Below are 239,290 nucleotides of genomic sequence, written 5' to 3'. Positions count from 1 at the left end.
GTAATTAGATAAGAAGAGACTGAAGAGAAAGAATTGCCAAGGATATGGGAAAGAACAGTTTACAAATAAAGGGTTAGACTTGACAAGAAGTACCACTCCTTCCTTGGGAGACTAGAATAAAAAGAAAGATGTCAAAGAATTTTAGCTATAGAATAGAGAAAGAAGAGGTTTTAGGGGATGGTCTCAATTTTGATTTGTTTCTTTGTTCTTGTGAAGTGAGAGACTAAGTTCTCTACTCAGAGACTATACAGTATTATCAATACACATATGACTGCTAAATGTATGTTCTAGCCTCAGGTGAGCAGAATGAAATCCATCAGATCTGCTTCCACAATATCTATAGCATCTGGCATCTGCCTTCACCTTACATAGCTATAACCTTAATTTATGTCCTTATCACCTTTTACTTGTACTACTGTAGGGTATTCATCTCTGAATTAATCTCCTTATTTAGGATTATCCCCTCTCTAATATATCTTATTCCCAGTTTCCAAAATAATCTTCCTAAGGCAAAGCATGACCATGTTACTTTCCTGTTCAAAAAGCTTTTATGGCTCCTCATTACCAAGAAGGTAAGACAATATTCTTGACTTGGCACTTAATGCCTTTCCACAAGCAGTCTGGTTTACCTGGAATGTAGAGTGTATAAGAGTAATGTGAAAACAGTAAGAAAAGCTGAAGCCACATTGTGAAGGGCTTTCAGCAGCCCAAAAGGATTTTATATTTTATCCTAGACACAATAGGGAGTCACTGAAGCTTTCAGAGCAGGAGAGTGACATGATCAGAGCTATGTTTTTAGGAATATTCATTTGGCAGCTGTATAGAGGATAGATTGGAGAGGGGAGAGAGGGGAAATCTTGGAGACAAGGAGGAGGCTATTGTTATAATCCAGGTGAGAAATTAAGAGGATCTTTACAAAGGGAAATGTGGTATGAGCCAAGATATGTTATGAAGGTAGAATTGACAAGATTTGTCAACTAAGTATTTGGTAGAGATGGGAAGAATGAAGAGTTGAGGAAGGTCCTTTGTTTCTGGAAAGGTGATTAGTCTTTGAAATCCAACTCCTAGAAAGGGCCATCTTCTTTGCTTCAGTTTCCTCATCTGCTACTCACTTCTGAAATCCTTTTCAATTTAAACCTCATCACTCAACTGAAACTGCTTTCTCCAAGGTTAACAAGGATCTTTGCTGCTCAAGATCATGATCATGGCTTTTTCTCAATCCTTATCTTAATTAGGCTCTCTGCACCCTAGAGGTACACCTATGTTTAAGGGTCAAGTGATGGATAATGAACTAGGAAGAAAGACTGAAAAAGAGTGGTCAAAAAGGAGGTGAATTGATAGTGAGCAGAATCATGGGATAGAACCTAAGGGGAGAGAATATCCAGGAAGTAGTTTGAGAGTAGAACTTAGGAAAACATAACAGTACCAATTCACTTAAATAGTTTCTCTCTGCCCTTATGTTGACCACATTGTTACATTAGACAAACTTGAAGGAAAAAAGCTCCCTCTTAGGCTTGCTTTTGGATCTAGGCCACCAGCAAACTATGTTATTAGTCCCCTGAGCCAATTAACTGTGGAAGACAATTTTAATGATGTTTAAAGAAAACTTGCCTGGTAAATATAACAGATAATTGTCTCTACCACAACTCTTAATCATGGTGCCTCCTCAAGTAGCTGGATTCATTGCTTCTTCCATGTTTAAGTTGTCTGTCATACTAGTAATACCTATTCCTTTTCTATTTAATTCCTCTCCATCCTTCTACATCTTGCTTTCTATATATGAAAACTTTTCTTAAACTATCAGCTAGAAGCGATCTTTACTTCCTGTTGATTCACACTTCATGGTTAGTTATTGGCTTGCATGTGAATATTATGTAACACCAACTAAATGGAAGCTCTCTGAAGGCAGAAACAATTTCTTATATTTGCCATAATACTGAATACAATAGGGTGAAAGAACCAATGATTTCTTCAATATGGAGAAATCCCAGTGTAGAAAATCATTTTGCCATGCAGCAACTTATCTAAGAATTTATAGCCTTAGAAAGGCAAATTGACTATGGTCAAGCTAATAACTATATTTCAGAGAGGTATTTAGTAAAAGCTGAGGTTACTTCAATGGGTCTCAATTAAAGACCCAGAAAACAAAGTCCTTTGTGCTATTAAATGATTCATTACCAGAAACTGATATGCTTTTATTAGTAAGTACTAAGAGAAGTTAAGAACTGTTTGGAGATTTTCCCTCTGCCTTGCCAGTTTAGTGACTTGTTATTTAAACACTCATTTCTTATTATTCCCTCCCATCACGCTCCCTTATTGGGGCATGATTTATTGGTGAAATTGGGGAACAAATTTTCTCTTCTCAGACCTCCAGATGGTTTTTTTTGTGCTGCTCTCACAGCCCTCCCGTATTCCCTCTGAAATCTGGGAGAAAATAAGATTCCTCTGTTTGGGCCACTCCAGCCTTAGTCAGGATTGAGAAATTTCTTAAGCATAAACTTCTAGCTAAAGAGTTAAGAGATTTGGAGCCACTTAACTGCAGTCTTATCTTGATCTGCAGTCCCAAAAAGCAGGGCCACGTCCTGGGAAATCCCAGACCAGTGGTCTATTTTTCAAAGGAACTAGACTCAGTTTCCCTGGAATGGCTCTTCTGCCTTATAGAAGAAGCCCCAAAACTCTTAATCTTGCCACTTTGCTCTCTGAAAATAGTCAGGAAATGTTATTTATAATCGTGTGGAAGCTTTAGATTCTATCTGCTACAGCCGACCTAACTTAAAAGACATTCTTTTGACAACCCAGATGGTGAATGGTTTACAAATGGGTTGAGCTTTCTTGAAAATGGAGAAAGAAAGGCAGGTTATTCTGTATGACCCTTAATAGCACCCCGGAGGTTAAGCCACTGTCTCCTAAGACCTCTGCCAAGAAAGCCAAACTCATTGCCCTAACCAGAGCTTTGGAACTGGGGAAGGGAATGAGAGTGAACATCTATTCAGATTCCAGATCTGCTTTTCATATTTTGCATGCTCATGGGGTTTTATAGTAAGAAAGGAGCTTTTGACAGCAAAGTATTCTCCTGTTAAATATGCAGGAGAAACTCTACAGGTACTACAGACTGTCCATAAACCCAGAGACGTTTCAGTCATACTTTATAAAGGACACCAGAAGGAAGATTCATTTCAAGCCAAAAGAAATAGGGTTGCAGATCTAGTTGCTGGAATAACTGCCCATTCATTCCTGGCTTTGATCCTCCAGCTCCCTGATTCTTACACCCCTTCTTATAGCCCACCAGAACAAACACCCTTAAGCCAACTTTTAGCTATTAAACCTCCCCCTTTCCTGAAGCCTATTCAGAGTAGGGCATTTAAGTAGGGGAGATTGGTTTCAAGTTGCTTCTGGTTTTTGTTGACACCTTTATTAACTGGGGAGAAGCTTTTCCCTGCAGGGCGGAGAAAGCTCAGGAGGTATTATGGCGATTGCTAAAAGAGATCATACCTTACGTAAGCCTGCTTGGCTTCTTGCAAAGCAACAAATAGTCCAGCTTTTACCTCTCAGATATTTCAGAATACTCCTGTGAAAACTCTGGAGAAAGAAGGGTGAAATTGTCTCGGTCATTCTTTCTCTCACTATCACTATAATCTCCTTCCTTCCTTTCTCACCATGAGAAGTTTGCTCCTAGCATTTTCTCTATAGCTTTTGTTAATGTCATTCTATGGTCCCTGCCAGTAGTTAACTCCTTCTTAGCCTTTTAGCTAGGGAGCTCCATGGGCATTGGGGACATTCAGGATTGTTGGGTAGGCCATCAGCATCCTTAAGGCAGTTCATAGATGGGATCTGATGTATCATTTGCAAAGGCCCCATTCCCAAACATCACCATCTCCACCCTGGATGCCATCCCACTTTTAATCTGCTTCTGAGATTTGTTTCCTCCAGGCTCCAAGTGAACTTCTAACTACTCCCTCAGCCTGAAAATCTCTTACCCTCAATTCTCCCATCTCCCATAATGCCTGTAGTATTTACTTCACAAGGTTGTTACAAAGATCAAATGAGATAATGTATGTAATATCCTTAGAAAATGAAAGTACTGTTTAAAAATGTCAGTTCTATCATTGCCTTTGATGAGGTATAACCAAATGATGAGGTCTAGCCAAATGATATCTAAATAAAATTAGGATTAATTGAGGTCTAGTGGCAGGTTTGCAGTACAGGGAGTCAAATGGAGCTCCCCTGCAACCCCTTTGGATTCGGTGCAAGGATACAAAGTTAAATGAGGTCTAGCAGCCGCAAGAGTCCCCTGTAAAGTAACCTACAGGCTTGTAGGATTTGGAAGTAAGGTTGAAGGTAGAAAGACGCCATGTAAGGGAGGAATCCTTACATGGCCGGAAGGATACCATGTTTGGGGGGAAGGGCTCCTGCAAAGAGAAACCTCCAGCTTGGCTCTTTTATACCTAAAAGGGGCTTGTGGGCGGTGCCAAGTTCTTGGTGGGCTTTTCAGATAAGGAAGAAACTGTTTGTGGGGGGTTGGAGAAACCTGAGCAGATAGTCGGGGCTGAGAAAACCCAAGCCAGATCTGGTGGGGGATGGGCCCAGATATTCAAAAGGGTGACCAGGATTTGTGAATCAAAGGTCAGTCATGGGGGTTGGGGATCAGAAAAGGAATCTTAAAGGGGATACTGCCCCCATCATCTTGTATTATATATATTTCTGTTTGTGCTTTATTAGATTTTAAGCTTCTAACACAAGGACTGTGTCTTTTTTCTTCTTTTTAACTTTGGCTGTAACAGGAGCTTCTTGTAAACTGTCTTATCTCTTAATTGGCTCTTAATAAGTATTCTTTCAACTGAATTGAGTTGGATGCCTAATCATGATAGAATCATATTACTTCAGAGATCACCTAATCCAATGTCCCCAACAAATGGTAATTAGGCAACTTGTTCTGGTTTGGGAAAGCTGGTCCTTTATAATGAACTAAAATTGCCAGCTCTGTCAACTAGAACAAATCAAATCCCTTCAAACACTAGATGATGACTATTATGCTCACTCTCCCCTCCTCAGCCTTTTCCCTAGACAGTCCCAATGCATAATATCTCTGGAAGGTAAGTGCTATTCATAGTTTTATAAAAAAGGAAGCTGAGATATAGATTGAGTGGCTTACCTAGAGCTATATAATCACCTAACCAGTAGCATCTGAGACAAAATTTGAATCCAGATCTTGATTCTTAAATCTTAAGCTTTGTCCTGCTTCCTCTAGCAGGGGCACTTAACCTGAGGTTTGTAAGCTTATTTTTATCATTATTTTGAAATGTGCATTTCCTAGTAGAACTCATATTCTTTGTAGTCCTTTATCTTTTACTTTATACATTTAAAAACATGATTTGGAGAAGGTATCCCTAAACTTCACCAGAATGGCCAAAAAAAGTCAAGAATCTCTTCCTGCTGTAATATGAGGTAGCTGTGGTCCAGGAGAAAAAAACAATGAAGCAAAAGACCAGGGTTATAAAACAGCTCTGACACTTTCTAAGCTTTTGGAAGATCCATCTAATCTCTTTCTGCCTTTGTCTGATCCTATAAAACTTATGAGGCTAATTAATGGCAGTCAGAAAGTTGTTAAAATTCCCATTTAGTCGGGGCAGGTTCTTTGTGAAGGAATTCACGAACCCGAAATATTAATTGGCAAAAATATAAGTTTATTGTTGGATAGGAAGCCAGTTTTGCTAAGAGACTGACTTCTTTAGTGGCAAAGATCCTATTAGGGAAATAGAGGAATGCCTTCACAGCTGGCAGGGTCCAGCTTTGGACCTTTTGCAAAGAAATGAGTAAAAGGAAATCTATTTTATGTGTGGCTCTTGGTGGGGGGCTGGGACAGCCTGAGCTGATCAGATCAGGATTTTTCAATTGAATGAGAATTTTAATTTCTTGAATAAGGATGTGACTTTTCCAAAAGATCAATGGGAGTTGATTTGCCCTTGAATAGTGTTGCTTCTCTCATCCTGAGCAGATGGGCCTTCTCTCTAGACTCCTTGGAGTGTGGGGAAACACTGATCTCTTCTTCAAAGGGCACAGTTTCAGGGAACACAGTTTCAGAGTGATAATTTTACGAGAACACAGTTTCACTTCCCCTTCAGAATTATGTTACCATTATCAATCCATGGAGTTGTCGTACAGCTCAAATAAGATACTGCATGCAGAGCAGCATCTCAATATATAAAATAAGGAGATTTGGACAGATATATCTGACACATCTCTCTCTCTTCAGGAAATCAGTGAGTAAACAAGCATTTATTAAGTGCTTTCTATATGTCAGGCACTATGCTAAGTTCTAGGGATGCAAAGAAAGACAAAAATGAGCTCAAATTCTAATGGATGAAAACATTCAAACAATTGTAATTCATACAAGACATAAATGTATAAATGGAAGGTAATTTCCAAAGGAAGGTATTGGGGAGAGAGGGTAGGGAAGAAAGGACTAGGAAAGACCTCGTATGGAAAATTGTATTTAACCTGAATCTTCAAGAAATCCAGGAACATCAAGAGTCAGACATGAAAGGTCAGAACATTCCAGACATTCAGTATAGCCATCTGAAAGATCTTATGTGTATTATATGTGAAGAACAAATAAATCAGTGTTACTGGAATATGAAAAGAGGATGATATGCATTGTAGAAAAATCATTTTTGCATTTGAATGGAGGAGATTGGAATCTGGAGAGACTCGAAGTAGGATGGCTGTAGAAGGTTGTTTATTGCAGTGATCTATTAATGTGATAACTATGTGAATGGGGAAAAGAGGGAAGTACAAAATGAATGTGAAGGTAGAAATGATGAAGGTCTTATAAAAGACTAAGTACAAGTGATACGAATTATCTTCTCGAGTCAGGAAGAAGACCAAATCCTATTTGTATAGAATAATGTGAAGACAGTCTATTGTTAATTCAACCATTCAGTCTCCAATAGAGTTAGCATCTTTATAGCCATTCACATCAAGCTTAAAAATATTGATTAGCAAATATTTAGGCAGGTTTGGGACCTGATCTGCCAGGTGCATTTTATCTAGCTCTCTGAACCCTTCCTCTTGAGTTTGAGCCTTTGTACCTGAGAAACCTTAAGGTTAGATATTTCCCCTATAATAGACATGCTTATGATGAAGTTCTTTGCTCTGTTCCTTCCAGGATTAAACCCACTAAGAGTTACTCTCCCACCCCCACCCCCATCACACCCAACCCCCTCCCTCCCTTTCATAGTGCCTTTCCTCTAATGGTACCTTTCTCCTTACTCTAGCTAACTCTGGTTAGTCTGCTAAATTTCTCTATGGATCTAACCTTCTAGTCAATGGCATATTTAGGTCTCATGGCATATTTCTTGAATGGATTCTTCCAAATTCCTTTCTAACTATATGCTCTCCCAATTCTATTTCAAATTTGCCACCCTGGTGTCTATTTTATCACTATTTTGTCTGTAAACTCTTCTCCTAAATAACCTTCCTTTTGACAAGAGAATGGCCATTGTGAATTTGTCATATGTTTATTTCTTTGAGGTATTGCTACCTCAATCTCATCACAGTAAAGTCAAGAATGACACCAAGGTGTTGAGCCTGAGTGACTGGAAGGATGACAGTTGGTGCCCTGGATAGTAATAGGAAAGCTGAGAAGAGAGGAAAGATTATGAGTTCTATTTTGGACATGTTAAATTTGAGATGACAAAGGAAAAACTAGTTTGAAATGTGATACAGGACTAGATTAGACATGGACGTCATCGATGAGAAATAAGAATCGATCAAATATATAGGACCTGGTGAAAATAATATAGAGAAGAGGGTCTTGGAAGATAAGATGGTAGGAGATTCAAATCAGAGAACACAAAGTTTAAAAAACAAAAAGAAATATGATTGGAAAAGGGCCATTGAATCTTTCTACCCCACCAGTCATTTTTTCCAACAGTTTCAGCTTTTAAAATACAAAAACAAACAAACAAAACAAACCTAGTTCCTGCCAATTGTCTTGAGTCCCAGTCTACCAGTTTTCCTTTAATATGGCACTTGAACAAGCACTTTGCTGCCCCTATGTGGCTCTTTGTGGAAAAGACACGTCTCTGTTTTGCTCTCTAGGCTAGGTCTAGAACCAAACCTAGAAATCAGAAGTGGGAATCATAGTACTTAGACTGTGACAGATTCTTATAAATCAGCTATTCCATTTTAATTCATTTTACAGATGAGGAAATTGAGGTGAAATGACTTGACTAAAATGTCACACATAGGGGAGCTTGGATTTGAATCCGAGACCTTTGGTGCCAAATCAACTGCTCTTTTCTGGATTTTTGTTTGTTTGTTATTTGTTTTTTTATTAAAGCTTTTTATTTTCAAAATGTCTTCATTTTGAAATGTTTTTAAAAATTTTCAAAATGTATGTTTTTAAAACATATGCATGGATAAATTTTCAACATTGCCCTATTTCCCTAAGAGGAAACAATTGTTCCAATTTCCTCCCTTTTCCTTCCCTCATCTCCTTCCTTAGATGGCAAGTAATCCAAAATATGTTAATTCTTTTAAAATATATGTTAAATCCAATGTATGTATGCATATTTATACAATAATCTTGCTGCACAAGAAAAATCAGATCAAAAAGGAAAAAAAAATGAGAAAGAAAACAAAATGCAAGCAAACAACAAAAAGAGTGAAAATGCTATATTGTGATCCACACTTAGTTCCCATTATCCTTTCTCTGAGTGTAGATGGCTCTCTTCATCACAAGACCATTGGAACTAGCCTCAATTATCTCATTGTTTGAAAGAGTCACATCCATCAGAATTGATCATTGAACACAACAAGATTATATACTGGTTCTGCTCATTTCACTTAGCATCAATTCATGTAAATCTTTCCAAGCCTCTCTAAAATCATCCTGTTGATCATTTCTTTTTTTCACTCAACCTTACTGATGAGGTTTGGCTCAGGGCAAGGAGTTGTGGGAACCCACTTTTCGTTGGTGCAGGTCCTTTGTAAATTAATTTACAAATCCAAAAAGTTAAACTAGCAAAAGAAGGGGTTTTTTTGTTTGTTTGTTTTGTTTTTATTAGAACTGAGAAGTCAGCTTTTGCTAGGAAGACTGATTTCCTTAGTGACAGGTCCTGACAGAGAAGTAAAGATCTAGCAAAGAAATCCTCTACCAGAGAAATCTCAACAGAGAGATGACTAGAGTCCTGTTAGGGAAATGGGTGAGAGAGATAAAGAGGGAGTAACATTGAAAAGAGAATGTCTTTTCAGCAGGCAGAGAGTCACAGCTATGTCAAGGAGAGAGAGGGAGGTTCTTTGGCATGGCATTTCAGGTCCTCTGCAAAGGATTGAGCTGAAGGAAGCTTGTTTTATGGGCAGCTAGCTCTTGGTGGGGACTGGGAGCAGTTTGAGCTGGAATCAGAATAGAGAATCTTGGAATTGAACGAGTGTCCCTGGACTAATCTCCAGCTTAGTCTAAATAGGAGTGGTCCTGGACTCAACTAGTCCCACCCAGATAACAGAATGAAACCACTTTATCTTGATTCCCTGAGGTAGATCTCTCAGGGGAAAGCTTCTCTGAGAGTTTCCCAAGCTTTCCCTCCAAAGTTCGAAAGAGAGAGTGAGAGAGTTTCAGGGCTCCCCCCATCATTACTATTTTTACTAGATTCTAGAGCTGAGCAGTCACTTAAAGGTGATCTAGGGTTGAGCCAGGGCAAAAAATTTTTTGTGGATACTTTAGTTTGTTAGTGGTTATTGCCCTATTGTTTTAGCCTAATCAAAGAGGACAAAGTGAAAGCCTGAGGCATACTGGGCAAGTCAATTCTTTGGGAAGGGGCAGTTGTTCCCACACTCAAAAGAAATTGAAATGCTAATAGTCTTTAGGTGATAGTTATTTATTCAAGTAATAACCCTTTAACCTTTGGAGGGGGCCTTGAAACTTTGAGGGGGAATTCCTGAGTCTCAAATTCTCGGAGCCTCTAGGGAGGGATCCTACCCTTCAGTCCATAAGGGACACTCCCAAGATAAGTAATCTCTTTTCAATTGGAAATCTCAGCTCTGGGGCATAGTCAACCTAGAGCCAAACTCCCAGTTAAGTAATCTCATTCAATTTTCAATTGAATTGAAGCCCCAAGCCTCAGATGGCTAATAAAAGACAACTTTGAATCTCCAATGAAGATATTTTCTTCTCAGTGTAACCCACCTTTGCTATATTCCTTGCCCACTAAGAAGGCTGACTTCCTAGCAAGCTGGCTTCTTAGTGCAATTAAACCCATTCTTTGCTACAAACTTCGTGCCTGTATTTATTGGGGTTTGAGAATTCTTTTACAAAGCCTGCCACTGGCCAAGGGGATCCCTTGCTATTAGGGGGTCTCTTTCCCTCAATTCTTGCACCTCATCATTTGCATTTCATCAAAGGGAGGTAATAGAAGGAAGATTCTGGACTGGCAACCAAGTGGACTAAGATAAGTCCCCTAGGCTGGACTTATCTACATAGAATGTTACTCTCAAGATTGGCCTAAGAGTGTGCTACCGTCATGAAGACTCTGTTACATGAAATTTGGCAGGAAGGGAGGGAAAGTAGGGTTAAGACTACATTACCAAGATTGTAGCCACAAGACAAAGCAGCTGTCCTGAGTAGGGAAGAGGGGTGATGGTAGCAAATAAAGAGCTTATGGATCCCCATGCAGAAGTAAACATATTTTTCTTTATATTTAGTGCATTTTTTTTTTTCTGGAGAAGTGGTATGCTATATTAGAGAGCTCTGTACTTAGAAGACCTGGAAGGAACACTAGATTTGGAGCCAAGAGAATCTGTTGGAAATCCCAGCTCTCTTACCTGTGTAACTTTCAGCTAGTTATTTCATCTCTGATTCTCAGTTTCCTCAAATATAAAATAAGGAGAGTTGGACAGATTATTTGTAGGATTCCTTCTTCCTCCTAAATCTTATGGTCCAATAATTCCTAGTTCTAGAGACGTTAATTGAGTGACCTAACTTCTTTGAATCTCAGTTTTCTCATCTCATGGCCTTATTGTACCAAAAACCTTTGTAAACCCTACAGTGAGTTTCAGATGGTCTCCATACCTTCTATTTCTGTAGGATGAACTACTGCCTTAAGGTACTTCTATTAATGAAGTAGCCCTTTCCTAGTACTCAAATGTAAACATTTTCTTTTTATTTTCTTTTATTGTTTTATTTTTTTCTGGTTATACATGTATATCAACTTTTAAAATACACATTTCTTTATGAATCAGATTGGAGAGAAAAATCAGAAAAAAAGAAAAAGAAAAAAGCGATCATAGCATGTATTGATTTACATTCACTCTCTGTAAACTCCCACTGAGGGATTACCGTTTCCAGTCACACCTCGCTCTCAGGCCTTCAGAAAAATCTCTAGCCACTGTCTTGAGCAGTGGTTCTTTACCAATCTTACCTCAAACAGAGGTCTTCAGAGATCTCTGGCCTCCACCTCACCAAGCAGTGGTTCTAATATTCAGCAGAGCACCTGACAGCTGCATGCAAGATTAAGATCTTTATTCCATGTGTTCACATCCTGCCCTAGCTGACCTCCTGCTCACTTCTCATGAACTCCCTGGTAAGATTCCTAGTAAACTCTACCTACTTCCTGATCCCCACAGCTTATATAGGGTCTATGAGGTCACATGTACAGCCAATAAGAGAAAGAGACGCCTCCCGTAGAAGATGCAGATATCAATGCAACCAGAGCTTCCACCCATGAGCTGGTCCACACTGTTCACAGAGGCCACATCTAGGGATCTTAGGCTTCAAGGCCTTTGTACTTCCATATTGCACTATGGGAGTTTCTTCTTTGGACCCTTACAATTCCCCTCTCTTATAAAGCAGGGACCACTTCACATCAAGCTAACTTTAACATCAACAATAGCTCACTTGATCAATGAGATTACAGAGTGTATATAACAGAACAAAGGCAAACAAAAGTAAAACAAGTAAGAACTAGGCCCAATAGGGGCTAAAACCAAGCAAGGATAATGTAGTGTTTAACCTACTTAAGAAAGTCATGTTCAAGGAGGTAGGATGTCATAAGTCTGTGGTTTCAATTACATACACCTTTTGGTATCTAATGAAGAAAGGCACAGAGGAGGGGTGTATACAAGAAAAGTCATTCCTGTAGCACTGCCTCACTAACTTTGGCAGGTGGGTGTGTTGGTTTTTCACCCACTAATTTAGAGGCATTGCTTACAAATGGAAAACAGGGCAAAGCCTCTCCCTAGGCCACCATATGAATCAGGTAACCATGGGAGAAGCGTACAAGCCCTTTGTCCAATACTGTCAGTCTCTAGGTGCTGTGCATCAATCAGGACAGTCCAATTCAGCTGCTACACTGGTGCTGTGTCTGCTGTCTTTGGTGTCACAGTCAGGAGAGACATGGCTGCTGTCAGCATCTGAAGGGCTGGTGACATCTGGCTCATCCTGCTGGGCCGGCATTGTCAGCGACGCCTTTGTCATCTGGTCCTTTTCTTCTTGATTCTCCACGTCACAGATGTTTCTGGTTGGGATCCACTCCTCTGCTGTTGGGTTTGCATTTGGAATGACCTAATCCAGGCCCTTCCAAATGCCATCTGAGCCCTTTCACATCACTGTGGAGAGAAGGTTCTTGTCCTTGTTGGCTAGTCTGTTAATTAGCCACACTTTCTATGTATGCCAGAAGCTGGGGTAAAGTCCAAGGAATATGAAAATTGGAGGCAATTACATGTATGTATCACCACATCTTGTGCAAATCCCAACATTCCCTTGTCTTATATAGACTGCAACATCTTGGGGGTATATACAGTCTGTCCAATAATGGCTTGGCCAGTAGGATTATATGGGATGCTAATGGAATGGGCAATGCCAAATTCAATGCAAAAGGACCTAAAGACAGAAGATGTATAAGGTGGCCCATTATCTGTCTTAAGTGCACATAGGACTCCCACAATGGAAAAACAATGATAAAGATAGTTGATCACATGCCTAACTGCTTCCCCAAATTGGAGTGAAGCCATGAGGAATTGAGAATGCGTATCCATGGTTACATGGATGCTCTGCCTCTTAACATAAGTGATGTCCATTTGCCATAAAGCATTAGGTCTCAAACCACGAAGGTTCTTCCCTGAAGAGAGCATAAGAGTGTGGAAAGGAAGGCAAGCTGTACAGGCTTTCATTATGCTCCTAGCTTCCTCTTTTGTTATCCCAAATTGCAAATGTAAAGCTCTAGCAGCCTAATGATAAAAGGTAGGATTTGAAAGTCGACTATGAAAATGGACATGCAAAATATAATACTTACCTCAATGCCTTCTCACTTGCTCTCATAGTTCTTTAAAGAGCTGATATATATTAGAAATTACAAATTTTATTTGGTCTGTGACAAATCTTTATACCACACCTACTGAATGAGCCGAATCAAAAATTATATTTATATCATAGCCAGGTTATCTTTAATGCAAGGTTTGAAGATGTGGCCAATAAATTTTTTCCACACTGGGATGGTTTGACAACACACATCAATTTGTGCATTGATACAAAAGGTGTATATCTTGTCAGGTCTTATCCCAAATAATTGTATTACTCTCTCAATGGCTTTTAATGAAATTCTAGCCACAAGCACTGGGTAAGGAATAAGGCTTTATTCTGGTTGTGCTGGGAGGTTCATCTTCTCCACCCCACTGTTTCCTTGATGGGCTGCTGTGAGTGCCTCTTTTGGAGCAAAAACTGATATTTCCAATACTTTTTGAGTGACTCTTTCAACTATATTGGATAAAGCCAATTCAATCTCTCCTAGAGCCTCTTGAACTTCTTTCATAAGGTGGCGTGGTGAGTATAAAGCACTGTCTTCCCTTAAAATGGCATATAATGGTGCTAATATTATGTTGGTGATAACAACATAATTTTTGGAAATGCTTTTCTTACAGGAGTAAGAGCAGCAGATATATGCATTTGACACATAGTAGGGCTATTCTTCAATCCTTGAGGCAAAACTGTCCATTCAAATCTTTTATAAGGCTCAGCTAAATTAATGCAGGGCACTGAAAAGACAAATCCCTTCATATCCTCCTTTTCCAGAGGGATAGAATAGATACAATCCTTAATCCAAAAAGACCATTCCCTAGGCAATTGAGGAAATGGAAGCCCAAGCTGAAGAGTTCCCATTGTCTCCATCTGTCCATTTGCTTTTCTCAAATCATCCTCCATTTTCCAAATTTCTTTTTTATAGCAAATAAAAAGGAATTCCAAAGACTTAGAGAAGCTTGTAAATGTCCTTAGTCAAGCTGATTCTGTCCTATATCTAAGAAAGCCTGAATTTTTTTAATTTGTAAGATGTCTCTTCCCCACAGATTGATGGAGATTTTTTCAACTGTAAAAGAAATAAAAATTCCCGTTTTATCTTCAAATTCCCATCCTAAAGAGGTAGCACTAATTCTAGCTACTATTGATCCTTTTATGCCAGACATATAGGTGTTTGTTGTAATCTCTGGCCAATGCTAGGGCAACTGGAAGCTCTAATAGCTGTACAATCTACACCTGTGTCTACCAACTTTTTCAATGGTATGCCATTCATATAGATAATAAGCAAAGGACATTTAGCTGTACCAGTTGCAGTCTATAATAATCCTGGATTCTGTTGCTGGGAGTCAAAGTTTGAATAAATATCACCAAATTGCATTTCAGGAGTGTGAATCAGTAAAACTGATGCTACTCCTCCTGGGTCATATATTAATGACTGGAACAATAGCTACACATTCCTCAGTTTCCCAAATCAGTATATGGATAAACATGAAGTTTTGAATGTGAAAGGGACCAAACCCCATTAAAAGATAAAAGTTAACTCTTTTCTCTGTTAAATGACTACTCTGTAGATCTAGAGCAGCAGCAGGCAAAGTAAATCAGTAAAATGCTAAAAAAGGATTTCCCTGGCTAATTCCCAGGTGCTATGCCTTCTGGGGCTCCAGTCACCAACTCTCTGTTTGCTTTTTTCTTGAATTTTCCTGGTTTGGCTGTTCAAGTTAAAAATCTTCCCTAGTTTATGTGTGTATGACTTAACTTTTTGCCTTTTCTCTAATTCAACCTGTAACTCTTGTATTTTTTGCTCTATACGCTCAATCATCTCTATTATCTCTTATTTTTTTCTTGCTGAGCTGTATTTAATGGGCATGGGAGTAAAGGCCTCGGAGCTTGGGAGCAAGTTCCCTGCCCCTCTTCAGAAATGATCTCTGTTAGAGAATCATACATTTGGCTCTTTAACTTATTTACTTGAGCTGCATATACAACTGTATTCTCAGGCTTGGTCATAGGTAGATTGATACCTAGACCCATAATGCTTCTCTGTCTTCCCTTCCAGATCAGGGCTGCTGAACCTTTCCAATTACGAGGTCTGATAACTTACAGTGCTGCCTCCATGTTTGGGCTGCCACCTGTAGACTCCCACTCAGAGGTAACTTTACCAGTCATGCCTGATTCCTAGGCCTTCAGAAAAATTTCTGGCCACTGTCTTGCACAGTGGTTCTTTACCAATCTTACCTCAATCAGAGGTCTTCATCTATCTGCCAAAGGAAAGTCAGGAACTATATGGACAAAACTACAAACATTTTCCATACAAATAAAGTCAGAACTAAACAATTAGAAAAATAGTAAGTGCTCTTGGATAGGCTGAGCGAATATCATAAAGATGACAATACTATCTAAACTAATCTATTTATTTACTGCTATACCAATCAGATTCCTAAGAAACTATTTTAATGATCTAGAAAAAATAACAATTCATATGGAAGAACAAAAGGTCAAAAATTTCAAGGGAACTAATGAAAAAAAAAAATCAAATGAAGGCAGCCTAGTTATACCTGATTTAAAACTATATTATAAAGCAGCGGCCACCAAAAGCATTTGGTGTTGGCTAAGAAGTAGACTAGTTGATCAGTGAAATAGATTGGGTTCCCAGGACAAAATAGTCAATAACTATAGCAATCTAGTGTTTGACAAACCCAAAGATCCCAACTTTTGGGGTAAGAATGTCACCACAAAAAGAGCTACTACAAACATTTTTGTACATGTGGGTCCTTTTCCCTCCTTTAAGATTTCCTTGGGATCCTGTAATGGCACTGCTGGGTCAAAGAGTATGCACAGTTTTATAGCCCTTTGGGCATAATTACATAATTATTGCTCTCCAGAATGGTTGGATCATTTCACAACTCCACCAACAATGTATCAGTGTCTCAGTTTTCCCCACATCCCCTCCAATATTTATCATTACCTTTTCCTGTCATTTTAGCCAATCTGAGAGGTGTGAGGCATCTCTTTCCTTGTCTTTTCTTCTACCAGTTGAGTGTCCCTTTGATCTGTAATTTGCTGGGACCCAGGGCCATTGTTATCTCTCTTGGAGAAGACAGATAAGTGGCTTTTACTCACTATTAAACCTTAATTTCCTTTTTTAAAAAAACTTAAATTCTTGTGGTCACAACTGCATAGGCCATCATAATCAGAGGACCAATCTTTCATGGTCCTGGGTCTTATTATACAGTCTTGATTTAGCCCTCCTATCCATTCCTGTTACTTCGGCCCTGAAAAAGGAGCACCATTCAAATACTCCAAGGATGCTTATCACAAAATTAGCACTAATTCAGGCAGGGAAATAGACATACTTATATGTCAGTCACAGTTACCACTATTTCTCTCAATTACTCTTTCAAAATTTCTGTGCACACTACTTTCCATTCATATGGCATCTACAAGTCTGCCCATCCAGTCCAAACTGCCTGACTCTGCCTGTGACTCTCCTCAGCTAGGAAGTATATCCAAATCTTTTCCATATTTAGATAGTACGACAGAGTCACTTTCTTTACAATAACCCACTAAAACAGGTATTACTATTTTGCAGATTAAGAAAGTAATGTAATGAGACTAAATTACCCATGGTCATAATATATCAAGATATTGAGACACTACTTTCTAGAGCTAAGGCTCAGCCAGTAGCTGTGCCCTGAGCATGGCATGTATGTCGTCAATCCTTTGTACTCACTCTTTGGATGGTTTCATCCTCTGGCAAAATCACATTACTTTTGTGCTGCTTTGACTAGCACCAAGTGTTATCAGACAAACACTGGATAAGCTCAGACAAATCATGTTAATAAAGCTCTGCTATGAATCAAACTTGTCATATTGTTGTTGTCCCTCATTGCCAGGGTTCCAGCTCACTGCACAACTGTTAGTATAAGTGTTGAACTCTCCCTGCGCTACCTTAGATCTAATCTATCTCCTTGATTCCAAGCTGTTTCCCTCACTTTGAAATTAAACTTCTACTTGATTCCTGACTCTCCTATCTTTAGCTTGCTCTATTTGGTCCCAGCCACCTGTAGGTTAGAGGCCAGTTTGATCCAGTTGACATTATTTGGTGTCAGAAGTGGGATTTGAACATGGAACTGGGCCATTGGGCTCTCTGGTATCAGAGGGAAGGGACTAGACAATATCAAACATTTATTTCTCCAGAGTCTGAACCCTTCCTAACCTTGTCTGGTGCATCTGCTCTACTCCCTGCTTCAATCCCAAACTCCCATCTTGATTGAACTTGTCATTCTTTGTGAGAAAAACTCCAGAGCCCCTCTAATGATCCAGTTCATCTGAATCACTCTAGTAAAGATATCCTTCCCTCTCCTCCTCCAAGTTTTTAATAGTATTTTAAGGTTATGCTTTCTTAAACTGCCTCTGTTAATTGGTCCTCCTGCATGCCTCTGTTACTGTTTTTTAACTACATATCTTTATAAAATTGTAACTGCATAGAAACTGGAAACTGAGTGGCTGCCCATCAGTTGGAGAATGGTTGAATAAGTTATGGCATATGAATATTATGAAACAGTATTGCTCTATAAGAAACGATCAGCAGGATGATTTCAAATGAGCAGAACCAGGAGATCATTATACATAGCAACAGCAAGATTATATGTTGATCAGTTCTGATGGATGTGGCTCTTCTCAACGAATGAAACGATTCAGGCCAGTTCCAATGAGCTTGTGAAGATGAGAGCCATCTACATCTAGAGAGAAGATTGTGGAAACCGAGTGTGGATCATAATCGTGTTTTCACTTCTTTTGTTGTATGCTTGAATTTTATTTTCTTTTTCATTTTTTTTCCTTTTTGATCTAATTTTTCTTGTGCAGCAAAATAATTGTATAAATATGTATGCCTATATTGGATTTACATATATATTTACCATGTTTAACATATATTGGATTACTTGCCATCTAGGGGAGAAGGAGGGGGGAAAGGGGAGAAATTGGAACACAAGGTTTTGCAAGGGTCAATGGTGAAAAATTATCCTTGCATATATTTTGAAAATAAAAAGCTTCAATAATTTTTTTTTTTTTAATTGTAACTGCATGACTGGTATTTCTTGTCTCTTTAAATGCCTCTGTTTTTTTTTTTTTAAACTGCACAACTCTATAAAGTTGAAACTACACAACTAATTGTGTGTCTAAAATTAGGATTGTAACTTCATGCTTTGTTAAAAACTTTGTATCTGTCTTATTGTTTTCTGTGCTTGTGTCTCTGTAAAATGTCAAATGTCAAATATAAATGTCATGTTTGGGTTGTTTGTAGATTTAAAATGCAGACAGTCAAAAAAGCTTATAAGAGCTGTAGTCAAAGAGTTTAGAACACTGGGAAAGATTAATGATTTTCATATTTGAAGCAATTGTCCCAGTAAAGTTATAAGAAAAAAAATCTTGAAGACACCTTTTTCCTGTTATTTCAGCTTTAGTTATTTTGAAATTACAAAAAAAAAAAAAAAGTCAAATAATCAGAATTTGTGGAAATACTGAAAAAGATCTAGGTAGATTAAGGAGTTTGAAGATTAGTAATTTAAAAATTATAGGGAAGGACTCCTGAGACTTTGGAGTGATTCCAGGAACTCACTCCCTTCTGAAATATCTTAATAAGTTTTGGGGTACAATCTGCAGAATGTTTTAAGAAAAAATAAGAATTAAATTTTATAAAAATTAAAAGTATACTCTATTTACTTTCAAAGATTGATAACTTCATTGATCTAAGGCAATGAAGGAAGGTAGCTAATTTGGAAGTAAACCATAAATTGAAGAAAGAAAAAATTAGGTAAAAAGTTTGTACTTCTTGCTAATCCTTCCTTGATCATTTCAGATCAGTTTCTGAAATAAAGATGTTAGAACAAAAATGCTGGAAACTTGAATTACATTCTGGTTGCAGAAATTTATTAGCTGTGTAATCTTAGGCAAGTTATCTTATTTCTGTTTGCCCCAGTTTCATGATCTATAAAGAGAAAAAGGATAATGATATCCACCTCCTAGGGCTAATGTGAGGATCAAAATAATATAATGATTGTACCATGCTTAACACAGTGACTGGCATATGCTGGACACTGTATTATGATTTTTTTTCTTTAACTGAATGTAATTGTTCCATGCCTGATAATTTTAAAGTGGCTTTAAAAATCCCAAAGATAATAAGATTAATGATTTTTATATGAAGTAATTTGAAAATACAACTGATGTAATCTGAAATTTATTATTTGTGTTTATGTTTCTAAATTCTCTTATACTATGAATTTGAAATTGCTATTAGAAAAAACAACTTTTTAATCTGAATGCTCAATAATAATCAAGAATAATCAATAAGTTTTATAAGTACAATACTAAATCTATAAATACTAGATTGATACTGAAACATCTCTGAGCTACTGTAATAGGATACAAGTATGAACATCTTACAATTTTAAAGTGTATTTGTGCTTAAATTGTAATATAAGGATGATATCCTCCTAAAGGAGAAATGATTACACAAAGTAATAAGACAAAGCTATAATGTAAAATGCTGACTCAGATCTAAAGATTGTTTCAAGGAATTTTCTCACAATTGTGCATCTCTAGAACCCATATGTAATGTCTGAAAACTGGCCTTACATTGTCAACCAATCATTGTTTCTTAGGATTCCTATCAGGTCCTTCTGCCTACTTCTACAGCTGCCAAATTTGTGGTCTATCTGAGCAGATTAGAATGGGGTCTGTAAAACCCTGGCCAGCTCAGATAGCCCAAACTAGTTTGACCAGATCTTGTATCAAAGGTCCAAGTCCCAAAGGAAGTTGTAGATCAAACAAGGAATATCAAGGGGCTACTACGCTCAACAATGATACCTGGGGATACACTTCATCAATATGTACCCTCAAGGAATTAGCTCCTGGTCTAACTGGCTTCTTGTGGTATCCTGGTTTATACCTGCCTCTCCTTATTGGTCAGAAAGGTAAGGGTTCTTCCAAATCCCCTTCCTTTGCCCAAAAGGGAAAATTGTCAAGATATTAAAGAGATATCCTGTTTTCCAGAGCTAAAGCCCAGCAAGCAAGCTGTGCCCAGAGCTTGACATAACAGCAGTCCTTGTGCTCATTCTCTGGATGATCTCACCCTCTGGCAAAATCATATAATTATTGTACTTTGGACAGCACCAGGAGTTCTCTGAGTTCAGACAAATGCTAATCATAAAGCCCTATTATGAATCAAACTTGTCACATTATTGTTGTTATCTCTCATTGTCAGGGCTCCAGCTCACTGCACAACCATTGGTATGTATTGAGATTTCTCCACACTGTCTCTACTAGGGAAGGGCCCCAGAATATGTGTCTAATCTGCCTCTTACTTGCAAGCTGTTTCTCTCACTTTGAAATTAAACTTCTGTTTGATTCCTGACTCTCCTGTCTCTACTCTGTTCTGTTTGGTTCTAGACTTCCACAAGTGAGAGTCTGGTTCTGTCTAGCTGACACATACCTAATAAGGGAAAAACCAGAACTTGACCACCAATGAAGTTTGGAGCACTTTCCATCCTTGCCACTCTTGTAATTGAATAAGATGTCAGCATGATTGCACAACACTAATCCTATGCATTGGCACTGGCTGTGACAGGCTATTTGGTTACACTAGCAACATTGGAGTCTAAACTGCAAATGGGTTTGTCAGAACCATGGTAAGTAAGGTGACAAATATTGGGTGACAAAGATTCCTTAAGATAATACTGGAAAGGTAAGTATGAATGAATGTTTGATGATGTTAAGAACAGGAATAGGGAAAGCTGAGAAGACTGGATGAAGGGAACCTCTTAGATACATCACTAAGAAATAGAGAGAGGGGGAGAAAAAGTTGGAATAAACAAATAAGGAATAAAAAAGGGAAGGAAAAGGGTGATGAGATCAGCATTTATTTGCACTTAATTTGATTCAATAAGCTTTTTTAAAATCAGTTTTATTTGTATCTTTTGTTTTTACTGCACAAACAATTCTGGAAATATTCCTCCCTCTTTATCCCCTCCAGATTGAGCCCTCTCTTGTAACAATGGAAAACATTCAAAAACATCCATCCCAGTGATCAGGTTTGATGAGGTATACAACACATACAAAATAATTCACAATTCCCCCAAAGATGATCCTTTCCTCCCTATGCCCCATTTTTCGCTCCCTTTTCCCAAAAGAAGAATCCTTCTCCCTTCATTTCCTGAGTTCATAATTGTGGAGTCATCCTCAACTCGTCACTCTCACCCTTCTTGTATTTGAGCAACTGCCAAATTTTGTCAATTCTACCCCACAGTTTTTCTCAAATCCAAACCCTCCTTTCTATTCACACAGCTACCATCTTAATTCAGACCCCTATTTCCTCTGGCCTGAATTACTTCACTAATTTTTTTTTAATTATAGCTTTTTATTTACAAGATATATGCATGGGTAATTTTTCAGCATTGACAATTGCAAAACCTTTTGTTCCAATTTTTCCCCTCCTTCCCTTCACCCCCTCTGGGGTTAACCAATACATATTAAATATGTTAAAGTATAAGTTAAATACAATATATGTATATATGTCCGTCAGTTATTTTGCTGTACAAAAAGAACTTTGAAATAGTGTACCATTAACCTGTGAAGGAAATCAAAAATTCAGGTGGACAAAAATAGAGGGATTGGGAATTCTATGTAGTGTTTTATAATCATCTCCCAGAGTTCTTTCCCTGGGTGTAGTTGGTTGCATTCATTACTGCTGTATTGGAACTGATTTGGTTCATCTCATTGTTGAAGAGGGTCACATCCAACAGAATTGATCATCACATAGTATTGTTGTTGAAGTATATAATGATCTCCTGGTCCTGCTCATTTCACTCAGCATCAGTTCATGTAAGTCTCTCCAGGCCTTTCTGAAATCCTCCTATTGGTCATTTCTTACAGAACAATAATATTCCATGACATTCATATACCACAATTTATTCAGCCATTCTCCAATTGATGGGTATCCACTCAGTTTCCAGTTTCTGACCACCACAAAGAGGGCTGCCACAAACATTCTTGTACATACAGGTCCGCTTACCCTTCTTTAAGATCACTTTGGGATACAAACCCAGTAGTAACACTGCTGGGTCAAAGGGTATGCACAATTTGATAACTTTTTGAGCATAGTTCCAAATCATTCTCCAGAATGGCTGTATGTATTCACAATTCCACCAGCAATGTATCAGTGTCCCAGTTTTCCCACATCCCCTCCAACATTCTGCATTATCTTTCCCTGTCATTCTAGCCAATCTGACAGGTGAGTAGTGGTATCTCAGAGTTGTCTTAATTTGCATTTCTCTGATTAATAATGACTTGGAGCATCTTTTCATATGGCTAGAAATAGTTTCAATTTCTTTATCTGAGAATTGTCTGTTCATATTCTTTAACCATTTATCAATTGGAGAATTGTTTGATTTCTTATAAATTAGAGGCAATTCTCTATATATTTTGGAAATGAGGCCTTTATCAGAACCTTTGACTGTAAAAATGTTTTCCCAGTTTATCACTTCCCTTCTACTCTTGTCTGCATTAGTTTTGTTTGTACAAAACCTTTTCAATTTGATATAATCAAAATTTTCTATTTTGTGATCAATAATGATCTCTAGTTCTTCTTTGGTCATAAATTCCTTCCTCTTCCACAGGTCTGAGAGGTAAACTATCCTATGTTCTTCTAATTTATTTATAACCTCATTCTTTATGCCTAGGTCATAAACCCATTTTGACCTTATTTTGGTGTATGGAGCAGTGGTCCTCAAACTTTTTAAATAGGGGGCCAGTTCACTGTCCCTCAGACTGTTGGAGGGCCGGACTATAGTAAAAACAAAAGCTCACACTCTGTCTCCGCCCCTCAGCCCATTTGCCATAACCCAGTGACTGCATAAATGTCCTCAGCAGGCCACATCTGGCCCAAGGGCCCTAGTTTGAGAACCCCTGTAAGTGTGGCTCAATGCCTAGTTTCTGCCATACTAATTTCCAATTTTCCCAGCAGTTTTTGTCAAACAGGACTTCATAATTTCTTAATTGGCCTTTCTACTTTTAGAAATACTGCCACTTGGGGCAGGTAGATGGCACAATGAATAGAGCACCAGCCCTGAAGTCAGGAAGACCTGAATTCAAATCTAATCTCAAATGCCTCAGCAAAAAAAAAAAAAAAAAAAGAAAAGAAAAGAAAAGAAAAGAAAAGAAAAGAAAAAGAAAGAAAAAAAGAAATATGCCATTTCCCTACACAAGCCATCCTCCACAGACATCTCTGTACAAGGAACTGTAGTGCCTACCTCTTACCCTCTGTCATAAACCTTTGTTTCCCCCAGGCTAATTACACACTGTCCTCCTAAATGCATTTTATACTACAGTCAAAGATATCCCTTTAATATCTCTTAATCCCCACCCTCCTGCATATTAAAATTCCATCTTTGTATAGATTGAATCCACATACCTCTCTGCCAAACAGAATGCCTAGCTTTATTAAAAACTCAGTTTTGTCCCAAGAAACTATTTTACTGACCTAGAAAAAATAACAAAATTCATCTGGAAGAACAACAGGTCAAGAATTTCAAGGGAATTAATGAAAAAAAAAAAAAAAAAAAACAAAAAAAAAAACAAATGAAGGTGGCCTAGCTGTACCAGATCTAAAACTATATTATAAAGCAGCAGTCACCAAAGCCATTTGATCAAAACCAGAGAGAGAGCAGTTGATCAGTGGAATAGGTTAGGTTCACAGAACAAAACAGTCAATGACTAAACAAGCTAGTATTTGACAAACCCAAAGACCCCCGCTTTGGGGATAAGAATTCACTGTTTGACAAAAACTGCTGGGAAAACTGGAAACTAGTGTGTTAGAAACTAGGCATACACCTACACCTAACACCATAGAGCAAGATAAGGTTGAAATGGGTTCATGCATACATAAAGAATGATATTATAAACAAATTAGAAGAATATAGGATGTTTGCCTCTCAAGTCTGTGGAGGAAGAAGGAATTTGTGACCAAAGAAGAACTAAAGATCATTATTGATCACAAAACAGATAATTTTGATTATATTAAATTAAAAAGTTTTTATACAAATAAAACTAATGCAGACAAGATTAGAAGCAATTAACTGGGAAAACATTTTTACATAAAAGGCCTCATTTCTAAAATATATAGAGAATTGACTCAAATTTATAATAATTCAAGCCATTCTCCAATTGATAAATGATCAAAGGATATGAACAGACAATTTTCAGATGAAGAAATTGTAGTCATATGAATATTCTAAATTACTATTGATTAGAGAAATGCAAATCAAGACAACTCTGAGATACCACTACATCATACCTGTCAGATTGGCTAAGATGATAGGAAACGATAATGACTAATGTTGTAAGGGATGTGGGAAAACTGGGACACTGATACATTGTTGGTGGAATTGTGAGAGCAGTTTGGAGCTAAGCTCAAAAATTTATTAAATTGTGCATATCCTTTGATCCAGCAGTGTTACTACTGGGATTATATCTCAAGAGATTTTAAAGAAGATAAAGAGATCCACATGTGCCAAAATGTTTGTGGCAGCCCTTTTTGTAGTGGCAAGAAACTGGAAACTGAGTAGATGCCCATCAATTGGAGAATGGTTGGGTAAATTATGGTATATGAATGTTATGGAATATTATTGTTCTGTAAGAAATGACCAGCAGGATGATTTCAGAGAGTCCTGGAGAGACTTACATGAACTGATGCTAAGTGAAATGAGCAGAACCAGGAGATCATTATACACAGCAACAACAAGACTATAGGATGATCATTTCTGATGGACGTGGCGCTCTTCAACAATGAGATGATTCAAATCAATGCTACTTGTTCAATGATGAAGAGAGACATTTACACCCAGAGAGAGGACAGTGGGAACTGAATGTGGTTCACAACATAGCATTTTCATTCTTTTTGTTGTTGCTTGCATTTTATTTTGCTTTTTTTTTTTTTACTGGTTTGATTTTTCTTGTGCAGAGCAATAATTATATAAATATGTATGCATATATTAGATTTAACACATATTTCTACCATGTTCAACATATATTGGACTACTTATCATCTAGGGGAAGATGTGAAGGAAGGAAGGGAAAATTCCAATTTTTGCAAGGTTTTGCAAGGGCTAATGTTGGAAGAACTGTCCATGCTTATGTTTTGAAAAATAAAAGTCTTTCATTTTAATAAAAAAAATCTGTTTTGTTATTGTTCCGTCATAGTCTACTTTTCATAACATTATTTTGGGCAGAGATACTGGAGTAGCTTGCCCTTTTCTTCTCTGATTCATTTTATAGATGAAGAAACTGAGACAAAACTTAAGTGACTTATCCAGGTCATACTACTACTGTCTGAGGCTGAATTTAAACTTTTTTTTTTTTTTTTTTTTTGAGGCTGGGGTTAAGTGACTTGCCCAGGGTCACACAGCTAGGAAGTGTTAAGTGTCTGAGACCAGATTTGAAATAGGGTCCTCCTGAATTCAAGGCTAGTGCTCTATCCACTGCGCCACCTAGCTGCCTCCGAATTTAAACTCTTGACTTCAGGTCTGGCACTCTATCCACTGCCCCAAACACAGTTTAATACCATTTCTACATAAATCCTATCCTGATCTTCCCATTTCCTAGCACTCCAGAGTGTATATATTTTGTATTTACTTTTTCACATACATATTGTTTCTTCTCCTAAATAGAATATAAGTTTGTTGAGATCAGGGACTGGTTCCTTTTTTTTTTTTTTTTTTTTTTTTTTAATATATCAGCATTTAAAATGACTGGCACATTAGCCAGTTTGTTTGAGTGAGTAAACATTTTGCTCTTTATAGTTGCATGCCTCCTTGCCAAGAACACCATTATTTTTTCACTCAGAATTTTACTCAGAATTCAGCCTCTTTATGTATATATATATATATATATTTTTTTTTTTTTTTTTTTTTGCATTTTGATCAGCATTTATTAAACACTTACTCTACATACTGTCCTGCAATATATTGGAAAGACTCAAAGGCAAAGAGGTTTCTAGAAGAAATTACAAATAGGGTAGGATGTGTATGTATTTGTTTACAGAGCATTGTAACCACACATTTTATTTGTCTGAGAGGCATTTTCAGGAAAAAGGTAGGTAGGAGGAACCCTGAGAATTGGCACAATGTATTTATTGTGAAAAGCCCAGATTTGGAATGAGAAGAGTTAGGTTTTATGTTTCTTTTCTGGATCTGTTTCACTTCCCTTCCAGATCTAAATTATATGAACTCATGAATCCATGGGGATACTTTATTTTAATTTATTTTTATTTTTATTTTTTTGCTGAGGCAATTGGGGTTAAGTGACTTGCCCAGGGTCACACAGCTGGGAAGTATTAAGTGTCTGAGATCACATTTGAAGTCAGGTCCTCCTGGCTTCAGGGCTATCCATTGGGTCACCTAGCTGCCCACCATGGGGATACTTTAAATAAAAAATATTATAAAATATACATAGTTACATGCAAACCAAGACTACAATGCTAGAGGTATGAAGAGGGTAGTATTGATCAAAGTAAGTGGGGCTGGGCTTACTCATGGATTATATGGAGGAGTTTGACCTAGATTTTGAAGGGTGTAAGGGCAGAAAGATAAGAGAGATTGAAAACCAGAAAAATGAAGTTGCTTCTAGGAAACCTTCCTAGATTTGCTTCCTTATTGCTGCAGATACCCCTTCCCTGACACAATCCCATTTGGACTTGGAAGTCCTACAGCTATACCGTTGCATACCTCTTGCTCTCCATCCTAATGATGTATTCACCCTTAGCTTATGTCTCATTATACTTCATCTGATATGAATTTGCTATTGATATTTCAATTTTTATTTATATATTGGTGGCCACAACTTTTTTTTCAAATGTTTGAGTTTATCTTTTTTAAAAATAAATATTTACGAAAGAACTTTACTCAGAAATATACCATGAAGGTACTATGCTTTTTTCTCCTTATGTAATTGCCCACACCTTAGGTTCTATAATCAGTTATAATAAAAGTGTGAATTCTCAGAAGATAGAAATATCACTTGGGCAATTCTCTTCAGACAATTTCTAGCCCATGCTCTAGTAAATCTCTTCTAAGTTGTATGTATAGAGTATAAAGGCTTTATATTGTTTATGGGGCAGTCATAATAGCCATAGCCTTTGTTTTTAAAATTAATTGGGGGAAATGTGGGCATCAGTGAAGAAATGAAGAAAATAACAGAAAACTATTTTATTCATTAAGTGTACACAAGAATAGGTTTGAGGAGATTAGCAGATCAAAGTGGATCAAAGTGGCGGAGTTTGGAGAAGGAAGAGGCATCTCTCTGACATCGTCCAATATCTGTATCTGTGTTCCTTTCTTAGCTCAGATTTCAGACACTGATTCAGTTGGCTCCTCATGAATGAGTTCATTGTCTCTGTCAACGGTGGATTTTCTTTTTAAAATGGTTGGTGATCTGAAAAAGTAAATACAGCTTCCACAAAGGCTGTGGAGAGGTCCCCTCAAGGAGAGCATGGTGTGCTTTAAAAAATAAAAAGAGGTCCCTCTTGCCCACTTGACCCCTTCTGACCAGCCTCCCTGGGAGTCAGCTTCTCAGGGCAATCCCATTTGGCCTGGACATGAAAGAAACCTTGTCTGCATTCCTGCCAAATGCCTTGAGTGCAGCTTTTCTATCTTGACACCAGTCTCCTATAGTTACTCTGCTGACCAGTGACTCCCTAAGAATCAAAAGTAGTTGGGGAGCCTGAAGAAAAGGAGTGTGGCAAAGAGATCTGATAAATGAAAGAGGAAGAAGTAGAGAGGAAGTAGAAAAAACAATAGATGCTCTTCTATTTGATTTTACCTTCTCTCTCTTGTTTATTCATTTACCTACTCTCTTTTCCATACTTCTCATCCAGTTTCTTACCTACTAGAATTTTTCTAATCTATAGATTTGTGTGTTAAGTGACTATTTATGTACAAAACCATATATAAACCCGTCTCTTATTTATGTTTCCAAATGTGTTACACTTACCCCTGTCTATGGCTCTGTCCAAGTGCTTGTGTCAGCAGAACAAAGAATAAAGCATAACCTGACATAATTGAGGAGTACCAAAAGTTTCCCCTACACTAAAAGACCTTCACGACTTTAGCTCTGCCTGTCATTCTCTCATTACACTCCTTTGACCAGAAGCATTCCTTCCCTGTAAAATTACAACTGCTACATGGGAACAACATTAACTTAGTTGCTCTCATTGACTTGGATTAGTTTATCAAATTAATTGAGAATCCAGTATAGGGTTGGACCTGAGGAAATGAGGCACAGGACAGGTTTGGATGAGGAAGTTGGGTTAGTTTACTGCCCCCTTCCCTCTAAAGGGTTGACCAGGTAGAACAGAAACCAAGTATTTTAGTGTGAGTAAGGAGGTAGTGAAGAAGGGTTTTTGAGCAGTTAAAGATGTAGCTCTTGAGAGTGGACAAAGAGAGACAAAACCAGGAGGGAAGTACCACTTATTACACATTTTTTAAAAGAATGGCCAAATGAAGATGTTATATATATGTATCCAAGATCACTGATTTCTAACAAATGAAATTGGGACTAAAATGCAAATTTTATGGCTTAACAGATTGGAGCTCTCAAAAAAAGTGATAAACAGTTGGGATTGAAAGACGACTCGTTTTTCCATTGGGAAAACCAAATTATTTCAAAGAATTTAGACTAGGGAGAAGCCATTGGCCAGCTTAAACCCTACTCTCTTGGTATTTCCCAGCAGTTCTTCTAGAAGAAGCAAGGAAACTGAAGCACTAGAGGCTTATCCTTCAGATGGACTGATTGGTTTATAACTTCACTAGGGTGTCTGGAAAAGCAATCTGACAGAGAGATGGTCAGCCTGAGAATTAGATATACCAGTGTTCATATCCTGTTTCTAACATACACTAGCTATGTAATCCTAAGCAAGTCCCTTAATCTCTAACCACCCAAAACAAACCTCTTAAGACATTAAAGGATAGAGAAGTTGCCAATGTGCTCCTCTGGAGGCAGTTTCCACATCATGGTGAGATCACAAGTCCAAACTGAGTTTAGAGCTCTATCACTCTCCTTTACCCAACACATCCTTCCTCTTCATCTAAGCTCACTCTTCTCAGGTATGAGTAAGGAAATATGAAGAGTTAAAAATATATATTGTGAATTACATAAATGCTGAAAACCAAAAGTTATATTCTAAAGATCTAAAATATGCTCAAAGACTATTATTTTACATTCAAATGAATAAATGTTGACAAATGGAAACCAATGTCAATTTAAATGAATGAGTTATGAAAGGTTTAAAGAAAGAAAGAAAACTACTTTGGCTTTTTTTTTAGATGGAATTGCTGTATTCTGCCTCTTCTTGCCCTTGGTTAAAGCTGACCACTTCTAGCCCTCACCTTGTTCTTAGGAATTCCAAGCATTTGTGGCAGGGGGAATGGATATCTAATTCCACCATCCGAGGAAAATCTGGGTACCCACCAATCTGGGACCATATAACACTTGCAGGAGTCTTCTTTTGTACTGGATAACTGGAGGTAGACAGATCCGTCTTCCAGATAGACTCTATCTCAATCCCTCTTTGTCTAAAGAGAATAAGAAAGATGAAGTTAGAATACTCTCTTCTACCCTGGGTCCTATTTTTCTCCTAACGAAGGAGAGTCAGCTTCACTTGCCCCTTCTCAATGTCTATCTTTTCCCAGCTCTCCATCTATGATTGGAGAGGAAGAGATGCACTCACTTTTCCCCAGGGTGGGTCTTCCTTAGTTTTCTGGGAAGGTTCAAGAACAGGGACTAAATAGGAGGAAGGATGTGAACCTGGATACAGTGTTTCTGACCACATTGGAGCTGAGAGACACATAATGGCCAAACACTGCCTGCCAGGGGACCAGTTTTGTCTATAGGTTTTGCTTACTTATAAAAACTTCTTTTGATATGTCTGCTTCCTAAGTGGGAAGAATTGGATTATTTACATAAGTGAATGAAAGGTGGGTGCTAGGTGTTTGGATTGAAAAGTTTGCAAATATGTCAAATCGGTAAATATGTTGATGCTAAAATGGAATAAAACCTGACATCCAAAGCATTTCTCTTTTACTCTGATAACTTGAAATGTAATCACATCTCGGATCAGAGGACATAGCCATCTATAATCCCTTCTCAGCCCTGATAGCAATTTGGGACCATTTTTAGCAACAGAGGTAAGGACAAACCATTCACATATCAATGAGAGTTGTCTCCTTCTGCATGGCTATTTGGGGCCAGAGAAAAACTTTGTTTGTTCCCAAGGCTTATTTTGTCCTAGTTTCTCCATCCTCCAGTCAGATTATCCAATAGTGGTTCTGCCTACCGAGCAATCTTCAGAAATTCAAGACATTCCTGATGCTTAGCCACTGGGGACTGTTTGGGATGTGTTCCGCCAGCTCTGATGAAATGGGTGTGTTTCTTTGGTACTGTTATTGTTGCTGTTTTTTTCTGCTTCTCTAAAGTAGTTATGAGAATTGGAGCACTCAGGTTCAGATCCCATTCCTCTCGGAGCTGAAGGAACCAAGAAAAGACAGGCTTTCAGGAAAAGAGAAGGGCTGAAAAGATAGCAGGTTTCTCCTCAAAGGTGTTGATATTACTTGGGATCTAGACATAAAAAATGTTATTATGGAAATAAGCTCTAAGTGCAGGCATAGACAGGGAAGCATAAGAATTAATAAATAATTGACAAGTATTGAGGGCTTGCAATATGCCCAGCACTGAGCTAGACTTGTGGATATAGAGTAGGATGTTATGCTTCTATATCACAATGTAATGTTATGATGTTAGCACTTCTAAGAAAGAAGGTTAAATTACTCAGAATTCAATTCATTAAATACCTCTTTAAGTGCTGATACTATGTGATCAGTACTGAGTTAGGTGCTATGAGAGACAATAGTATTGAGTAATAGAATGAGCAAAAAATCTTGGGTTTGAGTCCTTCTGTCATTAGCTGGGAGAACTTGAGCAAATCTGTCTTTTTGAATCTCAAGTTTCATGAGTTATAAAAAAGGAATGATAAGCTTTGTCCTTCCTCCCTCACAAGATGGTTGGAAGAATCAAACAAATTAACTGATGTAACTTCTTTGTTTCCACAAAGAAGTATATAAATATAATAGAATTATGCTACCTGTGCTCAAGGAAGGTCCCATGATATACTGAGGAGAATAAGCCAGAAAATCCATGTTTGAGTCCTGACTTTTTACCACTTGAATCACATGTATGACTTTAGGCAAATAACTTGACATTTTTGGTCATCAGTTTCTCCAGCTGTGAAATAGGAATATTGGACTTGACAACTTTAGAGTATCTTAAGAGTTCTAACATTCTTAGTCTGACAAATAACATTAAAATCTGATTGGGAGTTTAAAACAAACAACAAAGAAAAAATAAAACAGAGAACTGGAAGGAACTGTAGAACTCATTTCTTCTAACTCTTCTGTTTTACCTATGGAAAAACTGAAATAACACTTTATTTGATGTTGTTCACTTGCATTTTATTTTCTTACTCATTTTCTTTCCTTTTTGATCTGATTTTTCTTGTGCAGCAAGAGAATTGTATAAATATTTTTACACATATTGGATTTAACATATATTTTAACATGCATAACATATATTGGATTGCTTGACATCTGGGGAGGGAGTGAGGGGGAAAAAGGGGAAATATTAATATGAAACATAAGGCTATGTTTTCAGTGTTGAAACATTATCTGTACGTATATTTTGAAAATAAAAAGCTTTTAAAAAATTAAGATAAAGTGATTTTCCCAAAGTTCCATAGATAGAAGATAAGGGTCTCCAATATTTCAACCCAGTTTCTCAGACCCACAATCCATACTGCATCATACCAGAGGAATGAGCCAAGACAGGGGAGAGAAGACAAGAAGTTGCCTGAGCTCTCCCCACTTTCTCTTAGAAACAATACTAAAGACTCTAAACAGATTCTCTAAACAGAACCCAAAAAATTTGGAGTGAAACAATTTTTCAGCTTAAGATAACTTGGAAAGACTTCAAAAAAGGTCTGTCTCACTTAGGCAAAAGGGGAATGGGGTCCAGCATAAGCTTAGTATTGAGAATCTAGGCAAGAAGCTCTCAGCCAAAGTTTAGACCACTAGTAACAGAAGCCTTTCTGTCCTGGCTCAGCAGACCTGATGTGAGATCTCCAACCCAAAGACAGAAAACAAATTGTAAGCCCCTGAACCACAACACAAGGGCTAATTAGTGGTCAGGCCAACCCAGTATAGTGGAAAAACCAGTGGCACTACCAGCTCCAATGCAGAAAGCCAATTGAAGAAGTCCTGTCCCCCATCAAAAGAAGCTTGGGACAGTTTCTCCTATGCCCTAGGAGCAGAGGTCAATTTTTTAAAATGAGCAAAACAAAAACAAAAACATAGAATGCTACTATGGAGCTAGGGAAGATCAGAACACACATCCAGAAAAAGACAGCAGTGACAAAATGGCTAGAAGCCAAGCCTCAAAGGGGAAGATGAGTTAGTCTCAAGCTCAAAAGGATCTCTTGAAAGAGCTCAAAAAGGATTTTAAAAATCAAGTAAGAGAGGTGGAAGAAAAATCGGGAAAAGAAATGAGAGCTATGCAGAAGAATTGGGAAAGAAAAGTCAAAAGCTTGGGGCAAAAGGCCAACAGCTTAGAAAAGGACTAAAGAAAGCAACTCCTTAAAAATAGACTTGGTGAATGGGCTTTATTCTCACTCACCAGGGTGTCATGAAAGATAGTAGAGGACACAGAGCAACTCCTTCTCTATCAAAATATTTAAATTCTTTACCTTATTGATGGGGAATATCAATTTAAGAAACTAGCATATTATTGTTAAAAACTCATACATGTAACTTCACATGGACTTTCTAAATGGGGACTGGGAGTGGGGATAAGGGAGAAAATCTAAAACTCAAAAATTTTAAAAACAAATGTAAAAATTGTTTTAAATATAACTGGGCAAAATATTAAATAATTTTTAAAATTCATGCAAAAAATAGACTTGGTGAAATGGAAAAAAAGTAAATAAGCTAATTGAAGAAAATAAATCATTAAAAATTAGAACTGGACCAATGAAAGCAAATGACTTGATGAGACATTAAGAATCAAACAAAATTTTAAAAGTGAAAAAATAGAAGAAAATGGAAAAACAACTGACTTGAAAAATTAATTCTTAAATTATTGTACTACCTGAAAGCCATAAAAAAAGGAGGCTAGACAACATCTTTCAAGAAATCCTTAAGGAAAACTGCCCCAATATCCATTGCATCATACCACATTTCAATACAATACATTATACTTATGTATATATAAGAATATTTATGAGTAAGTGACAAAATATGCTCTAGGAGGTCAGAATTTGAAGAGATCGTTGCTCAAAAAGCCTCTACATGACTTTGGTAGCACAGATCCAATACTGAGATCACACATCATCCTCATTATCATAACTACCATTTATTTATTTATTTATATAGTAAGTTAAGGTTCACACAGCACATGCCACCTCTTCTAAAACTTGAGACTATCCTAGCATAGAAAATAACAGACTATGCCTTTGCTGGAAAGTTAGAGAAATGAAATCTCACAACATTAACTCATTCAAACAGTCATTCAAAAAAATATATTGATCTATAAGTTCAGTCCCCAAAGTCAAACTATCAACCCTGAGGACATTTGTCCCTACTAACCTACTCCTAATTCATATATTCAAAAATGCTTGGGTCTGGTACATTTGTAAAAACAAAACAAAAAATTACAGGCTATTAAAATGTCTCCTCAATATAAAACCTCACAGTTCACCCCTAGGTTATTTTTAATTGATTTGAAGTTTCTAGACCAAGAAGATTTCCTTGTAGGTGAACCTGAATAAAACCCAATAATGATGGTGAGATGGAAGCTCAAGTCTCCTTGACTCTTCTTTTTTTTTTTTTTCCTAGTTCAATATTCCATTGGTGGGCAGAGGATAGAGTGCCAAGCCAGAGTCAGGAAGACCTGAGTTCAAATTCAGCTTCTGGACAAATCACTTAACCCTGTTTGCCTCTATCCTCAACTGTAAAACAAGTTGGAGAAGGAAATGGCAAAGCCCTCCAGCATTTTGCCAAGAAAACTCCATATGGAGTAATACAGACACTGTTAAAATGACTCAACAACAAAAATAACATTCCATTGGTGTTTTAATGCTATTAATAAACCTTATATTTTAGATTAGAGGAAGGTAATTTTCTGTTTCTTGAAATCCAGAACAAGGATCCAATTCAATAATGCACGTAACTCTTGGTTGTTGATGGTCCTGGGCTTTATTTTTCTTAACACTGTCCCACTCTAGGAGTTTGGAGACAGAGAGATAGAAAATAAAGTCTCCCTAGTGCTTTTGATCCTCCTGTGGTTTTTTGACCCTAGGCTTAATATAAGCTACCTTGTGACCTGTAATGTTAGCATGATCCTAGCAAGTGAAAAAGTATAAATGGAAGTTCCAAAGGCTTCATTAAAAGGAAAAAGACCATTGGTGAAGGCTAGAGGTAGCTGTTCTCAGTAGTTAAAGCTGTAAACAAATAGCAGTTTTGTGATGCTTTGAAAGATATTGGAGCCTTGTAAAACAATTCACTTTAGTCTAACAAATATTTATCAAAAACCTTCTTTGTGCAACTTTGTTAATTGTGGATGGTGGGGATACAAAAGCAAAGTGAAGTAATCTCTGTCCTTATGAAGTTCACAATCTAATTGGAAGCAGAAATCCAATGTCTAGGACTTCCCAAGATTCCAGGCTCAGTAGACCAGATGTTAACCTCCAAAATTAAGTTTCTTCTTTTAGTTTGTTGCCCCCACTTATGGGGAAATCTCTAAATAATAGCTCATGTCTAAGATTTCATAAATTGTGGTTTATAGGTGTCCTCACTTTCCATAAAACCACCTGAGGTAGTCAATTCATGAATACCTGAGCAGACTTATATGAGCTGATACAGAAATCAGGAAAACATTGCACATGGCATGTACAATAATAAATGGTGAAAGACTTAGCTGTTGTGATGAGAACAATAATCCATGACAAGTCCAAAGGACTCATGATAAAAAAAAAAAAAAAATCCATCTACCTCCAGAGAGCAAACTGTTGAACTAAATGCAGATTGAAGCATATTTTTCTCATTTTTATTATTTTTCTTGCTCCCTCCCACACACAACATGGCTTGTGTGGAAATGTTTTGCATAATTTCATATGTATTAATATTTTTAAATTTTTTTTTAGTATTTATTCCTTCGCAGTGTATGAGAGAGGAGTGAAGGGAGAGAGGGAAAATGCAGAACTGAAAATAATTTTTAAAAAATTTTAAATGCAGTTGCGTATAGGATTGGTTGCCTTTATTTCAGCTCATAGAATCTGCAAATAAGTCCCAGAAGCTAAATCAGATAGAGAGTACATAAGACAATCATTCTAGTTGTTCCCCTTGGAAGTGACCAAAATTGAGGTTGTTTATGGAAGGTCTTGCACATTCTGGTGAGTTACTATTTTTTTTCACATAATCTTACTATGATCCTCTAAGATCTATGTCACCTTGTGGTTTGGATTTTGGGGCTATGGAACAAGCAATAACTACATTCCCAAGAACTTCATACAGAAATTTGACCAAATGTTACTACTTTGAAGGAAAACAGAAGGAAAACACTTTGTGGAGGTGCTAAATGTCAACTTCCTTGCTTAAATTGCACTGCCTGAATAAGTCAGTCTGATATTGGAAAGTGGCTGTAACTTTAAGTACTCCTCTAAATTCAGAGGCCCCTTGAATAGTGTTCTTCTTTTAAAGAGATGCTACAAGTGTTACTACTGGGCTTATATCCCAAAGAGATCTTAAAGAAGGGAAAGGGACCTGTATGTGCAAAAATGTTTGTAGCAGCCCTCTTTGTAGTTGCCAGAAACTGAAAACGGAGTGGATGCCCATCAATTGGAGAATGGCTGAATAAATTGTGATATAAGAATGTTGTGGAATATTATTGTTCTGTAAGAAATGACCAGCAGGATGATTTCAGAAAGGCCTGGAGAGACTTACATGAATTGATGCTGAGTGAAATGAGCAGAACCAGGAGATCATTATATACTTCAACAGCAATACTATATGATGATCAATTCTGATGGACATGGCCCTTTTCAACAATGAGATGAACCAAATCAGTTCCAATAGAACAGTCATGAATTGAACCAGCTACACCCAGCGAAAGAACTCTGGGAAATGAGTGTGAACTACTACATAGAATTCCCAATCCCTCTATTTTTGTCCACCTGGATTTTTGATTTCCTTCACAGGTTAATTGTACACTATTTCAAAGTCCGATTCTTCTTGTGCATCAAAATAATTGTATGGACATGTATACATATATTGTATTTAACATATACTTTAACATATTTAACATGTATTGGTCTACTTGCCATCTGGGGGGAGGGTGGGGGAAGGAGGGGAAAAATTGGAACAAAAGGTTTTGCAATTGTCAATGCTAAAAAATTACCCATACATATATTTTGTAAATAAAAAGCTATAATAATAAAAAAAGAAAGAGATGCTACCCTGGATCTCTACTTTTATCTTTAAACTATAAAACTGGGGTTATTCACAAAATAACATCCAAAGTTTCCATGTGCAATAAGTCTCCCTTTCCTGTTTAGAAGGTTAGCTTGTGGGACTCTCAAATGTAGTTTTGCCTTCAAGACAATCTTCAGACCTGGCCTTTGAGGGAAACAATTGGATAAATATCTTGAAAGTTTCTCTGATAAAGGTATCATTTTAAAAAATTTTTTAATTAATTTTATAATTATAACATTTTTTGACAGTATATATGCATAGGTAATTTTTTACAACATTATCCCTTGTACTCCCTTCTGTTCCGAATTTTCCCCTCCTTCCCTCCACCCCCTCCCCTAGATGGCAGGCATTCCCATACATATTAAATATGTTATAGTATATCCTAGATACAATTTTTGTGTGCAGAACCTAATTTTTATTGTTGTTGTTGCTGTTGCAAAGGAAGAATTGGATTCAGAAGGTAAAAATAACCAGGGAAGAAAAACAAAAAATGCAAACAGTTTACACTCATTTCTCAGTGTTTCTTCTCTGGGTGTAGTTGTCCATCATTGATCAATTGGAACTGGATTAGATCTTCTCTATGTTGAAGATATCCACTTCCATCAGAATACATCCTCATATAATATTGTTGTTGAAGTGGATAATGATCTCCTAGTTCTGCTCATTTCACTCAGCATCAGTTCATGTAAGTCTCCCCAAGCCTCTCTGTATTCACCCTGCTGGTCATTTCTTACAGAACAATAATATTCCATAACATTCAGATACTATAATTTACCCAACCATTCTCCAATTGATGGGCAGCCATTTATTTTCCAGTTTCTAGCCACTACAAAAAGGGCTGCCACCAACATTTTGGCACATACAGGTCCCTTTCCCTTCTTTAGTATTTCCTTGGGATATAAGCCCAGTAGTAGCACTGTTGGATCAAAGGATAGGCACAGTTTGATAACTTTTTGGGCATAGTTCCAAATCATTCTCCAGAATGGCTGGATGTATTCACAATTCCACCAGCAATGCATCAGTGTCCCAGTTTTCCCACATCCCCTCCAACATTCATCATTATTTGTTCCTGTCATCTTAGCCAATCTGATAGGTGTATAGTGGTATCTTAGAGTTGTCTTAATTTGCATTTCTCTGATCAATAGTGATTTGGAACACTCTTTCATATGAGTGGAAATAGTTTCAATTTCATCATCTGAAAATTGTCTGTTCATATCCTTTGACCATTTATCAATTGGAGAATGGCTTGATTTCTTATAGAGTCAATTCTCTGTATATTTTTGAGATGAGGCCTTTATCAGAACCTTTAACTGTAAAAATGTTTTCCCTTCTAATCTTGTTTGCATTAGTTTTGTTTGTACAAAAGCTTTTTAATTTGATGTAATCAAAATTTTCTATTTTGTGATCAATAATGATCTCTAGTTCTCCTTTGGTCATAAATTCCTTCCTCTTCCACAAGTCTGAGAGGTAAACTATCCTATGTTCCTCTAATTTATTTATGATCTCGTTCTTTATGCCTAAATCATGGACCCATTTTGATCTTATCTTAGTATGTGGTGTTAAGTGAAGGCATCATTTTAAGATACACAAGGAGATGATTCAAATTTATGACAAGATTTGCTTCCCCAAAAGAGAGATGAGCAAAAGATATGTGTAGGCAGTTGGCAAAGGAAAAAATTCAGGCTATCAACAACCATATAAAAATGCTCTAATAATTTTAGAACCACAAATTTAACCAACTCTGAGGGTCTACCTCATACTTATCATATTAGCAAAAATGATTAAAATGGAAAGTGGCAAATGTTGGAAGGTCTATGAGGAAACAAAACAGCTTCACTATTGGTAAAGCTAATAATTTGTCCAGTTACTCTAAAAAAAACTATATATATATATATATATATATACATATATACATATATACATATAAATATTTGTAGCAGGTTTTTTGTGGTGACAAACTAAGAGTTCTCATAAGTTGGGGAATCAGTGAACAGATTATGGTATGTAAATGCAATTGAATATTACTATCCTATAAAAAATTACAAAGGTAACTATTTCAGAGGAACCTTGGAAGATATGTATGGAGGATGTAGACTGAAATGAGAAGAATCAGGAAAGAAAAATATACAATAACAACATTATAAACACAAATGGCTTTGAGAGATTTGAGAATTCTAATCAGAGTATTGCTAATAAAGCATGCCATTCTCCTGACAGAGAAGTAAGTGACTCAAGATACAAAATGAGACACATTTTTGGACATGCCCAACATGGGATTTTGTTTTGCTTGACTGTTTCAAGGGTTTTTCTTTTCTTTTTTCTTTCTTTCTTTCTTCTTCTTCTTCTTCTTCTTTTTTTTTTTTTAAATATAGGTAGGGTAGTGGGAAGGAAAGGAAAAGGATTCCCTCCACTATTTCCAAAATGGGAAGAGAACAAAAGGAAACATAGACAAGACAGTTTGAAAGTTATATATTGAATTTATTATGTGCTTAAAAAGAAAATCAATGAGTACAAATCATTCCCCAATTGATAAGTGGTTAGAGGATATGAACAGGAGTTTTGAGATGAGATGATGAAATCAAAACTATCTATAGTAATATAAAGAAATGTTCTAAATCCCTATTGGTTAAACAAGTACAAATTAAAACAATGATGTACCATCTCACATATATCAAATAAACTAATATGACAGAAAAGGAAAATGATAAAATTTTGGAGGGGATGTAGAAAAATTGGGACACTATTATACTATTGGTGGAGAGCAATTTCTAGCTATGTCCAAAAAGCTATAAAACTATGGATACCCTTTGATCTAGCAATACTAATACTAAGTCTGTATCCTAAAGAGATCACAGAAAAAAGGAAAACACATATTGATACAAAAAGTATTTATAGCAGTGGTGGCATAGAACTAAAAATTGAAGGGACGCCCATTAATTGGGGAATGGTTAAACATGTTTTGGCATGCAATTGTGATGGAATACTATTATGCTATAAGAATTGACAAATTAGATGATTTCAGAAAATCTGAGAAGACTTTAATCAACTGATGCAAAGTGAAATGAGCAGAACCAAGAGAACATTGTACACAGAAACAGCAATATTATATGATGATTAACTGTGAATGACTTAGCTATTCTCAGCAATATAATGACCTAAGACAATTCTGAAGAACTAATGATGAAAAATGCTATCCCTAAACAAAGAAAGAACTGATAGTGTGAATTGAATCATGCCTTTTTTTTAAACTTTACTTTTCTTGCTTTGTTTTGTTCTCTTTTCTTTTGCAACATGGATGACACAGAAATATTTTGCATGACTTTATATGTGTTATCTATATAAAATTGCTTGCCTTCTCAAGGAGGAGGTAAAAGGCATAATAGTGAAAGAATTTGAAACTCAAAAAATTAATTTATTTTTAATTAAAATAATTTAATTTAATTTAATGAATATTTACATGTAATTAAGAAATATTTAATGAAATTTTTTAAAAGTGTTGGGGGTGGGGAAAGCAACTTCTAAGAGCCAAGTAAGCTAGGAAATCACCTAAACTTTTCCAAATTCACCCCAAACAACTTTAAAATACTGCTTCAAAATAAATTCTGGAATAGCAAAGCCAACAAAATGATAGAATGGAACAATTTTCCAGCCCAAGACAACTTGGAAAGTGGACAGGAATAACCTATCACATTCAGGTAAAACAGAAGTGCAGTCCAGAATAGGCAGTGTCCAGGCAAGCCAGCAGCCAAGTTATGCCCCAGTATATCAATGGGAAGCCCTGAGCCCCTACACAAGTCAATGACTGAGGACCCATGGTCCCAAGGCAGCAACAGTCTAGTGATCAGACAATAAGTAGCACCAGATGAGCAGTCAGATTCTATGAAGACCCAGTGTAATACCAGACCCACTGTAGATCCTGACACAAGTGAATGACCAGACTCCACTGAGAGCTCCAGAGTATCACCATGAGAACCATCAGATCTCCTGTGGCCTACCACAGCACCAGATCCCCATGGGTCCTAGAGCAGCATCAAGTTAGTGACCAGATATCCTTTGGCACCTGCAAACACCAGACAAGCAGCCAAGGCTTATAGCGTCTGGCACAAGAAGTTTGGGATCATGCCCCCCACCCCAGGATCAGAGCTCAACTTTTAAAGTAGTGAAATAGACTAGGAAAAAAAGAAGGAAAAAACCGAATCTGATCATAGAAGTTATTATGGTGACAGAATAGATCAAAACACAAACTCAGAATAAAACATCAAAATGCCTATATGCAAAGACTCAAAGAAAAATGAGAATTGGTCTCAGAACCAAAAAGAATTCCTGGAAGAACTCAAAAAAGGAGTTTAAAAATCAAATAAGAGGGGTAGAAGGAAAATGGGTGGGGGAATAAGAGATTCAAGAGAATCGTGAAAAAAAAAAAAGAATCAACAACTTGATAAAGAATAGAAAATGGAGATTTATAAAAATTTACTGAAGAAAACAATTCCTAAAAAAGTAGAATTGGTCAAATGGAAAGGGAGGTTTAAAAAATGGTAACTGAAGGGGAAAAAAACGACTTAAAAATTAGAATCAGATAAGTGGAAGCTAATGACTCCATGTGATAGAAAAGTCAATTAAACAAAATCAAAAGAATTTAAAAATTGAAGAAAATGCAAAAATTTTTTTGAAAAACAACTGATGTGGAAAACAGATACAAGAGAGATAATTTAGGAATTATCAGACTACCTGAAAGTCATGATCAAAAAAAAAAAAAAAAATCTGAACATTCAAGAAATTATCAAGATAAAAATAGCTTTGATACATCCTAGATCTAGAGAGCAAAATAGATGGAAATAATTTAAATAATCCATTGATACCCTTCTGAAAGAGATCCCAAAATGGAAAATTCCAGTAACATTATATCCAAATTTCAGAATTTCAAAATATTGCCAAGTAGCCAGAAAGAAACAGTTCAAATATCATGGAGCCACAGTCAGTATTACACAAAATTTAGCAACTTCTACATTAAAGGATCAGAGAGCATGGAATATGATATTACAAAAGGTAGAGGACCTAGTATTACCATCAAAATTATCTACCCAGTGAAACAGAGTATATAATACATTATAGGGAAAAATGATTATTCAATGAAATAGAGTACTTTCATGCATTCCTGATGAAAAGACCAAAACTGAAAAGGTTGAGATTTGAGAGAAGCACAAAAAGACAAAAAGGAAAGAGAAAATATAAGGGATTCAATAAGGCTAAATTATTTACATCCCTATGAGATAATACTTTTAAGTCTTAAGAACTATATCACTATTAGTATAGTTAGAAAGAGTATATATCAAAGGGTGCAAGTATAAGACAACATATGAAAAAAAAATAAGGGGTGAGAAAGAACATTACTCTGAGAGTGTAAGGAAGGGAGGGATAGAATGAAGTAAATTATCTCACATGAAGAGGCATTAAAGACCTACCACAGTGAAGGGGAAGATGGGGGTGGGACATTACTTGAACCTTTCATTGGAATGACTCAAAGAGAGAATAACATACACAATCAGTTGGGTATAGAAATCTTACCCTAAAGGGAAGTAGTAGGGGAAGGCCAACAAAAAAGAGGGCAGACTGGGGGAGACAGTGGTCAGAAGCAAAATACTAGTGAGAAGAAAAATAGAGAGAATGATAAGAGGGAGGAAACATATGATGGAGGGGAATACACAGTTATTAATCATAACTGTGAATGTTATGAACTCACCCATAAAACTGTAGCAGATAGAATGAACTTTAAAAAATAGAATTCTGGGGCAGCTAGGTGGTTCAGGGGCCCTGCACCCAGAGCACCGGCCCTGAAGTCAGGAGGATCTGAATACAAATTTGGTCTCAAACACATTTAACACTTTATTGGCTGAGTGACCCTGGGCAAGTCACTTAACCCCAATTGCCTCAGGGGAAAAAAGACTAGAATTCTACAATATGTTATCTATAAGAAAAATACTTGAAGCAAAGAGATATCTATGATCTATTATGCTTAAGATAAGGTTTAAAAAAGCAGGGTTAGCAATCATGAACTCAGACAAAGCAAAAGCAAGAATAGATCTAAATTAAAAAGATAAGGAAGGAAACTATATCTTGCTAAAAGGTACCATAGCCAATCATGCAATATCAATAGTAAAAAATATGCTTTAAGTGGTATAGCATCCAAATTCTTAAAATAGAAATTTTGTGTCACAGGAGAAAAATAAAGCAAAACTATACTAGAGAGGGACTTTAACTTTCCCTTCTCAGAACTAGACAAATCTAATCACAAAATAAAGAAAGAAATTAAGATGAATAAAGTTTTAGAAAAATTAAGACATGATAGATCTCTGGAGAAAATTGGTTGAAAATAGAAAAGAACAGAACTTTTTCTTAGCAATATATGGCACCTACATAAAAGTTGACCATTTGTTAGGGCATATAATCAAATGTAGAAAGGCAAAATAGTAAATGTGTCCTCTTTAGATCACAATGGAATAAAAATTACATTTGATAAAGGGCAGTGGAAAGATATTTAAAATTAATTGGAAACTGATCTAATCCTAAAAAAAAGTTGATCAAAGAACAAATCATAGAAACAATTAATAATTTTATGAAAGAGAATGACAATGAGATAGCATACCAAAATTTATAGGATGTAGCCAAAATAATACTTAGGGGAAATGTTATATTTCTATTGATAAAAAAGAGAAAAATAATACTTAGGGGAAATGTCATATTTCTATTGATAAAAAAAAGAAAGTTCAGAACAATGAATTGGGCATACGACTAAAAGAAAAAAACTAGAAAAAGAACAAATAAAAAATCTACAATTACACACCAAAATGGAAATCCTGAAAGCCAAAGGTGAGATTAATAAAATTGAAAGAAAACTATTGAGCAACTAGGAGTTAGTTTTATGAAAAAAAACAAAAAAAACAAAAAAAAAAAATACAAAACAAAACCCAACAAGGTTTATAAACTATTGGTTTATCCAAAAAAAGAAAGAAAAAAAAAAAACAACCAAATTACCAGTATCAAAAATTTTCATTTTTTCAGGATGAATTGACCACCAATGAAGAGGAAATTAAAATAATTATTAGGAACTATTTTGCCCAACTATATGCCAATAAATCTGATAAACTATGCAAAATCAATGAATATTTATGAAAATATAAATTGTCCAGATTAACAGAAGAGAAAATAGAATACTTAAATAACCCCATCTTAGAAAAAAAATTAAACTTGCCATCAATGAACTCCCTTAGAAAAAATCCCAGGTCAGATGTATTCATAAGTGAATTCTGCCAAATATGTAAAGAACTAGTAATTCTAATACTTAATAAACTATTTGGAAAAATAGGTAAAGAAGGAGTCCTACCAAATTCTTCATGACACAATTATGGTGCTTATTCTTAATCCGAGAAGAGCTAAAACCAAGAAAGGAAACTACATTCTAATTTCCCTAATGCACACTGTCAGAAAAGTTTAAATAAAATATTATGAAGGAGATTACCATAATACATCACATGGTTCACACACTAGGAGCATGTGGGCTCCTATGAATGAGAATTCAGGACTGGTTCAATATTAGGAAAACTATCTGCATAATTGATCATGTCAATAATAAAATCAGAAATCACCTAATTATCTCAACAGATGCAGAAAAAGTTTCTGACAAAGTACAATACCCATTCCTATTAAAGGCACTAGAGAACATAGGAATAAATGAATAAATTTAAATAGTAATATTTATCTAAACCATCAGCAAGTAGTATGTGTAATGGGGATAATCTATAAGCCTTCCAATATAATTAGGGGTGAAACAAGGATGCCCATTATCACTTCTGTTATTTAATATTGACCTAAAAATGTTAACATAGTAATAAGAGAAGAATATAAAATACAAGAATACAAATTTAAAGGAATTAGAATAGGCAATGAGGTAACAAAGTTATTATTCTTTACAGATGATTTGATGTTACACTTAGAAAATTCCAAAGAAGTGACTAAAAAATTACTTGAAATTATAACAACTTTAGAAAAGTTGCAGGATACACAATAAACACACATTAATCAGCATTTTTATATATTACCAACAAGACCCAGCAGCAAGAGATAGAAATAGAAATTCCATTTAAAATAATTGTAGACACTATAAAATACTTGGGAATCTACCTGCCAAAACATACCCAAGAACTATATGAATACAACTATAGAACTTTTTACACCAGTTCTAAATAATTGAAAAATATTAATTGCTCATAGACTGAGCCAATATAATAAAATAACAATTATATCTAAATTAATCTATTTATTCAGTGCCATACCATTGTGAACACACACATATACTGTCTACCCTAAGTAAGGAAAAGAATAAGCATTTATTAGGTACCTACTATGTGCCAGGTACTATGCTAATTGTTTTAAAATATTATTTTATATTGCTGTATTTGGTCCTTTGGAGGTAAGTGTTGTTACCTAAGAGAAAATTGATTCTATTCTGTAATTGATTTCATTTTGTATTGATACTCACATTTTGTATAACTACCTGTTACATTTCTCTAATTTAGAAGTTCAATTTACCTGATAATTACTGTTCTGTTCTTGTGTCAAGGAAAGCTGCTATCCTGAAAGGATAGCATGCAAGCAAATCTGGTTTGTTATCTCTGCAACACTAATTATTCTTCAAGAAAGTCTCATATAATTTCTGTGACACTAACTAGCTGTGCAGATTGGCACTATCAATGAGCTTTCTATAGTAACAAGATGAAAGATGTATTCCAAATTTCCAGGCAATCAATCATATTGTCCCTCACATCTATGATGCTGCCTTCTAGTTTTTGGATACTCCTCCTTTTTTCATAAAAATAATCTTTAACCCCTCATTTGGGTTTTTTTTGGCTTGCTGAGGAGCTAAAGGTCCCTTTTACTAGTAACTGGTAGCCTTACTAATCGAATAGCCTAAAAACTTTGGTGCTTCAGTTTGTCTTAATTTTTATCACAACAGAATTTTGGGATTTTCTTCCTGCTCTGGTATGAGAGAATCCAATTCCAATGTCAAGGAATCTTTAACTCTGGGTATATATTGTGATTCTTTTAGTTATAATACTTAGAATATAATTATACTACAAGCCCTCTGTAACAACATCAACTGAGGAGAGGAGAGAATGGAGAAGAACCACATCTCTCCCCCACTTCCCTTTTGATTGACTATCATAATAGTCCAAGGTGACAGCCTTCCCAATTGGATGTGTGGAGTAAGGGGTCAGGGATAATGCCAAGGTAAGAAACCTATGAGGCTGTGAAGCCCTTGACAGAAATAGGGAAGTTTGGAAGTGGGGTGGATTCTGGGAAGATGATGAGTTTTATAATTGGACATAAGAAAATATTGGTCTCGCCCTTCTTTGTATCCCCAGGTGTTAGCACAAGTGCTTGATAAATGCTAGTTTACAGACTTGATATGTTGAAATTGAAATACCCATGATACAGTTTGAAATATTCAATGGACAGCTGGCGATGAGGGACTAGAGCTCATGAAAAAGGTTAGAACTGGAAATATAGATGTGGGATTTATCTGTATAATTAATATAGGATCCATTTGCATAGTTTAACCTGTGGGAAATGAGGAGGTTACCAAGTCAGAGAATATAGAGAAAGGAAGGCTGTCCAGGACAAGAGTTTAGTCTACCTTCACTTATCAAGCATGACATGGATGATGAATGAGTAAAGGATGCTGAGACAAAGTGAACAGACAAGTGAGAGGAGATCCAGGAGAGAAAAGGGTCATAAAAACCCAGAGAAGACAGAACATCCATGAAGAGGTGTTCAACAGTGTTAAATCCTTGAGAAGGGTCATGAAGGATAAACATCAAAAGGCTGATCAGATTTGACAATTAAGAAATCAATGGTAACTTTGGAGAGAACAATTTCTGTTCAGTAATGACAGTAGAAGCCAAATTGTGAAGGATTAAAAGTGAGAAGATGAGAGAGTTATTCAAATGTCCTTCTGAAGTCTGGGCAAACTATATCCACAGCATTCTCCTTCTATTATTTTAATAATGCCCTCTAAAAAGGAAATGGAATTAGTCTGGCATTATCTGTTATTGATGAAACCATGCCAGCTTCTAAAATTATTCTTTCTTTTTCTAAAAGTTTTCTAGCCAACTCCTTAGTGAGACATTATAGAATTTTGTTTGGAATAGTTAATTAAACTCACTAGCCTAACATTTGTGACGTCAGAGGCTGCTAGGTGGCACACTGGATAGCACACCAGTCAGGAAACTGGTGCTGAAGTTAGGAGAACCTGAGTTCAAATCTGATCTCAGACACTTAACACTTTCTGGTTGTGTGGCTCTGGGTAAGTCACTTAACCCCAATTCCTCAGGCAAAAAAAAAAAAAAAAAAAAAAAATGTGACTTCAACTTTGTGTAACCATTTTTTGTTTAGTTTTGTTTTGCTTTGCTTGATCCTATAGTTAATGGATGGTTCCATTTAGTTCCATTTAGACCAGTTCTTAACAGGCTTGGGTTTCAGTCCAACTCTTCAGTTCACCTCTTCAGAATATGATGCAATTTGTCAATTCACCTGTAACTCTCTTCTGGATCAGGTGGCTCTAACCCTTCTCCTTATCCATCAGATTTAGTCACACCTCATTTTTCCAGGTGAGTATTTTCATAGCTTCTGCATGACTTAGCTTATTTTGGTCCTGAAGCTCATCGGAGGTAATAGGAAATCAGAACGCACCTGGGAGAATAAAGATATCATTTGCTCCAGACAATCTCCTCTATCCTGCTCCAGAACTCTCTGCTTTTCTGTCCAGGTCTGCAGCCTGCGGCTCTCACACTTGTCAATTTTTTCCAGAAAGATGTAAAAGTTTTGTGCATCATCGACATTTCCAGTTATTTGTCTGGCTTCTATATGGCTGCTTACTTCCTGCCTGGAAAGAGAAAACAGGAAGGAATTCTTTGGATAGAGATGTTTCTACAGATTTCTAAGTTTCAACTCAAAAGCCACCTTCTGTAACTAGAGTCCCCTGGTTTGTGGAATGGGAGAAGAGAAATGGAATAAAAGAGAAAAAGGAAGTAGGAAAAGTAGTGGTTGGGACAGTTTCCTGGGTTTTTGTTTGTTTTTTAAAGAAAAGGGTGGGGGGAAGAGATATTACTAAAAGAACCACTCCAGAATCACTCCCATTCTCATTCCTATCCCCAGTCCAAATGCAAAGTTTCCCTGGCAGAGTTCTGGGAAAGATCTGATTAAATCCCTTAAGACTATAACTTGGTTGGCCAAGATAGGAATCTAGAGTAAAAAGGGCCTGCTATAAAATCTACTTAGATGTTTTACATGGCTTCACATGTACAATTGATAATTATATTGCTTGACTTCTCAATGGATAGGAAAGGGGCTGGAGGACAGGAGAGAATTTTAAAATTAAAATTTCAAAATAATAAATGCTAATAAAGAAGTAAGTGAATGATGGAAGTCTACTTGGGCATTCTCAGATCCTTTCTCTAGGTCACACTCCTGCCTTTCTCAAAGAGACTTTTCACAAAGCTCTAAGCTTCTTCCTCTCCAAAATGTCTATCAAACTGGCCCATTCCCCTGACATCCTTTTCTCTCCTTTTTTCTGCAGAGTCCTCTCCCCAGCTAAAGTCAAGGAGCTGAGACACCTACCTTAAACATTGGAACATTCTATAGGTGCTATATTTCTGGATCATGTACCAGAACCTGGCAATATTAGTATAGAGTGTTTCTATGATCAGCTTCCTGGCCAGACTGTGCAGGTGAACAGGAAGGCCCATGCTCTCAGCAGCCTCATTCAAGAGAAACAAGTTCTTTCTCTGAGCCAGAACATCCAAATAGTACTTCTTCTCCTTTGGTAGGGAGATCAGTCTTTCAAAAGTGCTGGATTTACTGGGAAAGGGACAGGGAAAAGATTTGAAAGACATTCCAATGCAGGAAAAGGGGTCTAATTTCATGGATCCTTGGTGAGCCCCCTGACATCCAAAGGTGCTGACTGAGGGCAGCTGGGATTCATAGATCATAGATGTTTGGAATTTTTCCCTTGCTAATTGAGTCTGGTAAACCCTTTTCACCTCCATCTCCCTCCTTGTAGTTGGTGACAAGGACATATAAGGCTCCTTCTGCTCCAGTTTCTGCTCATCTAGCTCCCTTCTCTGCTTCATTAACAAGTTATAGTCAATATACTCTTGCATCTTCTTGTATAGCTCTTCTTCCTGCAGCTTCCACTGCTTCTGTTTCTCTTTGTGCTCCCTTTCTAGTTGTTTCCACTTTTTTTGTTGCTCTTGCCACTTCTTCTCTTCTGCCTGCCATGCCTTCCTTCTTTTTTGCCAATGTCTCTCTTCCTTTGCTTGCTCTTCTTCATTGATCCAGACTGCCCTTTTAGCTACCTCTTCTCTTTCTTCAGAATATATGTAATTTGTGCCTCTGTAGCCTGTAGGTTTCAAAGCAATGACCTTGTACTTGGAATCTATGGCATTTTCAGCATGGACGCCTAAGTCTTCAGAGTGTTCAGGGTTCATTTTTGGAAGTAGCTGCTTCAAGAAAGGTGTGAAGTCATCCTCCATACCAGCATTCATATCCTTTGTCTGGGTGTTTGAAAAGAACTGAGCTGCTTCCTCCTTTTCCTCTCTTTCTTTTTCTTCCTTCTTTTCCTCCTCCTCTTCTTCTTCCAGGGATGATTGTCCTACCATTTCCTCAGGCTTCTCTTCCATTTCTCTCTCTAGTCCTTCTTCAGTTGTGGGGAGGCTCATATTTTGAGAGGTCTGAGATTTTAGGGGACTAGAAACATATCCAGTGAAGTCTCTTCTGTCCCTGTCACCTCCCCCCATTTGCAACTGGTATCTCATGATTGTGTCTTCCTGGAGTTGTTGATATTTCTGCTCTGATGCTTGGACCTGCATCTCTAGAGAATTCTTTATGTCCTCAAGGACTTGGAGCTCCTTCTGAAAGAGGAGCTTTTGCTTGTTTATCTCTTTTGACATCTCTACTTCTAGGACTCTGTACTGGGTTTTCATCTTGTGGTTTTCTTGAAACTGAAGGATCAAGGCCTGATTAAGATTTTCTACCATAGTAGATATATACTTGATGGCTTTGATTTCTCCCTTATTGAATATGGCAAAGTCCAAGAGCTCCTGAAGCATGGCCCGGACCTCAGCTATCTTTGCATTTGTGGTATTTTCATCTTGAAGCATCTGCTCTGGGCTCAGAGGCTGAAGGGGGATGGAAGATTTATGTAGAATCTTTTCCCTCCAGGCTTTCCAAAAATTTCCCTTGGGCTCTAAGGATAAAAGAAAAAAAAAAAAAAAAGTTCTTGCCATGACCTAGAGATGGCGTAATTCTCTAGTATTTGTTTGGACCTAATTCCCATCTAATGCTGTTGGGATTTTAGAATAAATGAGTTGGGGAAAGATGGGAACCACTGGAGACTGTCAGGTAGAAAACTCTGTTATTCCTGGAATCTTACTCCAGGGAAAGCCCTTCAGATTCCATAGGCATGTAATGTATAATCACTCCCTCCTACTTCTCTCTCTTCTACCCATTGAGAAAGCAAGAAAAGGGGCAGTGGCCCTGAAATCAGGAGGACCTGAATTCAAATTTGACTCCAGATACTTAACACTTCCCAGCTGTGTGACCCTGAGAAGTCACTTAACTCCAACTGCCTTGCTTTAAAAAAAAAAAAAGAAAAGAAAAGAAAAGAAAAGAAAAATCAAGGGAAAAATGCAAACATTATTAACCCATCTTTCTTTTCCTTGCTTCTCTTTTCCCAGCTCTCTCTAGGATTACAACTGCATTTCCCAGAGGTAGCCCCCTCTTCTCCATCTCTGTTAGCTCTCTATACCTTAGAAAGAATTCCAGCTGAGCATACATGATCCTTTGGCCTGTCATTTCCCACCAATTAAAACCAAACCAGGGAATCTTTAGCTTCCCTCAATGCCTTCTACCCTTCCCCTCTCTATCTCCCCCACCTCATCCCACCCCATCCCAGTGCACATAGGACCCACTTATCGTTCTTTTCTTTTGGTCTTCAATCAGATTAGAACAAAGAGAAATCAAAGACTCGATGCCGCCCTCTGTGGCAATGAGAGAAAGTGGCAGTACCCTCTCCATGACTTCCACCCATTCATCTTGTTTGTCACATTCCTTAGGTTTGGTTTCATAAGACAAACTGTCACCTAAAGAAGAGGCAAAGGATTAGGAACCTCAGGATTCAGAATGCTGTAAGTGGACACTGGCAGCATCAGTCCTGTCCATTGTTGGCAGTGAGCCTGCCAGATCCAAGAAGTCCAAAATTCTATAGGATTTGAGTCCTTGGGGGAGAAAGCAAAGGGGAATACCAGACAGCAGTAAGTAGGTGAGAACTCTCTTGGGACACTAGCTTAATGGGATTGTATCCTATATGGAGATAATGGGGATTTCATCCTTAAGACTCTAGATCTTAATCTAAATTAAGATTAAATCATAACCTTACCCCAATCACTCATCCAGTTGAGGATTTCATAAAGATTCTTCTCTTTCGTCTCAGCAGCCTTTGAGAAGGAGGCTATTTTCTCCAGCAAGATGAACCTCTTCTTGCCTTTCTCTCGTTCCCCTCGATTTTTTTTGCTTTCTTTCAGATCTGATCCTAAATCTTCTTGGAAGCGTTTGATGACACCATTGACATTGCCCAAGATGTCAGAAAGCTGGATAGAAATGTCCTATAGGCCAGGGCAGGAAGGAAGAAGATTCACACTGGGACTTACAACAACCAATTCTTCAGTACTTGGGGTTGGTGTGAGGCTCTGGATGCCTCTCCTCCCAGGATCTCTGAGGGAATGAATAATTAGAAACTCATTTCCCTTTGAGGAAAATGAGCCCTAGGAACATTCCTACCCATATTCTGACCAAATCTGTCTTGAAAGATCACAGAGGCTTGGTCTACAAGTTTATGTTTTAATCTGATCTGAATCAGCTTAGGGAATCCTATGCAGGAAACTAAAATAGAACATATCAGAATTCTATGTCCTTTCTGCCCTCCATGAAAATCTTCTTGAAAATAATTTTGTAGTCCTGGATCTTTTTCTCAGCACCTCAGCATTTGATTCCCACTTCTCATTCTCTTCCTAATAATTCCTCAGACCTCTTGTCCTATTCATCTGCTCCTTCTGTCTCAGAGAATCAATTTGGTTTCACTTCATCCTCTGTGAGACAAATCTGGGAAAGACATTTACTTTGGCTGGACCTTTTTATGTCTTACTTAAGTGTTAGGTATTTAGATCGTGCTCAAAATTATCTGAAAGTTTAGATGTAGGATCTCTGGAACCACCCCAGCAAGCAGTTCCCATCCTACCTACCATTCAGACCCTGGAGTCACTACCAACCTATCATATGATAGAATCAATGCCTTCTTTCCATCTTCTTACTTCATTCCACTCACCTCTTGAGCTCGCTTCAGCTGGGCTGTTTCAATCTTTGAGATGACTGCCTTTACAGCTGAGGGAGTCACCAGTGGCTGACATCTAGTACGGTCTCTCCCAAAGGGATCCCTTATGGCCCTACCTTCTGTCATGGTGAGGACTTAAATCTCAGGGAGGAAGAACTGGGCCACCTTACTTATGTAAATGAATCACACACAAAAAAATAAAAATACTACCGGTGGCAGATTTTGTAGGAATATTTATAAAAATGCTTCTTGTTCTACTGCAGTTTTTCCTGTAACTGCCAGACATAGGGTTCCATTAATGTCAGGATTCTCAGAACTGCTCCTTAGATGCAGTGACATCATCACTTTTGTAGGATGCTGACTCTAATTATTTCTCTGATATTCTAGCTATTTCTCTGATACCCATTCTGCATTTTGAGAAACACAGAATAAGTGCTCTACTTATTAATTGAACTAGAGAAGGGGCTAGAATTTCCTTAGCTCACAAAGTCACAGCCAAATCTGTTCTGTCTCTAATACCCCTTCACTTAATCAGTCAACCAATGTTATTAAAATTAATTTAGTATTAACACAATGTCTGCACTGTGTTAATGCTGGGGATACAAAAAGGAAGACAGTCCATACCCTCAAATATCTCACAGTTTAATTGGGGAAGACAAAAGATAAAAGCTGAAAGGAAGGCTGGGGGGAAGGCCCACTCAAAGAGGCATAAATGGAGTCTAAAGAATATGACTAGCCTGGAAGTACTCTTGAAATTGAGACTTTGGAAAGGATTCTTATAGAAGATAAGATTTTAGCTAAGACTTGAAGGAAGGCAGGAAACAGAGATAAAGAAGGAAGAGAATTCAAGACATGCAAGATAGCAAGTGAAAACAGATTCAGGAGATGGAGTATCTTGTGCAAAGAACAGAACATAGGCCAGTGTCACTAGAGTAGGTGGGGGGAAATAAGGTATAAGAAATCTGAGAAGACAGAAAGGGACCACAATATGAAGGGCTTTAAAAGAAAAACAGAATCCTGACCCTGGAGGTGATAAAGGATTACTAGAGTTTATTGAATAAAGAGATGATATAGTCAGACCTGGCCTTTGGGAAGATAAGTTTGACAGATGAATGGAAGAAGGATGGGAATGGGGAGATGTGGCAGCTGAAAGATGAAATGACTGAGGAAATAAAGGAGTGAAATTCCAAATATATCAATTTATTAAGCAATGGATGCTAATTGCTCAACAAATCAAGACCAGTTGCCTTTCTCAGTATGATACTGTCTCAGGATACAGGAGGAGACAGACTTTTTATACATTAAAAAAAAATCATTCAAGATTGATTACTTAAAAGAAAAATGAGGATAGTAAATAGGAAATAATCCAATTTCTTGGAAAGGCAAAAGGAGTTTTCTCACAATTATACATCTCAAAACACCCATATGTCTTTTCTGAAAATTGACCCCATACTGGTCAATCAGTTATTGTTTCAATGTTCCTTTGTTTACAGAGAAGTAGGGTCTCTCTTCTGATTTCAGAAAATTGTACTTTTTCACTCGTCTCTTAAAGTCCCTAATTTTTCTGCCAATTAGAAATCAGATTATTTAATTTTGTATCCCAGTTAACGGTTTTCTTTTAATTAATTGGTTTTGTTTGATTGTTTTTTTTTTCTAATGTATTTAAGTCTAACTCCTTCTATAATAGGGATCCAGTGCCAAAGCTGAGGAAGATCCTGATTTATTGGGCAATTGGAATGCATTGCTTAATAAATCAATATGCTCAGAACCTCAAACCTTTGTTTTTTTGGTCATTTTATTCACTTCCCATAGTGAGACTTGAGACAGGGAGACTGACCAGCAAGCTATTATAATAGTCCAGATGTGAAGTGATGAGGCCCCATACTGGAAAGGTGGCAGTGTCAGAGGAGACAAAAGAGCACATAGGAAGGTATTAGAATCAATAGGAGACAGCAAATGATTGAATATAGGGGGTGAGAGAAAATGAGGAATCTTAGATGATAGGTTTCAATGACAATAGCAGTTGAGAGGATGACTGGGAGGATATTAGACAGTGGCTTCAATAGTAAAAAAAAAAAAATATGATCTTAACTGTGGTAGCTTAATTCTTGGATTCTTTGTTTATGATTGCTTGCAGTGTTGTTCTTGTTGTTTTAATTTGAATTGGAAGCTCTGGATTTTGGCTATAACATTTCCTGGGAAATTTTTCCTTTTTTGGGTTTTTGTTTTTGTTTTTGTTTTTGTTTTTTTCAGGAGATGACTAAAAGACTCCTATTTTTACTTTGTTCTCTGGTTCTGGTAAATCTGAACAATTTCTTAAGTATGGCATGCAAGTTTTTCCTTTTTTGGTCATGGTTTTCATCTAGAGGAGACATGTCTAGACAGCATTTCATCTGATAAAACAGAGAAGTTTTACTTTTCTGCAAACTAAATATGAGTCAACAGCATGACATAGCTATCCTCCCAAAAGTGAATATGGTCTTAGGTCACATTAGGATAATAATAACTAGCCTTTACATAGCACTTCTGATATTCTTCAATGAGCACAATAATAACAATTGTTATTGTTAATTATAATAACATTTTAAATAATAAAAACTAATATAGATTCAACACTTTTTATGTATCAAGCACTGTGCTTGGCTAAGTGCTTTACAACTATTACCTGTTTTGATTCTAACACAAAGAGCTGTGTGCTATTACTTTCTCCGTTTTATAGATGGGATAAAACTGAGATTTAAGTACTTTGCTTATAGTCAAATTTAATCTGAAACTGGATTTGAACAGAAGTCTTCAGTCAGTTCATCTGCCATGCCATTTAGCTGCAATCAGGAGACAAATAACTAGGAATTTTTAGTAGTTCTGACGTCTATTGTACTCTGCCCTGGTTAGAGTTCATTTGGAATATTATGTTTAGTTTTGCATGCAATATTTTTCTTAGGGAACCTTTCTGGTCCATTTTCCATTATCCATGGAGCTAGGGCACCAACATATAAAATTTTCTATACCATTTATTCCCATCCACTTGAGAAGAGGCCCAGGAGAAAGGGGCAGTCACTCCTGTCTACATGGCTTCTTGCAAACAGCTCTAAGGAAATGCAGGCTTGGGAGAAAAAGGGGGGAATAATGTTTGGTGAGAAAGATGGACTACTTATAGATTTTCATTATTCAGAGACCTCATACCAGGCTGCCAACATGAGGACTCCCTGGGAAATAAACACAGATAAGCTTTATTATCGCTGATATTTCTATGGTCAACATCCATGCAGTAATTTGAAAGTGAATTGGATCTAAGGGGGGAGAAAGTCACTGTGCTCACTTTCTCCTTCGGAACCATCTTGACAGGACAATTGGAGGTAGCCCTAGACGCCCGTGCTATATGAGAATCCATTGAAGGAACTAAAAATTTTAGTCGGATATAAATTTTCTGTCTCCCACAGACTTTATCACAGGCGCTGCACGGAATAGGAACTTAAATGCTTGTGGAGTGGCATTTAAAATGTTCCTGGAGCAACACTTGGCTTCTAGAACAGCTATTTTTAGTCTCTTGACTGCTCTTGTTACCTGGGCCTAATTTACCTACTGCTCTCCAGGGGAAAGTGGATTCCTAATCCTGGGCCACTTTATAGTAAAACATATTTCTAAGAGGAGGAAGTTCTGCCAGTGTAAATAGATTGATTCCCATTCCCTTCACCTTAAACCAGAGGGTAAAATTGTGAGTGCTTAACTAACACTCTCCGGGGGGAAAGTGAATCTTCCTAATCCTGGGCAATTTATTCAAAAATATTTCTAAAATGTGGAAGTGTTGCCAAGCTAAATAGATTAAACTGGGACATGTGACTCCTTTTGCTCCGATCCTCGGGTCGCTAATGAACGTTGTGATTCCACAGGTCTTGAGTGGGTAGCCATCAAGAAAAGGGGATTCTGGCCGAATGATTTAGATGGCATTTATCTCTGTCAAGTTTCTGCCATGCATTTCTTCGTGTGGAAGTGTGTCAACAAGCTTTTGAAAGCAGGAGGCTCCGAACAGGAATAAAGAAAGCACCAAGAGAGCTTGAGAAACGGATGAGATTTTGCAAACGTGTATATATATGCTCAGGCCATCTATTTTCTTTCCCACTTGTTGATTGTCTTTCCTTCGGGAACATTTGCTAGGCTTAAATCCTTCGTATTTGAACCGACAGTCTACCTTCCCCGAGAGCACTTGGTAGGGCTATTTATGGTGTGGAAGGCCGGCACCTTGAAGGTGGAACTGAGGCCGATGCCAGAGCACCGAGGTGGCTGCCGGGTAGAAACAAGACCAACGCAGTGAGGGGACAAGTGAGATCAGCCACAGAAGCGGAAGGGGGCGGGGCTTGGCGGGCAGCGGCGGGGAAATGCCAGCTGCTGGGGAGATTGGATTAGAACGCGGAGGGTAGTCTAGGGAGCGCCCCGGGGTGGCTCCCCTCTCATTCCACACCCTGCCAACTGTTCTCGGCTTTTCGAGGATTCCAACAACTTCTTCTCTAGTCCTTTCCCCTTTATTTCCAGAAGTGACCGGGTTGATTAGGAGGATTTAGGGTGGGGCTGGGGGGAAGCAACGGGGTTATTTAGCCCAGCGATAGCCCCAGTCTGTACTTTACTTTCTCCTGTATAAAATAAGGTCAGACAATATGATCTCTGTGGTCTTTCCTTCAGTCCAAGAAAAGGGGGGGAGGGGACACGATCCCAAGATTTGAGTTTTTCTTCATATGTTGGAAGAGTTGTTCTTCTGGAAAGAAGAGGTCCCATCATTTAACCTTTACATTTTCGATCACAACAATTAATAGCATGAATTATTGGAATTATAACTAACATTTCTATAGTGCTCCCGGCGTTCCAGCTTTAGTTATGGCTTATTTAATTCCTACAAACAGTCCAGCGAGATGGGTGCTCTTAATATCCCCATTTTACGGATGAGAAGGCAGAGGCTCTCCCCAAGGCCACGCAGAATCAGAATTCTAATTTAGGACCTCAGAGGTATCCCGGGATAGGGGGAAGAAAGAAGCTCCGCCCTTCCAATGCATCCGGCCGAATTAAGGTTGTCACCAATGGAAATGAGGTCTCCGCCGCTGAAGGGCTTCCTAATTTAGGCTGGAGGCCTAGGAAGGAAAGTTCGACTTCCGTCCTGGGGCCGCAGAAGGGGAAGGAGGGAGGGAGGATTAAGAGGTAGGAGGGAGGAGGGAGGAGCCCACGCCCCGGGCCAGCCCGGAGGGCCGCCCGGGCGACTGCGCGGCCGGAGGCGGTGGGCGTGGCCTCGGGAGGGCGGTCCGTCCTTCTTTTGGGAGCTCGGTTCGCGCGCTTCCCGCACGAGCCTGTATCCTGGGCGGGAGCGGGGGCGGGGCTGGAAAGGAGGGAGGGGGAGGAGTGGAGGCGTGACTCGGTGAAGCTGCCTCTGCTCCGGCACTGAAAAGGTGCTCTCCCCGCCGGTCCCACCCTCCTGCCCGCGGCCCGGCCAATCCGAGAAGCTTTTACTGGCGGGTGGGCCGGGCCGGCCCAGCTGCTCGGAGGCTCTGGCATGGTAACGTCCCCGTGCGGGGGTGGGGGTGGGGGGGCTGGACCGGTCCCACAGCGCCCCCTGCGGCCCGGGTCGGCGGCGGGGGCTGGGGGAGAGGGACGGGGGGCGGCCAAGTCTCGGCGGACTACCTGAGGGGAGAGGCTGGGCCGAGGACGAGGAAGCATCGGGGTGGGACGGGGGAGGGGCGACCAGTGGAGCTCAGGGGAGAGAGTCAGGAGAGAGACAGAAGGGCTGGGGGCGACTTGGGTGGGGGGAGAGAAAGAGGGCTCAACAAAAGGGGGCTAGAGACTGGGAAAGTCGGAGTGGGGATGCTTGAGGCAGAAATAGAGAAGGATGTACGGGGAGACACAGATTATCCCTCCTCCCTTCCCCCATTCTTCTTACCCCCTTCTTCCTTTTCTTCCTCCCTCATCCCCCCTTTCCTTCTCCTCTTCCTCCCCATGCCCTTTCAGAGTAGCCCCTTCAGGGAGTCCCCTGGGATCTCCCTCCCAAGTCAGTGCCTGTTTGATTCCACTTCCATAAAAGGGGGGGGCTGATAGGGGTGTCCCTGAACTGGAGGTGAAAAGTCAAAGAAATAGGATCCAGCAAAGACAGGGAAGACAAGGAGAAGGGGACCAAAAACCAGAGAAAGTGATGAGGATGCAGAGGCCTTTAGACTGAGCCCCCAAAAGTCCCTGGGGGCCCCGGAAGGAGCTGGAGAAAAGGCTGCCTAGATGGGGGGGTGGGGCATTAGGCCAACGAAGGTGTTTCCAGGAATGGAGAGGGAGGGTTGAGATAAAGATGGAGAGGGAAGGAACTGTCTCCATCCCCCACCCTTCTGTTAGGAAAGAGCAATTGTAGTGGCCAGATTTCTAGGCAGAAATGGATGGCATGAGTTTCAGGAGTCAGTCAACAAGCATTTATGAAGGGCCTACTCAGGGATGGTGCTCAGCTCTGGGGGTACAAAGAAAGGTAAAAAATAGTCACTCATCTCCGGGAGCTCCCAAACTAATGGGACAAGTAACTATGGGCAAACAAAATAGTTATCTATCAGATCTGGAAAAGCTTCTTACCGGAGGTAGTATTTTATCAGGGACTTGAAGAAAAACCAGGAGGCAGAGAAGAGGGAAAGAATTCCAGGCATGAGGCTCAATTTCTGAAGTGATGGAAGAGGGGCCAAGTGTTGCTGGATTACAGACTTACATGGTGTGTGAAATACTGGAAAAATAGGAAGTCCTGGTTATGAAGAGCTTTAAAAGTCAAACAAGATTTTCTCTTTCACTCTGGGGCTAACAGGGAGCAGTGGAGTTTACTAAATTGAGGGGATGTGATGAAATTTGGGTTTTTGGAAGATCACTTTGATAGCAGAGTGGAGAACCAGCCTAAAATGGGAAGACTTGGAAAGCCATGGTGCAGTTAACTTGGAACCTGCAGCCTTCACTTTGAAGCCTCAATTTGAAGCAGCTATTCATTTGTGAGACTTGCAACCTTTCAAATCTCCATTTTCTATGGTCAATGCAGGAAGATGGCAGAGTAGGTTAAAGGGACCCGGAGTCTTAGTCTGGCTCTTATTATCCTGAATAAGACTCTTGAGTTCTTCTTAGATCCTAGATCCTGACTTTTCCTCAGGGTCATAGGAGTAAGATGGGGGAGATGGGCAGGTATGAGGGAATGTCTTATTGCAAGAAATACCATCTGTGACAAGATTGTTGGATTTTCCTCCATCAAAATATATATATATATATATATATATATATGTACCTTCTTACTTCTATGGAAAATGGATGGGAATAAATGGAATTGAAATTGTTATATGTTAGTTGCCCTCTTTCCATGGATAATGGAAAATGGGTCTTGATCACTCTAGGTTTTCTATCAAAGACAAGATTGTTCAGGTCTTAGGGGAATTTGCTATCCAGCAGAAGTGGAGTGACAAAATTTAAGGACTTATTTATCTATATCTATAGAGCATTATAGTAGACCCTATTTGTGGGATTAAAAAGAATCTAAACGTTTGTACTTCTAGAAATTGGAACAGACATACATGTGAAGTAACTAGGGATCAATTAGAAACCAACATATAAAGTACGAAAACAACTACAATATAGTGTGTACAAAGTAAATGTGTGAATGGCATAATAAAGAAATTATAGAAATGGGGATAAAATGAAATTAATGAGGAAAAAAAGCTTTGGAAGAGATGTTATAAAGGAAGTGATAGAACTGTAAAGAACAATGATATAGAGTTGATATAGTAGGAATAAATACCTTTTCCTTTCTATTCCTTCATTTTTCAGAGTCTCCAAAATGGGGGTTGTGATAAATTTGTTCTGTAAATTACTGGAGATGTCCAATTGTCCTTTCTCCTCTCTTCCTATCCAAGATCTATTTCATGGAAACCCCAGACTGCCACTCATAAATACATCTTCTACATTGCTTAGAAGTTAGAAAGTTGAAGGGACATGTGAAAGATGTATAGGAGACAGAGAACTCTGAACGTTTTGCTGACATTAAAAATACATACTCTTCTACACCACATTGAAGGAGGTGTCCAAAACAAATCTTAGCCAATGTCAATCTCTAGCACTTAGTAGGTGCCTCATAAATGCTTGTTGAACCTATGCAGAGGTTTTTATCTTGATTACCTGAGATTGTCATATTTGATCTCAAAATAACTTTTCCCAACTAACCATGTATTTTACTGTTACTATCTTCTACTAGTCATTGTACAAAATTAACTTGAACAAAATACAAATATGTGTTTTACATATTTTTGAAAAGCGTATCTAAGAAAACTTTTGAAAGTTTAAATTTATGAAACAGCTAAATTAGGGTTTTTTCTTCACCTTAAAGAATCCACTTAGATAACGACTTTTCCTGATACATTTAAAGGTATGCCTTGATTTTTTTTTTAAATTGTGGTTTCAAAAAGTATCCTTTGTGTAAAGTGAAGGCATATATATGTATGTATATATACATATATGTAGATATCCTTTGTATAAGATGAGACTGTTGGTGTTTATGAACACATTATTAAAGATTAATTTTTATGTTCTGACACCCCAACCCAGACTATATCCCTTCCCATTCCAATCCCATTAATTAATGGGATTCATTAATTAAAGTGTTTCAGTACTTTGAGTTATAGCTGCTTAGATACCTCCAGATCGGCACTGCTGTTACTAAATATCCTAGTCCATGAAAAATAATTAGGAAAGCAGAGTTGCCACATGATATGTATGTTTATTTTATGTGTGTGTATGTATATATACACATTGATGTAGGGAGATTTTGGTGAGAAAGTGCCTTTAGTAAAGTAAATTAGCACCTCTTTATCTTATGAGTTATCTGGGACACAAAATTAAGTGACTAGTCCAAGTTCATGCAGCTAGTAGTTAATCAGAGGCAGTGCTCCAACACTGGATCTTCCTGACTCGGAGGTCCAGTTACTAACTATAGCCTTCTGTCTCTTATGGAAGGCATTAACTAGCCACTGTAATTCTTAAACAGGAAAGTTATTGAAAGTAGTAAATTTCCTATCACTGAATATCTTCAAGTATAGATTAAATAACCCATTGTTAGAAAAGATTCCTGTTGGAATTTTCTACCAATTTATATCTATATATCCCACACTGTACTTCTTAGACAAATGCCAAGACTTATAATTTCTTTTGTTTAATCTGTGCCTCTGCTGTCTCCATTAGTCCAGAGAATTGGGATATTAACAATGTATATATCGGTGCTAATAAGGCTTATTTGTGTTTATTTCCCAGGGAGTCCTCATTTTGGCAGCCTGATATGAGGTCTCTGGATAATGAAAATCTATAAGTAATCCATCTTTCTCACCAAACATGTTGTTTCCCCCTTTTTCTCCATGCCTGCATTTCCTTAGAGCTGTTTGCAAGAAGCCATGTAGACAAGAATGACTGGCCCTTTCTCGTGGCTCTCTTCTCAAGGATGAGGGAAGAATGGAAAATGGCATAGAAAATTTTATATGTTGGTGCCCTAGCCTCATGGATTTTCCATTGAAAATAGGACCAGATTGTCCTAGGTGCTCCATCTGCCAGGATTGTTCAGGCCGTGGGGAAACTTGCTATCCAAGAGAGATGGGGCAGAAATTAAGTATTTATTGAGTACCTATAGGGGATTGTAGCAGGCTCTCTAGAAATTAGAACAGACACAAGTGAAGTAACAATCAATTTTATGACATACAAAAACAATACAACATAGTGTGTACTAAGTAAATATGTGCTATATTCAGCACATAATAAATTATGGGAATGGGGATGAAATGGAATTAATGAGAAAAAAAGCTTTGGAGGAGATATTTTTAATTTGGGTTTCAAAGGAAGTGATGGAGCTGGAAGGAACAGAGTTTTAAGAGTTGATGTGGTAGGGATAAATATGTGTATACATGTAGTTATCAAATATAAATAGTAAGTATATTCATATACATATCTGATCCCATTGATGTAGGGAGATTTTGGTGGGAAAGTGCCTCTACTAAAGTAAATTAGCACCTCTTTATCTTATTCTAGAGAGTTATCTGGGACACAAAATTAAGTGACTAGTCCAAGTTCATGCAGCCAGTAGTTAATCAGAGGCAGTGCTCCAACATTGCATCTTCCTGACTCGGAGGTCCAGTTACTAACTATAGTCCTCTGGCTCTTATGGAAGATATTAAGTAGCCACTGTAATTCTTAGGCAGGAAAGTTATTGATAGTAGTGAATTTCCTATCATTATATAGGTTAAATAACCCATTGTTAGAAAAGATTCCTGTTGGAATTTTCTACCAATTCCATTGGTAGAAAAGATTCCTATTCTGTTAATAGATGATCTCTGTGATTCTGTTGTACTAAGGACAGATAGCTCTTCTATCTGCAGCCTCCAACTCTGTGCTTGTGCAACCTTGGCCCTGCTATCTTCTATTTTGTACTATCTTCCAGTAGTCCATAGGAAGCTATGACACCATCCTGCCCCTTAGAAACAGGAAGGGTACTCATACACCATAGATATGGTACATAGATATGGTGTATTCATAGAGAGTCCCTACTCTCTATGGGATGGAACTGGTAGTGACTTGCCCAGGGTCACACAGTTAGGAAGTGTTAAGTGTCTGAGACAAGATTTGAACTTGGGTCTTCCTGAATTCAAGGCTGGTGCTCTATCCACTGCACCACCTAGCTGCCCCAATTTTCACTTTTCCACTGGTGCTTTCAGAGGAAGAGAGGAAAATTAGGATTTCCTAATCCTAATTCTAAATTAGATATAAAAATAAAAAAGGGTACAAGATTAGGGCATGGAGATGAGAAGAAACAAGGACATACCAAACAAAAATAGCTAAGCTTTCCTTTTCTAGTCTTTTTTCCCAACTTTAGATTTTAGGGAGAAGACTGGCATAACATCTGAATTAGTTGGGAATAGATCAGATGGCATGCTAGAGTGAAAAATAGAGTACTATTTTCCCATTGTTTGGCTTCTTAGAGGAGAAAGTATTGAATACTTGTCTCAAAAAAGACATCTGAATGACTTTTCACTAGGGATGCCCTAATATCCTCTTAAATTATGGGGGGGGTCTGCCAAGATTTCCTAAGAATTAACTTGGGTTAAAGTGAAGGACCTGGGTGAATTCAGAAGAGATCCCACAAGCAGTGTAACAAGAAAATCTAAATATATGATGGGAGAATCTTCAGGTCTCTCCACAATTTGGTAAGTCCTTGCCTGAGTCTGAGTCCAAGCATAGTGAGGAATCTTGAAAAATGGAAAACGGGATTTTTAGACCAAAGAATGATGAAGGATCATTTGCACAGGAAAGTAGTAGTTAGTGGGAGGGTCTATAATTAATGATCAGGAAACACTTTCTGATACTAAGGGGTGAGACTATGGAAATGGGAACTTGGGTCCATTATCTTGATATGGGTTTAGGGGTTGCTTAGACCCTCCAGTTCTGCCCTGGATCCAAATCAGCCCCTGTAAACAGGCAACAATGTTCCCTCAGTTTATTTGTGTTTTTTAACATGGTTCTAACTCTTGGTTTGAAAGTGGCTTTGGAATAGCACTTTCAACATTGTTCTAGGAAAAGTAAGGCCAATTTGAGGGGAAAGTATTACCAGAAATCAGCTTGGGATAGAGAAGGATGTGTGACTTAGAGTCCATCCTCCCTTCTTCACCTTCATCCTCTCTATGCCTTGTTGATAAACCCTATCTTTACCTGTCCTTAGATCCTATGACCATTTTTTTCTCCCTCAACAGTCGGTTCCTGATTCTGGCCCCAGGCCCTTGGCAACACCTGCCCCTTTTCCACCGGGGCCCCCCATGATGCCTCCTCCCTTCGTAAGTTTAATGTCTTTTCCCTGTGGATGGCCCTTTTAGTCAACTCTGAAACTGTTCCTTTGGCCATTACTCCCTCTAGGGCATGGTCTTCCTATAGCATCATTCTGCCCCTTGGTCCAGAGACAAGATGGGGAAAGTCCTAGTGTATTTATGGGAGATGGAGCTAGTGACGACAAATTCTGTGTCTAAAATAAGTGATTTTTTTCCCCCTCTTCTAAGTGAGGCATTGGGGGACAGGGTAGGGGTAGGGGAAAGGTTTTCCTTATTCTAAACTTATATGGTGATATGTTGGGGTTTCAGGGCATTCAGGGAAAAAAGGGGAGCGGAGATTTCTATACTCTCAGTTTCTAAATATTTATAAATATATTTTGGCATAATGTCTGAATCAGATCTGAGGGGATGGGAGATTGTTAGATGATTAGGGGAAGCTGGGTTCCAGTTCTTACTTCATTTCTCAGGGAGACTGTTTGGATCTTAGAGGATCTCATCCCATGCATCCTGAGAGGCTGTATGTTTTATTAGATGAGAGTTTTGGAATTCTAGGCTTGTCTTACAATTCCATGTCCTAGGCATGACTTTTATTCCAGGGAGAGCTCATGTTAATCCCATAATCCCTTATGGGTCACACTGATAAATGGTAACCTTCCAAGCCAGGAGGTGCTATCCAGTATGTATTCTGAGTTTGGGGGTGGTATGCAGTCTCCTACCAGCCTCACCTAACTCTAGAAGTGGGAACAGGTGGTCATGTACCTCCTTTTACTCACTGTCCCTTCCCCTCATTTCCAGATGCCCCCTCCAGGGATTCCTCCACCTTTCCCCCCAATGGGGCTGCCTCCCATGAACCAGAGACCACCTGCCATCCCTCCCATCCCCCCAGGCATGATGCCCCCAATGCTCCCACCAATGGGGGGGCCACCACCAATTACACAGGTAATACTTATATCTCTTTTCATCCTAGGGAGCTATAGATAGGTCTTAAGCCTATTAGTTTACCTGAAGATGGGGAAGAGAATGTGAATGAGAAGGATAGAAGGAGCCTTAATTGATATTAGTAGATCTGGCCTGGAAGCGAGTGCAATGGAAATTAAACATACCCAGGACTCTTGAAACTTTCTACATGGGAATTTTAGGAGGCTGTTTCTGGGGATGGACCTCAGAGAACACATGTTCTCTAGGGAATACTGGAAGACAAAAGGATCTTGGAAATTGGGAGGAGGAAGGGCACACCTGTGCAGTTTTTACTGCTAAGTGATTGATTATAACCTTGGACTCAAAGACCAAGACTTCTAGTGCCAAATGTTCTAAGTGATGTCTCCCTACCTCCCCCCCCCACCTTATTTTGAACCCAGTCCATGTCCTCCCTGACATTTGTGGCTGGTTCTTCCCTTGTTTGTGCTCAGATACCAGGGATGGTACCACCCATGATGCCAGGGATGCTGATGCCCGCGGTGCCTGTCACTGCAGCGGTAAGCGTTGGGGGTCCCCCTAGATATCTGAGCTTTGTCCTGCAGCCTTGTGGGTCTGACTCAAAGCAAGGGGTAATTCCCCTCACCCTCTCTTTACCTCTCTTCCCTTTTCTATTCATATCCTAATCCATCACTTTTCCTCTAATCACCTCATATATGTTTCCTAGCTGCAAATTTAGTTCCATGAATTCCCCATCACACCCTGAAATCACATAGATTTTCTTCTGCTTTCTCATTTCACTAAGATATGCGTACACACATTGCTTTTCATATTCACAAACACCCACTTGGATATATGCTAATGCTGGAGGTGGCATTATCTAGTTGCATCTTACTCATTCTTTGGTGCCTACTGGAAGTTAAGCTTCCAGGGTTGGATGTAGGGTTTGTGTCTGCCACTGAGGGAAAAGAGACATGGGATTTGACAACATTCAAAAGCATTTCCATCCAAGGAAAGAGAAGAAAGAAGCATCTAGGGGATTGCCCCCTGGTGTCCCAAGGTTCCAGCTGTGGAGGGTTGGGGGGGAACAGGTTAAGAAGTACAAACACTTAAAAGCCAAGACACTTGGCCCGGCCTGCTTCCCCTTCCCCCAGGACCTAGGGTCCTGGGGACCACTGGGCTTGGCCCCGACCCTTCCCCCTCTTTCTTCGGCAGACGGCCCCAGGTGTGGACACCGCCAGCTGTGAGTCTTCTGGGGGCTTGGCCCCCCCAGGCTCGGAGGTTGGGGACATAGGGGGAGGGGGACGGTGGTCTGGAACCTGCCGTGGATCATGCCTGTTGGGGTGCCAGGGAATTTGGGGTGTTGATTGGGCCAGGGTGGTCATTGGTAGGGGTGGGATGATGGGGGACTAGGTATCTGGGGGGTATTGGGCCAGAGTTGGAACTTGGCCTTAGATATTTTTTTCAATTTCTTTTCCAGCTGTTGTGGCTGCAGCAGACCCTATGGTGAGTGCACCAGAACTATTGAAGGTCTGAGGGCAAAGGGGGAAAAAGGTGGAAAGAGTTGGGCATTGGGAAGTAGAGCCTAAAAAATGTTCTCTGCTTCCTAGAGGGTTTTGTGGAGTGAGCATGTGGCTCCTGATGGGCGAATCTACTACTACAATGCAGATGACAAGCAGTCTGTATGGGAGAAGCCCAGCATCCTCAAGTCCAAAGCTGAGGTGAAGGACCTGGAATCCTTGGCACCTAACCCCTTTGCGCCTCTGATCTTCACGCTTCCTTCCGTGTGTGTGTGTGTGTGTGTGTGTGTGTGTGTGTGTGTGTGTGTGTGTATGGGTGTGGGGGGAACAATGACACTCCTTTATGACTTTTCTGAACATGCATATTATAGATCCAAGTCTTCTGTGTAGCCAATAATTGGGTAGGGAATGTGCTCTTCAATCCTGGCTCACTTTCTGATAATCACTTTGTGTTTCCACTCTGATGATTCTGTAAAGCATCCTTTAAAGAGCACCATTCTAGTTGTCAGTCCCTTAATTCCTACCATACTCCTACAGTTGCTGTTGTCTCAGTGCCCCTGGAAAGAATACAAGTCAGACACTGGCAAACCCTACTACTACAACAACCAGAGTAAGGAGTCCCGGTGGACCCGGCCTAAGGACCTGGATGAACTGGAGGGTGAGGGGTCTGAGGGCAGGGTGGGGGCTGGGTTGGGGGCTCTGGTGTAGGGAGCCCCTCCCGTTGCTGTGCTCTGATCCACAAACTCTCTTCCCTAATTGCAGCTTTGGTCAAACAGGAGGCTGCAGGGTGAGTGAGGCCACCTATCTTCAGGGCCAGTGGGCTTGGTGGGAGCCTTGGGTGTGAAATACTGAATGAGCCCCGACTTTTTACCTTTCATGAAGATCCCTGTATCACCTCAGGACAGTCCATTTCCAGCCCTTGGTCTTACCCATAGTAGTAGGACCACCCCAACCCAACTTCATGCCTATCATACCCCTGCTCTACTGTTTGCTGGGATCATTGCAGGAAGCAGCAGCCACAGCCGCAGCCCGAGCCACCTCCTGCTACTCCTGGACCAGCCCCAGCCCCCACAGGCCTTATTGAACCTGAACCTGGTGGGCCTGAAGACTGTGAACTGTCAGAACCTACCCACCCTCTAGATCAGGGGCTTCTACATCCTGAGGAGAGCACCAGCAGGTAAAAGTTGCAGCACATGTGCATGTAGGTCAGCTATTTCTGGTTCCCACCCCGCCAGCCCCAGGCATTTCTCCCATCTTCTTTCTTCTGTGTGTCCAGCATCCACCTTGGTGCCTCTGCTGGGGATCTAGAGCACAGTACCTGGATCCCAGGGTATGCCCTGGAGGGGAGCAGGACACCCAGAGGCTGGAGGGTAGGGGTGTGATGAGGGCACTTGGGCTGAATCCTATCTGGCTCCCAGTGCGGCCAGGCGGCAGGAGGAGGAAGAGCCAAAGCTCGAGCCAGAGAGGTCAAGCTTCAGCTGGAGCAACCGAGAAAAGGCAAAGCAGGCATTCAAGGAATTGCTAAGGGACAAGGTGCTGCAACTCTTTGGAGGGCGATTTCTCAGCCAAGGGCTAGGGGGGCTTTGTGCAAGTGAGCAATCTTTAGATAATCCACCTATTCAATTCCAGGCTGTCCCCTCCAATGCTTCATGGGAACAAGCCATGAAGATGGTGGTCACTGACCCCCGCTACAGGTAGGGAGGAGTTTTTGGGAAAGGGGAGACCAGACATCCCTTAAACCTTATTTATAGGAAAAACAGGGCTGGGAAAATTTGGAATGATCCTAGGCTCCTCCAGGGATTGGGATAGTAACCTGGAAGGGGTGGGAGGGATGTCCTGAGGCACCGAGGAGATGACAGTGAGCAGGGAAATATTGAGAAGTAGGAGGTGGGATTATAGGATCATGAGGGGGTTTGAACCTTATCAGGTTTACCAGATAAACCTTTATCAAGGTTTATCCCTATGCTTGGTACCCAGTCCTTTCCAAGCCCTTTATGGCCCCTGCTGTGTCCATTACTGGGTTGCATGTTAGGGGTTGATTGCCAGTGATTCCTGAGTTGTGAGATGTAACACAGATGGTTTGTACTGACTGACCTCAACCCTGTCTCCTCCAGTGCTCTGCCAAAACTAAGCGAGAAAAAGCAGGCCTTCAATGCTTACAAAGCACAGCGGGAGAAAGAAGAAAAGGAAGAGGCCCGTTTGAGGGCCAAAGAGGCCAAGCAGACCCTTCAGCACTTTCTGGAACAGCATGACCGTATGACCTCTACCACCCGATACCGGTGAGGATGCAGGAGTGGAGTGTTCGGGTGTCCTTAGGGAATGGACTGTATCTAGAATCTAGTGTTTTAGGCACTGTCAGTGCCTTCTCTCATCTTACTGAGATTCTACCTGTATAACCCTAGGAGAGCAGAGCAAACATTTGGGGAGCTGGAAGTTTGGGCTGTAGTACCTGAGAGAGACCGTAAAGAAATATATGATGATGTCCTCTTCTTCCTCGCTAAGAAGGAGAAGGTAACATTTATTAGCCAAGATTCTTCCAACACTTTCTCCTTGTTCAGTTCTCTAGTTCTTAACTACTAGTCTGTTCTCATGTTTGACTTGAGTAGTGCCTGCTCATTTGTATTACATTTTGCATAGTCCCCAAGTGTGTTTTGGAGAGCCTCCAGCCCTTGTTTGTTTCATCATTTCCTTTTTTAGTGTTCCTTTCTGATTCCAAGCAGGGCCTGCTTGGGACCAAATAGAGGGATTCCCCTCAACCTGGGGAAAATACATTTTGCTCTGTATCCTGATGTCTCTCGGCCCTTGACCTCTCATCTCTCCATCTAGGGCTCCTCTCTCTCCTGGACACATTTCCTTAACTGTTCCCTCCTCTTTGACCATCACAGGAACAGGCTAAGCAACTACGTCGCCGCAATATCCAGGCTCTAAAGAGCATCCTGGATGGAATGAGCAGTGTCAGCTACCAAACTACTTGGTCCCAAGCTCAACAGCACCTCATGGACAACCCCAGCTTTGCCCAGGACCACCAGCTGCAGAGTGAGCCCAGGGCCTCAACACCCCTACATACCCTTCCCTTCCCCAAAGACCTCCTGGGACCCCTGGAACCCACCTAGCCCTCTTCCCCTTGAACCTCTTATATTTATTTTGGACTTCTCAGGAGCCCCTAATGTCGAACTTCCTGGGACTCCCAGCACCTTCCATATCCCTGAGATTGCCCTGTATTTGCCTGGACTTTAGAGCTTCCAGGTTCTTTTCAAGACATCCCCCTCCATTTCCACCAAGATCCACTGTGACCCTGGAGGCAATGTGGCCTAGTAAAGCCTTAGGTGGGACATTCAAGAAGACTTGAATGATAATTCTTGTAATACAGAGGAATTTAATCCTAACTTGGCATAACAATATGGCCACACCTAACACAAATGGCCCTTGACCCTGCTCCTAATGATATGAGAAATATTGTGATCTGGAGTGGCAAAGCCTTATTAAAACCAATTCCATAAAAAAAGCCTCTTCAGTCACTGGTATTGTTTTGCTCTAACCCTCTTATAGGGTCAAATGCCTGGACTTTTTTTTCACATATTGACAGTTCCTTCCCAAATCCTCCATCCCAATGGCCTTTCCCACCAGACCTTTCCTTGATGTCACTGCCATCTTCTGGGGCCTCACTTCCTCACCCTGGGGGCTCTTGGGAGACAGTGGGAAAAGCATCCTTGTAGTGCTGGGGGTGCAGGGTTCTAAGAGGGTGCCCTCTACCTCCCTGCAATGTCTGCTGAGCCTGCTCCCTGCGGGCAGACATGGACAAGGAGGATGCACTGATCTGCTTTGAGGAGCACATCCGAGCATTGGAGCGAGAGGAAGAGGAAGAGCGTGAGCGGGCACGACTTCGGGAGAGGCGCCAGCATCGCAAGAATCGAGAAGCCTTCCAGGTAGCCCTCACAATCTCTTGATGGGCATGGATCTGACCCCTAGGCACCCTCTTGCTCCTGCTTTGCTTTCTGCTCTGCTCCCTCTTCTGCTCTTTGGGGCCCACTGTATCCCCAACTTTGCTCTTGCTGTCTCAGCTTCTCTAGAAGCACCAAAGGCCACATGCTTGGTACAAGGGGAACATCTTAAAGGCAATAGGCATTTTTAATGAATCTCTGGGGTGGCAAGATGAGGGACGTGTTTATAGGGAACTGGGGGGGGGGGGGATGTGAGGTTCAGACAGGCTTCTGTGTCTTTGTTCCCTCATCTGTTTCAAATTTTCCTCTCTCTAATCTTTCTACCTCTGCATTTCACCATCTAAGTATCCTGTTTTCCCATCTTTCTCCCCTTATCTTTATTTCCATTTCTCTCAATCTCATCTCTTTCTGTCCCTGTCCCCATAACTGGCCTTTCCCCGCTCAGACCTTCCTGGACGAGCTGCACGAGACAGGGCAGCTGCACTCCATGTCTACCTGGATGGAGCTGTACCCAGCGGTCAGCACCGATGCCCGCTTTGCCAACATGCTGGGCCAGCCGGGTAAGGCAGCCGGGCTTTCCCTCCCCGGCTCCCTGCCCCTGACCGGTTCTCTGCACCACCTCTCCCTTGCCCTGTCCTTAATTTCATTCCCTAGACCTCAGGAAGATGCCACCAGCCAGGCCCCCTCCCCCCTCCCTGCCTCCTCTGCAGGCTCCACCCCTCTGGATCTCTTCAAGTTTTATGTAGAGGATCTGAAGGCCAGATTCCATGATGAGAAAAAGATCATTAAGGACATCCTGAAGGTAAGAAGTGAGCTGAGCCAACTTATGAAGTAAATTGTAGATTAATAATGCTTTAAAGGGATCTTTGGGGCATTTTTTTTTTTTTAAAGCAGAACCTTAAGACAAAGGAATAAAGCTCCCAATTGTGGAATTTCAGGAATTGGGCAGAGGAGGTATTGGGAGAGGGGCCTTCTCAGCAGTCTTTGGCTAGCCTTGGACTAACATTTCAGAAAGCCTTATTTTTAATATGACCTTTGTCTCCTTAATCCATAGGATCGGGGTTTCAGTGTGGAAGTGAATACAGCCTTTGAAGACTTTGCACATGTTATCAGCTTTGACAAGAGAGCTGCTGCACTGGATGCTGGCAATATCAAGCTGACCTTCAACAGCGTGAGGGGGCAGGGTTGGGTAGGGGCAGAATGGGGGTCAAGGAAAGGACAATTGAAGGATGTTAGGATGTGAAAGATGCAATAAGAATTGTTTTCTCAGGGCAAAGTTGGGGCACAATTATCAGATACTTTCTAGTCCTCTTCCTACTGCCTATTCTCATGTTTGAGGCAGCTGCATTTCAGGGCTTGTTACCACAAGCTACCAGTAGCTTGAGTGGAAAGAACCCAGATTTCCAGAGCCCAGTCCCCTCAGGTACCCCTCCTGAGTTGTGATATATGGGAAAGACTACCCTGCCTTATGCCCATTTTTCTCACACCCTACATCATTGCCCCTCCTGTTTCTCTATCCAGGTGATACTTCTGCCTGCCCCTCCAGGCTTTTCCTGGCTGAGAATCTTAAGTGATCTTACTTGGACTCTTTTATACCTTCAGTTACTAGAGAAGGCAGAGGCACGAGAGCGGGAGAGGGAAAAAGAGGAAGCACGGAGGCTTCGACGTAGGGAGGCTGCCTTTCGGAGCATGCTGAGGCAAGCTGCCCCTGCCCTAGAGCCTGGCACTTGCTGGGAGGAGGTGAGGAAACCAACTGGACACCAGATTTTCCATGAGGTTCCATAACTTCCAATTTTGCTTCTTGCTCCAAAGATAGCCTAATTTGACCCCCAGATCCCTTATTTTTTAAAAAGTTCCTGCCTCCACCCAGCTTTGTTGATCGTGAATTTCTGACTCTTATTCACATGCTTGGCTCTGTTTTTCCCAACTAGGTCCGAGAGCGCTTTGTGTGTGACTCTGCCTTTGAACAGATCACATTGGAGTCGGAGCGAATACGCCTCTTCCGAGAGTTTTTGCAGGTGCGGGAGGTGAAAAGCATTACCATTCTGTTCTTTCTCTGGTTCCTTGGCTCTATCCCATTCTCAGCTTGGCTAAGGCTAACCTGAGTGACTTATCTTTGTTTAAATCCTTTTGGGGAACTAAGGGGACAAGGAAGTAGGTGGGTGGGTGCTAGAAGTGAATGAGAGAATATGTCCTAAGGTCAAAAGGCACAGGAGTGGTATTTCTGGAGCTTCTCTCTTCTTCCTGTTTCCCATCAGAGTGAGTGTCAGCATTTTCACATCAAGGGCAAAAAACATGGCAAAAAGGGCAAGAAACATCATCGAAAGCGATCCCATTCACCCTCGGTGAGTTATATGTATTGCAATGAGGCAAAAAAGTTCTTGCTGGTGAGATAAGGATCATTTGGACAGATGTTATTTTTCTACCATTCTTTCCTGCTTCAGGCTTTTTGAGAATCTTTTCCTTTCCTTAAATCTCTCCAGGGCTCTGAATCAGAGGAGGATGAGCAACCACCCCTTCTTCGGCCCACCAAACGAAGAAAATGGAATCCTTCAGAATCAGGCTCTGAACCTTCATCTTCACTCGATTCAGCTGAGAGTGGGGGTGGCCCTCTTGGGGGCAGGGGCTCTCCCTCCAGCCGCCCCCCTCTTGGAGCAGGCAAAGTCACTTAATGAATAGAGTATTGTGGGGGAGTAGAAAATCCTAGGAATAGCTGTATGAAATAAAAGGGGGAATAAAAAAGATGTTTGTCAGCAGAAGAGAAAGCTGAAGGAAGGAATCAATGACAGGGTTCCATGTTGTGAATTCATTCAAGGGAGAAGACTCATGGTTATTTTTTTGTTTTGTTTTGTTTGTTTTTTTAAGATCCCTTGGGGGTAGAGCACTTTGTAAACCGTAAAACACTACATAAATGTGAGTTTGTTATTATTGAGAGTTGAAAAAGGAAGATGGGCCAAAACTGCATAGGAAAATCTGAGGCTAGAAAGCAGAAAGACCTTTACTTCTATAATGTGGGTGAAGTGAAACAAATGGAAAAATGGGAGTGTGAGAGGCTGAAGGCTCAAAAGAAGTTTTAGAATTAGAAGGACCCATCTTTTTGGAATGGCTGTAGGACATTCATTCTTCTTGGAGGCCAGAAGAAGGATGAGATGGCCTGGGGCTAGACTGTTTAAGTGTCTAGACTTCCTCTTTCCCAAGAGAGGTTGAGGATACTGAGCCGCCCTCTTCCAAATCTAGATCATGGCTTTCGGAAGTCTAAGAAGCCGAAGAAGAAAGGCAAGAAGAAGAGGCACAAGTCGGTAAATGGGGAAATGGTACTATAGGCTTAGGGGCAATGGTTCTTAGTTCATTTTACAAGAGAGCAGCATCAATTCCTTTGTGCCTCTGGCTCCTCCCCCTTGAACCACACTACTTTTCCTGCTCTAGATTTAGTTTCTGTGTCTTTTCTTTGGGCCTCTGGCTTCCCTTCATTCCCGTCCTTCACTAGGAACTGAGCAGTTATGTGGTGTGGTCTTACAGAACAGTCCTGAGAGTGAAATAGAACGAGAGAAAGAGAAAGGAAGCAAGGAAGTGGAAGAGAAAGAACAAGAACGGGACAAAGAGAGGGAGGCCCGGAGGCAAGAGCCCCGAAATCGGTCCCCTGGCCTTGGACTTAAGAAAGAGAAGGTGAGGGGGGACAGGGATACCTATCAGGACTACCTCTGTTTTTGCTGTCAAACCATGCAGTGCTTTTCTCTGCTTGTGGTCAGCTTTGCCCTAACAGCTTAGGGTCACTAGTCAGTCAGTGCCTTTACCCTTACAGACAGGCTGGGACACATCAGAAAGTGAGCTGAGTGAAGGGGAACTCGAACGGCGCCGCCGGACACTTCTGCAGCAGCTGGATGATCAGCAGTGACCTTGATACTCACTCTCCCCTTGTGGGACGGTGTAAAGCTGTGTTCTTAGCACCATCCTTGTTAGCCAAGCTCCCCAGCCCAGTACTACTTCCTCAGTCCTATCAAATGTCCATTATCCCTAAAGCATCCTGTTCCTATTTGGCAAAACCCCTCCAAAGGCCAGCATCAGCACTATAAGATGGTCCCAGCTGCTCTTCAGAGGTGCCCTCCCCCCACTCATCATCTTGGACGTCCAACATGATCCCTAGCATCACCCGAGCTCCTTTGACCAGGCCTAATGGGGTTAGGTGGTACCAACAGAATGAGGAGGTATGGCAGGGGAAGTTATGCCAATTCCTACTTGTCATTTACCTCTTTCCCTAGGAAGGGCCATTGTATGAGAAAGCTGCAGTCTGCCAATGGGCACTGAGCCAGCTGGGAAAGAGGTGGGGAGAGGCATTCTAGGCCATTCAAAGTAGCTCTCTGCCCCTTATCCCTCCTACCTTGGCCCAATGGCGCTACCTCTTCCTCTCTCCAACCTGGGAACTCAGTGTTTTTTTTTTTTTTTTTAAATGATTAATAATGATAATATTTATAACATGGCTACAGACTCCTGTCTTTAAATGGTTAAGGCGGGGTGGCAGGGGAGAGGAAGAGAAGGTTTGGTCAATAAGTCTAGAATGAAACCTATAGACTCAATGGTCTATACCCTCTAAAGCCAGCAGGGGGGAGAATTGTATCATGGATCAACCTAACTCTTGGGCTACTTTGCATTTCAACTCTACGGGGTCAGCAGAAGGCACCAGCTGGAGTCTACTATCCATAGCCAGTTTCTTGTTAACCGGCTCATGCTTGTTACCACTTATGTCGTGTTCAACAGAGAAGCTTGTGGTCCAAGGAATCTAGGAATACTACTGCCCCATGGGTCAACCCATGATCCTGAGAGGAAAGAATTCAGACATACAGTGCTGCTCTAAGCATTTGTTGGCATTTGGGAAGCAAAAAAAGATAGATATATACACATAGACTCTTTAAGACAAGTAGGGATGAGATGCTTTCCATATGCAAAACAGGATGGATAATGTACATTCTCAGAGATACTTGGCTCAAACAGAAAGCCCTACCCTAGCAAAGCTGTGCATGGGCTTTTCTGTTTTGTTTTTGGTTTTGTTTTTTTCCCTTGATACTTGCTTCCGGAGGCAGTATAGCAAGTCCTTTGTCTGACTTTACTAGGCTGTGTGACTTCTTAGGGCATCGGGCCACTCACAAGACTTTTTAAGTTGCAGAACAGGTACCGACTTGAATTAGCACTAGAAAATCACAAGTCTGGTCCATTTTAATGCTTAGCCTGCTGTTGTAGATGCCCCCGTCCCCCCTTTTACCTTCAACAGGTCAGGCAATTCCAATTATTTTCTCCTTCCCCAGCTCTGCCCTTGGTCTCCACTCAAAAGACCAGATTTGGACAAGCTAGAAAAGTCTTCCTCCATCATCAATACTGATGAGCCCAGAAATTGGCCTAACAACCCCCCCTGAAGTAGGATAGGGCTCCAGTTGCTGGAGGAATAAGGAATGTTATTCTCAGCCCCAGTGCTCTGGCAGCCATCTACATCCAAGGGTCTAGAAGAAAATAACTCCTCTAGGACTTTTCTCCTTATTAGCGCATACTTTGGGTCTTGCCTCTGCTCTTCCTACAATCAGAATCTAGTTGCTACCCTTGTTCCTTTTTCAGGTTCTTTAGGTTGAGGTCTAAGGCCCTGGGGCCTGAGCTCTCAGGAAGTGCTAAAGCTGACATCTCCACCCCGATCCTGCTAGAGGTTGTGTCCACTCCTAACAGGGCTGAGCTGCCTTGAAGGGATTAAGAGCGTCCTAACAGGGCAGGTGGTGAGAGGCCTTAAGAACAAAGTGCAGTAAAAGACAACACATGGGTGCTGGGTGAGTTCTCAGCCTGGGGAATCTGATTCCCACAGGGAGGATGACCCTTCTGAACCAGAAGCTGATAGGAAGCCAGTCTCAAGGCCTGGGATGGGAACAGGAAGTGAGGGGATAAATGTGGCAGTCCCAGACTGGGAGCCACTGCCAGTTCCAAGGCTCCAGATCAAACCCCTTCAACTTGTAGAGACGAGCATGAGGGCCTGAAGTGCTTCCTTCTCCATGGTTAGTGCCTCAGTGGAGACCTGGGGCTCGGGCCAGGACATAGCTCCAGGCCCAGTTGTGCAGGCCTGTGGATGGAGAAAAGAATTTTACAAAGCAAGTCGTCACAAAAGCATACATTTGGTCCCCTACTCCCCTGAAAACAAGTCACCTTACTAGGTGGGTCAGGATAGATCATGGTTAAGAGGAAAGAAGTAGCATTAGAAGTACCAAAAAGGCTAGTGAGCAATTTTTATGGTTAAATAGTGGAACCAGGGAGATTGAGTAATTAAGAGATGACAAATTCAGCAAGGAAATCCCAGGCACAGAATAGACATCAGAGAACAAATTCAGCAAGGAAATCCCAGGCACAGAATAGACATCAGAGAACATAGTGGAACCAGGGAGATTGAGTAATTAAGAGATGACAAATTCAGCAAGGAAATCCCAGGCACAGAATAGACATCAGAGAACAAGGGGACACTCTTCAGCACTGTAGCCACCAGGAAAGAGAGACACTGGTCAGACTCCACATGAAGGAGAATGTGGGCGATGGGCACAGGAAGGACTGCACTTCGGACAACCCAGCATAGCATAGTACATTTTGGTGCTAGCTCGTGTAGTTATGGGCTCTCTGTAGAGCCCAGGGCAGGAGACCTACAACAGAAAGGCATCTCACCTGTGATGATATCCTCTATCGTGCCATCCTTGCCCTCATAGACAGGCCGGTGCTCCTTGGCTTGGCGCCGCCGAAGCTCTGCGATCAGTTCTTGTTGCTGCCACTTGTTCCGCTGAGAGGGAGTCTGAGAGAAGAAATGTAAGGAAACACATTATAATCATCACCTTGATCTGGCCTGGGACCCCAAGAAGTAGCCAAACTCTCTTTTGTCATAAGACTCTTTGCTCATGTATCCACTGCAAGGCTCAGGAACCCACTTGGCCCTTGGTCCCTGCATGTGTATTACTTAACCCAGTTCATTTTCCTCCCTCTTCCCTCTGATTCCTCTTCCCCTTCTGAGCTTTTATTCCCCAATCCCCAGCTTCTTGGTTTACGATTCCATCTGGGATCTCATAGCTGAATGCAGGGATAGAAAAATTATGATTTATTATCAAATCAAATATTGATTTATTATTATTATAGGAGTTATATACCTATTGTATATACCTATGTATCCAGAATCACATAAAAATTTCTTGGGCAAAAAGAGGTTGAGAAGGGAAGAGGTTTAATAAGTCCTGACCTAGATTACTTGAGGGCTCACTCTATTCTTCTTGTCTTAGCCAAACAACTTTATTTTCCTTGCCTCCTGGCTTTCTAAACCACACTGCTTCTGATCCCTCACATCCTCCCTTAAACAACAAACACCCCCTACACACACACACACACACACACACACACACACACACACACACACACACACACACACACTCTCTCTCTCTCTCTCTCTCTCTCTCTCTCTCTCTCTCTCTCTCTGCTCTGTCCCACCCACCTTGGCATCCAGTTTCTTAGCCTCCTGAGCCAGCAGCTTCTCCCGCATTACCTCTTCCTGCTTTTTTCGTGCTTCATTTTCCTGCTCTGCTTCCTGGGAACCAATAGGATTGAGGTATAGGGGTGAGGGGAGCTGAAATGGGGAAGGCTGGGGTGGAGGCTGCTGGGGATGACGGCTGGACCACATTAACCCCAGGTGGCCACCCACTAAGGGGTATTTCCTGCCCCAAACAATTACAGGAAGGGCTTGGGTCCCGGCCCTGCCCACCACTCCCTAAGCCAAGGGGCCTTTCCACAGTATGGAACTTCCATCTCTACTCCACTGATGAAGCAAGAGCTAGAGCTGAAACAGCATTCCTGTTTCTTACACTAGGACTTCCCCTTCACTAGTCCACCTTTTTCCTCCATACCTTGTAAGAGCGGATAAACCGAACAAATACTGGAAAGAATACAGAAGGAGGAGTTGTCTTGGGGCTTTCACCAAAGTAACGTACAACTGTATTGTAAGCCTCCTGAATAAAGGAAGACAAAAAGGGGTTAGCACAGAGTGGATGGCAAGGAGGCCAACTCAAATACAGGAGATCAAGACATGGACAGCAATATACTCTAACCCACAATGAGTTACAATGGAATAGAGGAATGCTGTTAGGGCAGCTAGGTGGCAAAGTGCAGAGAGCACTGGGCTGCAAATCAGAATCTGACCCAAGCTCAAATCTGGCATCAGACACTAGCTTGGGTGACTCTCTGGGCAACTTATTTATTTGCTTTATTTGTTTCCTCATCTGCAAAATGGAGATAAATAGGACTTCCCTCCAAGGACTGTTATGAATATAAGATAATAAGCGCTTAGTATAGTGCCTGGAATATACTAAGTGCTATATAAATGTTAATTATTATTATCCTTTGTATTTTTGTGTCTGCCCTTCAAGAACAGGTCCTGGATAGCATACTTTATAGAATTATACCCTGGACCGCCATCAGCCCCACCACCACCAAAATAAAAGGAAAAAAAGTTCACAAATGTTTGTTAAATGCTTTTTGATGAGGATGATGATAATGAAATTCATCAGGAGCTAAATTGAGAAATAAACACTTCTCCCCTCCACCATCTTTGTTTTCCCTGTCCAGGGCCCCACCTCTGCTGTCTTGGCATCTCGCTGAAGCTTGTCCAACTTGCCCTCATTAGCACTGAGGAAGTTGCGGAGAACACTGTTGTCATGAAGGCTACATTCTCGCCGGATTAGCTCCATTCCTCGGCCCAGCTCCTTTACATCCAGCAACACATTCTCCAAGGACACTATGGACACCAGAGCTCAAGTTGAGGACATATATCAGATCCAGCATTTCTACCCCCTTTGCCCAGCCCATTTCACCTAAGGGAAAAAGCTATCTTTAAACAAAATTTGTTCTGCCTTCTTTCACTTTCACCTTACTTGCCAAACTAAATGGCCTTTTCTCAGTTTACACCCTTCCTAACCTCTCTTCAACCCTGTATATTGCTCCTTCCTCCATACTCTCTCTCTTTTCTGAGTTTTTATGACACTGCTCTTTCTAGATTCTCCTCCTATTTGTCCAATCATTCCCCTGAGGTTCCTTTGCTGATTCGTCACCTGTATCTCCTGTATGTCCTGTCCCCTCTCTCTCTATGCTCTCCACTCATTGACTTCAACAGCTTCCCTGGATTTAAACATCTACATGCAGTCTCCCTCCTGATTTCTAGCTTCTAACTCTTTCTCCTAAACTATCCCAGTAGCCTTCTATGCTGTGCATTTACCTGCCCCAATTCATCTTTCACACTGCCTGCAAAAAGATTTTTCTTGAGCATAGATCTGATCATGTGATTCATTTTAGAAGCTCCCTATTGTCTTACAGAATCAAATATAAAACATCTGGCATTTCAAGGCCTTCACAACCTGGCCCAAAGCCTCCAACGTCTTATCACATATCAGCCCCAGGCCCATCTCCATCCTCAATGCAGCCCAATTCTCCTCCTTGCTGTTCCTTCCACATACCTTTATTGGGGGAGCCCAAAGTCTAGAATACCTCCTTTCCTTCGCCTACTTAATCCCTAAAGCAGAGGTTCTCAAACTATGGCCGAGGGCCCCATGGGGCCCGCTGAGGACGTTTATGCAGTCTGGGTTATGGCAAATGGGCTGAGGGGCGGAGACAGAGTGTGAGTTTTTGTTTTTATTATAGTCCGGCCCTCCAACAGTCTGAGGGACAGTGAACTGGCCCCCTATTTAAAAAGTTTGAGGACCACTGCCCTAAAGAATCCCTCACCTCTCCCTACTACAGGATTCTTCCCAGGCCCAAACTACTGCCCAAAATTTATTTATATTATTTATTTGGTATATATGCTGTATATATTTCTCTCTCATATACACATACACACAGTGTACCAATAGAATGTAAGCTTCTGTGGACAGGAACTTCATTTCTAGGTCTGTAATCCCCAGTAGATTGCTAGATAAATGCTTTCAGATTAATACTATTCTTTTTTTTTTTTTTTTCCCCTGAGGCTGGGGTGAAGTGGCTTGCCCAGGGTCACACAGCTAGATTAATACTATTCTTGCAATTAGATGGAGAGATATAGGCTAAAGGAAAGAATACATTGGTAGATTCAGAACTGATTCCAAAAGCAACATTTTAAATAATATTTTGAGTAAAGACAAAGATGGCATTGCTTATCTGCCGACGAAACTGAGTTAGGAAGGACAAGTAATATGAGATAAAGTCAGGACCCAAAAAGAGCTCAGTGGCCTAGAACACTAGACCAAAACAAATAAGGTAAAATGTAATAGTCATAAATTATGGATTTAATTGGTTTGGATTTTTTTTTTTAAATCAAGTTTAAAAAACGAGGAGAAATCTTTAAATGCATTGGCCACAAAACTCAAAAATGAATCAACTGAGATAAAATAGCCCTGAAAAAGTCCCAGTATTCAGGCTACATTAAAAGAAGAGTGTCCAGAAGAGATCAGTCTGCACCTCGAAAACATGTGGAGTGGGGGCAGCTAGGTGGCGCAGTGGATAGAGCACCAGCCTTGAATTCAGGAGGACCAGAGTTCAAATCTGGTCTCAGACACTTAACACTTCCTAGCTGTGTGACCCTGGGCAAGTCACTTAACCCCAGCCTCAGAAAAAGAAAAAAAAAAAAAAGAAAACATATGGAGTGTCTGGGGAACTCTATTTTATTTAAGAACACCAACAGCAAATTAGAGAGCATCCAGAAGTATCTAATTAGCTTGATGATGGGACATGAGAAAATGCCATATAAAAGAGCTATTGATCTAAAGATCAATAACTACATCTGTCTGTCTTTCTCACACACACGCATAATGTGTGTGAGATATGCAAGTGTTGTTTCCTCAACAAACTGTAAACTTTTGAGGACAAGTAATGTTTCATTTATTTTATCTTTGTCCCAACTTCTAGTAGAGGATCTGGCATTTGAGAAATGTTTTGTCTGACTAACCGAAGAATTCAAGTCAGAGGAAGTGGTGAGATGTCAATCCTGGGCTTCTCAAGCTTCCATTCATCCCAGACATGGCTTCTGCAGCCAAACCTGGGAGCCACCATTCACTGGTCATTCAGAGAGCAAGCTACCAGGCTCTAACTGGGGACAAGTCTATCTATTAAGCAAGAAATGATATGGGCAGTGACCTTATGTCTATTCTACATTCTGAAAGAAGACTGCTTCTGAGGAAGGAACAGGGTCATAAGCTCAAAGATTTAGGTCTATTTTCCAAGAGTCAAGAGGTTAAATTAAATTCGATTCAGGGTCACCCAGATGAAACTGAAAAAGTAGGCTTGCAGACTCTAACCCTCAGACTCCCAAAGTCCAAGTCCATGTGAATATCAGGCAAGGAAAGACAGTTTTTTAAAATACCTTCCATTTAGAACACTACTTCTCTAAAGCATTTTCACATGCATCATTAGAAAAACAAACTCTCAATCTATAAACTAAGCCCAAAGGAGCAAGGAATAAAAGGGCAGCTCTTTTCTCTGCCCCCCATTCCACAAAGCTAGGAAGGGCTAGGCCAGGGGCCCTGTTCCTGGAAGACGGTCCCCCCTCACCAGTTCCAGCCATGGCCCCTCTCAGAAAACTTTGAAGTAGTCAAAAGGAAAAGAAAATAGAACAAAGGACCTACAAATGCCCCTGCTGTCTTTGCTTCCTGGGATTGTCCTGGGGCTGAGACAGTAGGGAAGGTGTCACAGAGCTTGGGGAGCCTTGGACCTTACCTGCTGCAGCCTTCTCCACAAAGTGCAGCTCATGCCAGAAGCCAGCCAATTCTGGGTACTTCTCTTTCACAGTCAATGCAATGAAGTGTAGCAAGGTCAGCTTCCGGTCAGTAGATTTGGTGTCCAATAGCTATAGGTGGAGATGACACAGGGTCGAGCATGACTTGCTGAGCACAGACAGGGACATAGATTTCTTCTGCATGTTGGCTAATCACAAAACCCCCAACCTTCCTATCACGTAAACCCTGGAGCATCCACCCACACTAGCCCCATCTTTACCAGGTCCAGGCTCTGCAGCTTGAAGCCATACACTGCGCCCCTCTTGCTGCTGTTCATGTAGTTCCCCAGAGCAAGGATTATCTGCCAAGAAGTCACAGAGAGGAGATGGGAAAGCCCTGCTCAAGCAAGTCTCCTTCTCCTTGACCTAGAGCCCCCCCTTGCCTCTCAGTCTGCAGGCCTCAGCCTACCTCAAGCATCTGCTTCAGCCTCTGAGAAGACTTGACAGAGGCAGATGCTGCGATGATGGCATTGAGTTGCTGGAAGGAAGGACAAAGAAGCTGAGTTAATTACAAGGCTGGAAGAAGGGGGCTGGATGGAATGACTAAGTGAACAGGCAGCTCAGGGCACTCTAGGATGATGAGTGGGGGTGAGAGCTGAGGGAGGAGGTGGGTACCGGAGTGAGCATCTGTAGGTTGTCCTGGAAGTTGCCTAGGAAGGCCATGCCAGCCATGCGCTGAGTCAGTCGCTCCACCTTGCTGAAGAGTAGCATGAAACGGTCCTCTGCTGCCAGCTCCTCTAGGGGCTGCCGCTCGCGCTCATACTGCCGCAAGAGCTTTACCTCGGCCTCAGTCGGCAGGAAACGCATAAGACACTCCACAAAGTCCACCGGCAGTGTCTGCAGGTCAAACCTGATGCCACAGAAGAGGAGTCAGTCTTAGGTCCCTTGGATCTGTCCACCATTTTTCTCCACCTTCTCCTGTAGAACTTCTATCTGCCCCACCCCTTATTCCCACCACTTTTTCCTAATCCTCAGGGAGAAGACAGTGAACCACAGCTCTGGGAGGACAAGGCCCATGTAGGCCCTGCTGGGATATGGACAAGCCACAGTTCTGAGATCATTAAAGACCAAGGGCTGCTGTTGCTAAAGCAGCCTCTCTGAGAGGCAGTGAAAATGCCCACAGAGCAAGCAGAGGGTGGGTTTCCTGACATCCTGGGCTTGCTCTGACCTGCCCTAACTTAGATGGGATGTGGAGGATGTGGCAAGTCCCAAGTCCCCAGAGAGAAAGAAAAGAGAAGAAACAAGGCAGCATGGTGGCCTACATATTGATTGCCCGACAGATTTCCTCAGCTGAGCGACCAGCCTTTCGCAGAGTTATTGCCAGGTTCTTGGCTCGGTTGGCCTCCAGCAAGGTAACCTTGCTAGCTGCCTTTTGTGATGTTTTATTCTTGGAGCAGACAAGATCAAGAGCAGGACCCTGTGCCTTCGTCTTGAACAGTTCCTCAAACTTATCCAGATCCAGATCCTGATGGGAACAAGGGAGATGCTATTTCCCCAAGCTGTCTGGCTATCCTGGCCCCACCACTGCCCTCCCAGTTTTAACACAGCATTGGGCCTTCAGGAACCAGTTCTGGTTAACTCCCAGACTGATGAGCCAGATGGATGAAGGGGATTAGCTGAGGTAAAGTTAGTGTTTGGGTCCCTGAAGCCAAGCTCCCTCTCACTTCTAGGATCTTCTCATCATCAAGTTCACTGAAGACAGTGCCACTGATCTGGTTGGGCTTCAATGCTGTCCAATTAAACACAGGCAGACGGAACTTGGTCTTGATTGGTTTCTTGATACGGATAGCTAGAATGGATGAGAAGCAGTGAAAATCAGTGGAGAAATTTAGAGGTATGATTAGGGACAACAGCTAAATGGCTCAGTAGTCAAAGTATTGCGCCTGGAGTCAGGAAATGCTGAGTCCAAAAATGGACTCAGACACTGATTAGTTGGGTGATCTTAGACCAGTCATTTAATCTATATTTGCCTTAAGCCCCCCTAGGATCTTGGTCAAGAAAAGACTGGTCCAAGGGGGTCAGAGAGTACTGGACACACCCTTTTGCTGTTGCCGTCCAATTCAAGCCAATGAAGCCTCTCTGTTCACCTGACTCCCCACCTCAGTCTTGATGGTTCTTTTACCTGACAGGCCCACAGTCAGGACCACGGAGGGAGCAGCTCCAGGGAGAGGCGGGGCAGGAGGACATTTTTCTAAAGGAAGAAAGAAGGACAGTACAATGGGGAAATGTCTTTATGTCCTTCCTAGCTCTTGACTAAGCCTATGAGGGCTCGTAACTATTTTTTTAAGATTTCTACATAAAGATTAATATTCTACTGATTTGCACTGAGAAAACGTGGACCTTTTTCCTTGTCTCAAGTTTAAATTCTCTCTTCCCTCTTTTTCTGCCCATGAAGACAAGAATGTGTGTAACAGTTTGACCTTGAAGACCACTGCATTAATCCCCTCTTCTTCACCATTTACTCAAAGCTCTATTCTCTAACCCATTCACCATTTTGTTTTCTCATCCCTGACTCTACCTTAGGTACCCTTCTAAACTATGGCACTCACTGCATTTCAAGAACATGGTTACCTGGCAGGGGGGGTGCTGGAGGTGGAAGGGGCGGAGCTGGTGGTGGAGCCAGGGGCAGTGTCTCTTCCGGGAGTGAGGGTGGGGCTACTAGGTCAAGGTCTGATGGGAACACTCTGTCACTGAGTTCAGTAGGGCCCACTCTGGTGAAATCACCCATCGATTCCAAGGCCTGAGAATGTGGATCCAGGTGGCACCTATGCTGAAAGGCTTCCTCCTTCTCCTTGATAAGCCTCCTAAGCGTGTGTACCTGATGATTTGTGTTTTCATAGGTCTCCTGCACAGTTAAGGAAGTGGGAAAAGTAGAGCACAGAGTAGGTACAATTTGCCTCTGGGACCTGCATTAGGGCAAGGGATATCCCAGTTCAGGGATTTTCTACCTCAGAGGTTCTTAGTCTCTATCAAAGTCCTCAAAGGAGTAAAACTTCTGAAATGGGAACAGAAAAGGTCTATAGCAGAGTAAAGGAGGCAAAGAATAAACATTACATGCTAAAAGAGTGGAGTTGATTTTAAACTGAATAACAAGGCAGTAGAACAAAAGAGATTCTTTTTTAAAAATGGAATGGCAAGGCCATCTCCATCTACAACACCAGGACTCTGTGGCATCTATTACCCCCAGCTCAAACAGCTTTTGGTAGATTAGGGAATATAGTGTGATCCTAGGTTGGGATCAGACAACTTGGTAATTAGATTTTAACCCTACTTCTACCCCTGACTCATCATGGGACAGAGTTACATAGTAATCCACCCTGGGCCTTGACTTCCAATAGGAGAGTGGTTTTCTCTCCCTAGGGGAAAAAAAGAAACAAAAGGATTCAAAAGCTCTTTAGAAGCATTACCAATATGCAAAAGGATTCCTGGGGTCCTTCTGATAATCTTCTACATTAACCCCCAATACCTTGATGTTCTCTAGCTCCTTCTCCCGCTGTAGCAGCTGCTTTTCTAGCTCTGCCACACGCATCATGTTTTCATTTTCAAGATCTAGCAACTTTTCTGATAACTAAAGGAGAAAAAAAAAAAAATTAAATCTGTCATTCAGTGCCAAGGGCTGTTCATTCCTCCAAAACACAAGCATGGGAGAAGTCTCCACAGAACTTCAGTCCTTGGGCCAACAGTCCTGACCCAACTGTGCGTGATCTTGACCTGGTGAGAAGTGAGCAGCCTCACAGGCCCAAGGGCTAATTCATTTCCAAAGCCAAAATCATTTGTTGTGTCTAACAACAACTCCAGGAGGTGAAGCTCAATCTCAGTTTTTTCTAATGTAGAGGACAGAGACCAGGCTATTCCTGGAGCTACCCCCAGGACTTTGGTTTCATTCAATGATGATTGTGTTTTCACTCCAAAACTACCAACATCCAATTACTCCACTTAGTCTCAAGCAGCCAAAGGAGCCGGAACCTACTTGGGAAATGTGCTCTTCCAGCTCTTCCACCTTCTCCAGCGCCACATTCTTGGTTTCTGCATCCTCGAGCAGTCCACCAACATCAAATACATTATCTAGGTATGCCTGAATCTGCACTTGCAACTTCTCACTCTCTGTATGCCTTGACTTCTGGGGAAAAAAAACAGGAAATATGAAAGATAGAGTTAGACCCAGAGTTGAAGTGTGACAATAAAATCCTGAAGCTGTCCTAAATGGAATAATAGATATTTGGAATAGAGGGAAGAGGGGGAAAGGACTACTAGTCCTGGCTGGATGTCAAGGAATCCTCCTCATCAAGAAGGATCAGGATTTAGAAAAGGCCATAAAGGTATATGAAGGTTATGGAATATTATTGCTCTATAAGAAATGACCAGCAGGAGGAATACAGAGAGGCTTGGAGAGACTTACATCAACTGTTGCTGAGTGAAATGAGCAGAACTAGGAGATCACTATACACTTCAACAATGATACTGTATGAGGATATATTCTGATGGAAGTGGAAATCTTCAACATAAAGAAGATCCAACTCACTTCCAGATGATCAATGATGGACAGAAATAACTACACCCAGAGAAGGAACACTGGGAAGTGAATGTAAATTGTTAGCAGTACTGTCTATGTACCCAGGTTACTTATACCTTCGGAAGCTAATACTTAATGTGCAACAAGAAAATGATATTTACACACATATATTGTATCTAGGTTATATTGTAACACATGTAAAATGTATGGGATTGCCTGTCATCGGGGGGAGGGAGTGGAGGGAGGGAGGGGATAATTTGGAAAAATGAATAAAAAATAAAATAAAATAAAATAAAAAAAATAGAAAAGGCCATAAAGCTTGGCAATTAAGAGGTTAACACTTGGTAACTTTAGAAAGTTTCAGTTAAGGGTTGAAGTTGGAAGCCAAATCTCAGATTATTTAGAAGAAAGTGAGAGAAAAGGAAAGGGAAGCAATGAGAGTAGACACTCTTTTCAAAGAGGTGGAGTGAGAAAAGAGGAACTACAGGGACAACAGTTTATGGAGATAGTGTTTTTAAGAATGGGGGAGCCTAGCTTTGGCAATAAGAGTGGAGAAAGAGATTAAAGGAATTAGAATAGGTAATGAGGAAACCAAATTATCACTCTTTGCTGATGATATGATGGTATACATAGAGAACCCTAAAGATTCAACTAAAAAGCTATTAGAAATAATCCACATCTTTAGCAAAGTTGCAGGATGACAAAATAAATCCATATAAATCATCAGCATTCTTATATGTCACTAACAAAATCCAACAGTTAGAGTTACAGAGAGAAATTTCATTTGAAGTAACTACCGATAGTATAAAATATTTAGGAATCTATCTGCCAAGGGAAAATCAGAAACTATATGAGCAAAACTACAAACACACTTTCCACACAAATTAAGTCTGATCTAACCAATTGGAAAAATATTAAATGCTCTTGGATAGGACCAAGCAAATATAATAAAGATGACAATACTACCTAGAACTAATCTATTTATTTAGCGCTATACCTATCAGACTCCCAAAAAACTATTTTAATGACCTAGAAAAAATAACAGACAAAGTTCATATGGAAAAACAAAAGGTCAAGAATTTCAAGGGTATTAATGAAAAAAAGAAAAAATCAAATGAAGGTGGACCCTAGCTATACCAGATCTAAAATTATATTATAAAGCAGCGGTTACCAAATCCATTTGGTATTGGCCAAGAAATAGACTAGTTGATCAGTGGAATAGGTTAGGTCCAAAGGACAAAATAATCAATAACTCTAATAACCTAGTGTTTGACAAACCCAAAGACCCAAGCCTTTGGGATAACAACTCAATGTTTGAAAAAAATTGCTGGGAAAATTGGAAATTAATATGGCAGAAATTAGGCATTGATCCACACTTAACACTGTACACCAAGATTAGGTCAAAATGGGTTCATGATCTAGGAACAAAGAATGAGATTATAAATAAATTAGAGGAACATAGGATAGTTTACCTCTCAGATCTGTGGAAGAGGAATGAATTTATGTCCAAAGAAGAACTAGAGATTATTATTGATCACAAAGTAGAAAACTTTGATTATATCAAATTGAAGTTTTGTACAAACAAAATCAATGCAGATAAGATTAGAAGGGAAACAATAAACTAGGAAAACATTTTTACAGTTAAAGGTTCAGATAGAGGCCTCATTTCCAAAATATATAGAGAATTGACTCTAATATATAAGAAATCAAGCCAATCTCCAATTGATAAATGGTCAAAGGATATGAACAGACAATTCTCAGATAAAGAAATTGAAACTATTTCTAGTCATATGAAAAGATGCTCCAAGTCATTATTAATCAGAGAAATGCGAATTAAGACAACTCTGAGATACCACTACTCACCTGTCAGATTGGCTAGAGTGACAGGGAAAGGTAATGCAGAGTGTTGGAAAACAGGTACACTGATACATTGTTGGTGGAATTGTGAATACATCCAGACATTCTGGAGATCAATTTGGAATTATGCTCAAAAAGTTATCAAACTGTGCATACCCTTTGACTCAACAGTGTTACTACTAGGTTTGTATCCCAAAGAGATCTTAAAGAAGGTTAAGGGACCTGTATGTGCAAGAATGTTTGTGGCAGCCCTCTTTGTGGTGGCCAGAAACTGGAAACTACATGGATGCCCTTCAATTGGAGATTGGCTGAATAAATAGTGGTATATGACTAGTATAGAATATTACTGTTCTGTAAGAAATGACCAACAGGATGATTTCAGAAAGTCCTGGAGAGATTTACAAGAATTGATGCTGAGTGAAATGAGCAGGACCATTATATACTTCAACAACAATACTGTGTGATGATCAATTCTGATGGACGTGGCGCTCTCCAACAATGAGATGAACCAAATCAGTTCCAATAGAGCAGTAATGAACTGAACTAGCTACATCCAGAGAAAGAACTCTGGGAGATGACTATGAACCACTACATAGAATTTCCAATCCCTCTAATTTTGTCCACCTGCATTTTTGATTTCCTTCACAGGCTAATTGTACACTATTTCAAAGTCCAATTCTTTTTGTTCAGCAAAACAACTGTTTGGTCATGTATACATATATTGTATTTAATTTATATTCTAACATATTTAACATGTATTGGTCAACCTGCCATTGGAGGGGGAGGAGGGAAGGAAGGGAAAAATTGGGGAAAAAAAAGTTTTGGCAATTGTCAATGTTGTAAAATTACCCATGCAAATATCTGGTAAATAAAAATTATTATTATTTAAAAAAAAAAAAAGTGGGGGAGCCTTGGATATATTTGTAGACAGCAAGGAAGAAACTAGTCAATAGGGAGAAACTCAACATTATAGAAAGGGGGATGGTTGTGGAGGCTATCTTCTGGAAAAGACTTGAAGGGGCAGAATCAAAGGCAGGTGCAGAAGGGTTTATCTTGTTGAGAAGTTCTACCTGTTAATCAGAAACTAGAGTAAAGGAAATAGTACAGGTGGATGGCAAGGTATTTTGAGGTGAGTATATGGCAAATGGCTCCAAATTTTTTCTACAAATTATGAGGCAAGATCATTACTTGACAAGAATTGGAAAGGGGGGAGGTGTGAGAAGTTTATTCCTTGAATCTGAAATTCCCTGTTGGAAACCCTGTTGGGAACCTGTTGGTTAGCTACCCTTCATTCCTGGAAGACTCTGCCCCATGAACTACACCTCTAAGTGTCTGTGGCTTCTTTCTAGACTTGGCTCCAATACTACTTCTTCAGACTCTTACCAGTCTCCCCAGATTCTCTCTGATTACCTCCTTTCTATGCTGAGGATCTCTAGTTCATACCTCTTTATTTTCATGCTGTCTCCCTCCTCAGGACATTTTTTGTAGCACATAAGTAGAAGTAAAAGAAGGTGTGGTAAAATATAAGATTCAATAGAAAAATGGAGCAACAGATTTGAAAGGACAGTAGAAAAATTAGCTGAATGGGGACAAGAGTTTGTGCAAGAACACAGATGGCCTGGAAAAATCCATAAGTTCAAGAAAGGGTGAAGAGATCAGAGGTCACCATGGTAAATAGGATTAGGCAGAGAAAGGTCTAGGCAGAAAAGGAATAAGAAATGAAAAAAAAAAAAAAAAAAAAAAAAAGGGAGCTGGTAGGTAACAGCCACCGGGATCTTTAGTGGGTAATTAATTTGGATAAGGTTAACTTCAAAGGAGGAGCAGTTGTTGAATGATGGCAGTAGAAAAGCAACAGGGAACAAGAAATTTCATAATTCTTCCTCTGGGGACCATGTTAGGGACTATAAGAAGAAGCTGTAATCAGTACTTGAAAAAATGGCCACTTAGGCCATGGTGGGGAGGGGGTAGAGGAGGGGATAATCAGGTTTCTGTGAGTGATGGAAGATAGGAGGAGCATAAGCAGAAGAGAAGAAAGAAGAATCTGTTAATTAGGAAAGGCCTCATAAAATCTGGTTATCAAGCACTCACTTCTCAGGGATTGTGGTGAACATTAAAAGAGATGATAATTGTAAAGCACTTAGCTCAGTACCCTGTACACAGCAGAGTTAAATGCTCATTTCCTTCCTTCCCCATCCCTAAAAAGATCAGACTGAAGAACTATTTGAGTGAAGAGTGAAGAACCTTTTATAACAAATTAATGCAAAGCCTCAAGCTATAATAAGAGTTAATCAAAGATGATGAAATTGAAACTATTTCCACTCATATGAAAAAGTGTTCCAAATCACTACTGATCAGGGAGATGCAAATTAAGACAACTCTGAGATACCACTACACACCTGTCAGATTGGCTAAGATGACAGGAACAAATGATGATGAATGTTGGAGGGATGTGGGAAAACTGGGACACTAATACATTGTTGGTGGAGTTGTGAAAGAATCCAGCCATTCTGGAGAGCAATTTGGAACTATGCCCAAAAAGTTGTCAAACTGTGCATACCCTTTGGCCCAGCATTGCTGTTATTGGGATTATATCCCAAAGAAATACTAAAGAGTGGAAAGGGACCTGTATGTGCCAAAATGTTTGTGGCAGCTCTTTTTGTTGTAGCTAGAAACTGGAAGATGAATGGATGCCCATCAATTGGAGAATGGTTGGGTAAATTATGGTATATGAAGGTTATGGAATATTATTGCTCTGTAAGAAATGACCAGCAGGAGGAATACAGAGAGGCTTGGAGAGACTTACATCAACTGAGGCTGAGTGAAATGAGCAGAACCAGAAGATCACTATACACTTCAACAACAATACTGTATGAGGATGTATTCTGATGGAAGTGGAAATCTTCAACATAAAGAAGATCCAACTCACTTCCAGTTGATCAATGATGGACAGAAATAACTATACCCAGAGAAGGAACACTGGGAAGTGAATGTAAATTGTTAGCACTACTGTCTATCTACCCAGGTTACTTATACCTTCGGAAGCTAATAATTAATATGCAACAAGAAAAAGGTATTTACACACATGTATTGTATCTAGGTTATATTGTAACACATGTAAAATGTATGGGATTGCCTGCCATCAGGGGGAGGGAGTGGAGGGAGGGAGGGGATAATTTGGAAAAATGAATAAAAAAAAAAAAAAAAGAGTTAATCAAAGAAGTGGAATGGACCTTGAAAACCAAGTATCTCGTGAGAGAAGCAATGGGAAGAAGACTGGCTGGGAAGGATGTTTTAGAGTCGGGTTAGGCTCACCTGCAGGAACTCCTCCAGCCCAAGTTTGGTGAATTCATATTGAAGGTGGACTCGGAAATTCATATCTTCCACTGAATGTACCACAATGTTGATGAACTGCATGCAGGCCACCTGGAGAAGGGGGAAAAGAAACCAAGCAAGGAAAAAACTCAGAGAAACAAAACAGTGAAGAGAGAATCCAAGAAGCAGAGGAGGCAACATATAATTATTTTTATCATTCATGTTAATTTAGTTTTAACATGTTCTAATCACAGAGGCCATTTTTCCTCCTTTGTGTAAATAAGGGCACTTTTCTCCCAGGGTTGTGAGAACCAAGGAGATAAAGTTTACAAAGCACTTTACAAAGTTTAGAAAACCAAATAAATGCCAGCTGTCATTATCACCATCAGAAGGGAAATTCCCTAGTCATGTGACAGGTATCTACTGAGAGCTACTGTACTGCTTTCTTCAGGGAGGAATGTAATGTGGCCAAGTCCAGTCTCTCCTCAATCTTTTTTATCAAGGGAAGCTTCCCGAAGACAAGACATGCAGAAAGGGAGACTCAAGGGGTTATAGAGCAGAAGAGATTCGTTAAAGTTAAGTAAAAGCAAATCTAGTTTTGAGAAATAGAAGACAGGAACATTGGTGGGATTAGTAGGCTTAAAGAATGAAAGAAGGGATGTGAGGAGAATAGAAGGTGAAAACTGTAGAGAAGAAGGTAACTGCACCAATGACAGTCAATTTCGAAGGAGGAGCAATTGGTGAGTATTGACAGCAGAAAAACAACAGGGAACAAGAAGTTTCACAATTGTTCCTCTGGGGACCATTGAGTTTGGAACTATGAGAGAAGATGTAACCAGTACTGGAAAAAATGGCTAGGTAGGCCATGGGGCCTTGAAATGGGGCCCAAATACCCTCAACTGTTCATATTATAGGAATCTGGGTCAGTGAATATAAATGAGTGAGAAAGACAGAATCTAACTCTGATGAGATCAGTATCACAGAGGACAAGGTTGCAAAAATCAGGAAGAGACAAAGTTGGGAGAGTTTAGCCATGTTATCCTCAGGATTTTGAAAGTATAATGGAGTAGGCAATCTGCAAGTACCCACTGAAGTCAAACTGTGTTGAGGGCTAATGTAAGGAATTTATGAAATTGAAGAATTTATGAAAATGTTAGTCTCACCCTTTCCAAATGTTTATGTACCTATAGGAATATGCTATGTACACATCTCCCTAAAAAACCTGGCTCTGCCTTACCCAAATTCAGGTCCTCACCATAAAGTCTATATTGCTGTCCTCATTCCGGAAGTATTCCATCAACTTCTCAAATCGGTAGAGCTCTTTGCATACCTGCGTGGAACAAACACAGCTTCATCACGCAAATGCACCCACTGGTCACCCATGCACTAGTTACCTGCTTAAGGGAAACTGGCCCCAGAAACATTGACTGAAAGGGATTCTCTCTGAAATGGACAATTTTGAGAGGAAAGAGTTTAGGTGACATAAAAGAAAATTGGATCAGGAAATCTGAAGTCAAAATATTGGCTCTCTTACTTCATCTTCCCTGGACATACATGCTTTGATCTAGCTGTTCCAGGGCAGCTCAGGTCATCTGGTCATGAGCTTTTCTGGCAAGGCCTTTCTTCCCTCTCTTCCCTACTCAAGGATAAATTCCATTTTTGAAGTGGCAGCAGACGCTTATACAAAAACTCAAAAAAGTAAAAAAAAAAAAAAAAAAAAAAAAAGTAAAATTAACCCTAGACTATAAAGGGTAATGCTCAGCTAGTCTCTCACTTCCATCATCCCAGTTACTATTCCCTCTCCCACAGGCAGAAGCTGACCTCTTTGAAGTTGTCAAAGGCAGCAAGGATGATTTCATGACCTCCCCTCACCAAGCATACAGCGGCTAGCAGCTCCAAAACAAGGGCTTTGGTCCTGGGGACAAGAAAAAGACATACACAGGTCCTAACTACTCTATCTCTGGACTTCCCTATCAACGGCACATTTTAACCACTGACCATTCAGAACAGAGGAACCCAGAAATAATGGAAAGCAGCAGGCCAGGAGGGCCAGCTTTCTCACACTAAACTACTGTAACTTAAGGGAAAATAGACATTCCATTTTCCCAAGCAAGGGAAAAATTGGTCTTTGGTGAGGTCTTTTATAGCCACAGAGCAGAGCTCCTTGTTAGGGACAGACTTGTTAGGGACACGTCTCTACAAGTTGGGGTTTGGCAAGAGCCCTCACCTGGGGTTCTTGTTGTTGAGACTGAGGGCAATCTCATTGACAGCATGAGGATGGGACATAACCAGGTTGAATCCATACTGTAGGAAAAAAGAATAGAAAGATGAACAGACCACAAAGGGAATGCTCAGCCAGCAGCAAGGGAGAAAATGATCTTTGCTATTTTCCCTCAATTCTACATGAGGAAGGATATAAAGCTACGGCCAAATATAATGTTTTATTGGGTAGGACAGGGCTGGTTCACTGAGGGTATTCACAGAGTTTTGGGTAGATGATACATCTTGATACCAATACAGGCCCCTTCCAAATGTCTAAGGAAAGGGGATTCAAAGAAGAATTTCAGTTTGATAAATGCTCCTCCATTAAGGTAAAGCTGGCTTGTGGCCACACAGGGGACTACAAGGTCAAGTAGGTCAGAGCTGTCCTTTTTTGTACCTGGTAGTTCATAATAGCCCTGAGGCAGAGGATACAGACGTGGACATCATCCTTCTGGCTTACAAGGCGGGAGTTCTTCAGGGCCCTTCTCCCAGGAAGTGTGCTGTACCTGGGGAGGAGAGGAGGCTTTACAAAATAACAAAATTTAAAAGTTGGAGGGGACCTCAGTAACTCTACAGCAGTTCAACTCACACATAAAAGGAAACTTCACTATAAAATATACCTGATCAAAAAGTGTCAGAAGATCACAAAAGATACGCAGGACACTCCTCCTGCCCCCTCCCCATGTATAAAGGTACTCAATTCCACTTTATAGCTTTTATAGGAAGAAGTACTTCCTGTCATCAAGTCCATTTTTGTTCCTTTGCAATTTATACCTGGTGCCCCTGGTTGTACCCTCTGGAGTCAAGTGGAGTAAGACTAATCTTTAAACATTTAATGTTGAAGCTAACATTACTAGCAGATGACGCTCCAGGAACCTCAAACTACATCTATCACAACAGGCTAATCTTCTAGAATATTTGTGAGTGAGATTCTGAAGTAACTAACTTCTCTTTGCTTTCTAATTTCTCCCTAACAGCTCTAATTCTAATTTCTAAACCTGGAGTCTAGGCCCAGCTAGACTATCAGCTACCAGTTCATGGGCCATCTTAAAGTGCTGGAATTCCAAGCCAACAAGGAATAATCCTATTTCTCAATTTACTGCCTTCTCACTCCCAATGACCAATTTGTTTAATCTAGTGAGATTAGCTTCTCAAGGAACTCACCATTACCACACATTCTATACAGCTTTAAGGTTTGAATCTCATGTTTACCATCCCATGTCTGATATCCCATGAAAAGGAGAGTTAAGCCCCAACTCGAGGTATCATCCCAGTGATTACACATCTGGCCTGTATTTTCTAGATGTCTATACCTCCTTATTAAGTCTTCAGCCTCAGGGCCAGAAACTCAATATCTTACAAGTCTTTCAGGGAAAGATTCAGGAAGCCCGAGGATATAGATGGAACAATAAGATATGGAGAGCATTCCCTCCCAAAAAACATAGGTGAGTGATATGGACTTGAAATGAGCAGAGTCCAAAGAAAGGAGAAACAAGAAACCAAGAAAAGGAATCACTGGGCTAAAAGAGATTGAGTTGTTATGCCATTTAGTCTTTAGATATGATGGTCCTTTAAAACATCCCAGACATACAAATATACATATGAATATATGTGTGTGTCTCCTTAGCAACAAGGAGCAAAGGTCAGGACAGCAGAGACCAGCATGTAGGCTGAAGGGAGCAAAGATAAATGTACTTTGTTCTCCCAAACCCCCCCCCCAAAGAGGGAGGAAAAATGAAAGGGAAGGGGAGAAGTTAAAAGAAGGCTGTTTGGACTCAAAGAAGCTTATGGAAAATAAAAACATCCAGAAGTCAAAACAGAGAACAGAAAGAAGAACATGTGCTAGCTAGCAGAAGAAAAACACTAGATAGAAAAAGGGCCCTGAACTCCCAAATACATGTGGAAAAGAACTAGCAGAAAAAATTACTTTCTCTCAGGATAAGAGGGGTTATAAAAGGATTTTTAAAAACAGTTTAAGGAAAGAAATTTTCCAGGGATGAAGTGAGAGGGGGGACTTCCTGAAGAAGGAGGGGCACAGTCATAGGAACAAGTACTTACCCAAGACAAAACTGCTAGGCAGAGCCAGGGGGACAGAGAGAGCACAAATCAGAGGACAGACTGTCAGGCAGAGGGAAAGAGAGCCGAGCCCTGGAAGCAGAAAGACGGAGAGAGAAAGGGGAAGGCCATGAGTGCTCATTGCCATCACCTTGGCTGGCTCACAGGGGAGAGGAGCAGGAGCAGGAGGAAGAAAGCAGTCTGGCGCACACAGCAAGACCAATACATACCGTAGCACAGACTGGCGGGCAGAGCGAACAAGGCTACTGGCAAAGGGAGCGGACAGGGCACTGGGCTGCTGCTGCAGATCCTCGATGGATCTGCTCCAAGATCGCAGCTTCTCAAAAGCTCCTTCATCACTGCTTTCCAGACCCTCAAAATCAAACCTGGAGCATGGAAAGACACAACAGATACACATATGCATGCACATAGAGAAGAGGCTCAGATAAGGCTCCTGCAGACAGCTTCAATGATTTGCATCTTTTTAGCAACAAGGAGCAAAGGCCAGGACAGCAGAGAGCAGCATACAGACTGAGGAGAGCAAAGATAATTAGGACAAGGAGACAGCATTAAGGGGTACAAACAGCAGAGGTCAAATGTTGGCTCTGCTCCTCATATCCCATGGAACCTTAGGCATGTCATCCTACCTTTCTGAGCAAATAAGAGGGGTCCATTTCTATTCTTAATCAAAAGCTATGACCCTTAGTGGGGAGTGGGAGCACCAGGGCTGACCCTGAGCCCATTCTTCTGGAAGATCTGGGAATCCACCTCTTCTGGCTGCTTCTGGCCACAGGGCAGCTACTTGTCCACAGGACCAGTTCAGAGCTGCTACTCACACTTCTAAGGGTTAGAAATCCTCCAGGTAATCACAACTAATGGCTGAACCTGCTTCTATGTGGGAAAGAGGACTTGGCTGTCAACATGGTCATCATGAAATGGTGCAGCGGATAGAGTGCCAGCCAGGGGACAGGAAGACCTGAGGTCAGACAGGTCTGATATTTTCTAGATGTGTGACCTTATCTGCCTCAGTTTTTTTATCTGTAAAATGAGCTGAAGGACATGGCAAACCACACCGGTGTCTCTGCCAAGAAAACCTAAATGGGGTCATTAAGAGTCAGATACGACCCAAAAATGACTAAATAACAACAACAAATGATCACAATCTGGCCAACTTCCTCCCAACATGTGTGATGACTGCATTAGCCGGAGTCAGGATAAGCAAAAGTCCTTGGTCTTTAGCAGAAGTGAAGAGAATGGAAGAGTAGGATCTCTTCGACTTCACCTCCTCTTCTCCAGCCCAGAAGTGACTCTGGCTAGTCTCACTCTACCCCCTTGTCCCTCCCACAATTCTCTGTATACACCGAATGACTGGGCCAGCACAGGATAGTAGGAAGGGCCATTTTCCAAGCATATTCTTAATAAAGTATTGTCCAATCGGTAATTAGCCTTAAGAGCTCAATTGTCCAACCTCAGTCCATTGACTCCTTTACAAACATGGAACTCAGAATCTAACTAGGCAATGCTAATGTTAAACAAAAATTAGAGACTTCAGGGACTGAACATAGCAGTCTTCTAGAGACTGACAATCCGGCAGATTAGGTCTAGGTTTCTCCAAATATTGACCATGTCTACAGGGGTAAAGGACAACCACTAGCCTGAGAATTGCTGACAAGTGTTTTGTTTTGTTTTGTTTTTAAAGAGTGAGGTTGAAGGAATGACATAAGAAAAATGTTGGAATATATACTCCTCCCATTGATCAGACTTTGGGGGGTAGATTGCATACAAAATAAAGGATTCTGTGAAAAGTAAAAGCCCAGGATTAAGTTGGCAAATGAAAAACTTTAAAGGTCACAACATCTCTCAGTCTCAGTTTCCTCATTAGTAATCCCACCTTGTAGGATTAAATGAGATAATACATATAGCACTTTGCAAACTAAAAAGTACTATGAAAAATCCAGATCATCATCTCATCAGTTTTATTAGTGTTACCAGGTACATTTTCACTTCTTGGATGGGGTGGTCAATGTATATTCAATACTGTCTTTCATTCAGACGATCGGATTCAGACTCTTCTCTATCTGAACTATCTCTAAAAAGAATCTAGGGAGGAGGGAAAACCAAAAACTCTTCTTCTGACACAAAGTCTCCAGGCAGCTTCCAAGGAAAAATTCCTAATTATAAGCTTCATTTTCATCTCAAACAGAGGTATTTCTAATCCCTTCTAAAGACTGTTCCAATGACCTCTGAAGTCAAATGGTACACTCAATCACTTCAAGAGAAGCAAAGATTGCTTACCTGTATATATGTTTACTTCTCCAAATGTATATTCTATATTCTAATTTCCACAAGAAGTTTTAGGATCTCTGAATGGCTAGGAAAGAGTTTTTCCAGTAATAGCATTTCTCCTCCCACTAAAACCCCCCCAAATTTAACCACAAAAACATTTCTCCACTCTAGGCCCAGAAGTTATCTCCTTGTTTAAGTCAAAGAAGGAAAGTGAGGGGCAGGTGGCAATGGCTTTACTTTCTTATTTTGTTTCCTCAACCCTAACTTTCATGCTGTACTCACATGACAGAACACTGTGCAAAAGACAGGTAATCGACCAGCACATCCAGCCCTTTGTTCTCATCACTCAGAAATTCTCGGACCCACCTGCAGACAGGAAATGCAGACAACTCAGCATTGTTCTTCATAAAGCTAGTGCACTGTGAGGGTGGAGTAGGGAACATCAGTTGATGGGGGAACCCCGAAAATGTCCTCTGACTTTGGGGAGAAGGAACTCTCCTTGAATTCATCAGAAACTCTACTCTAAGAAAGACTCAACTCAGGGAATCAAGATAAAGTGGTTTCATTCTGTTATCTTGGTGGGACTAGCTGTACCCACTATTGAGCTTAAAATTAGTCCAAGACCATTCCTATTTAACTTGAACTTAAGTGATCTCATTCTACTGGAAATCTAGGCCTGGGGGCAGTAATTTCATTCAGTTGAAACTTAAATCTCAGATTTCCTATAAAAGAACACAATTTTAAACTCATAATTTGCACATGTGCCTACCAAGACCCCTGTACACTGTGAAGAGATACTCTTTTCTCAGTGTTAACACATCTGCTTATCTCTCTGTCAGGATCTTGTCACTGAGGAAGTCAGTCTCCTAGCAAAGCTGACTTCTGCAGTGCCAATAAAGTTCCTTTTTGCCAGTCTAATATTTCGGGTTTGTGAATTCTTTCATGTTGAACCTGCACCGACCAAAAGGGGATTCTCACATCTCAACTCTCTGCACTGCCACTAACCACATCACAGTGACAACAGTCAAGACCCTCTCAACCCTGGAAACACTGGTCTAAAAGATTGACCTTGAAACCAGTGAAGGAATCAGCCCCTTTCCCAGAAGTCCTCACACCAGGCATGTCAAATTCAAAAAAGAAACAGAGGCCACTAAAAGGATCCCTGCTAGCTGCATACCCACTTAGAAAACCACATATTTGCATTACCTATGTTCTATTATGTTTTTATTTATTTTGTTAAATATTTACCAATTAAATTTTAATTTGGTTCAGGCCATACTCAGGTTGGGAAACCTAGACTGCTGTTTTTTCCTGGCCGGGGGGGAACAAAAATAGAAAACTGAATTAAGGAATTAATTGCTATTAATCATAGCAATACAGAGTGATCTGTCAGGAAGAAGGGGTTTTTAATAGCCTAAAGCCTTAAAAGACAACCATCTTACTAGACAACTATTTTACTAGTCCTAAGTCCTACTTAATATCCTAAAAATGGGAGAATATGTTCTTCCCATCTCTGAACTCAGGACATAATATGTTAAAAGTCTAATTATGGCCACAAACTAACAACTTCCCATCCTACTTTTTTCAATCCTAAAATATGGCATTAAGAGACATTACCTTGAAAGCTAAGAGCCTTGGTCACACCTAAGCTGTGTGATAGAATCACTCCTACATAGAGGACACATAAAGCTCCCTCATCTCTGGAGTTTTCTGTTAAATCAGGATGCATGTAACTTTCCGGCACCTCTGGCAGGACAATCCCTACCAAACTTCCTCTGCGGTGGAAAGGCTGGGGTGGGAGAGATAGGCTGGACACCAGGTACCATGACGGCAAGCCACACCCTTCACACTGGCTCAGAAAGCCAGTCTTGGTGGAGATTTGGCAGTAGGCTCAGGCTGAAGCTGACACTGGAGCTGCCTCAAGTTAGCTTCCTCTCCCGGGGCTGACAGGCCTCCCATTTCCTGTCTGTCTGCTCTCCAGCTCCCCACCCCCATCTCATTTCCTGTCTGAATCCACATTGCTATTTTCAGGCCCTTAAAATGTTGAGGAAAGGTTAAAGGGCACCTAAGCAAGGGAGAAAAACCAGTGCACACAATAAGCAAGGAACCAAGTAAAAGCAGCTCAGAAATGTCATTTTCTGTCCCTTGTGGTATTCTCCTCAAGGCCTGAAGTGCTCTCTTGCAGCCCAACTCAGATGCTCCTCCTGCCACACTTAAATTCACTGGGTACTGACAATCAGCATTCTTTTCTTCCCATCTCTGAGCTTTGTTCTCTTGTCCAAGTTACTCCCAGATCAACCTCACACTTTCTTAACTTAAGAGATGCAAAGAAGATAAGATTGAGTCACAGGTCAGACTTCTGAAATATTAAGTCAGGGGGAGAAAAGTGTGAATTTAGACACTTCTCTGACTATAAGCCATCCCAGGTCCTGTTCTTCCTAGGGACCTTCCATGGTATCTATGGTAAGATTTTGGATTTGAAGTCCAAAGTTTTAGTTTGCATATAACTGAGTAATCAGTTCCTTCAACTGCTTTAATTCTAATCCTAAAATATTCTAATGCTTGCTTGAAATTCATTTTGCCAAGTTTTTCTTAACTTCTTAGAATATTTCTTGGATTTCATCTTGGAAAATGGTTACTAAAAAGACCAATAATTTGACATGGTATCATTAAAGAATCATGTTAGGGGACTTCAACATATATACTGACTCTTCCTCAAATACTCAGCTCCGCTATTCACTTTCCATGACCTGCTCTTCCTCTTTAGCTATATACAAAGATGATCATATCATTGATCATCACCCATAAGTCTACCACCTCCAAGTAACCTCTCCCTCTGCCTTCCTTTACATAGCCTACATTCTTTGTCTACCCTGGGATTTCCAATCCCTTGATCCCTCAATTCTCTCCCAGCCCATCTCCTCTGCATTAGCCACTTTCTATTCCTTTTCCCCATCTTGACCTCTTGGTGAATTCTATGCTGTTCTCCTCTTTTGAATTCCTTGCCCCCCTATAATTTCACTGATTATACCCAGAGACAGCTCAGCCCTGGATTACTCCCACTACTTGTTACCTTGGCTCCTACATGAGCTACTAAATGTAGGTTAAAAAAAAAAAAAATCACATAACTATTCTGATTGGGTCCACTACAAATTTATCTTATATATCTTATATATCAACTGGGCCCTCACTGATGCTAATAGAGTGTGTGTGTGTGTGTGTGTGTGTGTGTATTATATAGTAATATAGTATATAGTAATTCTATCTCCCTTATCAACTCAATATCCCACTCTTACTTTGCCACTACTCTACTACAGGCCCTCGATCACCTCATTCTATAATAGACTATTGCAATAACCATCTGATGGATTGGTTTGCCTCAAGTCTTTTCCCACTCCAAACCAACCTCCATTCAGCTGCTAAAGTGATTGTCCTAAAAACAGAGGTCTAATCATGTCCTTACTAATCTCCTACTCAATAAGCTCTAGTGGCTACCTATCACCTTCAGGATCAAATATAAAATCCTTTGCTTAGCATTCAAAGCACTCCATAATTTAGCTCCTTTCTACCTTTCCCAGTCTTTTTATATCTTACTCTCCACCAAATACTATTCTATTCAGTGACCTTGGCCTCCTGGATGTTCTATGAAGATGATACTCCCATCTCTTAGCATTTTTTCAAAAGCTCTCTCTCCTCCACTCTTGACTACTGATTTCCCTAGCTTCCTAAAATCTCATTTTCTATAGGAAGCCTTCCCCAACTCCTCTTTACTCTAATGTCTTTCCTCTGTTAATTATTTATAGCTTGCTTTGTATTTAATTGCATTTGTCTCCCACATTAGATCATAAACTCCTTGAAGGTAGGGATAATCTTTTATTGGTTTTAGAACCTCAGTCCTTTGCACAGTGGCACATCATAAGCACTTAATAAATGTTTGCAGATTGACTAATTAATCTATCATAAGAAGAATCTTTTACATTTTGAGGCTGTTTCTTTTTAATTTTAATTCCTTCCTTCAGTTCTGTGAATCATCCCTTGGCAGGAGGAGGATTTGCATATCAAGTGTCTATCCTCAGCCTCTTGCTTAGAGGCTTCTCTGGACAGAAAAGTCTTTCCTTCTCCCTCTCTTCCCCATCTTTCTCTTTTTCCCTCTCCTGCCTTATCCCATCCCAAGGCTATAAAAATAACCATCAGCATAGAGCTGATAGTTAAATCCATGTGAGTGAATGAAGTCATAAAGAGAAAGAAGAGGGGCAAGACCTGAGCACTGGGGGACACTTACAGTTAGGGGGCATGTTGTGGATGATGATCCAGTAAAAAAGACTGAAAAGGAACAGTCAGAACAGGTAGGAAGGAAATCAAGAGAGAGAGCAGTATCCTGAAAAGGAGAAACACTTACTATGTGCTGGATACTCTACTAAATACTGAGAATACCAAAAGAAGCGAGCCAATCCTGGACAATCCTACTTGCGTATTTATATTCTTAAAGGAAAAGATAATATATCAAGGAGAACCAGAGTTAGAAAGGGGAAAGGAGTTCAAAGAATATACACACAGCTACATGATTTAGAAATGTCTGAGAATTGGGGTGACCATCTGGTTTGGGGCTAACATAAGACAAAATTTAACTTACAGGAGTTCAGAGTCCTAAAAGCAGAGGGTCATGGTTAGGAAAAAGGAGATGGCTCTAACATCAGCGCCCAGTGTCTCTGAGGCTATAAGCCTATGGATCCTATGGTCCCTTCTACCCATTACCGACAAATCCTAAGTACAGAAGACATGCAGAGGATTCACATAGGGTCAAAAGCCATTCTGCTATAGCTATAACTATAGCTTTCTAGTTAGAAAGGTTATTAGAAAGAAGAAATGGGGGTGGGATGAAGGGCCATAGGGCCACTTACTACTCTATGGCCTTTCCTTCTTGAGCATTTGACTGCAACAAGAATTTCATAAGAACTACAGGAAGCCCCAGGACCAGGAAGAACCTTTATATTATTCCAGGGTTCTTCCTGATCCTGGGGCTTCCTGTAGTTCTTATGTCAAATAATATAAGCAGTGTTAAGCTACTTAATTCTCTGTGCATTTGACAGGATGAGCACGGGGTGGGGGGGAGGGAGGGAAAGGGGCTGAAATCTGTGAAAGTATCTGCATAGGTTCCAATGATTAGCTCTAAGCAGGTACATCAACATCAAAACCTTTTCTTTTCATTGCTTGGGTTCTTCTTCCTACCTGACATTATAAAATTTGCCAAATTAAGATCACCCATTTCCTAAAAGCTGTTTTCAGTATTTGATTTGATTTCCCATTACTGCTGTAGCTCTCCAGGTGTCCTGCCTGCTTCCCACCTTCCCTTGCCAAGAACTGTGGGCAAAGTCAGCCCAGACATATATGTAGTGTGGATAAATGAGTGGGTGGCTATCTGCCAACATTCAGCTTGGATAAAAGACAAATAAGTGTCTGACATCACTGGGCTTTGTTCTCTACTCTTTCCATTGCTACTCACAGGAAGTCAGGGAATACAGAACTGGCAATAGTCCTACTCTCGTCTCCCCTTGGGCCCCAAGTGTGCTGCTTCTCCCCACATATCTAAGGCTTGTTACAAATGCTAAGGATAATGAAATGGTTTTGTTGAAGGGCAAAGAAAATGAGCATTCAAAGAGGGAATGGGATGACTGTTCAGATAGGATGGTAATAATGTATAAAAGTGACAAGCAAGAAAATTTCCAAAGGAGGTGATCAGGATGATGGAGGGTCTCATATGTAAGGATCTCAAGAAAAAAGTGGGGATGATTAAGCCCAGGAAAAATACGGTCTGGTATTTGTGGAACATTTTACCTGTCTGTCTATAGCATTTTAAGAGCTATCATACAAAAAAGAGGATTAGACTTGTTCAACTTATCCCCAGAAGGAAGAACTAGCAGCTGTAATAGACAGAAGTTGCAGAGGCACAAATTTCAGCTTCATATAACAGAAAACTTCCTAACAATTAAGAATTGTCCCAAATTAGAACCTTGGAAAATAGAGAGCTCTCCCTTACTGAAGTTCATCAAGCAGGAGGTCCAACATCCTTTAAGTAAGGATGTTACAGAGGGATTCTACTCAGGTCAATGATCCCAGACCAAATGACATTTCTAGTGTAAGTCTGTTACCTAAATGAGACTAAGAGTTTGTCCTTGGTCTCTTTTTTATCTATCTTCAGCTCTACCTGTTAATTGGATATACATCTTTCCCAATCTAGCCTTTCCTTAGTTCTGACACAGTAAAGCTGTGCACTTTTCTACTTCACTCTCACCTGACACAATCACTCTATGCATTCTCATTATTCTCTGGCTCCCTCATCTATCTTCTCATGGACTTAAGAAGACCAAACTTAGCTCAGTGCCCCATTTCAGAGAGCTAGCAGAACAGAGTTTGGAAACCAGAACCTATCCTCACTCTATATGAAAAGTCTTTCTGGACCTGAAACTTAACCTCTCTTTAGGGGTCAAATGGGGAATCTACTTTCTCAGAATCCTCCTGGAGCACTTCCTTAGGTTGCTAGTCCCTGAACAGCAAAGAACTAAGCCACAGCTTCTAGTCCAAGAGAAATGAACTTCTTCTGAAGCTTCTCTGAATTTCCTTTGATTCAAGCCTTCCACCCCACAAGCTGTTGCTGTGGGAATATTTTTAAAACACAAACCTATAGAATGAAGACTCCAGGAAAGGCTTCAGCTTACCAATATTATCTAGTCATCAGCTGGCAGAGCTAATGGGGAAAGAAGCCAGAAAAATGAACAGCCTGTAACCCTTAAGAAGTCCACAGCAAAAACCATGCAAAGGTCAAAGGAGTTCTAAATGACAATGATAATTATGCAACAGTCAATGTGCTTAGATCTGTCCAACTTACCCAATGTAATTAGTCCGAAGAGAGATCTCTAGCTCCCTCAGCACTTTGGTCGATTCTTGGACTCTCCTCCTGAACTTCTACAAACATCAAATTCTCAGTCATTCCCAAAGGACCCCACCCTAATTTTGTAGAACAAAAGCAGTGTAGGAAGCACAGCATTCTAGGACCACAGCTTAAAATGACTCTTAAAGTATCATGGCATATCAATTCTTCTCCCTTAGAAGCAGCTCAATACCCACAATCCTACCCCATTTCCAAATGAAAATATTTTTTAACTGCACAAAATCACTAGGATCACAAAAAATTCTGCATAAAAGATACATCACCTTTCGGGTCACACTGGGGTCCAGGAAGCTCTGTAGTTTCTGGATATAAGTGTGGGGAGGATTCTTCACCTGAAATCGCTCCTGCAGGGGCAGCACATAACAGAGATAGAATGCTCAGAAGAGACAAGTCAGTCTTCACTGTGGGAATCAGTCCTCCCAACAATTAGGATAATCTAACAGCTCACTTTATGTAGAACTTCAAAGCTTAGAAAGTACTTTCCATACCACATCCCTGTTCAGTAGGGTACCCACTTTTTATAAGTCATTTACAAATCATTTGTTCCAAGTCACCTACAAGTAGTAAATACCAGAGTCAGAATTTGGATCCACGTCTCCTGATTCTAAGTGTTGTGCTCTTAACACAATGCTTCCTCATATATGTGGAAAAGAAAATCCCAAATGACCAGGGAGAAATAACACCTCCTAGAAAGCAATTATAAAATCATCTTCTCACACTATTTGGTGCTACTCAAATTCTTAACAATCTTGGATAAATTTGTATTCCCTCACTATGAAATATGAAGATCTGGGAAAGAACAATGAAGATAATTAGCATTAGAAAAAAAATCTATGAGAAACATGTAAAAGAACTGAACTTATACCATTATATAACACTGGAGAACAGCCATCTTTAGGAATGACAGGAATCATGATCAAATATCCATATTTTCTCAGAGCTGAGCAGAAGCAATGGATTTTTAACCAAAGAAAAGTATTAGATGTCACAAAGAATTTCTGGACCTGGAAAATGCTAAGGGGCAAGAGACTGACAGGGAATAAAGAATATTCCCTATATTGGAGAGGTAAATAAGACCTCCTACTACAGGTTATGAATAATATTGCCTGGAGGCAGAGTAAAGGACAAAATTATTACTTGGAAGTCCTGTCACTTTTAAAGAAGAATCAGTTATTAAACTAACACTATTCCCCTAGCTGGGGAAAGAAAGATTCAGGAGTTGGCTCTGATCCAGGAATTCCCTGTGCTATAGACCTGAGTGCTGTGTTATTTTAGATGAAAAAGTCCCATCTGTCTAGAATTGACTATAGTCCCTGCCTCCAATAAACTACTAGGGCATTGCTTTTCTGGAGAAAAAATAACAGAAATTGCTGTGGAAACTGAAAAGCAAATTTGGCATTTGATTAGATCCCCATCATAAGTGATTACCTGGAACATGAATGATAAGCTCCAGAAGGTGGGTCAAGTAATGTCTGATGTACCAGGAATGGATTCCTAGAGGGACTGGAGGAAGCAGCAGACCTTGCCTGGCTGGCATATGGGACACCCCACCCCACCTTCCTTCTGTTTCCTGTTCTTTTGCTGAGCCTAGTACCTGATCACAGATGAGATCCCACTTTTTCTCATTGTCATATTGTCGTAAGAGGCGGGCCTTGTCTGGAGGCAGATTCATGGAGCTCTGGGGGAAAAAAAAGAAAGAAAAAAAGAAAGAAATGAGTCTATGATTGTTAGGGGACAGCGATTAGATGGAAAACACCACCTCTTTTCTGTTCCTGGGCCTTTGCCTCGGTATACTTTGGAGGACTGGAATGGGGCAAAAAGGGCCATGAACCTGCCCTTTATCACTTGGTACAGGGAACTGATTGAGAGGAACCTATCCTCCCCCCCAAATCAATGCAGCCTAACAACTCTTCTCCAAGTCTAAGTCTTGGACAAACAGGATGCACGGCTGTTACCACCACTTCCACATTCCCCCTTTTCAGTCAGGTCTTGGTAGGCTTGAGGGAGGGGGGAGAGAGAGAGAAACAGGGAGTAAAAACCATTTGGCAGGCTATGCCCTGCATACTTCAGAGATCATACTAGAACTAAGGACTTCTGTAACTAATCTCTCTACCATCCCTTTACTAATTGTCTGTCCTCCACTTTGGGGCATCTCAATTTCAGACCAGAGACCCTCTGCTTGGAAGTCTTGTATGGCACTAGAATCACTCCTACACCTTATTGCCTTAAGGTGCCCTAACAGTTCTATTTCCTTCAGCCAACCAGAAACTCCTAATTGCCATTTTCCTCAAGTAGTGATTCCCTATATCAATGAAATCATGGGTTTGGTCTCTATCACTATAATGATTGCTAACAAAAAGAATGTATGTGTGCTTTAAATTTAGAACCTAGCACCAACATTATCCCTTTTATTTGACCAAAGTTTTGTTGTCTTTATGTTACGGTCATCATTATTCTTTTAGCTCACCTATATTCATCCCCTTCAACTTCTTCAACAAGTCTGCCCATGTTTCTCTAAATAAATTCTTTAAATTAATGATTCCTTACAGACTATTCCAATCATACAATACAGTTTGTTCAGTCTTTCCCTAATTGTTGAACACACATTGTTACCACAAATAATACTCTCCACATTCTTCTACATATTTGTTTTTTATCCTGTCAGTGACCTCCTTCAGGCTATAACTTTATTTTCCCTATGTATTTATTTTTAAGCAGTCCTCAATTTTTCAGCCATTCCCACTACTACCAATCAGCCTCTAAATTAGTTCTTGCTTAGCTCATCAATCACATTCTATTGATGGATTAACTTTTGTAAAGTAAAGCTCCAATTATGTCACCCTAATATTTAAAGACCTTAGAACATAGAATACCGCAAATGCACACACACACACACACCCACACACACACACACACACCATAGTCATAACTGTTGATGTGAAAATTTTATCTGTAGGCCAACTGTTTGAAATGTAGAAAACATAGGAACAGTATTATAAGTGATGGTTAAGTATCAAAACAACTCATGAAATTCTACTATTATAACCCATACTATATTGGTGCATAATTTTAGAGCTTTTTTAATTCAACGGATAGCATTACAAAAAAATTTTCTCCAGCTTAACCTTTCCCAGCCTTTTCCTTTTTGGGGAAAAAAAAAAGAATAGAAGGTCAAGACCAATGGTCAAATCAAAACAAAATTAATGCCTCCAGAAAATAAATTAAAGGCAATAAAATGTAGAATAAAAAAGTACTTTTTGTCTTGCAGCCTTCTCTAAGTCCTTAGAATTCCCCAGTATTTGTGGTAAAAAAAGAAATCTGGAAACTCTTCAGCCTGGACTTCCATCTCCTACTCAGTTGCCAAGAGAATGGCCTCTTTGGATTATAGACATTAAGGACTGTTTCTATTCTATCCCTCTAGATAAGGAGGATATGAAAAGATTTGCTTTTTCAGTGCCCAATGTTAATTTGGCTGAGCCTTTTAGAAGATATGAATGGACAATTTTGCCACAGGGAATGAAAAACAGCCCTACTATGTGCCAAATGTATGTTGCCGCTGCTCTTGCTCCAGTAAGAAAAGCATTTCCAAAAGTAATATTGTTACATTATATGGATGATATTTTGGGATGTGCACCTGAGGAACAAATGTTAGAAGCATGTCTACAAAAGACCATGGAAACACTAAAGAACTACAAATTGCATATAGCTACAGAAAAAATTCAAAGACATGCTCCTTTTCAATATTTAAGATATGAAGTATATCCTAAGACACTCACAGTACAAAAGCTTTCTTTAAGAAGAGAGAAGTTAGACACCTTAAATGATTTCCAAAAATTAATAGGAGATATCCAATGGATGCATCCAGTGTTAGGCTTAACTACCAATCAACTGCAACCTCTATATGACATTTTAAGGGGAGACAGTGCTTTAAATTTACCACGCCAGCTTAAAAAAGAAGTTCAAGAGGCTTTGAGAGAAGTTGAACTGGCTTTATCCAATGTAGTTGAAAAAGTCAATCAAAAACACTTGGAAATATCAGTTTTTGCTACAAAAGAGCCACCCACAGCAGTCCATCAAGGAGACAGTGTGATTGAGTGGGTGAACCTCCCAGAACAACCAGAACAAAGCCTTACTCCTTACTCAGAGCTTGTGGCTAGAATTTTATTAAAGGCCATTAAGAGAGTAGTACAATTATCTGTGACAATTGAGAGACGACAGAACTTTACAATTTGGAGCCCACAACGTGGGGCAAAGACTTTTGCTTATCCTGGCTAGGACTTATTCTGAGCCCTTCAGAGGAGCTAGCCCGGACTTGACAATTTGGCGCCCGAACAGGGACAGACAAGATCCTGATTTCAGTGGAAAAGCCTCTGATCCAGATCTCAGTGGAAAAGTCTCTCTGACCCAGAAATAAGCGAGAGTAACGAGAAAACTTTGTTAAAGAGCTAAAGTAGAATTTCAGTGAAATGGGGCAAATGTTTAGAAAACAGCCTTGTGTTTCTGTTCAAGGAAAATGTTTAGAGAGCATTATCAAGGTTATGAAAAGCCAAGGATTGATTATAATTTTGGAAGAGATCACTGAACTTTTAAAAACTGTGCAGGTCATATGTCCTTATTTTTCTCTGGAAAAAGAATTGGATCTAAAGGAATGGAAATTAGTAAGAGAGGAATTTTGTCAATACTATAACAAAAATGGACCTAACTCAATTTCCAAAAACACACTTCAAATATACAATAAAATTCAAGTGGCTTTAAGAAATTATATAAGTTATAGAATAAGGAAAAAGAAGAAGAAGCAAAATGGGGAGGTGCCAACTAAACTAGGTGAGAAGGATGAATCAGATAACAATGGAATTAAGTACAATTCTGAGCAACAGGAGCATTTCCCATCTCCTCCCCCAATTAACCCTTCAGGGGTAGAGGAAGAAGGAGGAGGGGAAGAGGCAGTGATACAAACAGAATCACCTATGACAAGATTAGAAAAAGCATTGGTTAAAGCTAAGAGAGAAGGATAGGATATAAGTGATTTTATACATGCATATCCTGTAAATGAAGAGATTGACTCTGTAGGTCAAAAAAGGAGAAGATATACACCTTTAGATTTGAATAAAATTAAAGATTTGAAAAAAGGTTGTACTCTTTATGGGGCTACATCAGCTTATGTTACTAGATGGTTTGTCTTATGAAGTCCTAACCCCAAATGATTGGAAATGCATAGCAAGGACATGCCTAAAACCTGGACAAAATTTGTTGTGGCTTGCGGAGTTTCATGAATTATGTAAGATCCAAGTCAGATGCAAAATAGAAACAGGAGTTAGCACACAATTCACTTTTGAGCACTTAGCTGGTGAAGGTCAGTATGGAGAGAATTCAGAACAGATTAATTATACCTTGACAGTGTATGAGCAAATTGCTAAGGCTGCAATAAAAGCTTGGGGTTCCCTCCCTGGACAGAAAGATTGGGAGGAGGCTTTCACTAAAATACAGCAAGGTCCCAATGAACCTTTTGAGGATTTTGTGAGACGTTTGCAAACTGCTGTCAAAAGAACTATTGGAGAAAATGCAGCTACAGAAATAATGACCAGACATCTGGCTAAGGAAAATGCCAATGAGATTTGCAAAAGAATTATATGGGGACTAGACAAAGATGCTCCTTTAGAGGAGATCATAAGACACTGTGCTACAGTGCAAACAAATACTTTTTACACCCAGACTATGATACATATGAAAAGACAGGGTTCCTCCTAGCAAGGGACTTCTAGAGAAACTCAGAGATGTTTTCAATGTGGAAAAGTTGGACATCTAAGAACTCAATGTAGATATGGAGATAGCGTGAGAAAACCTAAAACCCCATGTCCAAAATGTCACTAGGGCTTCCACTGGGCCTCAGAATGCAGATTGATCCAAGGAAATGAGAGGCGGAGCCGAGCTCCAAGATATCAATCAAAAGATAGGTGGGGCATGATGGCAGCTGAGATTATACCCAAAGAGCCTTTAGAAGGTCAGGACTCTGATGTGATCTATCAGCCGAAAAGTAATCACATGGAAGAAAGGGATTACCTGATCAGTCAGCCAAAAAGCAATCAGATAACAGAAATGGATTACACTTGGGGAGAATACAGGCCTTTTAAACCAACAGGGCAGTGTCCAGTGTAAACAGATCCAATGTAATTGATAGTTGATGAGAAGAGATTTAGAAAGTGGTAAATAGAAGGGAATTAGATAGGTTAACTGCCTGGGAGAGAGGGTTTGCTTGTATTTTAACAGATAGAAGGAAACAGATGGAGAAGGAAACAGATGGGTGGCAACAAGCACTTGGAGACAAAAAAAAAAAAAAAGAGAAAAACCTCAAAACAAAGGAGAAGATCAAAGAAACATCTGACAATGAAAGAGCATAGCTGATAAGGAGACTGTTAAAGAACATTAAAACCAGCAGGAATCATTGGATTTCCTAACACAAGATGAGACTTTAAAACTTGTAGGAATTATTGGATTTGTGGCACATGAACTAATGGACAATGGACTTATGGACATGTATAAATTCTCAATTTATGATTATTTGATCATGTTATTTGTTACATCACTACTAGCATGTGTTATGTTACTATGTATTTATGTAATTATGTGTAATATCTCCCATATTGATGGATTTATGTTTCAAGGTTATGACCACCCTATGTTCTAAATCAAAAGAAAGGGGGAGATTGTTAGGTTCTTACTAAGTGATAAGTCGGTACTTGGCAATTCTCTAGCTCAGAATTCACACCTTTAGTTCACATCTTTAAAAGGAGTTTACACCTTTAAAGGACTTTACACCTTTGGAATACCCACAAGCCCATTCTCTGGGAGGATATAAGGAGCCACCAAGGCTGCCTCCCGGGACATTGAGTTTGAATGGCAGTCTGAAAGGAGACAGTCTGGATTGGAAGAAGGACAAGACTTCCTAAGAGAACTTCAGGGAAACTTCAGGGAAGCTGGAGGAGATTCAGGGCCAGGATTCAGGAAGAAGAGGAATCAAGATTCTACCTTTGCTCTGGCTGGAAGTTCCAGAAGCCTCCCAAGAAACCTGCTCACAGAGGAAAAGATTATACAGAAAAGAAACCTTCTCCCAGAGAAGGATTACAATTGAGAGGCAACAAGACATTACAGTTTGCAAAAGGAAAAACTTTCCTATCTTTCCCTCTTCTCATTCTAGGATAAAGAAGATTGAAGTAAATTATACCTCATCATTTGAAACCACGAAATTAAAGTCCTTCAAATATTAAATTTCTAATCCAATAAAAGTAGCAACTTGTTTGTTGCCAATGAAACTAAACTGAAAAGACCTAGATGGAGAAAGAGGAAGTTTTTCCTCTCCCAAAAACATTATCAAAGCAAGAGAAAGTTGCTCCTGCTCTGTAGCTGACAGAGAGGCAGAGCAGAATGAGAAAAAATTAAAAACATTTTATTGAAATTATTTTACTAAAGTGTTAAGTATACAAATACAAAAGAGAGTCTTTGCCCTCAAAGAAAAAATGTTCTAATGGGGAACACAACCCACAGGGAATACCAGTCAGGGAAAGACATTTTGATCAAGAAAGTTACAGGGACAATGACCAGAATGGGGGGACAGAACGACATAATTCACCCAGGAAAAATGGCAGAATTAATCCGATCATGGTTTGTTGCTTCAGATATAGAGTAACCTGAGAAGGGAAGGGAAAGGCTTCCTGTAGAAGGTAAGACTTAAATGAAACCTGAAGGAAGCATGGAAGAAGCAATACAAACAAGGGCTGGACAGGAGAGAGTGAAGCATGATAGGTTCATTTATTAAGCACTTAATATGTGGGAAGGCATATTTGGTTCTGGCCCTCAAGAATTTCACATTCTAAGAGAGGAGGCAACATACAAGCAAGCAGGCTCACACAAGATATCTTTGTATCTTGTGGATACAAGATAGAGAAGACAGAAGGTAATAATACACCAGCAGTCGGAAGTTGGGAAAGCTTCTATAGAAGGTAGAACATGAACTGATCTGCAAACAAAATCAGAGAAAGCAGGAGGCAGAGGGAAGAAAGAACACTCTAGGCATAAGGAACAACCAGAAACAGACATTGTGTGTGTGTGTGTGTGTGTGGTGTGTGTATGTGTGTATATACACGTGTGAATTGCTGTGATTTGTCCTTCCTTCTTGAAGAGGACCATGGCGTCAGGGAAGGGATGTCATGACATGCCAGTGAGCTGGGTCACCTGCCTCACTTTCCCTTCCAGAGCCATCGAGGTCCAGGGACCAGCTGTAGGTGGTCTCCTACTGGAGATGGCCCAGAATGTAGAAGAAGATCAAACATCCTTATGCTCCACCCACCCACCCAAGAACTCTGTGATCCAATAGCCTTCTTGCTGCTTCTTGCATAAAAATTACATCTTCCACTTTTTTATTTCCATGGGCTGTCTGTCCCCCGTGCTTGGAACACTCCCTCTTCTCTTCCTCATGGCTTCCTAGGCTTCCTTCATATCCCAGCTAAAATCTCACCTTCTACAGGAAGCCTTTCCCCACTCTTCTTAATTCTAGTGCCACGTTTTAGATGAAGGGAAGGAACTCCGGTTGAATGATTTTTATTGGGAAAAAAAAAAAAAGTATTTTTAAAAAATTGATAAGGAGTAAGTAAGGCAGAAGCCTATCTGAGAAAATAAGTGGAGGAGGAGGTATTGAGATGTCAATCAGTGACATTTATTAGCCATCTACTATGTGCCAGGCACTGGGTCAAATGGGGGTGATACAAAGAGTGATAAAAAGTAGTTCCAGCTCTCAAGGTGCTCACAGTCTAATGGGGGAGGCAATGTGCAAACTATAAATAGCATTAACTGGAAATCATCTTAGACGAGTCTGTGCATGGAAGGAATAAAGTACAAAAAGGCTGGAAAGACAGGAAGGGGTCAAGTTATAAGGACTTTTTCAGAACATTTTCTATTTCATCCTGAATCAAAGTGGAAGTTGGGGGGGGGGGGCTGGGGAGAGATGGGGTCAGACCTGAGCTTCAGGAAAATCACTTTGGCAACTAAGGGCAGGATGGAGAGAAGTGGAAAAACTTGAGGAGACACCAAGCTGAAGGCTATTACAATAGTAGAAGAGTGGTAGCTGCTGGAAGCAGAGAGAAGAAATACATGAAAGATGCTATGAAACTGGAAATGACAAGATACAAAAGATTAAAATGCTGGGATGAGTCTGAATGAATAATCAAGGATGACATTGAGCATGCAAGAATGGATAACTGATTGGGACAAAACAGTTCCCTTAAAGTAATAGTGAAATTTTGGAAAGGGGAATGTCTGGGGGAAAGATAATCAATTCTGAATGTGGATGTGTTGAGTACAAGATGTTGACACCTCTGGAAAAAAGCAAGTTGCATTCTAAGCTTGGGGAAATTATACTGTTCACAGTTTAGTGGTGAGGTGGGGCGTATCCCTTTGAAGGAAGAATATCTTTAAGTCAAAGGGAGGGAATGTTAGCACTATAATTAGAGAAATTCCATGGAAACATAGGGACCAAATAGAATATATTATGAACAACTAGGCCTGGTGGCATGCAGATGCAGTATTAACTGAGCAGAAGGGTGTGGGGGGCTACTGCTGCCAGTAAATAGTCTAGTTTAGGATTGCTTTTAGATGGATTTAATAGTAAACTATATTTAATAGCAAATTGCTTCTTAGTTTCACCTTTTGCCCTATTCCAAATTCATTTGCATGCTAAATCAGGGAAACATCTTTAGAATGTCTAACCCTGATAAGGAATGAGAAAGGGTTAAAAAAAAAAAAAAAAAAAAAGGAAAAAGCAACCCATTTAGATTTTGTTAGCTGGGTGTAACCAAACAGCTTTTAATTTACTTTTATTGGAAAGAAGTGTTATCCATTATACCTTGGGAGACTAGACCAGAAATAGCCAAGTGGTCCTAAAGCTGAAAGAAGGAACAACCCCCAACAGAAATAATACAGCCATTTATACAGATAATTATGACATACACTAGAAATGCATGCTAATAACATTGATAGATGATTATAATATGGCTTTATATATACATATACATATATATGCAAATATACATAAATTAAATCATATATGGTATCTATAATATACCATATGTGTGTATAAACATACAAACATATGAATATGTATGTGCACTGGTATTGTCCAGTCATTTTTTCAATTACATTCAACTCTCCAAGAACACATCTGAGGTTTTTTTGGCAAAATGGTTTGCCATTTCCTTCTCCATCTCATTTTACAAATGAGAAAACTAAGCCAAACAGTGTTAAGTGACTTGCCCAGAGCCACACTGCTGTATGTAGAGGCCAAATATGAACTCAAGAAGAAAAGGCTTGTTTGGATCTAGCCACTGTGCCACTTACCTGTCTGTCTCTCTGTCTCTCTGTCTCTCTGTCTCTCTCTCTCTCTCTCTGTCTCTCTCTCTCTCCATATATAGATATAGATATAGATATAGATATAGATATAGATATAGATATAGATAGATAGATATAGATAGATATACGTATATCTATCTATCTATATGTCTTATATATAAAAATATACATTCACAAGAGCAATACATGCATAATATTGCATATTGGCATAGTAAGTAGTGAGTTCAACACAGAAACAAGTATGCTGTACAACAAACATAAGCTGCACATAGCTAAATAGCAGAAAGTTCTATAAAAAAAAATGATGTATAGGCTGATTTCAGAAAGGCTTAGAAAGATTTACATGAATTGGTGCTAAATGAAACAAGCAAAACCAGGAAAATATTTTACAAAACCACAGTAAGACTGTGTGATGATCAACTGTGACAGACTTGGTTCTTCTCAATGGTTCAGTGATCCAAGGAAATATCAAACTTTGGATGGAAAATGCCAGCTATATCCAGAGAAAGAACTATGGAGACTAAATGTAAATCAACATATGCTATATTCATTTTTTTTTCATTTTTCTTCTGGTTTTTTTTTTTCCTCTCATGGTTGTTCCCTTTTTTTTTTTCTCTCCCAATATGATTCATATTAAAAAACGAATGTACATGTATAACAAAAAAAAAAAAAGTTTTTACATGTAACTGAGGAAAATTTATTTTAAAATGTTTTTTTAAAGACTGCAGGTTTCTACAAGGATTTAGTCTCTGCTTTAATTCTATCCACTCCCCTGAGCTAGAACAAGAAAAAATAGAAACAAGAATTTGTTTTTTTTAAGGGCTTCTGGTTTAGGTTTATACCAATCATAGTAATCCCAAGAATGGAGGTAAAAATGGCAATGCTTTTAAAAGGAGGAAAGGAGGAAAATGTTCAAAAACTTTCCCAGTGTTTTGGAAGCTTTGAGAAAAGACCAGGAAGTAGGCTTATTTTGAGTAGATCATATGATCATATATTTAGCAGATATTGACTAATCCACCCTCTTTATTTTAGAGATGAAAGAACTAGGCCCTAGAAAAAGGAAATGATTTACCAAAGTTAAATGTAAGACAGTAAGTGGCAGAGCCAGGATTCAAAAAGCCACGTGCTCTGTCCCCAAATCCAGAACCTTGAGATCAATCTTAAGATAAAAGACTTGAATAGAAAATGCTATAGGGCTGTAAGTAACCACTTCTTTAGCTCTTTCCCCATCCTTCCAAATATTCATGTCTTTTGAAATTTCCCAGCATTATTGCTGAAGTCCTCCATAAGAAAATTCCCCTGCAGTCTGTTTCAGCCTTCTATCCAAGGGAATCAAGCTTAGAATTCCCCATGAGATGAAACAGTACCTTGTTCTGAGCGCCGTATGTTTTTATTAATGCTATAGAGCTGTTGGTGAAATGCCACTACAATATAAATAAGCCATATCTTCTGTGACCAAACAGAACTGGACACATGCTTGGTATAACCAGGCAAAACTTATATCAGTCCAATGGGCTGGCTGGAACCACCAAAAGGGTATTCCCAAACATCAGCGTCTATGCTCGAATTTCAATGGAATAGGTAGGAAAGTCTCAACTACCTCAATGTGTCTCTACTTATAGTATCGCCATCTGGCCATTGTTCTCAATGAGTGAAGTCCCTCCCTGAACCAACCTAGAGATGGCAGGATGCTCAATTCATGTTATCCTGCTTCCCCTCTAAGGCTACAGCCAGTCCTAATGCAGTAGCAGCTCCCAGACAATAAGGGTTATTTTCAGCCAGTGACTTTAACACAAGCCAGCTGGCTTGTATGCTGGGCAGGAGTTCTCCTCCACCCAGCCCTCCCAGAGGGCTCACAGCCCACATTGTTTCACTGCCTTCACTGTTTATCTTGTTATTTCTGCTTTGCTCCTCATTCCTAAATAAAATGCAATTCTGTATAATTAAGCAGTTTGATCAAAGGTAGAGAGCCAAAATTTTATGCCAAAACATAAAGGGCATGTTTTCCCCCCAACATTTTTCTCCAGCCCATTGACAGTGACTGCGATAGTAGGAGTGTTGGGAAGACTGAGTTTACTGACTGCGTAATCTCCAGACAGCCTGGCTGTGGTCAACCATGACGACAAAGCACACCAAAGCTACTTTTTCTGCCTTTCTCCCTACTACCCAACCCCCACTTCTGGAGCTTGAGTTTAGAGAAGACAATCTGAGACAGATAGTCCTGGAATGAGACTGAGTTAATTACTAAAAGCCTTTGGGAAAACTATATCCTGTGGCAGAAAGGAAATAGCAGGAACAGCTAATGACACTTGGCCAGAGGTAGATCTAGCCCCTGGTTTACTGCAGGAGGATGGAAGCAGGGCACTGTGACTCTCATCAACCAGCTTTCCCCAGACTAAAACACTTTGGAAATTGAATTAAAGTAGCCAGAAGCAGTTTCCAAAAGGATCTGACATTCAAGACACTCATTATGGCTGTGCTGAGCTGCCACCAATTCCACGGCTACATAACTCATCCCTATGCTCAGAACATTCACATTCTCTAAAGGTTTCTAAAGAAGTAGCCAACTTTGTGGAAGGATAGGTATAGATCACAGTTTCTCTGTCAGCAGTTCTTCCAAACTTACAGGAAAATACCTAAGGTAATTAAGGTATTAAGGGAAAATGGATTACTCCTTGACATTGACAGGGTTGACAACACAACCCTGATCACGGTTTCCTGATGTGACTTCAGTATGTGAGTCCTAAATGTGAACAACAGCTGCCTCCAGTGGGATCAAAGCCTATATCAATACGGTCACTATTGGGTTTGTGACTCATGGAGAAGTTATTGCTTAAGTCATCAAGAAATCTGGGAGGAAAAAAGTGAATCCATTTGGATGACTGCTCTGTTATCAGGATCTCTCATTAGAATCCGGAGGAGGGGGAAGGGAAACCAAAATGCACTTTATAGGAAAAAGTATTAGACTAGAAGGCCCAAGACTTTCCCAGAAAAATGGGTTTTTGTAGGACCATAGACAAATAACCATAGGCAACTCTGAGCCTTAAGAGTCTTTATTCTTGCTATGGTCTCTCAGCCTTAAGATTCAATAGATCTGTGATTTCTACTGCATTCTTCAAATAAAGCTGAGCTTCCTTTGCCCAGTTCAGGAACCCTAAGCAGGAAAAGAAAGGGGGACAAGAACAAACCAACTGCCGCTTTTGGACAACACAAAGGAACACAGCATGAGGAAATGGCCTTGGCCAGTGCTACAGATTCAGAGGAGACACAAAGCAAAAAACCAAGAGAGAACACTTGTTTTTGTAACACTTGATATTCACAAAGTCCTTTCAGCTACTTTCTGAACATCAAGTCCAACTTCAGATGAATGATGTCTAAGTGCTGACTTATTATCTGCATGAAATCCTGATCTTTCCTCCATACACTTTGAGAACAGCCAGAAGTATCAAGCTGTTTGTGCCTTCAACAACTAAGAATCTCAGTTATGGAAAAAGTTCGTTATATCTCCCAAACTCGCAATGCTCAGCAGATCAGCCATTGAAGGAACGTGGTCTGCTTGCTGGCTTTTCAACCCAGTGATGCCTCAGACTGGTGGTTAACCAGCACGCTCCTAGTTACTCATAATGGAAACAAATTATTTGAGGAGAAATAAATTCTCAAAGTCTTTGTGGCAAGGCATTTTAAAAAATGTGTTGATCCATGGAACTATGTTTAACATGATTGCATATAAACTATATCAGATTGCTTGCTGTCTTGGGGACAGAAAAACAAAAGAAAAGAAAGAGGAAGAAAAACTTGGAACTCAAAATCTTATTTTTAAAAATGAATGTTAGGGCAGCTAGGTGGTACAGTGGATAGAACACCAGCCCTGAAGTCAGGAAGATTTGAGCTCAAATCTGTTCTCAGACACTTAATACTTCCTAGTTGTCTGACCCTGGGCAAGTCACTTAACCCCAATTGCTTCAGGAAAAAAAAAAAAAAAAAAAAAATTGAAAACTATATGACTGGAAAAAATTAAATTTTTAAAAACGCATTGATTCATTCTGTTTTAACATGATACTACAAAGGAAACCTCTATAAATGAGGCAAGAACAATTAAGTAAAACTGTCTAATGTAACAGTCTAATGTTGATACTAGAAATTTATATCATCCATCAATTTTTTAGTTTACAAAATAGTCAAGAAAAAGGAAGGTCATGTGCTTTAAATCTGAAAGAATGGTCAGACATTATCTGCTGTTGCCTCTTAGTGGTGACTTTATTTACCTTGTAATAAGAGCATAGAGTTCTTTAGACTCTATGCTCAAGATTCCATGTCATTTCATTTTAAAGTTTTCTCATATATCTAAGGATAGCTTCAGATCTGCCATTCCCTAATATAGTAGTTTTCCATTACATTGATATACCAGTTTATTTGGCCATTCCCTATGAATCACTAGCCAGCCATTGTTCTCTCCTCCAGTGAGGAGATGCAATAGCATTGTATGGGGGACCCTAACAAGGAAGTGCATCTCACTTAGAGGATGCACTGATTCTGGTGTTCAATTCATTCTTTTCATTCATTTATTTATTCAATTTTTCGTTCATTTAATACAGTATTGATATGTGATTTTATCTATACTGGCTCTTTCTCCACAATCACAGAGAGCAATTCCTCTATGTCTTATTAGATGGTCTTTGGGAGATGCCAAGGCTAAAAAAATTTGTAATTCCACTGCCAATCTAGTGAGGCCTAATTGTTCTAAAATGCTACTGCCAGGATCAACTCCTTTTCTTTTTCTTTTTTTTTTTTTTTAATTCATTTTTCCAAATTATCCCCTCCCTCCCTCCACTCCCTCCCCCCGATGACAGGTAATCCCATACATTTTACATGTGTTACAATATAACTTAGATACAATATATGTGTGTAAATACCTTTTTCTTGTTGCACATTAATTATTAGCTTCCGAAGGTATAAGTAACCTAGGTAGATAGACAGTAGTGCTAACAATTTACATTCGCTTCCCAGTGTTCCTTCTCTGGGTGTAGTTGTTTCTGTCCATCATTGATCAACTGGAAGTGTCAACTCCTTTTCTTAAAACCTTCCCAGTAATGCATACTTCTCTTTCTGAGCTTCAAATGTAATCTTTATTCATTTCATAAATCCATGTCTCTTTTGTTTCATGTAAAGTCTCTTGCCTACTCACTGCACTTTTTTTTAAAGTTTTATTTAAGCTTTTAACTTTATACCTTTCATTTCTGGATGTCATAACTGTATTCTCAATGACAATTTTTTTTTAAAAATCTGAAACAGTGACCATAGCTGATAACATATGCAACATTCTGCTCATGTAATCCCCTACTTCATCAAGAAGAGAATCATATTTCTTCATCATTTCTCTTGAGTACTTATTGGATTTTCAATTTAAGACTTCCTTTTAGTGAGTTTTTCAATTGCATTGCGCATTCTTCTGGTTCTGCTTATTTCACTTTGTATCAGATCATACAAATTTGCCCTTGTTTCCCTAAATTCCTCAAATTTCTCATTTCTTACTGTACAATCAATATTCCATCACATGCATATCATGACTTGTTCAAATATTCTATAATTTACTTTCTAGTTCACAAAAACTGATGCCATGGCAGACTGGAAACTTGTTCCTGTCTTTGACCTCCTTAGAATGTATGCCTTATAGTGGGTTCCCAGGTCATGTTACCATGATACTTGCTGCAGGTTACTTGTACCCAACATAATTCTCTCCACTGATTTCTGGGTCTCCTACAACTTTGTTTCTTTAGACTTCTGAGCGATTTTTCAGAATGCATTCTGAGATTTGCAATTGTACAGCAAACCCAGAGACACTGTGCCAGGAAGAACACTGGAATTTTGCACAATTTTACAAGAGAAATTTATACTGCTCCGTTCCTTCTATTTCATCCTGGGTCCACCAGATGATTGCCTACTCCAGATACGTATAAAACAGTAGATTATCCACCCAACTGAATTCCACAGTAGAATATGGTATTAAGAGAAAAAACAATTATTAAAGTGAGTTATTTTTTTAATAATAGCTTTACATTTTTCAAAATACATGCAAAGATAGTTTTCAGCATTCATTCTTGCAAAACTTTGTGATCCAAGTTTTTCTCCCTCCTTCCACTTCTCCCCTTCCCCTAGACAGCAAGTAATAATATAACATGTGCAATGTTAAACATGTGCAGTTCTCCTAATCATATGTCCTCATTCTTCATGCTGTACAAGAAAAATCAGATCAAAAAGGGGAAAAAAATAAGAAAGAAAAAAGCAAGCAAGCAAACAACAAAACGTGAAAACACTATGCTGTGATCTGCACTCAGTCCCCACAATCCTCTTTCTAGATGCAGATGGTTGTCTCCATCCCAAGTCTATTGGAATTGGCATGAATCATCTCATTGTTGAAAATATCCATCACAGTTGATCATCACATAATCTTGTTGTTGCCATATACAATGTTCTTTTAGTTCTGCTCACTTCACTTAGCATCAGTTCATGTAAGTCTCTTCAGATGCCTCTGAAATCATTCTGCTAATCATTTCTTATAAAACAATAATTATATTCCATAACATTCATATATTATAATGTATTCAGCTATTCTCCAATTGATGGGTATGCACTCAGTTTCCAGTTCCTTGCCACTACAAAAAGGGGCTGCTACAAACATTTTTGTACATGTAGGTCCTTTCCCCTTTTTTATGATTTCTTTGGGATACAGACCGCCAGTAGGGACACTGCTGGATCAAAGGATGGACCCTACATAGGACATCTTCCACAACAGTAATAAACATTTTTTTCAAGTATGTTATCTCCCCAGTTTATGTGGCTTAACTTTCATTAATAATCAAGGATGACTAAAGGTCAAAATTATTTCTGTGGTTTTATTTATCAAGCTATCTTATATCACATCAGTACCTACATGACTCTGATGGAAGAGAAGAATTGAAGCTGGCTGCATTTTGCTTCAAACAAGGTTCAGAATAAGTTTTTGTGATCTTTGAACTTTCTAGTCAGGTGAACAATCATACAAACTACTAAAAATTGCTCTAAATCACAAGTCAAAAACAGCTCTGAGGTTTTACCTCATATCCAGCAAACTGGGGAAAATGATGGAAAAGAAGGAAACGAACGCTTTTGAACTTTTGCAGTATATCAATCAGTGTACTGATTTTTTTTTCCTCTCTAAAAAATACTACTTATCATATGGGATGGCCCTCTGAGAGCAGAAGAGATGCTTGGGATAATGAAGGTGATGGGACAAACAGAAAATATCAATAAAAACTTATTTTAAAAAAAATTAGAATAGCTGCAAAAAGATACACTGCTGGTAGAGATGTGAAATAATCTATCTGGAAATCTATTTGTAATGATGCTAAGAAAGTGAATAAAATATTCATAAACCTAGAGAACCCTTTATAAGGCATATAAAAAGACCAAATATAGATGGGGGGGGAGGGAAGAGAGTAGATCCTAAAAACACCAAATTATTCATAGCATTATTTGTGAAAGGAAAAAATTAAAAACAAAAAATTGGCTAAATGAAACAGGGCATATGAAGTAATAGATACTACTGCACTATAAGATAAATATAGAAAGACTCATATGAACTACTACAGAGTGCAAAACATGCAGACAAAACAACATACATGACTTGTTGTTCAGCTGTTTCAGTTGTATCCAATTGTATGACCCCCATTTGGTACTTTCTTGGCAAAAATATTGGAGTAGTTTGCTGTTTCCTTCTCCTGATTATTTTACAAATGAGGAAACTAAAATAAACAGGATTAAGTGACTTGTTCAGGGTCATATAGCTATTAAGTGTCTTATGTCAGATTTGAATTCAGGAGGACAAGTTTTCCTGACTCTGGGCCTGGCATTCTATCTTATGTACTTTTTTTTTTTTTTAATTTCTTATAGCTTTTTTATTTACAAAACATATGCATGGGCAATCTTTCAACACTGACCCTTGTGAAACCTTCTGTTCCAAATTTTCTCCTCCTTCCCTCTACCTCCTTCCCTAGATGGCAGGTAGTCCAATATATGTTTAATATGTTAAAATATATGTTAAATCCAATATATGCTGTATTGTATACACTGACAGATATAGTTGATGTGTTGGTTAGTTTTACTGAAATGGTCTTTCTATATCTCTCTCTTTGGATTTTTGTTATAAGGAGAAGATAGAAATCAGATATATTCATAAATGAATGTCATCTAAAAATATCTACATCTATAACAATAAGGTTTAAAAAATCTGTCTCATTTTTGACACTTTGTAGAAGAAAAATCACATCTAGAAAGAAAAAAACTGAAAAGGAAAACAAAAATGCAAGCAAACAACAACAAAAAAGAGTGAAATTGCTAATGTTGTGAACCACATTCAGTTCCCACTGTCCTCTATCTGGGTGAAGATGGCTCTCTTCATCACTGAACAATTGAAACTGGTTTGAATCATCTCATTGTTGAAGAGAGCCACATCCATCAGACTTGATCATGGTATAGTCTTATTGTTGCCATGTATAATGATCTCCTGGTTCTGCTCATTTCACTCAGCATCAATTCATATAAGTCTCTTCAGGCCTCTCTGAAATCATTCTATTGGTCATTTCTTAACATTCATTTAACATAACATTCATATACCATAATTTATTCAGCCATTCTCCAACTGATGGGTGGATCTATTTAGTTTCCAGTTTCTAGCCACTACAAAAAGGGCTGCCACAAACATTTTGGCACATGTGGGTCCCTTTCCCTCCTCTAAGATCTCTTTGGGATATAAGCCCAGTAGTAATATTGCTGGATCAAAGTATCCACTGGCCAATATCCATGATTACAACAATGTAAATTGAAAGACCATAGGACAAACACTATTGAAAGCTACATAATAATAATAATAATAATGACTAAGCTACATAATAATGATTAAGATTAGAAGAGTTGAGAAACTAAAACTCCCTTCTTTTATTGCGAGATCCGACATGATGGATACATAATATTGTATATATCTACAGAGATATAGCTGATGTGTTAGTTAGTTTTACTGAAATGCTCTTTCTGTATCTATCTCTTTGGATTTTTGTTATAAGGAGAAAGTTTTAGAAATCAGACATATTCATAAACGAATGTCATCTAAAAATATGTACATCTATAAAAATAAATTTTTTTTTCGGTTTAAAAAACCTGTCTCATTTGACCCATATTAAAAACCAGTTGAAAATAGTAAAAAGCAATTATTTTTAGAGTCTTTTCCAGGCCTTTTCCTCTTTGTGTAGACTCAAACTCATTCCTTAGGAAAGTATAAAGATCAAGAAAAAAAGAGCTAAAAACCAAGGAATATAGATTAAGTGTGGTAACCAAACTCAGGAAAAGAAATACCCCCAAATCATAGGCTTTTTCATCCCTTACAGCAGCAGAAGCAGAGCTAGTAACCATATCTTAACATTCCCTTAACATAATTTAGAAAATTCACATATTAATATTATGGTCTATTACATACTTATTTTGTTAAATATTTCCCAATTATATTTTACTTGGGTTCAGGCTATACTAAGTAGAGTGTTGTGACATGATATCTCTATACTAAAGGAATTAGAATTATAAACCAAGTATGGACAAGTATCTTTTTTAATTTCCATTCTGATAAGATTAGGATAATGATTGTAGGAAGAAGATTAGAACCCTAAAGAAGAAAGGTCAAAGGAAGAAATAAATGGTTTTAATAAGATTAAACATTCTAATCCATTAGATGAAGTATAATGTTAACACAAAACTGTTGTATTTTAACAAATTGTTCAAGATTTGTTTCCTCAAATTGACTCTTGGTATAGAGATGTCAGAGGGGAAAAAACAAACAAACAAAAAATGCCCTCCAGGGACTTTTTTTTTTTTGGCTGAGGCAATTGGGGTTAAGTGACTTGCCCAAGGTCATACAGCTAAGAAGTGTTAAGTGTGAGGTCAAATTTGAACTCAGATCCTCTTGACTTCAGCACTGGTGCTCAATCTACTGCGCCACCTAGCTGCCAAGGGACTTATTTCTAATAAGCACAAACTGCTGAAAAATTGGGTGGGGGAAGAAAAAAGAGAAGGTCCCAACATAAGAGGAATGGGGAGAAAGTCAGTAAATCTAAGATAAATTCTGGGAAAGCATTCTTGGAGAACAAAGTCAATTTCTGAGACTTGACGGAAGAGAGGGGGCTAAGGGATGAAGACAGATGGCAATGAAAATGATGAGTCAGAAGATGAAGTGTTCTGTACCAGGAATAGCAAGAGACCCAGAATATATGTTAGAAGATAAAAAGACCCCAAAGTTTAGAGAGAGCCTGATAATGGAAGGGGTCAAAAAAGCCAGCCAAAAGAGGATTTAATGTTTGATCCAGGAGTCAATAAGGTGGCAAAGTTGAACCTATGCTTTAAGAAGATCAATTTGCAGAATATACCACCAGTTTCTGTTTCTGGCTTCAACAGTATTTGGACAGAACAGAGGCAGGGCACCCAGTGTTCCTCATTACTGGCCTTCATTTTTCCTTGGTCAGCTGCCTCCTTCCTTTGTCACCAGTACCCTGCTTCTGAGATTAGTCTTTGCTGCAAATCTTCTGCTTCCTGGGTCACAAGCTACCCAGCCAATTTCCACCTGTCCCAAATGTCCCTCAGTTTTGCTTTTTTTTTTTTGGTTTTGTTTTGTTTCTTCCCAGTTCGGATGTTCTACTGAAGATGCATGCCCTAGGCCCTAGCTAAGGAGACCCATATCTCTCCAGCTTCCTAGAGAGTGACTACTTGGGGGAAGAGATGCTGCTACTGAAGCATCTGGGTGACCACCTGCAAGTGGGTCCCAGGCTGGGCTGAGTGACTATCTGTTCTGAGAGGCTAAGCCTAAAAATGACTACAGGGAAGCTGGGCCTTGCTGCCTGCCTGACATAGGCTCATCCTGATCCTCAGGCCCACTCCAATCCTGAAACTAAGCACCAACAATAAAACTTTCTTGCCACACAGCTACAAAAAGTCAGTCTGACAGCCAAGTGAAGGAGGGATGTGGGATGTCACCGAGGCAGAAATAACAGGACAGATTAAACAGGAGCTACAAGCCTGGCTCATCAGGTAGGCAGTGGCCCCCATGACAGTAATAGGAAACACTGGGAGAGAAAGGGTTTGCTCCAGTGCTGGTGGCAACATCATCACTGTCATACTGTGATGTCATTTGGGGTGTTCCTGGCAGAGATGCTGGAACAGTTGGCCACTTCCTTCTCCAGCTCCTGTTGCAGACAAGGAAATTGGCTTGTCCAGGGTCACACAACTAGGAAGACCAGATTGGAAGATAAAGCTTCCTAATTTCAGGCCTAGGACTTCATCCACTGCAGCGTCATTTCGCTGCCTCAAAGGGTTTCTGGGGAAACATAATGAGTTCAGTTCTGGACATAATGAGTTTAAGATGTCTATAAGACATACAGTATAAAACATCCAATATCATGGAAAAGCTCATCTGAAAGTTTATTAGAGAAAGAAATTATTAGAAATTAGAAATATAAAGATCAGGAATATTAGAGAAAGAGACCCAAGGATCATCTGCATGAAAATGACAGTTGAATCTGTAGGAGCTAATGAAATCACCAAGAAAAAAAAAGTATAAAGGGAGGAGAAAAGAAACACAAGAAAGAACCTTGGATACACTCCTGAAGCAGGTGTAACCCCATAATATGAAGGATACAGCAAAGGAGACTGAGGAATGGTCAAAAAGATAGAAAGAGGCCCAGGAGAGACAGCTATCATGAAACCCTGACTCTGTGGCTTATCTGAAAGTACTATATTAACTTATATTTTAAGCCAGTTTGTTCTTCAATCTTTCATTGTTGTTACAAAATCACTCAACCTATAGTCTGAAAATAGCATACACATCTATTATTTCCGATATATACAACAGTTCCTAGAGTCCTTTATGTCTTATGATCTAACAATTACTTAGACTAGAGAAACTATGTTTGGTATTGGTAAAACCAGTATTAAGTGCTTCAGGAACTTTACTGTCTCCATGCCACCTGACATACCTTTACCCTTAAAGTCCCTGCTGCCTAGTCACATGAGTATCTCAGTATGTTAAAACCTCCCATCTTTGTTCAGGGTCTAAAGACAAAGATTCTGTTTATCCATCACCTGAGAGTCTTCCCTATTTTTTTTTAAAAAAGAAAAGTTTTCCAGGACAGCATAATTTGTATGAAACCAAGTGAAATTTCATAAAGTCAGGTAAAAGGATAGCCCCTAGAATAATGTGTGGTATATGGTAACAACAATAGATATTTGCTGGATTTAACTGAGTATGTTAGAGGCTTGAAATAGCTTAGGCTTGAATCAGGAAACACTGTGTACTAGATAATGATTGACTATATTAGACTTAGCTCTCCTCAGCAATACAGTGAATTCAAGACAATTCCAAAACACTTGGGATGGAAAATGTCATCCACATCCAGGGAAAGAACTATGGAGATTGATTGAGGATCAAAGCATACTATTTTTACCTTTTTAAAAATTTGCTTTTCCCCTTTTGTTCTGATTGTTCTTTTATGACATGACTAATTTGGAAATGTTTAAAATGACTGTACACATTAATCTATATCAGATTGTTTGCTGCCTTGGGGAAGGGGGAGGAAGGGAAGGAAGAAAAAAAAATTGGAAGTCCAAATCTTTAAAAAAAAATGTTGAAAACTATCTTTTTGTGGAAACATAAAATACTACTGAGGAAGGAAAAAATGTCATGGGCTTCCATCTTAAAATAAGAAGCCAAAACCCTAAGCAGATCAAACAGGGCAATCACTCCCTTACAATAACAATTAATACTTTATATTTGTATAGTACTTTAAACCCTTCAAAGAGTATCAACTATTTTATTTGAAAAGTAAAATGGTCTGCCTAAGATTATTCACAACAGGTTAATCAAAGACCTAGAACTAGTATGCCAGGAAGTATCCTGGCAACTAATTTTGAATCTGCAATCAAAAGAAGTGGATTCTAGATCTAATTCTGCTCCCTGAGTAGCCATTATAAAATGAAGGGGTTCAACTAAAGCAGCTTTAAGATTTTAACTCAATCTGTAAGAAATGACCAACAGGAGGAATACAGAGAGGCTTGGAGAGACTTACATCAACTGATGCTGAGTGAAATGATCAGAACTAGGGGATCATTATACACTTCAACAATGATACTGTATGAGGATGTATTCTGATGGAAGTGGATGAGCACTTGAAACCGTCATAGACAGTATGACTTTCACTAAGTTTATGGGCAGTATCACTTCCCAATTCTCTTTTATTCTCTATGTCCCCATGGACAATGCTGTTTCTGTACTTAGCAAAGAAGCTTTCTTTTCACTTATTCATCCATATTCAAGGTTAGTGTTAACACTGGCTCTTCTACTCCCTATAGTATAGGGACAGAACTAGAAGACAGAAACATTCTTTACAAAGGTTAGCTTATGTATACTTTTTAATACTGTGAAGAGCTATAAAATGTGAAATGTAAAGAAAGAAAGGAAAGTAAGAAGGAAGAAGAGAAAAAGAAAGAGAAAGAAGGAAAAAGAAGAAATCCTTAGCATTCATTATTATACCAAATGTTAGTAAAATAATTGATCAAACAGTGCAGAATGTTAATTTTTTAAAAATAATAAAAAATACCTTTGGTTTAAAAAAAAAAAAAAAAAAAGATTTTAACTCAAAAACTTTTAGTCCAGGCTCTTTCCATTAGACCAAGATCCTTTGTGTTAGGAAAGTAAAGCCTAATTATTAATCTTGGAGGCTGAAAATTTAAGCTCTGAGTTCTATAACTGATGTGTAACAATGTTCCAGATCACATACTATTTTCCTTTGGGAAGAGTTTCTACTGCCTCTGATCAAATGACCAGAAAAGCCATGGTCTTTTCCAGAACGATTTGTCACAATTGCAGAGATGCTAATGTTCTGGCCTCAAACCTCACTACTTACCCTGCCGAAAAGAACAGGTATTGGTTTTGCATTTCCAAAGACTTTCTTCAAAGATCACATTTTCCTTTTCTTTCTCTTGGTCTCCAAATTTCAGTACTTTTCCAAAATGATGAAACTCCCTTTTCTCTGGAAATAAGTTTCAGATCACTTTCACCATCTTTTCCTCCCTTGCCTCCAAAATATGCACAAGCAGCTTATACTGGTTTAATAATTTTATGGCACTTGGTATTTCTCAAATATCTCTAGCCAACTTGCACTAGATGGTTTTCTTTTTGAACCGGAAGGAAAATCTACTGAGAAAAACATGCTATCAAATACTCCTTCATCTCGTGCCTCTCAATTCCTGAGAATGGGTTGACAATTCTTAAAAGAAAATCTGGAGAAATTATATCTAAATGCTTTGGTATTCTACCAGAATCTATTATTCTGTGATACATGAGAGATGGTAATTCTTTAGTTATAATGACAATAATAATTAGCCAAACACATATTGAATAGTCAGCAATGATAATCACCTGGCCAAGTACCAGATGTATCAGAAAATCAATATACAAACCTGAGCACTTCAAAAGGAAACAGGATTGTCAGACTAGTTAAGATGACAGGAAAAAATAATGATGAATGTTGGAGGGAATGCCAGAAAACTGAAACAATTATGCATTGTTAGTGGAGTTGTGAACCATTCTGGAGAGCAATTTGGAATTATGCCCAAAAAGTTATCAAACTGTGCAAACCCTTTGATCCAGCAGTGTTTCTACTGGGCTTATATCCCAAAGAGATCTTAAAGAAGGGAAAGGGACGTATATGTGCCAAAATGTTTGTGGCAGCCCTTTTTGTAGAGGCTAGAAACTGGAAAATGAATGGATGCCCATCTATTGGAGAATGGTTGGGTAAATTGTGGTATATGAATGTTATGGAATATTATTGTTCTGTAAGAAATGACCAACAGGATGAATACAGAGAGGCTTGGAGAGACTTACACAAACTGATGCTAAGTGAAATGAGCATAAACAGGAGATCATTATGTACTTCAACAATGATACTGTATGAAGATGTATTCTGATGGAAGTGGATATCTTCAACAAAGAGAGGATCTAATTCAGTTCCAATTGATCAATGATGGACAGAAACAGCTACACCCAGAGAAGGAACACTGGGAAATGAGTATAAACTGTTTGCATTCTTGTTTTTCTTTCCAGGTTATTTTTACCTTCTGAATCCAATTCTTCCTGTGCAACATGAGAACTGTTTGGTTCTGCACACATATATTGTATCTAGGATTTACTATAATATATTTAACATGTATAAGACTGTCTGCCATCTAGGGAGGGGGTGGAGGGAGGGAAGGAATAAATCTGAACAGAAGTGAGTGCAAGGGATAATGTTTAAAAAAAAATTATCCATGCACATGTACTTGTCAATAAAAAGTTATTTAAAAAAATTTAAAAAAAAAAAAAAAAAAAGGGAAACAGGATTTCATCCAATGCTCAGCCTTATAAGGACAAACACAGTGTTTATAAGGATGTTGATTTTTCTAAACATTAATTAAAACTCCTGAAACCTCTGAAGAATAAAAAATTAAGAACCCAGACATACTATGGCCACTCTAGGTACAAAGAAAGGTTCTCTTTCTTCATTACTCATCACTTTCTTCCAAAATGAAAGTTGATTGATGATAGTATCACACTGAGATAAAATTACACAGGCCAACAATATTCTTGTCTCCTTTCACTCTCATGACTCAGAATCCCCAGGTCAATGTAAAGCCCAATGTAAACCACTAAAGGTAGTTATTTTGTTCAGAAGACTTAGACAAGATTACAATGTGATTTCAATGATTGTAACAGAATGTCAGCCATCCTATGGAAAAATTAGCATATACCCAGAATTAAACCAGTTTCAAATCCTATGCCAGTGTAGACATAAATCTTTCAGATATACAAGAAATAGTATCAAGTTCAGGAGAGGGAGAACAAGTCAAACACCATTTGAGCATCCATTCTGATGTTTTTACCACCACATTGGCTTTCAGAAAAATTCACATTATCTGAACTCTGCTCTGCCCTTGTTGAGCTAATGGAATTTCTGGTTTATCCGATATTCTCCAATCTCACTGTTGATCTATTCCTGGACTCCCAATTCTTTTGGATTCCTCTCCTGACAGAAAATAAGCTGAGTGACTTCAGGAAACCTTGAGATAATTAGCAGATTGAAATGACAACATGAAAGATGATAGAAGCCTAGCACTATATAAAGACACCCCAAAGTCTACAGGTGCTAATTGAGAAGTCCCAGAAGGAAAGCCAATGTGAACCCAGGTAAAAAGGCAGAAACTTGCGATTATTTTTAACAGAGGATGTTCCAAAAGGCCCTGAAACCTGCAGTACTGTGCCTGGAAATGTTCTGGAGAACTGGAAGTCCACAGCACTTCAAAAAAGAATTCCCTAGGAGACCAAAAGCCCAGTCCTGACTAGAGATATCTAAAGTGAGTCTGAAGCTTAGGGCTCTCCCAGACATGCCATGGGAAGTGGAAGCCAGAACGGGAAACGCTAGAAATCAAACAAGATCTAAAAGGATTTGAGTGTAGACCTGGCACAACTGGACAAGAGTCAGAAATTCTTGGGTAAAAGTCACCCAAAAGGTAAATTCAGAAGAATTCCTCTTCTTCAACTATAACCAGATCCTCTAAGAAAAAAAAAGGGGGGGGGTGGGGAGGAAGAGAAGGATTTACTAGAGTACCTGGAAGAAAAGATGCAAGTAAAAAAAAAAAAAAAAGAGAGAGAGAGAGAGAAAACTTAGAAAAATAAATAGAATTAAAAGTAGATAACTTGCCCATTAAGGTACTCCCTGCAAAACATAATGGAGAAGCAAAATAGTGATGGGTAACAAGATGGCTTATATAGAGAGAATGCAAGACCTAGAATTAGGAAGCCTCATCTTCCTGAGCTCAAATATGTCCTCAGACACTTAGTAGCTATGTGGTGACTCTCAGCAAGTCACTTAATCTTGTTTACCTCAGTTTCCTTGTCTGTAAAATGAGATAAAGAAGGAAATGGCAAACTATTTCTGCTTCTTTGCAAAAAAACCCCAAATGGATCAAAAAGTTTCAGACAGAACTGAAAAAAAATTAAAAAACAACAAATAGCTTTTATGAAGTAAGAAAACTATTAATAAAATGAAAAAATTAAAAAATAAATTAGAAAGAATACACCAGTCACCTCTAGGAAGGTGACTAAACTAAAAATGTTTAAGAATGTCAGTCAAAATCCAGAGCTTCCAAGACAAAGAAATACTACTATAAGAAGTCAGAAAATCCAAGTACCAAGAAACCATAGTTAACATTATACATGCTGAAACTACCATAGAGGAAAAAAATTCTAGGAATTCAAAAGGCAAAAAACAAAGACTTACTACTAAGAGTAAGTAACTTGTCCTGCAAGTCCTGAATATAATTCTACAGAGGGAGAAAAGAACTTTCAAAAAGAATAGATTAGGACTTTCAAACTTTTCTAATGAAAACATTAATTGGCCAGAAATGCTGAAATGTAAACTCGGAAGACGAGAGGAAATCTAGAAAAGTAAATATAGTTTAGCAACTAGAAGTGACTAAATGTTATTACTTTAATAGAGAAGAGACAAGTATCTTTTAAGAACCTCACCATCTTCAAAGATTACAGAGGGAGTTAATAATCAAAGTTGTAGAGTAATGGATGAACCAAAGGGTTGAAGTGAAGAAAATTAAGTTCAGCTTAGCTGAATGAGCCTAGGCAAGTCACTTAACTCATCTCCATTTCTTCATATTGTAGTAATTGTAGCAATCACCTGCCTTCCAGGATGTTTTAAGGATCAAGTGAAAAAATTATGTAAAGTGCTTTACAAACTTGAAAGTATATAAATATGCTATTGTTATTGATATTATTATTATTTAAAAAAACAAGCATAAAGTCTAGGAATGATTTTGTTCTATTTTGATGGTTTTAGGGAGGAAAACAAATGGCATACATTGAGGAAGAGATGAGGAAGAAGAGAAAACTTACTATTTTTCATAATTGAGACACACAAGGAATACATACACAAACATGGAAAATGGCACACAGAAAGTGCAAGCACCTCTAAACCATAAAGAAGAATTCATGATTATTATTGGTACGTGATGCTTGTGAGTACATGTTCACACATGCACATATGTGAACATGAGTTTGGTATAGAAAGACAATGATCTTGGGAGCATTCTGGGAAGATTGTGGAGTGGGTCAGTCCATTTCAAGATCCTCAGATTTCCCCCACAAATCGAACAATCTGCGCTTCAGAGCGACACAGACTTAGAGCAGAACAGGGTACAATCCAAGAAGATCAGAAGAAAGACCCCTACCCAGGGGGATTAATCAGTGTGGAGTGCAAACACTTGAGGAGTCCTGGGCTGGCTGAGTTTGGCTGGAGCCCTTAGAAGGAGCCACAGAATTACTGGGTCTGTAGTCTGGGGTCTGAGTTCAAGAAGACTGAGGAACTTTAGCTGATCAGGGACTCCAGGCCCAGCTGTGCTGTTGAGTCATGGCCTTGGGTGAGAAGAAGGCAGCACACCTAGTGAGAGCAAAAGCAGTGGGATAGGGACACGGCTGGCTGAGGGCATTTGCAGGAGGATGGAGCTCTTGGTTTGGGGTTCCAGGTCAGAGGGGAGAGCTGAAGTGAAGCTACCATTCTCCCACCCCATCCATGATTAGAGGTGCTCACATTAATACCTCTTATTTAAAAAGAAAAAAGTACCAACAAAGAACGAACCTCATCACTGAAACATTATGGGAACAGGAAAAACTGGGGTTCAACTTCAGAGGGCAATGAAATAAAAAAAGCTTCTTGCTACTCCAAGAGTAATGTTTAAAAGCTCTATGCGGCAGCTAGGTGGCGAAGTGGATAGAGCACCAGCCCTGAAGTCAGTAGAACCTGAGTTCAAATTTGATACTTAACACTTACTTACTGTGTGACCCTGGGCAAGTCACTTAAACCCAATTGTCTCAGAAAAATAAGTAAATAAATAAAAGCTCTGTGCTCAGAGAGAATTTATAGAAAAACTCGAAAATTAATTTTGAAATCAAATGAGAGATATTGTGGAAAAACTAAAAATTAAAAAAAAAAAATCCAAGAAAAACAAGATGGGGGAGGGATGGAGTTAACCAACTAGAAAAGGAGATAAAAGAATTTTAAAGATGAAAATAACTCTTTGAAATTAGAGAATTTATAAGAAACCAAGAAATAATATAAAGAATATAAAGAATGAAAAATTAGTACAAAATGTGAAACATAAGAAAAAAAACAGACCTGGAGAATAGATCAAGAGAAAATATAAAAATAATTAGACTACCTGAAAGCTGTGATATTAAAAAAAAAAAAAAAAAAAAAAAAAAAAAAAAAAAAAGGACCATGACACAATAATGCAAGAAATATTCAAGAAAGAATCCAGGAAAATTGTCCTTGACTGACAAAAAATGAGGGGAAAGTAGAAACAAAAAATGCACTAATCACCACCTCAAGGAATATTATTGCCCCAGATCAAAGAGAAAATTTTATAGGATTTAGCAGCAGTCATAATAAAAGATCACAGATCCTGGAATCATTTATACCTGGCAATCAAAAGAACTAGGCCTATAGCCAAAAATTATCCATAATATTGAATGGAAAAAAAATTGAATTCAACCGACTTAAAGATTTCAGGACTTTTTTTCAACTAAACCCATACTCAATAGAAAATCTAACATATAAGATCCAGTATCAAAGATCAATTTAAAGGAGCTTAACATGAACAAATTGGTTTTTTTACATGAAAACATATATCATACAGTTAAGATTGACATCAGCAATTGGGTAACTCAAAAGAAACATTGGGGCAGAATTAAGGTCAAAATAATAATGTTATACAAATGAGATGCCGAGGAAGAAAAGACATATAAGCATTAGAGGGCAGAGAAGGCTCAAAGTTCTGAAAATCTCCTCACATCAGGAATGGGTTAAATAGACAATACTACATATATGTCATAAAGTGTATAGCACCCATCAAAATCCATAAAGAAATAAGGAAAAAGGGATAGGCAAGGGGGGAAGCAAAGGGTGGGGACAAAAGAGAAAGGAGGGATCCATGGATGGGGAGAGGTTAAGTAAGTTGAAAATTAAGGAGCAGAATTAAAAGAGTTAGTGAGATAGGAAAGATGTATATGTATATGTGTATGTGTATGTGTATGTGCATGTGCATGGCGGGTGGGGGGGGAGGTGTATATATTTCTACACATAATATATCCTTGCTTAACTACAGCCTGCTTAGAGAAGGTGGAAGGGGGAGGGGGAAATAAAGTTTAAAAAGTATACAGAAGAGAGCCAAATAACCTACAAGAAAGTAAAGAAAAGATGGACATTCATGAATATAATTTCTTCTCCTAATATGTATTCCTTCTTGAACTGGTAATTTGTTATATATTTTTAATCCTCTCTGATGTTGGGCACATGACAATGTTCAGTTTTATTTTGTTTTGTTTTTCTTTTCTGTTTTTCTTTTAATAAAATAAAAACATAAAAAAAGGACACTAAGCTCAATAGTAAAATAGATGGGAAGAAAGAGTGAGGCTAAGGTTTAGATAGAGTCAAAAATAGAATCGAAGAGGAAACCGATACAAGGCCAATCAACTTTTAACTCTGAAGAGTAAGTTGTAATGGGAGGAAGGGAATAAAAGGAAAGAAAACTATGTACCAATAGACTTAATGAATATCAATATTAAAATACTGAATAAAATATTAGCAAAGAAACATGTTAAAAGGATTATTCACAATGATCAAGTTGGATTTACATCAGGAATCCAGAAGTTGGCTCTAATATCAACAATCACAATGGACCGTGTTAATAAAAACAGTAAAAAAAAAAAAAAAAAACCATCAACATAACAAACAAAATAGATCACCCATTTATAAAAAACATTTGTAAGCACAGCAATAAATGGGCCTATCCTTATTGTAAGCTAATCTAAAACAGAGCTAACATTATCAGATTATGGACAAAACTAAGCAAACTTTTCCAATAAAATCAAAGATAAAGCAGTGAAGTACACTGATTTCCACTATTTTTTTTTTAATATAGTTCCAGAAAGACAAGAAAAAGAAATCAAGGGGGAAAATATAGGCAAAGAAGTAATCAAATTATTGCTTTCTGCAGATGTTAGTTTATTTAAAAAATTATATCATTCAAATAAAAATTAACTGAAACATTAACTTTAGCAAAAGACCAACAAAAATATTCAGCCATACTGTATAATACTAGCAAAACCCAGCAAAAAGCAATGGAAAAAGAAATTTCATTCAGAACAACTAAAAAATATGTAGAGCATCTGGGGATTTATTTAGACAAAAAAGTTATCTGAACACAACAACAAAATACTCTTTTACAGAAGTAAAATAAGATTTCTGAAGAGTAGTGGGACAATATGATAAAAATTATAATTACCAAAGGATTACTTTACAGCACTAGAAAAAAAAATTCATCCAAAGAAATAAAAGGTCAAGAATTCCATGAGAACTATTAACAATAGTAGGAAGAAAGTGGACCTACCAGTACCAGATCTCAAACTACACTGTATAAAGCAGAAATCATCAAAGGTATTTGTTACTGGTTAAAAAACAAGAAAGTTGTTCAGTGGAACAGATTAGGTACACAACATCCAAGTAAAAGAAAATGAGTTGGCTTAAACCTGACTACTGGATTAGAGACTTTTTTCAAATGAGATCATCAAATGAGAATAATACAGATAAAATGCTCAGCACAGTGCTTGGCACTTCCCTTTTTCCTTTTTCCCCTGATGGGAAAATTAGAAAGCAATCTGGTAGAAATAACATTTAAATTAGACAAACATTTCATCCCACATGCCACAAAAAAAGCTCCTAATTGATACATAATCTAGATATATAAAGGGTTATGTCATAAACAAATGAGGTGCAGAAGAGAAACTTTTCCCAATATTGATCAAAGAAAGTGATGAGGAGGGTTATATAAGTTATTATAGAAATTATATCTCAAAAGTCATTAAATTATGCAACTCCTTTGATCCAGCAATATAACTACCAGGTATTTTACCCCCAAAGGATCTTTTTTTTTTTTTTTTCTTAAAGAGTGAAATGACTGTATGAAAAATGTTTATAGCAGTTTTTTTGTCGTTGTTGCAATAACAAAGTGAAAATAAAATGGGTGTTTTATCTACATATCTTGAGTGAACAAACTATGGCATATTGATGTAATAGAAATTTCCATGCTATAAGAAATGACAAAAGGGTTCAAAAAAAATCTAGGAACACTATGAACTGATGCAAAGTAAATAAGCAAAATCAAGAGAACAATCTAAACAATGACTATAACACTGACCAAAAAATCCAATTTTGAAATATTTAAGAATGTTAATTAGAATATGCTCATTAAAGCTTCTTTTACTTGTGTGAAAAACAGCTTAATGTTACAAAATATCTTATATTTATTAAAAACTAGAGAAATATGAATGTAAAAAACAAACATTTTTGAGAGACTATCTAAAGAAATGCTTCTGTGGAGAAGGCATCCTCGAAGGGTATGTACCTTATCTGATTTGTTTGCAACTCTTCTATGAGTAATAAAGTGTAAAACTTATGAATGCAGACATCAAAATAAGCATTTAGAGATTGATGTATAATTGAAAAGACTGTCAATTAACTAAAAGAAATTTAGGGAATTGTGACTTGTTAAATTAATGGTGAGTTGCTAAGTAATAGGCAGGAATCTTATGAAGTCATTGAACTAAAACTACCATAGCAAAAAGAGTGTCAGAAATTAATGCAGCCAAGGGGCTTGAGAATTAGCATGGTAACCACAGGAAGTATTTTGCCCTCAAAAGGCTAACAACTAAGAAGTACTGTAAATGTAACCATGTTGTGGTAGTCTCTCTAGGATCTTAAAAGATGCCAGTATGAGACTAAGTTGGAAGCCCTGAGCCCAAATCCAGAGAGCTGTTTCACATGCCAGGGTGAGCCCTCAGGACCAACACATAATGGATATTGATCATAGCCCACATTACAGCACCTCATTTGCCTCATTACCTTTTTGGGGTATTGGAAGAGACCACAGATTGTCCCATTATTGTTGTTACTTTACAAATGAAATTATCAACTATGACTAGTAGATGAAGCATGCTTCTCATCTCATTACAGAGAAGTGATGGTCTAGTCTTGAGATACAAATATATCATAAATTTTCGAACATGGCCAAAGTCCAAATGTCTTCCTTAATTATGCTTATTTGTTACAACATAGGGTTTGGGAGTTTTTTGGTGGGGGGAGGAATAAAAGTATTAGTAATAGTGATACTATTAGTAATAGTAAGTATTCAAAGAGTATTAATTTTTTTTTTAATTCAAAGAAAAGGAAGTTCAGAGTAGAGAAGAGACATAGGATAATCTTAAACCTAATGTACTGAATTTGTTAGAAACTTTTTAAAAGAATCAGTAGTAGAGATTCATAATTTCACAGTTTCTATTTTTTTAAATATGAAAAATTTTTGTATATTGACTTTTTTTTTTTTTTTTTGAGGCTGGGGTTAAGTGACTTGCCACACAGCTAGAAGTGTTAAGTGTCTGAGACCAGATTTGAACTCGGGTCCTCCTGAATTCAAGGCTGGTGCTCTATCCACTACGCCACCTAGCTGCCCCCTAATATATTGACTTAAAAAAAAATAGAATTAGTATACTCAGTACCCAGTTCTGAAGGACTGCCATATTAAGTAAGCTCTTTCAAACTATTTGACCCATTTGGTAATTGGGAACACAAAACACTCCCTAGTACTTCTCCTTTTTCCTTTTCTCATCTTGATCATCAAAGCTCCCAGGAAAATTTACCACTTGGGCTCCTCAACTTGGAGGCCAAACGGGATGTAAGCTGAGGACATCAAGCTCTTTCTATGAAACCCACTCTACCCTAACTATGCAAGTCTGGTAATTTTCCCAAAATCTCTCTCCTGCCTGCTTTAATCTTTTCTTCTGACAATCCCACAGGTGTTGGCTCTCCCCAGAACCCTAACCAGGTATGAGAAAGAAAACAGAAACAGTTGCTCTGCCTAGTGAAAAGACACGTTTTCTATCCAGTTAAATACAGTCCTGAAGTTGTGCAAATTAAAAGCTCCCTCTCAGCTCAACCCACTCTACTTTAGTTACAGGTTACATTTTTTATTTTTGTAACCAGCCAAACCACAAAATTATAGGTTAAGGCTGGAGAGCCAGAATGGCAAATGAAATGGCCAAGATGGTTTTTGCTCTACTCTTTGAGCAGGAACAGGAACAGTGCAGCACAAAGCTGAACCTGTTGAGACACAGGAAGCAGTTAGCCAAAATTGGGTCCATTGAGAACCAGAGTAAGACCTCAAAAGCACTGAGCAAGGGAAGGCAATCATTCTGAGACTATTTGAAAACCTTCAACTGGAATATCTTATGGATTTTCCATGTGAAAGGCAATATATAGTAAGATGGAAAAAGTAATGGATATGGCAAGACTCCAAGTCCCAACTCTGAAAGGAGCAGTATTACCTTGAGTAATTTACAGTTTCCTTATCTGTAAAATGGAAATAATAATGTTTGTACTGCTCATTTCACAGTATTATTTTAAGGAAGTACTTTGTAAACATAAAGCATTATATAAATACGAACTATTACTTATGTTTTAGCTATTTCATCATATGTGAAACGAAGGTAATAACATCTACTTATCTACCTCCCAGATTTTTGTGATGATCTAATAATGTAAATATAAACATTCTCCAAAGTATAAAGTTCTATGGGACAGCTAAATGGTGCTGAGTTCAAATTCAGCATCAGATACTTCCTAGCTATGTGACCCTGAGCAAGTCACTTAACCTAACTGCCTTGTAAAGCAAATAAACAAACAAAAAAAAGTATAAAATTCTATATAATATGTTTTCTTTGTGGCATAAGAGGAAAGTTTAAAATTGCTTTTATTCTCTTAGTCATAGGACCTAATCATAGCACTACATCTAATTTCAGCAATTTTTGCCAACCAAATCCTATGTCCTTGAAAAATTTGGACAGAGATTATTGTTTAAGTACTTTGCTGTAACTACCTGCTGCCACTATTTGGGTCAAGCTTGGTAAACCACTATATTCTTCATATCTGGCCAGCCTCATTTCACTAAAGCACTGATGCTCCAACTACACCAGAATTCTGTCCCCTTCACATATCTTGTTTATTCCCACCATGACTTTGCACATCTCAAGCTAGAAGGGCTGACCATTCCCTCCTCTGTGACAATCCATGTCTTTTAAAAAGTCTTCCCTGACAAATTCCTACCTTTATTTTGTATTTCCTCTGCACATGTACAATATCATGCAGTGCTTTTAGTTCTCTAATTACATATAATGTACATTCTAGATTTGAATCCAATTAGATATGAAGTTCCTTCAGCCCAGAAATCAGATCTCCTTACATGCTGGAATAGTACACAGGACACACTCATCATATATTGAAGGAATGGAGTCAAATTGATAATAGTAAGACTTGGAAAATATCTTTCTCCAAGTTCTCTACTGACATATCCTTTTCTGCTTTGTGACATAAATCTGTTCCTTCCTATTCCAACTATTTGGTTCCAAGCCAAAAGGCAAAGACAGTAAAAAGGACTAAATAACTGGACACTATTCTACTCCCTGATCTACACGAGAAAAAGAATATTAAGCCATATATAAAATTACATTTTAATTTAATTATTTAAGTTTAGGTACTTTGCCTGCAAAATTAAGACTAATTTTTAGATGCATTGTTTCTAGACCAAGAAATTTTCCAAACAATCTTTGCAGAACTATAACAAGTCAAAATCAGCAAAAGAAAGATAATATGTGTCTCAACTATGCTTCTCCATTAAGTATGTTCAAAATTAACCAGACCCTCTCTGGTGAGGACAGATTTCTCTGGACTGCTATCTTCCAACGAGTACTGAAAAACACATTATATCTTTTTCGGTTTTCTGCATCCCTATCTCTGATTTTGAGGGGAGGCAAGAAGTCATTCTAGGCCATAAAGGGGCAGATCAATAGCTATTTCTTTCCCCTTAAAAGGAAAAGTTACCATATGAACTGGTCCTGGAATGAACAGGACCAGAACAAATGACAGACATAATACTGTTCAAAAAAAATTTTTTTGGAAAGACTTCAAAAATCTGATCAACAATGACCAATAACTATTCTAAAATACCAATGATGAAGTATGGTACTCACCTCCCAATGTGGAAATGAGGTACTCTACATATAGGCTAAGAGAAGAAATGCATTTTTAGACATGGCCAATGCGCTAATCTATTTTGCTTGACTTTGCTTATTATAAGAGTTTCATTTTTTTCCCTCCTTACCTTACCCCCACCCTCCACCAGGAAGAAGGAAAATAAATATTTATTAATTTTTTTAAGAATTTAAAAAAAGTGGTTTTGGAGAGCCTGTCAAGGTTCTCAACTACTTGGAGCTATGGCATTCCTTCCCAAAAGAGTTGAAATCTGAGAATTTCACTCAGCAAGAGGTGAAATTGTTCTGAAGCATATAAACATGGGATTCATATAAGAGAGGCCCACAGAGAAACCACTTCACAGTCATTTTCAGGATAAGTAAGGTAGAAGTGAATTTTTTAAGATAAAAAACATGGGTGCAATGACTAGAACGACTTATTTTGTACCTTCTATGAGAATTAAACAAGGTTTTTCTTAAGGCCTCTATAATTCCTATAGGAAATACTTATTGTGGCAGGCCAGAAATTGGGTCAGGTCACTACAGAAACACAACTCAAGTTAATAACCAACTCTTCAGGTAGATGCCCCAGGACACAGGTGTGGCTATGGCAAGCATGTACCTTAATAGGGAGAGGCTCCTCCATGAGCCTTTAAGGACTACCCTACGGACTGCTGGCAGTAAAGGGCAAAAAACCCTCTTGAATAGGTGTGGTCTGTCCTGTCTTTGTGAATGGAAGATTATTAGTAGGAAAGAAGGCCAAGGGAAATTGTACTCTATATCCTCCTTGTAAGTACAAATATATCTATGGCCAAAAAAAGAGATGATTTTCCAAAATGAAACTCCCTTTCACAGCAGATTATCATCACTGAGAAGGCCCTGGTATAATGGCCTCATGGTTCTAGAGAGGAAGCAACAGGAATGGACACCTTCAAGCACAGAGATAGCAAATAATCTGACATTATCTCTGCTATCCAGGTGCCCAAAAATTATTAATGTTTTAAGTTCTTAAAAAGTGAGGGTAGAAACAAGAAGTATTCAACTTGTGATCAACTGTGATGGATTGGGCTCACCTCTCAATGAGGTGATTTAAGGCAATTCCAATAGAGTTGTGATGGAAAGAGCAATCAACACCCAGAAAGGACAATGGACACTGAATGTGGATTTCAACATAATAATAACATAATAACTGCTGGAACTCTGTCTTCCCAGAAATCAGCCAGAGTCAGGATAATCAAGTCTTTATTCTTGGTCTTTTTCGGTTGCGGTCAGAGGATTAGATCTAGCAATCTCCACACCTCCTTCCTCTCTCTCCACCGACAGGAGAATGCCTCAATTTCCTCCTCCTACTCTACTCACTCATGTCACTTCCCCTCCTTTGTCCACACCCACTGATCCAGCCAGCACTAAATAGTTGGGGAGGGTCATCCTTCAAACATGTTAATAGAGAATTGTCCAATTGGCAATTAGTCTAATGTGCTCAATCCAAGTGCATTTGCTCAGTTCTAGCCCTTTATAAATAACCTTTGAAGTTTTGTTTGCATGTTTTTGTTTTGCTTGTTTTTCCCATTTCCACCCCTTTTGATCTGATTTATTTGGGGGTGGCATGACAAATCTGTTTAGAAGAATTGCATGTTTAACTTATACTGCCACCGAGAGGGGATGGGAGAGAGGAAAGGAGAAAAATATGGAATACAAGGTTTTGCAAGGATGGATGCTGAAAAGTATCTTGGCATGTGTTTTGAAAAATAAAAAGCACATTATAAAAAAAAAAAAAAAGGGGGGGGGGGAGTCGGGGTACAGAGGCTAGCATGGGTTTCAATTACTTGGAACTGTGACATTACTTCTCAAAAGAGATGAAATCTAAGAATTTCACTCAATATGAGGTAAAATTATTCTGAAGCATACAAATATAGGCCCACAGAGAAACCACCATTTCAGGATAAGTTAAGTAGGAATGGACCATAAGGGGTAAATCTCAAGAATGAAACTAAGAAGCAAGCCTCATCAAGTCTAAAAGCCTAGAAGGAAAGGCCAATGGAGATGAGTTCCACCAACTTTGTCTCCATACTTAGGGACAGAACTATTCACTATACCACCTATTAGCCTCTAATGGGGGAGACAAGAAGAAAGCAAATAGGTACAAACAAGCTGAATAAATAAGTAAATAAGAGAGGAAAGGTATTTCCATAGACTTAAGAGGGGTTAGAAAAACTTTCCTACAGAAAATGCAATTTTAGTTAGGATTTAAAGGAAACAGTGATAAAGAAGTGATGAGGAAGAATAGTATTCCAAGTATGTAGAAGAGCCAAATAAAATGCCAAGAGATAGAGTGTTTTATTTGTAGGACAGCAAGGAGGTCATTGTCACTAGATGGAAGAGTATGAAGAAGGGAATAAACTGTAAGAAAACTGGAAGGGCATGAAAGGGCTAGATTGTAAAGGGCTTTGCCACTAGCACCAAACCAACTGCAAAGTAAATTCCAACAGGAACCAGCAAAGATTTTCTATTGATTCTAACTGAGCAACAAATAATACAAAAGCCATGTTAAATCAGAGAACTTAAAGACTTGCATATGCTAACAACCTTTGGTGTCTCTTCAAATTTAGTAAACTAAATTAATATCATCTCAGGAATCAAATCAGTCAATAAACATTCATTTAGTGCTCACTAAGTGTCAGGCTAAGAAATCAGGGTACAAAGAAAGGTAAAAGTCAGTCTCTATCTGGAGGGGTGCCAATCAAATGGGAAAGACAACATGGAAACAATTATATACAAAACAAATATATACAGAATGAATAGGAAATCCACTAAAAAAAGGAAAGCAGTAGAATTAGGAGGGATTAGGAAAGGCTTCCTGTAAAAGATGGGATTAAAAAAGCCAATAGTCAGAATAGAGGAGGGGGAGCATTCCAGGCCTGGGGAAAGAGAAAATGCCAAGAGATGTGAGATGAAACTTTGTGGAACAGCAAAGATAACAATATACAAACAAGCTATATTCATCCTGCCCTTGTTCCAATATGAAGAAGGATCATTAAGAATTCAATGGCTTACAAAAGGAGATTTTTCTTCCTAGAATTAAACAAGTGAACTGACCCCTTAAAGAAAGCAGCTTTTTTTTGGAAATTAGAATAGTGGGGCTAGATCTATGAAAACTCCCAGATATAATGCAAGATCTTCTCAAGACTTCTACCTACCTAAGGCTTCATTTGTTTCTTAATGGACACCCCTGGGAACAGGACATAGTGCCATAAAAGACAGCACATCATGATGGTAAAGGTAATCTGGGAAAGGAAAACTCCAAGGCAAACTCCTAATAGTACAATAAAAGAAAAAAAGGTGTTGCCTCAAGAAGAGCAATGAAGGAGGTACAAAAACCCCATTCCCACAGATACCTAGAACTAAAAAGCTACAGAGCAGAAGCTGGTACTTTTGGCCACAGCATGCTAGAAATCAGGAAGCTTTACCCTAAAGGGAATCTAGGGATCCACAGACAAGATGAATGACAAAGGAGATGGAAGGGCAGAAGGATAAATGGCAGTGTGCCCTGATTACTGGCTCTGAGACTAACAATTATAATTATCTAGGAGAACCTCATATAACTAGAAAGGAGAGATTGTGCAATCATTAGCCCTATGAACTGCCTCAAAAAATGTTTCTAGGAGGAGAAGTGGATAAGAGATCCTTAGCAGACACTTTACCTCATGGACTACCCCAACTATTTTTCATCCCCAGGCCAGCCAGCATTGGCTGAACCTAACTTGAGAACAGTCCTTCCCACTGATCCAAACCTTAGGGCTCAATTCTCTTTCCACTCATACGACCAACCCAACCTTGATTTGGACAAATCCTGTCTGGCTCTGCAAAGCATGGCTGACAAAATCCTTGACTTTCCAAGAGAAAGTAACAAAGTTCTATTACTTTAGTTAGGCAAGAAAAAATATATGAAGGAAAAGGAGGAAAGGACAGCCCAACTACTGGCTCTCCTTATCCTCCAATATGTGTGACTAGATAAGAGGAATATTAGGAAGATTCCAGGAAGTAAGTCTGAATCAATGGACCCTGGGAGACAATCTATAAGTTCAGGAAACACTGAGTGGATAGCCTTGAAAGTGCATCCTAAATGCTAACCAGTTCTCTAGAACTGGGCATTTTATATAGAGATCTCAAGCAGGATCAACCCCATAACTGATATTTCCAGTGGTCACATCTAAGCCAACCAATGACTTCATGGTCTATTAATTTGTATTTTGACATATTTTGGCATTATATATGTTCACATATAGTGCAAATGGGATTTAACAATATTAAACAATTCCTGAAACCCTATCAATATTTGTCAAAATCTGGGAATTGGTCTGGGCTACAATCAGATAGATTTGTAAGCTTAATAAAGAAACTCACCTCAAGGAGATTCCCCAGGCAAGCAAGCACCCATAGGGAGAAGGCCTGCCAGACCAGTATGTACCATAACAATACCTTACCCACACAACTTTGAAAGCTGTTCTAGGTATCCTAAGGTGAAATTTGTGATTGAGCATCTGATCACTGTACCAGAGAATATCGGCTGAAATTTCTACTTATAATACCTGCCCATCAGTGAAGAACTTTGCCCTTCCAAAAAAGGGAATCACAGCAAGTTCTTGTACCACTTAGATAGAGGTAGCATTTAAAATGCCTAGTTAATCAATGTTAAATCATAATGTTCAAAAGATATGAACTCACACCATCACATTGGCAAAGATAATTTAAAAAAAAAAAAATAACAATTATTGGAACCTGTGTGAATACAGGCACTGAAGTGCACCGTGGGCATACCAAACATAAAGTGGTTCAAACATCCTTGCTAAGCAATCTGGAACTATGTCCCAAAAATCAGTATATACCCCAAAAAGATCAAAAGAACAGTAAAAGGAGGTAGCTAGGTGGTACAGTGGATAGAGCACCAGCCCTGAAGTCAAGAGGATCTGAGTTCAAATCTGGGCTCAGATACTTAACACTTCCTAGTTATGTGACCCTGGGCAAGTCACTTAAACCCCAACTGCCTCAGCAAAAATTATAGAAGAAGAAAGTAAAAGGATACACAAACATATTTATAGAATCTTTTTGTGTTGTTGCAGCAAAGGATTGGGAAACTAAAGGAAATGGAAACTTTGCCATCAGTTGGGTAATGGATGAACAAATGATTGTAATGGCATATTACTGCATTATGAAAAAATAACAAAGGGGATGGATTCAGAGAAACATGGGAAGACATGAATTGATTCATAGTGAAGTGAGAACAATTTTTCCAATGGCTACAATAATATAAAGGGAAACAACTGTAAAAGAATTAAGAAGTCTAATTAAACATGGTTTCAGAAAATTGATAAAGCATGCTTCCTTCTTCTTGGCAAAAAGATGACAGACCAGAGGTGCAGAATGAGACATGTTTTCAGCTATAAGCAATCTGTGGATTAGTTTTGATTGATCATGCTTATTTGTTATAAAGGAGGACTTCTATTTGAGGGAAAAGGAAACAGTGGTAGTGATGTAGGGGAAAAAAAAGAAGAAAAAAGAATGTCAATTCTTCTCTAAAATATAACGTTCTCTGTGAGAGCAGGTTTCATGGGGGGCTTCTGGGAGCAGCCTTAGTTTCAGCTCAAAATAATAATCATCTCAAATGCAGCCAGGAGCTAAAAGTTCAGATCCTTTATTGTCTCCTTCAAAATAGCCCAGTTAGCGGGCTTATACCCCAAGGAACTACTAGAGAAGGGAAAGGGTCCTTTATGTGCCAAAATGTTTGTGGCAGCCCTTTTCATAGTGGCTAGAAGCTGGAAGATGAATGGATGTCCATCAATTGGAGAATGGTTGGGTAAACTATGGTATATGAATGTTATGGAATATTATTGTTCTATAAGAAATGACCAACAGGAGAAATACAGAGAGGCTTGGAGAGACTTACATCAACTGATGCTGAGTGAAACGAGCAGAACCAGAAGATCATTATACACTTCAACAATGATACTGTATGAGGATGTATGCTGATGGAAGTGGATTTCTTCAACATAGAGAAGAACTAATCCAATTCCAATTGATTAATGATGGACAGAACCAGCTACATCCAGAAAAGGAACACTGGGAAATGAATGTAAACTGTTATTTTTACCTTCTGAATCCAATTCTTCCTGTGCAACAAAAAATTCGGTTCTACACACATATATTGTATCTAAATTATACTGTAATATATTTAACATATATAAGACTGCTTGCCATCTGGGGGAGGGGGTTGGGGGAGGAAGGGAAAAAATCTGAATAGAAGTAAGTGCAAGGGATAATGTTGTAAAAAATTACCCATGCATATGTACTGTCAAAAAATGTTATAATTATAAAAAAAAAAAAAAAAAAAAAAATAGCCCAGTTAGCTTTCTTAGAGGCCTATTTCTTTCCTTGGTTCCCCAGAGCTCTTGCTGCTAGTCCTTTGTCTGTTCCAGCTTCTGCCTCTAGCACCCTCTGAATCCAAAGCCTCCAGCCAGCACAAAGATGGAAAATGGAATGAACCTGACTCTTCTTCAGAGAGTGGGCTTGTGGGAGCTCCTCCTTATAAATATTCTCTCTTAAAGGTGTGAACTCTAATAAGTACTAAGTACATAAGCATTGTATCTATTAATTCCAGTGACTTAGCACCTTGTTTCAAGTTCAGGTCCATAACAGTCAATGAAACATTTTAAAAATGGAAGAGAGCAGAAGGCAGTTCAGAGAAGGACTCGGATAAACAAGGCAATGTGGGTACTACTGACTATATATACTTTTTAAAAACAAGTTATATGTATTAGAGATTCAGTTTTAAATTTCATATTTTTTGCTGTGTACACTGAACAGTTTACATTTGTTAATATTTGGTAATATCAGCAAGAGATCCTACAATCATATCAGAGATGAAACTATGCCTTTAACCCAGACTCCCTCACATCTTCAATTTCTCTAATCCAGTAATAGCCACCTATTGACTTAGAAAACCACAAATTTTGTGGTTTTCTATCACCTATATTTTATTGTATTTTTGTTTGTTTTGTTAAACATTTTCCAATTATATTTTAATCAGCCATACATAGGCTGCAATTTTGACATTTCTATTCTAATCTATAGGATTAGTCTGGTATCCAGGATCTTACTTTTTAAAAATAAATTCTGATAACTGTATTTCAATGTAATTGGTTTCCTTTGTAATTCATTATGTCTTATTTTATGCATTTAAAAATATCGAAAAGAGATCCACAGGTTTTCACCAGAAAGAAACTGACAAAGGAAAACAGGATATAAAAAAGATCAAGAACTCCTGACCCACTCTATCTAAAGTCACTGAATCTCTCCAACAACAATTTCTCTCTAGAAATTGGAATTTCTGTCCCAGAAAAAAAAAATATTTTTTTCTTTATTGTGGATAAAAAATTACATCTACTAAGTATGCAGCACTTTTGTTGGAGGCATTATGGTATTGTGGAAAGAGGACCAGAATAAGACTAAAGAGATTTAATGATCTAGTACATACTCTGCTATAAATCAAGTGTATGACCTGGAAGAACTCAGCTTCTGAATCTCAGCTGACTTATCTATAAAATTAGAAGCTTTGGAAAAGACGATTTCTAAGATTCTCTAATGGCTCTAAAACTCCTATTATCTTCATAACCTCACTGTCAATGGCAAACCAAGTCCACACAAGTAATAGGGATGAAACAGGAGAGGAAAGGAATAAGCATTTATATAGTACCTACTGTGCTAAGTACTTTACAATTATCATCTCATGTAATCCTCATAGCAACCTTTCAAGGTAGGGGTTGTTATGAGCTCCATTTTACAATACAATAATGAGGCAAAAAGAAGTGTGACTAGAGCAGTAATGAAATGAACCAGCTACACCCAGCAAAAGAACTCTGGGAAGATGACTATGAACCACTACATAGAATTCCCAATCCCTCCATTTTTGTCTGTCTGCATTTTGGATTTCCTTCACAGGTTAATTGTACACTATTTCAAAGTCCAATTCTTTTTGCACAGCAAAATAATTGTATGGACATGTATACATATATTGTATTTAACTTATACTTTAACATATTTTACATGTATTGTTCAACCTGCTATCTGGGGAGGGGGTTGGAGAGAAGGAGGGGAAAAAATTGGAACAAAAGGTTTTGCAATTATCAATGCTAAAAAATTACCCATGCATATATCTGGTAAATAAAAAACTATAATTAAAAAAAAGAAGAAGAAAAGAAAGAAAGAAAGAAGAAAAAGAAGCGTGAGTATCTGAGATTGGATCTGAATTCAAATTTGAATTCGGGTCTTCCTGACCCCCAGATCCAGCACTCACTACTGAACCACTCTTACTTAACTCAACGTTTCCACTCTCTCCATTGCAGCTACCCACAGCATCTCACCCTGAGAAGACTAGTACAACAGAAAGTAAAACCTGAAGTTAAGGATGATTAACATGTGAAGATAATGAACCAGGAGAATATAAAGAAACAAGGATCTATCCTCTCTTAATCTACCCTCTCTTAATATTCAACTAGGACAGAGTATAAAGTTTTTTAAGTCCCCAAAAATAAAGAAGCTGGGAGTTCTGGGTTAGGGAATGCAGGTTAAGCAAGAAACAAAGCTAAGCAAGGAAGCATATCAGGTCAATGGAAGTTCTGAGGCAGCTCTAGAGCAGCTACTATAAACAAGTTGTATCTCTTTACACAGATCTTAATTCCATAACAAAAAGAAAAAAAAATCCCTATAAAGCTTTTAGGCTTACGAATATGAACAATCATTGAGTCACTTCAATCTGACTCCTTCTCCCACCTGTAAAATTAGTATAAATAATTCTCCCTACTAGAGTATCACCTTACAAATAACATACCTTTTAAAGGATCTCAGAGCACTTTGTACATGCTAATAATATTTTCACAGGATCTGAAGCAAGGGAAGTGAAACAGGAAGGAACTGCAAAGAACACCTTTCCTGTAAAACCATAATAATTTATGTATTACTCTCTTTCCCCTAACCCATCCTTCAATGACTAAACACAGAATAATTCACTCATTCAAACAAGAATATTTCATATAATTATACACAGTTCTTTTTGATTAAATGCTCTTTTGCACTCATTTAAAAAATCTTTGCTATAAGGAATAACCAACTCAGTGATGACCACCTACTCACATATGACTGAGAAGATGAAGAATTGTTTTTAAACAATGTCATTTTCCAATAAATCGTTCAACCAAAGTTCCTAGTCTTTCCTTTTCTTTGTCTCAAATGAAGGTGATGCAAACATTTTAAAAATCAATAAGATGAAAATAAAATGCATCCCCAAAATAAAATTAAAGACAGAAGGAGCTCCAAAGCTTTAGAAATCTATCACATATATAAAACTGATTTAAGCAGTCACCATTCCCTCTCTTCAAGCTATTCTTCACCTCAATCATTGCAAGCAGGCAAAGTGGCCTGAAATGGTTTTTTCTGAGGGAATCAAAAAAGAACTGAAAACAATCCTGTGAAATCTTGATTCCCTCCAAATTCTCTTTATTCTCAAGTCCAAATCTCCCCTCCACAGGCTAGAGCTTCAGAATTCTTAAGGTCACTTTCCTGACATGTAAGTGATAGGCAAGAAGACTGTACAAAAACTTTATGTAGCAAAGGGGGCAGCAAGAGTGGCTGGATCATGCCCTGGGTCTAGAGTCAGGAAGACATGAGTTCCCCTTGTGACCAACTAGGTAACCGATGCAGTACCTTCTGCAGGGCTATAATAGAGATAGTAATGAGAAAAATATCATACAAAAATACTTTTTATTATATTATTATAGGAAAGTTGTACAGATACAGTTCTCTCTCAAACCAGAAGACAAGGATTCTTCTTTTTCTCTTTAAATATATTACCAAATTGGAATGATTTTTTTTTCCTGATTCTGCTTCATTTCAATTTGGGTGCAAAGTTTCTGGAAAACTAAAAGCAATAACCAAGAAATCCTAATCTTTGCCCAATCTAGTAAAACTCAGATCTGTTATTTCCACTGAATTAATCATTCTGGAGCTAATGCTTGACTCTGCTCTCTCCAAAGGGAAGGAGTTCCTCAGGCTTTGTCCCCTCCCAGCAACTCTCTGGGACAAGGGAAGACATCTGCAATCTAATTTCCTCTCCACCTCAGCTTCCTTTGTCACTCCACTGAAAGGATTAGATCTTTCTGTCAAGATAAGTTCCTTTTCCCATCAGCTGTGATGGTTTTCCCGGGGAATGGGGGTGGGGGGCACCAATAAAATTGCACCTCACCTGGACAGCCTGAGCTGGAGTCCAGCATATTTATCCCAACTGTTTTAAGGCTAAAACAAAATTTTCTTTACAAGCCAGACAATATGATGTATAATGGAAATTTCCATGGATTCAGAAAAAAACTTTTTTTTTTTTTGGGGGGGGGGGGGAGGAGGGAGGGAAGAAATCACATCAGATAATCTCCCGTGGACAGAGACTCCTCTCTACCTCAGTCAAAAATATATCACTGAGCAAAAAATAAAATTGCAAATAACAGGAATGAGGCAAGCAATTAATACCATCCCATCATATTTGCAACTAAAAACTCTTGACTAAGTCTATAGTATCAGACTTGTAAATTAAAAGATAGGGGACTTTCTCTGAAGTCTAGGGAACCTCTCCTTGTGAGGTCTGTGACCAGAAAAGGGATCTTTTTTAATAAGATGTTGTGAAGGTCCTTTTCCCACTATGCATTATCTCAGCCAACTCCCCAGAGCTAGAAGAAATTTTAAAATGTATTCCAAGTTCTTTATAGTTGAGGAAAAGTCTTGGCTTCTCAGCCCTTATGGCTCTCACTGACCAGCCAAATGGCACTTTCCATGGAAAAGAACATTGAACTGGGAATCAGGAGACCTCTCTTCTACTCCTATCTCTACAATTAAATGGATCATCCTGGGAAATCACATCTTTGTTTCAATGCCCTCATCTATAAAATTAGGTAGTTGAACTAGAGGGATCTAAAGGTCCCTTTCAGTAACAGCTGTAGTGCTTTCTTCTCTTTTGGGAAGTCACCTGATCTTGACCAACAAAGACTTTTGTTAGTTTTTATAAGTCTACCCACCCCCCAGTTCTGCCTCCTCAGGTCTAAAATTTTAGATTCAAGTCCAAGTCTGCAATGCATTTAGGAAAGGTAAAAACAGCTCCTAAGTATTGGTTTTGTAACCCCTTCTAACTTCTTTGTTCTATATGACAGAATGCTCAATGAGAAATAAAATCTTACCTCTGGACAAGGCCAGTGTAAGGCTGTTCTAGCTGCAATCAAGACTTCAAAACTTAGGAGCCTAGAATGGTTCTCTTTCTAGGATAAGAAAAGGCACAAAGAACCACACCCATACTCCAAGTAACTGAACACTCAATACATCAAGATACACAATGGGGAGATGAGGTTCAAAATGGGAGTAAGGAATCCTAGGAAGCTTTGTGATGTCAAACTATTAAAATAAGCTAACCCTGAAAAATAGCTCCACCTGTCTCAGTTTCTCCTACTTAACTCTCCTTAATCATAGGACAGAATCAGATCCCTGAGCTAGAAAGAATTACAGAAGCATAGATTTAGATCTGAAGGTGACCTCAAAGGATAAATGGTACAACCTCATCAATTTCAAATGACAAAAATTTAGACTCAGAAAAATTGAATGAGTTGCCATTGATCACATATTAGGGAGGTCTGAGATGGGATTTGAACCCAGGTTTTACTGACCCCAAGTCCAGCATCATTGTTATGTTACCTTCTTACATACACACCTCACTCCCAAATCTTTACAGAAGCATCACTGGTTTTGGATACTGTGCTAGTCCTTGCTCCCCACCGAAAGAATATTTTTAATGGATTAGTCCAGGAACAAAGATGGCAGATGCCTCAACCAAACAGCTCCAGTTTGCATTTCCCTAGCAAGTGGGGGTGGGGGTTAGAGAGGGGGAAGAGATGCTATCACTTAGTAACTGGTTTTACTTAGATATCTGAATTTAAAAGCTTTACTTTAGGGAACATAAAGAACCTCAGAAACCAACTACCTCCACCCATCAAAAATCCTCTTTTTGGTCCAAAATTCCCAAAGAAACTGACCAAGTAAACAAATAAGGCTGAGACATCTTTTCTCAGAGGGATTCTTAATGTAATAGACCAAGTGGTTCTTGATTAAACAAGAATTTTTTTTAAAAATCAGTACAAAAAAATGAAAAAATTCTGCACACACAAAAAAATTAAAATTAGATGAGTAACAATTCATTGGGAAAACTTCTTTGAAGAAAATTTCTCTGACTGCTACTCAAAATAGAATCAATTACCCAATAGATAAATATGAATGGGAATTCTCAAAAGAAAATTGACAAGTTATCAACAATGAAGGGGACAATGTTCCAAATTACCAATAATAGGAAAAAAGTAAATTAAAACAACTATGAAGTCTGACCTCACATCAGACTGGCAAAGATGACCCAAAAAGGGGAAGGTGATAGTTTTTGGAATGGCTATGGAAAAACAAGCATATTAATGCATTCACCACCACTGGAGTTAAGTCTTTTCTGGAAAGCAATTTGAAACTATACCCAAAAAGTTACTTACTCTCTGACCCAGAGATACACTAATAGACTTATTATACCTCAATAAAATCAAGAAGAGGACTCATCTACCAAATTTATAGCAACACTATTACAAGAAAGAACTGGAAAGTAAGATGATGCCCATTCAAAGGGAACAGTCTCAGAAAAGCCTGAGAAAACTCATGAATAAACTGATGGAGAATGAAGTGAGAATAAACAAAACAATTTATGCAACAGCATTGTAAAGAACTTAGATAGAATTAATTCTGATCAATACAATGATCATTCCCAAGGAAAAAATGATAAGCATGCTGCCTTCTTTATTGAGGTGATGGACTCAAGAATACACATTTTTTAAAAAATAGTTTTTATTTACCAGATATATGCATGGGTAATTTTACAACATTGACAATTGCCAAACCTTTTGTTCTAATTTTTCCCCTCCTTCCTCCCCCCAGATGGCAAGTTAATCAATACATGTTAAATATGTTAAAGTATAAATTAAATATAATATATGTATACATGTCCAGTTGTTTTGCTGTACAAAAAGAATCGGACTTTGAAAGAGTGTACAATTAGTCTGTGAAGGAAATCCAAAATGCAGGTGGACAAAAATAGGATTGGGAATTCTATGTAGTGGTTCATAGTCATCTCCCAGAGTTCTTTCACTGGGTGTAGCTGGTTCAGTTCATTACTGCTCTATTGGAACTGATTTGATTCATCATATTGTTGAAAATCACCACATCCATCAGAATTGATCATCATACAGATATACACATTTTTAAAAGCAACATATATGCAATATTTGTAGCTTCATAGACAATCTTCTCTGTTCTACTTTGTATATGGAAATGGACAAGTTTTTAACATTTAAATTTAAAATAAAAACATATTTTTAAAAAGACAAAGGAATTATCTTGCAGAGATTCCAGAGACAACACAAATGTCTAACTCTCACTCAGCAATATTTGTTAATGATCAGAGTGAGGTGGCACACCAAGACTCCTGAGGATGGTTCTGACACTCAACTTTCCACATTACATCTTAATTTTCCTATTTTAGAACAATTATTAAAGGTCTCTACTTCCACCCTCCAAGAGGGAACCTTTGAGAACTCCTGAAAGGAAAGTTCAAAGCCCCAGGAAATACTTGGGGGGCTATTAAGGTTGAGAAAAATTCTGAACTCCTCTCGGGCTGTCCCTGAACAATAACTACTCCCTTACTCTAGAGAAGTAAGGAATGTTAGAGGACATCTGGAAAATTACAGAATTACAGAGTACCCCAAGGATAATCTATTCTAAGCATTTTTATTTGTGTTATAGACCCCTTTGGTAATCTGGTAAAGTCTACAGACCCCTTCCCAGAATGTTATTAAATATATATAAAATACATAGGATTCCAAAGAAAACTAATTATATTGAAAGCATTATTTAAAAAAAAAATCCTTTGTTATAGTCCAACACTAGCAACTTGCACAAAGCAATTAGAAACACACTATTATCTTAGTTCTCCTTTTTCACAGTCAATCCAGCATCTCATATAATCCAAAAATTCTCTCTATGACCTCCCTGATAAGTGGATTGCTTGAACACTGAGAATTACAGGGAACTTAATTAGTATAAAGCAGCCTATGCGATTTTTAGACAGTTTTGATAGGAAGCTATATTAAGCTAAGCATCTGACTCTGAAATTCCGCCTCTGGAACTACAAAGTATAATTGTAATCTCCACTTCCCAATTTCTCTTTTCCGGGCTAAATAACTCTATGTCCTTCCATTTTCCCTTATATAACCTAAATTTCAAGTCTTTTTACCATTTTGGCTGCTCTTCTCTAATCTTAAGTATAGAGCCCTTAAAGATTTCTCTCCAGAATGGTATATATTTATCAGTACTATCTGAGATAATTCTGAGATAAAATCTGCTATAAATCCAACCAAAGAAACATCATGCAACTTGCATTTCTCTCTTTTGTCCACAAATGTATCAAAATTGCTGAAATCTGTATGTGCTGAAAAGAATATACTAGAAAAAAGTTCTAGGTCTTCCACAGATTAGCTGTGAGATTATGGCTAACTCACTGAACCTGTTTCCTCTTATGTGAAAATGAAGGGTTTACATTGAATTGTCACTTTTAAAATTCTATTTCTACAGCATCCCTCGTGTCTAATAAATCCTTTTAAAGCTAATTTAAAGCTCATTCTTTTCCTCCAATTTTGAAAGTTTATGTATTGGTCCTTTGAATTTCAATTTCCTTGCTCAGGGTAGTACCCTATTTCAGCATAGTAGGGATTTCCAGGCACCAAGAGCTCAGCTTCCCTCCCATTCTTTACCCCAACAGTTGAGCTCTTGTTCTCTGGCATCAAGTCCCTGTCTCTCCTTCTCTGAGATGGCCACAGGACATTAGTAATTACTTAGTCATCCCACTGGTCTATGATCAGGGGATAAGAAAGAGTTGGAAGGGGGAGGAAGAAGGAGCACCAGAGGATATAATGAGGCGGTCCCAGTGTCCTTACGCCACTTTTTGAGTTCTAAAAAGCAGAAAATTGAAGTCGTCTAATTATACATAGTCGTTTTCCTTCAGAAATTGTCTGGGCCTTTTTTGGTCTGGCTTGGACTGAACTGTCAATTGGGATGTTCAAGGTCTCCGAGATGCTCCACTGCAAGTCACCAGATTTAATGTCCCCATTTCAAGCCTTCAAGAAGGCGGCTAGCTTTAGTCTGTCACCGCTAATGGTCAAAGGCCTGCCATCCACACAAGGAACATGATTTCCTGCTGCCCCGGAGCGGGAACTCCAGGTGGACTAGAACTTCCTTCCCCAGCAACTTATCTCCTGCTTCAATTACAAACTGCTTCAGCTTCCAGTTCACTTCTCAAGCATTCCCCCCGCTCCATAGAGAGCCTGACTCTAGTGCCCAGTTCCTTCCTGCTGTCCCTTTAGTAGACGCCTTCAGGCGTTTGGGCAACCACCAGGGCAGAACCCTTGTTCATCTGTATCTCTACATTAGCCCTGAAAATAAGTGTGGTAGAAAAAAACAAAAACAAAAAACAAGAAGGAAAAAAGAGGGATGAATGATGGAGTTGTTTCAATTCCAAGCGTACGTTTGTCACACGCACAATCTTCTGGGGGTAAAACTGCTGAAAACTTAGCATGCTTGTAGGCAGAATGGCATCTTTCCTCATTCCACTCTCCCACATCCCCAAGCACTATCATCCTCCTATTTCCTCCCTCAAGCGGGGAGAGGGCCCACTCGGAAGAAACCTCCATGTTAACATCCAGCGGACTGATCGAGTCAAAGCGACTGGAATAACCCAGAAAAGTGGGATGGGAATTAGGCTTCTAAAAATCCCAACTCAAAAAAGGGGGGAGGGAGCTTTTTAGGAACAGGAGAATCTACGACTTCCCCCTTTCCTTTGCATCTCTTTGGGGCACAGAGCCTCTCACAAAATGGGAGAATAATAAAAGTTGGTGGAACTTACTGAGTTGAAAAGCTTAGGGATGTAATGGAAGCAGCATGGGGGCAGCGAAGGGAAGAGACTAACACGGCTACAGAAGGGAAGTGGTTAGTGAAACCCCCTTAGGTCCAGGGGTGAAGAAGGGGGAGGTGCCCACACTTCTCGCTCGGGTCCCTAAGCAGATGAGGACGGAGGAGGACCCTGAGGGCCGAGCGAGCGCTCCTCCCCCCAGCCCCGGGCGGCCGGACGTAGGATGGGGGCGGGAGGAAGCAGGGATCGGTAAGCCTAGGGGAAAGCGGAGTCGGTGGCGCGGGGCGCTCGCCGGAGCGCGGGTGCCCGCAGGTAGTGAGCAGGGGTTGGTTAGTCTCACCAGCACCAGCGTGAACCTCTCCTCCAGCTCGCAGGGCTCGGGCATCGGCATCCTGCCCGGGGGCAGCAGCAGCGGCACCGGGGTCGGCTCGCCCGGCCCGGCCTCGGCGCTCTCCAGATTGCCCATCCCGGCGGAGCCCCCCAGCTCCCGGCGCTCGGCTCCGCGGAGTCTGCGCGCGGTCTTCACGCCGTCGCAGCCGCCGTCCCTTCAGCTTGCTAGCGAGTATTGTGGACGGGAGGGGGAGGATTCGCTCCCTTCAGGTTGAGAAGTCGGGCCGGGGCTAGAGGAGGCTCCCGGCGGGAGGGGGAAAGCGAAGGAGGGGCTCGAGGGGAGCGAAGGGCTCGAGGCTCGGGCTGGCGCTCAGACGCGCAGCCTCCCGGGGTCCCCCGCCGAAGCCCCACGCCGCATCCGCGCGCGCGCCAGACAGAGCGGCGTCGAGCCTCGCACCCACTGCTCCCCCTCCTCGCCGCTACTCGCTCCCCGGTTCTTCTTTTCCTACGCCTTCGCTCCCTTCGCTCCCCTCCCCTTCCTCTCTCCCACCCACTTCAGTCTAGACTCAGCCTCCCTAGCGTTCCACTCTAAACCTGGCTCCATTCGCCACCCATTCATACGAGGTCCACCTCCCTCCCGCGGTTATTGGACAGATCGTCCCACCTCTCGTGAATAATCGACTAGAGTCTTAGCCAATCATAGAACAAAGAGCCTCACCATCTCGCCTAATCCCACCCCGTCTCCGCCCACCAGGGGACGAGGAGCGCGCCCTGGCGACGCCTGTTGGGAAAAACCACTGCAGCAGCCCCGTTATATCTACAAATTGCCTGGCAGAGCTAACTCCTCCCGCCCTAGACTCCTCACTCCGTGCCGCCACGAAATTAACCTTACCCCCCAAATTCACCATGCTGCACTTGTGTCTCTCTGTAATTAGATAATAAGATTTTGAGCAGTGAGGGGACTTAAAGATCCCATCTCCCTTTTTTGCAAAGAAAAGGACTGAGGGTGTGAGAGGTCATTTGCCCAGCCTGTGGCAAAGTGAGCATTCAAATCCAGGTCATCTGTGGCATTTCCAGAGATCCTTTTATTTTCTAAATTCTAAATTTTTAAAGTCATCCATCTCCTCCATGAAAGCCAAAAATCTAAACTCTTCTGCTTTTGTCTGCGGAAGAAAGTTCGAACTCTTTAATTTCGTATTTAAGGCTTTTCACGATCTGTCTTCAATCTATTTTTCCAAACTTACTCCCTACGATCCACACCAAAAATTCTCTGATACATCCAGCATTTCATTCATTATCTTCCTGATAGGATTTGCTTATTTTCAAACCTCCTTGATTTAATTACTGCTGTCTTTCCCTTCCTTTATTTAAATTACCCATATCCACTTATCAATCTAACTAAATCCTGCCAACAAATTTACCCAAAGAAAACAAGAACCATTATTTCATGTCAACCTGTTCTTGAAATGCTTAGATGAGCTTTTCTTGATTTTCTTTTATTCCTGTCAATCAATCAATAAGCAGCTTCTACATGGGAGGGCCTCATGATATAAAAACAAAAATGGGAAGTGGAGCAAAGATGGCCGAGTGAAAGGAAGCATGGGAGCTTGGATGGAACACACATACATCATCTTTTTTTTTTTTTTTTTTTTTTTTTAAATAATAGTTTTTATTTACCAGATATATGCATGGGTAATTTTACAACATTGACAATTGCCAAACCCCCTGCTCCAATCTTTCCCCTCCTTCCTTCCCGCCATGGCAGGCTGACCAACACATGTTAAACAAGTTAAAGTATTTTTCTTTCTTTCTTTTTGAGGCAAATATATAGTGACTTGCCCAGGGTCAAACGACTAGGAAGTGTTAAGTGTCTGAGATTAGATTTGAACTCGGGTCCTCTTGAATTCAAGGCTGGTGCTCTATCCACCGCGCCACCTAGCTGCCCCAACAAGTTGAAGTATAAATGAAACACAATGTAACACATACATCATCTTATCTATAGCAAACTCAACTAAAAACAGATCCAAACTTCATATTGACTTAGAAAACCAACACATTAACCTTATCTAGGTTTTGTTTTATTTTTATTTATTTTGTTAATCATTTCCAATTATATTTTAATCTAGTTGGGCCCCATTCAGGAATGTTTTGGGTCACGTCAAAACATAACTTTGACACCTCTCACTAGAAAAAGCTACAGCCAGAATTCTGATGGAAAAAAAAAAAAGACAGTAACAGTGACTCAATTTTCCAAGCCAGGAAGGCTTAGGAAAAAGTATATAATTTAAGAACTGATGGACTACTTGGAAGCCAAGAACAAAGGAAGAATCTAGACATCACATTTCTAGAAATTATGAAAGAAAACTGTCCAGATATCTTAAAACCAGAGTTGTAAAGTAGAAATTGAAAGAATCTACTTATCACCTCTTGAAAAAAAATCCAAAACAAATAATCATTGGAATATTTTAGTCAAAATCCAGGGATTCCAAATTAAAGGGGAAAAAAACTGCTTTCAGCCAGAAAAAAATTCGAGTACTGAAGAGTCATAGTCAGAAAACTCATACAAGATTTAACAGTCATCACCATAAAGAAGCAATTTGAAATATGATATTTGAGAAGGCAAAGGATTTAGGCTTACAGCCAAGAATAACTAGAAAATTTGAGCATAATCCTACAGGAGAAAAATGGATCTTTAATGAAATTGAGGACTTCCCAGCATTCCTAATGAAAAATCTAGATATGAGAACACAAAAGTCAAAAGAAGCATAAAAAAAAGTAAACATAAGTGAGAAATTACAAGGAAATGAAAGGTTAAAAAGTATGCTTTTTTTCCTCAACAGTATTTTATTTTTCCAAATATGTATAAAGATAGCTTTCAGCATTCATTTTTGTAAGATTTTTGTGTTGCACTGGAAATTGAGTGGATGCCCATCAGCTGGAGAATGGCTGAATAAGTTATGGTATATGAATGTAATGGAATATTATTGTTCTTTAAGAAAAAATGAGCAGGCTGATTTCAAAAAAGCCTTAAATAAACTGATGCCAAGTGAAGTGACCAGAACTAAGAGAACACTGTACATAGCAACAACAAGATTATGTGATAATCAGTTGTGATAGACTTAACTCTTTTCAACAATGACTTGATTCAAGGCAATTCCAATAAATTTATGATGGAAAATGCCATCCACATCCAGAGAAAGAACTATGAATGGGGATCAAAGCATAGTATTTTCACCTTTTGTTGTTGTTTGTTTACCTGGTTTTTTTCTTTCTCTATTTTTTTTTTTTTTTTTTTTTTTTTTTTGGCTGAGGCAATTGGGGTTAAATGACTTGCTCAGGTAGGAAGTGCTAAGTGTCTGAGACCAATTTTGAACTGGGGTCCTCCTGATTCTAAGTGAAGTGAGTAGAACCAAGAGAACATCGTACACAGCAACAAGATTATGTGATGATCAATTCTGATGGACATAGCTCTTTTCAATAATGAGGTGATCTGGTGAATTCCAATAGACTTGTGATGGAGAGAGCTATCTGCATCCATAAAGAAGACTATAGGGATTGAATGTGGATCACAACATACAATTTTCTTTTTGTTGTTGTTGTTGTTTGCTTCTTGTGTAGCCTGATAACTGTGGAAATGTGTATAGAAGAATAGCACATGTTTAACATATATAGGATTACTTGCCATCTTGGGGAGGGAAGGGAGGTAGAAAAAATTTTGAACCACAATGTTTTACAAGGACAAATGTTGAAAACTATCTATGTATATGTTTAAAAAAAAAAAAAAAAAGCTTTAAAAAATAAAGTAAGATTTTTTAAAAAGAATTTTATCCTTTATCATTTGTGAATGTTGTCTCCTTACCTGGTCTTCTAATTTATTTCTGATCTGACCTTTTATATGTAGGCTATTATAAACCTTCCCATTTCTTTATAATTTTCCCATGTCAAATAATGAGTCCTTAAAGCCCTATTAGAGTCTTTGAATCTAGTGAATATGTTTGCTTCTGGGCCTTGTATAATCTATTCAAGTGACCATTTTTTCTTTTTTTTTTTTTTAACCAATACCAAATAGTTTTGATGATTTCTACTTTATAGTAAATTTTGTGATTTGTTATTTTTAGTCTCCCTTTTCCAACTTTTTAAAAAATATATATTTCCTTTGGCATTCTATAACTTTTTCCTTCCACATGAATTCTGCCACTATTTTTTCTAGTTTCATAAATATGGTAACCTTTTGATAACTTATTGAATATGTAAGTTAATTTAGATAATATTGTCATTTTATCATATTGCTATAGCCTAACCATAAACAGTTATCTCTTTCCAATTATTTGTGTTTTTATTTATTTCTATGAGTGTTTTATAAACTGTATTCTATAAATTGCATGCATATATTGGTAAGAAAATTCCAGATATTTCCTATATTTTGTTGTTATTTTGAATGGAATTTGTCTTTCTATTTCTTTCTTCTAAGTATTGTTGGTAATTTACTGAAAGCCTGATGATTTTCTGCATCTATTTTATATCCTGATACTCTGTTGAAGATACTCTGTTCAACTATTTTAGTTGAAATTCTAAGGTTCTCTAAGTAAATCATCATATCTTTTAAGAGCACTGACTTGTAAGCATTTAAAGCAGAAAACTGGGAAAATTTTTTTTTTTTTACATCCAAGGGTTCTGATAAAAGCCTAATTTCTAAAATACTTAGAGAACTGACTCAAATTTATAAGAATACAAGCCATTCTCCAATTGATAAATGCTCAGGTCTGAACAAGTACAGAAAATATTCAGAAATTAAGCCATTTCTAGTCATGTGAAAAAATGCTCTAAATTACTATTGATAAGCAAAATGCAAATTAAGACAATTCTGAGGTACCACTTCACATCTCTCCGATTGATTAAAATGATAAGAAATGATAATGATAAATATTGGAGGGCATATGGGGAATCTGTGACACTAATACATTGTTGGTGAAGAATGGTCTGGAGAGACTTACATGAATTGATGCTAAGTGAAGTGAGTAGAATGAAGAGAACATTGTACAAAGCAACAAGATTATATCATGATCACTTCTGATGGACTTGGCTCTTTTCACCAATGACATGATGATCCTGGCCAATTTCAATAGACTTGTAATGGAGAGAGCCATCTGCATCCAGAGAGAGGACTATGAAGACTGAATGTGGATCACAACATAATATTTTCATCTTTTTTATTATTGTTTACTTGCTTTTTTTCTTTCTTTTATCATTTTTTTCTTTTTGATCTGATTTTTCTTGTACAGCATTATAATTGTGGAAATATGTATATAAGAATTGAATGTTTAACATATATTGGATTACTTTCTGTCTAGGGGAAGGAAAGAGGGGAAAGGAAAGGAGAAAATTTTGAAAAGCAAGATTTTGCAAGGGTAAATGTTGAAAACCATCATCTTTGCATATATTTTGAAAATAAAAAGGTATTTAAAAAAACAATGAGTATGTTTCTTCTTCGCCTATGTTTGTTTTCTCAATTTCTTTTTCTTGTCTTGTTGCTATTGAATTTTCTCTGAGTATATCAAATAATAGTGGTAGTAATGGACATATTTACTTTATCGCTAAATTTCTTTGATAAGCTTTTAATATTTCTCCATGATTGATAAAAGTAACTCTTTGTTTTAGATAGGTAATATTTACCATATTAAAGAAAGGACAACTTATTTATGTTTTTAAATTTTTTAAGCATAAAGGAGTATTATATTTTATTTTTTAAATTTCCATGTGTATACTGATATTACAGAATTTTTATTGTTTTATTAATTTGTATGATTATATTGATAGTTTTTCTTATCTTGAATCAATCCTGAATTTCTATTATAAATCCAACCTTGTCATCTGTTAATTATGTCGCAAAGTGGATATACTTTGCTAATATTTTATTCAATATCTTTGCATCGATATTGATTAGGGAGATTTGTTTATAACTTTCTTTGCTTTATCTTTCCTCAGTTAGTTATTAAGACCACATTAATCTCTTGCTGGAGGATTGTGGGGAGGAATGGCATCATGAAGGAAATGGGGTTAAGTGACTTGCCCAGGCTCACACAATTGGTAAATATTTGGGGTCAAATTTGAACTCCAAGGCTAATGCTCTAACCTACCAGCCCCTACCAATCCCTAGACCATATTAATCTAATGGGAGGAGTTTGATAGAATCCTTTCCTTCCCTATTTTTTGCAAAAAATTTATATAATTTGGAATTAATTGTTCTTTGAATGTTTAATTGAATTCACTTTAAATCCATCTGAGCCTGGTTTTTCTTTTTCTTTGGAAGTCCTCTGGGGCTTGTTCAAATTCTTTTGGCCTGATATTGGCCTGATGTTGACAAACAAGTTGGGCAAAATAGTTTCTAATAATTACTTTTATTTGCTCTTTACTTTTGACTTTTTTCACTTTCTGATTTCTTTTTTATTGGCTGTTTGGTTCTATTTTAACAAATTAGATTATGTAATAGTTTATATTTTTAGTTTTTAAAAAACAGTTCTTAGATTTATTTTTCAATTCAATGGGGGTTTTGTGAGTGTTTTTAATAATTTTGTTTGTTTTTTAGAATTTCTGTGGTTAGTTAGTTTTTTCCATTTGTTACTTTTCTTGTTTCATTAGCTCTGTTCTTTGTTGCTTTTGTTAATCAAAATGTTTAAACTTATAAATTATTTTCTAATCTGTTCATCAATTTAATCTCCACTTTTCTGCATGATACCAATTCTGACTGGTCTCAATGCTCACACAGCATTATATGTAATGTAACATTTCATCATAGAACATCCCCTTGATCACTTGAGCCAGCTTACTACATGAGCTCCACAGTCACTGCCCCTTTACTATTCTTAAAAGTATCCTTTTCAAATTCAGTAAATGTGAGTTTCCTTTTCTCCCTCCTGTTGGAAAATGGTTAAGAACTTTATATATGCTAAGTGAAATGAGCAGAACCAGGAGATCATTATACATAGCAACAGCAAGATTATGCAATGATAAATTCTGATGGACATGGCTCTTGAAAACAATGAGATGATTCAGGCCAATTTCAATAATCTTGTGATGAAGAAAGCCATCTATACCCAGAGAGAGGACCCAGTTTTTCAGTGACATGTGTCGTTAGAGATGAAACGAAACCACCACACGTTTCTCGAGTTTTCTCCTTCGTTTCAAGGGTCTTTTCTTTTTCTGTCTCTCTCTGGTGGACAAGGCGAATACAGCTTGTTGGCAACCACCTGAATCCTTCTCCATCTGTAGAGGTACAAGCAAACCTTCTCCCCCAAGCAGTTAACCTATCTGGTCCCTTCCATTCACCACTTTCTGGATCTCTCCACATCACCTGGCGATTATATTGGACCTGCTCGCACAGGACACTGCCCTTCTGTCAGGTTATAAAACCTATCTGCTGGTCACCAAAACCATTTGGTATTGGCTAAGAAATAGACCAGTGGAACAGATTAGGTACAAAGGACAAAAAAGGATACATCTATAGCAATCTAGTCTTTGACAAACGCAAAGATACCAATATTAGGGATAAAAATTCATTATTTGGAAAAAACTGTTGGGAAAACTGGAAATTAGTATGGCAGAAATTAGATATGGATCCACACTTAACACCATATACCAAGATAAGATCAAAATGGGTCCATGACTTAGGCATAAAGAATGAGATAATAAATAGATTAGAGGAACAGAGGATAATCTACCTCTCAGACTTGTGGAGGAGGAAGGAATTTATGACCAGAGGAGAACTAGAGATCATTATTGATCACAAAATAGAAGATTTTGATTACATCAAACTAAAAAGTTTCTGTACAAACAATACTAATGCAAACAAGATTAGAAGGGAAGTAACAAATTGGGAAAATATTTTTAAAAACAAAGGTTCTGACAAAGGTCTCATTTCCAAAATATATAGAGAACTGACCATAATTTATAAGAAACCGAACCATTCTCCAATTGATAAATGGTCAAAGGATATGAACAGACAATTCTCAGAGGAAGAAATTGAAACTATATCCACTCACATGAAAGAGTGTTCCAAATCACTACTGATCAGAGAAATGCAAATTAAGACCACTCTGAGATACCACTACACACCTGTCAGATTGGCTAAGATGACAGGAACAAATAATGACAAATGTTGGAGGGGATGTGGGGAAATTGGGACACTAATACATTGCTGGTGGAGTTGTGAAAGAATCCAGCCTTTCTGGAGAGCAATCTGGAATTATGCCCAAAAAGTTATCAAACTGTGCATACCCTTTGACCCAGCAGCGCTACTACTGGGATTATATCCCAAAGAAATACTAAAGAGCGGAAAGAAACATATATGTGCCAAAATGTTTGTGGCAGCTCTTTTTGTTATAGCTAGAAACTAGAAGATGAATGGATGTCCATCAGTTGGAGAATGGTTGGGTAAATTGTGGTATATGAAGGTTATGGAATATTATTGCTCGGTAAGAAATGACCAGCAGGAGGAATATAGAGAGGCCTGGAGAGACTTAAATCAACTGATGCTGAGTGAAATGAGCAGAACCAGAAGATCACTGTACACTTCAACAACAATACTGTATGAGGATGTATTCTGATGGAAGTGGAAATCTTCAACATAAAGAAGATCCAACTCACTTCCAGTTGATCAATGATGGACAGAGGTAGCTACACCCAGAGAAGAAACACTGGGAGGGGAATGTAAATTGTTAGCACTAATATCTGTCTGCCCAGGTTGCATGTACCTTCGGAATCTAAAGTTTATTGTGCAACAAGAAAATGATATTCACACACATGTATTGTACCTAGACTATATTGTAACACATGTAAAATGTATGGTATTGCCTGTCGTCGGGGGGAGGGAATAGAGGGAGGGGGGGTAATTTGGAAAAATGAATACAAGGGATAATATTATAAAATATATATATATATATATATATATATATATATATATATATATATATATATATATATATATATATATATATATATAAAAAACCTATCTGCTGGTCACCAAAACCATTTGGTATTGGCTAAGAAATAGACCAGTGGAACAGATTAGGTACAAAGGACAAAAAAGGATACATCTATAGCAATCTAGTCTTTGACAAACGCAAAGATAAAAATTCATTATTTGGAAAAAACTGTTGGGAAAACTGGAAATTAGTATGGCAGAAATTAGATATGGATCCACACTTAACACCACATACCAAGATAAGATCAAAATGGGTCCATGACTTAGGCATAAAGAATGAGATCATAAATAGATTAGAGGAACAGAGAATAGTCTACCTCTCAGACTTGTGGAAGAGGAAGGAATTTATGACCAGAGAAGAACTAGAGATCATTATTGATCACAAAATAGAAGATTTTGATTACATCAAACTAAAAAGTTCCTGTACAAACAATACTAATGCAAACAAGCTTAGAAGGGAAGTAACAAATTGGGAAAATATTTTTAAAAACAAAGGTTCTGATAAAGGTCTAATTTCCAAAATATATAGAGAACTGACCCTAATTTATAAGAAATCAAACCATTCTCCAATTGATAAATGGCCAAAGGATATGAACAGACAATTTTCAGATGATGAGATTGAAACTATTTCCACTCATATGAAAGAGTGTTCCAATCACTATTGATCAGAGAAATCCAAATTAAGACCACTCTGAGATACCACTACACACCTGTCAGATTGGCTAAGATGACAGGAAAAAATAATGATGAATGTTGGAGGGGATGTGGGAAAACTGGGACACTGATACATTGTTGGTGGAGTTGTGAAAGAATCCAACCATTCTGGAGAGCAATCTGGAACTATGCCCAAAAAATTATCAAACTGTGCATACCCTTTTATCCAGCAGTGCTACTATTGGGCTTATATCCCAAGGAAATACTAAAAAAGGGAAAGGGACCTGTATATCCAAAATGTTTGTGGCAGCTCTTTTCGTTGACTAGAAGCTGGAAAATGAATGGATGCTCATCAATTGGAGAATAGTTGGGTAAATTATGGTATATGAAGGTTATGGAATATTATTGCTCTCTAAGAAATGACCAGCAGGAGGAATACAGAGAGGCTTGGAGAGACTTACATCAACTGATGCTGAGTTAAATGAATAGAACCAGAAGATCGCTGTACACTTCAATGTTATATGAAGATGTAGTCTGATGGAAGTGGATATCTTCAACATAAAAAAGATTCAACTCACTTCCAGTTGATCAATGATGGACAGAAACTACATCCAGAGAAGGAACACTGGGAAGTGAATGTAAATTGTTAGCACTACTGTCTATCTACCCAGGTTACTTACACCTTCAGAATCTAATACTTAATGTGCAACAAGAAAATGAGATTTACACACATATATTGTATTTAGGTTATATTGTAACACATATAAAATGTATGGGATTGCCTGTCATCAAGGGGAGGGAGCAGAAGGAGGGAGGGGATAATTTGGAAAAATGAATACAAGGGATAATGTTATAAAAAAAAAAAAAAAAAAACCCTATCTGCTGGAGCCAATGCATCTTTATTGAAAATTTAAAAATTAATGGTATAGAGAGATAAATTTAGAAGTTCTCTAGGGTTACCTGTGACTCCCCTTTTCTTTTGTTTTTGGAGGAGTGTCTTCATGTCTCTGTTTCTCCTTTCTACTATTGCCTGTCCTTGAGGATTAAAAGGTACGCCAGTGGTGTATAAAATCTTATACTGTGCACAAAAGTGTACAAAATGTTTAAAAGTATATGCAGGTCCATTATCTGTTTTTATTGCTTGTGGCACACCCATAATTTCAAAAGCTTGTATAAGGAACTCAGTGACCACACAAGCTGTCTCTTTTGCTGATGGTATTTCAAAAGTAAATCCTGAAAAGGTGTCTACTACAACATGGATAAAAGACAGACAACCAAAAGACTTATAATGGGTCACATCCATTTGCCAAATTTCACTGGGTCTCAAACCGCAAGGATTGTTCCCTGGAGAGAGTATAGGAACGTGGAAAGGAAGGCAAGCTGTACAGGCTTTTACTATGCTCCTAGCTTCTTCTCTTGTTATTCCAAGTTGTAAATGTAAAGCTGGAGCAGCCTAATGATATTTAGAATAAGATTCTTGGCTGTCTAAATAAAGGAATATTGGCTAACATAGTTAGAAGGCTATCTGTCTTTGAATTTTCATCAAAAACAGGACTTGGAAGTCCACTATGCGAGTGGACATGCAAGATATAAATTTTACCTGGATGCTTTCTCATTTGCTCTTGAAGTTCCTTAAAGAGCTAATATATATTGGAGGCTACAAATTTTATTTGGGCTGTGGCAATTCTTTGTACCATGCCTCCTGAATAGGCCGAATCAGATATTATATTTACATCTCCTCAATAAGTAAGAGCTAGAATGATTGCATACAATTCATTCTGCTGAAAAAGAGTTCTGACTACTCTATAGTTAAGTCATGAGAAGATGTAGCACCAATGCTTGGATGGATCTGTAAAGATCACCCATTGATTTTTTCAACTATAAAAGGAGTATAAACTCCTATTTCATCTTCAAATGTCCATCTCATAGGGGTAGCACTAACTTCAGCTGCTACTGATTCTCCTATGCCAGATATATGGGTGTCTGCCTTAATCTTTGGCCAATGACTGGGCCAATTGGTACCTCTAATGACTGCACAATCTGTACTTGTCTATGTCTACCCACCCTTCAAATGGTATGTCATTTACATAAATAATGAACATTAGAAGTATGTAACAGCTGCAGTCTAGAATATTCCTGGATTCTGTTGCTGGGAGTCAGCAGAACTGAATCTGAACAACTATCACCAGATTGCCTATTAGGAGTCTGTATCAGTAAACCTGATGCTACTACTTCTCCTAGGTGATAAATCATACATAGTCTACCTGTATTAGTGACTAAGATATTAACTACATATTCTTCAGTTTCCCAAAGCAGTGTACGGATAGATACTATTTTGTAAGTACTCTATAGGGCAGACAGGGAGAGATTTCATTTCTCCAGGAAATATCTCAGTAGTCCCAGCTGCATACAACTCTATTCTCCCTAATTGCAATCCCTTTTCCCCATCTGATTACTTTTTGGCTGATTGATCATGTCAGGGTACTGAACTTCTAAAGATTCTCTGGGTGTAACCTTGGCTACCCTCATGTTCCACATATTTTTGCTTAGGGCCCTGAATCTGGACCCCGCCTCTCATTTCCCTGAGTCAATTTACATTCTGATGCCCAATGGAAGCCTCTGTTGCATTTTGGACATAGGATTTTGGGTCTTGTTCTCTCACCCTGTGTTCTCATTCTATCTCTATGCCAACACTGAGCTTTCAGATGCCCTATTTTACCACATTAAAAGCATGAATGAATCTCTTGGAAGTCCCTTGCCAAAAAGGACCCTGTTTTCTCATGTTCTTCATCATAGCTTGGGTTTAAAAAGCATTTGTGCCCATTATAGCACAGTGTCTTATGATTTCCTCTAAAGGAGTATCTTTGTGTAGTCCTAGTATAATTCTTCTACAATCCTCATTAGCATTTTCTCTAGGAAGTTGTTTTATTATTCCTGTTGCTGCATTTTCACCAATAATTCATATGACAGCTATTTGCAGACATCCCACAAAATCAGCAAAGGGTTCATTTGGACTTTGCTCTATTTTTGTGAAGACTTCCCCTCTATCTTGTCTTCCTGGGAAGGTGCCCTATGCTTTCATAGCAGCAGTACCAGCAATATGCTTATATGCTATCAAAGGGTAATTAATCTGCACTAAAGTATCTGCATAATTTCCTATACCTACTAGTTGATCAAAGATTATTAATATATTAACTCCAGTTTGCCTATTTCACTGGTCTTGTATTCTACAGAGTTCATATACTCTGAAAGCCACAACAAGTTTTGTCCAGGTTCTAAACATGTTCTCGCTATAGATTTCCAATCACTAGGGGTTAAAATTTCATAAGCCAAATTCTCTAATACTATCTTAACATAGGACTATGTAGCCCCATGAAGAGTGCAACACTTTTTTCAGGTCTTTGATAATTTCTAGATCAAAAGGAATGTATCTTCTCCTGGCTTGACCTGAAGAAGGGTGTGCTTTTATTCTTAAATCAGATATATCCTGTCCTTCCTTTTTAGCTTTAGCTAGTACCTTTTGTAATCTTGTCATAGGGGGTGGACAAAGCTGCTTATGGGTGGTGCTGATTGTGTCACTGCCCCTCCTCCTCCTCCTTCTCCCTCCATTCATGAATTGATGGATGTGGATCAGGGGATGGGGAACCCCCTAATGGCTCCTGCTGTGAAGCACCATACTTCTTGATTTCATCAGCATTGTACTTACCTCCTTTCTTGTGTAATTCTTCATGCTTTTCAGCTATTTTGTCAGTACCATCCCCCTCCTGTCTTTCTCCTTTTCCCTTATTCTAATACTTATGTAATTCCTTAAAGCCAATTGTATTATGCTGTATATCTAGAATGTTTCCTTAAGAATTGAATCAGGAAAAAAAAAAAAAAAGAATTGAATCAGGACTATTATCATTGTAATAATCCATTAGTTTCTTTCCCATTAGTTTCCACTTATCTGGCTCTAATTTTTCTTCCTTAGAGAACCAACGAGACGTATATTGTAATGTTTGTAAGAATCCAATGATCTGCTTCCAAGTTACAGTCAAACCTTGGTTATTTATTAGCTTAACTATGCTTTCTACACACTTCCCTTGGGGTGGGGAAGGTTCTTTTCTAAGCATTTGTCCCATTTCAGCTGAAACACTAGTTTAGCCCTTACCAAAGTTTCCTGCTTGTCTATTTTTGTACTCACCCTATTTCCAGGTCAGGGGGACTTTTCCACTGAACTCAAAACTGTGTCAGTTGATTGTAGGTCTTTAGTCCATGTTCAGGTACCAAAATGTAATATTCTGGCTAGCTTTCTGTAAGTCCTCCGAAAGGGCCTTGGTTTCAGCAGAATAATCACCATGTGAATAGTCAGGAATAAAGTCCAGTCTTTATTATGTCCTTCACAATCTGTTTCCTTCACCTTGGACCAGGATAGCTTTCTGGGGGACCTTCAGATGGGCCTTGTTCTTAGTGGAGAAGTGAAGGACAGGCCAACCACCACAAGGGTCTCTGTCTTCAACTCTCTTTGAGTCTCGAGTCTATGTCTGAGTCCGAGAGCTTGAGCTCCAACCTCCAGTCCTCTGTTTTCTCTGACTATCTCCGAGTCTTTCTTCCTTCCTAGATCTCTTAGCTCTTATATATTCTATTATAAGTACATTATCATAGATGTTAATCTTATAGAATAAGTGTCAACTTGTAGAACTATACTATACATATAGACTAGAGAATCATTATTTCAATTCCACTGAGTTAACACCTTGTTGTAAGATTAGTCCTTTCACATACACTTGGCCCTCTACATTCTTGGATTAAGGTATTTCCTTTTAAAAAATAATTTATTCCCTTCATTTTTTTAGGCAGCACTTTGTCACTGTGATTGGCCTTGCCTCTTGCTCCTGTGTGGAAGCAAAACCTTTGCCTTTTGTTTACCTGTGTGGAAGCAAATCTTCTTTTTATAGTTCAACTGAAAATGTTAAGAAATAAATATTTCTCTAGTTTAAAACCCTTTCTCCTTTAGTAAAAGGATATAATCCTGGGAATATAAATTAAAGGTGGTAATTAAATAGAGGAGAAATATGTGATATCTCCTTAACACTACCTTACTTAACCCCTGGGGTTATTGATCCATGTGTAGATGGCCTCCTCCTCTCCTGTCTCTGAAAGGAATTAAAGTTCAATCTATTCAATTAGACTTCACCTGTGACCAGGTGAGGGGAGTGGTCAAAGCAGAGTTATTCTGCAAGAGTGTGCCAAAAGATTGTTTATTCTTCTATTAGATGAAGTAGAATATTAGCCCCAAACTGTGTTTTTACATTATGTGACATTTTACTTATTCAAGATTGTTATAAATGTAATTTTAAATTGTCTTGGGAGAGAAAGATTGTTGTCATACGGGAGTCACCTGCCAGTGGCTGCTGGAAGTCTAACTCAGACCTGTAGAATAGATCTCTTCATATGAGAGGATGATGATGATGATGACACAAGGAGACTGAGAGGCAGATGCATTCTCTGACCTCTTTCCTCCTTCCCTGTTGCTTCCAATTTATTTCATTCCCAATCCACAATGAACATCCTCAAAGGCTGCATTGTATCTCCTTCAAGTTTATGATTCACAGCTGTGGAGGCTCTTAGAGAATTGACCTGCCCTTTCACCTAGGCATGGTCCTTAACAATTCCCTGTTTTTTGTTTTATGGAACCAAGATTATTTCACCCCCACAACATAGTCAGTAAGTTTATGCATTAGCTGTTATCACATGCTAAGAAATCTGAGTCTGAATGTTGGGCAATGCAAAGAGCACTATCACCTCAGGATGGTTGTAGGGTGAGATACTATAGCAGGTGTTGAAGCTTGTGAGATATCATGGAGGCAAATCAAACAGAGAAGAGTATTGTAGTCAGAACAAGCATTTTTCATAAGTCTCTCATCAGTCTCCTGGCTCAGCCCTTTGATGTGTTGGCCCATTTAATTACCCCTACTAAAAAAGTCTTACCAGCTCTCTTCTCTCTTTCCTTTCCTTTGGGTTACCTGGGGACTCTGCAAGGAACTCTGAGGGGATCCTACTAATGAACAGCTCTCAAGTGATGCTGCTTCTTTATTTCTTATGTTTCTTGTGTCCCACATTTGGGCGCCATATGTTGTGATACTGGGAGTCACATACCAGTGGCTGCTGGAGGACTAACTGAGACCTGTAGAAGGATCTCTTCATGTGAGAGGATAATGATGATACAAGGAGACTGAGAGGCAGTTGCATTTTCTGATTTCTCCATAGAGAGGCAGTTTCGTTCTCTGACCTCTCTCCTTTTCCCTCTGCCTCCAATTTATTTCATTCCCAATCCACAGGGAACATCAGCGAAGGCTGCTTTGCAACTCCTTCAAGTTTATGATTCACAGCTTTTGTCCTTAACAAAAGATGTCTGAGACAATAGGGGTATTATATTAGAAATGCTCCCATTTAGAATAATATTACCAGTTATATCTGTTAATCCAGTAAACACATGTATCTCTATAGCACTTTAAGATTTGTAAAACACTTTACATACGTCATTTCATTTAACAGCCATAACAATCCTGTGAACCAGGGACACATCATTATTGTCTGAAGCAGGAGTTGAATTCTTTCTGACCAAGGTACCCCCAGCTATAGCCTTTATAAGAATTATTTCTCACAGACTTGGACCTAAAACACAGAATACAGTATTAATATTGTTTCTTCAACATTTATTTCAAGTTATTTCACTTTATTTAAACTAATTTATCTTTCTCTTTAATTATTTATCAATTTCTCTCCTTATTCTTCAAAACCTCACTTTCAATACCTTAGTCTAATAAATGTGCTTTGGTGGTGCCCTTTTCTAAGTCTTCTTTTATTTCATCCTTACTTTTCTCCTACCCTTGTCTATTCTGAATTGTATTCTCTAGATTCATAAGCAACATATCCTCTTTGTTATGAGACCAATATACTAACACCCTGATTATATTCCATGTAAGTCAATTTATCCTTAAGAGATATTAAAACTAGGATATATTATAAGATATCTAATATGTATGGGAATGCTTGCCATCTAGGGGAGGGGGTGGAGGGAAGGAGGGGAAAAACTCGGAACAGAAGGGAGTACAAGGGATAATGTTGTAAAAAAAAAAAAATTACCTATGCATATGTACTGTCAAAGAAAATGTTATAATTATAAAAAATTTTTAAAAAATCAATCATTCAACAACAACAACAAAAAAAAAAAGATATTAAAACTTGGTGTAAAGTGGCATAGTGGATAGAGCACCCATCCTGAAGTCAGGAGGGCCTGAGTTCAAATCTGATCTCAGACACTCAGACTTTCTAGCTGTGTGACCCTGGGCAAGTCACTTAATCTCAATTTCCTCAGCAAAGAGAGAGAGAGAGAGAGAGAGAGAGAGAAAAAGAGAGAGAGAGAGAGAGAGAGAGAGAGAGAGAGATTTGTCTAGCAGACCACTTCACTCAGCTAAATAATCTTATATATCCTTGTGAAACATCTTTTTTCCTGCAATGGCTAAATGAATCTTTTAAGTTTTTTAAAATTCAATTTTATTTTACCAGCAAAAATCCTGCTCTCCCTCTCATCCCTTGCTCTCAATTGAGAAAAAAAAATTAAAAATCTGTTGTAAACATAGAATCAAGCAAAACAAATTTTCATATTGGACATATCAAAAAAAATTATATTTCATTCTATACTCTAAATCTTTCACCTCTTTATTAGGTGGTGGTAGATTGCATGTTTCAAGATGAATCCTCTAGAATTAATGTGGATCACTGCACTATTGGAGTTACAAAGTTTTCAAAAATTATTTGTCTGTACAATAGGAAAGGAAAAGGAAAAGAAAGAAATAAGCATGTATATATAGCACCTACAATGTGCTAGGCATCGTGCTAAGCACTTTACAAACTTTATCTCATTTAATTCTCCCAGTAATCTAAAAAAAAATGAAGCAAGAGTTCTTAAAAAGAGTTTTAAAATTTTATGTGAATGAAATTATAATGTTAGAGAAAAATGGAAAAGAAATGAGAGCTATAGAATAAAGAATTAGAAAGGGAATTAACAACTTGTCATAAGATGCATTAAGCTTTGGTCAAATAATGAGTTCCCTAAAAATTAGAATGGATAAAATAGAAGCTAATGTAGTAGCTAGAAACTGGAAACTGAGTGGATGCCCATCAATTGGAGAATGGTTGGGTAAATTGTGGTATATGAATGTTATGGAATGTTATTATTCTGTAAGAAATGACCAGCAGGATAAATATAGAAAGGCTTGGAGAGACCTACATGAACTGATGCTGAGTGAAACAAGCAGAACCACTTCAACAACAAATGCTGAGTTCCCTAGAAGAACTCACAATTAACCAGGGGGAAGCAGACTTTTCTAATGAACTTGTTGCCATAAAGAGGGTAGTGTCTGAACAAGATGAGCTGATATTGATGGGGGCGATAGCCCCTTTAAGATTCCTTGTCTGATCTCCAACTTCCTTTGGGACTGACCTTTGATTTACAAGATTTGGTCAAAACCAAGGGAATGTCCCACAGGCTCTCAGAAAGCTTCTACAAAGTTGGAGCTGCTAAAATGTGATAGAATCAGGCCCTAAAATTGGTAGCACAATAAAGCTCACATCTCCAGCAGCACATTGTCCCAGTATGAGGTCTTGTGCTGCCCTGGCAATAGTTAACCCAGGCAGAATGGGCAGCAGGCAGAGATGAGGGGCCTAGTGGAATTGGCAATGGACAGAGATGCAATGGAGTGTAGCAATCAAGCAGCAGATACAGGTTGTGGGCCCCAGCAGTAGTTGATAGGGGAAGTAGATAGGAATAATGTAAACTGTCCCCCTGATCTTTGGGGGGAAGGGTTGGAAAGGCCCTGATTTGAAACCCCTCCCTGCCTTTGGGAGGGGCCCCACCCTCCTGTTTATAGGGAGACTGGGAGACTGGGAGACTGTACCTCTGTTTATAGGGAGAGATCAGTATCTGAGCCAGTTTTGGCTGTACCCAGCCCCCACCGAATCTGAGCTGGCTTGGATTTTCAGCCCCCATTCTAATGATTTGCTCAGATAGCCCAACCCCCACCTGGTGGGTTCTGGAACTCCACCCATATGCCCCTTCAAGCAAATAAAAGAGCCACTCTGAAATCATCTCTTGGTGGAAAGTTGAAAGATGCCTGCATCACAGACTCTTTTGGTGTATTTCTTCCTCTATCTAATACCTTTTACTAACCAGACTTTAACCTTATTTCCAAACCCTACAATAAACCTCTTTTTATCAATCTAGGTTTTCGGGCCTGTAAATTCATTTACAGGAGACTCCCTGTACCCCAATCCTGCCACTAGACCTCAATCAATCCTAATTTTAATGAGGTATAAACCTCATCATTAAGTATATACCTCATCAAGATCTCTCAGGATAATTGTGAAAATCGAGTAAGGCTTCATCTACTTCCTGAAGGCCCTTGAGCAATGACTAAAGGGCATAACTAAGTCCCCTTCCTGCTATCCTCCCAAGACATCATTTTCTCCCTACTTCAATCAACTATGTACTTATTGGCCAAATTAAATTTCCTGTATAGTTCCTGCTTTTCAGGTAGTTCCTCAGCCAATGAGGATGATGGTCAGTGGTGGGAGGGGTGTTTGCTTTAGGGACTATTTATAGTGTAAAACCTGTCCCAGAAGGTGCTTCCTCTTTTCCGTTGCTTGCTGAATAGGAGGGACACCCAATTCTCTCGAGAATGTACAATAAACTTTTGCTTTGCTCCTAGAGATCTCTCCAGCTTTTTATTAAATGGTGATCCCTCACCATTTTGAGCCATACATTCTTAATGAATCTGAGAAGACAGAAGATAGCCTAAATTCCTAAAAAAATAAAAAAAAATTAAATGTCATTTAGCAGGGGATTAAGGGGATTAAAAAGAAATTCTAATTTAATTTAATTTAGGCTAACCCTAAAAAGAGTCCTAATAGAAGTTAGGGGGCAGGGATAGAGGTTCAGATAAGTTCTTTCAAGAGAAATAAGGAGTGAGGGAGTAACATCATAAATTGGCGTTTTGATTGGATACAGTAAATTTAGGGTTTGTCAAAGCAAGGAAACAAATAATCTGGGCCTACTGCAATAAAAGCCTACTTAAGGTAATAAAAGACCTAATCAAAATAAAAAGATTTAGACAATCAGTGCTCCTCCCTGTTTGCTTTAGGGTGTAGTTTGGCTTTCCTCCAGCCTCTCTCTCAGTCAAAGTTCTTTTCTATGGCCCATTTAGACACTGGGTTGTTAGCAGGAATATGGCCTTTTGTTGAGGTATTATTCACCCATATCAATCAGGTCTGTTGGGATTAGAGAAATGCTGATCTCTGTGCTCTGGAAACTTCAGAGAGAGAGCATTGCAGTTCATAATTTGGGGATAAGAGTTGAGCACCTATGCTTAGTCTCAATTAATTAAATGGAAGCAATCGGCATAATTGTCCACGTATCCAATTCTACAAGTCTCTCTGGATTCTGAGGGAGAATTTGGCACAGTCCCTTTCAAGTGTCTCTCACACTTCTTTGCACCAAAGAACCACAAAATTCACAAGGGAAAATTGTGGTTTGCTTCTCAAATTCCAAATTTTAAAAACAACAACAAACAACAAAACCTCTAGACTTTCTTCAATATAGTGTTGGACAATCCTATAATCCAAGGATAAGCCTCAGTTTGTATTCTTTCACAGTTGGGGTCTTGCCAATGCACTCCTTTGGTGACTGGCTACTTCCACTATATAGTTATAGGACAAAAACTGATGAGGGCAAGGATACCGAAGAAGAGGTTAGGCAGGAATTGGTGAGGTTTCCTTGTTCTCCAAGGTGTTCATAGCGAAGGGATTTTGCTAGACTCAAAGGCTGTGGTAAAAAGCTTTTATTGTTAAAGAGACACCAAGAGAAAGACTTCCTTGGCCGGGCAATATCATTCTCAAGAGAGAAGTGATTTGCAAAGAGACATTTTCTGAAGATCCATTTTATACATGAGTCTAAGAATGGACATCCTGTATGCAAGACCATTTGGGTTTGTATATCAAAGGAGACATTTTCTGAAGACCCGTTTTATGCATGCGTCTAAGAGAATCCTGTCTCTAGAGGATGCAAGACCGTTTGGGTTTGTATAACTTTTTGTTGGTGATTTTACATAACTTTACAGGGCTGTCAAACAGAGTTTTACTCTCATCAAAACCAGCTAGTTCAGCGAGGTGGCACAGTGGACAAAACACAACCTAGAGCCAGGAAGAGATAAATTTAAGTCCAGTTTCAGATATTTAATAGGCATGTGACTCTGGGCAAGTCACCTCAGTTTATCTCAGTTTGCTCAGCTGCAAAAATGGGGATAATAAACACCTATTTTGCAGAGTTATTGTGATGATTAACACAGTGCCTGGTGATGAGATTGCTAGGTAGGCTTTAGCAGAGAAATCCTGAAGCACTGATAGGATTACAATACTCCCTGAAAGTATTGGATGAGCAGGAAGGTCACTGATAGGATCATTAAGTGAGCCTTTTATTCCTAAGCAAGCCTTCTGTTCAAGTGGACAGCTTGATTACATTCCCACTTCAGATGGGGGGGGGGGTGTTTCTAGAAACCCTCATCTTTACTTATCCAATTAGAAAGCCAAGTTATGATGTCAAACCCCGAGGTTTTATTTTCCCCTGTAAAAAATATGTTCTTGGTGTAAATCTTTGCTAAATCCATTTTAGGGTTAGTCCACCATGTTGTCTGCCTCATGGTTTCTTTTTTTTTTTTTTTTTTTTTTTTTATTTACTTTCTCCTTAAACAATTTATTTCTCTCAGTGAGCTTTTGTACCTCCTTTTCCAATTTTTTTTCTTCTTTCTTTTTTTTTTTTTTTTAATTTTTATTTTATTTTATAATTATAACATTTTTTGACAGTACATATGCATGGGTAATTTTTTACAACATTATCCCTTGCACTTACTTCTATTCAGATTTTTTTCCCTTCCTCCCCCAACCCCCTCCCCCAGATGGCAAGCTGTCTTATATATGTTAAATATATTACAGTATAATTTAGATACAATATATGTGTGTAGAACCGAATTTTTTGTTGCACAGGAAGAATTGGATTCAGAAGGTAAAAATAACAGTTTACATTCATTTCCCAGTGTTCCTTTTCTGGATGTAGCTGGTTCTGTCCATCATTAATCAATTGGAATTGGATTAGCTCTTCTCTATGAAGAAATCCACTTCCATCAGCATACATCCTCATACAGTATCATTGTTGAAGTGTATAATGATCATCTGGTTCTGCTTGTTTCACTCAGCATCAGTTGATGTAAGTCTCTCCAAGCCTCTCTGTATTTCTCCTGTTGGTCATTTCTTATAGAACAATAATATTCCATAACATTCATATACCATAGTTTACCCAACCATTCTCCAATTGATGGACATCCATTCATCTTCCAGCTTCTAGCCACTATGAAAAGGGCTGCCACAAACATTTTGGCACATACAGGTCCCTTTCCCTTCCTTAGTAGTTCCTTGGGGTATAAGCCCAGTAGTAGTATGGCTGGGTCAAAGGGTATGCACATTTTGATAACTTTTTGGGCATAATTCCAGATTGCTCTCCAGAATGGTTGGATTCTTTCACAACTCCACCAACAATGCATTAGTGTCCCAGTTTTCCCACAGCCCCTCCAACATTCATTGTTATTTGTTCCTGTCATCTTAGCCAATCTGACAGGTGTGTAATGATACCTCAGAGTTGTCTTAATTTGCATTTCTCTGATCAATAGTGATTTGTCATGGTTTCTTTCCCCATCATCTCATGGGATCTTTCTCTTTGTAACTAACTCTTTTAGGTTGCTAAATTCCTCTATGGATTTAGCCTGCCAGTCAGTGGCATATTCCCACCTCGTGGTACTTTCCCTTTAATAGTGCCTTGCTTCTGGTTAATTGTGAGTTCCATTAGGGATCTTGTCTTTCCCCTTGCTAATTGTTAATTGTTAAAACCTCTTTCCTTGCTAACTCCCATGCATTAATTCACATAATAAATACTATTCTTTTGTACCTCTTGTTATGGTTGTTCTTTGTTGTGAACTGAATTACTATTACACTATTTTTATATAATATTCTTTGTTCAATCAATTGCTCTCCTGAATCTATTTCATTTTACTATTCTTAGTGCCTAGTTTACCTCTTCACAAATGATGATTTTTATCTTATCACCTGACACATAATAAATATTTATTTCCTTCCCATTCTCATTTCCAAATAGTGATACTGAAATGGACAAAAGACTGGCCCTTGCATCCCTGGGTCAAGGGGCCTCAGACTTATAGGAAAATGTTGCTTAAAGTAAATTAAGGGAAGTGTTATGTTCAGACTGGGCCCCATCCCCCGGTTCATGAGACCCTAAACTTTCCGAGAATTGTGTGTCTAACAGAGTCAGGACAACATTGCAAAACATGCCGACAGGTTCTTTTGTGTGCTCACTCACATCCAGACATTTCCCCATTGTAAATGAGAAACTGTGTCAGTGATTCCCGAAATTTGTAACCACAAACCAGGATGTAGCAAATGCGCTTAAAAGTGTGCCTCACTAAAGGTTTGGGGCTGATCTCTACTAGCCTGTCTAGTGGGGATCAGTCACTCCAGCCGGCTAATAAATGATGCTTTAAATTGAATAATCTGGTCTGAGCTGTCTATCTCATGTCAGTCCATTTCAATACAAAGCCAATTTTACACAAATATGGTTCTCTTAAAACAGTAAGAGCTCTTTTTCCAGGAGGTGTCCCCTAAGGCAACTGGATTAGGACCCTTAGGTATCAGAACCCAGAAAGATAAAGCACATCTAGCCTTTTTGAATTTGTCTTTTTTTAATGAAGGAAAAACATTTCTTTCTCTATTCAAAAAATTCAGTCTCTCCAAGCTGTTCTGAAGATAAATTGAGTTCTGAAGAGATCTCCAAACAGAACTTTGAAGAGCATTAGATTACCTTGTTGAAAGGTCCAACAAAGCTGGAGTCCCTAAAATATAGTTTGCTGCAACTATCTTCAAGATGCAGTTTTAAAGGACACAGCATGCTCACATGGTTCTCTTATTAAATGGACTTAGGCAGTTTACTCTCTAATTTCTTGGGAATAAGAGTGGGCAATCTCTCAGTGGGCAATCACCATTTCTAGATACATCACCAAAAGCACCTTTAGAAACACTTAAGGCTAATCTTGGCTCATGTTTCTCTGCTTTGGAGTCCTCCATTATAATGAGCTCATTCAGTTCCAATCCTACAGACTATAGGGATGATTTTGTGTTGGACCTGCCTAAGGCGAATCTTGGCAAATTTAGGTTCAATAAAAAAAGAAAACAGGTCATCTAATAGTTAACAAAGGGAGATTTACTTATTTATAGCTGGAGAAAGATATTTAGTAAGAATAGGCATGGAGAACCCAAGTGAAGCTCCTATTGTGGTCCACCAATCAAGCATGTGATGTATCTGCAACTCTTTGTGGTTGCTTTGTTTTCGGATGATGGATGAGAAAAAGAGTCAATAGACTGTCACCTTTAGTTCTTTAGCCAATCAAGGCTCAGATAATGTCTAAACACCTTTTAAGGAAATATTAGCATATTAGCTTCACTTATATGGGGAAGTACTTTGTTTCTGAGAGAACAATCATAGATTCAAGGTACTTTATGAAACTGAATGTCTTTTAAAAATAAGAGAGAGACAGACAGACAGAGAGCAAGCCATGAACTAATAAACAAAACAAAACAAATTATAGTTAGATTTGTACATCTGTCTACGCACGCGCGCGCGCGCGCGCGCGCGCGCACACACACACACACACACACACACACACTCTCATGCATCCCCACCTTATGTGTCCACTTTTAATAGTTAACCAGAGGACTTCTTGGTTCAAAACAAAAGTGTTTAATGAAATAACATAGTAAAAAAAAAGCAGCAATGAAGCTGGATCAATGTAGTGCATATTATCTGTTATTAGTCCTGTAGAGTTAAAAAGTATATCTATGATCATACTACCACTCTTTGGGTCATTTCCTTATAAACTTTTCTGGAGTCAGAAGCATCTAGAAGGTATATTCTAGGATATACTTAGAAAAAACAAAAAAAAATTGTAAAATTCATTTTTAAGAAAGTAAAAAATCTTGATGTGGAACCTACCGAAAAACCTTCATTCAAGTTACCCTTTGGAACCTTCAGAATTGTTTATTTAGAATTTAGAATAATTGTTGCCTTGAGAATTTTGTTTAGAAATCTCATCAGGTAATCCTTAGTCCTAGATGTCATATTAATTGGAATAAGGAAGAAAGTCCAGTTGGCTAATACATTGGCTAATACACTAAAAAGAATAATACACTTAGTCTTTTTAGATTCCTGTCCCATTCCTGGACTTTGGATGCTTCCATCAGAAACCTTTCTGTGCTGAGCATTACACATATCTTCCAATTTTAATCTCTATATATTAGACTATAAGGCAAGTAAAGGGATACTTGCCAAATAGTTCTGAGGTTCAAGGATCTCTATTTATTGAATCCTAAGCCTCTTTAGGTCTTCCATGTACTTAAATGACTCACTGACTCAAGTCCAAACAAGATATTTAGAGAACACAGAAGATAAAGTGGCTAGTTTTGATTACATCAAAGTTAAATGATTTTGCACAAACACAACCAATGAAGTTATGGTAAATGGAGAGAAATGGAGGGAAAATCTTTGTAATCAATTTCTTTGATAAAAATTTCAAATCCAAGGTATATAATGAACTTATTTGAATTTATAAGAATAAGAGCCATTCTTCAATAGATAAATGGTCAAAGGATATTAAAAAGACAATCCAAAGCAAATGAATCCAAGCAATCAGCAGCTATTTTAAAATATTTCAAATCACTAATAATTAGAGAGCCACAAATTAAAGTATCTGTGAGGTACCATTTCATACCCATCAGATTGGCAAAAAAGACAAAAGAAGATAATGACAAATGTCAGAGGGGAAAAGTGATGTTTAGATACTGCTGGTGGAGTTAAGAATTGGTCCAGATTAGAAAACATATGCTCCAAAAGTTACCAGACTGTACATACCTTCTCATCCAGCAATACAACCACTAAGCATATACTTCAAAGATAACTAAGAAAGAGAAAAAGGACTCATATGTATACAGGTATTTATTATAGCTCTTTTCATAATTGTAAAAAACCTGAAGCTAATAGAAATGGCCGAACAAATTATGGTAGATGAATGTAGCTAATTATGAAATACGTGGTTTCAAAGACCTCGGATGAAGTAAGAGTGAAGGAAGCAGAGCCAAGAGTACAATTTATACAATGAAAAAAAACATCATAAAGACAACCAACTTGGAAAGACATTAGCACTTTGATCAATGCAATGAAAAAGGAAGAGGTGATAAATGCAGACTTAAAAATATATATTTTGAATATATCCAATGAAAGATCACTTACTTAACTATGCATATTTATTATTAGAGTTTTCTTTTTCTTTTTTCAGTTTAGTTGGTAGAGTAGGAAATAATTCTTGTTAATTGAAAAAAAATTTCTTAAAAGCAAGGTCTAGGAACAAGATCATTTTATCTCTTTTACTTGTGTAATTGAATTTCTGGTCTGTCATATGCTGATACAGTCAATCTCAAGCCTCACAACTTTGAGAATACCCTTATAATATTTGCAAGCATGACAGACATTCTCTACTGTTTGAAAAAAATTAAGTTTATCCTGATATTCTTTCAAGTTATCTTCCTGTTTCTCTACTCTATCTCATAGTCAAACTCATAGAAGCTTCCTCTATTTCTGAACTAATAATCATTTCTTAATCCCTTGCATCTCTCTTCTTTACAATCTATTCTTCCCACAACTGCCAGATTGATACTTATTTCAAAAATTTATTTATTTGAAACAAATCCAAAAATAGAAAAAACTAATAAAACATTGTTATATGCATAGTAGAACATGAGAGATTCAAAATATGAAACAATAAATTTCCATTTTCAAGAAAGTCTATAAAATAAATACTCATTAACTTATCTCATGAATTACGATGAGACAGTTATGCCTCATCATTCAACTGAAATTTCTGTCTCCATATTTATTAAGGATATGCTTCTTTACCTCTCTGTAGCATTTGATCTTATTGGCCACCCCTTCCATCTAGACTCTCTCTTCTTCATTTGTTTTCCTTCTCAATCTCCCTTGTAGGATTATCCCCACCCTTTATTTCATAGGTGTAATTAATGACTCTGTCCTGGGCTCTTTTCTCTTTTTTCTTTAACATTCTCTCAATAATTTTATCAGTTCCCATGAGAGCTCAATTATCAGCTCTGCTCAAATAACTCCTAGATCTATATATCTGTCCCTTCTCACTGGAACTTGAGTCCTACATCACTAAAAAAAAAAAAAAAAAAAAAAAAAAAGATCTTTCCTTTACATGTAAAGATAATTTTGTAAGACTTTTGAGTTCCAAATTTTTCCCCCTCCTCTTATCTCCTCCCTCTCCAAAACAGCAAGCAATCTGATACAAGTTATACATATACAGTCATTTAAAACATATTTCCATATTTCCAAGTGAATGTCTTGGACATATTTTACAGTATTTTCAAACAGATCTCATTATTTTTCTCCTATATCCTCTCCCCTTCTACATTTCCAACCATTCTTCTGTCACCTAGGTTCTCAATCTTGCAATACTATTCTCTTTTCTTTATCTCTCATTTCAAATCAGTTGCCATATCTTATCAATTCTATTTCCACAGTATATTTCATATAATTTCTTCTCTCTATTCACATAGCTACTGTCTTAATTAAGATCCTCATTATTTCTTGCTTGGCCCATAAGAATAGCATACATTAATTTCTCTTTATCATAAGTCTCTCTTCTTTACAATCTATTCTTCCCACAACTGCCAGATTGATACTTATTTCAAAAATTTATTTATTTGAAACAAATCCAAAAATAGAAAAAACTAATAAAACATTGTTATATGCATAGTAGAACATGAGAGATTCAAAATATGAAACAATAAATTTCCATTTTCAAGAAAGTCTATAAAATAAATACTATACATTGTGTTTAGAACTGTCTACCTTTTCTTTACTTCATGTTTGTTCTCCGCTATACATGTTCTACTTTATTTTTCTTTTTTCCTTTCTTTTCCCTACCTCCCCTAAGAAGGCTACAATTACCATGGATACACACACACATACCCTTATATATACACATATACATATATATATGTACACACATAGATATACACATATACATGTTCATATACATAAATATCAAATGCATTTACATATATACATTGCTAAACATCCATTTATTAAGGTTATATTATGATTGTTTATCCTCTATTTTTCTGATGATGAATGACATCATTCTTCATAAGCCAAGTCTTTCCATATTTTTCTAAATCCACCAACACATCATTTCCTTTAGTAGTATTTCTTGTATTATTGTATCAAGATTCTTTTTTTTAACTATAGCTGCCAGATAGTCCAATTATTCTTATATTTTCTTTCCTTGATTTGTTCTCCAGATCAATTATTTTTCTTATCTCTTATGAATGGGAGCAGGTCAAGATTTCTCAAGAAGTCTATGAGATGGAGTAAGTCAGACCCTAGATCTCATCTTCAGGAAGTTATGTGATTCCTATCCTCAGAGAGCTGTGGGGCAGAAAAGATCAGACCCTAAGTCAAAGCTTTAGGAAGTTACATGATCCACAGGAGGTAGACAGCATTCCTGACCATTGGTCAATAGTTATTTCCTTTTCAGCTCATCCAGTGAACCCAAGTCTTTTGTTAGACAATCGATTCCCTGTTTCTGGGCCTGGGGGCATGCATTATGGTGGGAGATTGGAGCTGAGAGGCTCTAAGTCTGCCCATCTGGTATGCTTGGGCCTCTACTTGCAAGGACCAAATAAATGCTTTCTGTTTGTGTCTGAAGATGAATCTGAGTAGTCAATTTGGGTAAGGGGGTCTCACAGCCATCCCACACAGTTTATGGGGGCTTGTCCAGGATCTGTGACTTCCTAGGGAGACTGCTGGGATTCTGATACAAGGCAGGCACCAGGTTGGATTTTCTCTAATGGTTCTTGAGATCAGATCCTCAGCCTTCCTCTTTGTGCAGTATGGGCCTGAAGAGAGCACTCAAATACAAACAGGAGTATAAGTCTTCAAAGAAGAATTAGTCTGAGGGTAAGTGAAATGACCAGTTAGGTAACTTGTGGGTCCATAATCCAAAGGGAAAGGGAAGAAAGAGCCCAAAGTTTGAAGCTGCTCTCTCCAGGGTACTACCTGTGTTCTTGGACTGTCTTTAGGCTAAAGTGAGTCTTGGGATCATCAAGGATTGGTGATCTAAGGTTAAGGGATACTCCCTAGTAAGCCAGAAGGAAATTCTGATAAGCAGTAAAGAGGCAGGGGCACTCTGTATGACTGCTGGATGGGAGTGAACCCTCCAGGTTTGGGGATCCAAGATAAGAGGCTATATGAGTGCCAACTTTATTGGATTTTATTGCTTCATATTTGATAACTTTATGGGTTTTTAAATATGACCAACATTCAATGCCAATGTCGAAATAAATAAATTTATCAATAGGGTGCTTATAGTTAACACTTGCACAGTGTGCTGTGGTAATGTAATGCTATAGTTAGCACTTGCTCAATGTGATGTGATGATATAATGGTTCTCTAGTTGGCACATACTTAGTGTGCTGTAATGATGTAATCATATCAAGGTATTTGAGGGATTAGAGAACTTGAAATAAAGGCACTCCACCTTTGACTATCCTTGTGAGTCTCCTACCTTCTTCATTTCTCCACTAAGTCCAAGGCTGGTCCCAAGATCCTCCAGAGAGCTAGTCTGGAGGGTATATTTTGGCACCCCAATTTGGGAGCTCTAGAAAACACACTACATTTTGGCACCCAAATAGGGATGTCCAGAAGGACACTACATTTTTGGTGCCCAATGTGGGGCACTAGACATGAGGCTCTAGACAGATATGAGTCCCTACACTCAGCAGCTCTACTGACATGATTGGCAAGTTCTGTGGAGAAGTCATTGAGTTCAGTGGAGAAGTCCCTGTGACCTGGAAATAAGGTGACAAAATAGACAAGCAGGAAGCTTTGGTAAGAGCTAAACTACTCACTTTCATTTTTCAGCCAAAATGGGACCAAAAAAGGAGCCTCCCCCACCCCGAGGGAAGTATGAAGCATGTGTAGGTAGATTAATAGAGTAGCAAGATTTGTTGGTAACTCAGAAGTAGATCACTGGGCTCTTAAATAAATTAGAGTGCATGTCTCCTTTGCTCTCTAAGAAAAATTAGAGCAGAGATATGGAAAATAGTGGGAGAGCAAATAATTGAATATTACAAAGCTATGGGTACTGATTCAGTTCCTGACAAAACATTCCTTATTCATAATATAATACAATTGGCTTTAAAGCATCCCATGAGCTTTAAAATAAGGAACATTTTAATGTGAATGGCCAGACAAAGAAGTGTGAGGAGAAAAAGCAGGAGGGGGATGGTACTGACAGCAGCTAGACATATGGCCAGTTGGGCTGGAAAAGAGTTAAGTACCTTAAGCCCATGAGCTTAAGGGGTGTGGTGCTTCTCACTTTCACAGCTCGGTTCCGACTGCACCCAAGCATACACTCTTAGGGTCTTTCCCATCCCCTGACCCTCCTCCCTCAACTTCGACTTTGTGGATGGAAGGAGGAAGAGGAGGAGTGGGAGGGGCAGTAACACCATCAGTACATCATGTAGCATGTCATCATTATAAGAGGCATTAGTTAAAGCTGAAGAGGTCAGAAAACAAAATTGCCTCTCAGTGGAGAGGTCAGAGAACAGCAACTTTCAGTCTCCTTGTATCATCATCATCCTCTTACATGAAGCAATCTATTCTATAGGTCTGAGTTAGACCTCCAGCAGCCACTGGCAGGTGGCTCCTGTATCACAACAAAAGCCCACTAAAGAGATATGTAATCTCTTTGCCTTGATTATGTTAACAGAAGATTTAAGAGTTGGGAATTTTAGGGAAAACAGAAAAGAAGTTAACTACTTTTAAAACCTGGCAGCAAACAGCCTAGTCCTCAAGCCTTTTCTGATTCACAGAAGAAACAGAAAAAAGATTTGTGTGAACTGGCAAAAACAATCAAAAGATAATGGTTTCTTTCTAAAATTGTAGAACTCAGATTTGCTTGGAACTAAAATTTTGCATCCAGAAAAAAAAAAAAAAAAAAAAAAAAGTTATCTGGATCAGGTTTGCACTTTAAAGCCTGAAGACTTGAGAGTATTCAGCTCTTAATGGGAGGAAGATAAAAGAGAACAAAGAAAGCAAATGTAAATCAAAGAAAGTAAACAGATAGGATATGAAGAGGAATCTTTTTCTGGAATTCCTCTTAAATTATAAATTTTTTTCTTTCTTTTTTTTTCTTTTCCTGAGACAATTGGGGTTAAAGTAATTTGTCCAGAGTCACACAGACTATAAGTGACAAGCATCTAAAGTCACATTTGAACTCAGGTCCTCCTAACTTCAGGGCTGGTGCTCTATCCACAACACCAAGTAGCTACCCTTGTTAAGCTTCTTAAAACTGTAAGGATGCGGTTCCTGAAAACCAAGAGAAGGGAATTGTAAGGGCCCTTTAAATGGGCAGTGCCACAGCACAACGGGAAATTGAGTGCCCCAGGAAGTAATTTCTGTGGATATAGGACTTCCCTGTGGGTGGGATCTTGGCCACATTGAGATAGATTCGTAATGGGTGACTCTCTTGCTGATTGGCTGTGTGTGTGACCTCACAGGCCCTTTATAAGCTCACTGCAGACAGCAGTCGCTCTCTAACCTGGATCCCTAACCTGGAGTAGCTGAGCTAAGCTGATGGATAGCCGAGAGAGGTAAGGAGTTTGGTAGTGAAGACATGGGTCTTCTGACCAGGTGTTCACTAGGGAACCAACAAGTCAGGGCATCAAGTCAGGGCATTATGTGAGTAGGTATAATAAAGGTTTTTAAGATTGCATGTGGCTGTTCTTGAGTGCGCTACCGGTTATTAAGCTATAGATTCAAGAGATTGTGGCCAGAGACCTTTGAAGGCCTCAGAGGAGGCGAGCCGGGTAGAGTTGACACTGCAAAGGTCAGTGGTCAAAGTTACTCTGTTGGGCCTAGGGCAGACTAGTAATTGTAACTGCCAGGAGGGCATGTTACATAAAACTATTTTGTAAGATTGTTATCCCTGAGGAATAACTTGTTTGAGTTACATAGGTCCCAATGAATGAATGAGTTTACCAATATCTATATCTTTGTTAAATAGAAATAACTTCTATGATTGGCTTTTACACTAGGAATGTACAGCTTAAGGCCACCTCTTTAGATATCAAGATGTAAGTTTTATATAATGAATATATATTACAGTTATATGAGCAGATCACCATTAAATGGTATGTGCTAGAATTGTGAATTTATTTACTTTAAGTATAAAATCTTGGAAATTTGTGTGCAAATATTGAAACAAATATTAAAACTGGAAATTTAAATCTGTATTTGATTTGATTTTAAGTTTTTAAAAAATAGGTTGTTAAAACAAAGTTCTGGTAATTTACCTTGGGGGGGTTCACATGTCTGTATTCCTAATTAGATGAAGTATGTTGCTTTCTAAACTGTATATTGGATAATTTGTAAAAATTATGAGCTATGCTTTAAAATTGTCAGCCCTACTGGATATATATATATAAGGTGGATAAAATTTTTTTCCAAAGTTATTTAGTTATTAGCTAGACTGTGAATTTTAAAGTTTTTAAAAAAAAGAGGTGATTTAAAAACAAAGGACAAGAAGGATTACTTTGCAAAAGCAATAGATAGTTTGAATGGAACATCTAATTAGACTATCACAAGTATTGATTTTTAAAGTAGCTTTTTAATTGGTGTGTCTGTTAAAATTGGAAGTGACTAAAAATTACATGAGATTCCTATCAATTTTTGTGATAGGCTATGTTATGTTTATTTGGCTATCACTTATGAAAATTGTAAAATTGCTAATTAAATTATTAGACGTTATTGTAATATTGAAATCTAAAATTGTTAAGTGTTATGTGGGTTATATAGACACAAAATGATGATAGGCACCAAAAGTTGGGGTTCAGTCATGTGAAGAATTCACATTGGCCATTATCTTTGGCAAAAGGTAGATTTATTATGGAAAGGGCAAGCTCCTACTGGAACTTGCCATTTGCCGGGAGAAAGAAAATAATCCATGAGTTTTGGGCATGTTCTTAGTTGGCAGGCTAAATCCTGAAAAGGACTTACCATCTTAAAAGAATTAACTGTAAGGAGGAGAAGTAGGGTTGAAAAGCATAGTAGAGTTAGGAGAGATGTCATGGGGGGAGGGGAAGGAGACAAGCTGGAGTGCCTTGGTAGGCTGACCTAGGGGAGGGCAGCAGTCATGGGGTGGCCCATGAGTAGTGGGATTTCTGGTTGGACAGACAAAAGAAGTAGACTTCAGTCCTTGTTTTGTGTATTTGTTGGATTTGGAAAAAATTTGGTTCTGAGTGTAGAATTCCAGTCTCTTCACCTTTAGGTTTCTGGAGGTTTTTTTATTGGGATTTTTAGTTGTTAATCTAAAATTTAGGATTAAAAACTGTATTTAATTATTTGCATGAAGACAAAAGTCATTTTTGATGCTATATCAAAGATTCAACTTCTTAGCAATGCAAGAAACTTTTAAGAGGTTTGTTAGAACTGTAAGTTCTCTGAAAATGATTATTTCTACTAAGGTCTCCATCTGTCTTCAGAAAATTATTTAATATTTATTTAAGTGTATAATAGTCTCCTTGTTTAATGAATACAATAACAAATATGATCCATAGCTTTCTTGAAATACCCATAGCAGAATTTTAACCTGATATCCTTGCACTAGTTTTGACTGTGTCTTGCAAGCACTTTTGTTAGATTATACACAATGGTTTGTAAAATTTTTTTATTTTCTTTTTTATATAGACCTGAAGCCTCTGCTTGGTGAAACTTGCTATTGAAATGAAATCTCTTCGGGCTGTTACTAATATTGTTTTGAATTTTGAATATGGATGATTACCTGATGGATCGTTGTCAGTAACCCATCATTTGGGAGGAATGCTATAAGTTACTTAGGGAGGATGCCTTCCTGAACTATTACAGGTATCTGTCTTATCTGGGCAAGAGTTGGGAGGACAACCTTAGCCTCTGCTTCCTACCAGAAGGTAGGAGCCTTCTGACTCAGTTTCCCAGTTTTGTTTCTTTGTTTCCCACCTTATTATTCCTGAGTTTGAATATAGAATTGTTACTACATGAATGGTTATTAAACAGAACTAAACAGAACTAAGGATGCTTTATCTTGTCATGTATGTGCTCTCAGACTGAGGCCCGGCAGAATCGGTTTTGACTGATTACATTATATTATAATCATGTCTCTTCTGCTTTTTCCTCTTACAGCAAAGTTCTAAAATCAGAACAAGTGATCAGTAGAAGACATGAGACCCAATACAAGTGTGTAGATTATCTCTTGATCTGCAGCCCAGCCCTGGAGGTTTCTCAGGCTATTAAGAAATAAAAACTTTAATTTGCTTCCTAGGGAATTTTTCTGAAGGTCCACTTTGTCTATCAGTCTGTTAAGTATTTGGGCCACCCCCACCTCCCTTTTGCTCACTTTGGAGAGGAAGTAGACAATCTTGTCACTCCCTGATCAGGCCAAAGCTTATAAAACCTTGAAATCTAAATTAACCTCTTCCCCACATTAGCCCGACTTAAAGCCTTTTACTTTGTATGTTGATGAAAGGCAGGACCAGGTCCAGCATCCCAGGCTCCTTGCTTACTTTTCAAAGAAACTTGGGGTCTTTGGAGTGACCCTCCTGAGGCCTTAGAGCAGTGGGTTCCACAGCCCATCTAACTGAGGGAGCCTCCTAAACTCATCCTGAGCTAATCGTTGGAGATTCTGGCTCGCCAACAAATTTGGTTTTCAAATATGCTTTTCATGTTTTGCGTGCTCATGGGGGCTATATGGAAAAAAAGGGATTAATAACAACCAAACATTTCTCCATTAAGCATGCAGGGGAACAATGTAAGCTATCCATGGATCTAGAGAAGTTTCTGTTATGTTTTATAAAGGAAGAGAGATTCACTTTAGGTTGAGGGAAACAAGTTTGCTGATTCAGCTGCCCATACTGCTGCTTGTTTAGCCCTGACCATGGCACATTTAATTCCCAATTCCTGACTCCTGCCTTCCCTCATAGCTTCCAGGCAAGTAAATTCTGAAAGAATTTAAAAAGACCTATCTGGAGTATAGCTACATACTTAGGGGATGACTGGCAGATGGATTTTGCAGGTATACCCCTTAGCTGGGGCTTCAAATTGCTTTTGTTTTTTGTTGACATCTGTACTAATTGGATGAAAGCTTCCCTTTTAAGACTAGAAAGGCTTTAAAGAGGTTGCTAAAAGAGATCATACTCACTTAAGGCCACAAGGTTCCACCCATTGCCCCATCTTTTTTGAGGAGACAAAAGCAGGAATTTGGAGAAAACTGTCTTTGGTATTCTAGGAAAAGCCATCTGGATGAGAGACATTCATGATAGCCTCATCTATCTCCTCCCACCCAGTCTTCCTCTGGGTGGGGTTCCTGGTTACTCTCTCTAGTAATCCCCATATTCACTTCACTTTTGTTTATTCTTTTTCTTTTGCTCATATTTAGTCCTTGCATTTTAAAAAATCTGTTTGTTAAAGTTGCTTCTTCCAGACTCTGAGTCATGAAATTTCAACTACTTGGTCAGCCTGAAATCACCTGAGACCTGATTCTAACATTCAGCACCAGATGCTGCTGATGACACCTACAAGTCACTTGTCTCTCTTCCTCAGTCTGGACCCCACTGGACAGGACCAGCTCTATGTCCCTTGTCAGACTGAAGCAGTTCCAGAAGATGAGACCTTTGTTCCTTTGTCCCAAATGAATCTGACATCTGGACTGCTTGAGGTGGGAATGATGTGACAGTGGCCCCGAGGCCTCGACAGGGCTGTAGTTCTATGGATCATGGCTGCCAGATGCCAGTCTATTGGCCTGTGGTGACAGATTTCAAAGACAGATAGTAGAAGTTGGTGGAAGTCAGGGTCTCTGATTCCTGCTCATTACTTTTAAGCAGCATTATCCTATCAGTCACTTGCTTATGCATTTAATCATTAGAATAATTCAAGATTTCTTAGCTAAATTGGTTCCTTAAAGCTTCCACTGATTTGTGGGTGTTGATTCTAAATGGTAGAGGGTGGGTTACAGTTGATACTGAAGAGAGGAATGAGCCAAAAGACCTAGATAGCAAAGATATCCTAGTGGAAGAAATATATCAGAACTGATGTGAGGAATCTTTTTCTAAAGATTATTGTTTCAGTGGCACTATTTAGAGTTGTTTATACTTCACTCTGGGTTAAAGTTCTGAGGTTCTGGTATCTTTCTTTGTATTTTCTCCCTCTGTCTAGGAGGACCATTGCTCTGCCCTAACTCTTGTTTATTTTTACTGCATTACATTCTCCCTGAGGTGCTATTTTGTCTTGTTCGTGGGTGAAATCTAAAGAACTTGGAAAAAAATTTTTTAATAAAGTATGAAATAAAGAGGAGGGACTGAATAGGACCAGGTGAAACTTTCTCAAAAAGTCTATGAGATGGAATGGGTCAGACCTTAGGCATAAGTTTCAGGAAGTTATGTGACCCACAGGAAATAGACAGCATTGCTAATCACTGGTCAATGGTTACTTCCTTTGCAATCCATCCAATGAACCCGAATCTTTTGTTAGATAATTGATTGCCTGTTTTTGGGCCTGGGGCCATGCATCATACTAGGTGATAGGAACTGAGAGGTTTCTGAGTCTGCTCAGCTAGCGTTCATGGACCTCTCCAGCAAGGAATGAATAAATGCTTTCTGCTTATATCTGAAGATGCCCTTGAGCAATCGGTTTGAGTAAGAAAGTCTAGCACCCCTTTTCCACACATATTACATTTTTCATTCTTTATATTTTGTTTTATTGTTTCTTGGTCTCATATAACTTCACTAGCTTCCTCTTGCCCAATTCAGATTTTGAAGGATTTATTTTCTTTTCTTTCTTTCTTTCTTTTTAAACATATATATATATATATATATATATATATATATATATATATATATGTATATATATGTGTGTATATATATATATATATATATATATATATAAAATAGCTTTTTATTTGCAAGATATATGCATGGGTAATTTTTTTTCAGCATTGACAATTGCCAAATCTTTTGCTTCAATTTTTCCCTTCCTTCCCCCCAGCCCCTCCCACAGATGGCAGGTAGACCAATACATGTTAAATATGTTAAAGTATATGTTAAATACAATATATGTATACGTATCTATACAGTTATTTTGATGCACAAGAAGAACTGGACTTTGAAATAATGTACAATTAACCTATGAAGGAAATCAAAAATGCAAGCGGACAAAAACAGAGGGATTAGAAATGCTATGTAGTGGTTCACACTAATTTCCCCGAGTTTTTTCACTGGGTATAGCTGGTTCTATTCATTATTGAACAATTGGAACTGATTTGGTTCATCTCGGTGAAGAGAGCCATGTCCATCAGAATTGATCATCATATAGTATTGTTGTTGAAGTATACAACGATCATCAGTTCTCATAAGTCTCTTCAGGCCTTTCTGAAATCCTCCTGCTGGTCATTTCTTACAGAACAATAATATTCCATATATCACAATTTATTCAGCCATTCTCCAATTGAGGAACATCCATCCACTCAGTTTCCAGTTTGGGGCCACAAACATTTTTGAACAATAAAGTTCCCTTTCCCTTCTTTAAGATCTCTTTGGGATATAAGCCCAGTAGAAACATTGCTGAATCAAAGGGTATGCACAGTTTGATAATTTTTTGAACATAGTTCCAAATCACTCTCCAGAAGGGCTGGATGTATTCACAATTCCACCAACAATGTATCAGTGTCCCAATTTTCCCACAACCCCTCCAACATACCTTTCCCTGTCATTCTAGCCAATCTGACAGGTGTATGGTGGTATTTCAGAGTTGTCTTAATTTGCATTTCTCTGATTAATAATGACTTGGAGCATCATTTCATATGGCTAGAAATAATTTCAATTTCTTCATCTGAAAATTGTCTGTTCATATCCTTTGACCATTTATCAACTGGAGAATGGCTTGATTTCTTATAGAGTCAATTTTCTATATATTTTGGAAATGAGGCCTTTATCAGAACCTTTGACTGTAAAAATGTTTTCCCAGTTTATTATTTCCCTTCTAATTTTGTCTGCATTAGTTCTATTTGTACAAAAGCTTTTCAATTTGATATAATCAAATTTTTCTATTTTATGATCAATAATGATCTCTAGTTCATCTTTGGTCACAAATTCCTTCCTCCTCCACAGGTCTCAGAGGTAAACTATCCTATGTTCTTCTAATTTATTTATAATCTCATTTTTTATGCCTAGATCATGAACTCATTTTGACCTTATCTTGGTGTACGGTGTTAAGTGTGGGTCAATGCCTAGTTTTTGCCATATTAATTTCCAATTTTCCCAGCAGTTTTTGTCAAACAATGAATTCTTATCCCCAAAGCTGGGGTCTTTGGGTTTGTCAAACACTAGATTATTAAGGTTATTGACTATGTTGTCCTTTAAACCTAATCTATTCCACTGATCAACTAGTCTATTTCTTAGCCAATAACAAATGGTTCTGGTGACTGCTGCTTTATAATATAGTTTTAGATCTAGTACAACTAGGCCATCTTCATTTGATTTTTTTTTTTTTTATTATTAGTTCTCTTGAAAGTCTTGACCTTTTGTTCTTCCAGATGAATTTTGTTATTTTTCTAGGTTATTAAAATAGTTTTTTGGGATTCTGATTGGTATAGTACTAAATAGATTAGTTTAGATATATTTGCTTGACCTATCCAAGAGCACTTAATATTTTTCCAACTGGTTACATCTGATTTAATTTGTGTGGAAAGTTTTTTGTAGTTTTGCTCATATAGCTCCTTTCCCTTGGTAGATAAGATTCCCAAATATTTTATACTATTGGCAGTTACTTTAAATGGAATTTCTCTTTGCAACTCTTAACTGTTGGATTTTGTTAGTGATATATAAGAATGCTGATGACTTATATGGGTTTATTTTGTATCCTGCAACTTTGCTAAAGGTGTGGATTATTTCTAATAGCTTTTTAGTAGAATCTCTGGGGTTCTCTAAGTATAACATCAAATCATCTGCAAAGAATGATAATTTGATTTCCTCATTACCTACTCTAATTACTTTAATCTCATTATCAACTCTTATTGCCTAAGCTAGCATTTATAATACAATATTGAATAGTAATGGTGATAGTGGGCAACCTTGTTTCACTCCTGATCTTATTGGAATTGGTTCCAGTTTATCACCATTACATATGATGGTTGCTGATGGTTTTAAATAGATGCTACTGATTATTTTAAGGAAAAGCCCATTTATTCCTATACTCTCAGGTGTTTTGTTTTTTTTTTTAAACAGGAATGGATGTTGGATTTTATCATATGGTTTTTGTTAATTTGGTTGTTGATATGGTCAATTATGCTAATATTTTTCTGAAGGATTCATCTTCTTAAGCTTCTGGACCTCCTTTTCTAGTTGGTTGAATTTCTTTTTATAATCTGGTTTTTTATTTATTTTAGTTTTTCTTCATCTTTCCCATTTGATATTTAAAATCTTTTTTGAGTTCTTTTGTGAATTCTTTTTGGGCAGGTAACTATTTAACACTGTTCTTTGGGTGTAATAATCTCTTTCAAATGTAATATCCTCTCTTAAGGTTTGCTTGGGGTCTCTGGAGGCAGTCTTCATTTCAGTTTAGTAATCACCACAAGTGCAGCCAGATGTTAAAGTCCAAATCCTTTATTGTCTCCTTCACCTAGGACTCGGCTAGTTTTTCTGGAAGCCTTCCAGAGCTTGGTTTCAGTGAAAAAAGAGAAGGAGGAGAGGCTGCCACCACTTCTCTGGTCTTCCCTAGTTCTCCTTATGGCTGAGTTTGTCCAAGCTTATATCCTCTCTCATCATAGGTGTTATGGGCCAGAACTTGAAACAAGGTGTTAAATCAGTTATCTAATTTAGCATGGTACTTAACAGTTCTCTAGTTCAGTAATGTACTTAGTACTTACTAGAGTTCCAGAAGATTCATATCTTTGATAAGAGACATATAAGCTCAGACAAGCTCAGCCAGGAAGAGAAAGGAGAAAGACAGAGAAATGGTGGCAGGCTGACCTGTGGAGAATACTGAAAGCAAGATCCAGAAGGCCTCCAGAAAAGCTAGCTGAGCCCTAAGTGACTCTGAAGGAGACAATAAAGGATTTGGACCTTTAATCTCTGGCTGCACTTGTGATTATTACTTTGAGCTGAAACTAAGGCTGCTCCCAGAAGCTCCCCAAGAAACCTGCTCCCAGAGAACTTTATATTTTAGAGAAGAACATTACATTGTCTTATGAAGAGATTTATGAAAAGCCAAGGTTTGATTATAATTTGGGAGCAGATCACTGAACTTTTATAAACTGTACAGTACACATCTCCTTGGTTCTCTATGGAAAAAGAATTGGATCTAGAGGAATGGAAATTAGTAAGAGAGCAACAATGTCAATTCTACAATAAAAATGGACCTGACTCAATTTCCAAAGATACACTTTATACATACAATTTAATACAACTGGCTTTAGGAAATTATATAAATTATAAGAAGAAAGATCAGGAGGGGGAGGATCCAAATAAACTAGGTGAAAAGGATGAAGAATCAGATAAGAATAGAGTTAAGTACAATTTTAAGTGTGGTGCTTCACAGCAGGAACCATTAGGGCATTCCCCATCCCCTGACCTACTTCCCTCAATTAACCCTTCTTGGGTGGAGGGAGAATGAGGAGGGGAGAGGCAATAACACAATCAGCACCACCTACAAAGCAGCCTATGACAAGATTACAAAAAGCATTGGTTAAGACTAAGAGAGAAGGACGGGACACAACTGATTTAAAAATAAATGTATACTCTGTGATTGAAGAGTTTGGCTCTTCAGGTCAAAAAAGGAGAAGATACACTCCTTTTTATTTGGAAAATATTAAGGATTTGAAAAAAGGTTGCACTTTTTATAGGGCTACATCGTCTTATGTTAAGATGTTACTAGAAAGTGTGGCTTCTGAAATCCTAACTCCCAGTGATTGGAAATCCATAGCAAGGACATGTTTAGAACCTGGTCAAAACTTATAGCTTTCAGAGTATCATGAATTATGTAGGATTTAAGCCCAAGGGAATAGGCAAACAGGAGTTAATATACAAGTCACCTTTGACCAACTAGCAGGTAAAGGTCAGTATGCAGAGGATGCAACACAGACTAATTATCCCATAACAATATATGAACAAATTTCTAAGGCTGCAATAAAAGCTTCATGTTCCCTCCCAGAGAAAGATGGAGGTAAAACCTTCACAAAAAATAGAGCAAGATCCCAATGAATCCTTTGCTGATTTTGTGGGACATCTGAAATAGCTGTCACAAGAACCATTGGACAAAATGCAACTACAGAAATAATGATAAGACAACTGGCCAAGGAAAATGCCAATGAGGTTTACAAAAGAATTATATGGGGACTACACAAAGATGCTCCTTTACAGGAGATCATAAGATGCTATGCTACAGTGGGCACAAATGCTTATTATACCCAGACTATGATGAACATGGGAACACAGGGTCCCTCTTGGCAAGGGACTTCTAGAGAAAATCATCGATGTTTGCAGTGTAGGCAAAAAGATAGAGTGAAAAGACAGGGTGAGAGAAGACCCAAAACCCTATGTCCAAAATGCAAACAAGGTTTCTACTGGGCCTCAGAATGTAGATTGACCCAGGGAAATGAGAGGCAGAGCCCGGCTCCAAGATACGATACAAAAGATAGGTGGGGCATGATGCCAGTTGAGTTTACACCCAGAGAGTCTTTAGAAGTTGAGGACTCTGATGTGGCAGAAAGGGATTATATGATCTCTCAGCCAAAAAGCAATCACATAGCAGAAAGGGATTACAATTGGGGAGAATACAGGCTTTTTTTAACCCAACAGAAGGGCAGTGTCCAGTGTGAGCAGCTCCAATGTAATTCCCAGGTGATAAGAGATTTAGAAAGTTATAAATTAGATAGGTTAACTGCTTGGGAGAAAAGGTTTGCTTGTATTCCTACAGATGGAGAAGGAAACATATAGAGAAGAATACAGATGGGTGGCAATGAGCACCTGGAGAGAGATAAAAAAAAGAGAAAAATCTGGAAACAAAGGAGAAGACCTAAGAGCAAAATTGGCAGGAATCACTGGATTCCCTAGCACAAGATAAGACTATTGCAGCACTTGAAAACCATTAGGAATCATTGGATTCCTTGAAATGAAAAATTGTTGATGAGACTATTGCAGGACTTCCAAACTTACAGGAATTATTGGATTCCTGGCACATGAACTAATAGATTGGTTTTGGACTATTTCTAGGACTTATGGCATGTATAATTCCTCATGTTGATTCATGTTATTTGTTACATCACTACTAGAGAACTGTGTTGCGAAAATGGAAATATGTTTAGAAGAATTGCATATGTTTACTCTATACCAAATTGGGGAGGGGAGGAAGGAGAGAGAGAAAAATTTGGGACATAAGCTTTTACAAAGCTGAATGTTGAAAACTAACTGCATGTATTTGGAAAAGTAAAATACTATTAAAATAAAAAACCACCACTAACTATTCTTTGTGGTAGGAGCAGCTTTTTTTGCTCTATTCCCATAATAACTTTCTATAGTTAGGGTCTTTTTCCTTTGCCTGCTTTTAAAAAAAGAAATTTCTAGCAGATTGTTAGTACAATCACTTCTACTTCTAGGGTATGGGGGATTGTGCCTCTAGTCTTACATCCTTCTTCAGTTCTCCCCTCTGGCCTGGCATACAAAACAAGAACTCCACTCTCCAATAAAGGCCTAGAGCCATAGTCCCTACCCTGTTGCTTCTGTACTCACTGAATGTATGCTGGTTCCTTCTTGCCCAGGGCCAAGTCTCAGCAACACAGCTAGGCTTGACATCCTTTATCAGCAAAAATTCCCTCAGTCTACTGTCCTTCAGATACCCAGCTCCCTTTACTGTCTGGACAATGAAATTTTCTGTTATTAGAGCCAAGGTGACCTCTTAACCCACTAGCCCCAAGGGCTCATACTTGTTTCAGTAGCACTATTTAGAGTTGTTTATACTTCATTTTGGGTTAAACTTCTGAGGTCCTGTTATCTTTCTTTGTATTTTCTCCCTTTGTCTCAGGAGGACTATTGCTTTTACCCAATTACAGTCTCCCTGAGGTGCTATTTTGTTTTGTTTGTGGGTGAAATCTAAAGAACTTGGAATTTATTTTTTATCTATTCAGCTATTTTTCTAGAATCCTCTCAGATTGATAAATTCCTCTTCTCCATCTCCCTAGGCCTGTCAATATTTTTTTGTTAATAGTATTTTTTTTCTCTAATTGCATGCTAAGAAAATATTTAGCATTCATTCTTAAATAATAGCTTTTTATTTTCAAAATACATGCAAATAGTTTTCAACACTCACCTTGCAAAATCTTGTATCCCCAATTTTTCTCCCTCTCTTCCCCTCATCTCCTTCCCCTAGAAAGCAAGTAATCCAATTTATGTTAAACACAGCATTCATTTTTACAAGTTTTGAATTCCAAATTTCTTTCTCCTTCCCTTTCCCTCCTCTACTCAAAAGGTAGTAGATAGTTTGATATAGTTTACATATATGCTATCATGGAAAGCATGTTTCCATATTAGCCATAGTTGTAAAAGAAGAAACAAATCAAAAGAAAAAAAACCCATGAGAAAGAATAAAACAAGTGAAAAAAATAAACTTTGATCTGTATCAGTTCTTTCTCTAGTTATGGGTAGCATTTTCCTTTGTGAGTCCTTTGTGTTAGATCATTGTCTTGCTGAGAAGAGCTGAGTCACACACAGCTGCTGATCATACAATGTTGCTGATGTGTGTATCATGTTTTTCAGGTTCTGCTCATTTCACTTTACATCAATTTTATACAAGTCTTTCCAGGTTTTTCTGAAATTGCACAATATTGTATTCTACTCCATTAATATACCACAGCTTATTTAGTCACTCCCCAATTGATGAGCATCCCTTCAATTTCCAATATTTTGCCATCACTAAAAATGCTGCTATAAATAATTTTGCACATATAGTTACTTTTCCCTTTTTAATGATCACTTTGGGACCTACTAATGATATACTTGGATCAAAGATATGCACCATTTCCTTCCAGCAAAGTTCCAAATTGCTCTCTAGAATGGTTGGATCAATTCAAAACTCCACCAATAATGCTTTAGTTTCCCAGTTTTCCCACATCTTCTCCAACATTGATTACTTTCCTTTTTTATCATATCGGCCAATCAGATTGGTAGCTCTAAAGAACAGGTCTAACTAGGTTACTACCCTGCTCAAGAAACTCCACTTTTAAACAAAATCTCTTGTGCATGAGTTTTATAATTTGTTAACAATTGGGTTTCAATATGACCTTTTGGATTTATTGTACATTTCTCTCTCATGACCTCTTAAGTTCCAGTCAAACCAGAGAGTACTTGCATTTTCTATAGTCAACACTCAATCTTCTTTCTCTGTGCCTTCCAATTCCAAAGCTTTTAAAACTGGAGGTCACAGCCCCATTTGGGATCTAATTACTGAATGTGAGGGTTGTGAAATTATGTAAATTTTGTAAATTTTAATTTATATATTTATTTTATATGCCTATACACTTGGGATCACAAAAATTTCTCGAAAGGGGATTGAAAATGGAAAAAGTTTAAAAAAACCTTGTCCTATACCAAAAATACACTTTTTCCTCATGCCTGACTCATCCAATCCAAAACTTCCTTTAAAGTTCAGTTCAAGTACCATTTCCTCCTGGGAATCCAACATCATCACTATTCCCTCCCTGCAGTTACTCGATCTTGCTCTCCTGGAAATTACGTTTTGTTTATTGTGGGTAGTTTCTTTCTCCCTTCATATTAATTATAGGAGTTCGTATATGTAATCACAATGTGGTTACAATGTATTGCAATAAGTGAGGAATATTGTACCACCTCCCAACAAATATGTGATTAACTCCTTAATCAATTTGAGAGAATTACATGGTTTTGGCCACTGAATGAGGAAGACTGCGACACATGGGAAAAATCTTGTACTAGGTTTGCGTGGTGAAGGACTTTCTCGGAGACAGGTGAAGACCTGTCCCAGAGGTTTGTAAAAAGGAATTATTATTCTTCTCCTCACCCTCCCACCACATCCCTATCACAGTCAAGTCATCAAGGAGACTGGCCAGTCCTAAAGGAAACAAAGCCTTAGGATGACTTCAGCTGTCAGCTCCTCGGCCTTCAGAAGCCTTGCACCCTCCCGTGACAGACTTTTCGGCTGTGCCGGCCTGTGAGGGGGACGTGGCGGAAGTGCTGCCTTCTTTACACGTGCATTTTTGCGCCGACATCTTTCCCTCTCTCAGAAACCTCCCTGGAAAGATCAAGTCTCTTCACTTGAAACTGAAAGATTGTTGAGGGGGGTCTAAACTTGAACCTGAAAGTTCAAGTTTTCCACTCCCAAATGATTTTCATCTCCGCTCCTCACAAAGGCAGAACAGAGAGTAATAATAAAACAATAACTGACATGCACGCGGCCCTTTAGGATTTACAACTTGCTGGACATCTCATTTAGTTCAATCTTCCAATGAGGAGAATCCTCTGCAAATAGCCTTCGAGCCCGTCCAGTTGTATCCACGCCATCGCATTTATGTCCTCAGTCCAGTGACTGCATGCTAAATAAGACGCTAAATAGAAATGCTTGAATTGACATTAACTATTGAAATCTATGGGAACTACCTGTGTACTATTCCTGAAGAAAGCTTACTGGATTTAAGGTTTTAGGTTATTGTTTCAGACGGAAAGGGGCGGGTAATTTTCACTGAGTGATATAATACTAATCCCCTGAGGAGGTCCCCTCCCCCTTCTCCCCCCGCTTTTTTTTTAAAGAGGGCCAGTTCTCATCTAGCGAGCGGGTGGACGATGAGTTTGTCAGAGAGCGGGTGGAGAGAGGCACGACGCAAGCGGGAAACGTGAGATGGACAGCAAAGTACTACTTATATCATCCTCCAGTCTTTGTTCACTCTCCCGAAAAATGGAGGCACCTGCTATATCTTTTAGCTCCTAGGATTCTAGTGTTTCTGTTTGCATGCAAATCCCTTTGGCTCTTGCGTATCTAATTATGGAGGCACCGCCCTCCAAGATTAGGGGCCACCAACACCAGGACAGCTAGAAGCCCATACTATATATTTGCTGGGTTAGAAGTGGCGTCAGTTGCAGCAGATCACGTCAACTGAGGGGAAGGGGGCCGGAAGGCGTTGGAGGGCGGCAACTGCTTTTGACGACGATGATTGGCCGAAAATCAAGGTTTGATCTATAGGGGCACCAGCCAATAGGCTTTGACTAGCTACGCCGTGTTTACGGAGGATCAGCCATTGGATAGGCAGGAGAGCGACTGAAGACCAATAAGGACTGGGGCCTGTCGGGAGTTAGGGGCGGTGCTGCCAGCGAATGGGGCGGAGAACTGGGTAAAAGGGGCTGGAGCTGAGCTGAGAATTAGTGACACATCCGGCGTTGAGAGGAGTAGGTGGTGTGAGTGGCAGGTGAGGAAATGCGTCCTGAATGTGGTCTGAGAGGGAAATAGAGAGTCTTGGGGAGAAGTGAAGGCATCCACGGTGCAGTTGTTGTGCTTTGTTTTTAATCGGAGCGTTGTTCTCGGTTCGCTGATGTATCTCACCTGGTTCGGCAGGGAGGCCTACTCAGCTGTGCGGTTTCGGGGAGAAGGGAATTGCGCGTGCGCCGTTGAGTGGGGTAGAAATGGGGGAAGGGGAAGAAGGACGCGCCGCCTTCCCCACACCCAGTCCATCCCCGTGGCTATCTCGCTGACTCAGGGTCCCTTCCCACTCTCTTCGTCCAGCCGATTCGGGGGAAGGGGAGAGAATGCCTTCTGGATCCTCCTTTTGAGATGGGGCGCGGCCCTCTTGGTTGTTCGTAACTGAAAGCGAAACCAGGGATCCCCAGCCTCCCCCCACTATGGCTCGGTGGCGGTGGAAGCTGGGGTGGGCGTGGGCGGTCCCATGGGCCGAGGCCTAAGCCTAGCCTCGGACGACCTGGTGCTGTCCTGTCATGGTGGAGGAACGAGTGATGTCACATCCTCCTCTGTGACTCTCAGGCTTCCTTGGTAACTTGGAAGCCCAACTGCAGAGGCGGGAGGTGGATAATAAATAGAAGACCGGGCCCTTGGCCCAGCGTCCCGGGGCCCAAAGGGCAGCCCCGACCTAGCAGAATTGGCTACCTTTGGACAGGTGAGGCCCCGACCTTCCCTTACTTGTGCTTCCCAGCATCTGGAGGTCACGGTTTCAGGAGGGAGTAGTGCGAAGGTTTAGTGACCACAAAGAGTGTCTTGTGTTGTCTTTGTCACCCCACAGTGACCCATCCCCCACACATTCCCCTAACTCTTAAAAGCTCTATTTCAGGTATTACTTCAATTGAAATAGTGTAATTGCGATATTTAATCAAGCAGAGTAAGTAAGCGACTGTTTGATTTTGAGATAGAAAAAAACCTTTTTCTGGTTATTTTTTTAAAAATTGTTACTCATTTTTAACTATCTGAATTTTTAACTATTTCATAATAAAGGTGGCCCAAGCAGCCGTTGAAGCTAGAAGCAGACTTATTTGGGGGTCACAGTGGAAAGCTTAGTCTTTCGGGAGGGAGGGGCCAAAAGTCCTGAATCGTGTTTACCAATTTGTAAAATATAATCATGCCTTCTTCAGAATTATGTTGAGGAAATCACTTCATATGCTACAAAGAACAGGATCAGTGTAAGCTATTTGAACTTTTTAGAGTATCAGACCTAGAGTTAGGAAGACCTGAGTTCAAATTTGTCCTCGAATGATATTTAACTGTTTGGTCATTGGGATTTGCCTTGGTTTCCTCATTTGTAAAATGGGGATAATAATGGAACTTACCTCCCAGACTTGTTATGAGGATCAAATGAGATAATAATTGTAAAGCGCTTAGCATAACCCCTGGCAATAAGTACAATATAAGTCTTAGCTGATGTTATTTTTTTCATGAATGTTTTCAAATTATTTTGCCATTTTCTTTTGTTGTGGATTTATTACCAGAAGCTCATGTTTACAATTTACAAGATTCCTTAAATCTTTGTTTGATTACATTACATTAAAGCACATTCCTCACAGCACTAAAGTAGGTAACATAAGAATTATCTTCATTCTACAGAAGAAAAAGTTTGAGTTTGAGAGGTTCCTATGGAACCTATGGTTCCAATTCATCCCTTGAAAATGCAGTTTGTAACCCTAATCGTTTTCATCCTGGGTTGAAAACATATCAGAGTACTCTCTCTGTTCCCTTTCCTGTTGTGGTTGTTTTGCCATCTTCCATTAAAAGAAAACTAAAAAGGTAAAGCAGCTTGGTGTGATAGACCACCAGACATACTATTATACTTGTGGTAGAGGTATTTATTAATTGGTCTTATCCAATGAACAGTTTCTAAAGTATATGCAAAAATTAATCAAACCATACGGCCCGTTTGACTCAACATCACGTCATGTTTCATATATATATATATATATATATATATATATATATATATATATATATATATATATATATATACACAAAAATATAAATAATATATATATATATATATATATATATATATATATATATATATATATATATATATATATATATATATATATATAAAAATATAAATAGCAGCACCACTTATGGTAACATGGCTTTTGAAGCACAGTGGATATTTAGCAGTTGAAGATTGGCTGAATAAATTGTTTCTGAATGTAATGTAATTTTATATCATAAGAACTGGTGATTGAAGAATTCAGAGAAAATTAGGAAGAGTTGTATGAATTGATGCAAAACAAAGTAAATAGAACCAGGAAAACAATTTGTGTAATGACCACAATAAAGTAAATTAAAACAGTGTTAGAATGACTTCAGAACTTGGCGTGAATTCAGAAGTATAGTGAAACGAGCATGGTTTTTGGCAAAGATAGTGGACAAAAAGGGCATTTTAGACACTGTCACTATATTATTAATTGGTTTTGCTTGATTATACTTTTCTTGCAAGGGAAGATTCTTTTGGAATTGATGGGATCATTTGGAAATAACAATGATTTCCAATGACAATGACGTGTGAGTAGGGAGACCAGGGTTCAAATCTTACAATTCCTTGGTGTAATTTCTTGCTTAGTATTATCTTGTTCATCCGTATACTTGGGACAGTTATTGTAATAAATATGATGATGTATGAAAAAAGTGCTTAGAAAACTTTAAACTTCCAGAGCTGGAAGGAAGCTAAATGTCAACTGTTAATAAAAGAGAAATGAATTGAAATGTCACAGTTCTTGTTATAGTACTCAAATTTTCTTGAAATTGCCAACATGGTGGGGGTTTTTATTTATTTTTAGATTCTCATTTGTTGAAAATAGGATATTTCAAACAAGCAGTGTTGTTTATCAGCTAAGACCCATTCTATTTTCCTTAACCTATTGATAGGACAGCCTATATCCCTATTGTGGAAGGAACCTGAAGAGTTTCACTTTATTTCATAAACCACTCAAGGGGATTATTCTCCCTCTGGGGAATTAGTTGTAGAAATGATGCAGATTAATCATTGAAAAGTATACCGGAAAAATGAAAGGCTGCACTATTGGTAGTGGAGGATGAGAGGACAGTGGTAATTTAGTGTAGAGGATAGAGAGTTGGGGAAAAATCTGGGTTCAAGTGCCATTTGTAAATTGGCTCATGATTCTGAGTATAAATTACTAATCCTTCACTGCTCCAGGCAACTCTTGAGATTATAAATTGCCGAGGTGTGGTTTGCTTTGGTAGCTCCTTGTACTGATGAAATCATGGGTCTGACTTATCAATAAACGTCTATTAAGAACCTCCTAATTGCCAGTCTTATATATGATGTGCATTTTAAAATTTCATTTTCAACAAACATAATTATTCTTTCTCTGAAAAATTTTCTCTTCTATTTACTTTGGTAGAAAATATGATGAAAGTGGGGTGAAAGTCAATTTTGTGACAATATTTTAGTTATTTTTGTGGTTCCCTACCTAGTTTTTAAATTTTTATGTGCAATTTTTTCTTTATAAACTAATGCCTAGAAGATGAGGTGAGAGAGGAATTGTTTAATCTATAATTATAGGTAGATATCCTGAGTGATCAGCTTCAATAAAAACAGTCCTGGTGCTCCATAGTCCATATATAGGATGTGTATAAACACCAATGCATGGTGTAAACCGCTGTTCAGGTCCCCCCTCCCCCACCCCAAAGTGTTTGACTAAATTAAGCTTTTAGGAATGTTCTTTTGTAAACCAGAACTTAGACCGGCCTAAATTGGCTTTCATGAGTGAGAGTGGAGATGTGGGTGTGAAGAGTGGTGGGATAACTGGACCAGTTATATTACTGGTCATAGAATCTTCAAAGTAGTTGTGACTCTTTGCTTTAAGAAATTTTGAATTTAGTTTGTTATTCTTTGGTAGGGCAGTGATTATTGTGGGTGTTAATTTTAAATTCCCTTTTTAAAGTTATATACTTTGACAAATATCAAAAAATGCTTTATGTGAGCATTTCTCACATAAAGAACAGAAAAAGAAGATTGGCATATGAAACCAAATTTAATATTATAGTTATTATTAAGGAGGAGGTCGGTTAATGATTGGAATTATTGAAAGAATTTATTGAGAAAGATGTTCATTCAGCTTAGGTTCCTTCCCCAGAGGATGTGGGTTTAGGGTCAGTCTTGTGCATTTGACCATATTTGAGCTCAAGGGAACCTGGAGCAGTTGCAATTTGTCCTTGATCTGAGAACACATTGGTTTCTTGGTTGGTTGAGGGATTTCACAGTTTGTCCTGATAGCTAACCTCTGATGACCAAAGGCCTGAACTGAAATGCATTCATTCCTTAGTCTGAAGCAGAACTCCACTATAGTTGTCTTATAAATAAGCTGCATTCTTAAAAAGAGATAGCTAGGTAGCATTGAGTTCTCAACTCTTAGGTTCTTTAGTCCCTCATTCACACTTTGTTACAGAAAATATACTATATGTCATAGTTATTGGAATAAATAGCCTTGAAGAAGTAGTAATTATAAAAATCCTGTAGAAGTCATCTCATCCTACACTTTAAAAAAAAAATACACTTGAGGAAGCCACATAGTGTTAATCTCTTATATAATATATCTCTTATAAATAACATGACATATAATATCATATTGTATAATGTTGAATATGCAAATGAGGTCTATAATACTCTTTTTAAAACTAAAACCAGGCCTTTAAAAGTGTTATTTATAGAAACATTTTCAATAAAAATACAAGTGGCTTCATAAAATTGAATGTAAATAAAATTTAATTATTAATACTAAAACATAATACTAATAATTAATGCTAAAATATTTAATTATTAACACCAATACATAATTATCACTACTACTACATATTAACACTAATACAAAGAAATTGTGAAAAATAAAAACTCAAAAAAAAATTTCCCACCATGATTTCCATTCTTTGTATTTTTGAGGACATAGTTCTTTTAGTTGCCAATTTATTCTCCTAATGTTTGGTTGCATCAGGGTTTAAAGTGACTGCATTATCAACCTTATCAATACATCCCAAGTTGTGAAATTATTGTGAAAATATTTACTCATTTTGTTGGCTTTGGGAATCACTAAATGTACATATACACAGGGTGGCTCCTGCTTTCTCTCTTAGTTTCTTCAAAAGAAAGGTTTCTTTAAAAAACAAAACATAATTTGATCTATGTAGGTAGTCCTGGCATTGTACTCTTCATCGTTGCCTATTATTTGAGCAGTTACTTTGTAAATGGATAATTTGTTTTTTATGGCACCTAGGATCTCTTGGGTTCTTCCTGTTATTATGTTAGACATTTGGGGTAAGACTGTAACATAAATTCATTTTTAAAAGACAACCATAAAATACTACAATATGCTACTTAATCTCAACAATTTTACTATGAGAGAGAAGTACTTTATTAATCTTAAAGTAGCATGTAAGTAATTACTATTAAAAATTTCCATTGCAAGACAAATGAATGGGGAAAACACACAGAACAATGTAACAAAAGTTTTAACTTTTTCATCTGAATTTTACTAGCAGAAAGAAATCTACATAATCCACAAAATGCTTCAGTAGAATTTTGGGAGAGTGTATATATATTTGGAATAGTCCCTAACAAATTTCAGGGTTCTTGTATCTCATAAGGCTGAAAGTCATAAAGTGAAATTATAAACATTAGAGAAATTTGAAAGAATTTTTCACTTGAGCTTGGAACCGTGCTTTGTTAAATAAAAGGTTACGTAGATTTCCTAAATGGCTGATGAAATCCTAAAAAACTAATTTGTTTTTATCATTGGGAAGACTATATACATGTTATGTTGTTGAACATTTGACAATATTTTTTGCCTTATGTTCCTTTCATTACAGATTTTTCTTTGACAAAATATTCTAGAGTTATAGTGTCTTCTGAGATTAATGGTTCTTTAGAACCAGCCTCACTTAAGAGTTCAGCTGTATCTAAGGCAAGAATTGTTAGTTGTAATCTTTTGTGAAAGTTTGGAGTTGAAAAAATAATCTTGATGGATTATGACTGACTGGTGATGAAGTGAATAAAATCTTACTTAAAACCATCCCTTAGTGAATTCCTTTGCCATTTTCTCATCTTAAATATTATGTGGCTACTTGTTTTTGAATTGTGGTCTTTCAGTTATAAGACTATTATATTCAGTTAAAAGGCTAATTCAGTTATAAGGCTATTCCTTTCTACTTGGGAGCTTTCCTGTCCCTTTTCCAGTTCCCCTTTTGAGACATAAATGATTTAGTCTGAACCAGAATTTACAATGGACATTAAATATTGAGTATTCCATCGATAGAGCTTTTAAAGAGGTATAGTGGTATAGTGAATAGAGAGCTGGCCTAGAAGCCAGCAAGATCTGATTATTCAAAGCCTACCTTTGACACATTTTGATTGTCTGACCTTAGGTAAATCACTTAACTTACTAGTGTTTTAAGCAACTCTTTAAGACCAAAAGTTACAGACTTAAGTACCTGCATTGGCACCACAATTTCCCTCACCTGAGAGTTGTCTTTACCTATTAAATCACAGGTCTGGTCCCTATTGGAACAGATTTGGAACAAACTTGGGTAACTTATTCCATTGAAATTTTAAAGGGAGTCTAGGTGTTTCAGAGGTTATTTCTAAGGAAATCAGGCTGAGTCTAAAGTTGTACACTAGAAATTGTTTGGTCTCAAGAAGAAATTCCTGCTGACCCATGGCTCTTTTTCCCCATGACTGTGTTATAGATCTAAGGGGTAGCCACAGAAAGAAGTTCACTAGAATTTTGATTCCCCCCCCCCCACCTTTGTAAAGTATACCTTGAAACTGGAAGCAAAAAATATCTCCCTTAAAATAGGAATTTTCATTGAAACTATAATACATGGTTTTGGAAGCTGCTTCAGAATCCTTCTAAATTCTATCTAGGGATATCATTAAGAGAATTAATGACACTTTCCAGATGCTGGATTATGCCATCCTGTAAGAGAGCTCCTCAGGGAACTTGCACATCATGGTTATGGAAGGTTATGGTTAGCTTGCAACAGCCTGCAATAATTGCACCATCTAGATCAAGAAAACCCAAAGTCCCATGACTTAGAGTTGAGAGCAACAGCGTTAGTAGACTCAGCTGCTAGCAGTACCTCCAACTCCCAAAGATTTTGATCAAACAAAAGCATTAAGGTGGGTAGAGATAATTAGCAGAACAAAAGGGAAGGTGGGAAACTAGAGATTAGTGATTGTGCTAGGTGCCTTGCACAAAACACTGTTGACTTGTTACCCAGAGTCCTTAGAACTGATGTGAATGTTTTGGTGAGTGTTCTCCTTTCTTAAGGGAAATGTTGGCCCAAACCTTGGTTAGTGACTTTGTATTTTTCAACACTAGTGGCCTTAAATTGTGTTTGAGGTATTCCTAGGTGTTAATCAAAATATATATGAAAACATATTGTTTTGTCTTATATTCTTTATACATTTTTATATTTTTATAAACATGCTTGCATATATGTTTTTATTTAATAGATTCATTGATTTTAAAACTGAAAGGAGCCTTAGAGGTCATTTAGATTAATTACTCTTATAGATAAAAATGTTCAAGGTCACATACATAGAAAGAGATTTGTAGTGTTGGGGTTTGATAATCCCCCAAGCCATATGACTCCAACTTAGTACTTTTTTCATCTGCCTTAGATTGAGTCAAATTTGGGAGACTTGAGAATTAATGTGAGGTGGATCATTAATTATTGTAGTTTAGATTCAATATGAATATTATCCTGTTTTGAGGGCTGAAGAGCCAGACTTAATGGAATTAAAAATCCTAGGGTGTGTTTTTTTATTGCAATAATGTGTTAGATCTGATAGCTTGGAAATGCTCCAGTTAGTAATTATGTTTCCTTCCTAAGTATCTTAAATACTTTGATTTTGGAGGAGGAACTTGTGGATTTCTTGCTTCCTGTGACGTTTTTGTAATTTTTCATATTAGAGTTGAGAAATTATTGCACTTCAAGTGAGTTGATTTGAAATCTATAAATGCTAAAAATGTATATGTTAGCATGCTAAAATGGCTGAAAATTTATAAATAATATTTTTAAAATATAAGGGATAATTCATTGTTTAGATCTATCATTGGCATTTTTTTGAGTTTTTCAGGTTCACTATATTCTTCACTTCAAATTCTCTAGCATGGAAACATAATGGCAGAAGCTTTTTTATATTCCAAGAATTAACTCTAAATCACCCACAGAATTTCCTGGAACAATTTATTGTTCTTTTGAAAAATCAGTGGATTATTCTTTGAGAAAGTATTAAGTGATGTATCTATGTCTTATGTATCTTTATAGTCTTTCTTTTGCTCCTCTTCTGGCCCTACAGAGTGAAGGCTGTGTCCTACAGACTCCGGCACCATGAACATGTTTGATCGGAAGATCAACTTTGATGCGCTCTTAAAATTTTCCCACATGTAAGTGTTTTAATAACCTTGATGCTTTTATATATGTGTATATATAAACATATATACTTATTTGTTTGTTAACTTCCATGTGCATGGCTAACAGACAAACTAGTGAGTCTTCAGTAATCAGAGGACCCAAAATCCCTAGCATTGTTGCATAATTATTAGAAAGTCTTTTAACTATTTTAGCTTTGATTTCCCCCATCATTTGTATATCATAGATAACCAGATTTTTTTTAAGACATTATTTTGAAATGTCTTAATATATTGTTTATTTTTTCCTGATAACAGTTAGAAATACTTGTGTTGTAATTTTTATTTTTATTTATTTTATTTTATTTTATTTTTTGAGGCTGAGGTTAAGTGACTTGCCCAGGGTCACACAGCTAGGAAGTGTTAAGTGTCTGAGATCAGATTTGAACTCAGATCCTCTTGAATTCAAGGCTGGTGTTCTATCCACTGCCCCACCTAGCTGCCCGTGTTATAATTTTTAGAACATGAAGGATTTTTACATTTAAGGGAAGTAGACTGATTTTTCAAGATTTCCCCTCCTTTTTGATTTATTAATTCACGAATGGCCATAATTCCTAGAGTGACAACTGTTATTTTCATTATCATTTAGCACACCTTCTACACAACAGCACCTGAAGAAGGTCTATGCCAGCTTTGCTCTCTGCATGTTTGTGGCAGCTGCAGGGGCCTATGTCCATGTGGTTACCCATTTCATTCAGGTAAAAACAATTGACTCACTTAATTCCTTTATATTTAAGGAACTTGCTTAATGCAAGTCTTAAGCTATTTTCGAGCATATATCAAAACCAGAATGCCTTGACTCTAGCATAAAATGCTTTGCTGTTCCTATCTTAAGATAGCTACTTGCTGAGATTCTCTTTAATGTGTAGCCTTTTTGTTCTGTTTCTTCTTTCTCCCATCTGTACTTTCTCTGCCCAAGACATCATATGGTGAAGTAATAGAACATTTGAGTTGTAGACATAGGGATAGGGTAAAAGTCACTTGGTGCCAGGCAAGAATCCAGGATTTAGAGTTAGGGGGCTTGACTTAGAAATCTAGTTCTGAATCATGGTTTTCTCATGAGTAAAATGAAGATAACTTTCTATTTAACTTAACAGGTCTGTTGTGAGGAAGGATTATAGAAGTGTCATAAGATTTCTATGTATGAATTCTAACTAAATTCATTATTAATTATCTCTTTCTTTGGTAGGAAAATGCAAAGTAATAAGATTATTATGTCTTGCCATAAATAAGCAGAAATTTCCACATCGTCAGGAGTTTTGTGAAAAATATGCTATAAATTCTTTTTGTGTTCCAGGAATAATAGTTTTCAGGGCAAGGTTCTTGAACAGCCTCACCTCTGAGGAAGAATATTTCCCATTTATCCATGGAGGGAGCCAGTAAAAGCTAGGAAATAAAAGAGTTGGAAACAAAAAAGGGCAGATTCTGTAGGCTCTTCCTACTTGGGCATTTATTACAAGAATAACATAATATCTTAACTTTATGAGCATTTGGACTCTTCTGGACTTCACATACTTAATTGTCTGATTCTGATAGGCTGGCTTGCTCTCAGCCTTGGGTTCTTTGGGATTGATGATATGGCTGATGGCAACACCACACAGTCATGAAACTGAGCAGAAGAGACTGGGCCTTCTGGCTGGATTTGCTTTCCTTACAGGTAAGTCCTGAATTCAACCTGATAAGATATTTTTAATATCCCATTAAAACATTTAAGTGCTCTGAGGTGTGTTAATTCTGTTCCCTCCATGGATGATCTAAAGCCAGGATATGATTGTTGCCATTAATAAGAACAGTTCTAAATAGAACTAGCTGGCCATTTTTGCTACAGAGGAAAGAGTCCTAAGTTCTACTCCTAGTTTCTACCACTAATAGCTAAGTGATTGTAAGGCAAATTATTTAACCCTTCTGAATCTGTGTACTTATTCACAAAATGGGGCCAGTTATGTCTTAATTCATAGGGGTTTTTTCAAAGATTGAATGAGATAAGAGAAACAATTTTTTGGATTGTAAAATGATAAATGACTGAGAGTTATCATACCTGACACTTAGTTTACCTTCTTATGAGTCCTATTCAGATATTTTAAAGATTTATAAATTAGATTTTTAAAATCCTTCCACCTGTAACTGTAAGTTATTTGGAAGACAGTCTATGTCTAGTTGAATCAGTCCCCCAAATACATTATTGAAAAAAAATCTAACCAAGGAAATGAGTCTTTAAGGATTTAGCATTTTTTAGTTAATGTTTCTTCCAGTGGTCTAAAGTCATAAATAGGGGCAGCTAGGTGGCACAGTGGATAGAGCACCAGCCTTGAATTCAGGAGGACCCAAGTTCAAATCTGGTCTCAGACACTTCCTAGCTGTGTGACCCTGGGCAAGTCATTTAACCCCAGCCTCAGGAAAAAAAAAAAGTCATAAATAAATGCATACAGTTTTTTTATATCTCCTAGTGGGAATTATCCCTGGTAAGAGGTGCCTTTTCAATAACTGATGGTTAATAATAAATTATGGGGTGTTTATTTTTTTAGGAGTTGGTTTGGGCCCTGCCTTGGACTTATGCATTGCCATCAACCCCAGGTAAATGACATTAGAATTTTTTAGAATCTGTTAGTCTTTATATGCCCACTACCATCTGGCCATCTTCAATATCACCCTTTTCTTTTGTAGCATCATTCCCACCTCCTTCCTTGGCACAGCAATGATTTTCAGCTGCTTCACCTTGAGTGCACTCTATGCTAGGCGTCGCAGCTACCTCTTTCTAGGAGGTAAGGTGAAATTAAAAAAGTTGGGAGTTTTTCCCTTACTCTATATTGAAGCCTCATTAAGACATTCCCCTTCTCCCCTACTTTTTCACTTTTTGTGGATTCTTAATTGGGTTTGACTTGGAGGCTGTCTTGTGCTTTCACTGTTATAAAAAGGAGGGGATGCTCTGGCTTTTCTCAAAAGTAGGTTTCATACCCCCTGTTGTAGGTATCTTGATGTCGGCTATGAGCCTGATGCTGTTTTCCTCCCTTGGGAACCTCTTCTTTGGATCTTACTGGCTCTTCCAGGTAAATCATTTACATATGAAATGAAATAACTAAATATTATCATTTTGTCTTTGAACTCTGAGAGGTTTTAGGAACAATATAGTGTTAGTTTATTTACAATAAAAGACAATCGTCTTTTCAAACTATAATCCCTATTAAATTGTAAACTCTTTTTAGAGCTGAGAGTACTATTTTTATTTTTGTATTTTTCCTAGTCCCAGAGGCATTGCTGTGACATTTAATTTTAATTGAACTATATCTTTACGAGATGACCCTACTTAACATCACCAGCATAATTCCCTTTAAGTTAAATATTTTTAGAGATTCAAAGAAATTGTTGAAGCTGGAATTGTAAGGACCTTAGGAGTAAATCAGTCATTCCTTTATTTCATTGATCTAATTAAGTTTACAGAATTATGCCCCCAAAAGGTCATAATCTATTTTGCAGGTTTTTGTGCCCCTTGCTGTTGGCATTTGTTAGAAATATTAGCATTTCATAGTTATTGTTGAAGGTTTCTTCCACTTGCTTGCACGATAACCTTGTTCCTATTTCTTTTCCATTAGGCAAATCTGTATGTGGGACTGGTGGTTATGTGTGGCTTTGTCCTTTTTGATACTCAACTCATAATTGAAAAAGCTGAAAATGGAGATAAGGATTACATCTGGTAAGTGTGAGAACATTAACTGTTGTCATTTTAATATAAGGGGTGAGGGGAATGATTGACATCCATTTTGCGTGTCCTTTCCCTTTCTCTAAGAGGATCTTGACTCTTTGAATGGCCTTAATTCTAATCTGTCTTTCATCTGGTTTAGAATGTGTCAAACCCTCAAAGTATCACTGACTTTTTAGAACTGGAAGTATAGAAGAAGTCATAGTTAGCATGGATCAAGCCTTATATACTCATGGCATATTACCTAGCTTTTAGTCATCCCTTGAGATGCTAGAATATTAGTTAACTGGTAGAGCATCTTAGAAACTGAGGCCTATGATGAAAAGGGATTCCAGATTGTTTTGTTGTTTGGTCTTTGGGGTGAAGCTTTTTGTCCTGATTTCTCTCTCCCAGGCATTGTGTTGACCTCTTCCTGGATTTTGTCACCCTCTTCCGGAAACTCATGATGATCTTAGCAATGAACGAAAAGGTAAGTCCACTCTGTTGTCCAAGACTTAAAACAAAATGCTCTAAGATGCCTAAATAAGATATCATCCTATTTACATCTTGCAAACTTTTCTTTTGAAAGTATTCATTATAGACCAGTGGGTAGTACTGGAAAGGTATTTTATTATGTGTGGGAGATGAACCAGATGGTAGAAAAGAGGAATTTTCTAAGAAGGATAGCCTGAAGGCTGAACAGGAAGTGTACATTTCAGTAGCAGGAAATGAAAGTTCAGACATGAACTTGTTCATGTTCAGACATGTGAAAATAGTTAATTCTTAAGAAAATGTGTTAACAGAACATTTGCTAGTGACTGAGAATAAGTAATGACCAGCCCATACAAACTTGCTATCAGTCAGCAATTTATATCAAATATATTCTGAAAAATATGACAATGGAATAGATTAAGCAAGTGAAGGAATGCCCATTCTGTCCACCATTCTGTGTAATGAGACGCAACTGAACAAGACAAGTAACCTTGGAAGGACATAACAAGTAGGCTTTGTCCTACACTTGAGCTTTTTAAAAGTTTGTACAGAAGGAACATGACCAAGAAGCTGAGATTTTTATCAGTAATCAGTGCTGCTCTGATGGCATCATGCTCAGTGAGGCACACATTGTGACATCTCCTTCATGTCCTTTGTTTTGGATTAAGTCATTTTCATTGAACTGACCCTCCTGTATTAGAAAGTCACATTTGTACTGAAGTATGAACAAATCTTTTTTCTAAAGTATAACTATTATTAAGGATAGTTATCAAGATTTTTTTTTTTTTTTTTTTCCCCTGAGTACATGTTACCTCTTCATTTGGTGGTTATCTTTCCTGATACTTTCAGGAACGTCTGTAAGTTAGATGCATGGAGGAGGGTTTGTGGCTTAATTAGTTGTGCATAAGTTTTGGAACTATAGTTTGGATTGACCCTGTGATATTCTTTCTTTTTAGGACAAAAAGAAAGAAAAGAAGTAAGACAGCTATCCAGCCTTCCCCAATTTGGCTCCCTTCCCTCATCCTCTCATTTCCTCTTTGCACACATTACAGGTGGCGTGTTCTGTGATAATGAAAAGCATCAGAAAAGCTTTTGTACTTTGTGGTTTTCTCTGTTTTGAGTTTTTTTAATCAGAAAACTGATTAGCAGATTCTTATTTGGAGTTTGGCTTCATGTTTCCTGGGATTCCATATTTCCTTTGTCCTTCAGCAGTCAGTCCCTGGTATGTGAAGAGTAACCATGCAGAAGGAGCAAGTTTCAGGATTCTTTTTAATGGTGGCAGTACTTTATTGGTGGACATGAAATTTTTATTTGCAAAGCTTTCTCTTCTCATTTAGCATTATTTGGGTTTAATAACCATTCCTGTGGGTGGGAAAGGCAGGCAGTATGTTGAATAGAAGCTTCCTTGGAGAATAGAGATTTCTGAAAGCCATAGATCCTATGTATGTTCTGTTTGGACTTGAACCTCTGCCAGTTCCTTAAAGAGATTTGCAAATAAAGTGAACTGGTCTTTCTACTTTAGAAGAAGCTTTGTGGAAAGCATTTGTACCTCCTCTGAGCCTTTTTGAATCATTGCCGATCTGGCAGACACAACATTTTGCCCGCCCCATATTCTCAAGAAATCCTGGTTGGTGGATGTTCTCCTAATTCCTTCCCTGGCCCTATTTCAGGGAACCTCCCCACTAAAATCCGTCAGAGTAGGAGAGTTTTCAGTATGTATGGATATAAATAATAGTTACTGGGACAACTACAACTCCTAAAAGAAACCTTATGCATGTTGAGTGGGATAATATTTAATTCTCTAAATTTTCCCCTTGATTCTTCCTCTCAGAAGTATAACTCGGTCTTACTTGCTGAGTAGCCCTCTCTGAGTTGACTGTCATTAGTGTCCAAAGAATCTTGGAGTTGGGCCCCAGAGCCTTGGTGAGCTCTATGGGATTGTTTCTGCCAGCACACCTCCAAACAGCTCTGTGGGCTAGAATACCGTAGGCTCTTTGCCTATTAAGTAATCACAGCAGCCCTTAAGCTGGGAGTCAGACTTGTAAGTTCCATACCATCTAGTCCATTCCCCAGCTAAATATCTGTAAAGCAGTATGTTAAGTCAGCAGATACAAATTTGGCAGATGATTCCTAGCTCTTGTTCTGTTGCCTGTCTTAGAGAAATTCAGCTCAGGGATGGCAACTTTTTTCCATGCAGGCATTGCTCACCTGACCAAATCCTTAGCCCTGTGTTATCTTACTTTAGTTGCAAGTATTTGGAGAATGCTAATAGAGACCACATGCCAATGACCATGTTTTCAACCAGAGTCAGATGGCATAAAATGAAGATGGCAATCCAAATGACTCTAAGAATAGTTGTGAGGCTGTACTGCAGGAGAGATGGAATTACTTTAAGCTTATTGCCAGCAGCTTTCTGTTTTGGCTCTTCCTTCCCCTTGCCAGGACTGTTCCGACAGTACTTCTGCTCGGATTATAAGCTTGATCTCTTGTAGTACAGTACTGCTTTGTTTCTGGGGAAGGATCTGCTCCTCAGCCCTGTGGCATTCAGGATAGCTCTGTCTCCTGTAGATTGTTGACCTTTGATTGAGTAGTTGTCTCTGATCCCAGGGTACCAGATCTAGTAGGACTATTTATCCCTGTTGTATCCCCCAGCAGCCTTTTGTCCACATATTTGATGTTGCTCTATCCTTGCTGAGAATTTTGACTGTGTTAATGTCTCCTGAAGCCAAATTCCACCTTTTGTGCTTTTTGCTTGGGATAAAAGTTTTTCTTTAGAAACAGTGCCAAGAATGACAAGAAAAAAAATTCTTCTTTTAAAGAGAATGCCTAACAGGTTTTTAATACAGTAATCACTGTAACTATCATTTTCTTTTCTAGTTTCTTGGTTTTCAGCTCAGGCTGCATTCTATAACTCATACTGTGAAGACAAAGGTGTTTTTGATTCAGAAATATATGAAATCTACAAAGTCTTAATTTGTAAAAAATAAAGAAAAAATCTTTAGTCTGTCTTGGTGCTTTGTGTGTGTGTGTATATATATTTGAGATATTGGGGTACTGTTTAACAAAGGATAGACTCTCAACTCTCTGTTATTAACTGACATTTTAATTTTTATACTAGAACTCTTAATAGGTCACTGGTTTAGGACACTGCCAGTGCATAATGCATCTGCTCTACAACTTAGAACTATAACTGAAACATTGTGGCAGAGGAACTTTCCTCCTGTTACACAACCAGTATATCCAATGACTACTTAACATTAAGCACTTAAGAAGTGCAAGATAAGGGGGCAGCTAGGTGGCGCAGTGGATAGAGCACCAGCCCTGAATTCAGGAGGACCCCAGTTCAAATCTGGTCTCAGACACTTAACACTTCCTAGCTGTGTGACCCTGGGCAAGTCACTGAACCCCAGCCTCAGAAAAAGGAAAAAAGAAAAAAAAAAAAAAAAAAAAGAAGTGCAAGATACTTTACACATATCTTCATTTGAACCTTACAACAATCCTATGAAATATGTGCTAAAGATGCTACTACCCGAGTCTAAAAGGGGAGCAGTTTTCTAAGCTTTCCATTTTTTTTTTCCTCCAATACTTGTTGCCTTCCTAATTTAACAACAACTGCTTCTACTGTATGCAGAAAGGTGTCTCTTATGGATGTTAACATCACACAAAACTACTTGATTAATGGAAGCAGAGAGAACTCATATTAAAGTCAAACAGGGCAAAAAAAACCAAAAAGGATTCTTGCTGCCTTCCAACTATTATGTTGTGAATGACATTTGCTGATTGCATCAAGCCTTAGAACACTGCAAAGCCTTTTATTGATTCGGAATTATACCACATAAGAAAACAAAATGATTTTCTTTAGCATACAACCTTAATACTTATATATGTACTAGTGAACTAAAAATTATGTACATTTTAAAACATACAGAAATAGAAATTTATAGGGGAGTGATTTATAATTCCTATACTTTAGGAAAAGAAGTTTGGCATCTTTGTGGAGAATGTAGGAGGAGGATAGGGAAAATGTAGGCATGGAGGTAGAAATGGCAACATTTGGTAACTTGTTAGATATGTGGAATTAGGTAAAATTGTTGGAAGACACTAAAATCATAAGCTTCTGTGACTGGAATTTGAGAGTTGGAAGTGATAACAAACAGCCCTCTTTGTCCAATTCATGTGCAAAAGGAATCCACAATATAGCATTCCTGGCAAGTAATCTAGTCTGAGCCTGAAGGCCTCCAAGGAAGAATTCTTGCACATCTGGGGGTATCCTTTTCCACTTTTGAACAGTTCTAATTTTTCAGAAACCTTTCCTGATATTAAGCCTAAATAAGCCTTTGCAGTTTCTACCAAAGTTGCCATGGGGTCCCTAAGATGACAAACTCTAGTGTGAGGAAGACTAAAAGTCCTGCATTCATTCCTCCTTTTTGCCTTGGACACACTGAGTTGCACAGTGGACACAAGTATGTTATCACATAACTGAATTGGCTTTCATCTCCAAACCATCACTTTGACAATTCTCTAGTTCTGGCCTTTCCTGGGGAAGAGCTTGCATGCTTAGGAGGAGCAAGTTCATTGGTTGAAGTAATTCTTTCCAGAAGCTCTTGCATTATCCCACGCCCATTCTCTGGGAGGATAAAGAGGGCAGCTCTGGAGGAAAAAGGGAGTTGTTTCTGGACCAGACTTGAGGCTGCTTACTGCAGGAAGGGAAGTCGGCTCTCTACAGGAAGAAGAATCTGTCCGAGAGATTTGAGTTGACCCAGCAGATCTCCTCACAGAAAGTGATCGGCAGCTTCTGGAGACAACAGCACATTACAAATTGGAAATTACAAATTTCTTTTTCTGTAAAGAACACCACCATTCTTCTAATCACCCAGAGCTAGTTACAACCTAGTTTCCACTATTTCTCATACCCAATCAATCATTTGCCAAATATTATTTCTATTTCCAAAATGTATTTCGTCTTTTCTCAATTCATAATACCCTATGGGATAGGATAGTGTATCCTAATTCATGTTTTTGTCATCTCTTTCCTGAGTTATTTATTGCTTGCCAAAATGCTTTTCCTAAAAATGACCAAATTGGTAGAGTAATATACTCTACTATATTTTATATATATATATATATATAGTATATAAAATACATATGTAGATATATAATTTATAAAGTACACAGACTGAGGGTATATGCTCAAAAGTGTTTAGTAATGGGATTGTGTAATCAGAAGATTGAGACCACTAGTCTCCACTTCTTTAGTTGGCTACAAAAATGCTTTGTCGGTTCTTATCTTAGAAAGAACTTGCTTACGGATACTGAACTAGTCCCAGAAATGAATAGGATGAAAAGAGGAGGCTGGATTGCATTTCAGAAATCATCTAGCATTTTGCTACCTCAGGCTTCTCCTTGAAACTAAATATCTCATCTAACGTTAGTTATGTGACAATGAGCAAAAGTCACTTCATCACTTAAAACTGGATTGCTTTTTCCACAACTACCCCAAGGGTTTCATAGTATGTGCTCATAAAGTGGCACACAGCCTACAGATGTCAAGCTGTAATTACATTTTAGTATTTCTCATCTACCACTAGGAAATGGGAAACCTTAAATATATTAAATAGGAACTTAGTCTTTTATTTTTTCATACTCTTGTTATTGAATCATTTTTCATTCCTGTCCCCAACTCTTTGTGATCCCATTTGGGGTTTTCTTGGCAAAGATATTAGAGTGGTTTGCCATTTCTTTAAGCTAATTTTATAAACAAGGAAACTGAGGTAAACAGGATTAAGTAACTTGCCCAGGATCATATAGTTGGTTAGCATGAGTCTTTTGGACTCCAGACTAGTGCTCTATCCCCTGTGCCACCTAACTGTCCTCATACCCTATGAAATGATAAACTCCTTTAAAGCAAAGACAAATTTTTAATTTAAATTCTAATAATTTTATAAATATATAATTTAAATATATGTAATATAAATTTTATTTTTAATTTAATTATTTTTTAATCTCATGTTCCTGTCCCTTAAACATGATAAATATACTTTGATTTGAATGGTTCAGGTAAGGCTTCCCCAACCTTAGTTTTATCTCAGGTAGTTGTCCTACTAACCTTTTAGATTAAAAAGAAAGTTCTCTGTTACTGTATAACTGATGATAATGTAAACGTAAAGCATCTCATATGTCTCTCCCTGCTCCCCCTAACATCAGACCAAGATAGGGAGGTAATGCTCTTGAAGGACAACTTAGAAGCAGGTTAGAAGATCATTCTGTCCAGGAGTAAGGAAATGTGCTTTCTTTCCTTAGGTCCAGAAGAGACTGAATGACTTAGCTGGGTGAAGGATTGTTACATAAACAGATATCTGCATCCATCTCTAATCATGTTTGCATAACCTCCACAAGTTGGGAATGCTCATTGAGTTTTTATAATGGGAAACATACCACTGTGCCAGGTTTAGGGATTAGGAACGGGAGGAAGGAGAGATAGACTCCTGAAGCAGAAGGAAATAGGTTTTGACAGGGAGGAAAAAGATTTCATCAGACTACAATCCTTTCCTAGCCTCTTGACTTCTGAATGACCTATTATTTGATTGACTCAATGACCCAGATTTTCTAGAATAATTCTTTATGAAAAATTTTGTAATAGTATTTCATTTTTCCAAATACATGTAGTAATAGTAATGTATAATGTGTAATGTAGTAATGTAATAACATTCACCTTTGCAAAACCTTGTGTTCCAAATTTTTCTCCCTCTGTCCTCTTACCCCCTCCACTCTAAGTCAGCAAGTAGGTAAAGAAAATACCTACTTATAGCATCCTGATTAGGAAGTCTTGAGTGTTCCCCTAAAGGAGAGCTCAGTGACACTGTATATTCATGAAGGAAAATTGAATCCTCATTGAGAGATTTCTGACTCATAATACTGATAAGAGGAGAAAGGAGAAAATAGGGATTTTGAATGACAATTTAGAAGAACTTGGAACTTCTTCATTCCTTTCTAAACTGTGTACTAGAATCTCCAGACTTCTTTTTCCACCCCCTTCATTTGCCCCTGAGGCTTCCATTAAAGGAAGGGTCCAGGGTAGCCATATTTACTACTACATTCTTCTCCAGGCTCCTTTCCTGATTCTGGACTATACCATATACCACTATACCATGCCTCTTCCCAATCTTACCACCTCCTCTGCCCCCTTGCTTTTCAGCTCTACATTCAACCATAAGTTCTTGAAGAGAAAGACTGTCTTAGATCCAGTTGTCTGTCTAGCGCTTAGCAACAGTGCCTGGCACATAAAAAGTGCTTAATAAATGTCGCTACTACACATCTCTGGATAGGATTTGATGGACTCAGAGTGCAAATTTATTTTTTAGGTTTTGACCAGTTCAGGAACTTATTTTGCTTTACTACATATGTTTATAACAGGGATTTTTTTTTCTCTTGCTTTCACAGTAGGGTAGAGGGGGTGGGAAGGAGGAAGGAGATAGGAGACAGAGTAGATAGATTTTCATTAACTGAAAATAAATATACATTGATTAATTTCACCTATGTAGGGAAATCTATCAGCACAACTTGTCTTGATTCTCAGTATCTGTACGTCCAGAAATTGCTCAGAGCTCAATTCTCAGGTGAGATCATTCTATCCTTGTTTAACCTGAGATTTCATTGGATCCACATTTAATACCACATGGTCCATGATTTAGGCATAAAGAACGAGATCATAAATAACTTAGAGGAACATAGGATAGTTTACCTCTCAGACTTGTGGAGGAGGAAGGAATTTGTGACCAAAGGAGAACTAGAGACCATTATTGATCACAAAATAGAAAATTTTGATTACATCAAATTAAAAAGCTTTTGTACAAACAAAACTAATGCAAAGATGAGAAGGGAAGTATTCGTCCTTCTGGTTATTTCTTACAGAACAATAATATTCCATAACATTCATATACCATAATTTACCCAACCATTCTCCAATTGATGGGCATCTATTCATTTTCCAATTTCTAGCCACTACTAAAAGGGCTGCCACAAACATTCTTGCACATACAGGTCCCTTTCCCTTTTTTAATATCTCTTTGGGATATAAGCCCAGTAGTATTTTGTTTCCTTTCTTATTTTTTTTTCCTTTTTGATCTGATTTTTCTTGTGCAGAATGATAATTATGGAAATGTATAAAAGAATTACACATATTTCACATATATTGGATTACTTACCTTCTAGGGGAAGGGAGGAAGGAGGGGAAAAAAATTAGGAACACAAGATTTTGCAAGAGTAAATGTTGAAAATTTTCTATACATATGTTTTGAAAATAAAAAGCTTGGGGGCAGCTAGGTGGCGCAGTGGACAGACCATCAGCCTTGAAGTCAGGAGAACCTGAGTTCAAATGTGACCTCAGACACTAAACACTTCCTACCTGTGTGACCCTGGGCAAGTTACTTAATCCCAATTGCCTCAGGGGAAAAAAAAGAAGAAACAAAAAGAAAAGAAAAAGCTTAAAAAAAAAAATATTGGAACATAGTGAACAATTCCAAACTCCTGCCAGTCAGTCAGTATTTATTAAGCAGCTACTGCATGCTTATCTCTGAGGATTTAAAGAAAGGCAAAAGACAATTTTTGCTCTCAAGGATTCCTGGAGAAGAAGGATTTAAGCTTGGACTTTAGGGAAACCAGGGCACAGATGGAGAAAAGAAGAATTCTGGGTCTGAGAGATAGCCAGTAAAAATACCTGGAGTGAAAGAATGGAGTATTGTATTTAAATAATAACAAGATGATTGGAATATATTTGGAGCTGTAAGATATGAAAAACAGGGAGGGAAGGAAGGTTATGAAAGGCTTTGAAGACCAAATAGAATTTTACATATGATCTTAGAGGTGATAGGGATAACTACTTGACTGTCCTCTGCCTCTAATAAGACCTTTTTCAAATGAATATGCTTTGTTAGTGAGTGTACATGTGTACACTCACTTATGATTAGAAATTTATTGATGTAACCTGCAAGAAAATATGGATGTTTATGAATATAATTCTTTTATTATTATAAGTGCTTTCTTGAAATGGAAATGTATTGTTTATAGATCTTGAATCCTCCTTGCTGTTATGCTGGGCATATAACAATGCTGTTTTTTTGTTTTGTTTTGTTTTGTTTTTTGTTTTTTTGTTTTTGTTTTTTATTTTTCCATTTCTGTCTTTTTCTATTCTATTTAAAATTTTTTTTAATTCAAGAAAAATTTTTTAAAAAGAAAGAATTTTATTAGTGATGGAGGAAAGATTATTTGTTTTCCTTTGTACTGGAAGAAGACCAAATTGACATTGCTATGTCAGAGTATGGTGATGTGTAAGGGTTAAAAAGCCTCTAGGAGCAAGGAATGCAGCAGTTCAAGGGATGTGGGAGGACCTGAGGGATGAGAGGTACTGAGGCACAGGTGAGTCCTACATGGAGGTGGGGCATAGCCCCAACAGGCAGTGTGTGACCTCAGGTACCACTTCTCCCTCCTTAGTGCTCTCAAAGTCTAGCACACCTCCCTCCCTCTTCTCAGGCCAATTCCATTATGCCAGGTTCCTAGAGAACCTCCCCTTCCCCCTGATCCTCAGGGGGTATAAATATGTGCTATCTAAGAATAAAGTTATTTCGCTTCACCCCTACCTACTGATCGGTTTGTCTCTGTGGGATCTGGGTTGGTGCCCGAAGACAGGTAAGTGTGGCCTAGCTGTGCCACCAAAGGATAGGCAGTTAAAGTAGCCCAAAGGGAAGCTACAAGGTTAGAGTACAAGTGGTTCCTGAACAGAAACAATTTTGATTAGGACCTCACCTTGTAGCAGACCTACAGGTGGGAAGAGAGACAGAACTCTGCTCTAGTGAATAGAAAGTTAGGAAATGGGACAAGTTATTGTGAGGATCCCACACTAGGAGATGCTAGGGAAAGAAGTTTATTGAATAGTAAAGCAAGCAGGATTGGAAATGGATTCTTAAAAGTGGGAGGTAGTTGATAGTCAGATGGCTTCCTATGATAAGGAAACTCCAGGAGCCATCCCAGAATGGCATCACCTCATTTATCAAGTGATTGGGGGAACTTTAAGAGGTGCAAGCCACAATCCATTAAAAGTAGATAATGAAGTGAAGAGGAGAGTCATAAAACAAATAAGGATTGTAAACCAGCAATCACGGGGACCAGCCATGCCCATAAAATGGAGCCAGCAGAAGTTAGCTGTGGGAAAGAATCAGGAAGTAAACAAGACGACGAAGGAAATGGATGTGATGTCACAGGAAGAGGTAGTGAGGAAGAAGCGGGAAATGGATGTGATGGAGCAGAAGGAGGCAGGGATAAGATGAGTAATGAGAAAGTATAAGGGATATATGACCTTGAGAAAAAAGACAGTGATAAGAGGAGGGAGGAGAAACCCTGTAAGTAGAGGGAAGGTCACCTCTGTCTCCAAGGCATGGCCTTCTCCCTCATCCCCCATCCTCCCTGAGGAGATATATCTCCCATTCGATCCCTCTGCACCCCCTTGTGAAGGTTTTGGAGATTAGGACAAATGATACAGAAAGCTGGAAAGTATAAAAGAAATGAGGATCAAATGCAATATGATGCAGCAGTACATGCAGCTGTGTCCCAATGTGCCCAATGAGAATTTAGCAAAATTCAGGCTTCTGGAAAGCAGAGGCCCTCAATGAGTAGAATTAAACAAGGCCTAGATGAATCTTTTCCTGATTTTGTGGCCCTCCTACAGGCGGCTGTTGAGAGGTCAGTGGGCAGAGGAGAAGCCTCCAGCTTCCTTATACAGAAATTAGCAATGAAGAATACTAATACTAACTGCCAGTAGGCTGGCCTGGAAGAGATGATAAACAGATGTGAGAATGTCGGCTCCAGTGCCTTTCAAATGGATGCCCTTGCAGCTACTATATCTAAAGAGATTGCAGCAGAAGACCTGCCCTGGAAGTTTGTAGACAAACAGGGGATATTCCGACCGCTGGTGGTCACAGGTCTCAGGTACAATCTATGGGTCAGGGACATATTCAAGGCTTGTGGGGCCTCAGTTTATATACCACCTCCACAGAATTTTTAATTGGAGTCATTGGGTGTTTGGGCACCACCTTTCAAATCATGTCCACACTATTAACATGGAAATCTAACACCTCGGTTTGGGTGCGCCGATAGCTTTTCTCAGTGGATAAAGCCCAATGTGAAATTGTGCAACAACAGTTGAAGGCCCGACATATAGAACCAACGTCCAGCCATGGAATAGCCTTGTATTTATCATGAAGAAAAAAATCTGGAAAATTTGGAATGCTAGTGGACCTTAAGGCTGTTAATACTACAGTTAAGCCTATGGGTGCCCTACAGCCTGGCATGTCATCTCCTAATCTAGTACCCACCGGCTGGCCAGTTACAGTAATAGACATACAAGATTGTTTCTTCTCCATCTCTCTGACCCCAGAGGATAAGAAAAGATCTGCTTTTACCATTCCCTCTGTAAACAGTGCAGGGCCTGATCTGCACTACCAATGGAAAGTTCTCCCCCAAAGGGATGTGTTGTAGGCTCACTTTGTGTCAGGTGTACATTGTGCAAGTGCTAGAGCCAATTAGGAAGGCGTGGCCTCATGCCATGATACTGCATTAGATAGATGATATACTGTTATAAGTGAGCAGTGGGAAAGATTTTTCTGCCTGCTTAAAGAGACCATAAGTGTTCTCTCTCAACATCGACTGGTTCCAGAAAAGATCCAACATAACTATCTCATCATTTACCTGGGCTCCACATGGGGGGGGTTCTACAATTACTAATCATATACCTAACTTACAATTAGACAAGGTGTATACTCTGAACCAATTTCAGAATCTAGCTGGACAAATTCAATGGTTAAGGGCTCATGCCCCTATTCCTATTTCTTTGATGCAACCTTTATATGACATCTTGAAAGGATTTAAGAGATACTCAGAGCCCATTAATATCATATCAGATAGCTTATGCTGTCCGAGTGCTCAGAGCCATTGAGGATGCTGTCCTACAACCTCAGAATTCTTCATTTGCTAACCTTCTTGTTGAATTGCAGCTGATTTTACAGACTAGGAAACATCCCATTTACTTCCTGCATGGATATTCTCACCAGTGCTGTACAAGAGACATATTGCGGACAATGAGGTGGTGGACCATGCTTTGCAATGCTCCCTTTCATGGTTGCCACACCCCCTGAACATGTCCATAATTTTCTCCGCTTATCCACTAATTCTCTATGTCACCTTTATGGCCTCACCTGGGAACAAGCCCAACAGATAGGGAAGCAGTGTATTCAGTTTCTCCCTCCTCCACCTAGTAAAGGAGTTAATCCCAGGGGTTTATTCCCCAATGACTTGTGAAAAATGGATGTGACAAATGGGAACTGTGTGGCCATCCACGTCTGCATTGACATCTTTTCTAAATTCCTTTGAGCCACAGTGGCCTCCTGTGAGAACACTCTTTCAGTCATTAAACATTTGTGAAGTTGCTTCTCCTCTCATGGAGTTCCTAATATCATAAAGACCAACAATGGGCCAGCTTATACCTCTAAGCAGATGGCCACCTTCCTTGCCACATTCACCATTAAACATATTACAGGAATTCCCTATAATCCACAGGGTCAGGCCCTAGTGGAATGGGCCCATTATACTCTGAAAGCCACCCTTGTTAAACAGAAAGGGGGAAGAAGTAAACAGAATCCCTTATGGCCCACACAGGTGGACATGGGTAAGGCTTATATACTTACAATTTTTTGTGCCTGGATAGGGGTACTGGCCTCTCTCCAGCAATGATACATTTGATGCAATCTTATAGACAGGACAGAAAACTAAGCTCCATAAAAACTGCTCTTCAAGCACCAGAGAACATTCAAAAGGTCCTTTGGAAGGATGAGGAAGGACATTGGCAAGGTCCATCCTTAGTACTTTGGAGAGGGTCGGGATATGTATGTCCTCCAGATCCTGAGGGGAAGGCCGCTGGATTCCAGAAAGAACAAGGAAAGTTGCCCCTATTAAAACAGTGGCTGAAGAAGAAGAGAAGGAGATGATCCAAGAAACGCCCAAAACAGCGCCATAGCAGACAGATGACTACCATTGCTGGACTGGCTTAGTGATTGGATCCAACATACTTCCTTTCCCATCCCCTTCTATTGTATCTCATGAGCTCTATGTAACCATTTTTATATTGTTGCTTCTCTTGCTTTTGCCTACTTTGCTAGGATGTTTTATACATATTCTTAGAAAGTTCTTTAGAGGTGCTTATGGAAGAGCTCCTCATTCATCAACATGAGAACACTGTCTTATTAATAAAAGAGGGGGAGATTTAAGGGTTAAAAAAGCCTCTAGGAGCAAGGAATGCAGTTCAAGGCATTTCGGAGGACCTGTGGGATGAGAGGTATGGAGGCGCAGGGGAGTCCTATGTGGAGGTGGGGCACAGCCCCAAGAGGAGGTGTCTAATCCCAGGTACCACTTCTCCCTTCTTAGTGCTCTCAAAGCCTAGCACACCTCCCTCCTCCTTCTTGGGCCATCCTTTTCTTCCCCCTTCCTCCCTCCCTATCCTCAGAGGGGTATAAATATATGCTATCTAAGATATTTGTATCTAAATATATGCTTCACCCCTACCTCCTGGTCAGTTTCTGTCTGTGGGATCCGGGTTGGTGCCTGAAAACAGGTAAGTGTGGCCTAGTCATGCCACTGACAGACGGGCATTAAGAGTAGCTCTAAGGGGAGCTACAAGGTTAGGGTAGCGTTAAGAGATGCTACAGTGATGTCTTTTGATTCATGAGTAAATTGGATTTAAGTGAGCCACCATTATTTAACATATATTTTCACATGTCTAACATATATTGAATTGCTTGCCATCCAGGGGAGAGATTGGAGGAAAGGAAGAGAAAATCTGAAACACAAGGCTATGCAAAGGTCAATGTGTCAAGTTATCCATGCATATGTTTTGAAAATAAAAAAGATTAAAAAAAAAAAAAAAGCCACCATTGTCCAGTGGCAGGACAGAGTCAAAATGGCTGGTGATAACTCAAGATGCAATGGATGACTTTGGGGCCTTCAGCCGTTGGAACAAATTCATCTGCCCATTCCACCAGGGGAAGCCTTTGCCAGCCTAGGATAGACATCCCCCTATCTTAGAAGTTTTTGAGACCCTTTGGTTATTCTTAACCTGGTTTAGCCCATCTGCCAAAATGGTTTAGTGGAGTGTGGCTGCTGTGCATGCTATAGCTGTTTGGAGCCTTGGGTAAGAGTTAGGTAGGTCAGATAGACCAAAGGTAGAAAGCTGCCCTGTAAAAGGCTCAGCAGCCTCCACACCAGGGACACTAGTCTTCCCCAAACACACCCAATACCCCAGAGGAAAGACACAGTAGGAACTACAGAGCTTTACCCTTTAGAACACCCCCATATATGCTGTCCTTCCTTCAGCTTCTCAGTGTGTCAGAATCTTTCCCTATCCCAGAATGGGTCATAAGGGGTAAATTTGAGGTAGATATGCTGTGTCCTCTCCAAAGGTAACTTTTCCTTAGGCTGAACTGTTTTTCTTTCATTATATTGACAATTCTGGCTCTATATTTGATTATCCTTCCTTTCTCTCGTGAGTAGTTAAGACCAGCACCACTAAGGCCAAGGGATACACTGTGGGCTCTGTCTTCTCTTGCTGAGCCACAAGGTGGTAGTGCTAGACCTGTAAACGGCTCAGCAGTCTCCGCACCTCTGGTATATGCCTTCTGCACATAGTTTGTGTTCTTCAGCTATTTGTGCGGTTTCCTTGTCCACCTCTGTCCTTGAGGATTGGCAGCTTTTCAAGATTAAACAATAATCTCAAAAATAAGTACTAAATGAGACAGACAAAAGTAGTATTCGGAACAAAAGACTGATGTGGTTAAACCTTTAAAATTAGGCAATACAAGCACAAAAAAATTCATCTCTCCCAAATAAATCTAGCTGCAATGTATGCTTTCAACCAAGCTAAAACTAGTTACACAAGGTCTACAAGACTGAGTAAGACAATTTTACTAGCATATTTCCTTTATCATTGCCATAAAAATGGAAGAATTGTTACACATTATCAAAAGTGGAAATGATGACTCGCTAGTGTATCTCCTCAAATAGTCTTAGTTTTGATTTCATTTGCTTTCTCTTGGCTATTATAAATTCACTTTAATTTTGTTAAGATACTGTTTCCATGACAAATAAGTCATCAAATGATGTGAATAAATTTGTTTAAATTAAAGCTTTTTATTTACAAAACATATGCATGGGTAATTTTTCTAACACTGATCCTTGCAAAACCTTTTGTTCCAAATTTTTCCCTCCTTCCTCCCCTCCCCTTCCTTAGCTGGCAGGTAGTCCAATACATGCTAAATATGTTAAATTCAATATATTTATACATATTTATACAGTTATCTTGCTGCACAAGAAAAATCAGATTAAGAAGGAAGAAAAAGAAAAACTGAGAAAGAAAACAAAATGTAAGCAAATATCAACAAAGAGAGTGAGAATGCTATGTTATGTTCCACACACTGTTCCCATGGTTCTCTCTCTGAGTGGCTCTGTTCATCACTGACCAAGTAGAACTGGTTTGAAGAGAGCCATGTCTATTAGCATTGATCATCCTATAATCTTCTTGTTGCCATGTATCCTGGTTCTGCTCATTTTACTTTGCATCAGTTCATATAAGTTTCTCCAAGATTCTCTGAAATCATCCTGCAGGTGTGAATAGTTTGCAAAAAAGGATTGCAAATTATTACTAAATGCATGATAAAATATTCCAGATTATTAATAAGGTAAAGGCAAACCAAAACAACCCTGAGCTTTCATTTCACAGAAATTTTAAGATTTAAAAAAGATGTAAACAGACTATGTTTAGGGAGGTTGTAGAAAGGCAGGCAAGCTAATGATGAGGGGAGCTCTGAAACTCTTTCACTCTCTCTCTCTGATTTTGGGGGGAAAGCTTGGGAAACTCCCTCAGAGAAGTTCTCCCCTGAGAGACCTGCCCCAGGGAATCAAGATAAATGGTTTCATTCTGTTATCTGGGTGGGAGTAATTGAGTCCAAGACCATTCCTACTTAGCCCAAGCAGAAGATCCAGATTTTTATCCAACTCTAATGAGTTGGAGATTAGTCCAGGGACACTCACTCAATTCCATGATTCTTTATTTTGATTTAATTCAAACTGCTCCCAGCCCCCATCAAGAAATACCCACATAACAAGCTTCCTTCAACTCAACACCTTGCAGAGGACCTAATCATACCAAGGAATCTCTCTCTCTCCTTGGCATAGCTGTGACCCTCTGCCCACTGAAAAGACATTTTCTTTTCAACCTCTTTATCTCTCTTACCTATTTCCCTAAAAGGACTTTATTCACCTTTCTGTCAGGATTTCTTTGCTAGAAACTTTCTCTGCTAGATCTTTACTTCTTTACTGGGACCCTGCCACTAAGGAAGTCAACCTGCAAAAGCTGACTTCTCAGTTTTGTTAATAAACTTCTTTGCCAGTTCAACTTTTCGGGTTTGTAAAATCATTTACAAAGGACCTGCACTGACCAGAAGGGGGTTCCCACAACTCCCTGCTCTGTGCTGAACTTCATCACTAATACATTGTTAGTGGACTTGTGAATTGGTGCAAATATTGTGTAAAACAGTTTGGAATTGACTAATTTAGTTAAAAGTAACTAAAATGGCCATACTCTTTGATCCAGAGATTCCATTGCTAGATATATACAAAAAGAAAGTCAATAATAAAAAAAAACAAAAAAAAACATTCCAGAATATTTATAGCAGGGGGAAATATAGGTAATGCTAAAAAAAAAAGATCTTTATAATTATATATATATATATATATATATATATATATATATATATATATATATATATATATATATGCATTTGTTTGTGTGTATGTGTGTGTATATATATGGTCTATGCAAGAAAATTATCTGTGTACTAAGAATTTGATGATGAAAGGACAACATAATTCTTCCTTGCAAGAAGGGCAGATGTGACATGAATTAAAGATAAAATGTGATAAAATAAAGAAGAAATCCAGACAAGTCTCTAGGAAAAGATAAAGAGGAAGAACCCACTTTCAGTTGAAGAAAGATCTGAGAAAACTTCAGAAGATGTGGAACTAAGCTAAAAATTGAAAATGCATGAAAACAAAAAAAAAAGTAAGTGGAGGGTAAAGCCAGAGAGGTTGGTAGTTGTTTGGTCGATCAAACTTATTGAGAAAGCTGATACAATTCTCTCCTTCTCCCTTTCTAATTCCTTGTCAGTTAACTTTCCTTTCCAAGTGATTCTCTGTGCCTCCCTTTGTGCAGCTTGTCTTGTCTGTCTCTTCAAACTCTGCCTCCCATTTGTGACAGCTTCAACACCTTCTTTCTGTATGCTCACTTCTTTCTCAAGTCATCTTTCTCCATCTTCTATTCATAATTCCTTCCTTCCAAAGGAACAGCAAACATGAAAGTCAATGTCAGTCTATCACATGAGCAGCAGTAAGGACCTCTTCCCAAGTACATTTGAATCACACCCCTCTAAGTGTGGTCAAAAGTTCTGTTATCTTTTTTCCTTAAAGCCAGCAAGAGTGACCAAGAAAATCTTGCAGACTCTTCAAAAATTACCTATAGCATACTTATCATTTGCAAATATATAGCATAAGCAGCAAAGAATTAATGCTTAAAATATCATGGTAATTATTCCGGTATCCTAGGTAAATTATCTCAGGGTTCTCTCTACAGGAAATATGCTTAAATAGTATATGTAATAGATATTGCACAACACAAAGCATCATTTGACAAGGTGCTTCAGTAATCCATGTTTAAGCTACATGCAAGAATTGATATTTGCTTATATCACAATAGTACATTCAAAATTATAGAACACAAGCAAATAAGCACATCAACACAATTGCATTCTGCCAATATGGTGTCAGTAGCCTATAAAACAAGATGCTTAAATATTAAGGTATATGGAAATAAGGAATAGCAAAACAATTTACAACCAACAAACAAATGTAGCTGTAGTATGTGCGTAATATCAGTATGTAATGGAGTGCTCCCAACTAAGCCTGAAGTCTTTTACATGCTGCTTCATATGCATAAGATGTGACTCCAGATTAGTGGACAGAATACTGAGGCAGTGCTGCATACTTTTATAAGGAATAAAGTTGGTATCAATGCTTTGGCAGAGATGCAAGTGGAGATCTGTAGGGGAAATTAGTTTTTCTATATATTCCTGATTTCCAGTTTAGCTCCCTGTAAGACTGAAGAATTTCCCCTTAGATGAAATCCTCTAATTTGAGCTGAGATCTTATCTTGCTCCCAGCAGAAACTTTTGTATTTTTTTGTCATGTGACAATTTGAAGAATTTCAATATTTGTTTGCTATTTTGTTTGGATAATTAGGTTTACCAACTTTTTACTCTCTGTGATGGTGATGAAGTGGGAGAATTGGGGTGGAAGATCCCATCTGGTCAGAGCCCCAGAAAGAATTCGTAAACCCAAAATCTGTGGCAAAAGGAATTTTATTTCCACTTAAGAAGCCAGCTTGCTAGGAAATCAGCTTTTTTAGTAGGCAGGGAATAAACAATGGTGGGTTACACTGAGAAGTATCTTCACCAGTAGGCATAACCCTGTTTAGGATGTCTGAGATGATTTGGGGTTCTTTTATTAGTCTGAGGCTTGGGGCTTCAATTCAATTCAAAATTAAATGAGATTGGGGGGCAGCTAAGTGGTACAGTGGATAGAGCACCAGCTCTGAATTCCGGAGGACCCGAGTTCAAATCTGGTCTCAGACACTTAACACTTCCTAGCTGTATGACCCTGGGCAAGTCACTTAACCCCAGCCTCAGAAAAAGAAAAAAAAAAGAAAATTAAATGAGATTATTTAACTGGGAGTTTGTCACTCAATGCTGACAATGGCCAGGGCTAGATTTCTAGTTGAAAAGAGATTACTTATCTTGGGAATTTCCTTTATGGACAGAAAGGTGTGGCCGGAAGAGGCTGGGGGAGGGGAGTTTGAGACTCAGGAATTCTCTCCCAAAAGGGGGACAAAGTTTCTGGCCCTCTCTGAGGTTAAAGGTTAAAAGGGACATAATTTACATCAATGGTAATTTGAATAATCAATATCTGGCAGAAAGGAACAATATAGTTGAGGAATGTAAGTGAAGGATTATCTTTGCCCTTAAGAGTGACAAGAGAGGCAAGTTTCCTTTTGAGTCCCTAAGCATTATATCCCTAGATCAGAGATATTTGAGAAGGATAGATAAATATAATTCTACTCAGATGCTACTTGTGGAGATAGGTGGGGGAAAATGTAGCATGCTGTTGTCTCTAGAAGCTGCCAGATCACTCTCTGGGAAGAGATCTGCTGTATCTTCTATTCAAATCTCTCCTACAGATTCTTCTTCCTGTAACGAACCGTTGTCTCCAGGCAGTTGCTGTTAACTCTTGTCCAGAGAATTGACTTCCCTTCCTGCAGAGAGCCCCGTCAAGCGTGATGTAATGCAGAGTCTTCTTCTATCTCTGGATGTCCTCTCTTTCATCCTCCCAGAGAATGGGCGTGGGATAATGAAAGGGCTTCTGGGAAGAACCACTTCAGCCAATGAGCTTGCTCCTTCTATCAAGTCAACCTGAGTTCTCACCTTGTAATTGTCCAACCTGAATTCTCACCTTGTCACTATCCAGACAACCTGAGTTCTCACCTTGTAATCCTAACAGGAAAGATCAAGTGCCCAGCCACAGAATTTTTCCTGCTTCCTTCAAGTCAGAAATCACAATCTCCCTTGGAGAGGGGTGAACCAGACTTTAGAGATAATTATCCATGCCGCTTATGAATTGCATTTGCAGGCTAATTTTAAAGTAGTATTTTGTTTTTCTAAATACATGCAAAGATAGTTTTCAACATTTTTGCAAAACCTTGTGTTCCAAATTTTTCTCCCTCTCTATCTGTTCTCAAGACAGCAAGCATGTCGTTAACCATGAACAATTCTTCTAAACATGTTTCTATATTCATCATACTGTGCAACCCCCTCCCCCCCCAAAAAAAAAAGAAAAAAAGGGAAAAAATGAAAAAGAAAAAAAAAAACAAAACAAGAAGCACACAACAACAAAAGTGAAAATACTATGCTTTGATCCACAGTCTCTCGGGATGCTGATGATGGGAATGTGAAATTATGTTCCCTTTAATCTGTAAAATTAACATTCTAAAATTATATACCCTTTGATCTGTTAAGAAGGGATATTTGAGGGGCAGCTAGTTGGTGTAATGGACAAAGCACCAGCCCTGAAGTCAGGAGGACCCGAGTTCAAATCTGCTCTCAGACACTTAGCACATCCTAGCTGTGTGACCCTGGGCAAGTCACTTAACCCCAGCCACAAAAAAAAAAAAAAAAAAAGAAGGGATATTTGAGTTTCAGGCTCTCCTGGGAAGCATATTTCTCCAGACAACTGACTGGGTCATTTCTAAGGCAAGCTGGATTTCTATTTGAATTCAGGCTGAGAAAGTCTTCAAAGTAATTTTCATGTGGGAGATACTGGTCTGATCAGCTCAAACTGTCCCAGCCTCCCCGCCCCCCCCAAGATCTGCTCGTATAATAGGTTTCTGTTTACTCATTTCTTTGCAGAATTCAAAGCAGGATTATACCTTGTCCCTTGGTATAGCTGCCAGGACCCTCCCCACTGAGAAGACATTCTCTTCACAGTGCCAGCCTCCATTTCCCTAATAGGATTTTGCCACTAGGAAGTCAGTCTCTCTTAGCAAAGCTGACTTCTCATCCAAAAATAAACTTTCATTTTGCTACCTAAAACTCTTCAGGTTCGTGAATTCTTTCACGAAGAACCTTTGCCTCCAAACAAAAGGGGATTTCCACAACTCTCTGCACTGCCACTAACCTCATCACTGCCAGCATTTTCCATCACAAATCTATTGGAATTGCCTTGAATCACCTCATTGCTGAAAAGAGCCAACTGTATCACAGTTGGTCATCATATAATCTTGTTTTCTTAGTTCTCCTCACTTCATTAAGCATCACTTTATGTAAGTCTTTTCAGACTCTTTACAGGCTAATTTTATATTTATTTTAAGGTGGGCTTGTCTCAGATCAGTTCCCTGACAATTTATTTTTGATGTTAGAAGCAAAATGAGATTCTCATAGGTCGTTCATTCAGTGATTAACAAAAGGAGGTTCATTTAGCCATAAGAAAAGAAATGTTTCTTAATTTGGTATGCACTAAGATATCCTGAGTTGATTCAGTTGAATGAAGACTCTTTCTTGAGCTGCCCATTATGGTCCACCATCCAAGTACCAGAGAATTCCTACATTTCTTTATGGCTTTTTTATATCCAAAAAATCAGGAAGTCATTGAACCTTTAGCCCCCTGTGCCAATTTTTTTCCTTTTCCTGAGGCAATTGAGGTTAAGTGACTTGCCCAAGTCACACAGCCAGAAAGTGTTAAGTGTCTGAGACCAGATTTGAACTCGGGTCCTCCTGACTTCAGGGCTGGTGCTTTGTCCATTACACCAACTAGCTGCCCCTCCTCCCCAAGTAAGTCTTTAGAATGGTTTTAATACATTTCAAGGAAAAACTAGCCTAACCTGT

General features: G+C 38.6%; 4 protein-coding genes across 18 annotated transcripts; 2 read left to right on the top strand and 2 right to left on the bottom strand.

The window, feature by feature from the left end:
• Positions 1 to 27,531: 27,531 nt before the first annotated feature.
• FAM186B (family with sequence similarity 186 member B) lies at positions 27,532 to 53,626 on the bottom strand. Of its 3 annotated transcripts, none has more exons than XM_074270462.1 (8): positions 52,346 to 53,625; positions 51,401 to 51,626; positions 50,934 to 51,104; positions 48,583 to 50,209; positions 47,656 to 47,848; positions 30,672 to 30,859; positions 29,725 to 29,910; positions 27,532 to 27,772 (listed from the first exon to the last, which is right to left on the bottom strand). In XM_074270462.1, the coding sequence occupies exons 1-8, from the start codon at positions 52,475 to 52,477 to the stop codon at positions 27,682 to 27,684; spliced, it is 2,814 nt and encodes a 937-aa protein (XP_074126563.1). In that variant the 5' UTR covers positions 52,478 to 53,625; the 3' UTR covers positions 27,532 to 27,681. The 3 variants fall into 3 exon arrangements, with proteins under 3 accessions (XP_074126563.1, XP_074126564.1, XP_074126565.1); XM_074270463.1 differs by having other exon boundaries at positions 29,807 to 29,910; positions 52,346 to 53,624; XM_074270464.1 differs by lacking the exon at positions 50,934 to 51,104 and having other exon boundaries at positions 52,346 to 53,626.
• Positions 53,627 to 57,579: 3,953 nt separating this feature from the next.
• Positions 57,580 to 79,885, top strand: PRPF40B (pre-mRNA processing factor 40 homolog B). Of its 10 annotated transcripts, none has more exons than XM_074270456.1 (26): positions 57,580 to 57,890; positions 64,120 to 64,200; positions 64,987 to 65,130; positions 65,601 to 65,666; positions 66,322 to 66,349; positions 66,587 to 66,612; positions 66,717 to 66,827; positions 67,164 to 67,284; positions 67,389 to 67,413; positions 67,633 to 67,803; positions 68,045 to 68,159; positions 68,256 to 68,320; positions 68,741 to 68,905; positions 69,029 to 69,137; positions 69,512 to 69,662; positions 70,419 to 70,552; positions 71,013 to 71,127; positions 71,278 to 71,369; positions 71,622 to 71,738; positions 72,170 to 72,307; positions 72,499 to 72,585; positions 72,826 to 72,912; positions 73,051 to 73,225; positions 73,805 to 73,866; positions 74,087 to 74,233; positions 74,370 to 75,044. In XM_074270456.1, exons 1-26 carry the CDS (start codon positions 57,888 to 57,890, stop codon positions 74,460 to 74,462), a joined length of 2,628 nt encoding a protein of 875 aa, XP_074126557.1. In that variant the 5' UTR covers positions 57,580 to 57,887; the 3' UTR covers positions 74,463 to 75,044. The 10 variants fall into 10 exon arrangements, with proteins under 10 accessions (XP_074126557.1, XP_074126555.1, XP_074126561.1 ...); XM_074270454.1 differs by having other exon boundaries at positions 70,401 to 70,552; XM_074270457.1 differs by lacking the exons at positions 57,580 to 57,890; positions 74,370 to 75,044 and adding exons at positions 58,174 to 59,072; positions 79,190 to 79,885 and having other exon boundaries at positions 70,401 to 70,552.
• On the bottom strand, positions 75,415 to 159,165 carry FMNL3 (formin like 3). Of its 3 annotated transcripts, none has more exons than XM_074270450.1 (26): positions 158,666 to 159,165; positions 107,190 to 107,273; positions 105,859 to 105,939; positions 105,533 to 105,609; positions 98,929 to 99,012; positions 96,591 to 96,746; positions 94,703 to 94,811; positions 94,271 to 94,347; positions 93,865 to 93,958; positions 93,299 to 93,373; positions 92,044 to 92,154; positions 86,332 to 86,478; positions 85,828 to 85,929; positions 84,933 to 85,206; positions 84,484 to 84,552; positions 84,026 to 84,150; positions 83,624 to 83,826; positions 82,977 to 83,211; positions 82,771 to 82,839; positions 82,583 to 82,663; positions 82,304 to 82,433; positions 79,198 to 79,358; positions 78,472 to 78,573; positions 78,063 to 78,155; positions 77,252 to 77,375; positions 75,415 to 76,661 (listed from the first exon to the last, which is right to left on the bottom strand). In XM_074270450.1, the coding sequence occupies exons 1-26, from the start codon at positions 158,789 to 158,791 to the stop codon at positions 76,606 to 76,608; spliced, it is 3,045 nt and encodes a 1,014-aa protein (XP_074126551.1). In that variant the 5' UTR covers positions 158,792 to 159,165; the 3' UTR covers positions 75,415 to 76,605. The 3 variants fall into 3 exon arrangements, with proteins under 3 accessions (XP_074126551.1, XP_074126550.1, XP_074126552.1); XM_074270449.1 differs by having other exon boundaries at positions 86,332 to 86,481; positions 158,666 to 159,164; XM_074270451.1 differs by lacking the exon at positions 96,591 to 96,746 and having other exon boundaries at positions 86,332 to 86,481; positions 158,666 to 159,164.
• Positions 159,166 to 204,846: 45,681 nt separating this feature from the next.
• TMBIM6 (transmembrane BAX inhibitor motif containing 6) lies at positions 204,847 to 220,714 on the top strand. 2 transcript variants are annotated; one of them, XM_074270447.1, is made up of 10 exons: positions 204,847 to 205,035; positions 213,427 to 213,514; positions 214,128 to 214,236; positions 215,075 to 215,195; positions 216,064 to 216,112; positions 216,203 to 216,300; positions 216,506 to 216,585; positions 217,129 to 217,229; positions 217,629 to 217,704; positions 218,663 to 220,714. In XM_074270447.1, the coding sequence occupies exons 2-10, from the start codon at positions 213,459 to 213,461 to the stop codon at positions 218,684 to 218,686; spliced, it is 714 nt and encodes a 237-aa protein (XP_074126548.1). In that variant the 5' UTR covers positions 204,847 to 205,035; positions 213,427 to 213,458; the 3' UTR covers positions 218,687 to 220,714. The 2 variants fall into 2 exon arrangements, with proteins under 2 accessions (XP_074126548.1, XP_074126549.1); XM_074270448.1 differs by lacking the exon at positions 204,847 to 205,035 and adding an exon at positions 205,600 to 205,737.
• The last annotated feature ends 18,576 nt before the right edge of the window (positions 220,715 to 239,290 follow it).

This window comes from Sminthopsis crassicaudata, chromosome 5 (genome assembly GCF_048593235.1).
Source record: "Sminthopsis crassicaudata isolate SCR6 chromosome 5, ASM4859323v1, whole genome shotgun sequence".
Lineage (NCBI taxonomy): Eukaryota > Metazoa > Chordata > Mammalia > Dasyuromorphia > Dasyuridae > Sminthopsis > Sminthopsis crassicaudata.
Note: the sequence above shows the minus strand (reverse complement) of the source record. Positions and strands in the feature narration are given on the sequence as shown.

Bases quoted from the DNA above. Each gene is read 5' to 3' on its own strand.
- PRPF40B (XM_074270452.1), top strand. From the start codon at position 59,031: ATGGAAGAGGGGCCAAGTGTTGCTGGATTACAGACTTACATG. The intron at 69,138-69,511 runs GTAACATTTATT...TGACCATCACAG, and splicing joins TCCTCGCTAAGAAGGAGAAG to GAACAGGCTAAGCAACTACG. The intron at 71,128-71,277 runs GTAAGGCAGCCG...CCTCCTCTGCAG, and splicing joins CAACATGCTGGGCCAGCCGG to GCTCCACCCCTCTGGATCTC.
- TMBIM6 (XM_074270447.1), top strand. From the start codon at position 213,459: ATGAACATGTTTGATCGGAAGATCAACTTTGATGCGCTCTTAAAATTT. The intron at 216,301-216,505 runs GTAAGGTGAAAT...CCCCTGTTGTAG, and splicing joins CAGCTACCTCTTTCTAGGAG to GTATCTTGATGTCGGCTATG. The intron at 217,705-218,662 runs GTAAGTCCACTC...CTTTCTTTTTAG, and splicing joins TCTTAGCAATGAACGAAAAG to GACAAAAAGAAAGAAAAGAA.
- FAM186B (XM_074270462.1), bottom strand. From the start codon at position 52,477: ATGACAGAAGGTAGGGCCATAAGGGATCCCTTTGGGAGAGACCGTACT. The intron at 51,105-51,400 runs GTAAGGTTATGA...CCTCTTCTTTAG, and splicing joins CAACTGGATGAGTGATTGGG to GTGACAGTTTGTCTTATGAA. The intron at 47,849-48,582 runs GTAGGTGTCTCA...TTCTCTTTCCAG, and splicing joins AGAATGTTCCAATGTTTAAG to GCAGGAAGTAAGCAGCCATA.
- FMNL3 (XM_074270449.1), bottom strand. From the start codon at position 158,791: ATGGGCAATCTGGAGAGCGCCGAGGCCGGGCCGGGCGAGCCGACCCCG. The intron at 85,930-86,331 runs GTAGGTTCCGGC...TTTCTCCTTTAG, and splicing joins TGGAAGAGCACATTTCCCAA to TTATCAGAAAAGTTGCTAGA. The intron at 79,359-82,303 runs GTAAGGTCCAAG...TGGTGTCCATAG, and splicing joins TGTGGAGAAGGCTGCAGCAG to TGTCCTTGGAGAATGTGTTG.